Genomic DNA, 288,358 nt, shown 5'->3' with positions numbered 1-288,358 from the left:
TACCTACCTCAATGTCCTAAGTGCTGGGAAATGTGCACCTTCATGCATAATTTTGTTATCTATTTCTTGTATGTGTGGAGTTCAATGATCCTAATGATAGCTTAATTCTCTGAGATACTTAATAGGCTACTTTGTATGCCTACATGCTTGATGCATCTTGAGTGACTGACACCATGCTCCGACATGCTGTGGGATGTTCTGTATGGCAAATGTGTTGCTAATTAGTCAATAAATAAAACACTGATTGGCCGTTGGCTAGGCAGGAAGTGTAGGCGGGGCAAGGAGGAGAATAAAGCTGGGAAGTGGAAGGCTGAGTCAGAGAGACACTGCCAGCCGCCACGATGAGAAACAGCATGTGAAGATGCCGGTAAGCCACGAGCCATGTGGCAAGGTATAGATTTATAAAAATGGATTAATTTAAGCTGAAAGAACAGTTAGCAAGAAGCCTGCCATGGCCATACAGTTTGAAACCAATACAAGTCTCTGTGTTTACTTGGTCGGGTCTGACGGCTGTGGGACTGGCAGGTGAGAGAGATTTGCCCTGACTGTGGGCCAGGCAGGAAAACTTAAGCTACACGGACATCTCCTGGTTATGATGGTCCCATAAGCACTCTTGATTTTCTTAGTATTTGTTTAAGCTTGGTATGTTTATTCCATTTCAGAAAAAAAAAAAAAAAGGCCATGAAAAAGATTATGGAACTCTGTTGGATAAGTTTCAGGGTATCAATGTTCTTAAAACTACCTGTAAAGAAAAAGTCGCCGGGCGGTGGTGGCGCACACCTTTAATCCCAGCACTCCAGAGGCAGAAGCAGGCGGATCTCTGTGAGTTCGAGGCCAGCCTGATCTACAGAGTGAGTTCCAGGAAAGGCGCAAAGCTACACAGAGAAACCCTATCTCGAAAAACCAAAAAAAAAGGTCATCATTTATACATTCTTTGGATCCTTATTACCATTTAAAATCAAATCATGTACTCAAAGAATTCCTTAACAGACAACATACTGCCAAAGCACATAGCTTGGGAGTTGGCTGTCAGTGCACAAGGTGCAACCACTTGCATCTGGGTGATCCTTCTATTCATTAGAGAAAGGAATCTCATTGAGAGAAATTCAGAGTTTCATGATGCTGACCTACAGTTAGAGTGAAACAATCTGTAGCTGAAAAAGGGTCGTAGGTTTACATTTCCATAGCTCAGAGTGCTGAGTTTGGAAGGTCACTGGATTCCATTAAAGGTCATGATTCTCCTCCAAACTGGGTCTATTGTTCATGAATTCTACCTCAAGATCTAACAATAGTGTTTAAAAAATACATTGATGCACTCTGAACTTTCAATACTTTCTTCAATAGCATTAAAGTCTAACTCTGTCAATGTTTTTCCAGTATTGCTGACTCAACTGAAGCTTGCCTATCTCAGGAAGTAAACGCATCCTGAAAACCTCTAATGATACTTCAAGGAGACCATTAATAACTTAGATTAGGAACATTAATCCTGGATAGCTGGGAAGAATGCCTCCTTCCAGGACTAGTCAAAACCTGCATGAGAGATCTTGATTGCACTGCTCCATCCAATACCAAGGACTCACATGGCTTATGATAGTGTCTTGCCAACGATAACACTGGTGCTGTACCTTGGTTAGAGGATTCTCCTACTATCTAATTTCACAGATTAAGTAACTTGCCAGTTTCTCACAGAAGTATATGATAGAGCTAGGGTTGGAACTATGGTCATCTTACATTAAACCCTCTATTTCTAACTACTCTGCTCTCCTTGTAGGAGAACCACTGGAGAAAACAATGTTCTGGTAACATGTTCTTTAAAATCATGAGAAAATCTACATCCTGCAGGAAAAAGCAGAAGTTAGAAGTTAAAGATCTATCAAAACCGAAAATACAGGTAAGGGAACTAACTATTATTGGATCATATCTCCAAAATGTAAAACCATATATAATACAAAATGCTGTACATATGGAGCCAAGATTATGGTAATAAAAACTGCATCCCACCTGTGAAAGGATCTGCTGTCTGCACTGTGTTGGAAGGTCCTGAAGTGCCTGGAACATAGCGACCACCACCTATTCATGCAAAACAATGGAGAAGCTTAAGAACATGGAAACTGTGATTCATAAACAGCACGGTATTTATGTTAAAAGAAGCCAAGCTTGGAAAAAAGAAAAAGATCAAAGCTGTCACATGACAAAATGATAGACATTATAGTCAAATATCTTACTGCTGTACAGAAATTAAAATTTCAGTGGTTCTCCAGGTATAGTTCCTTTTCTTTTTAAATTTTATGTATATGCCACATGCAAAGGAAAAATTAATTTTCTCCAATGTAGTCTCACTGGGGATATTAACTATGCTTCAGGGCAGGCCCTATGCCTAGTAGTAAATGGTCAACACAAAACAAACTCAATTATACTTGTGTATTTTTGTAGACTTTTTTGTCTTATATTGCTTTGGACTTTTTTTTTTTGGTCTTAGGTTTGTATATTATGGTTCCCGATTTTGTGTTTTTATGGGTTTTGGTATGTGTGTGAATTCTTGTGGGTTTTGTTTGCCTATTTGTATTCTAAAGACAGAAAGAAAAGGCATGGAGTTGTGTTGAGTATATATTTCATGAAAATAATTTTGATCAGAATATATTTCATGAAAAAAAAAATTTGTGTATGGGTTTTTTTGTTTGTTTGTTTTGCCTGTATGTATGTCTGTGGACCATGTGTTTATGCCTAGGTCCTCTGGTGCATCAGAGGAAGGTATCAGAACCCCTGGAACTGGAGTTACGACAGTTGTGAGCTGTCATGTGGGTGCTGGTACCAGAACCTGTGTCTTCTACAAGAGCTGTCTCTCCAGCTCCTAAGTATGCCTTTTTGAAATTTTAGCCCCAGTCAGATGGTGGTGGCGCATGCCTTTAATCCCAGCACAAGGGAGGCAGAGGCAGGCAGATCTCTGTGAGTTTGAGGCCAGCCTGGTCTACAGAGCAAGATCCAGGACAGGCATCAAAACTACACAAAGAAACCCTGTCTCGAAAAACCAAAAAAAGAAGTTTTAGCCCCAGCACATTAATGTGGAGATAACTGATATAATAATAAATTGTAGGTGGTGTCTGACCCAACGATATACACATGGAAGTCCTATCCTTGTTCCTGTACAGATTTACTAGGATTCCTGTGGTTGCTATTGCATGAAAACCATAGGCATTAAATATTAATCTCTTGGAAAAGTCCTAGGTTGCTTAGCTCACATGTCACACAGTGCACTCAGTGCTGAGAATCTAGCAGGAAACAGAACTGTAACTTCTGACACTTCTAACTGAAAGAAAAAAAATGCTGCAGGGGATGAGAGCTACAAAGGAAACATTTTCACTGACATGTGCACAAGTGTGGTTATGTGAAATGTTTTTTTAGTACAAACACAAACACACACACACACACACACACACACACCCCTACAGGCACACATAAAAATACAACTGATAAAGTTAGAATCTTAGAAAAACAAAATAAGCCGAGTAGCTGTTAATATCCCAGACAGAGCCAAGTGCTTAGTTTTACAGGACTACAATGTGTTCGTTGTTGTGTCCTGCAGTCTAAAACAACGAAAACATCCAGGCACTAAGTATGCAGTCTCCCCCACCTTTCTCTTTGTGCTAAATGCTAGGATTTGGAGAGTTAAGCCATTTATACTAAAAATTATTATGAAAACTTCGATTATGTTAGTTCGACTATATAAACAGGCAACGGGATCTTACACTAGGATGGAGAAGAGAATGTAAAGAACATGTAGTGCTTGTGAGGAAGAAGGGCAGATCTACCGTAAGAATTTGAAAGAAGAAGGGGACGTGGGATTTTTACAAAACAACAGGCGCTGGCACATGAGAAACAAGGGTAAGAAATGGGAACAGGAGACCTCAGAAAAATGCCTAGCCAGAATGTGCAAGGCCTTCCCTGAGTTAATCCCCACTACAACACATGCAGGCACACACATACATGTATCCCCAAAGGAAGACATTAACTGTAAATATCTATTTTAAAATTTTACTTAGAAGAAGCCTTGTCCAAAGAGGAGACAAGACATTCTGCTTCCTCTATACCTCAATTTTCTGGATTAATATTTATAGTAATACTTCCTGGATTATAATTTATATGCCAGCAATAACTCCTAATCCCATTAATGTCATTTTTATTACAGACAACATATTAAATTACAGGTAATGGAATACAAATCACATGATCAAATTCTGCCCTAGAGTTCATGTACATCTATCTAATTTAGCCTCATATGAAAACAGAATTTCTGTTTACTTTACCATTGTGGTGGTTTGAAAGAGAATAGCCCCCAACGGCTCACGCATTTGAATACTTGGTCCCCAGTTGGTGGAACTGTTTGGGAAGGATTGGGGGGTATGGCCATGTTAAGGTGTGTCACTTGGGACAGGCTCTAAGGTTTCAAAAAGCCATGCAGTTTCCAGTTAATTCTCTGCCTTGTGGTTGTGTCTTATGATGTGAACTCTCAGATACCGCTACACCATCTGCCTGCTGCCATTACTCTCCACCATGATGATCATAGATTTTAATCGTGAAACTGTAAGTCCCAAATAAACACTTTCTTTTCTAAGCTGCCTTGGTCATGATGTCTTATCACAGCAATAGGAAAGTAACTAAGACAGCCATAATATACATTTAAAACAAAAAACAAAACAACAACAACAAAAAAAAAAACCAGAGCAGCCAGGCATGGTGGCGCATGCCTTTAATCCCAGCACTTTCAAGGCAGAGGTAGACAGATCTCTGAGTTCAATGTTAGCTTCGTCTACAGAGTGAGTTCCAGGAGAGCTAGGGCTACACAAAGAAACCCCATCTCAAAACAAAATAACACAATAACAAAAACCAACCAAAGTAACCAGCCCTGGTAAAGTGGTTCAGAGAGTAATGGCGCCTGCTGGCAAGCCTGATAACCTGAGTTTGATCCCTGGGAACCACCTGGGGGGAGAGAACCAACTTCTGTAAGTTGTCCTCTGACCTCCACACGTGTTATGGCACATGCATGTACACACACACACACACACACACACACACACACACAAAACTTTTTAATGTATTGTTAATTATGTGTAGACCTGTGTATAATGGGGCTATGTGCATGTGTACTGCGCCTGAAGAGTCTGGAAGAGGGTGTTAGTTTCTCTGGAGTTGGAGTTATAGGCAGTTGTGAGCCTTCTCTTGTAGGTGCTAGAAATCAAACTTGAGACTTCTGCAAGAGCAGTAAGCATTCCTAACCGCTGAGCCATCTTTCCAGCCCCACAAAGCTGTATTCTGAAAGACAGTAGTTTTATAAATGTTTCTGTAAAATATAAACCTGGTGTATACTTTGAGGCTTATCAATTAGAATGTGAAGTAAAAACCTATCTTAGTCTTTATTTAAAAAGAGCTAAATATAATCATTATAAGATAAGAAAAACTAACAAGGGCTGGGTTATACTCAGTGGTAAGACTATGTACTTGCACACGCATAAGACATTGGTTAATATCTCCACTAAAACAAAACAAATAACCCCGGGCACATACACAACCCAACCCTAATACTAATGTTAGTACACAAGACTTAATACAAGTCCAAACGCACCTGTAAACGGGTCTGAAAAACTGGTATTTCCAAGTCCCAACATTTGACCTTTTGTGTTATCAATAATAAATTTAGCCACCTGATCCAAAAACATGGGATTCAAATCATTCTTCTGCAAGAAGTTGTATGCAGCTAGCCACGGATCCTCGCTGACATTATATGGCAATTTATATGATGGTCCACCTTCATTGACATCGATTGAAAAAACATAATCAAATTCCTATAATGAAAACAGATAACAAAAGATAATTTACTTGTTCAATTATGTTAAAGACATATATAACATAATACAGATGTTATGTGTTTTTTATTCTAATCATTTAGACTTTAAAACTTTCTCAAAAATGTAATGGTAAAACTTTCTATTTGGCAGATAAGGAGCCAAAGTGTGCATGTGTTACAAAATTAGTATTTCATTAGGAGTGGGGCAGGTGATAGCTGAGATGGGAAACAAATTATAGCTACTTATTAGTTCTAGATCCAAAAAGGGGGTTCCCAAATGGTTGATCTCAAGGTCAAAATGTTTGGCTGTTAGGGTGCCCTATTCACCAAGACATACTGGCACATAAGCACAGCCCGATTGTCCCTCATGTTTAACAGAGACAGGCATTAAGCATTAGATGAAAGAAACTCCTAATACAAACTGACTGGAAACAGTTTTGTATGGGAAATTCTAAAAGATAATTTGTCATATGCAGTTTCCTCAACACGGAAAGACTTTAAATAGATATATATTTAAAATATTTTAATTATATATATCTTAATGTGTGTGTGTGTGTGTGTGTGTATATATATATATATATATATTTTGGTTTTTCGAGACAGGGTTTCTCTGTGTAGTTTTGTGCCTTTCCTGGAACTCACTTGGTAGCCCAGGCTGGCCTCAAACTCACAGAGATCCGCCTGGCTCTGCCTCCCGAGTACTGGGATTAAAGGCATGCGCCACCACCGCCCGGCAATGTGTATATTAAATCTACTTTAAGACAAGATAATTTTCTTACAATAATGTACTTTCAAATGTCAAAATAGTGAAAAATTTCTATTAGCAGAGAAAACTTCTACTATTCTGTGTAGTTTAAATAATTAGAAAGCAGAAGTAGACATACTTTCCCTTCATATAAAACTTTTCCAGATGTTTGCTGATTAGCACCAGATGAGCCAACAACATCACCAATTTTTATCCACCTCCCGTCACTAACACTCCACTGATAGGCTTCAACTCTCTCTCCATCTCTGATTAGACGAGTCTGTCCTTCTCTAGTACCTTAAAACAAATATTTTAAGAATCAAAGGTTGATTGGCAGAGTAAAATCCAAAAACAGTTAGACAAATTTTAACATGTTTTTTATGGATGCTTCCAAGTTCAAACAATAAAACAAGCAAGAAGAACATGGCTTCTCTTATCAGTTAGGTGTAATAGTAAATAAAAATCCTCAAGTATCAGTATCTGGCATTGAGAACAAATGAAACATTAGCAAAACATGTTCCCTTATTACTACTGGTATTCCAAAAGGCAAGTGGTATCTCCCCACCCCCCCACCCCCGCCCACCCACAGGGTTTCTATGTTTCACCTTGGCTGTCCTGGGCTCACTATGTAGGCCAGGCCGGGCTTGAACTCACAGAGATCCACCTGCCTCTGCCTCCCAATTGCTGGGATTAAAGGTATGCACCACCATTGCCTGAACTACAATTACTCTCTAATAGTTACCTGGTTCATTCAGATGTTCCCTTCCAGGAAGCTGCTCTGCATTAATGTCCCCTAAGTCCCCAGTTTTGGAATCGATAGTTGCCTGAGAGAGCTCTCTCTCAAAAGCCTTGATTTCCTCAGCACTTGCTGTTCGATCCTCTGACTCTGTAAACACTCTAATAATACCATCACTACAAGAAAAGCAAACTAATTTAAGTTACTGACAGTTTATGAACATTCTCTCATGTGAATAAGGCGAAAATTATCTGTATGCATGAATATGAAAAATATCACTGTGTATTGTCAAGAAGTATGCTGACTAAACATACATTACTATTTCATCTATTTAAAGAAGTTGCTGGCAAAGGAGAGAGAAATACACTTAAGTATAATTTTCAATTTTTTAAAAAATGCCAGTGACTGAACCCATCAGAACCTTGATTCCATTACGATGGTGCTCTACCACTGAGTTATATCCCAGCATTTGGTTGTTTTGAGACAGGTATTCATACATAGCCAAGGCCAGCCTTAACTGTATGATTTTCTCACTCAGCCTCTCAAATGCTGGGATTACAGGTAAGTGTCACTATGGCCAGCACAATATTGAATTCTATGCTAAATATTTACTGTAACAATTTAGAAATACAGTAATTGCTTTTAAAAATCACTATTACACAGGCAACATATACTATCAAAAAGGGTTGGCTGGGCATTGTGACATAGACTTATAATTATAGCCTAGGTTTCAGAGCAAGACCCTGTCTTAAAAACAAACAAAACAAAAACAAGCAATCAAAACAGCACCACACACATACACACACCAAACAAACAAACCAAAAACCAAACAAACAAATAAAAATTCCCCAAAACAAAAAGGGTTACTGGGTCAGTTTACTTTATAAAACAATCAAAGATCCAACCTAGGCTTATCATATAGCAGGTACTCAAAATGCTCAAATAACCTCAAAGAAAAATACAGCTTCATGATTGGCTAAAGAATAGTTCTCAACCTATAGTCTCAAGAACATATTTTAGTCTTATGACTACATTTTGTCAATTTTAATAAAGTGGGGGAGTCACACTATCTAGTTTAAAGTGTATTAATTCTACTGAATTCTATAGAATACTTTATTCCTTAACTTTCTACTAATGTCAGTTTCACTTTCTTGGCTGGTTCATTTTCCTGTCAGCAAGCTTCGTGAAATATTCTATGTCAACCAATGAATCCCTGGCCCAACCAAAAATAAAAGAGGTCTGCTAAATCTGCACTCAGAGCTGTCACCTTTTCCCTCTTGCTCTCAATGTCATTAGTCTTTTCTTGTGTCAAGTACTCCTTCATTTCCTTTATTTTTTGCCCTATAATTTTCTACTAAAATGTAACAGCAACAACAGTGTAGTGCCATGTTTTAGAACGAATCCAAATGCTCTTCTACCTTTCCATTCTTCAACCTCTCACACACTTAGGACACTGATACTAAGCTTCCTCCAAAACCTTTTCTATCTCCCTGAATTCTGACATCTGGACTCCTGTGTGCTTTTTAACCTACTGACCTTTCTACATCCAGATTATTTCATAGGATTCATTGCTCATCTTCTGTCCCTCTTCTCTATTTCCTCCCCTAAGGAAAGTTTTGTGTCCATCTTTAGGCTCAGTTCTTATACTAGGACTCCATCTGACTACTTAGGACCCACTGGCAGTATGGCAAGACACAACTCAGATTCAACAAGTCTTAAGCCAAAGTATTACCTTCTTTACGAACCAAATTAATTCTCCTACTTGTCTATTTTTATTAATGGAGATTACCATATACTATAGTTTGAAGCTTTATCCTTTTCCTCTGAATTTTCTCATTCATGTATTCATTAGTATTGTGAGGTCAGTTTATAACCACACACTCCTAGTATAATTCATTTCTAGTTTGCTTTCCTTTCCAATGTTACCTCTAGTTGAACCCAATCTGTATAATTCATAAATTTCACTTAAATCTGATCATGTCTTGCTCAAGAGCTACAATCTTTTACCCTAAGCACCAAAAGGACCTAGTTTGAATCTCAGCCACAGGTAAGCTGCACCATACCTACCAGTCGCTATACCCAGAACCTTAATCCTTGAGTATTTCCCTCATCTTCTAAACGTACAACATTCACTCCATAAATGGAAGTTGTGTTATCTCTCTTGTCAAAATTTCTAATTTCTTTTCTTATTCAACTTTCAAAATCCAATTAAACTTCTTGGGAAAGTTTTCCCATACAGATCTCTACTTTCTCCAGCTTCTTTGGCATTTGGTGTTTTCACTATACAATTTATAATGTAATACCAAACCACAAAGTAAGTACCAGTTCTTGAAAAGTTGTTATTATTGATGTTCACTTAGTAACAAAATGTGCAAACAATCCTTCCAGTTCACCTGAAATTTCTATGGTTTACCTCTGTACACTCAAGTACCTACCAACCACCTAGACACAAAAAATTTATTGACTGACTAGAATATAAATACCTCGCACCAACCACAATGTCACCATTATCCAGAACACAGCAGCACCATATAGACTGAGCTGGAAGTCGAATTGTTTGGGCACATTCACCATGTTTCCATATTCTCAGAGATCTGTCTTCTGCTGTTGTCACAAAATCTAAAATTAATGAAAACAGAAGAAAAAATTTGTTTGGATAAAATTGAGTATATTTATAAGCAATGTTTTTCTATGTATGCGTAATGACTAATTTAAAATTAATTTTAGATTTTGTAACTTGTTACAAACTCAAAATCATGTTTTTATTTGTTTCACATTTTACACTCTATTCTTTGGACCAATCAGTTATACAAAGTCTCCTCAGACACTCAAAGGCTTTTTATAATAGTCATCTACTCTGAATTAATATGAAGGTAGTCACAGAAATTTCTCAAAAATGGAATGTAATAGCAAAAATTTAAATACATAGCATAACATAATCTTACCTCTACAATTTGGAAAGACAGATATACTATAAATGTAATTTGTATGTCCATAAAACACTTCAAGACACTCGCCAGTAATCTGCCACCTTCTGATACTAGCATCGTTTGCACAGGAAAGAAATTCTGTTTCACTCAAAATTGCCAAACCTCTTACACAGTCTTCGTGCCCTGGATTTAAAAAAAAAAATACAAACCAATAAAATGCACTGCTTGGTTAGAAGCACTGCGCAGTTTATTAACCCCATAAAACTTGTAAGTGAATAGTAAAATCTAACTTTTCAAGTCACAGAAACTTTATTTTCTCCTGTAGAAAGTGGTCTGGTAATCAGGCCATTTAGCATTGTTTATCCCCAGTCTTAGGAAGTTATTTTATATTTTTTCTATCTTCTTCAAATGATTTCCGAAACCCTCAAGAAATTGTAGACCAGGCTTGACCAAAGAGATATACATGACTCTGACTCCCAAGTGCTGTGATTAAAGGCACGTACCACCACAACTTTAACCTTTAAGGAATAAAGAGGAAAAACAATAAAAACTCACACCCAAATATTAATGGCCTACGGTAAATAAATAAACAGTGTGACACTCTTGTTAGACAGCAGAGAGGCTGATGATGTTGTTCAGCAGGAGCATGTGTTAAAGTACAAGGGATTGGGTTCAAATCCCCAAAGCTGAAAGTCCATAAATAAGCAAGTAATCAGACAATGGATGCCTCACTGTATCAAAGAGCTAGAGTTTAACTCCATACCAAAGTTACATGCATTACAATATACACAAAATCACACTCACCCAAATGGTCCCAATTATATTGAGTTTTTTAAATTACCATTTTTCAGCTTCTAAACTTTAGAGGAAAAAACAATAAAACAATTGAGCAGGTAAGAAGTACATTATGTATTATAAAAGTTGTTAACACTGACATTACCTGAAAAAGTCCTCTCACACCTTCCAGCCTTCCACAGTTTAATAGTCTTGTCTGCTGATCCAGTTAACATCAATCCCTGTTCAGGTAAAATCTTTACTGCCCATACTGCAGCTGTATGACCCTAGGAGTAAAACAGGTATCAACTTAAGATGCCACAGAATCTTCAATATTCATTTATTATCTAAAATATTCACACAGAAACGATACCTGTAATGTCATCATGCATTTGTCATTCAGCCAGACTTTTGCAGTGGTGTCCCATGAGCCACTAAGCAATGTCCCAAATTTTCCAGATGAAAGACTACAAACTAAGGGGGAAAAGTGATTAGTTAGTGTATTCTCATGTGAACAAATGCTCAACCTGGCAAGCTTCGAAACTATTATAATTTTTAGTAAATTTGTGAAGTGACAGTTTCTTAGTCAATAAAATTCTATTCAGTGGAGCTGAGGGAACACAGTGATCAAGATTAAAAGCTTTGGTGCCAGAATGTCTAGGGACAAGGCCTCGCTGAGCCATTTATAAGCTCTGTGGCCACAAGGGCAATACAGAGAGTCCCACAAAATCACACTCACCCAAATGGTCCCAATTATATTGAGTTTTTTAAATTACCATTTGTTTTTTGTTTGTTTGTTTTAATTCTTATTTCCATTTATGCGTATGTGTATACGCCTGTATGAGTCTATGTCATGTGTGACCAGAAGAGGGTACTGGATACCTTGGGAACTGGAGCTACAGGCTGTTGTGAGCTACTCAACCTTCATGGGTATTAGGTAGGAACTGGCAAATGGACCTTGTCAGGGTCAGAATTCAAAGCAAGAAAAAGATATTGAGTCAATTTTTGTTTGTTTTAAGTGTAATAATGATAATACGGTTATTTCTTCCTTTTAGGGGAAAAAAGTTGGGGCTGGGGAGAAGGCTCAGTGGGTAAAGGGCTTGCCCTACAAGCACAAGGACCCATGTTCAAGCTGCAAAGCCCATTAAAAATGCCAAGGGCTACTGCCGGGCAGCGGTGATGCACACTTTTAATCCCAGCACTCAGGAGGTAGAGGCAGGTGGATCTCTGTGAGTTCCAGGCCAGCCTGGTCTAGAAGTGGATTCCAGGACAGCCAGAACTGTTACACAGAGAAACTCTGTCTCAAAAACAAAACAAAACAAAACAACAACAACAAAATGCCAAGGTAGGACAGGGGTATGATATGCTTAGAATTCTAGTGCTGGGGAGGTGAAAACCGGCAGATCCTTCGGGCTATCTGGCCAGGCAGCTTAGTGGACTTGGCAAGCCTCAGGCTACTGAGAGTCCTTTTCTCAAAACTAAAAAGGTGAGGGTAGATAGCTCTATGAGAGGAGATACTTATAGGCCTGATCATCTTAGTTCCATCATTGGATCCCACAAGATGGCAGAAGAAAACTAACTGCCAAGTGTTATCCTCTGAACTCCTTACATGTGTTGTAGCATGCATCTACAAAAATACTACTAAAATAACTTTATGCAGCCCTGGCTAGCCTCAAACTTGGAGATCCACCTGCTTCTACCTTCCAAGTGCTAGGATTAAAGGATGTACGACAGTAAATTAAAAAAAGGGGGGGGCGGGGGGGACAGCACTTAAGGAATGACATCCAAGGTTGTTCCTTGTCATTGTCTCCCCACCCCCACAGACACTCACATACACGCAATCACTGTTTGGGGTAGGGGAAATCCGCAAATTAATGCACATTAATACTTGTTTTTTACAACCCACAAAAGCCAAACAATTTTATCTTTTTAAGTGACAGGGGAATTAAAACTGCACATACATTTCAAGTGTCCATAAATAAAGATGTTTCATTGGACTTGGTTGCATAAGCCTATAATTCCAGCTATCCAGGAGGCTAACGCAGGAAGATGACAAGCTGATGGCCTTGCTACACGCACAATAAGTTCAAGAGGACCTTGGACAATTTATAAGATAGATCAGGGCTAAACAATTACTTATCATGTGAGAAGCCCTAAAGTTTTATTGAAAAACAGACAGTCTGATTCATGCTTTTGTGTGAGTTGAGTTATAATAGTCATAGAGCTTGAAAAGCCGAAAACATTTAATAACTAATCCTTTACAGAAAAATTCTGTGAAGTTACATACTGAAATACTTATAGAAAAAAAATCAAGACTTTAGCTGGGCGGTGGTGGCGCACGCCTTTAATCCCAGCACTTGGGAGGCAGAGCCAGGTGGATCTCTGTGAGTTCGAGGCTAGCCTGGGCTACAAGGTGAGTTCCAGGAAAAGGCGCAAAGCTACACAGAGAAACCCTGTCTCGAAAAACCAAAAAAAAAAAAAAAAAAAAAAAAAAAAAAAAATCAAGACTTTGATTTTAAAATAATACCATGGTAGAAGAAGAAAATTAAATAATATAAGCCAATGATAATCCTTAAAGCTATGGAAACTCATGGAGGGGATTTTTATACTATTTACTCCTGGGTACACGTATTTATTTAGTAACTCACGATAAAATACTAAGTCTATAATTTGTAAACATTTAAAACTTTCCATAACAAAAACAACTTTAAAATCTATATCATTCTACATTTAAAATATGCACAAAGATCTTCACATTCTTTACAGGAATTAAGTGTTTATACATCATGTCCCAACTTTCTACATATACTGTATAAAATAAGGGGCTGGAGAGACGGCTTGTCATTAGTGCACAGGCTCTTGCAGGGGTCCTGAGTTCAGCTCCCAACACCTATCTGGTGGCTCACAACCCCCTCTAGCCCAGTACCCAGGTGTCTGTGCACAAACACACATACTTCATTACAAATAATAAAAGAAATTTTTTGTTTTGGTTTGGTTTTTCAAAACAGGGTTTCTCTGTGTAGCTCTGGCTGTCCTGGAACTCACTCTGTAGACGAGGCTGGCCTCGAACTTAAGAGAGATCCGCCTGCCTCTGCCTCCTGAGTGCTGGAATTAAAGGTGTGTGCCACAATGTCCGGCTATAAAAATAAATCTTAAAAAATGAAATAAAATAAAAATAAGTACACATAACCACACTGGTTTTGCACATTGTTTTATAACAAAGAGCTGTGATATTTCAAAGTATTTTCCTTTTAAAAATTATACCAGATCCCTAAACACATTGTTCCCAGTCTTTGCTTTGCTGTATTAATAGACAGTCAACCAGACAGAAAAAAACAAAAACCCTTTGTTAAGTAAATAACTTCTTTATACAAAATAGTAGAAAACAAAAATTATAAGGTATATTAATATCACAGTTTCTTCCTTTTATAACTCAATACTTTACTTTTCATATTTATATAGGCTTGAGTAGTATAGCTCAGTGGTAGGTAGAGGCTTCCTAGTATGCATGAAAACTGTCTGATCCCTAGTACCAAAAGGAAAAATATTTGAATATACCAATCTTTAAATCTGCAAGTAAATTTATAACAGAATATTTACATAGCTAAGATGGTCCAAAAAGGTTTCCAGCAACAAACACAGACAAAAACATGAGGAAAGAAGGCAGGTGGGTTGTAATTCAGTCTTCAAATACACAAATACATCATGCTATGCTTACCAGTGTCTTTGTGACCCTTTAAAATATAAAGTGGCATCGGACTTTCCAGCGAGAAAATGCATATATTGTGGTCATTTCCTCCAGTGGCAATTAGTCCATGAGGATATATGTCACTTGAGGGTATGATGCACACACAAGACACAAAATTAGAATGGCCGCTCATACAATGCATTTCCGTAAAGCCCCTGTTAGGACTAGAAAGACAGGATCATTAATAGATATACATTTGCCCCCTCCTGGCTTACCTTAAGACATAACACATAAAAATATTCATTACCACTCAGTGTACAGGCTGAACTTTAAGAATACATACCATTCAAAGAACCTATTGTTTTTAATCAAACATTAAACAGCTTTGTTGCATAACTAGAGGATTATATCAGATTGGGAAAAATTGTGTTTTCTCAGTTAGAGTACACTAGTTAAGAGGAAAAGCAAGAAAAGAAAAGACAGGAGATGAATATTCTAAGTGGACTTTTCTCATTCTCCAACACCATTCTCATCAGTCATTGTTACTCTAAGAAATCTCTGGGGAACTGAAACACTTGAAATTAAGATAATAGAATCCACTGTCAGTAAACTAAATTTGCTCAATGAAGTATAAACTTATGACTCATTAATATAGTATAGTAGATACAGCTAAACAGCTAGAATATCAATCATTTTCAGTGTGCAATTTAAAAAAGGGGAACTAATGTACTGTTTGGGAGCACAGCACAGTAGTAAGTGCCTTCCTTAGATTACAAATGATTGCCCATTTGTTACATACACCAATGACTTAAGTAATTAAAGCAATGGTATGATATACTGGGTAGAAAACAATAAGCTGGTAATAAGACATATATACAATTATATCTCTAGCAATCAAAAAGTTCACAATCTAGGTGAAGCAGCTAAGGGAAATGCACATAATGAGATCAAACTCCCGGAGAAAAACTGAACACACTCCAACAAAAATGGAACACTCCAACACACTAGTCTATTTTTGTTTCTTTCCCAAAGTTCACTAACTAGTCATTTAACTACAAACAGCAGTTCATAGTTCAATAAACACATTACAGGGAGGATGAAGGGAAAAAAAACAACTATGAATATAACTTTCAATAGTGTAAAAATAGCTACTTAAAAAGTAGTAAAAGCTTAGGAGACCTGTGGAAAATGACTGACTTCTACACTGACAGCAGGTTAAGAGGAGAATCAATGGACCAATCGGTCCCCTTCCCAAAAGGCTAAGAACTGCAGGGAACTCTGTGAAGATGCTAGCTGAGGTTGAAAGAACCAGGAACCTTTCTCCCCACTTAGCAAATGCACTGGCAGAATGGTCTGGTAGTAATACTTGAGAACTATGGTGTCAATTGAAGGCTTCCAACTTCCAAGATGAGGCATAGATTGGAAACTGGATTTTAATTTTGCTGGGATCAAACGCAGAGCCCATGTACACTACACATTCGGCCCACTGAAGTTAACTGTAATCAATTTTGGCCATTGGAACAGTAGCAGCTACCAAGCTGTTACCCTCTAACTCCATGGTGGGTGATCCTCCACATGTTCCTGTAGCAGACTGCACACAAAAGCAGAAGCCAAAGAGTGTATAAGTATCCTGTCCTCCACAGAGCAGAGATCAGTTCTCTGACTGTGGTTTGCTATTCAAAATTAGGTGGCCATTGTTGAAACTTCCTGTCTTCCCTGCTGATTCAAACAATTGCCTCTCCAACTAAAGTGACTTATGAAGAATTTAAAGTACCAACACTCACTTTGCCCCTTCAGCATTCTCTTTTTTTACTTTTGAGAGCCAGACAATAAAATCCAGGATATTAGTAGTCAGGTATGATGGTACATGCTTGCAATCCCAGCACTCAGGAAGCTGAGGCCAGAGGATTTAGTTCAAAGCCAGCCTTGGCTACACAAGGTAGATCCTGTCTCAAACTACAAACAAAGGAACAACCTTAAAACAGGGTTATTCAAAAGCAACTGCATATCCAGGGAATTTAGAAGTGAGTGTGCATGCTCAGGGAAAACAGGTGAGAAAAGATCTAAGCCCTCAAGGATATACCTTGGGCTGGGATTCGGCAGACACTGAACAACCATCAGCAAAGCTCTGGTCACTCAAAGCAGCAAAACAGATCCCTACAAGTGGTTCCTGAAAAAGCTAGACGGCCAAATGGCATACCGACTAGTCAAAGAATCTAAAACGACCATCTTGAGAAAGGCTAACAAACAAACAAAAGACAGGGCCTCACCGGACCTGGAAATTGCAATCCCCCTGCTTCATCATACCAAGTGCTAGAATTGCAAAGGTATATGTGCCATACCTGGCTTAAAACAATTGTCTCACAGATGCTAGAAGACCTAAAGGAAGATGCAGAGAAACAAGGAAAATGATGGAGGAGTACAAGAGAAATGTCAACAAGGAATAAGTCCAAAAGAAATTCTAAAGCTGCAGATTACAGGAACAAATGAGAAGTACCAGACAATTTCAAAAGCCTAACACTGATAAGTTTGAAGACAGGAAATAGGAGTGATCAAGTCTGAGTAAGAAAGGAAGAATACTAAAGTAAACCAAACCTAAGAGTCCCATGGGAATCAATGAAATGAACTATATGCATACTGTAGCAGTCCTAGAACAGGGAGTGAGGAAAGAGGGTAGACAGTATTTAATTAAATAATGGCTAAAAACAAACTCAAATTTGATGAAGATATGAATGTATTCATCTACAAAAATTTCAAAATAAGGCAAAGTGCACTGAGACACAGTACAATGACAGAAGCAACTCATCACATATAATCTTTCCAGTAAGATGCTAGGCTAGGGCCTTAAGACAGTTTAGTAAGTAAAGGTGCTTGATGACCTGGGTTCAATCCCTCAGGCCCACGTGGTAGAGAAAAATGACTGCTGCAAGTTGTCCCCTGACCTCCACACAGTGCTATGCAAAGTGTACCTTTCCATATATACATAATAAATAAAATGTACAAGTTATAAGATACCAGGCTTGGGAACGGAGAGGCGGCTCAGTTGATAAAATGCCTGCTGTGCAATCAGTAAGAATTGAGTTTGGATCCTCAGCATTCATGAAAAGCCAGGCAGTGCCCACGTCTGTAACCTCAGCAAGAAAGAGAGAAGCAAAACCAGGGAGATTCCTAGAGCTCATTGGCCAGTCAAGCTAAACAGATGAGCTCCAGATTCACTGAGAGACAGTGCCTCCAAATATGTGGATAGTGACTGAAGAAGCCAACAATATCAACATCAACACACACACACACACACACACACACACACACACACACACACACACACACCTTACTCACAAAGCATGATACTAGGTAAATTCTCCATTTAAAACAAACAAACAAACAAAACAAAAACCTTTGGAGCCATAATTTAGTGACAGAGTAAGTATTTTACATGCATGAGGCTCTGGGTTCAATTTCCACCATGCACATGTACAAATACCTCCAGAGGCAGGTGGCTCTGAGCCAGTATACTCAAAGTGTTAAAACACACAGAGAAGATAGGAGGTTAATGAAGACATTTCCAGATGACAAAAGCAAGTAAATTTCAAACTACCAAACTTGTCCTCCTAGAAATATGTTTTCCAGATGAAATGAACTCAGAGTCACGTGTAGAAAAACAGTCCTCAACTGGGCTAGTGGTAAGTGCCTATAATTTTAGCACTTGGGAGACCGTGGCAAAAGAAACTGCAGCCTGAGACCAACCTTAGCTTCTTTTTTTTTTTTTTTTTTTAACTTTTTTCTTTTTGGTTGCCTTTTTTATTTATTTTATGTGTATGAGTGTTCTATCTGCATGTATACCTGCCAGAAGAGGGCATCAGATCCCATTATAGATGGTTATGAGCCACCGTGTGCTTGCTGGGAATTGAACTCTGGACCTCTGGAAGAACAGCCAGTGCTCTAAATGGCTGAGCCACCTCTCCTGCCACAGCTTTGGTCTTTTGTTGTTGTTTTTAAATAAATAAATAGTGACTGAAGAAGCCAACAATATCAATAAAGAAAAAAGGGCCAGTCATATGGTTCAGTGGGTGAAGGTACTTGTGCACAAGCCTGATTGACCTGAGTTCAATGCCCTAGACCCACATGCTAGAAGGAGGGAATCAACTCCTATAAGCTGTCTACACATACTCACACACACACACACACAATTAATTTTAGTGGTTTCAGTTACTTCCCCAAAACAACTAAACAGAAGACAGTGCTGTAGGATTGGGGAAAAAAAAAAAAAACCTCTATGGAATATAGAAAATAGCCGGGTGGTGGTGGCGCATGCCTTTAATCCCAGCACTTGGGAGGCAGAGGCAGGCGGATATCTGTGAGTTCAAGGCCAGCCTGGTCTCCAAAGCGAGTTCCAGGAAAGGCGCAAAGCTACACAGAGAAACCCTGTCTTGAAAAACCAAAAAAAAAAGGAATATAGAAAATAATAGTAAAATGTACTCACTTTAAATGTCAATGGACTAAATGCTCAATCAAAAGACAGATTGGCAGAATGCCCCAAAACATGATTAACATGATCTAAGTATGTGCTATCTACACACACAAGAGTCTCACTTTAGCTCCCCAAACACAAATACACTGGAGAAAGTTACTCCACGTAAACAGTTAAAAAAAAAAAAGCAAAAGGAAGCTGTATGAATATTAGATCAATTGTCTTAAGTTAAAAACAGGCACCAAGTCAAATATATTATTACATATTAATAAAACTTCATGCCAGGTATGATGACACATACCTGTGATTCCAGAAAATTGGAGGGTAGGCCTAGGTTACATGGCAAAACCTTGTCCCAAGAAATTAAAACCAAAGAGGAATACAGCAATAATATTTAATAATTATGAAGTTATATGCCTAATATAATCATCAAAATGCAGAAAGTGAAAACTGACAAGAATTGAAAGCACTGCTTTCAATAAGACAGACTTCAATATCCCCCAGTGGTCAGCATTCGGGAGGCAAAGGCAGGTAGATCTCTGAGTTTGAGGCCAGCCTGGTCTACAGAGCTAGTTCCAGTACAGCCAGGGCTACACAGAGAAACTCTGTCTTGAAAAACCAAAAAGACTTCAATATCCCACTCAATACTGACAACACAGAAAACAAGCCAGGGGCCTGGGGCCCAGGTCAGCAGCAGAGCCTTTGTCTGCTAGGGTAAGACCCCATTCAATCTCCAGCAAGGCCAAATTAAAAACAGAAAAACAAAACAAAACAGAACAGAGAACTTGAACAATACAGTAAGCCAAGTAGAAATAAGAGTATATTCCACCCAAGAACAAGACATTATGAAAAGCAGGGTAATTCTTCTATTCAGAAAATTAAAAGCAGAATTACCATATGATCCAACAGAATAAAAACAATCTCAAAGAGCTCCTTAAGAAATCATATTCAGGGGTTGGGGATTTAGCTCAGTGGTAGACAGCTTGCCTAGCAAGCGCAAGGCCCTGGGTTCAGTCCTCAGCTCCGACAAAAACAAAAAACAAAAACAAAAAATCATATTCAGCCAGGTGGTGGTGGTGGCGCACGCCTTTAATCCCAGCACTCGGGAGGCAGAGCCAGGTGGATCTCTGTGAGTTCGAGGCTAGCTTGGTCTACAGAGCGAGATCCAGGACAGGCACCAAAACTAAACAGAGAAACCCTGTCTCAAAAAAACAAAAAACAAAAAAACAAACAAAAAAAGCAAGCAAGAAGGAAACCATATTCATAAAGCATTTTATGATAGCTAAACCATGGGAGCAACCCAATGCCCACCGTGGATGAATTGGTAAGGAAAATACTACTCAAAACCAGAATTTTATTCAGCCTTAAAAGAGAATTTTATGTCACTTTAAATGTCAATGGACTAAGTAAGTGCTCCCCCCCACAAAAAAAAGGCAGATTGGCAGAATGCCTAAAAACATGATCTAAGTATGTACTTCTACATACAAGTAGACACTGACACATGTTACAATACGGACAACCTTTGAAGACGTTATGCTAAATGAAAATGGCCAGTTATAAAATGAACACTGTAGAGTCCATTTATACGAAGTAAAAGTTACCTAAAATTCAAAATTGTACAGATATAAAGTAGATGCTGGTTGCCAGTAGCTAAGAGGAAGAAGGGGAACTACTACTTTAATGGGTATATAGTTTCAGTTTTACAATACGAAACTATGAAGAGGGGATAGTGCAACATTAGGCACAACATTAGGTGGTACAACATTAGGCACGTAGTAAATACTTCCAAACTATACGCCTAAAACAGTTAGGAGGGTCAATTTTGTCGTATTTACTGTATTAACAACTGGGCCGGGAGACTGATGGCTTAACAGCACATGCCACACAAGCATAAGGGCTTGAGTTTGGATCGCCCGTACTCACGTAAACAGCCAGGCATGTCTGTGAGCACCTGTAACATCAGTGCTGCCCAGAAGGAAGGGGGCACAGACAAAGGGTCCCTGGAGCTTGACTGCCAGCCAGCCTAGTTGATTAAAAGAAAGGTATGCTCCAAGTTCAGATAGATAACTTATCTCAAAAATAAGGCAGAGAGCCATAGAATAGGACATTCCTGTCCTCCTTGAGTGTCTGTACAAGCATGTGAGCAAACATACAGTGATGTTTGAGTTAAGAATGGTTTCCTTAGACTCATATAGTTTAATGTTTGGTCCCCAGTTAGTAGAACTATTTGGGAAGGATTAAGAGGTGTGGCCTTGGGCTGGAGAGGTGGCTCAGAGGTTAAGAGCACTGGCTGCTCTTCCAGAGGTCCTGAGTTCAATTCCCAGCAACCACATGGTGGCTCACAACCATCTGTAATGAGATCTGGTGCCCTCTTCTGGCCTGCAGACATACATGCAGACAGAACACTGTATACGTAATAAATAAATAAATCTTTAAAAAAAAAAAAAAAAAAAAAAAAAGAGGTGTGGCCTTGTTGGAATAGGTGTGGTCTTGTTGGAGAAGCTATGTCATTGAGGGTGGGCTTGGAGGTTTCAAAAGCCCAACCTTGGCCTAGTCTTGCTCTCTCTGCCTACAACTTTCAGATCAGATGTGAGCTCTGAGCTACTGCTCCAGTGCCATACCTCCCTGCCTGCAGCTGTGCTCCCCACCATAATATTCAAGGACTATCCCTCTGAAACTGTAAGCAAGCCTCCTAACTAAATGCTTTATTTTATAAGTTGCTTTGATCACAGCAATAAAACAGTAACTAAAACACATACCCCTCCCCCACACACACCTTTTTAAAAATTAGAGCAGGGTGTGTAGGATGTGTGGAGGCTAAGGCAGTAGGATCAAGGGTTCAAAGCCTGCCTGGGCTATAGAGCAAGGGAGTTATCTGTTCAGTGTATCTCTCAAAATAGCAACAAAGAAGCCAGACCTTTGTAAGAAAGATTAGTTGTCAGTCTTTAGAATCAGTCAGAAACTGCACCATAGAAAAAAAAATTCTTCAAAGGCTATTTGGTAGTAGCTAATTTTAGTTTATCTACTTTAATGAGTTTTTGAAAGTGTGATTTTTAAATTATTTTATTAATAAGCTCGAAGAAAGTTAAAAAACATGTTTTTAAATGTCTCTGAGGTGGCAGAGATGGCTCAAAAAACAAAGAATCTATGTTTGTTTTTGAAGCAGTCTTGTAACAGTACAAGCTTAGCTCAAACTCATGATTCTCTGTGGTCATTCAACATTACACTCAGCATAAAATCTACATTATGTAAAACTATGTATATACCTTAGCAGTTCCCAACATAGATGTTTGTTTGGGACATTTATAGTGATCTAGGAGGATCTTAGTTCCAGAATTTGGTCTCATTTTCTTCTATTTCCCCTAATTCCTACCACAATATTTTACACGGTTAAACATCAAATCAAATCAGTGATTCTTAACCTGTGGGTTGTGGCCCCACAGGGATCCTGCATATTGTATATTTACATTACAATTCATAATAGTAGCAAAATTAAAGCTAAGAAGCAGCAATAAAATAACTTTATGGTTGGGGGGGTCACCACAACATGAGGAACTGTATTAAGTGGGTCGCAGCATTAGGAAGAGAACATTAAGTACTTCTTAAATCAATGCAACCAAAACTTAAAAGCATTAGTTGGGGAGAGAGAGAGGCAGAGCAGGGAGACAGTGGCCCTCTTGTGTCCTAGAAAATCTGAAACTTTTGCTTTAGAAAAAAGTCTTGGGGAGGGGAGGACACAGAGCAGCACAGATACACAAGAGCCATTGAGCCTTGGAGTGTAAGGAACACGTACAATCCTATCACAGCCCAAGATCACAAAAAAACAAAACACCAGAGGCCAGGCCAGTATCCTGTTGGCAGATGAGCAAAATAAAACAGCTCCCCAGACAGTGCTACTTTGGTAAAGGTTTCAGCCAGCAAGCCCCACCCAGGAGCATAGCCTCCCAGAAGCTTTTTAGATCTGAGCACATAAGGAATAACAGACATCCAGGGAAAACCTCCAGCATAAAACACAACGACCAAATCAAGCAGCGGAGTGGGAAAACAAAACAATCTAGAGGAAGAGGACCACCAAGGAGGCCATAACTTAAAAATTAAAAAGCAATCATCATTCCATCCGTAGAGCTATGGGAAGGTACTGCAATCAGGACAGAAGTTCCTCAGATCAACCCACAAGAAAGCAGCCTGAGAGAAAAGAGATGGAGAAAACAAGCTCAACATCTGAATAAGAAGTTCCTAAGAAAGAAGACAGAAAAGAAATGGAGAAAGAAACCAACAGATTAATTTGAGAAGTTTTGAGCAGAGGTTATCATAGTTAAAGAGCCAACTAATAGTCCAGGGAAATGGATGAGAACAGAAACTAATAGATAATACCTTAAGAAATACATAAATATTGCAACACTGCATTTTTTCCATTGACACAGAAATAGAATACAAAATGAGCAGTTAGATAAAAATGTTGCTTCTGAGGAAAGAAAATCTGGGTTGGCATAGAAATGGAACTGGCTTTCCTAACCCCACACAACTGTCTTGATTTAGGATCCAAGGTGCTCAGGGACCAGACGGAGAAGTTACATTTGTCCTAGCGCGGTCAAGAAAAATAAAATCCAAGGTCTTAAATTTTAAATTATATCTTTAAGTATGGGTAGATTTCAAAAGGCCAGTCACTATAAAGACAAGGATGCTGAAGCGTACCTCATCTCTCCCACTCTAGAAGTTTGTGACAGACTTGTGGAATCCAACTTAGCATGATGCTTAAAGAGATCTGCAGCAGTGTGGAACCACAGCATGCTGGCTGGCCCAGTTCAGTCCATAACCATAAGACAATGTTTCTTATGTTGAGCCTAGACCTTCTGGGTTTTCAGTGGACTTTGGCTAAAACCTAGGTGTTTAATCCACCCTACCTACAATCAATTATTTCTACCTCTTAAATTCTCCCATCATTCTCAGTTCATCGCTTCACTTACTACTATGATCCTGGATTACATCTACAATGGACATGGAAAAATAAATTTCATTACTACTTCACTCCCAATATGGTACAGCCAGCCGTTCATTAACTCAATTAATGTACCATGAAGTAAAAACTTTCAGTATGCCAACTACAGACTCCTTTTAGATCGTGAAAACTTGCTCAGATGCAGAGGCTAGTCACCGAGTGACTGAGACACTGACCTGAACAGCGAGGAATGAAAACAGTCTTAGCTGCAAAATGTAAGCTTTTGATCACTGTTAGTTGAATAATATGTAAACAAAATTTGAAGAACAAAAACAAATGAGAAGAATCAGTTTTCAAATAGAAGATCATTTCAGTCTAAAGATCCCAGATAAAAACAATTACTCCAGTTACTCCACTGCTGTCAATACAGCAGCCTTACAGAGGGTACAGTTTAATGATAGGATTCAACTACTAAAACAGGTATCCTTTAGAATAGATACTCCTTACTGCAATGTTTTTGTCCTTTTAGATATATGCTTCTCTGGATTTAATCTTACCTATTTGTTGGGCATTGAATTCAGGGTCTCAGATAGGCTAAGCAGGAAGCTACACCATATCCCAATATTTTTAAAGTTTATTAAATAAGCTTGTTTGAGAATACCATTTTAAAGGTACAAATTTCATCAGCAATTATACTCAAATACATCAGAGGTTGCCTATTAGTTTTACCGAGTGGTTTGGAGTGTCATACACTCAATAGTTGGAAGAGATGATCAGAGGTCATCTTATCCAATTCAACACAGCAGTCTGCCCTATAATATTCCTACTCTATTGTACCATCACCCATTGGCTCCGCTACAAAAGCCACCAAACAGAGCTACTTCCACACTTTGCCTTTAGATTATTTTCTATCTGTGGCAAGCAGAAACTTAACAATCACATCAAATCAAACCGCTCTGTTAGAAACTGAATGTTCTTACACATAAACCCCACAACAAGGTTCCCTGCTAGCCTTTAAGACCTGCCTTCACATCAGTTTATCTCCTGCCACCCTGGAACCTTCCTTTCTCAATATAGGACCTCAGTTTTTTGTTATGCTAGCTGCCTAGCCTATATAGTGCCCTTCCAACCTCAGCTTTACCACTTCAAAGTCGGCCCATTCCACCTTCCAAGGATTAACTCAATCGATCTCCTAAGAGATGTACACACACACACACAAAGGGCTTCCCTTTTTAATGTCTCTCCCACCTAACTCTGGATATGTGCATTCGCTTGCTTCTTGGCCCATAGTCTCCCAACAGATTATAAAAAAGTTCAGTAAACAGAGCCTGCCAGCCTGTCAGTGATGTCAATTCTCCCCAGGATAGAAAATAAACGATACTCATCACTTAAGCTCATTTTTTCTTTCTGAAAACTGAAATCTGTTTACTCAGTCTTAAATTTCTTGACTAATCAGTGCTTAAACGTAACCTTTGATATTGATTTGGCCTGGATTTTAACTTTTGGTTAACTTTGGTGGGGGGAGGGCTTGCAGGTAGAACTTAAGGAAATGATAATTGTTTTCCTCAAAAAGTAGCACATTCCTACACAACAATTAACATTTGAGGGGGTTCATCCTCTCCTCCCCTATAACCTTGACAACCAGGAGGGAAATCCACGCGTAACTCTCTGCAAGGCAATTATTGAGAACTACAGTCTGCAAATATTAAAAGTGAGAGAAGACTACAGAGCAATTCCTGAGAGCGGAGCGAGAGGCAAGCCAGATGCTTTCAAATTACCGAAACTGGGAGGGTGCACAGAAGCAAAAAATACCGAAGTCTACGAGAAACCTGAGAGACTATCGGCCAAAGCTGAAGCCCCTAAAGGTGTTTTAAGATGCTCGTCCAAGGTCAAGCCACCCGTTAGTGGTCAAGTTAGGACAGGCAGCCAGGTCCTCCAATCCCAAACCCATTCCCCGAAATCTGGACGGTTTCGCAGACCGGGCACCGGGAGTGCAAAGCTCGGGAATCCGCAGGGAGGCGGGAGCAGTGCAGACACCAGGAAGAAGGAGAGGTACGCTGCAGGGAAGGAGGATCATCCCTCCCACGTGTCTGGAAGCCTGCGATCCACCGCGGGCGGCAGGACTTGCAAGCGCTCACCTGTCTGGGGCCCAGAGGCGGGTGGTGCGATCCCGGGACACAGACACAAAGGCCCCCGGCGGGTAGAGGCAGCACACCAGGCCCCTCACGTCCAGTTCGTGGCCCGGGAGCGAGCAGCTCAGCCGGTATCTAGCTGCGCCGCTCGCCATGGCCAGCGTGGGTCCGGAGCCCGGCTCCCGGGCACAGCGCGAGACTAGTCCACAGGCCCGAGCCGGCGTGCGCCAGGCTGCGGCCCGAGACCCGCCTGCAGGTGAGGGGCGCGGGAGACCGGAAGAGCCCGTCAGCCGGTGCGGAAGGACTGCGGGGGAAGGGGCGCGCCGATCGGACTGAGTGACACAGCAACCCTAACATGCACACCGGAATTCATCATCCGCCGCAGCCCGCGGTGACGCAGAGTGTGTGCGTCGTGCGGCTGAGGCGTCGCGCGCGGAGGCTCTGTCTCCTTCTGGGCCCTAGATCGCAGGCCGAGGAAGAAACGGTGAGACTCGGACATTCTGCCTAGGCGCCGAAGGTCCAGGTCCTGTCAGAACCTGGTCCATTTCAGTGAACAACCGAGGATTTGTAGTAGTAGAAGGGGACAAACCGGAACTACAAATCCCACAATGCCGCGCGTCCTGGGCGCCTCGCCGGCGCGCTGAATTGGGATGTTTTAAATCTAGGTGTTTTAAATCTAGGACTCCTCTCAATGGTAGAGTGAAATCGCTTCTTTACCTTGCGTCACGATTTGATTACCCAGGTTCTGCATGCCTCTGGAGAGTCTCTCGGGATTTACATAAATTAATTGTTTTTCTTTTAAAATGACAGAATCTGAAGCCAAGTGGGAACTTTAATCACTTGCCTTCACTTCAAGCTACCTCTATGTTCTTACCCATACTATCAGATTTTGCAAGTAAATACGATGGTTCAAATCCATTATTCCCAAATGTGACCACTGTTTGTCTGAGCTTTGGCTCTGTAAATCTAGATAGGGCAGAGAATTCCTTTAATTAATAATTTATAAGGTGTAGCCCTGTCTGACCTCAAACTCTTGGTTCTCCTGCTCCAATCTCTGAGTGCTGAAATTACAGGTAAAAAAAAAAAAAAAAAAAAAAAAATTTAGCCAAACCTCCATGGTGCTGCTGGGTGTCTGTCTCTACGTTGCACTGAGAGAGAGTGTCAGTCTACATTGTAAAGTTTGCCTTCTGTATTATTATCTGGCATCAACCATACCGCAAACTTTTGTTAAGTGCATTTTTCTTTACTCGCTCTTCTTAAAACTCTCATTCTAGGCTTTTGTGCCATTATTCCTTTGTGTTTCTCAGATTTAAGCCTTGAAATGTGGACATTTTAAAACCTCTTCTGCTGCTATACTCACCTGATAATCTTTCCTCAAATTATAGTCTCAATCTTTGAATATTTCTAGCTCCCTATTAGAAATTTCTGCCTAGTGGCTTAAATTATTTTAACATTCTCTAGTTTTCTACCTCTTCTCCAGCCAGTTGTACACATCAAAGTAAGATTCTTTTTCTAAACTCTAGATCTAAGTATTATTCTCTTTGTTCTGTAACCCCAATAGCTTTCCATTCTTTTTTTTTTTTTTTTTTTTTTTTTTTTTTGGTTTTTCGAGACAGGGTTTCTCTGTGTAGCTTTGCGCCTTTCCTGGAACTCACTTGGTAGCCCAGGCTGGCCTCGAACTCACAGAGATCCGCCTGGCTCTGCCTCCCGAGTGCTGGGATTAAAGGCATGCGCCACCACCGCCCGGCAGCTTTCCATTCTTAAGAGTACAACGTTATACAAAGCCTTTTACATTTCTCTAACTTATTTACTGAAGTCATTTCCCTTAGGGATGTGTCTGCCTCATCCATGTTGGATTTCTCGGCTTTCCTGAACAAACCACAATGTTGAAGTTGATATTTCTATGTTCTTAAAACAAACAAGTAAACCCTAATGTCAGGGGAGGTTGAAGGAGGAGGATCATGTGTAGTTTTGGTGCCTGACGCTGGCCTTGAACTCACAGAGATCCATCTGGCTCTGCCTCCCGAGTGCTGGGATTAAAGGAATGGGCCACTGCCACCCAGTCGAGAAGTTCCAGTCTTAAGAACACATACAAGCCAGGTGGTGGTGGCACATACTTTTTGTTCAGGAGACAGAGTGAAAACCTGCTAGATCAGAGAAGCTGAGGAGCAACCAGCTGACCTTCCTTTTTTGCTGGAGACTCAGCAAAAGAATCATCTCTCCACTCATCCCAAACCAAAAAGACTGAAAATCTCTAAGTCCCTCCCTACTCATTCCTGTGCATCTCTCCTTCCGTATTTCTGAGTCCTCCAAACTCTGGCTAATTTTTGTCAACTAGTCGCTGGCTCTGCCCCCAATCAAAGGTTAATTTTATTAACACAGTCTTGGAGTTTCACAGTGTGAATAAATATCCCACAACAAATAGATTCTCAATGGAAATTTTCCCACTATAGTATATCACCTAAAAACAAAATATAGTTTCTCATTTAGTCCTCACAGTAATCCTACAAAGTAGGAAATATAATCTCCATCTCACAGATAAAGAATTTGTATTGGCTGAAAACAAAACAAAACAAAACAACCCAAAGAACAAAACCCAAAAGTGGCCATTAGGCTAAGATGGCTCTAGCTCTGGAGCCCAACTCAACAGTACCCAGAAATTTAACTAATCCAAGTCAGAAATGGGGGTCTGGAGAGATGGCTCAGTGGTTAAGAGCACTGGCTTCCAGAGGACCTGGGTTCAGGTCTGAGCACTCATTTTATGGCTCACAAGCATCTATAACTCTGGAGATCCAATACCCTCTTCTGCCCTCTCCATGATACATACAAATATGATATATGATACATATAAATACGTGTAGGCACTCATACACATAAAAATAAATGAATCTTTTAAGTTTTAAATTATTTTTATGTATTTATATGAATGTTTTGCCTGCATGTATGTGCACCACTTGCAAGATTGGTATCTGTGGAGGACAGAGAAAGATGTCAGATAAACTGGAACTGGAGTTGAGCCACCATACAGGTTCTGGGAGTCGAATCTGGGTCATCTGAAAAAGCAGCCACAGCAAGAGCAACCCCAATAAATAGAACTTTAAAGAACATAAAAAATGACCAAACTTTCCTCTGGGACTTTGCACTTTAAAGAGTCAAAAGCATGTTCTTAGTCTTGCTCCTAGATCATATGATGAAAGTTTTCCCCTCATGGTTCCTAGATAGAGCCCAAACTATTGGAACTCCCGGGCTCAAAATTGCACTATTAATTAGGTTTCAGTAGCATGGGAGTGTGAAGCAGTTTTCATTGATTTCGTTATTTAATTAACAACTGAAATATTTTAAAGTCACATATTGAGAATATAACAGTTGACTGAGCTTAAATCCTGTGAACAGTAAGAATGAATTATTGGGGCTTTTTTTCTAATTATAACATTTTATGCTAAGGACTCAAAGGTTTAAAAACTAGTGATTTCTTCTAACTGTCCGCTTTCATAAACTCTCTTTCTCTCATGGCAGAAGGCATGTAGGAGAAATATCCACAATACCAATAGTTCTTTCAAAGACAATAGACGAGAGAGTTGAACATCCACAATAGCCATTTAAGATTGTACAAATGGGCTAGTGGTATAGCTCAGTAGTAGAGTGTTTTCATCAGATTTATGGGCCCCCAAGTTTGATCTTCAGATATGGCAATAAAGGAAGCAAGGGAATGAACAGGACAAGGCAGGGCAGGGTATAGTGTCACAGACCTTTATCCCATCACTCAGAAGGCAGAGGGAGGTGAATCTCTTGAGTTTGAGACCCATCTGGTCTACATAGTGAGACCTAGTCTCAAAAAATAAAAATAGAGATCCAGGCTTAGTGACATACACTTTTTTCTTTTTCCCAAGTCATGGTTTCTCTGTGTACCCCTAACTGTCCTGGAATTCCTTTTGTAGAATAGGCTGGCCTCACACTCGCAGAGATTTGCCTGCCTCTGCCTCCTGAGTTCTGGGATTAAAGGCATGTGTCACTACACCTGGCTTGGTGGTATATATTTGTAGTCCCAGTACTGGGGAGGCAGAGACAGGTGGATCTCTGAGTTTGAGACCAGCATGGTCTACAGAGAAAGTTCCAGGACAGCCAGGACTGCACAGAGAAACCTTGTTTCAAAAAACAAACAAAACAAAACAAAACAAAACAAAATACCCTAAATAAATAAACATAAACATAAATTATATATTACAGTTTTTGTTCTCAGTATGATGCTTTCAGTGTGACTTGTTTTTTTTTTTTTTGTTTGTTTGTTTTAAAAGTCTAAATTCAGCTGGACATGATGGTGTACACCTTTAATCTTAGGACTCAGGAGGCAGAGCCAGGTGAATTTCTGAGTTTAAGGCCAGATTGGTCTACATAGGGAGTTCCAGGACAGCCAGAGCTACATAGAGCTACTTTGTCTCAAAATCCATTATAGAAAAACTAATGTAAAAGATAAGGAAATAAAGTTGGGGTCAGTATGGCCCAAGGTTGGTAACTTGGGACAAATTTTGCCAATCTGAAAACAAAGGAATCTTAACAATTACTAATAGCATTTAGTGTGTCTGTATATGTGTATAAAATTGTGGTAATAGAATGTAAGTATGTAGGGACTATGGCCTCTTCTCTATTTGCTGCCATAAACTGATAAAAACATTAAATATGAGAAGAAGTATTGGGTTGCACACGTAAAAGCAATCACATAGTGTGAATCTCATGACCCCTAAATGATTCAGGAGTGTCTGATGTTTTGACATTGCTGTATGACATTGTCATCTTCAAATGTATTGGAACACATTCATAGTTATCCTGTGGCCATTGGACACATGTTGGTCATGCATGATAGATGTTGATATACCTCATGTCTATAAATGTATTGAGTTTTTTGTTTATCATTCTAGGAATCCAGGGTTCACATGAGTACATTAAGCACATACTAAACTATATTCCCAACCCCTTTCATGTCTAAAGGGAAAGGAAATTAGGAGTTATGGAAAATATTAAGTGACTATAAGTAGTTTTTGTAAAAAGTCAATAAGTTTGGAAAACATACAATGTCTGGGACAAAGTCTGTCTGACTCAAAGAACAAACATTAGTTTGTGAATGATTCTCTAAGGGATAGTGGTATGTGACATAAGACTATCCAGCTGAGTTGACAGACTTCAGACTTTGTTTCTTCTGCATGCGTTTAGTCTTCTCTGGTTAATGATATTTCAGTCCAAAGACTCTGGCTTTGTGTTCCTCTTGGCTGCTCTGGTCAGGTGGAAAGGTAACCTTGCTGAAAGTTTCTCCCTGCATTGGGAGAGAGGGAAAGCAAAGGAAGCCGGAAGGACAAACTGCTGACTTATAAAATGGAGTCACTTAGCACAGGATCCAGCCTGAAAGCTACTGTTTTGTATGATGTGGAGTAACATAAGCCGGGTACATCCTGAACTCTATACAGCTTATAAATTGTGTTGTACTTACCAGCAATGTAGACTATTAAAGAACTTTCAAAGCAAATACAATTCAACGCATTCTTTTACATAGTGTTACATTAGACAATAGCTGTTTTCAAGCCTTTGGTGTTCAGAACAAAGATACTGTCCTGAAGCTGACAGCTTTTTTTTCCTTGCCAAACATTGAGGAACTCATATCTTTTCAGATGCTTTGCAAACATTGTTCAGATAATTACTTAATTCATTTAACAAATGTGAAAATTAATCATGGTCTTTATTTTCTTTGACATTAAAATGTAATAATAATACATTGTTTGAACTAAAATTAAAAAACTTTGAAAAGATAGTGTACAAATTTTCAAGTCTTAGCCACGCAGTTTTCTTCTCTGGAGGCAACAATTATCATTGCTTTCTTGTATACTTCCCAAAGATTGTTTATGTAAATGTTAGAATGTGTTAGCTGTGAATACTTATTCACCTTGATTTAACCATATATCCTGAATAATTTTTCATATTGTCAGGGAAGAACTTTTCATCTACCTCATCATGTTACAGAAATAAAATAACTAAGAAAATACAGATAAAAAGGATGAGAAAATAGATGTCAGTTTTTATACAAATTGAGCTAATAAAAGAAACAGCTGTTTCATCAAATGGTTAAAAGCTTGTAGGTCCAACTTAGTAAAGAAAAATAGGTGTGTGATGTTACAAAATTTCCCAATGAGTAACACACTTTGATTCTTTAGAAAATACAAGTGGGTATTGTGGAGAACAGATTAGGAAGTGTGCTAGTGTTCCCCTATAGAGGTGTGCCTTTGTAGTTTCTGCAAGGTAACAAACAGTTCAAGGACCTAAGAGGCCTCATTTCCTCTCTGTTTCCACTGTGATGTTTTCATATAGGGAAGCTCTAAAAAGTCCATTCCCTTTTCATTTGGTGAATCTCACATGTCGGCGGCCTAATTTCATCTCTGCTAACTCCAGGCTTCTAAGTTTATCCCCACAACATCAATACTCAAGGGTATATTCACAGCTCAGGGATAATCATTTTAATGGTCAAATTGTATATGCTTTATGATAATGCCTTGTTGGGGACACAGATCACTAGAGAAATCAAGAATGTTAATTAGGCAGGGTTGTCTCCTCAAAGGAGGAAATACCTGCTTTTCACCTAGAAGGCAAGGAGTGGATATTGTTAATGACCTGGTGACCTGTGCTATCTGTTGAGCCAGATCTTACCCAAAGCCCCCAGAATGTTTATCCCAGACCCTCCCTCCCTAGACCTTTATCTTTAGCTCTCAGTTAAAGAACCTATCCTAAGGGGAGATGTCACATGTACCTTATAGCCTGCTGTCTCTGTCAGAGACCACACCAGATTCTAGGCCTTTAAGCTATAGAACCTATCTTCTTGGCAACATGTATTATATAAAAGAGTTTCTAGGTAATCACACATTAAGCTTTATTGTGCACCTGGGATTGGAAATGATTGTTGCCTGGAAGGCTTTTTCCAAAGCGTACTATGTTTAAATATGCTTCCATTACAATATGCTTCCATTACAATATACCACCTGGCAGCAGACTCTCTAGAAGTTCAATCCAGCCTAACTAAGTCAAGCTGAACTGAGTTTTCCTCCTTACTTCATGCAGATTGTTTCCCTGCCAGCAGTAGAGCTCGCAGGGACCCCGGCATAACTTAATTAATTTTCCTATAACAAATGCTGCTCAAATGAATAACTGTAAGCTTTGCTTTCTTTTTAATTGTGTGTGTGTGTGTGTGTGTGTGTGTGTGTGTGTGTGTGTGTGTGTGTGTGTTTATGTGCACATGAGTGCAGTGCCAGTGGAATTCAGAAGAGGGAGTTGTATCTCCTTGGATTAGAGTTCTGGGTGGTTGTGAGCCACTGGATAAGGGTGCTGGGACCCAAACTTAGGATTTACAGTGTCTCCAATTTCTGTTTTTCAGAGTGGATCAGTATTTTGATTTTATAATCACCAATGCTGAGAATAACACTTTGCATAAACACATTATACAAAAATGATAGAACTATTTTCAGGGGTCTCCTAGAAATTCTGCCTTAATTCAAGCCAAAATTCATTTCTCAGGGCTGGAGAGATGGCTCAGAGGTTAAGAGCACTGACTGAGTTCAATTCCCAGCAACCACATAGTGGCTCACAACCACCTAATGAGATCTGGTGCCCTCTTCTGGTGCCCTCTTCTGGTGTGCAGGCACACATGCAGATAGAATACTGTATACATAATAAATAAATAAATCTTAAAAAAAAGCATGCCAAAATTCATTTCTCAATTTTTTTTGAAACTCAAGTAATCAACTACAACAGTTTTAAAAGTGAATCATTCTAATGCAATAAAATTTAATGATATATCAATTTGATATTTACATACTAAGGAATAAAGATACAAAAATACTGAGCTCTAATTTTCTGTAATTAAGACATTATGTTTTTTCTCTTTGACTTAATTTTTCAAAAACAATCATACCATAGGTATGACAATCCAGTTTACATATTAAATAGCCTTATATTGGAATGATCTGATAGAGTTTTAAATAGAAGAAAATGGAAAAAAATTGAGGTTCCAAAATCCTCTCCCTCCAAACAAGCAAACAAAAACTTTCTGAAATTAGTCAATGTGCAAATATATTTAGTGACTAGTCATTTCTAATTCCTGTTATACTAGTGATGAATGGAATTATATGAGAGCCCAACTTTCAAAAATCACTGCTCAAGGAAATAATATATATTGGATTCTCTAGGAATGCAAAGATGTTTCTTGCTACTTCAATACCCAAAAAGTTCAATTATGCTTTTATAAGAGTAGAAAACTATATAGTAGAAACACTGCAATTCATAGCATAGAATAGTCTTGAGTCTGAGCCAGGGTATGTCAGGTGCACTAGTTGGTGTCGTATGACAGTATTAGAAGTGCAGAGTGCGTGTGTGTTTCAGGATCAAGGCTTTAGTGAAGTCATGAGATGCAACACGGATGAGTGTTTTAGAAACAACTCAGACCCATTACCATTTGTTCTTTAACTTTTGTTCACTGCATGTTCAGAAATTTTTTTACTACTGTAAATTAAACCCCACGAGGGTTCATGATCTACGGTTTAAGAAGCTGAGGTCCTCAGACAGAAAACTTGACACACGAGCACACTTAAAGTATTCAGTTACTTGATGTAGCCTAAGTAAGTCCCTACAGAGAAACAAGGTCTTGGACTGAGGATATAACCCAGTGGTACAGAGCTTGCCTAGCATCCAGGAGGCTCCATATTCGACCCCCAGTACCACACCAAAGCAATCAAACAAAGACAGAATGAAAATGACTAAAGTCAAATAAAGTAGATTCCTAGGAAAGCTGAGAGGCCAGTAAGTGAGACGCACTCCTGTTCTGAATTGTTTTCATTACATAAACAATATGGAGACATGGAACAGTGCTGATTCCCCAAATGATTTAAAACATATAAATCTTTTTAAAACTGGGTCAGGAACACCTGCCCTGTCAATGTCAACTGTTAACATCAGTCAGAGTTCTTAAGTGGAAGGCACAAAAACTATGTTTAAACTAAAAACAGAAAATGAATTTATTAAAGTGTATTAAGAAGCTGGGTATGGTGGTGCAAGTCTTTAACACCAGCACTTGGGAGAGGCAGGAGGATCTATACATCCAGCCTGGTCTACATAATGAGTTCCCAAGACAGACAGGGTTACATAGAGAGACCCTATCTAAAATTAAAAACAAAACAAACAAAAAATAATCAGTCTTAAAATCAGGATATGCTGGTGCTGGCATCCCAATAGACCCCTGAAGTATTCCTTACGGTTTACATTCCTATTTGGGGTGTGCGCATCGGGTTAGATTGGAGCTAGCTATTAAGCAATAAATTCAGATCTTGCTATTAAGGAAGACTGGCCCAGCCAATGCAGTCACTCTCATTTCCTATAGGGGAGCGGCCTGGGTAAGGCAAGAAATCTGTCAAACGTTTAGTTACCCAAACAAACAAAAATCAAATTCCCGTTACAAAGAGTTCCGTTCTAAAGAGATACTTGTCCCCTGGGCTGCATCGTGATTTAGAAGTCAGCCGTCCTAAAAGTGAGACTCTTAAAGACACTCAATTACAAAGCCTTCTTCATAAACTTAGGTAAAAAAGGAGCTCTGGTCAAGGAAAGATTAAAAGATACTTCTTTTAGGGAAGTATGGAGCGAGAAGAAAGAGGGTGAAAAAGACAGAAAAAAAAGGCAGTCCTCAAATCTCGCGAGACCCCCGCCCCGGTCCAGTTTTAGGTCCCGGGATCAGAGCCGTAGCGCCGGCCAATCAGGAGGGGAATTTTCCGCGCGGAGGCCGTTGCTGGGATACGCGGCGTCGCGCTGGGCTTTGAGGCCTGGCGCCTAGGCTTTGCTTAGGTGAACGGAGGGGCTCGCTCCGGCTCCTCAGAGAGAGAATCGTGTTGCGGGGACCCCCCACCCCCACCCCCCCCCGATTCGCACTGGGCAAGGTGAGAAATCTCAGCTCCCGCGCCTTCTCCCTGCGCGGGTTTATCGTTCTGTGGCGACTCCGGACTCGCTCCAAACAAAACAAAGTCGAATCTGTGGGCTCTTGGCTGTTTATAATTTGGGGCAACAGGAAAGCTAGAGTAACAGTGACTAATTGTGCTGGAATTACTGGGTGTTTTTTACTTCTTTTGAGAAAGTGTTTTAACTATAGGACCTGTCTTTGAAAAAGTACTTCTTTTAACTTCTGATATCATTTGAAATAATGCTGTTGATGTCTCAGTACTGTTCAAAACCATAGGGAAGTAGGGGCAGGGTGCTGCTTGGAATAGAAAGATTATCTAAAGTTGATGTGCTTTTGTTTGTTTGTTGTTTTGGACACGAAGAGATAATTGTATAGATGCCCAAATGGGAATTTTCAGTAAACAAGTGAACATTCAGAATTGGTGCCTGGTTTGAATGATGGAGTTGTAGACAATTGATTTATGAATTCTTACTACAGTTGGAGTTGAAAAGTGTGTAAGATTGTAGAAGTTGACAGTATAATGAGGGATCATGGGGTGATGCAAAGAAAAGCAAGAGAAATGCCGAGCTTGGGATATAGGAATAAAGCACTTTAGTTCAACAGACGTTTTGTTTGCAGGCATAGTAATTCCTCCCTCTCCCTTCCTTCCTCCCTTCATCACAGGCATGCACCACCATATCTGGTTTATTTTTTAAAATTTAGTCAAGTTAGACATATCTTCCCAAGCGTTAATTAATTAATTAATTAATAATGAAATAAGTTAATAATAATGAAATAAGTTAATTTCATTTTCCTTAGTGGTGCATGAGGTTGGTTGATCTGATAGTATTTTTATTTTCTCTACCGCTGAACTACTTTCTGAGCCCAAACTTAGTAAATGTTTGTAACTGGGATGCCTTTGTATAGGAGGAGATTAAGAGATACAAAAACATCATTTCTGACTGCCACTGAGACAGACGCTGGGGATTTAAAGATAGGAGACAGCTCTTGTTCTCAAGGGAAAGGAGCTCTTAAACAAATTCTTTCAGTTACTGTGATAGGTACTGGGACAGTAATGTGCAGGATATATGGGTGTATGCAACAGCCCAATAAGCCCTAAGAAGGTGGAGGTGGTTTAGAGTAGTCGTGGAAGAATTCCTAGAAAAGCCAGCATGCAAGGTATGTGTTAGGCAAGGAGATTGGTTAAGAGGCTGATATGATAACCTACCTGAATAAGTGATTCCCTAAACTGGCTGCCAGTACTGTATATATAGAGAGGAAAGTATGTGTTCAGCATTTGAAGGAATTAAATTAATAGGCTATTGGAAGAGAGAGGAGAAATCAAGGACCAAATTTCTGACTTGTGTGAGTAGGAGATAATATCAAGAGGAAGAACAGATTTGGGGGGAATGAGAGATTTTCATTAACTTTATCCATGTTTGTCTTGAAAACAATATACCATGTCTGAGTGGAGAAGTTAAATTTTGTATATTAAAAACCTGATGTGTCAGGGAGATACGGAGCTGTGAATCCTTAGCTCTTTATTTGCTAAAACCCTGAATATGCATATAAGAAACTGAGACTGTGGATGGCATTGTGTGGAATGCTGCCATATACAGACAAGTAGAGGATGCAGGACCCTGAGAAGAGAGCTAGAGTAGGCTAGTGTCGTGCTGATTTCATATAGAGTACTCACCAGTCAAGGATGACACTCATTTCCCTGTAATGTTGACAGAGGGCATTTCAATGGAGTAGAAATCTAGGAGGTAGTGGAAATAGGCTACTTTGTAAAGCCTGATTACATAAGAAGACTTTCTGCACAGGTTAGAGGAGTTTGCAGGACAAATAAATTAGTTTCTGTGGTTAGGAAAAAAATGAACTTGACAACAGAGTGAAAGAAGTAAATTGTAAAGATTGCTGCAGCAGTGGGGATAATATCTCAAGGGAGATGTGGAGTATAACACACAATGGGTTGAAGAGGGCACATCAGAATAGAGTTTAATCTTGAGTGAGAGAGGGATGGCTGTTGATACTGGAGAGCAGGATGTGCTAGCTTGGTTTGTATGCTATAAACGTGATGGAATTTATTACCTTATTTTCTCAGATTACTAGGAAATCAAGTTACTTTCTGAGAGTGATAGGAACAGATAGAAATGTGATTAACGTCTATATAAACCAAGAAGAAAGAATTAGTGTGCCTTGCCTTTGCTGAGATGGGATATTGAGGAAGGAATATTGTAATAAATAATCTCATTTATTTTTCATTTACTTATATATTTTAGTTATTTACTATCATTGTATGTGTAAGTGCATGATGTGTGTGTGGTGGTGGATGTTCATACTACAGTGTACATGGGGGGAGGTCAGAGGACAAGTTTGTAGAGTCAATTCTCTTCTTCCACCTTTATGAGAGGGTTCCAGGGATTGAACTCATGTCTTCAGGCTTGCATGACAAGTGCTTTTACCCAATGAGCCGTTTCACTAGTCCCAATCCCATATTCTAAATAGAATATTAAAGTAAAATTAAAATTAAAGCCAATTTAGCTTTGTGGTAGTATCTTGGAATGGCAGCTTTCAAGAAAAAAAAATCGTCATGAATTAAGTATTTGAAAGAAGGATATAATGAACAATGAGTTTTTGGTGTATGAGAACTCAAAGGAAAATTGAATTATTTTTTGTTTCCAAACAGTGGTTAAAGTGAACAATGGCCAGTAACCACAAATCTTCAGCCCCTCGCCCTATTTCTCGGGGTGGAATAGGGTTAACAGGAAGGCCTCCTTCTGGAATAAGACCCCCATCTGGGAATGTGCGAGTAGCAACTGCAGTAAGTTGGGAATCTGTGCAATAACAGATTTCACTTTTTGTTCCTTTATTCTGTAAACAATATTAACTGTATGGAAAGTGTTTTAAAATATGTAAAAATACAATGTGGAATAATAAGACCATTATAAAGGACTTTGTTTAGTGATATCCATAAATATATTTTAAAGCTATAATAGTTTAATAGTTTACTTTTTGTAACAGAGCCTTGTACATATTAGGCAAAGGTAAAGCTATCATAATTAAAATTGTACAGTGATTTAGAGTCAGAAACAAGAGATAAAATGGACTAAACACAGAATCAAGCATTTGTAAGAATTTTATTAGTAATGTGGCTTTCAAATTAGTTGAAAAATAAATAGAATATTCTTGAGACCTTGCCCCGAACTTAATATATTACTTTTTAAAGTAATTTTTGTCCCTTCTTGTATTATTTATGAGGCTTATAAAAAATGTAGAAACTTGATATTTTAAAGAGTTTGTATAGCTGGTAAAGGAAAATATATATAATTACTTAATATAAACTTGATAAAGTCAGAGGACTTTCTAATAATGATAGAAAAACCAAGTACTTCAAAATATTTTTAATTTTTGTATTTGAATTTACAAAAATTGAAAACCATAAAAATGAAAAGAAATAACAAACTGGTAACTTTTTTCTATATATTGTTCATAGCTTTTAAGAAATTGAGACAGAGTCTTCCTAATACAGCTTGGGCTAGCCTTGAACTTAGAATCTTCTTGCCTCAGTCTCCTTAGGGCTGGCTAGGATTACAGACTGTACTACCACACACACATATCAGTATTCAGAATCTTTTGTTGTTGTTGTTGGGTTTTTGTTTTGTTTTTTGTCTTTTTGTTTTTTGAGACAGGGTTTCTCTGTGTAGTCCTGGCTGTCCTGGAGACCAGGCTAGCCTTGGTTGAACCCACAGAGATCTGCCTGCCTCTGCCTCCCGAGTGTGCCGGGATTAAAGGTGTGCACCACCACCACCACCACCACACAGCTCAGTATTCAGAATCTTAAAGTGAAAAAGCAAACTTTACTAATTTGTATGAGTTTGTTCTATGTTAAAGCTATAAACTCATGGGTTTTTGGTCCTTTTTGGGTATTGGGGAAGAATAGCATTATAAAATTGGGCTCAAAATCTTTCACAATGGTAAAAGAAAAAAGAAGAAAAGACGGGGCTGGAGAAATAGCTCAGAGGTTAAGAACACTGGCTGTTCTTCCAGAGGTCCTCTGAGTTCAATTCCCAGCAACCACATGGACCAGGCTCACAACCATCTGTAATGAGATCTGGCTCCCTCTTCTGGCCTGCAGGGATACATGCAAACAGAACACTGTATACATAATAAATAAATAACTCTTAAAAAAAAAAAAAGACATAATAGCCAAATATAAATATGTGAATGGTATGAGTAAGAATATTTTGATTGTCACAGAAAATGAAAAAAATACTTATTAGTAACTATTAGTGGCATAAGTCAATGTAGTCAGTAAGACAAACGCCATATTTGAAAAAGTACAAAATTTATAAAGTAATCATTCTAAGAAAAATATAACTACAGAGATTATTACATTTTCATTATTATAATAATAAAAATTTGGAATAAATTGAATGACATTAATAAACATTTTAAAGGGTTTTTTTTTTTTTTTTTTTTTTTGGCTTTTTTGAGACACGGTTTCTCTGTGTAGCTTTGGAGCCTGTCCTGGAACTTGCTTGCTCTGTAGACCAGGCTGGCCTTGAACTCAAAGAGATCTGCCTGCCTCTGCCTCCTGAGTGCTGGGATTAAAGGTGTGAGCCACCACCACCTAGCTAAAGGTTTAGTTTTAGTTATATGTATATGTGCATTTGTGCCTGGGGGAATGTGCATGTAAGTATAGGTACCAGTGGAAGCCAGAAGAAGGTGTCCAATTTCTTCCAGCTATAGTTACAGGCAGTTGTGAGCCTCTGGACATAGTGCTGGGTAATGAATTGGCAGTCTTCTGGAAGAGCAGTAATTACTCTTAACCACTGAGCCATCTTTCCAGCCCCATAAGCAAATCTTAAATAAATTATGTCTGTTATTAAAAATATGTCTGGCTATTATTAAAATTATTTTTAATTATACTTGGGAAAATTGTTATTATTGTAATACATAATTTAAAAAGCAATGTAATATCAATTTTACATAGTAATATACATTTAAATGTTGATAGAAATGAAATGGTAGGCTAGGAATGGTGGCATGCCTGTAATCCCAGCACTGTAGGGGCTGCAGCAGGAGAACCATGAATTCAAAGCCAGACTGGGCTACATAGTTCCAAGTTACCCTGAGATAATAGCAAGATCCTATCCAGGCCAGGTTGAGACAATAGGAATAGGTGTCTTAGAAAACAAACAACAACAAAACCCTTTTCTTTGATATAGTATTTTCTGTTATTCATACATAGGGTTTTGAGTAACTGAGAAAGTATGTAGTGCCGGTATTCAAGCTCCAACAATAGACTAATTGTAGAAGAGGTATAATACTGAGTCCTGTGTTTAAAGGACAGCACTTTTCTTTTTTTTTAGGGAATAATTGATAGTCAGGTTTTCTTAAATTTTTATGATTTTTTCTAGAGTTTCAGATAATAGTATTATATCATTATAACCTAAGATGGAAATATTTTTTTCTGAAGTCTTCATATATATGGTATTTTTCTCTTGTTCTAGTAATAATTGATTCTTTTGATGCTTGTAAATTAAATACTTGCAAAACTAATTCTGACAGTATTAGCCAACTCCTAATTGCCATGCACTTTACGTAACTGTGTGATGTCTGTGGTTTTGAAATGAGTGATGTTCTTGGTAAAACAGTGGCTGACTGGAGAGCTTCTTCCTATCCCAGGCATTGTCAGCTGTTTGGTATATATGCTATAAGACTAGTCTATGCATTTACAGACACAGAAGCACAAATGCACATGTAGCTTGTGGTCTTGATTCAAACTCAGGGTAATACTTTGTTGGGTTTTGAGGGAGACCTGCTCCCCCTTTTTCCCCTAGGGTACTCTTAAGGAGGGAGAAGTAAGGAATATGTAGATAGAAGTATATATAGAGAGACAGTTAGAAACACAGGATAGCTACGGAGGGCCTGGATCCTTATCCACTCTATCCTTCTGTCTCTACTAAAGGACTATTTTTTTTTGGCGGGGGTGGGGGTGAGGGGTGGGGTCTACTAAAGGAATGCCAAGGGGTGGAGCAAAAGACCTCCCTCCAGCACAGCCAAGTGCAGACCATCCCAAACACCTGGTGACCATGCATGTGGTCAAGCCATCCCCTAATGCAGCCCTGCTTTGTAAAGCAAGCTCAGGTATCACTAGGAAACCTTTGTGGGCTCCCATGGTTTTTTTTTTTTTTTTTTTGTCCCTTTCAGTAATATATTTTTGAATATTCTTCCAAGTGAATACATGCACTCACACTTTGTTCCATTTTCTTATCCTCTGTACCTCATCTGGTAGATGAGAGAGACAGGTGATTTAAGTAGTTCTCTTACGTCTGCTTGCAAAAAGCAAGAAAGAATTGTTTAGAGAGCTTCCAAAGCAAAGGCTTCTCAGTCTCCCCTCAAAACCACTGTGGGCCACCCTGAGCTCTTTGGTTTGAATTACAATTGTTTTTGTATTCAGCAGTCTCTGGAATATGTACTGGTGTTGGCAATGTAGCTAAATAGCTTCCAAGTAATTCTCTGAAGTCACTTAAGAACTGGGTAGTTGGATAGTGTTAAAGGCTACCAGGTAGCAGAAATAAAAACAACAAAATAAATGGCAAAAATTTAATAATCTAAAATTTCTACCCCATATTTAATCTTCTGTCCATTTGTCTTTGGCAGAGAGAGAAATAAAAGAAAATGGATAAAAAGGTAGACAGAGGGCCTTTGGAACAGTTTCACATTGCCTTTATAATTTCCCATGACTTATGTGCTGTATAGTTGACAAGAAGAGAGTTGTGGCTTTTCTGAGGATATGTAATAGTCCTTTTTTTTTTTAAATGAAAAATTTCTTTTTCCTAGTTTTAAAGAAAATATATACTCATTATAATAATGCTTTAAACACCAGATTCTTTAAAGGAGAAAATCAACTGTAATATCATTATGTAAAAATAATGATACTTTAATAGCCGGGCGGTGGTGGCGCACGCCTTTAATCCCAGCACTCGGGAAGCAGAGCCAGGCGGATCTCTGTGAGTTCGAGGCCAGCTTGGGCTACCAAGTGAGTTCCAGGAAAAGACGCAAAGCTACACAGAGAAACCCTGTCTCGAAAAACCAAAAAAAAAAAAAAAAATAATGATACTTTAAATTTTTTCTTACATTTATTTATCTGGGTGGAAAAGTGGGGAGCACATGCCGTGGTGCCCATGAGGAGGTCAGAAGAAAACCTGTGGGAGGCAGTTCTCTTCTACTGTGTGGGGTCCAGGAATCAAACTTAGATCATAGGGTTTGTTAGTAAGCACCCTTATATAAGGGCCCTACTTTTCGTTTTTTTAGGTAAGTGTTTTTTTTTTTTTTTTGTATGTAGTCCAAGCTGGCCTTGAACTTAAATTTTTAGAAAAATTCCCTTTATAATCTTATGTTAGTAGATATGTACTGTTTTTTTCCTGGTTTAACAAGAGTGAAATCTTGCTTGTCATTTAGATGCCACCCACAACAGCAAGACCAGGTTCTCGTGGTGGTCCCTTAGGGACTGGTGGAGTTTTGTCATCTCAAATCAAAGTTGCTGATCGTCCTGTAACCCAACAAGGTTTGAGTGGAATGAAAACTGGCATGAAAGGTATTTTATTTTTTTGAAGATGAATGTGTTTTGTTCGAAAACTATTACAGCACATCTTAATAAATGAGAAATGAAGAATGTAGTTCTTTTTCTTTGACTTATAAAATTGTTGTGAAATAATAGATTACATGTGAAATATATTATGAACTAGAAAGCTATATGCATGTATATGTGTGTGTGTGTGTGTATTATATATATATATGACCTACTTTGAGCTTTATTTTTCTGACCATAGAGTTTTGCTGCGACTGAAAGAAATTTAAAGAAAAGTTTATAATCAGGGATTAGATTTTCATTACTACATAAAAATATTTTGAAATTCTTAGAATGGCACTCACTGGGCCAGTGAGATGGCATCAGATAAAGGCTCCTGATACCAGGCTTGATTACCTGGGTTTGATCTCCAGGAGTGACGTGATGGAAGGAGAGCACCAACTCTCACAAGCTGTACCTTCACCTCCACATGTGCCATGGCACACACCCGTACACATACAATTTAAAAACTTTAATGTAATAAAAATTTAAACATTATTGAAAACATTTATTGAAAGTTAAAAAATTCCCTTTTTTTCTCCATTATAATGACTAAGAAAAGAAATGAGACTGACATACTTCTCTTTAAGGCATAATAATATATTTTATTTTTTATTTATTTTTGAAACAGTCTCAAAAATAGTGGTCTTACATTCACTATGCAACTGAGGATAGTCTTGAACTCCTTTCTTCTTACCTCACCTCTCTCAAATGTAGATATTACCACACTTGACTTAAATAAGTTCTTTTAGTATGACGCCAGAGATTGAACCTAGGACCTTGTGTATGCTAGGCAAATGCCCTATCATTAAGTCATATCCCTAGCACTATTATACTATACTTGTTTCAGAATTTTGATCAGTGTTATGTATGAATCCAAACCATGATTGAAATTTTTAGGGTGTGTGTGTGTGTGTGTGTGTGTGTGTGTGTGTGTGTCTAATGATTTCTGAGGGCTAAAGATACTCCTGAGGTGCAGTTAATTTTTTTTTTTTTTTGGTTTTTTGAGACAGGGTTTCTCTGTGTAGTTTTGGTGCCTGTCTTGGATCTCACTCTGTAGACCAGGCTGGCCTCGAACTCAGCAAAGTTAATTTTAAGATAAATTACAATATAAATATAATAATGATGATATAACTATATAACATTGATAAGACATTGTAAGTTGTAGGCAGTTTTTGTTGGGACCACCAGTCAGCTCTGTCCTGCCAGCCCGCTTCCAAATAAACATAGAGACTTAATATTAATTATAAATGCTCAGCCTATAGCTTGGCTTGTTACTACCTAGCTCTTACAACTTAAATTAACCCATATTTCTTTTCTAAGAAATACCACATGGCTCATGGCTTGTTACCTCATTTTCTACATGTCCTGCTTCCGCAGCATCTGGCTGGAGACTCCTCAGACTCGCCCTTCTTCCGGCGTCCTCCTAATCGGCTCTCCTGTCCAATCTCTTCCTGTCCAGCTGTAGGCCCATCAGCTCCCTGTTAACCAGTGAGAGCAATACACATCCACAATGTACACACAATTGTTCCACAGCCTAAGTCATCTGGATGGTTTTAAGTAGTGCATACATTATGTGCAACAGTTAATGTACATACATTATGTGAAAATACTGCAGAGCTACTGTATTTTTATTATTTAATTTTTTTATTATCATTATTAGTATTATTATTAGTGTGTGTGTGTGTGTGTGTGTACAGGGGTTGAAGAGACACGTGTGCCCGAGTGCATGTAGGAAAGTCAGATGATAACTTTCTGGAATTGGTTCTCTCCTACTGTAGGTTCCTGGGGTCAAACTCAGGTTGTCAGGCTTGTGTGGCAAGAACATTTACCCATTGGGCCATCTTGCCAATTCTAACCACTGTACTGTAGTAGTATGGGGTTCCTTTCAGGAGACTTAATTTTGTATACCATATTGCTTATTAAGTAGAAAAACCATTAATTATTTAGAAATTTTTGCTTAATTATTAAGAATACAAAAAATGAGTCAAAATCATTATGTCTCTGACCTTCATATGTGTGCTATGGCACATGCACCCCCCCATCGTACAAGCTAATGATAATGAAATAGCATTTTTGAAAAGTCCTTTTGTACTGCTATGTTCTAGGCTTTCATAGGTCTAGTATCTATCTAGTTAGTCTGTCCTGTGATGTCTAGTTTCTTTTTAAAAATACTGTATTACTTTTTAAACTATATATGTATGTGTATGTATCTATGTGTGGGTCTGTGCACATAACAAGAGGCGCTCAGATTCCTTAGAGTTGAAGTTACTGGCAGTTGTGAGCTGCCCAATGTGGGTGCTGGCAATTGAACTTGGGTCCTCTGGAAGAGCAGTATGTGCTCTTAACCACTGAGCCATTTCTCCAGACCAGAGTCTTGTTTCTTAACAGCCTCACTTTAAGTCCCATCCATGTGGTCTAAATTCAGCCTCCTTTATGTCATGATTCTAGGATACTTGTTTTCAGTGGTTCTTCGTGATGTGTTGAGACATTCATGAGGAATGTCTGAGAACTGTGGCATGTAATAGTGGTTGTGCTTTGGATTTTTTTTTTGGTCATTTTATAACAGAGCATTAATATTCACATTAAAAACATTTTTTTAGGTCCCCAGAGGCAAATTTTAGACAAATCTTACTATCTTGGACTTCTTAGGTATGTAAAATAAATTTTTTTATGCATGACCTTGGAGTTTTAGTTGTAGTTATTTGAGTAATTAGTTATTTTTTGAGTTTAAAGAATAATTTTATATTTGAACCTAATTTCTGCATAATAATACAGTTAGACTGAAATTTGGTACAGGGAGGTGCATTCTGGTGCCCACGTGTGGGTTAATATTCATACAGTTGTGTGGGTGCATGTGGCTGCTGGAGGATGACCTTGGGTGTCAGTTTTCAGACACAGTCCACCTATTTTTGAGACAGGATCTCTTTGCTGTCCTAGAATTTGTTAAGTAGGCTAGGCGGCTGACTGTTGAACCTCAGTGAGCCTCCTTGTTCGTGCTTCCCTGGGGCTGGGATTAAGCATGGACCACCAAACCCAGTTGTTTTATGTGGGTTCTCGGGATTGAACACAGGTTTTTGTGCTTGCAAGGCAAGTACTTTATCAACAACTAAACTATCTTCCCAACCCTAGGCTGAGAGTTTGTTTTATGTAGTTTTGTGTATGTAAGATGTATATTTTGTCTCAGTCTGTTTGTGCTGCTGGATTAAAATGCCAGAGACTGGTTAAGTTATAAATTACAAGACTTTATTTCTCATAATTACAGAAGTTGGGAAGTCTTGTGATCAAGGCATTAGGAGCTTTGGTGTCTGGTTAGGGCCTTTTACTTACAGATGGCACCTTTTTTTCTTTATGTCATGGAAGAGCAAATCAAGACCAACATAGCTCCCTCCAGCCCTTTTATAAGGCACCAACATCCTTGAAATAGCCTTCATGGCCTAATTACAAACCGAAAGGCTCAATTCCCTTTTTGGGGGAAGGTGAGTGGAGTAGGTGCGTTGAGACAAGGTCTCTCTACATAGCCCTGCTGTTGTGGAACTCATTATGTAGACCAGGCTGGCCTCTAACTCACAGAGATCTGTCTGTCTCTGCCTCCCGAGTGCTGGGGTTAAAGGCATGCACCACCACTTCCTGGCAAGTTTCAATGTGAGTTTTAGAGGGAACACAGACATTCAAATCATATCATGAAGTTCACTGTTTTCATGAAGTGATAATAATCTTTTATGCTTTTTAGTATTATTCTGAACATATTATTCATATATTGAAATACCACTGACTGTACTAATAAGAAAAGAAGGGTTTATTTATTAATACTTAATCATCCACAGAGCTTTATGTAAGTATATATTTGGTCATTTGATACATGCTTGCCCTAATTCATAAGCCCCTCCCCATTTTTGTAATTATTTTGAGTTGGGGAGTCACTGTATAGCCTTGGCTGTCCTTGAACTCATTATGTAGACCAGGCTAGTCTCAACTCACAGAGATCAACTTGCCTCTGCCTTTTAAAGGTGTGTACCACCATGTCTGGCTTCAGGACTTTTAATAAGGTCTTTAAATGAAGAATTTTAAAAGAAATACAATATTTTAATTTTCTGTGTATGAGTGTTACACATGTATAGTATGTATTGCAGCACATGTGTGCCCTTTGCCTGTGGAAGTCAGAAGAGGGCATTGGATCCCCTGGAACTGGAGTTAGGATGGTTATGAGTTGCCATGTGGATGCCAGAAACTGATCCCTGGTCTTACCTACTAAGCTGTATTAATTATTCTTCACCTAATAACTTTCTCTCCTCAGATGTCCTAGTGACGTATCTCCGGTTTGTTTGGTTTTTGGTTTTGCTTCTGTTTTTTGAGACAGTGCCCTACTCTACACTTGCTGATTTGGAGCTCATTGTACAGACTAGGCTGTGCTCAAACTTGTATTGATCTTCCTGCCTCCACCTCTGTGTATGTTGGGATCAAAAGTGTGTACTACAGTGTCTATCCTGTCATCTTCTTTGATGATTAGAGACTCTATATCAGTTAATTTTTCTCATTTGTTCAATGTAATAAGATGAGATAGTCATCATTCTTAATCACACAAACCCCGAAACTATTCTTTTTAAATGAATTTAATAAAACCATACAATATTATTATACATTTATTGGAGGATTTATTAAGGCAACTCCACGTAGTTAAAAAGGAGGTTTATTTTGGGGGGTAACTTTCAGCTAGTAAAGGGGTTGGTCACAGGATCCGGGAGAGGTGAGGTGCAGTCCTCCTGGGTTCTCTGGAGAACTCCACTCGGTCTACCATCCAGCATCCAGGATCACCAGGAACCAAGAGATCCAGCACATCCGAATCTCAGGTCTTAAGGGCTCCTGTCTCGGCCGCCTCAGGGGCAGGTCATAGGTAGGCGTGACAGTTACTGGAAGCCTCACTGGGGGTAGTACTTCTAGGTCAAAGCTGGAACAGCTACCCACTACACACATTTATGAAAACTATTTTGTTTAACTAGCAGTCTTTTCTGAGTTAGAAGCATTTCTAAATTTCTTCTTTCTTTTCACTTAGGAGCAAAATAAGTGAACTTACAACTGAAATTAGTAAACTTCAGAAAGAAATAGAAATGTACAACCAAGAAAATTCCGTGTATTTGTCATATGAGAAGAGGTGAGTGATTTTATAGTTAAAACATGCAAGATCTTTATTAGGAGGCCTACCACTGAATGTCAAGTCAGTATTCATTCAGTATTAGGAACATCATTTATTAAATATGACACCATCCCTAAGGTTCTGAATATTGATCTGCTTGTGTACTTATGAATGCATTTGCTTTTGTTTATAGGGCAGAGACATTAGCTGTTGAAATTAAAGACTGTCAAGGACAACTAGCAGACTACAACATGGTATTGCCTCTTTTCTCATAATTTCGCTTGGTGCCTTGTTTTCGTGTTCCTGCCACTTAAAAATATAATTTAAATACCAAATAATACACAACCGTATATATATTTCTTGTGAAAAAATTACAAGTATAAAAATACAGAAATTAAATGCCTTTTTCATTTGTCCTTCATTTCCTTCCCCAGAAATAACTTGGCTTAACAGATTAATAGGAACTCTTATAATTTTGTTTGCATCTTAAAAAACTATTTTAAAAAATATTTATTTTACTTACTGTTTATTTACTTATTATTATTGTGTGTGTGTGTGTGTGTGTGTGTGTGTGTGTGTGTGTGTATGTGTGTGTGTATGTGTGTGTGTATGTGTGTACAGGCACATTCATGGAGGTCAAATGACAACTTGTGTAAGTCACTTCTTTTCTGCCATATGGGTCCCAAGAATCAAATACAGGTCACCAGCCTTGGTAGAAAGTAGCTTTACCTGCTGAGCCATCTTGCTGGTCCCATCTTTTTTTAAGACACTCATAAATCATACAAAAGCTTTTTTTCCCTTACAAATGTTTGAATAATCATCTTTTTAAAGCACTACAATTTATTAGCTATAAATGATTCCATTGCTTTAAAAACACCTTTACCTTGGTATGGAGAGCTGTCATCATGAAATTTAAAAACTTACTTAGCATGCAGATTACTTGCATTTGTATGTTTAATTTTATGTGCATTCTGTCAAAGTAGAGTATGCTCATAAAAATAGTTCCATCAAGGATGTTACCCACTGTGGACTATCATTTTGGTAATGCTGTTAACCACTGTCCGGGAAGTTTCTAGCATCAGAATTTTCTTCTGTCTAATTCCTTAGGCACATTAAACACTTATGGTGTGTTGATTTGATGAGGTGACTAGCTTTTGTCTCCGCTGTTGATTAGGTAAATTGTAATATAACTAGTTAATATTGTTAATACTTACCAATGAAATTTTGCTAATTAGAGTATATTGTAGTTCTTAAATTTTCTGATCACCATAGTCTATAAAAAATACCTTGAGATCCAATATTAATTAGTATTTTTTTAGTAAGTGTTGTTTTATATTATTTATTGTTTTAAAGATTTTTGTTTTAATTATGTGTATATGTGTGTGCCCGCACATGAGTGAGTGCCATTACCCTCAGAGGCCAAAAGAGGGTGATAATGTTGAATCCCTGGAGATGGAGTTATAGACTATTAAAACTGCCTGATGTGGGTGGTAGGAACTGAACTCATCCTCTGTAAGAGCAGTACATGCTTTTACCTGCTGTGCCATCTTTCTAGCACCTGATATTCTATTTTAAATATGAGAAAATCAGAGATTGTATTTAAAAGATATTGTTCGAATCTTAGATGTCCTTTTAATAAAAACCCAGAGCAAGATATTAGGGTGAAAGCTGAAAGATCAGAGAAGCAGAGCAGCCAGTCACTAGTTCTTACCTCTATGAAATCCTCAGCAAAGAGAATGAGTTCCTGTTTCCTCACACCTTATATACCTTTCTCTGCCCTGCCATATTACTTCCAGACAAAGGCATGAGATCTCAAAGGCTGGGATTAAAGGTGTGTGCCACCACTGCCTGACCTCTATGTCTAATCTAGTGGCTGGCTCTGTCCTCTGATCCTCAGGCAAGTTTATTAGGGTACATAATATATCACCACAAAAAGAAAAGTTACTTTTGTAAAATATGTAAGTATTAAATATTTTTACTTATGCTGGAATGTATTAGGTAAATAAATATAAAATGTCAAAGAATAAACTAAAATAATTAAAAATATTAATACCATGTAAAACATGGTATTTATGGGTTTAATGACTTAATATTCATTGAATGGAAAGAAGTTAACTAGATCTGATATATAACTAGCATTCAGGTATTTTAGGTCTTACTACCACTAATTTATATTACAAATACAAAAAGTATTACATTTTAAAATATAAAATAGAGATTACAATGTTATAAATATAACAAAATAAAGCTTAGTCTTTTATCACCAACTACACCTAAATAGTTCTTGACTATTTTGATTAGTTTTTTTGACTAGTTTGACCTTTTATTTTAAAAAAAAAAAAAGAATCCTCTGACAGTCAAAAACATTCCTAAAAACAACAAAATTCTGCCAGAGTGCTTTTTAATCCCAGCACTCTGTAGGCAGAGGAACTCAAATCTCTGAGTTCACGGTCAGTCTGGTCTGCAGAGCAAGAGCCAGTGAGACACTGTCTCGAAACTAAGATCAAATTCTGGCTCTGCTACTTCCTACATTTCTTTAAAAAGTGGCGTATAATTTATACTTGCTGAGGGTGTTGTAAAAACTGAGTTACTGCAGACACCAGGCCCTAATCGCTGTCTGTGACAAGGGAAAGCTGTGTTATTAGCTGTGGATACCATTGCCTGATTTAAGGATTAGACTTATTAGTGTACTGTTCATGCTTTGCTCCACTGCTTTATAAAATTTTTTAGGAAGGAAAGTTGTTTTACATTTTCATTAGTATAAATTTCTAAAACAGTTAATGTTTCCAGGAGGGGAAAAATACAAGTGGCAGATAGTTTCCAATGCTGCTTTTTTGTGTTTCAGACCTTTCTTTATAAACTTGATCTTTTCCAAGCGGGATAGCTCTTCAGTGTTTTTAAAGGATCAGTATTTCATCACTTCTCACTTTTCCACACCAAAAATTTAGTTTACTTATTGGCTAAATGAAGAGTATGTTTAGTTTTTTAATACTGTTTTTCACTGTGAATCAATATTTTTTCTTAGAAAGTAAGACACTTGGTAGTATTAACACTGAAATGACTAGCTATTTATAAAAAATAAGTATGTGTATTAAGACTTACTTAAAACATTAACGCTAACAAAATGGTGTTTTGTTATATTTTTGCTTTTAGTTGGTAGATAAACTCAATACCAATACTGAAATGGAAGAAGTAATGAATGATTACAACATGGTAAGAAAATATATAAATATAAGTACTAATTGTGTATAAATCATATCCTCTAAAATAAAGCATTTATCCGGAAACAGTTTGATAAAACCTTGTGGACATTAGAGGTCGTTAATGACTCTGATCATAAATATCACAATTATGGTTAAGTATCTTTCATTGTTCTTTATATCCCTGTTGCTGTTGGAGTAAATGTTTTAATATCTGTCAATAAAGCTCTGCTTCACCTGATCTTATACTCAGGAAGAACCATCTTGGATATATATTAGCTCACAATATTTTGGTTTATAACTTTTTTAGGTTTTAATTTTTTTTCAAATGGAATTAAAACTCAATAGAAATAATATCTTTAAAAATCTTACTTTTTTTTAGTTAATTAATTAAAGTGCATGGATGTTTTGTCTGCATATCTGTCTATGCCCTGTGCCCTCAGAGGCCAGAAGAAGGCATCAGTTTGCCTAAGACTAGAGTAACAGACAGTTGTGAGCCTCCACATAGGTGCTGGGAAATGCACACAGGTCTTCTTGAAGAGCAGCAAGTGCTCTTAACTGCCGAGCAACTTTCCAGCGCCTCCGCATAGTTTTTCTAACAAGGAGAAAGAGGAATGGATATGATACCAGGCATAGCTAATAATACTGACTTTGGTAAAGGAGAATTTGTCTTCAGTATTCATGTTAATATCTAACTTATTTTCATTTTAAATGTTTGGATAAAATATAACAAAATTCTATAGCTTACAATTTATTTACATGATCTAAGAATTTTGTGAAAACAGCATTTTTTCCTTCTTTTTCTGAGACAGGGTTTCCCTGTGTAGCCCTTATCTATCCTGGAACTCCTCAGTACAGCAGGCTGACCTCAAACTCAGAGATCTGCCTACCTCTGCCTCTTAAGTGCTGGAATTAAAGGCATGCTTCACATCAGCCCGGCTAAGAAACCCAGAATTTTAAAAATGAGTTCTAAATTTGGGGTTCTAAAATAATTTAGTTAGTTATTTTTAGTTTCACAAACTTGGAAACGAATTTTATTGCTAGAAATAAATATCAAAATCTTTAAAAAGTATTTGGTCATTTATTTGGGGTAGGTCCAGATTTAGGTCTGTGTATATACAGTCAGCTAGGAGTACTTAGGAAATCATGAAAAGTTTAAGAACAAAATTGCGTTGATTCTAAATTCAGCAGTGGCTAATCAAGTATTTATTGAACATACAGTTTGTTTTTGAAATGGTTTTTACATAAATTAAGTTTAAAATTAATTATTAGACAGATCACTAAAGAAAAATGAATTATTTTGGTGTGAGCTTATAATGTCAATATAAAGGACTAATTTATCTGATAGTGTTCCTTGTTAGATGAAAGTTGTATTTTTTTCTAATTTTTACATTTGGCATTATTACAATAATCTCATTTAGTTCAAAGACAGAGTAACCTTTACAGAGTTTGGTTTGATTGGTTACCCTTTTTTAATGACTAACTTTTGTGTTAACTGTTTGCACAGCTTAAAGCTCAAAATGATCGAGAAACACAGAGTATGGATGTCATATTTACCGAAAGACAAGCGTAAGTTCAGATTCATAAATGAGTTTTGATACATGGTTTAACTTGTGAGTCATTTATTTCCTTATAAAATTTAAACTTTTTCTCTTATGTTGCTTTTTTAAATTAATTAACTAATTGTTAGATTCTTACGAGGCAATATCTTACTCTGTAGTGTAGGCTATTTTAAACTCACAAGGATCTTCCGGCCTCAGCCTCCTAAGTGCTGGGACTACAGATAAGAACCACACCTGGGCTGGTGTGTTAGTGCACGCCTTTAATCCTAGCACTTGGGAGGCAGAGGCAGGCAGATCTCTGTGAATTTGAGGCCAGCCTGGGCTACAAATTGAATTTCAGGATAGCCAGAGCTGTTTCACAGAGAAACCCTGTCTCGTTAAAACAAAACAAAATAAAACAAACAAATGAATAAAAAACAAAACAAAATAAAACAAAAAAACCACAACTGGCATCTTAGTGACCTCTTACAGTTAAAATATTTATTTGTAGTAGAAAATGTATCATTTTTTCTTAGTTTACCATAACATCTCAATACAAAATTTATCTTAATGTCAAATATATGCTATCTTAATTTACTCCCAAGGAGCTAAATTTTATACAAAAGAAAAGACTACTTAATTCTATAAATATGATTTCTGCTTCTAAGAACTTAAACTCTAAGATGAATTATGTCTTTATATCTACTCTTAGATCTTACCATAGGCTTTTAACAAGTTTGAATTATGGCATTTTAGTTCTACTTTAATGAAGAAGTTATTAGTCAGTAGGCTTTGTACATTAACTGGCATTGATTATAATTATACTAGTATTCTCTATGCTGTCTATAGATTATGTGTATTTATACATAGCTTATTTAGAAAGACTAAATATGAACTAGCTTTGATTTCAGTAGTAAAATGCAACAATAATCCCTACAAAGATAATAAATGTGAATTAAAATAATTTTTAAAATTAGTTTTGAACCACATTAGATACAGCAGCGTATGGTAAGGTAAATGTAAAAGTTGAGCTATGGTGTATAAACATATGTATAGTATTCTGTTCCAGAAGCTTACTACTGTTAATCTGTTTGAGAGCAAGAATAATTATTAACCAAAATTATTGAACTTTATTAACACCAAATATACTCCCATATTACTTCTATAGTAAATAACCTGATGAAGAATAGGTTGTTTAATATAATGAGGAAATATTTGGAAGAGAAATAGAATTCATCTGTTGATTAGAAACAAAGGAGTATCTTTCCCCACCAATCATTAATACTGCTATACATAGTTTTCTTAAGTATGGAAAAGCTGGCAGCCTCTTCCTTATACAAAGAACACCAAGCTCTTTTTTGAAAGGTTTTCTTGCTTCCTTTCCTCTCTTTTCCTTCCTGCTTTGAAACCATTGAGCAAACATATACCATTTACTTACTGTATGCAAGATACTCTTCTAAGTACTAGAAAAATTACATATGCAAACATATAAGCTGTAACTTTGAATGCTTCAAAGAATTTAAGATTTATGTGTCCCTATTCCATTATCTCAGAATTTATGCTAATACCCAAGTTGTATATATAAATTTTACAGTTACATGTTTTAAAAGTATATCTGCTAGAAATAAAAAGTAAAAATTTTGAAAAGTATTTGGTCACTAGGCTTAACCTTGACTATGTTTAGAGGAACTAAGAAAGATCATACATATAGACAGCATATGGCAAAAGCTTCCATTTTTGCCATCACTTAGTGTGGCTTGATTCTCTGGTTTATTATGGAAAACCTGTCCAGTATAAGCTAGTTGTAGGTATAGCCTCAGCATATGATTGCAACAATATTTGCATATTAAATATATGATTTTAATTGAGTTATCCGGCTAGTTTGGCATTGGTCAAGATCAGTTGTCCTTTAAAAGCATATTAGTTACAATTTTATATTAATTTATTTCTCCTCAGTCAGATATTTACTAAATACCCAATAATGAACTGTTGAGTATAAGAGATCAGGTGCAATCTTTCCTTATTTATAATTTTATTTTGTAGTATTTCTCAAAGATTAATTTTTAGATATTCTAGGCAGAAAATGATATTTTAGCAGAATGATAGATTATTTAGAAAAAGATACCTTAATTATGTTTTAAAATTGATACTTAGAACTATTTATAATTCATAAGATTTGATATATTTATATTCTTTATGTTACTATAAACATGAGAAAATATGTATTAACAAATATCAGTCTTTTGGTTTAAGGGATATTTTTTATTTTCCATCTGTGGACATTCCAAATGAATGTACTATTTACATAACTTTAAAAATTTTTATATCTATTTACTGTGTGTGTGTGCATGTATGTATGTGTGTTGGCATACTTGTACCATAGTGTACATGTGGAGATCAGAGGACAACTTGATTCTCTTCTCCCACCATGTGGGTCTGGGGATTGAACTCAGGTTGTCAGGCATGGTGCATGGCCTTTTAACTGCTGAACTATTTTTTTTTTTTTAAGATTTATTTATTTATTGTGTATACAGTGTTCTGCCTGCATATATGCCTATATGCCAGAAGAGGGCACCAGATCTCATTATAGATGGTTGTGAGCCAACATGTGGTTGCTGGGAATTGAACTCAGGACCTCTGGAAGAACAGTCAGTGCTCTTAACCTCTGAGTCATCTCTCCAGCCCAACTGCTGAACTATCTTGTCAGCACTGTTTATATAACTTTTCAAAAGGATTTTTTTGGGGATATGGCAAGATCTACATTATTAGTCTTTTTGTAAGATGTTATCATGTACATTCTTTTGAATATCTTTATTTATTTTTTTATATATTTTTTTGTTTGTTTTTTTGTTTTCATTTAACTTTATTTTATGTGCATTGGTGTTTTGCCATGGGTGTCGGGTCCCCTGGAACTGAGGTTGCAGACAGTTGTGAGCTGTCATGTGGGTGCTGGGAATTGAACCCAGGTCCTCTGGAAGAGCAGGCGGTGCTCTTAACCACTGAGCCTTCTCTCCAGCCCCGAATATCTTTATTAAATAGAAATTGGAACACCAGAATTGAGCATTGTATACCCATGTATCCATTTCCAAGTTCTGTCAGCACATTTCCAGTATGCTCCATCTTCAACTCTGGTCACTGTCCCTTTCCATGTATGTGGATGAAGAAAATCATAGAAAATATGCTTCATATTTAAGTAAAGTTCCTTGTTTTACAAATAGCCTTATCTCTAAAATATTCAGATAAATACACTTAGTTTTCCCACATATAGAATGGTAAAAACAGATTTTGCTAATTTCTAATTCCACTCTTGAAACTGGTAAGTGGTTCAAATTAAATTTGCAGCTAAGCCATTATAAGAGAACTGGTAAACATTTCGCTTTAGATAGACCCTTCCTATTTAGGGCTAGTGTTTCCAGAGCATGTCCTTTGGTCTGTTAAAAGTGCTGTGAGCTATTAGCTGTATTTCCAAGAAAAGGTTTGGTTATCAAGTAAATTTTAAATTTTCTTTTTGTGTGAGGCTGGGGGGTGGGGTTGATGAAAACCCAGGCAGGGTCTTATACATGCTATGTAAATGCTCTTCAAATTCAATATTTTACTCTTGAGTTATCAGAGAACACCTCAGCTTAGTAAAATCTCTATAAGTACTGAAGGAAGGAAACTTAGTTCGCCTTGTTTAAATTCAGATTCTTTGGTAATTTGACCAGGTACCTTTTTCTTTTTCTGTAAATACTTGTCAGTGTCATTGTGGAAAGTCAGTGTTTTGAAAACAGTTTGGGAAATATTGTTTTGTTTATTGAAACACCAACACAGATATGTGTGGATTACCTAAGTATTCCCAGCTCAGAATGAATTGAAAGATAATCTCCCAAAAGAGATACAGAAATGTGTGGTTTTTTTTTTTTTTTTTTTTTTTTGGTTTTTCGAGACAAGGTTTCTCTGTGTAGCTTTGCGCCTTTCCTGGAACTCACTTGGTAGCCCAGGCTGGCCTCGAACTCACAGAGATCCGCCTGGCTCTGCCTCCCGAGTGCTGGGATTAAAGGCGTGCGCCACCACCGCCCGGCTCAGAAATGTGTGTTTTAAAAGAAAATTCATCCCAGTACTCGGGAGGCAGAGCCAGGTGGATCTCTGTGAGTTCAAGGCTAGCCTGGTCTACAAAGCAAGTTCCAGGACAGGCTCCAAAGCTACACAGAGAAACCCTGTCTCGAAAAACCATTAAAAAAAAAAAAAAAAAAAAAAAAGGAAAGAAAATTCGCAAGTAGTTGTGGTGCCCAGTTTAGAAGCCATTGCAGTATTGGATATGGCAATTGTATGTGGAACCCTTCCTTAGCATTACTGTCAAAATCAGTAGTGATTATTAGGGATTATTCCTCAACATTCTACCTATGCTGTAAATTGCTACCAATTTTTAAGGAAATTTTGTTTTTTAGGTTCAGGCAGCGTTAAAAAATGTTACTCAGTTCTGTGAACTCTTTTTTTTTTTTTTTTTTTTTTTGGTTTTTTGAGACAGGGTTTCTCTGTGTAGCTTTGCACCTTTCCTGAAACTCTCTTTGGAGACCAGGCTGGCCTCGAACTCACAGAGATCCGCCTGGCTCTGCCTCCTGAGTGCTGGGATTAAAGGTATGCGCCACCACCGCCCGGCTCTGTGAATTCATTTGTGAGTGTAATACCAATTTATATAGTCCAGGCTCACTGTTCTTCATTTTGTTAATATAAATCTATATTTTATATTTCTTTATTGAGTAAAATTTAAGTATAATTTCAGACATTGCAGCACATGTATTTGTTAATACCAGAATCTGTTCATTTTAGTTAGTAAACAATCATCCATAGGCGTTCTTTTTTCCAGTTTGTGGTTTCCTGAATACTGTCGACACTACTAAATGCTGGTGGTGGAGATAAAGTATTCAACTTGTAGCCAACCAGAGTATGAGTTACTGCATTTGGACTTGCTTGTGCAAGTCAGTAAAAAAATAATTGTATGATATTTACATAAGGTACTGAATAATATGAAGGTCTACTGGTTATAGTTTTGTTTGTCAAATAAAAATCTTTTTTGTAAGTAGACTGATAATATTTTTCATAATTTCAACATGATAAAATTATTTTTCTTCATGTACCTCATTGACATCTATATATCTGTCTTCAATAAACCCATCATCATCTACCACAAATGAATGTAGCTGTTCAAATATTACTGTGGTGTCTTCAGAGTTTGTATCTGTTATTTGTGAAAGAGAACTTGGGTTTCTAGGAAGACCATTTTCATAGGGTTCTACTTCATGCTCTTCCAGGCGGTGATGATTGTAACTGAGCAGAATATTGTACCACACTGGACCCTTGACAGCAGTAAAGATGAGGAGCGAAGTTAGCAGGACAGTGAGGCCAACACCAGCAAGGAGAGCCCAGCTTTTTCCAAGAGGTTCATGTTCTTAAACAGAAGAGAGAGAGAGATGTCGTCAAGTTGACAAAAGTCAAGCAGTGTTGGGAAGGAACATACTGTACAGTTTTCTTTGAATTAAAGTTACTACTACACTAAAGAAAAATTTGATCAAAGAACATCGTTTTCCAAATGACTAAAGGTTGAGCAATCGTAATTAAAAAACCCAAGATGCTCCAAAATCTGTAACTAACTCTTTGAGCACTAACATAATTTCACAAGTGGAAGTCCATAGCAGTTCTCAAGGGACAGGTCATAGTAAAAACACAAATGTCCCAAAAAATAGTGTATAAAATTATCTTTAGACTACAAACATGTGGTATTTTTGACACCTAAGTGAATTTTGTATATAGACTTGGATCTCCTCTCATGTATATGCAGTAGTCCATAAAATAAAAAACCAGGTATTGTTACTAGCTTACATAAAACCATTAACTTATACTTGTGAAGTGTGTTGGTTTGGCTAGTAAAAATAGTTGGCTAACTAATACATAATTTCAAGTGCATAATATCTAATATAGCCTCAGTTGGAATCCTAGTATTTTGTAAATCTTCATTGAGATGGATTGTTCTTTTACATTGTTCATAGAAACTCAAAATAGTGAAAGACAAGAAGAACTGTGTGTTTAGTCTGACACCTTCAGCAATAGTAATATTCAAAACCAGTAAGTTACCTGAGTTCCGTGTTAAGTTGTTTAAAGAGCCATTGGAAGTTGAATTCCTCATGGACTGAAAATCAATGTAAAGATCTTCAGTTATAGTGGAAATAAATTTAGAGTGGCATTCAGTTGTAAAGGGTGCTGACTTGATGCTGTAGTGCTTTAGGTTATCTGGATAGTTACACATGGTGATGCTCTCATTTTCTAGAAAAGAAATAAATTAAGATGTATTATAGGCAAGTGGTTCATAACACAATGTTGATCTGGAATTTTTGGTAAGTCAGTCTCATTAGAGAGACAATAAGAAGGACTGGAAAGATGTCTCAGTGCTTAAAGCACTTGCTACTCTTGCAGACAGTCTGTTTAATTTCCAGCTTCTACATGGTGGCTTATGAGCATCCTTAACTCTAGTTCTGGGGGATCCAGTGCCCTCTTCTGATTTTTGCAGAGACCAGGTACACATATGGTACACGTACATACATGCAGGCAAAACACTTAAACATATACTATAAAATAAATGAACCCAAAATTTTTTATTGTAAGAAAAGAACTCTTGATGAATTTGCATGTCAACATGAGTGTTGATGCATATTCTTGTTATGCAGGTTAAGTGCAGTATGTTTTGTTTAGTTTGTATGTTAGAAAATTTTATGATTAAGATTATTGTTATAATCTGGATCCTAAGCAGAGCATGCTATGCAGTTAACAAAATAAGACAAGACCTTGAGTTCAAGGCCCAGTGCTGAAAAACAGATAACCAACCAGACAAAACTAAGGCACCTCTTTTTGTGTATTTTGTGGTACAATACACCAAAGAATATATAGGAAGTACTTGAAGGAAAATTAATCTTTCTTTTAAGCTAGGATCTCAGTGTGTAATCTATCTGCCTCTGCTTCCCAAATTCTGGAATTAAATGCACTACCACAGCTGACTTGTAAAATTAATATTATATAATGACTCTGCATGTCTAATACTATCATCTTGCAGATACCAGTGTTGAAATTACAACTCCCCCCACCAGGTGGGGTGAGAGTGTGTCCATTCTGCAGTTTCTCCCAGGTGGTTTGTTTGCTTTTTTTTTTTTGCTTGGTTTCGTTTGGTTTGGTTTGGTCTTGGTTTATTTTTAACTGTGATAGAGATGAAGTTCAAGGCCCGAGTCTACCATTGAGCAATACTTCCAGCCCAGCTGTTTTCTTTCATCTGTTCTAATTCTGACATAAGCCATCAAAGCTCAGTCACATTGTCTTCTCGCTTACCTAATGTCACATCAGACTTGTTCAGCCAGTTCTGCAACTCAAGTAGACTACAGCTGCAGTTCCATGGATTTCCATCCAAGGTTAGTAACTCCAGATGGAGTAGTGGTGGTCCTTCAAAATGCCTTATCAGGTTGCCGTGAAGATTCAGAACTTTCAGGTTGTTTAGGGGCACAAAAGTACTGGGATTCAGTTGTAATATTTTGTTTCGGCAGAGATATAACTGTTTTACTTCATTTAAGCCAACAAATGAGCCCTGTTCAATTACACTGATGTAATTTCCACAGAGATTTAAAATTTCTAGGTTGGAGAGATTACTGAAACTATTATTATATATGACAGTAATGTTATTCTCCATCAAGTAGAGCTCAGTGAGTAAAGAATATATCTGTAGCACCCTGATGTCTGAAGCATTCAGAGTGATCTGATTATAACTGAGATCAAGGATGGTAACATTGTTACTGATATCCTCTGGAATCAAGGAATAATTCCTTTTGGTGAAATTACATTTGACTTCCTAGAAAAGAAAAAAAAATGGAAATGCTTTAATCAGGAAAAATTCTAATGAGTAATTAAAATTACATATTCAAGATGAGATGTTGGATAAAAATAATTCTGGAAAAAAATTATACTTCACTGTGAAAAAGAAAAATCAAATGTGTTTCTTTATGGAGATGAAATACTAAAGATTAAGGAAATTTTGATTCAAAGTACTCAAGGAGAGTACTTCGTTCCACAGATAACTTCTACCTGTTACTATATAAGCATTACAGAAAGAATATTGCCCAACAATCTCTGTTGGTTTAACAGCTCAAAACTTTGGTATTTGAAAAGTAAATAATTGCTTTCTATCAAATATAGAACCATGCTGGATGTATGATGCACACTTTTAATCCCAGGTAGAGGCAAATGGATCTCTGTAAGTTCAAGGACAGCCTGATTTACATAATTGTCACAAAACAATATCAAATTAAATCATGATTGTTAATGAGCTAGAATACAAGAAATTATTCCCATATGTAACTATATACTGAATAAATAGTTCTTGGTGGATCTGCAGTTGAAATAATGCAGTCACATGGTAGTAAGTTACATCAGTGAGTTTTTCTTACATTTGATGATTTTTATTGATTGACATGGTGAGGTTCTTTTTGTGTGTGTGTGTGTGTGTGTGTGTGTGTGTGTTGGTGTTGGTTTTATTTGCAGTAGGGTCCCAAAGTATATTGTATGATCTGGCCAACTCCTGATGATCCTGCCTCGTGCTAATACATTCTGGATTACAGGTATATGTCAACACAACTGGCTTAGTTGCTTAAAATGTCTATTTTAGGCAGAACTGGGAATTGAACCCAGGCATTAGAAGAAAGCTCTCCTACTGAGTTCTATCCCCAGGCTATATCTCATTTGTTTACATTATTATTATTTTGTATATGTACAATATGTGCTTACCTGTGTATCAGGAGAAGGAGAGGTCAATGTTGGATGTAATTCAGATCCTCTTGCTTGCACTAAACAATTGCCTCAGCTCTCTTGCCCCCATCCTATGTTTTGAACTGATTTTTTTTGTCTTAAAACTAATCTCTGATTTTATAGTGAAAATTTACAGAGTTCTACTTTATTCAGCTTTTAAGTTTTTTTTTTTTAATTTTTATGTGTTTGTGTGAGTTCCTGCATGTAAGTATTGCATCATGTATCTGCTTGGTATTTGTGGAGGCCAGAAAAGTGCCTCAGATCTCCTGGATCTGGAGTTACACATACATATGAGCCAACATGTGGGTTCTGCGAACTGAACCTGGGTCCTCTGCAGGAGCAGAGAGTGCTCTTAACTGCTGAACCATCTTTTTATTCCCACTTGGTCAGCTTTTAAGAAGATTCATTTTATAGAACAAGGAATGCTTTTGCTCAGAGGTTACAGAATTGTAGTATATAGATAAGTAAATATTTAATTTTTATTTTATATTAAATTTTATTTATATTTGTATGTGTGTATGTGTGTGTGTGTGTGTGTGTGTGTGTGTCCATGCACATGCATGTCATAGCACGTGTGGAAGCAGAGGACAGTTTTCAGGAGTCAGTTCTCACTTTCCATAGTGGGTTTTAGAGTTGGAACTCAGGTTGCTACCCTTAGTGGCAAGCACTGTTTGTTAGCTGTGAAGACACCTCCTCACTGGTTCTCAAGAGTTAATTTTTAGTAGTTCATCAGTTGTCTTTATTTTTCTTTTATACATTTTACTCCTTTTTTTTTTTTTTTTTTACTATTGATAGTAAAAACTTACTGTTTCAAAGGCCTGGCTTTTGTCAAACAGTAGTATTATAGAGAATGGCCAAAACAAGGTCATGAAGCATGTGACTTTCATATTGAAGGCCTAAGAGAAAAGAGATAAACTTTAGAGGTTGAGGACATACTGATTTCCTTTTTCCCTTTTACATGTATTATTCTTTTTTTTTTTTTTTTTTTTTTTTTTGGTTTTTCGAGACAGGGTTTCTCTGTGTAGCTTTGCGCCTTTCCTGGATCTCACGCTGTAGACCAGGCTGGCCTCGAACTCACAGAGATCCGCCTGCCTCTGCCTCCCGAGTGCTGGGATTAAAGGCGTGCGCCACCACCGCCCGGCATATTATTCTTTTAAAATACATAAAACATGAAGCATTTACATTGCCTTTCATTATCCTGTATACTAACCTTAAACAGCCCCTGTGACTATTCAAAAATACTGGGACTCAGTATTTTTCTAGTGTGTCTTCTTAGCTTCAGAGCTAATGAAAAAACAAAACTTATAAACAATTTATTTATTTATTTATTTATTTTTTTTGGTTTTTCGAGACAGGGTTTCACTGTGTAGCTTTGCGCCTCTCCTGGAACTCACTTGGTAGCCCAGGCTGGCCTCGAACTCACAGAGATCCGCCTGGCTCTGCCTCCCGAGTGCTGGGATTAAAGGCGTGCGCCACCACCGCCTGGCGGCTTATAAACAATTTAAATACTTGTGTTAACAACTTTCAGCATATATGTAGATTTAAAAAAAAGCCCAGAGGAATGTGTATTTACAATTATGTGCATACTTAAGAATATATTTAAATGGATGCTTCTTGATATTTCAATTTTGGGTGTTGTATTGATATTATAATTGATTTGTAGTGGTGGAAGATAAAAATTGCTACTTTTTTCTACTGTAATCTCTAGTACATTGTCTGTTCACTTTCTAACAGATGCTAAATGAATTTTGTCAGATGAATATTCAGGGTTTATAATATCATGATCACATGTAAATTATTGGTTACTGAACCATGTTGGTGGTTTTTTACTCTTTTTGCTCTTTTTGGGGGGCCACCACCCAGCTTCCCAATAAATCACACATGGAGGCTTATTCTTAATTATGAATGCCCAGCCTTAGCTTGACTTATTTCTAGCCAGCTTTTTTTTTTCATTTTTCTTTATTAAGAAATTTTCTACTCACTCCACATACCACCCACAGATTACCACTCCTCCCTCCTCCCACCCCCAGCCCTCTTTCCCAAGCCACTCCGCATCCATACATCCCCCAAATCAAGGTCTCCCATGGGGAGTCAGCAGAGCACAGCACACTGAGCCTAGGCAGGTCCAAGCCCCTTCCCACTGAACCAAGGCTGTGCAAGGCGTCACACCACAGGCACCGGATTCCCAGAAGCCTGCCCATGCACCAGGGACAGATCCCGATCTCCCTGCCTGGGTGCCCCCCAAACACTTCGAGCCAAACAACCGTCTTCCGTATCCAGAGGGCCTAGTCCAGTCCCATGGGGGCTCCACAGCCACCAGTCCACAGTTCATGGGCTTCCACTAGTGTGGCCAGTCATCTCTGCACATCCTCCCATCATGATCTCGACATCCCTCGCCTGCAGAATCCCTCCTCTCTCTAATCAGTTGGATTCCCGGAGCTCAGCCTTAGCCAGCTTTTCTTAACTTAAATTTTCCCGTCTGTCTTTTGCCTTTGGGCTTTTCCCATTCTCTTACATACTCTTACTCCGTGACTTGCTGTGTAGCTGGGTGGCTAGGTGGCTAGCCCCTGGAGTCCTCCTCCTTCTCTGGCTCTAGCTCTCTTTTCCAAATTTCTCCTTCTATTTATTCTCTTTGCCTGCTAGCCATGCCTATCCTTTCTCCTGTCTTGCTATTGGCCAGTTCTTTATTAGACCGTCAGGTGTTTTAGACAGGCACAGTAACACAGCTTCACAGAGTTAAACAAATGCAACATAAACAAAAGTAACACACCTGAAAATATTCTACTTCAGAACCATGTAGCATGATCACCGTTTCCATTTTAGACTTTTTTTCTGCTAAACTGAGCTTTTTATTTGGTCATGAATTTATTCCCATGCTGTCCTATAGCAAACTTCTCAGTAAGTAGTGCATAGTAAGTATTTCCTCATTGTCAACTACACGAAAAGCCTCTCCCGGAGCCTGTTGCTGATGGCCATTGTCCTACTGTCTTTAAGTTTCAGTACTTACGTTTTTCTCACTCCTCTTCGTCTTGTCTAACTTGCCTCTCCCTAACTCTCAAAACACCAAAAGTCAATGTGTTCAACTTCATGATCTTGTGCCTTTAAAGTTTGCTTTATCAGTGAAATTGGGTACCTGGTTGTCCCTTCCAATCTGGAAGTTATATCACTCAGTTCTGAGAAAATTATTTTCTGAATTATTCCATTGATTGGTAATACTATTTGTAGAACTGCCTAAATTGAGTATTGTACCATCTGGAATAACTTTTTTTTTTCTTTCAAATCCTTACTTTCCTATATCTCTTATATTTTTGCTCTACTTTTTGGAGACAATCTCAACTTTATCTTTTTTCTCCCTACATCCTTTAAATTCTAGACCTCTTTTCATTCTCTTAATATTTTTTTTCTTTTGTAGGTCCTGCTGCATGGATATATTTTCTTCTTCCTCCTCTTCCTCCTCCCTCCCTTCCTTCCTTTTTTCCACCCTTTGTGCTTTTTTGTTGTCTTTTTTTTTTTTATGAATAGCTTTTGTGTTCCCAGGTTTTATTTTTTCCAGCTATGGAAGCTTTCTTCATGAATATTAATATTTTGCTTGGGGTAAAGTGGGAAACTAAGTGGCTGATAGAAAGCTATGTGTTTGTGTATGTATCACTGACATTCCTGTAGAATGAACGTGCTGGATTTGGGAGGAAATTCTCACTGTCGTTACCTTTCTTTCAGACTAGTTGTAGTCCATAGAACAACTTTTCTAAATTATTTCCTATACACGCAAGGCTCTGTAGCCATCATTCCAAGAACAGAGTGCTAAAAAGGTGGCTTAATACTGATTTTTGGTGTATCAGCTATAACTTCATCTCAATGGTGTTCCTCTGTTCATTTGGGCCTAGTATCCAGATTCCTCCACAGGAGAAGAAAGCTCTTCCCTTCTATAAAGGAGAAGCATCGTGTGTCAGAGCAGAGGTACGGAGGACTTCTTGCCTCCTCCTCTACTTCCAGAATACCTGATAATGGTAATTTCGGAACAATTTAAGTTCCTTTAATAGAAATGAAGTGGTTTTTCTGTTTTTTCCATTGTTAACATGGAAAAAAGTTTGCTTTTGCAGTTACCTTCTATTAATTTTCAGACTTCTAAATTTTATTACTGTTACTTTCTAGTCCATTCTCTCTTTTCTTGTGAGTTGATACTCCTCTTTACCTTGAACTTCTATTGTAGTCAAGTTTTGAATAGAAGCCAAAGTTAATAGGTGTATTTAATATGCTGCTCAAAGTAGAAATTGCCCCTTATTGAAAAGTAATATTCTTAGTTTTTATTTTCTATTTCATCTTTTTTTATGATGATGTTTTGTATTCTCTGTCTACCTATTTTCTCAAAGTCGTCACATGTTTGAAAAGATATAATTATTTCCTGTCATGTTTAGGGGTCTTTAAAATTTAATAACTTACACCTTTTAAAAGCACTTGTTATACTTAAGAATTTTAAGAAGATTATTGCATCTGACTGAGCAGAAGTAGAAAAACCGAGTAGAGTAAGAAGATTCTTTTCAAGTTACTGAAGCCTGTTTGCTCATAGGTGATAAGAATTTATTATTTTTCAATGTTGGACTGTTCTTGTCCACTTGTTCATTGCTTTCAATTTGTTGATCTGTTTAGCTTTATTTCCCTTCTTATTTCTTTTCAAGTTTACTAGAAAAATCTACTTTGTCTCCTAGATTTTATACAATGTAAGTTTTATATGGTGAACACTCTATCACTCTTTTAGAGCCAGAAGTGGGATCAAGCTACAACTTACTCCACACCATTGGTCATAAAATGAAGATGCCTAGGTCTTTTATGAAAGCTAGCTTACCTGTGCTTAATAATCTCTAGGAATAGTTGTACAGCTTCTTTGATGGCTTGCACAGTGGTATGGCAAGCTTAGTACTGATATCCCGGTGATGTGCAGACATGAGTGAGGAGAGGTAAGTAATGGAGAAGTGCTAGTTTTTCAGGCATGTAAGATAAGGATGGTTAAAGAAAACAAATAGGCTACGAAAAAATTAACTGATTTAAGTGAAGAGTTGGTGTGGAACAGAAGCAAGTGAGGGCCGTACGTGGTAGTTCATGCTTTTAATCTCAACTCTAGGGAGGCAGAAACAGAAGGATCTCTATGAGTTTGAGGCCCCCTTGATGCTCATATGTGTTCCAGAACAGCAAAGAGTACATAGAAAGACCTTGGCTCAATAAACAAAAAAACAAATGAAGATTGAAGTGGAGTCAAGGTAGGGCTGTAAGCCTGTGGCAAGAAGAAGCTAGAAGATCATGTTATATTTATCATCTAGTAATTGTTTTCTATAGATTACTGAAAGAAAATTATGAAGATTAGAAACGTTTTTCTTTAAATGAATTTTAGAGTTAAAAGTAGCATATAGTCAAGGTTCTACTGTCAACATACCTGCAATATCACTATGTTTAAAGTTTAAACCCACACTGTCTACAAACTTTTTCACGCATGCTTATATTTTTTGCTAAGGGAGAGATCAACAGAGAGTGAATGTTAACAGTTGTAATGCTGCATACATCCTCAGACAAAAATATTTCTTCAAAAGTTGATTTAAAAAGAAGTCAGTTAAAAAAAAAAAAAGACCGTTAAATACAGCCATTTCTTTTGAGGTTTTTCTCAATTTGTAAGTTATTTTGAAATGATTTTTGTGTTTTAAAAGAATTAATAAAATCAGGAAGAAATAGAGCATCAGTTTCTGTTAGCTAGTTTATGGATTTAAGAGCCTTACACCGGAGAACCAAATCTATACACAAGGGATAATGCTAGTACAGAAAGCATGTTCTTCTTAGGAAGTTTCAGTTCAAGTGTAGGAATTTGGGTTTATTTTTCTGTGACTTACTATATGTAGTGAGATAAAAAGACGCTGCACTTATTTTGATTTTGTTACATAAAGTCCAGAAGTAATTTTGTCCTTCAATATTTTAGGTATTTATACCATAATACAGTACATTTGGAGTGAGATGTTAATGATTAAGTTATCTTTTACTTCTTTTCTTTACTATTATGTGATTTTTGAATTTTAAAACTTAAATAATAACTAACTTATATTGGAGATGGTTTTTGAAAACTGTTTAATAATAGTAGTTATCACCCAACTTCAGTAGTTTCAACTAGTGATTCTTTTAATCTTGTAAACTTGTTTTAAAGTTAAAGTTACTTCAGACTTCTCTGATTAACATTTAAAAATTTAAAAAAAAAGTTCTTCCAAGTTTGATTAGCTAGATGAGAACTTTGTATTCCGCTGGAACTTTATTTGTAAAGAGCCGTTGGCCATTTTCTAGGTTTATATTATTTCTTCAGTAGACAGCATGAAAATACGATCGTGCTTTCTGCTCTTTGTCACTAAAGGCAAGGATTGTTCTACAGATTTAACAAACTTCATGTTTGAACTCAGTAACAACTACCAGCCCTTAAGTGTATAAGTTCTTACCTTTGCTTTGTCCTTTTTGTATCTGAGACGGACGGGTGTGCTCAAGACGTTTATTCTGGTTCTTCTACTGCATTGGAAAAGCCTGTGTCAGATGACTGCACTTCACTTTGTCTCAACCTTTGTACCCAGTGAACAAGTGATTAAGAAGAAGCTGGGCTTCTTAGCAAAAGATTGACTAGAAGCCTAATTTCTTAAAGACATTGTGACTTTTTAGTGTAACAAATAGCAGTTTGTTTAGTTTTTGTGTTTTGTTTCAAAATTTCATCAAAATATTAACAATTTCATTTCATGGCTTAAAGTGTATAATATTGAGAGTATTTTTTAAAGATGTTTCTAAAGATATATGGGTTAACTGTAAAGCTATTTTGTATTTTGTTAGATTCAAATTAAAAATATACCACCAAGTTTTATATTCCACTGCCTTTCAACATTGTTGTTTGCTTATTTTTATGGTACCTTGCTTTTATTAGTCACTTTACTGCCAGGTTATAACAGGGGCAAAGTGCTCAAGTCATCTAAAGACCTGACAGCTATTATATGCCTTCAGAAAATAAGATGCCTTCCTTGTGATGTAATCTTAATCCTCTGTAAATGTATTATACAATATTAGTTCCCATCTAACTACAATGGACATAGGAAGAAACAGTGTTTGTTGAGTAATGAAATGTAGAATGATTTTTTTTCTCCAAAAGATAGTTCCTTGGTGTCTTAGTAAACTTGATAAAACTAAGATAGAAATAAATGGCACCTTGTGCTTCATATTCCTGTTGTACTCACCTAAATTTTGACAGTAGAAAGTACATTGTTACATTGTAATTGTTGATGGTCAGAGGGAAAATATCACTCTCTGTTCAACAGTGAGGCAAAAAAAGTACATTGAAATTCCCAGTTGTCTGTCATATTACCTTCACATTTTATTTGGTTATTCTGAGATGTTTGTAGGAAATGTTCTAAGTTTAGGTTCGTTTTGCTAGTTGTAGGATATGAATGTATAGAAGGTATGTGGATCTAATGGACTTAGCTGCTAATTGATTGAGGACAGTAGAAATTGTTATCTATGAGTGAATAATGGTAGGTTAATCTGATTTTGAAAAGCAGTGAGAAATTCATGATCTGGATACTAAAAATCTATGTTAATAAAACCCACTCTTTCCACTTTTCTTTCTTCTTTTTTGTAACAGGCTCTCACTATGCAGTCCTGGCTGGCCCAGAACTCCCTGTGTAGACCAGGCTGGTCCTGAACTCATAGAGATCTGCTGCCTCTGCTGCTCAAGTACTGGGATAAAGGCGTGAGCCACCATACCTAGCAAATAAATTCTCTCAGCTTTTTTTAATGAAATGACCCCTGGTAGGTCAACCATACTCCAGGACAGGCTCCACTCCCAAGAGAATTGCCTAACACAAGCTGCACTGGACTGGAGCAGGAGAGAGAACTCAAAAGTTGAGGAGAGGGAGCTATGTGAGGGTAGATAGGGCCGATATGGAGGAATAGGGTAGGGATCAAAATTATATGATTCTCAAATAACTAATACAAATACTATTTTTAAAATGAAGGTTTCTGTACCCTATCAGTAATTGACTATGTAGAAAATAAATTACAGGGCACACTAATGATATTTTTTGTGATTATATTGTTATTCGAATGATTAGGATAATCATGACTATTATTAGGAAATTAATGTATTATGGTGCTAAAATATGTTTGGTAAATACCCGTTCATCTTAGTTAGGGTTTTTATTGCTGTGAAGAGACACCATGACCATGGCACTCTTATAAAGAAAACATTTAATGGATGGCTCACTTACAGTTCCAGAAGTTCAGTCCATTATCATCACGGTGGTGTGCAGGCAGACATGGCGCTGGAAGCTGAGAGTGCTACATCTTGCAGGCAACAGGAAGTCAACTGACTGTCACACTGAGGGAAACTTGAGCAAAAAAGACCTCAAAAGCCACCCCCACAGTGACACACTTCCTCCAACAAGGCCACACCTCCTAATTGGGCCACTCCCTTTAGGGGCCATTTTCTTTCAAACTCCTACACTATTGTATTTAAGGCAATAGGTAAAAGCACATTTAAGCAAAGCGTATTATTGATCTTAAGGTATACTTTCTTCTTAAGGTTCTAAAAGAACTTTATTGTTGTTGTTGTATGTACACATGTGCATATGAGCACATGAGCACACATGCTGAGTGTGTGGATTTGGTCTGTCCTGCTTTGTTCCATGGATTAAAAGATCCTCAGGCATGTGCAGCAAGCACTTTGACTCACTGAGCCATCTCACCCAACCTATGATTTCCTTTTTAAAAAAATCAAACTGGGGCTGGCACAGTGGCTCAGTGGTTAAGAGCACTTGTTCTTGTAGAGGACTGGGGTTTGGTTCCAGCACCCACATGGTGATTCACAACCCTCTGTAGCTCTAGTTCCAGGGATCTGAGAACCTCTTCTGACTTCCATGGCACACCAGGCACACACATGGAACGCATACATACATGCATCAAAACACCCATTCACACAGGATAAATAAATCCTAAGAAAGTATTCATACTGCAGTGTAGCTCTCCTTGTTGACCAGCTCTGTCGGAACTGCCTTGCCTTAAATGATTTACATTGTAACTTTCTATAAAGAGTTTAATTTCATCAAAGAATGCTGTTACTAAATGATGTTTGAAAATCACTATTTTAAAACTGAAACTTATTTTGGGAGTATGATCACCAAAAGATGAAATGAACCCTCATATGTACAAGGCCTGAGATAATCTTTCTCTTTTATTCATACATTTAAATGGAGAATAAAGAATCTGGGTTCGGGGATGCCGAAGAGAAAAGTCTGTGCTAATGGGATCAAGTTGTATATACCTTGTAAAATATAAATATAAGGGCCGGGCAGCGGTGAAGTACGCCTTTAATCCCAGCACTGGGGAGGCAGAGGCAGGCGGATCTCTGTGAGTTCGAGGCCAGCCTGGTCTACAGAGTGAGATCCAAGACAGGCACCAAAACTACACATGGAAACCCTGTCTCAAAAAACAAATAAATAAATAAATCGATAGGTAGATATAAGGACTTTCTTTCATTCACTGTGCTTGATTTTCTTTTTAAGTACCTCTAAATAAAATTATTTGATTTCTTCCCTCAATATACTCACAAGAGCATTGCATGCTTTTGATTTCAGGAAGGAGAAACAGATCAGAAGTGTGGAAGAAGAAGTTGAACAAGAAAAGCAAGCAGCAGATGGTATTATCAAAAACATGTCTCCTGAGAAACAAGTGAAGTACATAGAAATGAAAACCACAAATGAGAAGCTGTTGCAGGTGACAACAGTTTACCTTGGACTGTGTGCTAGGCATGCAACACAATGCTACATGTACTCACAGTCAGTTTGCAAGTCAGCATCGGTGTGCCTGAGAACTGAACTGGACCCACTCATCACAATCTCACTGTAACAGTGTCCTCAGCTAATTCCCATGATCTTAGAAGCATGAGAAGCACTGATACAGGATTCATTTTTTTTATGTTGCATGGTGTTCTAGCTTTTAGAAAATACATAATAGTTTAGTTCTCTGCACCTTTCAGCTTTATATGTCATAAAGGTATATGAAAACACTTAGATGAACTTATTTGAGACAAGTTCTCACTATTTAGCCATGGCTGCCTTGAAACTTGTTCTTTAGACCAGGCTGGTATTGAACTCACAGAGATCCTCCTGCCTCTGCCTCCCAAGTGCTGGGATTAAAGTAATGCACTACCACACATGGCCTAAAAACTTGGATTTTTATGGTCTTTTAATGGAAACCTTAAAGGGACTCATAGGCCAGAGGCACATGGACATTAGTTTTCTTTCATTTTTCTCCCTGTTGGGTAAGCAACAAACCTTTTTACCTCTTAGGCCCCTGATTTTTTTAAAGCAACAGTTTATGTGCCTGCTGATAATCCTGTAGGAGTTAACCATCACCATGCTTATTCAAGCCCAGATGACACTTCCCTGAAGGATTACCAAAACATTGGGCCAATAACCACCCAGTAATGAATATTGTTTATTTCCTAGATACTCCTTCATTTAATTTTAGTAGAACTTTTTATCTTAGACAAAATTTATTATATAAAATGAGTCATTGAAGAAAGAATATTGTAGAAATGCCGAACTACTACCAAAGTATATTAAATTTTATACAGGGATTATGAATGACTAATCAATGGTTCTTTCTCTTTCATCTATCCCTCTTCTCTCCTCCTTCCCCCTCCTCTTCCCTTTTCCCTCTGTCAGTTGTCTGTCCCTGCCTCCTTCCCTCCCTCCCTCCCTCTCTCCTTCCTTCCCTCCCTCCCTCCCTCCCTCCCTCCCTCCCTTCCTCCTCTTCCCCCTCCCTCTCTCCCTCCCTCCCTTCCTCCTCTTCCCCCTCCCTCTCTCCCTCCATCCATCTTCCTCCCTTTGTCCCCCTCCCATGTATATGTACATCTTGGCCCTAAAAACAATTAGGCAAAAGATGTGAAAATGTGGCTGAAGATTAGAATTTTAAATCTTGATTTTGAACAATGACATCATTAGTTTGAAGGTTTCTGATAATTACTGTGATCAGGACACTGGTAGGATAATTGTGACAAAATCTGAAGTTTTTGATGGTATGTGGGAAGGAGTTTAGAACTAATGAAAGGAACTATCCGAAATAGGATAAAACCTTGGTAAGTTGTAGTTGATATGAAAAGATAGAAATTGAATATATTTGTAAAATTTAGTACACTCAGAGGTGAGGTATTAATAAAATGAAGAAAATATTATTACTTTACATTTGCCTTTTTTCCCTTTAGGAATTAGATACACTTCAGCAACAACTAGATTCATTAAACATAAAAAAGGAGAGCCTAGAAACTGTGAGTACAAGCCATGGATTGCTTTCCTGTCACTAAGCTCTGAGAGATAATTGGGGGAACATTAACCCAACTCATGCGCTCAGGAGTTTACTTACAGGAGTTCATTGTATTTTCTTCCCATTCTGAACCACAAAGGTCTCAGATGGATAAGAAGTACATTGGGTTTTTTTATTGTTGTTGTTTTGGTTTTTTCTTTAGTAACTACTGCATACAAAGCAAATCATTGCCCCACAGTGCTGTGCAAAAATGTAACAGCAGTTTAGATACACTATAGGAGACTGAAAACAGAGGGTGGGGGGTGCAGGTGGATAAAGCATCTGAGGGTGTAACACTTGTGTTTTTCTTTCCTTTTTTTTTTTTAAACTTTTATTGATTCTTTGTGGATTTCATGTCATACATGCATTCTGATCCCACTTATCTTCCCGTTTCCACATTTTTTAAAAATAGTTTTAGTTCACAAAATAAAGGCATGTGTATGGTTTTAAAATTGAAAGAAAAATGGCATAAAATGTTTGGGTTTTTTACCCCTTTTGGATAGAACTACTTTGACATTTACTTCTTCCTTACCCAATTTCACGAGCTCTTTATACACGTCACTGGTATGTTCATTTAATCTCCATAGCAATCCTGTAATCCGTCCGGTGTTAAAATAGTAGAAAACTTCAAATGAGATTCATGTTTGGAATTGTGATGTGGCACCTGTAGCACACCCCTGGCTCCCTTCCCTCCTGCACATGTATTAATACCATCTTTTTGACTGTCTTTGAGCTACCCTTCAATATTTTAAATTAGTGCAGTGGGTAATGTTTATGATTAAAAACATCCTTGCAAACGAATAGGTTAGTTGTTTTCTGGAGTTATTAATAATCTCCGTTGAAAATGTACATTTTTAAGAAAAGATTTAGTTTTAGTTTATGTCTAGGAGTGTTTTGTCTGCCTGCATGTATGTGCACCATGTGTATGCTTGGTGCCTACAGAGGCCAGAAGAGGAGTATATAGTTCCACAGATCAATTGTGCAATCAACAGTAGGTTCAGATGTCAGTATATTCGTTGTTATCACTGCAGTCACTTCTAGCTCTTTTTATCTCAAAGAATTTGATCGCATCGGTTTCATTTTCGAGATTATGTTTGTGAAAGTGGAGCTGGGGTAAATACCCAGCAACTGGTCTCCTTGCCTTGGTTTCCCAGTGTTCCTGTAACGAGCGGTCATAACCTGGGTTAGGAAAGCAGTAAACATGTCTTTTCTTGGGCTTGTGGAGGTTCGCAGTCATGTGTGAGCAGGGTTTGCTCTCTCTGAGACTCTGCAAGGTCCTAGTTTCTTCCTTGTCACCGTTCACTGACAGTATTCCCTAAGGCAGCTTCTTCCGGGCAGCTGCTGCCTGTGCTCAGAGGTTTGCACTCCCAGGGTGGGCTCCCTGTCCGTCTGAGGACATCAGTCATGGTGGACTAGACAGCCTTGTGGCTTTCTCTTAATTTTCTGTCTCTACAAATGACCAACTACAGTTTCCTTTTTTGTCCTCAGGAAATAGCACACTCCCAGGTAAAACAAGAGGCTGTATTGCTCCATGAAAAGCTTTATGAATTAGAGTCCCATCGAGATCAAATGATTGCAGAAGACAAAAGCATGGGGTCGCCGATGGAGGAGAGGGAGAGGTTGCTTAAGCAGGTAGGGCAAGAAAGTTTCCTTCTTCTTTTTTTTTTTTTGTTTTTGTTTATTTTTTTGGGGGGTGACTCTTGGTTTTTTTGTTTGTTTGGTTGGGTTTTTTTTGTTTTTTTTTGAGACAGGGTTTCTTTGTATAGTCCTGGCTTCCCTGAAACTTGCTCGTAGACCATGCTGGCCTCAAACTCAGAGATCCACCTGTCTGTGCCTCCTGAGTGCTGGGCATGTACCCCACCTCCCAGCCATTCATTTGTTTTAAGAACTTTGAATTAAGAAGAAAACCAGTTCACACTATCCAAGAACAATAGTTAGCTTCACCTCAATATGAAATACTGAGCCAAGAAAATGTAGAAAAATCTTACTTTCTTAAATAACTTGGTTTTGGAGTAAATACTAATTTTTTATTTTTTGGTGCATATTTTAGTCATTATTTCATGGATATTTGTTTATTGATAATTTAAGTGGTTAGGTAATCTCATGGAAAATAAGTTCTATTATTTATGTTTATCTCTACAAAAAGAAGTATTCCAAATCTGATGACTTTGGTGGTTAGTATCAATGCCTTCATGAAGACAATGGAATTTAACCATCATATGAAATTACATATGACATAATCATGTGCCATGTATTCCATAGCTTTTCTGCTACTTCTTGGTTGCTTTAATTTAGCAGTAAGTTACAATGAGCGTGTTTATGCTGAGATGTGCTGAGTCCAAGACCCTTTGGAGAACCTTATCTTCATTTGGGGCAGAGGTCTCTCAAGGAATTCCTCTGTTTTTCGTTTGTTTGTTTTTGTTTTTGTTTTTGTTTTTGTACCTTGTGGGTTCTTGGAACATTATGGATCAATTCAGTGATTGTTAGAATCAATCTTTGTAGAATGGTCTTAAAGTCTAAATCTTGGTTTGTGAGATGTCTCGGCAGGTAAAGGCACTTGCTGCCAAGTCTGGCGGCCTGAGATGAATCCCAAGAACCCATGTGGTAGAAGGAGAACTAGTCTCTGCAAGTTGTCCTCCGACTTCCACAGCTGCACTATAGTGAAACCCCCACATACAATAAAGAGATTAAAATGGGATAAAATTAATCTAAAACTTCAGAAATTGCTTGCAAAGAAAAGGTTAGGGGCAGGAAAGGAGAGAGTGCTAGTTAAACCTGAGTAAGTGGGGCTTGGTGGCACATACTTTTAGTTCAAGACTCGGGGCGCAGGAGCAGGTAGATCTCTGTGAGTTTGAGGCCAGCCTGGTCTACATAGCAAATTCCAAGACAACCAGGGCTAACAGAGAAATCTTGTCTCAAAAAAATCTAGGATTAATAAATGCATATCTCTTCTATAAAATAAGGAATTATATATATTCCAAATACTACATGGCATGGTATAAATGTGCCCTAAAAGTTACTCATTGTTTTTCTGAAATTTGATTTTACTGGGGTTTCCCAAATCTGGTAGCTGTCTCCTAGGGTGTGGGAGAGTCTGAGGCATTCAGGATACTTACTGTTAACTGACTCATGTTGGAAAATATGGTAACCTGATAGTGCATGGTAGATAAGTGTCCTAGTTAGAGTTTATATAACTATGATGAAGCATTATTACTAAAAGCAATTTGGGGAGGAAAGGATTTATTTCACTTAGACTGTGTCATAGTTCATCAAAAGCAGCCAAGGCAAGAACTCAGAACAGGGCAGGAAATCCAGAGGCAGGAGCTGATGCAGAGGCCATGAACAGTTGCTGCTTACTGGCTTGTTCCCTATGGCTTGCTCAGTCTGCATTCTTATAGTACCCAGAACCATGAATGTGCCTACTCACAATGAGCCAAACCCTTCTATATCAATCACTAATTAAGAAAATGTCAAATAGACTTGCCTACAGCCTGATTTTTAAAAAAATATTCATTCATTTATTAATTTAGAGACTGGTCTCTCTGTAGCCTTTACTGTCCTGGAACTCACTATGTAGACCGGGTTGGTTTTGAACTCACAGATATCCACTTGCCTCTGCCTTCTGATAGCTGGCATTAAAGGTGTCACACCTGGCTTTACATCCTGATCTTGTGAAGACATTTTCCTTATTTAGGTTCCTTCCTCTCAGATGACTCTAGTTTGTATCAAGCTGCTATGAAACTAGCCAGGACGATAAGTAAAAGTTTATTTGAGGACGAAGGAAGGAAATCTGTGAATAGTTTCTTAATGATGTTCTCTTTCAGATAGTCTAATAGTGAGTCTTTCTTTACATACTGTTTTCTTTTTATGCCTATATAGGTTAAAGAAGATAATCAGGAAATAGCCAGCATGGAGAGACAGTAAGTACCTTTGAAACAGGAAATTTCATATTCATTCATCTTTCATATTACATCCTAAAATTTTAATATGCTTTATAGGCATTTTTCCTGTAGTTCACTGTAATGATTTATTGAACTTTCAGTCTCCAGCTTTTAATTCTGAGTCATTGCCTAGTATAATTGCTCTGAAAAATAGCTTTGTCAAGAGATGGCTTATGTACATTATATATTTAAAGCATACAATTCAGAGCTTTTTGTTATATTTACAGTTAGACAACCAGTACCCCCAATTGAGTCTTCCCAACAAAATCCCATAGCTTTTAGCCATTGCTTTCCTTACCCTCCCTACTCTGTGACACTGTGTTTTTGCCTGTTCTGGATGTTTCATATGTGTAATCACACAGCTTTTGGTCCTCTGTGGCTACATGCTTTCATTTAGCCTAACATTTTCAAGGATGGTCTGTGGTTTAATTCCAATTAATATTCTATTGTATGCATATGATATGTTTTATTTATTCATCAGTTGGTAGACTTTGACTTATTTCTATTTTGTGGCTATTAGGAATCATACTTACATGAACACCTATGAGCTGGTTCTGTGTGAGCATTTATTTTTTTTACTTCTCTTGTGTAAATGTTCAGAAATAGGATTGCTGGCTCATGTGGTTACTTTATGCTTTACTTTATAAATTTGGAGTCCAGTCTAGATCAAATGACTACATAAAAAGCATTGTAAATCCTATACAAATAGACATTTTACATTTCTGCCTGCAGTATATGAGAGTCCAGGTTTTTATACATATTTATCACTTAGTATTATCTGTCTTTTTTTATTATCTGTCATTTCATTATAGCCATGCCAGTGGATGTGAATCACTATCTTTCTATGACTTTTACTTGCAATTCCTTGATGGCTTATGGTGTTGAATTTTTTTTTCATGTGCTGTTGGCCATGAAAGTATATCTTCTTTGAAAAAGTGTTTATTAATGTCCTTTGCACGTTCTCATGTGAATTTATTTTTGATGGTATTGAGTACAATGAGTTCTTCATATATTCAAAATACAATTCACTCACCAGATACACAACTTAACAAAAATGCTCACATCCTATCAGATGTATTTAATCTTTGATGATGTTCTGGTAGTAGTAAGTTTTCAATTTGATGATGCTCATTTATGCATTTTCTTTTGTTGCTTCTAAAGTTCATTAACATTTTTTAACAGGTTAACAGATATAAAGGAAAAAATTAATCAGCTTAGTGAAGAAATTAGACAACTTGACATGGATTTAGAGGAACACCAAGGTAATATTTGTGGTGTATTTTTGAGTTTTTAAAAATGTAATTAACATATATCTGTATAGACATATTAATTATGATCTCAGTGGCTTCTTAGAATTTATTATTTCTCTGTGATAATCCTAACTTTAGTTACTGAAATATCTACCAATATTATAAGTAGTATTAAAACAACTGCTTGAATTGACTAAAATTTTAAGTAACCTAGTGATTGTGTAAGGTAAGTATTTAGTTTTCCAAAGGATTCTTTTTTTTTTTCCTAATGGAGGAGGTGACAGTCATGTCACCCACAAGCAGCCCAGAGAGACTTGATTTTCTGGCTGAGCTTAGTTATAAGGAAACAAGCTCTGATTGTCCAGATTTTCCCCAGCTGAGGCCTTAATAGTAGAAGTTCTGTGGTAGAGTATGTGTGTGTGGGAGAAGAGGTGTGGGTGCTGTAATTCCTAACCAGCTTACTCTTGCTTTAAACAGTTCCCTTAACTGCAAATGAGTAAATGTGTTAACTGCAAACTAGTGAATTTGCTCCTGGATTAACAAGGAATAACTATATATTCTTATCAGTTAGTGGGGGAAGTCAGGATAGTTTACCACTGAATGATAATAGACATTCACAGTAGGGAAAAGAGTTCCTTTTCTTAAACTTTGTTTTCACTTTGATTTTAAAGATGGTGTTTATGCCTTTTTATTGTCATATAAAGGATATTTGTTTCTGTTGATCCATTGTGTACCTGACAGAGCACTCTACAAGAAACCTTTGAGTCCTAGCTAATCCATTTTAAACCTGTGAAAGCTCTGAGAAATTGCTAAATTCTCCAAGTTAGTGAGTAGTAGACTAGACTTAAACCAGAGTTTTTTTTTTTTTTTTTTTTTTTTTTTTTTTTTTTTTTTTTTTTGATTTTTCGAGACAGGGTTTCTCTGTATAGCTTTGCGCCTTTCCTGGAACTCGCTTTGGAGACCAGGCTGGCCTCGAACTCACAGAGATCCGCCTGCCTCTGCCTCCCAAGTGCTGGGATTAAAGGCGTGCGCCACCACCACCCGGCTGACTCTAAATCTTAGTTCCATTGCCTCAGCCTGTTTGATTTTCTGGTTCAAAGTACTTCATTTGTGAAATTAAAATGTTCTTAGAAACACATAGTTCTATCTACTTCTGGTTACTAATGGTTTTAATAAGGCTTCTAAGGTCAGGAAGACATTAGTTTAGGTAAGTAAACTTGCCTGTGCTTTAGTTTTCTGATCTGGGAAATGAGTATAATGATAATGTCTCACTAAGGTTTATGTATTAAATGGCATTTGTAACAAAGATAGGCTTATAATAAAATAATACTAAGGTCATGTTAATTTAAAAATGTATTTACTCATTGTTTTCATTAACAAGATTATGTGTATTTATTGTTTCTAGCATGTTCTGAAGTATGTATACATTAGAATGGCTCAGTCCATCTAGCATATGCATTACTTCACACATTATTTATGTAATGAGAGCAATTCAAAACCCACTCTTCATGATCTTTAAGAATATACTACATTGTTGCCTGGCATGGCAGCACACACCTTAAATCCCAACACTCGGGAGGCAGAGGCATCTGTGTCTCTATGAGTTTGAGGTCAGCCTGGTCTACATAATGAGTTTCTAGGACAGCAAAGTCTACATAATAGAGAAATCTTGTCTCAAAAGAACCAAGGGGGAAGAAAGAATATTTATACTAATGTTGTACAGTGGATCTCTTCAATTGATTCTTATCTTACAATTTTTTATATCTTTTGTCTATGTTATTTCATTACTGTTGTTTTTTATATATGCAGAATATATGTATTCTGAGAAATCCGATGTTTTCAATTTTAGAAACTTTACAGATTGCATCCTAAGTATTTTTCTTCCAAAACTATAATTTATAGTTTTATTTCTACTAAAATGATAATTTGGGAAGTAAAACATATTATAATTGAACTTGTAAGATATATAGAATATGTAATGCTTTGCTTTTTTCCTTTTTTGTTTCAAACATTTGTCTTTTTTATTAATGTAGAATAAAACAATCCATAATTGTGTAATAGTGATAAAAGCACATATAAGTATATGTAAATGTATAATATATAAACAGATGCGCGTGTGTATATTCACAGGTAAGTGAATTGATGTATCAGGGATTTTTGTTGCTACTACTCTGCTGTGATCCTCCTTGGTTATTGCAGCCACTCAGGGGTTTGTAGAAGGTGACTTGTTAGAAGGTTACTTGTTAGTTCAGGACCTATTTACTTTCTGCCTGAACTATTGCAGTAGCCTCCTAACTGGTTACTCCACCTACATTCTCGCCCCTTCTCAGTTTTTCCAATTTAGTTCTGCTAGAATGATTTATGTAAAATGTGGCTCAGTGTCATTGTTTTGTTTAAATATGGTTCACCTTGATGCACAAGGTAACAAAATTTTTATATGTCAAATTAGTTCTTCTGTAGTCTGATCTATCAGCCTCCTGTTCATCCCATAGTCATCTCTGCTCTGTCCCCCCCTTTAAACCAGGTCTTGTTAAACCAGGTGTAGTTCAGGCTTGCCTAGAATTCACAGTATACTGCAGACTGGCCTCAGCTTCCCAAAGCAGGGATTACAGCTAGGAACCATCAGGCCCAGCTCTGTAGCAATCTATTAATAACAGTCTACTTCTGTTCCCTTATGTTTCTGCTTATTACCATTCATTCAACTATATTATGCTCTAACCTTTGGCTTTCATTGCTTTCTTTTTAGTTGTTTTTCTGTTCACCCGACTAAATTCTTATCCTATAAGATTTAACTCAGGCACCCTCTTACTGAACATAACTCTGAACTTCCTTCCCTAACTAGTTTCTAGGCGTAGCTGAGTAACTTTTCTCCTTGTTACTCGACCACACTCTGTATCACAGTTGCCTACTTATGTGTTTGTCCTCCTTCTTAGATTGTAAGCCCTCAAGGGCAGGGACTACTTCTTAACTCACTTCAGTAATCTAGTTCATCAGCACTATATCTGGGAAGTAAATGCTTGTGGAATAACCTAAACAATCCAGAATTTAAGAGAAAGGGAATTGTACAATGGACTAAAGGTGAAAATTGAGCTCTAATCTGTTCTTTGGGTCCTCTCATTTTAGATTATGGGTTTGCACTCTCCATAGAAAGCTTGACTACAAAGATTTTATTGCTTTTTCAGAGGATCCCTACTTTGGATTCATGTTTTCCAGTAAAGTGGTAGATTTTTGTCTATATCTGCATTTTCACCTGGGATGGTTAATTTGATTGTCAGCCTGATTTGATTACAAAGCATTTAAATTAGTTTATCTATGAGAGTGTTTTCTGTGATGACTACCTTAAGGAGTAAGATCAACTGAAATGTGGACAGTACCATTCCATAGGATGGGGACTCAAATGGCATAGACATTTTCTCTCTCTGCTTCTTGGCTTACATGATGTGTGTTGTTCTGCTCCACCATACACTCCTTGCCATAATGTATGGAAACCTCTGAAAATAAGCCAAAACAAGTTTTTTCTCTCTTAAATTAATGCTAAAAATGAAAAAAAAAACTACCACAGAAAATTGGTACCAAGCTGTTGGGGTCCACAGAGGTTTCCTAGTGAGATCTGAGCTTGCTTTACCCAGCAGGGCTGCATCAGGGGATAGATTGACCACATGTATAGTTACTAAGTGTTTGGAAGGGTCTGCACTTGGCTGTGCTAGGGGAAGTCTTTTGCTCCACCCCTTGGCATTTCTATAAATAGCCCTTTAGCAGAGACAGAAGGGGCTGGTGGGTTTTGACCCAGGCCCTCCATAGGCTATCCTGTGTTTCTATCTGTCTTTCTCCTCTATATTTCTCTCTAAATCTCTTATCCCTCATACCTCAAGAGTACCCTGAGGGGAGAAAAAGTGGGAGCAGGTCTCCCACACCAAGCTGGGTGTGTTGAGACAAGTTGATAATCCCAGTACCCAGAAGGCTGAGGAAGGAGGATTGCTTTAAGTTCAAGGATAACTTGGGCTACATACTGAGTTCAAGGATAGCCTGGGCTATACTATCTCAAGTTCCTTTTTAATCGCCTCTCACAAAAGAAAATTTCTAAAATAGGAGTGTATTGTGGCTATGACTAAATTTGGTATATGATCCTTAAGTCTTTGAAATTGATTTATAGGAAGGATTTAGAAAAGTTTGAAGAAATGATCTAAAGAATGCCAGGAATACTATAATTCTGGTAGGAATTAAGAAGAGCAGGATACCAATAGTAATGCAAACAGTAAAGAGTATACTCCTGATGTTTTAAATGGGAACAAGAACTAGCTCATGCATATTTTATTCTGGCAATGAACTTGTCTGTGCTTTGTCTGTGTCCTAAGATTATGGGTTATGCTGAAATTTAAAGGACCGACTAGGTAATTGGGGAGAGGAAATTTCAGGGGAACTCAGCATTCCAGCAATTGTATAGCTTATGCTAGCTCCTTTTTGCAAGATTGACAGTGAGAGTTGTGAGGAAAAAGCAGAATGGAAAGATTTGAAAACTTGCCCTGTCTTGAGAATAGCATGTAAAGTTAGGACCAAGGAGAGTGTGGCCCTTGAAGAGATTACAGCAGCCTGAGCCACCAAGTAAATATATCTTTAATTGCTCCTTTTTAATTTTTAGTAAGTGCTTGCTACACACTGGCCTCAAAACCTTGGTGATCTTGCTAACTCAGCCTCTCAGGTGTGAACTAAATTACTTTTTGTATGAGCAAAGGAAAGTATTGAAAAAACATTGTTGCCTTGAGTAAGACAATCAGTAAGACTATAATACAATAGACAAAACAGGGTATTACTAGCACCTTTTCTCTCAAGGCTTATATCTCATAGTCTTTCTTGCCTCCCCTGCTCTTGGTGCTAAGGAGGAAACCAGGGCCTCATGTATGATAGCCACTTGCTTTTGGGAAAACAATTGCTAGGAAATATTTATTTTCATTATAAATTAATACTTGAGAGTTTACATTTCATGCTTTTGTCCGCCACTGTAACATTTCTTGGATCATTTAACCTCAAGCCAGACCTTTGTTTTTCTCTTTACTCTTTTACATTAAATAAATTCTGATAATAACAGTATTTCTATTATTAATGTATGTCCAAATCTTTTGTGGGATAGGTGCTGAAGACAAGTAAGTACCCTTCTGTGCAGAATTGCTGGGGGTTTTTGAAATCATGTGGGTTTCAGCTTTACCCATTGCTAGCTTAGGCTGAAGGTTTTTCAGGTCTGCTAAATTAGTTATCAGTTGTCCATCTGCTTCTATTTCCCAAATTTTTATTTCTACTGCTTTCTTTCCTATTCCCCATTCTTGGGAGTTTATACTTTAAAAAGCAAACAAACCAACAAAAAAGCAGCTTTTTATTGTAGCTTTAAGAGGGCTTGGAGAAGAGTAATTGTTGGAAATGGGTGTTCAGCTGGCTGTAGCGGTGCACTTTTTTAACCCCAGCACTCAGGAGGCGGGCAGATCTGTGAGTGCGAGGCCAGCCTGGTCTACATAGTGAGTTCCAGGACAGAAGTGTGTGTGCAAGCTACTGTCTTTACTGGAAGTCCCTAATTAGAAAATTGACTTAGAATCTTTAAGAGTTCATCACCTTGAGTATGCTTCATTTTTCTGGCTTTTAGTGTTTTGTAGGTGTGTGTTTGTGTGTTTGATTGCAGATGACCATTCTCATACACTTTCATTGACTTTTCAGTTTGCCTCAGTCATCCTTTCCTGCTCTTAAAATTATTTTTTTTTATCATAATATGGTAGCAAACTTCTGTAATCGTAACAGTTGTGAGGGGGAATCAAGATTTCAGGTTCAAAGGACATGCTACAAAGTGAAACCCTGTCAGAAACAAAACAGTGCCCAAACTGGGTATGCTCCTGTGGTCTCAGCTTCTCAGAAGGCTAGGTCTGAAGAAGCTAGGCTAGAGGACAACTTGAGATCAGGAGTCAGAGGGGAACCTGAGCAATGTAGTGAGACCTTGATATATCTATCTGATATATATTTGATGTAATGAATTCAAACAATAAAAAAAGCATATGTAGTAAAAAGTTGTCTTTTCAAACTCATCTAAGTCTTCAGAGGTAATCATTGTTTATGTTTAGTCTTTAATTAAATTTATTCTATATTTATAAACATTTTTAAATGAAGTAAAACTATATAGTTCTTTTAAGCTTGAGTATTTTCTTTTAACTATTACATTAGTTTCCTTTCTGTTGCTGTGATAAAATATCCCGAGAAGAGCAACCTAAGGAAGAAAGGGTTGATTTTACAGTTTGAGAGGAGATACAGTCTGTCATGGTAGTAGGAGCATGGGGCTAGCCTAGCAGTCAGGAAGCAGAGAAATCACATTTCATCCTCACAGGGGAAGTTGAGAGCCATGATGAACTAGGACCAGGCTATAAAACCCCAAAGCCTACCCCAATGCTCTTACTTCCCTCTAGCACAGCTTTACGTCCCAAAGGTTCCACAACTCCCCAAACAGTGCTGCTACCTGGGGACCAAATGTTCAAACATATGAGCTTATGGGGATATTTCATAATCAAACCACAAAAACTATATAATATACATCATTCCATATGAAGATGCATATTTCATTTACCCTTAGGAGCTAAAGGCTCAAGAATGATGCTGGTACATATTAAGCACTGTGACAACCATTAGCTGCCATCACACTTGTGGTTGTATAGTATTCACTGTCTCAACATTGACATTAAAGCTATTTCTAATTTTTCATTATCAAAAATGCATAATGGCATATGCCTTTAATCTCAGTACTTGGGAAGCAGAGGCAGGTGAGTTCAAGTTCAAGGCCAGCCTGTTCTATGTAGTGAGTCTGTGGACAACAAGGGCTCTATAGTCAGACCCTAACTCAGAACAAATAGTGATGCCATAGATATTCTTGTACATCATGTTTATTAACATGTGTATTCTACAGAATAAATTTCAACAAGTGAAATTTTAACCAGAATAAATTAGAGTTATTACTTTTAATTTTGTTAATTTCTCAAAAGATTGAGCCATTTACTACAACTAGAAAGTTTTATGTGGACATTGTTATTCACTAATACAAGCTATATAAATGTCCTAGATTTTGTTAGTTAAAGTAATATACCCACTCCATGACTATTCCAAACTTCTCTGACTATTGCCAAGGGCCTGAATATGCAGTTTTATCAAGATCCATAAGGTGGGGCTAATTTTCTGAGAATCTGTTTATGTAGATTAGACTTAACATACACAGTTAACAAGGTACAGTCACATTCACACAGTTTTGCAAGAAGAATGTTTGATCATTGTTCCTATAATTTATGCCTTCATTTGTAGAATCCACTATTACCCCAGGTTTGGATTAGATAGCATGATAAATAATCGTGATTATTAATCTATCACAGACATAAATATCTGATATGGCAGTATGGTAGATATAATAGACATACACATGAAGTATGTAGGGCCTCCAAATCACTGTCCTAACATGAGATAATTACTTATAACTTATTCCATAATTTATATGCAGCTTTGAATAACCAAAATATACTTCTTTGCCGGTAGGCTACTACATTTTTTTTTAATATAAGGTATCTGTGTAGCCCTGTCTATCCTATAACTTGCATAAGATACTTCTTATACAGATAGTTAATAAGGCTTGTTTTAGGAGTCTTTTATTAGTAGTGGTATACAGGTAAAATAAAAAAATTAAGGCAGAATGTTTGTAAATCCTGCAACTAAACATGTCTTGACTTGAGTCCATACAGTGCTACTTTAACTGTTTGATCTTGGACATGTTCTTTAGGTGCACCCAATCCAACCTCACTTTTTTCATCTTTAAATTTTTTTCAATTTATTATTATTATTGGTGTGTGCATGATGGGGGGCAGGGAGAGAAGTGTTGTGAGTTCAGGTGTGTGTATGCCATGAGGTGTGTATGGAGATCAGAAGATAACTTTCAGGAGTTGATTTTCTCCTTCTGTCATGAATTTTAGGGATTTCACTCAGACTATCCAGCTTGCAAGACAAATGCTTTTATGAAACCTCAGTGCCATCTCACTAGCCCACTTTCTTCACCTTTAAAAGGGAAGTAAGAGTTGTTCATGGAACTACATGCCTATAATCTCAGCACTTAGAAGACTGAGGCAGAAGGATTGTGAGTTCGAGGCCAACCATGAATCTGCCAAGGGATGGGTATATCACTTTAACTAACAAAAACTAAGACATATATATAACTACATTGATGGGGGACAATTTCCACATAGTGCTTGAGGCCAGTTCCAGGTCAACCTGAGTTACAAAGGCAAAACCTTATTTAAAAGGCACGGGGTGGGGTGTGGGGGTAGATAACATGAGTGCTTACCACTTAAGATTTTTGTGGTAAAAAAATGAATGTGTATGTGACTAAGAGTAGCAATAAAGTTCTCACATATTAGTTGTTAGCATTGTTATCATGAATGCCATTACCTTGTACACTGAAACTTGAGTACTTTGTCTGCTTGTTTTCACAAGCATATCTAGAAAGCATTTTCCTATTTGTAATTTGTTCAAATGGCACCCACCATTACTAGCCTGTGGATTCTCAGTATATATCCAAGGAAGAGCAACTCATTGAATATGGACATTGGCTTAGCAATACTATCCGGTTTTCATCAGAGTTGTGTTATCTCAACACCATCTGAAACTGATTAGGAATACAGATTCTAAGGCCCTACCTGAGCAGTTTGAAACCATGAGGATAGGGCTCAATATTTTGTGTATTAGCCACCTTCCTAATAACTTGAATTCATACAAAAGTTTGATAACCACTGTTCTGGAAAATAATTGAGGCCCTCATGTTGTATTTAGTACATGTCACTACTAAGATGGAATCTAAAATACATACTCTGTGGAAACGAGCTTCTACATTGTTGTTTGCTTTCCTTAAAGATAGAGGCTTTTAGCCGTAACTTCGTACTTCCCTATTTCGAGAATTTGGACTTGCTTGTTTTGTTTGTATTTGAAGCAGCCTCACCAAACCCACGTGGTCTGACACTCAGTGTGATGGTTAATATTAACGGTTGACTATCCAGAACTACCCAGCAAGCTTTCTAGGCATGCCTGAGAGGGATTACGTTGAGGTGGGAAGACCCACATTAACTAAGGGTGGGGCCATCACATGGGGTGTTGCCTACACTAAATAAAAAGGAGAGATCAAGCCACACACTAGCATTCACCTGTGTTTGCTTATAAACTGTAAACCTGATGAGACCAGTTGCTATGACTTCCTTGCCTCATGGACTGTACCCTTCCTGCATACCATCAAGCAGTATGTAGACATTGTCCCTCACTAATGCAAGATATATATATATATGCCACTTCTGTGTAGCCCTGAGATAAGTAATTAGTATATGCAAAATCCCCCTGCCTTAACTTCTCAGAAGCTGCCAATTCTTACTGTGTATTTTAAAGTATACCTTGTAGCTTAGGAGTATTGTTGTTTCTCTAGCTGAAAACAAACATCTTTGGCAAAATCTGAACTATTTTGCAAGTTGGATGATGCCTAAAGTGAAAAGTTAGTTTAAATCATTAATTTTTATGTGCTCATTTTAACATAGCAATTTAAAAATACTTGAAATAGGAATTTATTGCTTACTGCTACATTGACAGGAAAGAAGTAGGTGGAGGGGAGACTAAATATAAAAATATGGAATTTAGTAGGATATCCAAGCTAACTGAAATTGAAATAGGAGAAATTGTCATGGCTCACTAAATGCGTGAAAATGTTAGAGGGGATCTGAAATAACAGCTCAGTATAAATTCATGTGTCACCTCAAAAGCAGCTAAAATCATAGTTTGCATTAACAAAAATTGGTTATATAGACTAGGAAGTAGTAGTCTTCTTGAAAGATAATGAACAAGAACTTATTCATAGTAGAGATCAGAATGGTAATAGAGAAGCTATTCCACAAGAGGAACAGTAGAAGTGAGATGAGCAGGAGATAGTTTGCCTCAGAGAACCCAGGTGCCGAAAGAAATTGATCTGGATGCTGATATTGTAAGTGAGAGAGCAGTGAAACCACTGAACCAGACTGCTCTATGGGTATAAAGAAGAAAAGTTTATTGCACATATGGAACTGCCTCATGGCTATTTCTCAGGTGGTAGAGAGTACCTAGAGGTGTTTGGGGGAGTCCAAAGCTGCCATGGCTACCTCTTGGGAGCAGAGAGAAGTGAGAGGGTAGGGGAAGCCTTGCATGTTATAAAGGGAAAGTAGATGCAGGGAGGCAGGTATGCAAGCCAGAGCAGCCTGGGAACTAAGGGACCAGAAGAGCCTGGGTTGCTTTGATATGAACCACAAGTACATGTTCATAGGGATCAAAGGAGCCTGAAGGATAGCATGGACTTTCATACATACCACAGATATTTCCAATAGGGAACCAGATGCCCTATTCACTAGAGCTAAGGGGAAATAAGGGAAATGGTTCTTCCTGGAAGACAGAAACACAGGTTTCTGGGAAATGTCCAGCCTGAACTAAGCCTAGACTGTGTTAGTTCTCAAACCCCAAATCCTCCCTAAATGGTAGTGCCACTAAATGACAGTCTGGACTGTGTCCTACCTGCATCTGTATCAGTACACCATTTGGGTGCAGTGCTTGTGGAGGCCAGAAGAGGTCACTGGATTCCCTGGAACTTGAGTCACAAGACAGTTGTGAGCTGCCATGTGGGTGCTGAAAATCAAACAGATCTTCTGGAAAAGCAGCCAGGGCTCTTTAATCACTGAGCCATCTCTCCAACCCCATTACTTTAATTTTTAAAAGATTTTGTGTGTACGTGAGTGTGTGTGTGTGTGTGTGTGTGTGTGTGTGTGTGTGTGTGTGTGTGTGTACACCTGTGCAAGTGCCTATGGAGTCCAGAAGAGAGTGCTGAAACTCCTGGAGCTGGAGTTAGCAGTAGTTGTGAGCCACCCAATAATGAATACTAGGAACTAAAATCTGTTCTTCCTGAAGAGCAGCATCTTAACCACCAAAACATCTGTCCAGCTCCAGATACTAATTTTCTATTGAGAAAACAGCATAGTGCTGTGGGATGTTCTGTATGTTAAATGTGTTGCTCTGATTAGTTAATAAATAAAACACTGATTGGCCAATAGCCAGGCAGAAAGTATAGGCGGGACAAGGAGAGAGGAGAATTCTGGGAAGTGGAAGGCTGAGTCAGAGAGACGCTGCCAGCCCCGCCATGAGAAGATGTTAAGATACTGGTAAGCCATGAGCCACGTGGCAACTTATAGATGAATAGAAATGGGTTAATTTAAGATAGAAGAACTAGATAGCAAGAAGCCTGCCATGGCCATACAGTTTATAAGTAATATAAGTCTCTGTGTGTTTACTTGGTTGGGTCTGAGCAGCTGTGGGACTGGCGGGTGAGAGAGATTTGTCCTGACCGTGGGCCAGGCAGGACCAGAAAAACTCTAGCTACTGCATAGACCAGTTCACTAATGTTCTGACTTGTCTCTTTCTCAAGAATGATCAGGAATTTTTGTTTTGAAGCTTGGGAATCTTCTGAGATTTGCAGAAGCTCTGTTTTATCTAATCCCACTGGCCAGGTGTGTAAATCAAGATGTTGGCCAGATGTGCCTTCCCATTGAGTATATTGGCAACAAGAAGGGTGGGTTTGTGTGGAGTGGAAGAGAGGACTCCTAGGTTCCTGACTTAAATGATGGTAGATGGTTAGGACAGTAAAAATAATAGAAAATAAAGGGGTACACATTTTGAGGGAAATTGCTGATAAGTTTAATGTATATACTGTGTTTTAGGTTCCCAGAGGACATCTAAATACTAATATAGTAAGGAATTAGATGAAAGAATCTGAAAATTGGGAAACAGTTAAAATCACAGGACTAAATTAAATTGTCATCGATATAGTACAGTTTTGGAAGTCAGTTCAAGGCTAGAGAGTTGGCTCAGAAGATAAAGGCACTTGCCCCATGCATGACAACCTAAGCTTGATCCCAGATCCCACATGGTAGGAGGAGAAAGCCAGTTCCCACAAGTCTTTTTCAAAATGACCTTCACATGTGTGTGTGGCACATATGAGTGCATATACACAAAATATACATGTAAAAAAATCAATTGAGAAGACTCAGGTTTAAATGAGGAGGAGGAGGAGCCCACGAGAAGACAAAGAATAATCTTTTCAAAGAAAAATGCTTTAATCAGATCTGTGAGATTTTCTGTACCAGAGAGGAAGATACAGAACATAGATTACTGGAGTTTCAGTGTCTGGACTGGCGTCCTCCCCTGCTTCCACCCCTTTAGCTCTGGTCTCTGAAGGTCCTTTCCAGTGCCGGCTTTTAACTGGGAATCCCCTTGGGGACAGCTTGCTATTCTTTCCATCCTTTTGGTGTCACTGGGCTTCTTTAGTTATTTCCAGGAAGCTAGGAACTGATTGACTGGCCTGAAGAAACTGTTTTGAAGCAAGCTCACATTTCTCCTTTCTCTATTTGATGCCCTAGGTACATGGAGTTGCAACAGTCTTACTCTGAAATTAGATCTGTACTTCCATAGCTCAGTCTTTGTTACAGTGAAACTCCATTATTAACATAATCCACCTCTACTAATGGTTCCTTTGTGAGACTGCTGTGTCAGAGATGTCCTTTCTAGCTTTGGATTTTTGTCCCTTTAGACATGACTTTCATATTCATTAGACTCAACGCTTCTGTATGCAGCTTCTCCATCAACCTGTTCCCCTTTGCAGTCAATGCAGCTATCTTTCTAAGTTGCCTAAGTAGAATCTGGAGAGTCATCCTTGGTTCCATTTTCTCTCTTATCATAATCCATTCACTCTGGCTCTTGATACCCGAGATAAAAGTCACTAACTTCTATCCTAATTACCACCATACTTCAAGCAGCTTTGATCTACCCAGATTTCCAAGACATGTAACTGCCCTTACAACTTCCAGTGTTTTGTTCTCTGGGCTAAAATATGTCTCAGTAGTTTTCATTTTGCTCTCTTGTTAAAATTCTTTAACAAGTGGCTGGAGAGATGACTCGGTGGTTAAGAGTGTATACTGCTTCCCAGAAGGCCTGACTTCCAGTCCCAGTGCCCAGGGTGGTTGGTTAACAGTCATCTGTAAATTCAGCTCCAGGCCTTTTGCTTTAGCGGGCATCTGCACTCATGGACACAATGGACACACACACACACACACACACACACACACACACACACACACACACACTTAAAATTGTTTTTCCACAATTGCTCTTTAGTTAAGCCCGAATTCTGAGGCATGGCTTTTAGAGGTGTTCACAGTCTGCCTCTCACCTTTGTTACTTTTGTAGTTCATAATCTCTGCTTTGGCCATGCCACTCTCAATTCCTTGTGCTGTTGTTACCAAACTTGAGGTCACCGTCTGTATCCCAAGAAGCCAAGTTTGGCCACTGATCCTCTGGTTACACTACCATAGTCATCATCACTTCCAAATTTATGTATTGGTCACATTTTTTGACATTGACTTTTGCATATCTGACCACGTAACTCCTATTCATTCTTTATGGTGTAACATGAATATTATTTAGGGATTTTCCGCAGTACCTGAATTAACTTAGTTGTTATACATTTCTATAGTATCTTTTTTCATATGACAGTATTTAACATGTTAAATTTCTAGACGCTAAGCTCTGTGAGGTAAGAAATACTGCTCTCATGCTTGCTGCAAACTATTCCAAGTTGGCATAGGAACTTCTCTTTCCTGTCACCAGTCGTGCTCATGTATAGGCTGAACAGCTTCAAATTTGGAATGGGAAGCCTGTAAGCTCGTTCCAGTCAGGAGATTGTTTTTTTCTGATTGTAAAAGCACAATTAACTGCTTTAAAAGGCTTTCTAACAAAATATAAGCAACATAACCAATTTTCTCCAAATTAAAATTCAATTAGACCTTGACTATCAAATATTCAGTGATTAATGGCATAAAGAAAACCCAAGAAATACTTCAAATTTAGAATATAATGATTAGAATTTTAAAAATTAATGTTGTTTTACATTTCTTATAGGTGAAATGAATCAAAAATACAAGGAGCTTAAAAAAAGAGAGGAAAATATGGATGGTAAGTGATGATCTTATATAATTCATAGATTACTATTTATTTATACTAGGCACCGAAGACATTTGCCACATTGACCCACTTAGAAAAAGTGATTTTTTAGAAAAAAAATTTGGTGCTAGAGAGAAGGCTCAGAGGTTAAGAACACTGGGTGTTCTTCCAGAGGTCCTGAGTTCAATTCCCAGCAACTACATGGTGGCTCACAACCATCTAGAATGAGATCTAGTGCCCTCTTCTGGCATGCAGGCATACATGCAGGCAGAAATACTGTATGCATAATAAATAAATAAAAATCTTTGGGAAAAAAAAGGAAATATTTATTAAGAAAAAAAAAAAAGGTTGTTTCTGAGTGGATGGTTTCTATAACCTGGAATTTTTCTTTTTTTTTTTTCCATTTAAAACCTTCATCAAATAATTATCTATTATAGTGTCATTTAGCATGCAAATTGGATTGCTATACATAAAATATGGTTTTTAAAATTTTTAAAATATATACTATAGCATTGAGCTCCCACAACGAATAAGTTAGAAAAATTATAATGGAAATACATTAGAGAATGCATTCAATGTTTATGTTATTATCTTACTAATAGTAATTTTTTTTTTTTTTTTGGCTTTTTAAGGCAAGGTTTCTCTGTGTGTAGCTCTGGCTGTCCTGGAACTCACTCTGTAGGTCAGGCTGGCATCAAACTCATAGAGATCTGCCTGCCTCTACCACCCAAGTTGTGGGATTAAAGGCGTGCGTCACCACCGCCCAGCTAGCTCTAATAGTAAAATTTTAACTACTTATTTTTAATTTTGGAAGCTCCATAGGAATAATTGAAGAAATGCAAATTAGAGCAAAGCAAAACTATGTATGAGTTCTAGATTTGACAAATGGATTTCTTCAAATATTTATTAGTAATCTGAATAAATGATAGAATTTGTGATTAAGCCAGTATTTGACTAATTTAATGAAAAGGTACTTTCAGATGAAATAGGTATTTAGTAATATTAATTTCAGAAATAAAGCCAGTGGCCAACTATAAATGTTAATAATTATAGCTGTATCAAGGAAGTCATATATAAAAATGAAGTTTTTCTGATTTTTGAGGTATCAGCTATTTCTTTTGAGCCTGTATAACTTTCTAGTTTACTTATATCAAAGTCACAACAGTCTTTAAATATTGGAAAGTATGTAGTTAATAGTTTAAAATTTCTATTTACTTGGAATTTCTGGAAAATAGTGTGAAGTTCTAAAACTCTGAGTTTATTTAGTGCTAAGTCTGTCAGCAGTAGTCGGTATTATCTACTATGTTTCCAACCGGCAGCTTTTATAGAGACGTTTGAGGAGACCAAGAATCAGGAACAGGAACGGAAGGCACAGATAGAAGCCAACATCGTCGCTCTCTTAGAGCACTGCAGTCGGGTAAGTGCTGGGTGCCTAGCTCAGGCTTCTAACTTTCTAGTAACAACACAGAAGGGGACGAGTCTCCATTACATCTGCCCACTGAACGCTTTCCTTTAAATTCGCTTGTGTCTTCAGGCTACTAGTGTTTATCTCTGTAGCCAAATCTTAGCTAATTAGGGCAATGTGTGAAGGGATGGCATGTACATGATAGGTGTTAAGCAGTACATGAACTGTGATTAGAATAAATTTTAAAATTTCCTTCCATTGCTAATTTATCTGAATTTACTAAGAGAATTCCAAAACCTAGACATTATTTTAGAAGATGTTAATATGTTTTACACTGTAATTTGTATTGTAATTTCTTATTTGTATTGTATTGTATTTTCTTATAGACATACCCAATGAATACCAAAGTTCAGAAATTGAGGATTTACTATGTATCATGCTAAAGGAGGAAAATATAAGACCCTTCTTCAATATTTTTAGTGTATTAAATCTGTGTTTAGTTCTTCAAACTAGCTAATTTTTTGTCTTTAATAAAGCAAGTGAAAAAATTATGAACTTATGTGAAAACATAACCAAATCCTACTTCATTCTATAAAACATCACAATTGAATATATTTAAAAATAATATTCAAAGCATCTCATCCCTGTGGTTTTGGTAGTTTTATAGGAAAGCTAAATCTTTTGTTTATTTCTCTGCATATGCAGAACATAAATCGTATGAAACAAATATCCTCCATCACTAACCAAGAGCTAAAGATGATGCAGGATGACCTCAGCTTTAAATCAACTGAAATGCAGAAGTCACAGACAACAGCTAGGAATTTGACCTCAGGTAAGAACAGAGGCTAAGAGTTCATATTCTCTATTTTTTGTATAGCAAATTGGAACTTCAAAACTCATCTTCATTCTTTTTGAGTTCTTTTGAAACTCCCATAAGGAAGGATCTAAATGCAATCTGAGAATTCTATGTGCCATTACTCAGGAACTTGCTAGTAGGACATTGGCATAGTCTCATTCATTTAAGAATATTTACTGAATATAGACTATTGCCAGCTTCTGAAGGCTTTGATGTACCATTTTGTGTATGTATGTGTGTGTGGTGCTAGATATCTGTCCTCCTGCTGACCTACAATATTTGAATTTAGATTAAACCTATTTTAAGTCATCAAAAAACTTTGTGTCAAGTGGCATAGGTTCGAGATCAGATACAAAGAATAAAGTTATAAAAAATTCATATAGAATCTTGAGTTTCTGTACTGGCGGATTCTGAGTGTTTATCATGGTGTGGTGACTGAATTAGCTGTTTTTGTCTGTTTGGATATACACTGGCACGTAATGAGTTTAGAGAAAATGAAGACTTAATGTTTGCTTATTTGTGTATTTTTTTTACTTCTGTATTTAAGGGTCCAAGCTGGGTAGATGGTTAAGTCAGTAAAGTGCTTACAAGCAAGGGGAACCTGAGTTTGGATCCCTACTGCTCACTCTGAAGCTGGGCATGGTGACATGTATGTAATCTCAATACTGAGGTGATGGAGACAAGCAGTTCTCTGGGGTTACCGAAAAGCCAGCTAGCCTTGTTACATTGTTGAGCTCCAGGTTCAGTGAGAAACGCTGTCTCAAAAATAAGGTGGAGAGTGACTGAGGAGGATAACCATGGTCAACATCTGGCCTCCACATGTATGTGCACACACAGGCATGCCCAGCACATATGCATATGCGCACACACAATGTTTAAGTATACTAGAAATGGAATAACTATACTTTATGGGGATTCCCAAAATCTAAAATGTTGTTGGCAATAAAACTTACTCTGACTTGAACTGACTATTCATGCTTTTTATTGTAGGAATAGTCATGTACTTGATCGCCCAGTACTGTCTCAGATCTTGCTGTGGGAGTTACACAGTTAGTGTATGTATTATGTTAGCGTCTAACATCCAAAGAAATCTGTGTTTGAAAGCATGGTTGCCCAGGAGTTAGATAGGGAATTATGGGCCTATAATGCATACTGCCTCAGTCACCCTTTCCTGCTCTTAAAATTATTAATGATGATAATAAGATGCTAGTTAATTAAAAGTTATACCAAAAATAGACAATTTCTGTTATTCTATGTTTAAAAAACATTTTGTACGTAGATTTGTGTAGTTTGTTTGCCATAGGATTACTAGTTCTGGTGAATTACATGCCAAAGAACTAGAAGAGGTACATTCCAGTGTTGGCTTACATCTGCAATTACGTTTTATTTTTTTAGTATGTTAAAAATACACCAAACTTAGTATCTAAGCTGCTGTTCACTTTATTTTTTAGGTTTGTATATAAAGTAAATGAGTGTCACAGTGGTATGTTCATACATGTGTGCATGTTTGTCATTGTGCTTGGTTTTTTACGAATCTCTCATGCCCTCTGTCCCACTTCATTGATACCCTTCCTCCCTCCAAATACCACTTCCATTTTCCCCTCTTCCCTCCCCATCCCCTCACCTCTTCCTCCCTGGCCACAGTTCCCTTTATGCTAATAAGACATATGTACACACACACAAATTTAAGTTTAGCATTCATGAGAGCAAACATGGTATTTGTCTCTCTGAATCTGGCTTATTTTGTGCAACATAATGATTTCTAGTAGCCAATTTTCCTGCAGATGTATGATCTCATTCTTGATGGCTAATTACAATTCCATTGTGTATATGCACTACATTTTCTATATTTCTTCACCTGTTGATGGACTCCAGGCTGGTCCTACTGCTTTGTTGTTAGAAATGGTACAGCAATAAACATGGATGTGTAAGTACCTCTGTGATTGTTGACTCGTATCATTTTAGTTTTTTGAGGAGCCTCCACACTGATTTCTGTCCTATCTTCAATGGTTTACATTCCCTCCAGCAGTGTTTGCTGTTTATTTTCTTGACAATCCATCTGAACCAGTTTTACATGTGTATAGTCTGGTAGTGTTTACTGTATACACAAGATTATACAGCAGAGCTCCAGAACTTTTTCATCTTGTGAAACTGAAATTTTATCATTGAACAACTCCCTGTTCCCTCTGTTCTAACTCATGGCATTCACATTTCTACTTCTGTTTCTGTGAATTTGCCTCTTAAGAGTGCCTCATGTGAGTGCAGTCATGTGTTGTGTTGTGACTGGCTTGCTTTGCTTAGCATAGTACACTCAAGTTTCCTCCATGTTGTATCATAGGACAGAATTTCCTTTTTGTATGGCTGCTGAGTAATATTTCATTGCACATATATATGCTGCACTTTATCCACTCATCAATATTTAGATTGCTTCTCTCTTATTTTTAGGTTCTTGGGCTAATTTGAGTATTTTAAAGCCTGTATTCTTCTCTATAAACTAAGAAATTACATTGTCTATATAGTTACTTATCTAAGGTTGATATTAATTCAACAAGCTTTTTCCTCCTTTAAGTTATCTCAGTGCAACAGACAGTGAAAAACGTTTCTTAAAGGCAAATGTAAAGCCCAGGAACAAAGTCAGTGATTAGGACTGCATTGTTTACCAACCTTCAGGCTTTGTGTTTACATTTCCTTTGAGAACTAGTCACTGTGCTTTCTTCAGATGTGCAGTTGAGAAAGAGTGAGAACTGACTTCAATAGAGATGAAAAAGACAGTCTGTCACTATGGCCAAGTTTTCCTTTTTCTGAAAATTTTCTTTAGTAAGATTTGAATTTTTTTTTTTTTTTTTTTTTTTGGTTTTTCGAGACAGGGTTTCTCTGTGTAGCTTTGCGCCTTTCCTGGGACTCACTTGGTAGCCCAGGCTGGCCTCGAACTCACAGAGATCCGCCTGGCTCTGCCTCCCGAGTGCTGGGATTAAAGGCGTGCGCCACCACCGCCCGGCAAGATTTGAATTTTGATGTTGTAATTTATTTCTTCTACTATTTCTTTCTTTTGTTTGTTTAAGCCTTCATTCTTTTCTTTATATCATTGCCCACACTTAAGAATTTTCTTTTATCTGAAAATCATCAGAGGTTTATGATAATCTTCTTAACTGTTCTGAGATAATGTATGTTAATAGTGCCCTTCTGTGAATTGCCTCCCTTTCTGTCTTTGAGATTGTTACTGGAACCCACATGGAACCCCCCTCCCCCCCACCCCCGTGTCTCTTAATGGAGTACTCTTACTCTCAAGGGGCAACATTACTTCCTAGAGAAAGGGTGAAAGAAACCCTGTCAGGAGAGTGAGATGACTGTGATTGAGTAAAAGGAAAAACAAGCCAACGAAAGGTTCCTATGGGGATTAATAATACAAACAACTTGAGAAGCACTTACACTGCAGGGTAGAGGCAAGGAATCTTGCTCGCAGTAGTTTTTATTTATACTTTTAGAAAGGAAACTCTGGGGAGTAAACAGATGTGCTGATGGCAGAATATTTCAGAAACATTTCCCCAGGTCAAAGTGGCTCCTCCTGAGATTTTGCTGCTCAGTACACGCTGGTTGGTAAACTCTGCAACTTCATAGCATATCAGAAGGAACTAGACTGCTTCCTCTTCCTGTCTCTTCCCTTGCAGAAGCTTTCAGCTTTTCATAGGGACCTGATGCAAAAGGGAGATAAACTTTACCCTATACCAACCATTTTTTCCTTTTCTCAGTTTGTATAGTTCTTAAATGTATTTCCTGAGTATGTATTCAAACTGTATTTCAGTTCAGTTTGTGCAACTGCTTACTTCAGTTAGCGCATTTCCTCTCTATATTATTAAAGTCCTACAATAAGCCTTGGTAACTTGTTCAGCACTTTATTCTCATTATAACTGTTTGTAACCTTAGCCAAGATATGACTCCAAATTAAGGCTTTTATGGTTTTGGATTTCTGAGATAGTCTTATTATGTTGCCTAGGCTGGCCTTGAACTCAGAGTCCTCCTGCCTCAGCCTCTGGATGCCAGGATAACAAGTATGTGCCTAGCTTGAAATTGAAACTATAATAACATTTAAATCTTGTTGTACATATATATATTTCAATATACTTAAGTTTAAAACTCTGAAGGGGATAAATGAAACATTCAAGGAATACTAGCTTAATTATACCAATTTCAAAATATTTGGTTGTGTAACAACCCTTTTTAAAAGTGACTGCTGTGTGTTTGTATGTGTGGGTGCATGTGTGTGCATAGAGAGGCCCAAAGCTGATGGTAGGGATCTCCCTCAATCACTTTCCACTTTATTGAGACAAAGTCTCTCAACAAACCCTGAACTTGCCAGTTGTGGCTCATCTAGGTAGCCAATTTGTTTTGGGGTTCCCTGTCTCTCTGCCTCCTGAGTGCTGGGGTTAGAGGCAGCTGCCATGCCTGCCCACCACTTTTGTGGGTCTGGGGAATCCAGACTCTGGTCCCCGTTCTTATGCTGTAAGCACTTTGCCCACTGAGCATCTCCATAACCCACAACCCCCTTTTAAAATCAGTGACTTTTTAAAGCACTCTTTTTCTTACTCATAATCATTTTAAATGAGTACTTAGTGAAATTTAATATCCATTATACTGAATTTCTGTTCTTGTTCTGGGCTGCCATAGCTTCTTATCTCTGAAGTTACACATAACTTCCTTTGGAGCACTGATCTTCTCAATTGTTCAGTTGTATTGCAAAAGATAAGTATTTTTCTAGGTATTTAGTACCATGCCCTCTCCCTATCCCTTCTGTTCCCTCCCTCTCCCCTCTCCCTAATCATGCTGCTTAAAATGTTCTGCGTTCAAAGTGCTAATGTGATGTCTAGTGTGTTCCTAAGGAGAAGAAGTTTATTACATACTCTAAGAAGAAAATGTAAATTAAATATGCATCGTTCATAAATAAGGTGTAGTGCTGTTTGCTGTGAGTTAATTATTAACACTCATGAATATATATTAAATAAAATGCCCTTAAAAAGAAACAGATGCCAGGCGGTGGTGGCGCAAGCCTTTAATCCCAGCACTTGGGAGGCAGAGGCAGGCGGATCTTTATGAGTTCAAGGCCAGCCTGGTCTAGATGAGCGAGATCCAGGAAAGGCACAAAGCTGCACAGAGAAACCCTGTCTCGAAAAACCTAAAAAAAAAAAAAGAAACAGATGCTGTAAAATTGTATATTGGTCAGGTGACTAAAATGTGCCCAGAGGCTCTAAAATCCTAAGGCTAGTCATGTAAAAGGAGTGGATTTTAATTATTACCTTAAATTCTTATGCTTCAGACAGCCAGCGCCTGCAGCTGGATCTACAGAAAATGGAACTTCTGGAAAGTAAGATGACAGAGGAGCAACAGTCTCTGAAAAGCAAAATTAAGCAACTGACTGCTGACCTGGAGACATACAGTGACCTAGCAGCATTAAAATCGTCAGCCGAAGAGAAGAAGAAGGTAGATGCTCTACACAATCTTTGAAGATTATCACCCAAATAATGTCTTTTCCTTCTTTTCTTTCTTTTTCCTCCCTCCCCTTTCTTTCTTTCTTAAGACAGGCTCTCAAGTATCTCAGGTGGGCCCCAAACGTGCTCTGTAGTAATGGTGGCCTTGAACTTTCTGATCTTTCTGCCTCCTCTCTAAATCTGAGGATTATAAGAGTGTGCTACTATGCATGGTTTACTTGGGACAAAAACCAGGGCCTCACATGCTAGGTTAGCACTCTCCCAAGTGAGCTTCAGATCCAGCCCCTAGCAGTTTTTCCTGGATTGACATTAATTCATATGTGCTTTATAGGATTTACTACTTTTAGTATATTATTTGACATACAAACTAAGAAGAAGTAATAAAATTTGTTATATGTATCGTAATCTAGAGAAACCTAGAGGTTTTAAAAGAAGGTAAAAATTAAAAAAGTATAAGTTGCTCCCTACTACAGAGCATTCCAACCTATGGCCTTTGCTGAGTGCAGATTTGGACTATATTTGTATTATAGGTCTCCACTTTAGACTCATCAGTGTCTCTCCATTGCCATTTGCCTTAATTTAAAGTAAATCTTTGGGGGTCAGGATAGATATGAAAGCATTTATTGAGTTATTATTGCAGTTACTATTCATATAGCTTATTATTCAAAAGGTATTTTTGTAAATAAGTCTTAAAGTAATTATAACTCTGGTGGAATTTTACAGAATAAACCATTACATTTCTAAGCCAAATGTGAAAATGTGTTTTGTTGTTGTTGTTTTTTTTTTTGTTGTTGTTGTTTTTTTTGAGACAGAGTTTCTCTGTGTAGCTTTGGAGCCTGTCCTGGAACTCACTTTGTAGACCAGGCTGGCTTCAAACTCACAGAAATCCACCTGCCTCTGCCTCCTGAGTGCTGGGATTAAAGGTGTGCGTCACCACTGCCCAGTTCCAAATGTGATTTCTATGTTGGCTTTCTAGACATTTGCTATAGCTTCTATATGTTACTATTTGGATCTCTCTAGAAACTGCATCAAGAAAGAACAGTATTATCAACCCACAGAAATGCCTTTAAGAAGATCATGGAGAAGCTGACAGCAGATTATGAGACACTGAAAACACAACTCCAGGAAAATGAGACGCACGCTCAGGTGAGAGCACTCCAAGCTGTTCTGTCTTGTTCCTAGTCTGTGTTTTCAGTCCACACTGCTTTGCTCCTGTTCTTGTTTCATTTTGGTTTTAGACCTGCCTTATAAGCGTTCTAGATTTTTTTTTTTATACTTTGAAACAGTGAGATTCTGTACTATTCTCTCTTTAGTATGAATTAATTTCTGCCTTATTCCTTCAGTAAGCCTATATGAAAGGCCAGTTTTACAACATGTGCTCTTCAGGGCATGGCCATTACATCACTCTGGGTGAGTGCTTTAAAATTTATCAAAAGTAAAGAGAAACTTCTGTTGAAATGCCACAAAAACTACAAATAACATAAAGACCAATGACAGATTTTTTTGTCTTTTTTTTTTTTTTTTCCGAGACAGGGTTTCTCTAGCCGTCCTGAATCTTGCTCTGTAGACCAGGCTGGCCTTGAAGTCACAGAGGTCCACCTGCCTCTGCCTCCCAAGTGCTGGGATTAAAGGCGTGCACCACCACACCCGACTTTATTGTCATTTTGAAATGAGTAAAACAGATATACAAGGCACCCACGTATACACTTTTATGTGTACACACACATATATATATACACACACTTCCTGTGTGTTTAGCTGGGACCGTTTGTTGTTGTTTCCATTTATTTTTGTTCTTTGATACTTTCCTACATGTCTGTCTTGAGCTTACACACACCCACTCTTGCTCCTGCCCTGCTGAAACCCTTCTCCCTAACAATCCCTGTCCTACTTTGGTAAGTTTTTATACACACTGACCTTAAGATTGCTTGTGTCAGGGTGTTGTGGGTGTTATTTACTACAGCATGGGCAACTTATTTTTTTTATTGAAGATAAATTTTTTTTCATACAATAAATTCTGATTATGATTTCCCCCGTCATCTCCTCCCAGATCCCTGCTACTTCCCCACTCACTCAATTCTACACTTTCTTTTTCTCTTTCTGTTTAGAAAACAAGCAGGCAAGTAAAACAAACAAACAAACAAACAAACCAGAATTTAAAAAAAACATGAGAAAAAATAAAGAAAAAGCATGGGAAACACATACTTGCATGCATTCATGTGCATGTACACACACACAACCCATAAATTACAAAATTGGAAACTGTTATATATAAGCAAAAGAACAGTAAGATAGAAAATATCCAAACAAAGCATTATGAGACAAAAACGCTCCAAAAATATTGAGTTTGTTTGGTTTGGACCATCTACTTTGGACCTGCCATTAAGTGTGGTTTGTATACCCAGCAAGACTGTTTTGGAAAAAAACTAATTTTTCCTTGGCAAGCTGTTGACATTTAGAAATAGCTTCTGGGTCAGGAATGGGGGCTCATGTCTACTTTCTCTCTCTGTGCTGAGACTTCGTCTGTTTTGAACCTGTGCAGACCCTGTACATGCTGCCACAGTCTCTGTGAGTTCATATTAGCATCGATCCTGTTATATCTGGAAGATACTGTTGCCTTGGTGTCTTTCATCCCCACTGGCTCTTAAAATCTTTACGCCTCCTCTTATAGCTCCCTGAGATGTGGGCATCTTCTTAGTGGCTCCATCACTGAGGAAAATGACAATCCTTCCTGCAGTACCTACTAACTGTGCCCATATTCCCTCAGCTGGGGTGGAGCCTGGTGAACCCATGTTGATGGAACCAGTCTTATGCACACAGCTGTAGTGAGTCCATGAGTCAATTGCCATGTCATTTCCAGAAAACATTGTTTTTCAGTACTCATCCACAACCTCTGCATTTACATTCTTTCCACTCTTTCCACAATATTCCCTGAGCCCTGAGGGGGATGGATTGAGGCTTGTGATATAGATGTACTCTTAGGGCTGAGCATGCTCCAGTCACTTATGCTCCTTACTTTGTCCATTTGTAAGTCTTTGCATTAACTGCAGTCAGTGCAAAAAGAAGCCTTTCTGATAAAGGCTGAGAACAGCACTAAACTCAGAGTGCAACTGGCACCTGTTTGTCTACCTGTCCAGCTACTTTGTAGGTGTATGTGTGTATGCATGTCACTGTGTGTGTTTGGAGATCGTATATAATATACTACTACATGATAAAGCATAGGTTACAGAACCAATCTCTTATTGGACATTTAGGTAATTTCTAGTCTTAAACTGTTCTAATAATACTATTGTGGGAGGCCAGCTCCTACCTTTTCAAGGGTTCCTAGAGGAGGAGAGAGGGATAAGAAAATATTAGATGGGAAGATAGTGAAGAGGAGAAAGACAGAAACACAGGATAGCTTCAGGAGGACCTGGGTCAATAACCAATGGCCTTTTCTGTTTATTCAAAAGGGCTTTTTTAAAAATGCCAAGGGGTGGGGCAAAAGACCTCCTCCTTGCTAGATCAAAGCACACTGCACAGCCAAGTGTAGACCATTCCAAACACCTGGTAACCGTGCCCATGGTCAAATCATTCCCATATGCAGCCCTGCTGGATAAAAGCAAGCTCAGATTCTCCGACTCTGAGTAGTTTGGGCCTCCACAAATTCCCCCTTCTTAATAATATAAATCTCAACTGGGAGTACAGAACTTAATTCTATTCAGCTCTAAATCAGCTTTTCCACTAAGAGCTTGCAAATAGCTGGAATGATTATAGCAATACTCCTGCTTCTTATAGCTGCTATGCCTTCTAGTAAAGGAGTAGAGGATGATAAAGATGGAATGGCCTTTTTGAATGGGGCTAAGATGTCTGTAGCAGTCTTAGCTGCACCAAGCCCTTTTTTTAAAGCAACCGCATCAGATAAATCAGTAAATTCCTGATGCAGCTGCATCCAACCTAAAGACTCCTTAGCTTCACCAAACCATGATTCATTAATATCAACAGGTTAACATCATTCTAGCATGAATATTACTATACACATTTACAGTTATTGCAAACTTACATCCAAAAGCTAACTCTCAATAGGACTATTTACACTTTACAAGCTTTAGCAAACATCTAAAAGCAATCTTTCAATAGAACTATTTATACTTTTTGCTAACAAAACATAGGGTATATTAACACAAATTATCATCAGTCCACTCAAAGGACGAGAAAATATTTTTTTTTTAATTAAAGAGACTGAGGACTATTAACTCCCCCTTTTCTTTATAATTTTTTAGGCTGTGAGCCTGGTTAGAAAAAAAAACCCAAACTTCTCCATTTAAATAGTTCCATTTTTAAAACAAAACAGTTCATGAGTCATCACAGTTAATAAAGCATATATGCATACACAAAACAATTCATAAGTCATTATAATTGATAGAGTATATAGGTGAAATCAAAATTGTCCCATTTCTGAGGTTTGCAAAAGTTCAAAAAGTCAGTTCTAATAACAGTCTTGAAGTTCAACTCACAGCCCAAGATCAAGGCCTGGCTTGTCAGCCATCCTGAAGTCTTTGTATAACAGTCCAAGTCGTAATAACTCTTACGCAAACAGTTCCATATATGAGGAGTCCCATTACCCAGATTTATTGCAGCTCCCCATGCAACAACTCAACTCAGTTCAAACAAGTGTCTCTGAAAGTCGTTCTCAGTTACAGCAGCATTTTATGGCAGTCTTCCCCTAGGAACCTTGTCCTAGAAAAAAGCTGTTAGCTCCACAATAGCTTAGTGGTGCAGAGTCCTTTCAAAAGAGACTTACAGCCAGCAAAAAGAAACTGCACCTTTGGCTCCTGGCTTTCACAGCTTTCACAGTCCTGGTCTGTCTGTGCCTCCTGCAACCGGCCCACCTTGCCCTAGGACTCTCAATTGCTTCGTAACGCTTGGGCTCAAGGAGCCACCCCTGCTGCTACTAGCTATGGCAGGAAAGTAGGATATACAGAATGAAAAAAGATAAAAAGTCCTGAGGCAAAAAAAAGATGAATAGAAACAGATTAAATTAAGTTAAAAGAGCTAATGGGAGAAGCCTAAGCTAAGGCTCAGCATTCATAATTAATAAGTCTCTGTGTGTTTATTTGGAAGCTGGTTGTCAGCCCCCAAAAAATTACAACAACAGTTCTGTCTAATCAGGCTGAGTTACAATTCTAAATGCATGAAATTTCCTGATTTATGTAGTAGTATGATCAAGATACAAAAACCAAAATCAGGTCATGTTATTCCCTTTTACCCAGAAATGACCATTTCTAACACATTGGTATATGTGGGCTTGGAGACATATTCCTTTTTGCATCAATTCATCACATCATATTCTTATAAAAGTGAAATAATTACATTAAAAACAGTATTTAAACATTTCCTTTAAAAATTTAACCTCTTTTAAAATGTTTCTCCTAGCTATCACAGTGTGTGGATGTACTATTTAAATAGATACTTTATTTATGTCTACTGAAAGAAATAGATAGAATTTTGTAAGAGTTTGCAGTAACTATTAAAGTTTAGAAATCACTCATTTATGTATCTGCTTTCCCTGTCAGTCTGTTTCTACTTCATAATGTAAAAACCTAAAGATGGATTTGTAATTGACAATGTAAAAATTTGCTGAGTGGGGATGAGTGCTAGAGAAAAATGTAAGAAAAGTTTTGTAAATACATTATGTTGTCTGAAATGGTTTGTTGGGAAAAAGACTGCCCCTTTTTTTTTTTTTTTAAACTGTTGGCATTCCTCTTCCATTACATAGATGATGTAAGGCACTGGGCAGACACCATTAGTTAGTTGCTTTTTTCCCAAATCATAACATGAGCCACAATATTAAATATATCTCTATAGTTTTGTATTTTGTCAATCTTTACTAATTAAATAAAATCCTTGTCTCTAAATCTTTTATAACTGTTTTCTTAAAAAGTTTTTGTATTTATAAGTAATTTCTTATTATATATTATTTGAATAAGTTATAGAGAGAAAACAAGATTGGCATTTACTTTAATGGTAAGTGTCAAGGCAAGTCAGTAATGTGGATGTAAAAGGAATTTGATATGGTGTGGTCCTTATATCACTTGTACAGCACTTAGAAGGTCTGTTGCCGTGTAAGAATAAAAAGGAACATGTCTGGTACTTGACTTTTTAAAAGGTTATTAAAGATTTATTGCCAGAATGTGCTGACTGCTTCCTTAAGGGCCATCCTAATTTTCAGGTCTTATTTATGACAGCTAGACCTGATTTAATAAGTCCTAGCTCAAGGACCACATATTTTACACAGTTACCCATGATTTCATCCTGATATCTAAATTTATCTCTCTGGAGGAAACAATAGGATAGATATGTGTGCCCTGAAAATAATTTTTACACGAGAATTAGAAGAAACATTTTTCTTGTTTCTTCAAATACCATATTCTTTGAAATGTCCATTACTTCTTTGAAATGTCCAAGGAGAATATTATTTCAGTGTTTCAGTTTTCAGGCAGTCCTTTGCTTAGGGAAAACGATGTGTGTCCTAAAAAAGAAAAGCTATAACCTAGAGTTACAAGGTTAATTAAATCAGAAAAACAATTTATTCTATAACAGTGAAATTGTCTTCTGAGGAAGCAACCATCAATATAATATCCACATTCGTTTCCTGTTGATGCAGAAATTACTGTAGCAGTGCCAGCTTTTCACAGACTTGCTTACAATCTTCTCACTGCAGCTCTGCTCTTATCGGAGCCTGTGAAACGAGACAGGAAACTTCGTTCTGGAAATACGGAAGTTTTTCCTATATGGCTGAACCTTTGACAGTATTAGAATATATATTACCTTCATGGCAATAGACTTCCAGAATTCAAGGAGATTACCATCATGTCACATTTTTCTAAGTTATTTTACAAAAAGTCATAAACTAACTTTCAGTGTTTATTGGCCTAATAAACATTTTTACTGTTTTTAATTGAAATAAATGTAGCAAAACCTTTTGTAGAATTTAGCATTGTCCTAAATATAACTATTGTATGATCTAATCTAATCTAAGTTTCTTCTCTGGCAACTCTCACTTTATTTAATAGAATGCAAGAAATTGGTATGATTTAAAATCAAGTATTATTTTTCATACCTTCTCAAAAGGATGTGTAATGATTTTGAATATGAGAATCAGTTAACATTCACTTTTTGTGTTTCTAGCTTACAAATTTGGAGAGGAAGTGGCAGCACCTTGAGCAAAATAATTTCGTGATGAAAGAGTGTATCCTTTAAACTGGTTTAATATGTCCTTACAAATACTTGAATGTACAAAACTCTGAACTAATTATTTGGGGGCGGTCATAAAGACTAGCATCACTTTCTGCTCTACAGTAGTTAGAAGGTGTTTACTCAGAGTATTTATGAGAAAACTTATTTTGGCGATTACCCAAAGAGAAGTATGAAGTCATCATATAGGATAGTGGTTAAGGGCATACATTATAGAGTCAGATGATCAAATTTTGATAGAGTCGGATGATCAAATTTTGAATGTTGATTCTGTCATTGGTAAGCTTCAGTCTTTAGACAGTTCTCTTGATCTGTTTTAAGCCTTAATTTTATCATCTTTAAAACAGTTTGGACTCATAGAGTTTAGATATAGTTATAGGTGTTAGTTGTTTATAATGCTAAAACTTGGCTATATGAACAGCAGAGAGTAACCAGTCAGGATCATAAGAAATTTGACCTCTGAGTATATTCGTGTTATACTTGATTCAACTGCATCTTTTTCTACCAAGATGATACTTATATCTTATCTTTCATGTCATTCTATCTAAGAGGCAACAGTTGCTGAGGGCATGCATTGTGAAATCACAACAAACATCTCTCCAGAATGTATTTCCTGTTACCTTTGACTTATTCAAGAGCATCTGCCTTCAAAACAAAATCCTGACTCAGTGGTACCATAGGTATTCTTTTAGGGTATTACTGCACTTCACTTCAGGGGCAGCAAGCACCTCAGCTTACTTCCAGTTAGGATGCCATAGAAACTGTTCATACTGTTTCAAACAACTCAGCTTAAAAGGCAGACTTTGGTATTCATGGGATATTTAAAAGCCTAGCATTCCAGTTTTATGCAACATAAATCCATATGACTCTGAAACAGTGAAGTCTAAGAGACTTGCCGGAAATTCTGTGTGATATTACAGAGAATAGTTTTTCCAAATGCTTCATTGTTCTAAGAGTAGAATTAGATTGAGCAACCTGACATTAAAAAATCAGAAGTGTTTATACCGCAAGTGAATTTTTTTGAAACAAGTTTTATTTGGCCTTTTTGTTTCAACTTATGCTTTGTTAAAATAAGATTATATCTTAAAATTATTCTAGTTGTACTTTTTCTGTACTGTTACATTCACTGTGACAAATACCCAGTCTGCTTCAGTTCCTTTCTGAGTCACAGACTACTGTTTTCACTGACATTGTTCCTCCTTAACTATGTAATTAGTCATAGCAACCAAGAGTCAAGAGAGTGATTACCAGCCAGTTATTAAAAATGTGATGAAGCAGATTGCAGAGTACAATAAAACCATCATGGATGCTCTACACAATGCCAGCAGAAGCTGAGACAGATTGCATCTAGAAGCATCCTCAAGCATGCTAAAAAAACTAGCTTCCCTTTGAAGAGTTAGACCCAGGTTTGTGAATGCCATGGTTTTGTAATCTCCTTGAAGGAGAGACATCTTGCATAGTAAATAGTTCAATAAAAGGTTTGCTGTTGTGAGTGTTTTTCTGTCCTCCCAGCCAGCTCCCAAACCATGACACAGACTTAATAATTATGAAAGTTTGACCGATAGCTTAGGCTTGTTTCTAATTAGCTCTTATAACTTAAATTAACCCATTTCTTCTAATCTGCATTCTTTTATGTGGCTCAGTTCCCTTTACTTGTAATGCCCATGCTGCCTTCTCTGTGTCCTGATGTCTCCACCCTTCTTCCCAGTGTCTTCTGTGCCTGGAAATCCTGCCTGGCTATTAGCCATTCAACTTTTTATTAAACCAGTCAAGGTGACACATCTTCACAGTGTACAAAAAGATTATTTTACAACATTCCCCCCTTTTTGTCTAAATAAAAAGGAATGGTTATAATTCTAACACAGTAGAACCCGTTTGGAATAATAGTAGATGATACTGTTTGGGATTAGGGAAGGCATGTCCTGAAAATGGATCCTGGAGACAGCATTAGGTGGAATTTAATTCACACTATACAAGGTGGGCTGCATCTAGAATTTGTAGAAATAGCTTTGGTGGGGAGTGCAGGAGAGGAGACATTCTAAAGAGATGCCTCCCTTTGATAGACTATTGATACAAAGGACTCCAATGGATTAAAAATTTCCCAGAAATCACATGCTGGTGGAGGAGAAAAGCTGGAACCTGGTACTTGCCAGAGAAGAAATTTGTCTCCCAGGGAAAGATTTTAAAGTGTTTAACAAACTGTTTAACAGACCACCTGGGAGAACAAACCAGAACCCAGCTCAGTGAAGGGTCAATGATGGGTAAGACTACTTATTGACCAGAACCAATTAATTATACACACCTCATGCCCTCTATTTAAAACAAAACATCATATCAGTATCCCAGAATGGCTTTGGGAGTTTCTGGGCCTCATTTTCCTGTTCCTTTTCCCAATGTGGCCATATCAAATAGACCTCCTTTTTCTACTTCTCACTATTAGTTATCTCATGTTTTTATTAGCATATATTAATTATACATAATAGGTTTCATTATGGCATTTTTGCACTTGTACATAAAATTTGAATCATATTCACCCTATCCCAGTTAACTTCTCTTATCCTACTCAACTGCTAAACCCCCTTTTCTTCCCAACTAGTCCCTCTTAATTTTTTTATTCTGACAGTGTCTTGCCCAGGCTAGCCATGACCTTATGGTCCTCCCACTACAGCCTCCCAAGTAGCTGAAATTACATGTGTGCCACCACACCAGGCACTATTAATGATATTCTTTTAGTTTGTGTAAGTTTAGGTAGAAGGATGACCCTGATTGAGCTTGGTTTACTATAAATCAGTGGTTTTCAACATCCCTAATGTTGTGACTTTTTAATATAGTTCTTCATATTGTGGTGACCTCAACCATAAAACTATTTTCATTGATACTTCATAACTAATTTTGCTAAGTAAATATCTGATATGCAGGATATCTGATACATGACCCATGTGAAATAGGTCACAGCTCACAGGCTGAGAACCACTGCTCTAGATTACTAATAATTTAGCTGAAGATCCAGGACAGCTATACTAAGGTGATAGTCATAAAATATGTTCTTCAGAGACTGAGTTTCTTGGGTTATCAGTAGACATTCTACCACTGAAGGATTTGTGGTCAGAGTTTGGGAACACTGAGTCAAAGGTAAATCGTTTTCTTGACTACTAAGAGCCATAAATCTGATATAATAAATGTGTATTTCTCAAAGCTGTTTGTCTCCAGAATTCTTGCTTTCATAGAGCCTCAGTCACATGAGATTTGTTATCCAAGAAATATACATCAGATTTTGTATACCAGTTTCTTCTCAAGTCCTTTGGAATGGTTTTTTTGCTCTCTATGGCTGGCTTCCTAAGTGTCTGTTCATTGTCAGTACAGTATAGCTACTACACATTTCTTTCACCATGGTAGTGTAGAGTTCTCCACAGGAAATTGGTAGCAGATTTAATTCCACAAGAAAACACTCCTTGGAGAGTTAAAGAAATGAACTCTGAGAAGAACCAAGTAGTGGGTTTTGATGGCATTTTGCCAAGCCACCTGCTCATTGGTAAAGTGTTGGTTTAGTTTGGTAATTGGAAGCTTTTCTGTGCATGCTGAATGCTAAGCAATGTCTTCTCTACATAGTAACAATCACAGGTATATGTAGTTGACCTTATTCGTCAGGACTCTCAGCTCCCCATTATGACATGGGGACTTATTATTAATTATGAAAGCTCGGCCAATAGCTTAGGCTTGTCACACTAGCTCTTATAACTTATATTAACCCATATTTTTAAATCTATGTTCTTTTAAGTGGCTTGGTTACCTTTACTCTGTACTGCCCATACTGCTTCCTATGTGTCTCCAACCTGATGATTCCCCCATTCTTCTTCCTAGAGCTCTCTTGTCCAGAAGTCCCTGATATACCTCTTGCCTAGCTATTGCCCACTTAACTTTTTATTAAACCAGTCACAGTGACACATCTTCACATAGTGTAAAGGAATATTCTACAACAAGTATAAGTGAACATAAGGCTTAGGCAAAACAATTTTTAAAGGTGCCTTTATTTTTATTTTATGTGTATGAGTGTTTTGACTGAATGTATTTTGTGTATGCAGTGACTGGATAGGCCAAAGAGGGAATTGGGTTACCTGAACTGTAATTATAGATGCTTAGGAGCCATTGTGTGGGTGTTGGGAACTGAATCCAGGCCCTCGGAGAGCAGCAAGTGCTCTCAACAGCTGAGCTGTCTTCTCCAGCTCCAACTTTATCTAATGTCTTAACCACCAGTTCTTTCCAGATAATTTCAAGCAGGACAGCCTTAAGAATTATATATATATTCCATTCAAAGCAAACATAGAAGTTTTACTTTTTCCATAGTGTCTTCTATTTCTACCCAAGTGTTTTTGACTTTTTGGTTTTTCAAGACAGGGTTTCTCTGTGTAACTTTGGAGCCTGTCCTGGAACTCGCTTTGTAGACCAGGCTGGCTTCGAACTCACAGAGATCCGCCTGCCTCTGCCTCCTGAGTGCTGGAATTAAAGGCGTGTGCCACCATCGCCTGGCTTGTTTTTTGACATTTTTAACCCAACTCTTTCAAACTATTACCATCTTACTAAAATTTACCTTTAATCATTAAGGTTTTATTTTTCCTGTTTGGTAAAACTGGCATTTTAATCTTGGACTTTTTGTTGTTTTCAAAATTGTCTGTGGTGTCTATGTAATACTTAGAAATGCAATAAAAATTGAAGTAAGCTCTAGACCTTGGGCAGGAATAATTTCACCTACAAACTGGGTGTCTCTAGGCCTAGTGGACTCAGCCTAGTACTGCTCCAGGTCTCTAGACCTGCTGCAGGAGGAATTTCACCCATAAGCCTACCCGGCAGTCAGGCACCATTACAGTGAGTGAGTTCAGGCTGGCAAAATGGGAGAGAGGGACAGACAACGATTCTTATGCTGGGGAGAGAGGCATATCTGAAGAGGCGAGAGTAGTGGGGAATGGACTGAGTTAGATGCCCTGCTTGCCATCCAGGGTCATGGTAATGTCTAGGCCTGGGCTGCTGCCAAGGGCCATGACTTGGTTTGTGACCCTGATGCAGCTGTGGGGCTCTGTGTTGATGTCCATGGCTCCTGTAACCACCGAGGGCCCTGTGGGTGCCTGGATTCTGGGCCACTACCTGTTGACCAAGTTGATGTCCAAGGGATGTGCCCCAATAGGGGCCATGCCGACCCAGGATTCCTGAGCTGCCACCCAGAACTGTGATGGCATGCACCTCAGACTGCTGCTGGGGGCCATGTCTGGTTATATGGCCCTGCTACGGCTGGGTTCTGAGTTGATGTCCATGGCTCCTGTTAACCACCAAGGGTCATGCAAGTCTGGGCCAACACCTGAGGCCGTGTTGGTCTTAGAGGGTCAAGCTGCCACAGGGGCCATAAAGACTTGGTTGGACCATGCTGCCACCAGGGCCATGATGTCACTGGGTCCTGAACTGCGGCCATAGGCCATGTGTGTGTCTGTGTCAATGTCCTTGGCTCTTGTTATCATTGAAGGATATCTGGGGTCTGAGCTGCCACCTGAGGATACATTGGCATTTGGTGGTCACACTGACACTTGGGTCATACCAATCTTGGCAATCTGCAATGCTGACCAGGGCCTCAATGACATCTGGGCCCAGGTTGTTGCCAAGGACCATGTCTGGGTCCAAGGTTTGAGGACCACACTGCTGTTGGGTCCATGCCGCTCTAAGTTATAGTGATATTTTATTTGTATTAAAATATTATTTGTATGTTAATAAATAAAGTTGCCCGGGGGTCAGAGCTATTAGCAAGCCATAGGAAAGCAGGGCAGTGGTAGCGTACGCTTGTAATTCCAGCACTTGGTAGGCAGAGCTGGGTAAGTCTCTGTGTGTTCAGGGATACAGCCATTATTGGATACACATGCCTTTAATCTTAATACCAATCATGGAAAACCTGGAGGCCTATACAGACAGGCTGTGAGGAGGCGGTCATGTGGTTGGGTTTACAACCAATGAGAAGGCAGGACAGGACCTCTATATAAAGACTTTAACACAGGGATAGCTCTGGTTCGGAGAGGTAGGACCACCGCAGGAGGAAGGGTAAGGTTTTAGCTCTTAGCTCTGACCTCTTGGCTTTCTTCTTTGCATTGGTTCTGTGTTTATTATTTAATAAGAAGGCTGGATACATCTACACTAAGTGACCTGCACTGCCAACTGGGACCACGGTGATATCCAAGCCTGGGTTGCTGCCAAGGACCATGTCTGTGTCCATGGTCCAACCATAGCTAGGGTCTGTATTGATTCCCCTGCCCTGTAGTGCCACTAAGGGCCACACAGACATCAGGGGCCTGGGCTACCACCTAGGGCCAGATTAGTGTCTGAGGGTTGAACCTCTGCTGCAGCCATGCAGATCTGAGTAGCCTGTGCTGCTACCCAGGCGCGCACGTGAGAGGAGGACTGACCCCACCCCCTCTTCTGCCATGTGGTGGCATGGGTGAGGAAAAATAATGCCCTCCCTTCCCTCGACCCTTGCTGTCTGTGGCAGGTGAAAGAACTGGCCCTGTGTAGCAGGAATACTAATTGGTCTTAATAAAAACGCTGAGCCAGAACCCGGGGTAAATGCTGAAAGATCAGTAAAGGAGCAAACCACTAGAGAGACTTCTTACCTCTACCAAATCCTCAGCCTGAAAAGGCCAAGCTTCTGTCTCCACCCTGCCTAATCACTTCCTCTCTCCACCCAGCCATATGACTTCCTGTTTCCTCCTCCCAAGTGCTGGGCTTAAAGGTGTGTGCCACTACTGCCTGGCCTCTAGTGGCCAGCTCTGATCTCCAGGCAAGCTTTATTTGTGAGAGCACTGTCCCCCACCATCTATGACAGTCAGAGTGCTGACCTCGGGGACATGAGAATGGAAGAGTTGGCCCTGCCCCTCTCCTAGTGCAGCAATCTCGCCTGGGCAAAACAGAGATGTTCCTGGTGGTGTGGATGCAGGTGAGCTGGACCCGAGGTTGTGAGAGCAGGAGAACTGGCCCAGCTCCTTGCTGTCTGCTCCATTGGGTGAGCTAGCTGGGGTAATGCTGGAGAGCTCACCTGGATGGTGATAGATGAAGGAAAGCTGGTGGGCTGACCAACTCAGCTACAGCCCAGGCCCAGAACCAGGACTATGAGGTGGCCCACCCCAACACTGACCTCATCTATGAACTGCTGGAGCATGTGAAGGGTCCAGACCTGCAGATCCAAAGCTACAGGATCTCCAGGACACAGAGCAACAACAATATCCAAGAGGAGTCCCAGTGCCCCCCAGTACTGAGGGTGTAGCAGAAGCCAGATACTTTGAACCAGACCGATGACTCATTGCAATGAACACATACAAGTAAAGATGTATGGACTGTACTGTGATTCACTGGGCCACACTACAACTTTCATGCCGAGATTTTTTTGTTTGTTTGGTTTGGTTTTTTTGGTTTTACTTTTAAATTTTGGGGTTTTTTTGGAGGGGGTCGTTGCAAGGGCAGAGGGTGAAAGCAAGGGGACAGGGAGATGCGTGGGGCTGGGATGCATGATATGAAATCCACAAAGAATAAAATTTTTAAGAAATTGAAGTAAAGTATAACTATTCTTCACCTTGTGTAAATTATATAGGAATTGCTATGGTTTAGATGTATGAATGTTCTCCAAGGCTTCAGGTATTAATATTTAGCCTCTGCTATGAAGAATTATAAAGGTGGAAACTTGATCCCGCTGTGATACCTAGAGGAGGGGTACTCTGGAAAATGATTAGGCTTAAAATTATTAGGGCGGAGCCCCTTTGCTTCAATCATGGTATCTTTTAAAGAAGAGAGTGACCAAACAGACACCTGTACTCCCTGTTTCCTGTCACGTGACACTCTGTGTGACTTGGGACTCTGCCAGCAAGGCTCACCAGATAAGGTCCCTAGACCTTGCACACACAGAACCATGAGCTAAAACAACCTTTTGTTTATAATGCACCTTGTCTCCGGTGTGTTTATCACAGCGATAAAAGCTGATTTGGGCTAGTAAAAACCCAGTTCTTGGTGCTCTCTAGAACTCAGCCAGTTTACCCAGGAAGAAAAAGGAAGATTGGTATATCCCATAAGGTAGGTGTGTGTGTATGTCTGTGTATGTGTTTACTCTTCACAAACATTATAGCAATAGGGATTTTGACAGGAGCAAATTCTTGGAAAAAAAGCAAAGTTTCCAGCCTCCATCCTAACTTACTCATGTGTGATATTTGGGGAAACATAATTGAGCAGGTTTTCTTTAAAACTAAAATGTGTGTTATCTGGGGGAAATTCTCACTAATGTCTCTTCCTTCCTCTCAAAGCCTTTCAACAAATGCACCAGGAGTCTTCTTTTTGCTGGGGTAGAGCTGGAGGTTCTATCTGCATGAGCCAGCTTCCTCATTGAGTTCCATCATTCTGAGTTCTATTCCTGTCGGAGGGAGACATCTGGTCCCTCTGCTTTCCCATTCCCCAGGGCTGGTTACGGGCCTGAATGACCATGCATAGACAGATTAAGCAGATCTTAGCGATTTGTCCTTGAGTTCAGGACTCTGCCCTCTGTCTCTACTACAGAGTCCATCAGACAAGCTTTTCAAAATTCAGTTACTGCGGGAGAAGAGGAAATGGGAGTCATAGCTTAGAGAATGTGTTTCCATGACACCAGAAGAACACATTCTAAGGAGATGGATGACATATTTTCTATTTATTTATTATTTCTTTCTCTCTCTCTCTCTCTCTCTCTCTCTCTCTCTCTCTCTCTCTCTCTCTCTCTCTCTCCTTTTTTGACATAAGTTCTATATCATCCAGCCTGGCTTCAAATTTGCAATATTCCTGCCTCTGATCCCCAAGTGCTGAATGCTGCTAAGATTGTAGATATATGCCATCAAACCAGGCATGTTATGCATTTTTCAACAAACCAAGCAGACTTTATTACTATGAACAGATGAATGGGTTAATTAATGGGCAGAGTGTTTTCATATCCCAAATCACATGAAGAAACTTTAATTTTAAATACTCTCTTTGAAAACTTTACCCATTATAGATTTGTACTATACAACAAAATCTCAACACTACTAATTTTTCAAAACTTTAGATGATGCTTTGCCGCCTCAAGTCTCTTCTCATGTAATGAACTGCTACTCTCCTGTGTCAAAATAACCCACTTGAAAACCAGCCCTGTCCTGCATAGTAGCTATTTTCTGAGTTTGATTCCTGGATTCTGCATGGTACAAGAAGAGAACAGATGCCTGCTAGTCATCCTTTGTCCTTCACACATGACTCTCACACATGTATTCATGCATATAAACACAAAATAAATATAAAGAGAGATTCAAACATACCAGAAAGACCTTCATAAGAGAAAGGGCTAAGATTTTTAACTAAGGATATATTTTAAAATTTTTTTATAAAACTATTCATACAGTGTGTCATAGTTACTTTATATCACTGTTATAAAGACTATGACCAAAACAACTTGAGGAGGAAAAGGTTTATTTCAAAGTACAGCTGCTATTCCCTCTTCCAAGGATGTTAGGACGGGAACCTAGGGGCAGAAACTGAAGCAGGGGCCATGGAGGAACACTGCCTCCCGGATTGCTCTCCATGGCTTTCTCAGCCTCTCTTTTTAAAATTAAATTAATTTACTTATTTTACATCCCCACCACAGTTTCCCCTTCCTCCTCTCCTCCCAGCCCCTCCCTCCACCTCCCCTCTGGCCCCCAACCCAATCTACTCCTCTATTTATGTTCAGAAATGGACAGGCCACCCATGGATATCAACAAAGCATTCAGCCTGCTTTCTTATACCATCCAGGATAACATCCCCAGTAAGCTGGACCCACTCAATTCAATATTAGTCAGGAAAGAGCACTTCAGACTTGCCTAAGGCAAATCTTACAGGGATATTTTCTCAGTAGAGCTTCTTTCTTCTCAAATGGGTCTACTTTGTATTAAGTTGACAAAAAACTAGCCATCACAATTGACTTCTTGTCAACTCGACACACAAACATCAATATTCATCTACAACCTTTCCTTTCTCATTTGTCCCCAAGATGTCATAGTAATATAACAATATAAAGCATCACAACTTTTAAAATGCCCAGTCTTTACAAATTCAAACACTTTAAAAGTTCAGTTTCTTAGTCAAGAGCAGTGGTGCACACATTTAATCCCAGCACTTGGGAGGCAGAGGCAGGCAGATCTCTGTGAGTTTGAGGCCAGCCTACTCTACAGAGCAAGTTCCAGGACAGGCTCTAAAACTACACAGAGAAACCCTGTCTCGAAAAACCAAAAAACCAAAAATCAAAAAATAAAAATCAAATATCTAAAAACCCCAACATGTCTCTAAAATTTAAGCTATCCAAAATCTTTGTAAAAATCTAAAATGTCTTAACTGAAGGCTCCTGTAAAATAAAAAATAGTAAGTTAAATACCTTTAATCCAAGAGGGCAGAACCATAGCAGAGTCACAAAGCAAAGCAAAACCAAAGTACACCCGTGTAAATCTTGGTGTCAGACTTCTGGGACCCACCCACTGTCCTCTGTACCCCAAAGGGCCTGGGATACTTCTCTAGCTCTACCCTCTCCATTCACAGCTTGTCTCCTAGGCTCAGGCTGGCTCTACTTTATGACTACGGCTGTCCTTGGCAGTAGTCCATGGTATGCCATCTCCAAAATGCTGGGGTCTTCACTGCCACTGGGTTGGACCTTCACAATAACCTCTTGTGGTCTTTCTTTGGGGACTCTAACCCTGCCGCATGGTGCCAAGCCTCAACTTCTATGATCTCTTCTTCAATCCCGGTGCTTCTACTACAATCGAGGCTGCACACTCACCAATGGCCTCTCCTGGCCTCTCACAGTGCCAAGCTTCAGCTGCTTTCCATGACCCCTCATGCCTTCAAAACCAGTACCCCCTGGAGAACTCTCACACATTACCAAGTTTGACTGCCAGCACGAGGTATAATCTTGGCTGCCTCCATAACAGCTTTGTGTGCTGATCCTGAGGACATATTCCCAGAAGATTTTGCCTCAGTGTTAGTCTCTTCTTAATCACAGTTGATTCTTCAGTCCCAACTAAACAATATCAATTGTCCCAGTAAATCAAAGTTTTCATTTTAATGGTTCTGGTCTCTTGATAATTGTAACTGATCCTTCAGCCCCAGCTGATGAGAACCACAGATTCTTCAAAATGCTGGAGAGCTCAGGTAGAGTCTTTAAGAACCCTCAAGCTTCCCTCGGGAATTTCATGAACCAGGTCTTCATGGTCTATATTGCTCTCAGCACTGCTCTTCAACGTCAATGGAACAGCCCATTGAGCTCGGAGAACTCGATGGCTTTTCCACTCAAAAGTTCAAATGCCTTCACACTCCTCCCAGAATGACATGGCCAGATCTGTCGCAGCAATATTCCACTCCTGATACCAAATTCTGTCTTAGTTAAATGTTGTTACCATGAAGCAACCTGGGGAGAAAGGGGTTGTCTCTTGCAACATGTAGTCCATCTTCCAGGGAAGTCAGGGCGGAAACCTGGAGGCAGAAACTGAAGCAGAGGCCATGGGTTTCGTGGACTTTGCCCATTGTGGCTTGCTCAGCTTGCTTTCTTATACCATCTAGGACCCCCTTCTCAGAGGGTGCTACCATCTCAGTGAGTTGAGCCCCTCATATCAGCCATTAATCAAGAAAATTCATACAGACTTGCCTACGGGCAGATCTTATGGTGGCATTTTCTCAGTTGAGATTCTTCCCAAATGATTGTAGCTTGTGTTAACTTGACAGAAAAAGATAGCCAGCACACGATAACAACATGACTATGCCAGGGAAGAAAGGCAGACTTCATCAATTAAGACTCTATTTGGCAGAAGTGAAGAAGTTACTACTCAGTTGGCCATTTGCTATTAGAAGACAATACCTGAGCTAGCTAACCCCACTGAAATACCTCATTTTCTGTTATCACACACAGCAGATAACCTCACCTTATTAGAGGAAGTCCAGCAACACGAAGGTGAAAACGCTCGATACCGTCCACAAACTTAATCCTAAATCTTTGTCAAAGGAAAATGTAATCCCTTTAAAAAAACTTTATCAATCTTTAGCTTTTTTGATAAAAAGCAACCTTCTCTTAGTTTACTAGAGGCTGATGGGTTGCCTTAGTGATTAACCATTCCCATCCCCATTCACCCCCTTCATCCCTACTCCCCGCTCCCCACCTAGAACAAAGCAGGACCTTGTGTCTCAGGATTAGGGGAAATGGTTAAGGCAAGGAAAAGAAGATTGCTTTTCCAGCTTCCCCAGTTTCCCATGTAGCCCACAGAGAAAAAGCAAGCATCCCTTGGGAGGAAATAACAAAAATGCCAACAGGAGATGAATGGCTAAAGTCTGTATCCCTGGAATGCACTGGAGTCACTGCCTTTAAGATGTCATAGGCTCCTGTCCTTCACTCATTGTGGTTATCAGAAAGTCATATAGTGGTCCCCTCCTGAGGCCCTTTACCCCTGAAGTCATTCATCAACTCAGTTCTTCTCTGTCAGAAATAGCTAAGTCAGAGAAGGAGATCTGGTGAAGCTGTGGGAGTCTTGTTGATTTTTTTCCTAAAGTGCATGTGCCTTCTTTTCGTGCTGGGATTCCAGGTGCATACCACCACACATGGCTGCTGCCTATTGCCTTAAGATGGGTACCAGGGAGTAGCAAGAACTTCACATTCATTTCTGTTAAACTTAGAAGTCTTTCACCACTGTGGGCTTTCTGCAGACAGGTTAGATGTCTTCTCTTCCTCTCTACTAGTAGATCACTTGACATGTAAGCTCACAGTGAATGCTTACTGTATTGAACTAGTTCTCAGGTAAGGTAACTCACAGGAATAAAACAAATTAAAAGAACGTGAAGGATGTACAAGAGAAAGTGCTGAGGGGGTGAATATGACCGAAGTATGTATTATGCATATGTTGAAGATGTCACAACGAAACTCATATTTTGTATAGTTAATATATGCTGATTTAAAGGAAAAGACGTTGGGGGCTGCTTTGGACAAGAGTTTTAAAGTTCTGTAAACATGTTTGTAATCCCAGTACTTGGAAAGATAAGGCAAGGTTAAGAGTTCAAAGCTATTCTGGGCTACATAGTGAGACCTTGTCTCAAAAAACCAGGGTTTTTTTTCCACAACCTTGTCAGCGTTTGTTGTCAGGTGTTTTGTTGATTGTAGCCATTCTTACTGGAGTGAGGTGAAATCTCAAAGTTGTTTTTATTTGCATTTCCTAATTGCTAATGATGATGAGTACTTTTTGAGGTATTTCTTAGCCATTTTTATATCTTCTATTGAGACCTCTCTGTTTAGATCCCTAGCCCATTTTTAAATTAGGTAATTTGCTTTCTTGACTCTTTTTTTTAGTTCTTTGTGTTTTCTGGATACTAATCATCTGTCAGATTTATAGCTGGTAAAGAGTCTCTCCTGTTCTTCTGTGAGTTTCTTCTTCACTTTATTGTTTCCTTAGCTCTATAAACCTTTTGGGGTTTTTGAGGTCCCAGTTGTCAGTTGTTGACTTTAATTCCTAGGCAAATGGAGTCCTGTTCAGAAAATCTTTTCCTACATCTACACATATTTTATAGGATACTGCCTATGTTTTCTTCTAGCAGTCTTAGTGTTCTGGGTTTTAAATTGAGGTCTTTGATCTGCTTGGATCTAATTTTTGTACAGAGTGATAGAAACAGGTCTAATGTTATTTTTTCTGCATGTGGGTATCCAGTTTTCCCAGCACCATTTGTTAAGATGTTGCCTTTTCTCTGATATATGTTTTTTCCCCTTTGTCAAAAAACAGAGACCCCTTTGTTCGGGGCCTCTGGTTTTTTTTTTTTTTTTTTTTACATTGGTCTACTTGTCTTTTTTTTGTTCTGGGACCATATTGATTTTATTACTGAAGTTCTATATTGTATCTTGATGTCTGGAATAATAATCCCTCTAGTATTCATTCTGATCAGAGTTTCTTCAGCTAACTGGTTTTTATCTGATTCCATATGAATTTTAGAAATGTTTTTCTATTTCTGTAAAGAATGTCATTGGTATTTTGATTGGGGTTGCATTGAATCTGTAAATTGCTTTTGACAGGATGATCATTTCCACAATATTAATTTTACTAATCTTTGAACATGAGACGTCTTTCCATTTCCTAATGTCTTTTGGATATTTGAATTTTTCATTGTAGAGGTCTTTCACCTCTTTGGTTAGGTTCATTCCAAGATATTTTATTGTCTCTGATGCTATTGTAAATGGGAATGTGTTCAGGATGTCTGTGTATTTGTTTAGGTAAGTTTATTTGATTTTGCTAAGTTGATTTGGTATCCTGCCCCTTTGCTGAAGTTGTTCATTGTTTCTAGAAGTTTTCTGATATAACTTTTGTGATTTGCTTATGTATAATATATTATCACCTGGAAATCAGTATAGAGAATCTTCAAAAAACTAAAATTAACTCCACTATCTGACCCAACAGCTTCTTGGCATAAGCCCCAAAGACTTTACATCCTACTCCACAGATGCTTGCTCAGCAATGTTCATTGATGTCCTATTCACAATAGCTAGAGAATGGAAACAACCTAAATGTCCTTCAGTGGATTGATGGATAATGAAAATATGGTACATATACACAATACACTTGTAAAGAAAAATAAAATTTGCAGGTAAGTTGATGGTTCTAGAAAAGATTCTATTGAGTAAGGTAACCCAGATCCAGAAAGACAAGCAGTGCATGTTCTCATCTGCAGTTCCTAACTCCAAACCTTAGATTTGAGTATACAGCATGGAGTAACCACAGAAGTCTGAAGAGTAGAAATGAACCATAGGGGTGTGTGTGTGTGTGTGTGTGTGTGTGTGTGTGTGTGTGTGTGTGTACTGGGGTGGGCTTGAGGAGAATAGCAGGATACTGGTGATGTGCAGTGGAAACCAGGGGAGACTGGAGAGAGGTCAATACAGACAGAAGGAGGGAAGGATGACAAATAACACCAAGGCTGTTTGATAAGGTCTCAAGAAATCATATTTTGAGCTGGGCGGTGGTGGCGCACGCCTTTAATCCCAGCACTCGGGAGGCAGAGGCAGGTGGATCTCTGTGAGTTCGAGACCAGCCTGGGCTACAGAGTGAGTTCCAGGAAAGGTGCAAGACAGAGAAACCTTGTCTTGAAAAACCAAAAAAAAAAATCTTATTTTGTATTTACCTAAAATTATACACAATACGTGTGTGCATGTGTATATGCACATATGTGTATGGCTTAAGGGAAGCCACTTGAGCTGACAGTGCTCCCCATAAGAACCACACACTAACAAAAATTCCAGTACTAGAAACAAGAAACCTCTTTTTGAATGGTTGATTAGGGTAGTCCAAGTAACTTCCAAAACAAAACAATTGATGTAGCCCTTGGTTGCCTCTCAGCAGTTGAGTGTGGGCCCCTATGGCTGAAGTCAGCATACACTTAGTACACAAGACTGGGTTGATTTGAGCTGGATCTGACCTGAAAGCCTCTTTCTTGTGCTCTGGCCTCGATGGCACTAGAATGTACTATGTAAGCTACCAAGGTAGGGAAACTATTAAATAGTCCTATCCAGCTGCAACACCTGTGAACCATGACAATGACCATCACGGTAAGACGTCTGTGGCAGTGCAGTCAGTGGTACTCAAATGTTGTTGGTAACTGGCAGCTTTCTAATTGAACTTAACTCCCCCTCAACAGGAGAGAATTCATGCCTGGTAATCGAAACCTAGCCAGTTTTTCAGGACTAATAATGTTATGGACATTAGAAAAGAATCTACCTCCACATTTTACAAATCCCTTACTACATTCTAAATCTTATCCTTATATTCACAGAAGAGTATAGCCACTACCTCTCATCAAAGAAGCCTCTCTTTCCAGTGAGTAGAGGCCATCACAGAAAACCCCAACTGGACCCAATATAGAGATCAGTGGATTGTAGAGAGCCCAACCTCTACAGATACATATGTAACACAGCTCCTGTATCTATGGCTCAGGGGACTTGACAGAAGACGGCATGGAAAAATTCTAAGAACCAGAATATCAGAAACTCTGCAGTGAAACATTCTCTCCTAGAAATGGCTGCATAAGCAAGTCCAGCACGATTGCAATACCAATGGACATAGTAACATGGAAGGGGGAAAACTGGCAGAGTCCTACCCCTAGACAAAGAATTATAGGTAACTAATGACTCCTGGCAAAGGAGAATCAGCCTCTTCCAGGGATGAGTCCACATACTGGTTGTTCAATGAATGTAGAGTGGTCAACTCTGAAACCATATACACACAAACAATAGAAACAGACTCAATGGGTTGTATTTATATGTTTGTGTATACACACATAATGATAATAAAAAGGCTATCAATGAGAGTAGGCGTGCACGTGAGGAATTGGAGGGAGGAAAAGGAGGGGGAAGTGGTGTAATTGTATTTCAATTAAAACTATGTTTAAAAAAAAATAAGGGTTGGGGATGTAGCTCAGTAGGATGTACTAGGTTCGCACAGAAGAGTAAAACAGAATTACCATATGCTAGCAAAATGACTCCCAAGTAGAACTAAAAATATTCAAGCAAAAATGTATCTAAAGGTTAATGGTAGTGTTACTCACACTGGCCTAAAAGTAGAGACCCAATAACAAATTGTATTTATTACAATGGAACACTATTTAACATAAGGAATGAAGTACTGATACTGTGTTCATTTTTTTCATGGTGGCAACAAAATATACAGAAACAATTTAAGGAAATAAGAGTTTGCTTTGACCCACAGTTGCATGGTGCATTGCATAGTGGTTGAGAAATCACGGCACTAGGAGTTGAAGCAGCTGATCACAATGAAACCACGGCCAGCCGAGAGCAATGAATGCTGCTGCTCAGTGGCCTTCTCCTTTCTGGACCATCCAGAGCCACCCCATGGAGTGGTGTTGCCCACATTAGGATCAGTCTTTCTGGCTCAGTTCATCCAGAGAAGCCTCCACAAATGTGTCTAGGGGCTTGTCTCCTGGGTGATTTGAGATCTCAAGTTGACAATATTGACCAACACAAGTACATACTACAGCATGGATGAACCATGGAAGTAGTCACTCCTAGTGGATATAAATATCCACAACAGATGACTCTAGAGTAGACTAGTGCGCTCTTAGTGGGAAAGGAGGGAGCTGCAGGGGTAGGAATGGCACAGTGTTTACGGGTGATGAACATGTGTGTGCTGGTACTGATTGTGCGGAAGCTTGCTGAACTCAGGACTTTTAAACTAATCAGCTCTTCAAATGTGTGACTTAGTTCTCTGTTTTGAAAAGGACAGTAAACTAAAGGGACAGACTTAGATTAATGGAGAAGAGACAGGTAATACAATAGCTTGTTACCCTTTTCAATAAGAACAGGCATGGGAGTTGTTAGATATAATTACTCAAGAGCACTTTAGGAGGCTAGTGCCTTTTCCATGTGGCCATTGGGGCTTCCTCAGATTCTGCTTGGAAACATAAATGTCTAAAGTGTTCCTTGTCACCACCGCTGCTGCTGCAACAGATGCTTGGATTCCAAAAAAGGGCACAGTTTGTCTCTCTGGAAGATATGGCTGGTTGACTGGCTGGCTGGCTGGGAGGGGTAGAGGAAACTAAATAAGTACCAAACTTACCTTTTGTGGTAGTCTGAGAATGGCCCCCATAGGCTCATATGTTTAAATGTGTAGACCCCCATTGTTAGAACAGTTTGGAAAGGATTAGGAGGTGTGGCCTTGGTGCAGTAGGTGTGACAGACACTGAGTGTGGACTTGGAGGTTTCAAAAGCCATTCCCAGTGCCTTGCGGTTGTGGATTCAGATGTGAGCCCTCGAATGTTCCTTCCCTCGGCAGTCATGGGCCCTCTGAAACTGTAAGGCAAACGAAATACTTTCTTTTACAGGCTGCTTGGCCATGGTGTTCTATCACAGCACTAGAAAAGTAAATACGACTATAATCGTGACAGGTCTTTCCGTGTGTGGTGCTTGAGTTGGTGGGATTTTTAGTAATGTTTTTCTGTTACTTTGACAGTTGTAGCAGTTGACTCTATCACTTTGGCTTTTTCTCCCCTTCCCTCCTGGTATTCATTTCTTCCTTCTTTCCTCCCTCCCTCCCTTCCTCTTATTCCCTCACCCCACTTGCTAATTTTTTTTTTTTTTTTTAGACAAGGTCCTGATATGTAGCCCAGGTTGGCCTGGAATTCACCATGCAGTCTAGCCTGGCCTCTAGCCCATTGCAGTTCTCCTGCAATCCTAGACTTCCAAGTGCTAGGATTATAGATATGGGCTAGACACACTTGACTCTTGGTTTTTTTTTTATAGTCAGTAAATTACATATCAAGATTATTTAAGCTCACATTTACCAGCCATTTTCCAAACTTTTAAATGACTGTTCCCCAGCACCCCCACCCCCGACACACACACACACACACACACACACACACACACACACAAAAAAAAAAAAAAAAAAAAAAAAAAAAAGAAATTGAAGTGCACACTTCCTAGCCCTGGAGAGGTAAAGACAAGAGAATCCCTGGACCAGCCAGAACTTCCTAATCAGAGAGCTCCAGTTCTGGTGAGAGGCTTTGTCTCAGAGAAGCAAGGTAAATGACTCTCAGAAACACCTGAGGTTGACATCTGACCTTCACATGCTCACACGTGCCCTTGCTCCTACATCACACACATGTATCTACATACATAAAACACACACACACACAAAAAAAAAAAAACCTGTAAAATGTAGGGTGTTCCTGCTAAGTCTGGGTGTAGATTTTGACCATCTTCACAGTTTGCAATAATTGTCATTAATATTTGCATGGGGGAAAATTGGAGACATAACTATTTCAGAGAGTAGTGATTGATGCTTTGAAATGCTTTAGTTAAATGTATTTTTGTGCATACATATATCACAGCTCATTCCAGCATATTTATTCAGAGGCTGAGCCATCTGGTTCTCCAGTACTTCCCTGATGACTTTACACAGTGGCACCATCACCTAGCAGAAAAATAACCTGAGCAAAGACAGGAGCCAAATGCATAGACTGCAGACCTCGTAAGACAGACACAGAGCGAAAGGGAGCAGGGAAATTAGTTTTCAAAACGTATTTAACTCATCCTATCTGAATATTTCAACATGTGGCTAACAGGAAATTATTGATGAAATAAGTTTGGGGTGTTTTATTCTAAGTTTTCGAGAGCTTATGCATTTAATACTTAAAGCATGTTTAGTGCAGACTAGGAATATTTAAATGATTAATGGCCACATGTGGGTGGCTACATATTGTAAGTCTGGCCTTAGAATTTAGTTTTTCATTAAGAAAGCAAGAGGATGAGCCACTGGAGGAAGCTGAGTGGCAGTTGTGTTTAGGAGAGGAAGTCTGTCCTATAAGGAGGAAAACATTTTTCCTATGTGAGATTACAATCTAAAGGGGACATTTTGTGTTTCCTTTCATTACGCTCCATATATGGACACATTTTATTGAAGAGCAACCTTAATTAGTCCAAGAAGAACACACACTGTGTGTAAGAAACACTTTACATTATTCTGAATGAGACCTCTAAAAGATTATGACAAATACTATGTAAATTCAATAATTAAAAGTGTAAGATGACTTATGATCATGTTTACATTTAACAACTCCAATATTCACAAACATAATCTGCCTGTATTGTACTCATATTTTATAGAATTCCATTATCAAGATTGTCTTCATTTATCTGTATATATAGCCAGTAAACTTTCTCAACATATTATTTTATGGCACACATTTTTTGAACAAATCAATGGGTTTCATTAAGACATTTTCAAACAGGTATATCATAGACTTTCTTCACATCACCCCTCTCCTGTTTGCCCACTTTCTTTTCCTAAGAATTTCCCCTTCTACTTTCATGGCATGTATAGATTAAACATAAATATGCAAATATAAATGTAGATTCCACATATGAGAGAAAACACGCTTGCCGTTTTTGTCGTCCTGAGTTTGGCTTATCTTGATTAACGTGATGGTCCCTAGTTTCATTCATTTCCCTGTAAGTGGCACTTTATTCCACCAAATAAATAGCAATGGTATCAGTTCTTGACATACAAAAATTGTAGAATGTCCTTTTGCAGTACATGAAATAAGCTGGCACACACAGATAAACTGACATTTAAGTTTGCTGCCTTGGGGGCTGTGTTCAGCTCTCCCTGCCCCCTTCTCAGCTGAGTGCTGGCTTTCCAGGTCTTCCTCTGAACCTCCCAGATCTCTGGCACTAATCTCAGCAGAGGAAGGAGTGGGGATGAAGCTAAGTGGATTCAAACAATAGAGAGGGGAAGAAGACGGAGCAGGCAGAGTGCCTCATGACCTTAAAATAATGAGCTGGCTTTTCCTGTGTGTCTGGTGAACTGTCTTTAAAGACAATTCCAAAAAAGAGACTTTAAAATGTTGAGATTAAAGGCAGCCTTCTTGGCTGTGGCTAAGAGCCTGCCTTACCAGGTAGGCTGCTTTGAAGTACCACACACATTTGGCTGTAACTGCAAAGAACAGTTTAGTATGCTTGGAAGTTGAAGCCTGGAGATGAAGCCCATTCTGAACAACTCAAAAGTCTTAAAGTTTAACTCTTTATAGCAGTTGATAAAAGACAAATGTCAAGAGATACTGGGCATTTCTAGGCTAAGACAGAAATTTCCAATTTTGATTTGTGGGGCAGCTCTACCTTTTGCCTGTACTTAAAACAAAACCAAAAAAACTTGTTACACTGAAGTAACAAGAGTGTAGCGCTCAGTGCAAGGAATAGTCTTCAAAGGCTATGAGCAGGAGAACAATGCTCCCAAAGCTGTCCACACCCCAGCCCTGAAGGCTGCACATGTGTTATCTTTAGAAAATAAGATTGTGCAAAATTAATAAAAGATCTTGAGATAGCCAGATTGTTTTGTATTTTCTGGATAGATTGAATGAGTCACAGATATCCCTGTAAAATAGAGGCAAGATACTTACAGACAAGAAAGCTAAGGCAGAGAATTTGGGGTGACAGGATTTCAAGGAGAAAGGGCTGAGCTTGGCCTTTCAAAGCTGGAAAAGCAAGGCAGTAATCCCCCACACACGTTTTTCAAACCTGTAAGTTCCAGAACCAGAGGCTAATAAATTTATGATGCTCTAAATATTATACCTGTGATATTTATGCCATTGTCAACGAAAAGCACAGCAGGAACCTACCAAGCATTACTTGGCATTAGAGGCTCTCTCTATAATATAAGGGATTATGCAGTCTTCTTTGTGTCTGGAGTGAGTGGCAAGTTGTTCTAAGCAATTGTTCTAAAGGGGTGTTTGATGGAACTATACAGGAAGCTTCATATTAGCCATGGTTTTAGCCAAATGAAGAGGTGTCAGTAAGCTCAAGCTTTAAGCAAGAAACAAGCCTCCTGCCGGGAGTGGTACCAATCTGAACTAAAATTCAGAGACATCCCCGTCTGTTTCTTACTCTTTACATCCAGTTTATGAGCAGTGTGAAAGCTTTATCTCCAAAACATCTTAGTAATCCATTTCCATTATGATGCTATGAAGGCAGCATGCTGCTATGTTTTGAATGGTCTTTTAATGGACCGCTTCCTACCTACCATTGTTTAAGAGCACTTACTTACAGTAATACTTTTACGTGTCTTGGAAAACATTCAAAGTTCGGTAAACATGAAGAAAGTTACAATAAACAACAGTGTTCTCATTACCCAGGGCTAGAGCAAGTTGTGGATATTTCGTCTTTACAGATATAAATGGCAATGTAAATATGACAAGAGCAAGGCCTTCTGGTGCACATCTGTAACCCAGCACTTGAGAGGCAAGGACAGGAGGATCACAAGTTTAAGGCTAGTCTGAGCTACATGGGGAGATTGCTTTCAAAAAAAAAAAAAAAAGCAGAGATTACAAATAAGATATGTTTCCCTCCCCTATCCCAAAGTCAGCAGTTAATAATTTCCTTAAATTTGGCATTTGATTTTCAAGGATTTTCTTTTTCGTTTTTGCAATCATATATGTGCATATTGACAAAATACAGAATTGTTTTATGTCCATGTTCCCCTACCCCACTGCAGACTATTTCATTGGAAGCCAGCGTGTTGTCTTATGTATCTGTTGGGATTGCTGTGCTGTATTTCACTGTACAAATGATGCACAGGTGACTTCTTTGAACTGCACTAAAAATTGGTGTTGAAGTTGCTTCATATTTTCCTGTTGCAGAGATCTGGTGCTTCTCATGCATTCGTACACACCATTTCAAACATGGCTGTAGATCAGTGAGCTCACAGAGAACATGGGTTTTCAATCCATTTTCCCCAAAGAGTCTGTGGTGAACTTGGTGCTTCCAAACTTTAACTTTTTTTTTTTTAATGTTGCTTTAACGTGGTTGTTGGATGACTATTGAGGTCTAGCACTGTTTTGAGTCAGGATTGGACATTGATTCTCCTTCTGGAATTATCTGTTCCTCTATGGGTTGCCTATTTTCTACTACATTTCTTTTTGTTTCAGAGGTTTTCTTGTCATAGTTTTACATCCTGATCATATATTTTATTAGTTGTAAATATCTTTTCTCAGGCTGTTCTGTTATCTTTGAATAAGGTGGTATTTGCCATTCAATTTTTGATCAAAAGGATTATTTTTTGTATTTATTGAGTTTTAAATTGTTTCTTTTTCATACAATATATTTTGATACTATCCTCTCCCTTCCCCTAACTTCTCCTAGGTTCTCACTAATCCTCTGTCCATTCAAGTCCATGTTCTTAAAGGGGTATCTTAAGAACAAAAACTGGGGACTGGGAAGATAGCCCAATGGGTAAAAGCACTTGCCGTAGGACCTGAGTTCGGATGCCAAGAACCTATGTAAAAACCAGAGGTAGTGCTGTAAACATCTGTGAGCCCAGCATGCAACTGCAGAAAGAGGGCAAGTGGAGGCAGGAGGATTAGCCCAAAGCTCATGGTCAGTAAGTCTGGAGTATGCAGGGGCCAGAAGCAATAAGAGAGACCTTGCTGCAACAAGATGGAAGGAAAGAACCAAGAGTTGTCCACTTACCTACACATGCTCACCATGGCACACACACACACACACACACACACACACACACACACACACACACACACAAACAGTAACAAATAATTTGAATTTGAAATTTAAATAGTAACTATACCAAAATTCAATGTAGCTTGTATATATCGGTATACAACACTGATATTGTATTGATATACAATTCTGCTCAGTTCCTATAATACTTTGCACATGGTAACAAACATGAATAAATATTTGTTGGATAAGTGAATGGCCTTTATTTCAATGTTGCAGATTGAACCCAGAACCCAGGGCATGTTAAGCATACACTCTAACCACTGAACTACACCACCATTTCGTAATGATTATTTGTCTTAATATCATAGGATTTTGAAATAATAAACTTAAGTCCCAGGTTGGTTAAGCAGGACTTGAATTTTAAGAGTGATCAAAACTAGATGAGCAACAGTTCCCATAGAATTCTTTGTGATGGAATGTCCCGCTTTCCTGTTATACCATACGTCATAGAAGTCCCACAACTAAGTTTATGTTAGTAAGGAAGACTGTGCTAACATCACAGTGCTCTTTGTGGGTTTCAGAGGAACGTGAACATGTAGCAGAAAAGTCAAGAGCCTTAAGCCGGGTGTGATGTTCATGCCTGGAATGCCAGCAGTTGGGAAGTCGTGGCAGGAGGATCACAGCTCAAGGACATGCCTGCTACATAGCAAGTTCAAGGCCAGCCTGGGCTAGCTATAGGAGACCTCATCTCAAAAGAAAAGAAAAGAAAAGAAAAGAAAAGAAAAGAAAAGAAAAGAAGAGAAAAGAAAAGCCTAGATTCTGGGGGTCAATAAAGTCTGTAGTTCAGTCCTGCACCTGCCACTTGTGAGCTGGGTAAACTGTTACCAACAGTCTTCACTAATTCTCAGTTTCAGCAACTATCGACTAGGAAAGTAGTATTTCCCTCTAGTCTGAGCTAATATAGTGACATAGTTTTCAATGACTGTCCCAGTTCATATTTTGAGATGAAGGTTATTATATAGTACCAGGTATCATACAATGGAAACATGTATATTTAATATTTTTGAGATTTAGAAAATTATTTATATTGTGTGTCTGTGTGCGAGGATGTGCACATGTGTTTGCCTGGTGACCTCAGAGGCTAGAAGAGGACATCAGATCCCTTGGAACTGGAGTTACATGAGCCACCTGCCATGGGTGCTGAGAACTGAACTTGGATCTTCTAGAAGAGCAACAAGCACTCTTAACCACTGAGCCATCTCTCCAGCCCCCAAGATTTAAAGTTTGATTGACATTTAGGTTCGTTACAGCAAGCAACACCTTTCCACACGAGAACAAATTTCCTCAGATGACTTGTTCCCTGCTGTTTTGGTGTGGTGCTGGTTATCCAGTCAGGGCTTTGCAGAGGCAAATCTGTTACTGAGCTACATCTCCACATTACTTCCATTGTTATTTCTGGTGAACTATTATATAGTTGGACAAGTTTCAAGTATTATTGCCTAAGCCTTTTATTTTAAAAAAATATGTTAAACCCCCATTAAGCCCCATTCCCATGGCAATGCATGGGAAAAGCCCACTATCTTTCCATCTGCTTTCCCCCTAAAGTCATTAAATTTTATGTAGGTGTAGTTTTATATGTACTTAGATATAAACAAGGCTTTTAAACATTATTAGTGAAAAATAGCCCATATTTTCTCCCTGAAATTATCAGAGAGAAACAACCAGTTCTTTGACTGAAGCTTGAGTTTATCTTTTTAATGGCCGCACAGTGTTCTGCGATTGGATAGAACATTATCCACTCATTGCTTTCCTGAGTGTTTGGCATCATTTCAATTTCATTTCGGCACTACAGATTATGCTATAAATATGCACCCTTGTATGTCCTTATCTACTGACGCATTGATTTCTCTGGGATGGACTCCTGGGAGTAGGTTGCCAGCTAGAAATACATTTGCATTTTAATTTCTTTTGCATTTTAAATTTAATAGCTAATTTTAATAGCAAGGTCAATAAATAAATAGTAGCAAGAAATACAGCGAATTCCCCTTGTGCAGAGAATGCCACTCGCACACAGCGATCACATGCGTGGCAATGGTGACAATAAACGGGGGTAAGGAAGTTTCAAACAAAGAAGCAGTCCATTGGGATACATCCTCCTTTTTTATTGCTGTAACTAGGAAGTGAAGTTAGGCAGGGGGATGGGGCAGGGGCAGGGGACTTGAGGAAGAAAGATTACAGAAATAGAAATGTTCTCCAGTTCACTTTCATCTGGAGCTGACTTTCCCCTCCGTGGCAACACTGTCCTGAAACAGGATGTCTGAGCATTTTGGTGAGACTCAGTCACATGGCCATGGCACACTTTTCCTTTCAAACTCCTTGGCTTCTTTTAGCTCAGTGTTTTGTAGCGTGCAGCACAGCAACACATCCCACCAAAGCATTTTCACCTTTCCTGCAAGGGTGAACCAAGGAGGGCAGAGCACCCAGGATGAAGGTTCAGATGATGCTGAAGCCTAACCCCAACCTTAGGTGTGCTTAGATGCTCCAGAGTACTCTGATCGCTCCACTTACATGTTCATAGTGCATCACTGTAAGGAGTAAAATAAAGTACTGTGGTTTGTGAGGCATAGTGGTACATCCTGTAACTCTAATAGGCTACGACACAAAATCACAATATCACAATTCAAGGCTAGCTGTGTCTACATAGAAGACCCTGTCTCCAAAAAAAAAAAAAAAGACAAAATAAAAGTAGTAAAATGAAATAGGTTGGAATAATTTAAAAAATCCTTCTAAAAATATTTATCAGACCATTTGTGTCAAAAGGAGCAACACTAACAGAGGCTAATTATATTTTAAAACGTCTCCATTAGTAATTTGTATTAGGAAATAGGAGTTTTCTGCATAGTATATAATATATAATAAAGATTAACATAATCTGCACATTGATTCTTATTTTTCCAATCTGGTAGACAGCCTAGTATGGTGGTGTGGTGCGGCTGAAGGTCCTTTCAAAGCCAGCCTGGCTTGCTCAGATGGACTATGTCTTTAAAGAGGTGATTGTTTGAGATTGCCTACAGGAAGTTGTTTAAAGTGCTATGAACCAAACTCAAACTCTCAGGTATCTCTCCTTCACCTCACTAGGAGAGCAGCCTGCTTAACCCATGGCAGTAAACTAAGATTAAAAATACCACAAAGGTAAGATCGGAAGCAAATGACATATAAACATAAATATCTTAAGAATAACTCAAGCTGTTCTACAATTATATTTGCTGAATATGAAGATAGGCTTTTATTAGGTTACAGTTTCAGTACTTGGGGAAATTTCGGCAGGGAGAAGGGTACTGTAGTTCTCTTTCGCCTTCATTTTGCATCACAATTACTGTCCTGAGACATCTTTGAAAACATTTATTCATATGTATTTTAGAAAGAAATTTGATAGCTTTTGAAAGGACTAAACAGACTCTGTTTAGTTATTTTAAAAAACATCAATTCAGTTTAAGTGGACAGAGTGCTCCAAAGAAGGTAAAGAAACTCTTCCTCAAATCCTGTCAAAACCAAAATATTCCTTTTCCTTAACACTAAGTGGGCTCTTGTCATCAGTTTTCAGTTTGTTCACACCCTGGGCCTGGTCTTTCTCAGGCTCCCAATGCACTGAAGAGGAGGAGGCAGGCGCCAGCATCCTTTCCATCATGGGACTAAGAAGCGCCTACCTCTTTTTTCAAGTCTAAATCTTCAAAGACAGCAATGGCTAGAATAATTTAATGTGTCAACCAAGGAACCACACAGGCTGACATGGGGGCAACTCACAACATTGCTCCATCAGTGGAAGAAGAAAGAAATCTTTAGAACGACAACAATAAAACATACATGTGAATCGCTCACAACATCTGTCAATATTCCAAGTGGGTTCTCCATTATTTGGAGAGTTTTCTGGCAGGGGGCCCAGGAAACCCCAAGATTTTTTAGCAGAGACACAAATTCAACATGCACCAAGCCTGCTTCTCTATGTGTGACCCTTGTTCTGGCAAAGCAGAGCCTGGTAGCTGTGTACTATTTACACTTTGTGCTTAACAGAAAACCCGCTAAAGTAACTCTTTAATAACATGCAATCAAACTTCTACCTAGGAGCTCATCATTTGTCAATTAATCAATCATGTAGTACAAAGAATACAGAACCCAGAAACCCTCAGTATCTCTTCACACCCCAATTCTGCCACATGCCATGTGGTATCTGGAAATATTAATGGTCTTCTTGTTTTTGGTAATGTGTCCATTTTTTGTTACCATGTTGAAGAACATTAAGTATTTACATTAAGAAAACTATAAGATTAGTAGGCTTAGATTGTAGAGCCTGTGTGTGTGAGGGAGAGAGAGAGGGGAAGAGGTGTAATGACTCACACCTGTAGTTCAGCACTTGGGAGGCGGAGTGAGGCAAAAGGATTGCCATGAGTGTAAGGCTAGTTTAAGCTACACAGTTCCAACATAACCTGGGCTATAGTATGAGACTTTATCTCAAACACACACACACACACACACACACACACACACACACACACACACACACACACACACACGCATGCTGGGAAAGTGTTTTAGATTTACTCCTGTTTTCTGTCTAACCATGTCTTGCCTGCTACAGCAGCCTCACCTCTCGCAGGCTTCGTCCATTTGTCCTGTTTTCTCTCCACACCTCAAAGCCCATAACAGCTCTCTGGGTTTTGGTGGACAGTGAGCAGTAGCTGAACTTTTTATATGAGTAGTGGTCAATCCGTGGTGTGTTCCCTGCTACTAAACTCATAAGAAGCCCTTTGTTTGGTATGCAGAACCTGCAGTACTTAAATTACTTATTTTCTTATTTATTAAGTAAGTTCTTTTACTTATTTAAATAAGTTCTTTTACTTATTTAATAAGTAAGTTCTCTTATTTAATAAGTACTTATACAATAAGTACTCATTGAGAATAAACCACACTTTCTGTGATCTTGGATGTTGTTTATGGAATGTTTCTTTGTAAAACAGGAATGGAACTTGCTATCTTTTGTGGTTGTGGGAGATTAAGATAACACGGCAGTGCCTGTCTGTCCTGGGTTCTGAGAGAAGTGATTGCTTACTTTCTCTTTTGTAAACAGGTTTCTGAAAACTAGAGGGTGAATGAAATGCTTGGCTTGTTCTAAAAAGCTAGAGTTATCCTAGCATGAAAGTTTCTTGGTGCCAATAAATGTCTCATAACTAACCATTAGCGTTGAGTATTCATATCTAGGAAATGTGAACATTTTCTATTTATTAACATTGAGAGACTTCCATGGTCAGATGTTTGAAATGCTACCATTTAGGAACGTGAGAGATTCCTCTGTTTCTCTCTACCCCAGTGAGGTTTTTAGACATTTGCACTATGTTAGATTCTTTGTCATATTTTGGTTCTATCCTTCAGCCCCAGGCATCAATTTCTAAAATTTTGCATGCTGTGAGATTTTATTATCTGTAAACTTCTTTGGCTCGACAATGTGTAATGCCATTCATGTGTGATTATGGTGCCAGATAAAACTGCATTGTTGCCTTAAAAACCTGCTGTGTTCTGTCTAATACTCCCAAGCCCTGGCAACCACTGGCCTTTTCACTGTCATTATAATAGTTTTTGTGTTACTATAGTTTTGTCTTTCCCAGAATGCTGTGTAGCTGGAATCATCAGGCTACTTTTTTTTTTTCCATATGGCCATGTGTTAAGAGTCATCTACATCTATGCACAACTTGATACTTCATCCTTTGTATCCTTTGTATGCCCGGCTCAGATTTCATTGAATGGATGTATCTGAATGCTTCTCGTGTTTGCTTTCTGTTGCTGTAATAGACACCATGACCAAAAAGAAGGGAGGAAAGGGTTTGTTTCAGCTTACAGGTTCAGAGTCCATCATGGAGGGAGACCAGGGAAGGAGCTCAAGGCAGGTGCTTCAAGCAGAAACCCAAGCAGCATGGATGTCAGGGGAGTGCTGCTCACTGGCTAGCTCACTGGCTAGCTTTCTTATACAGACTATGCCCACGCACCTAGGAGTGGTACCGCCCACAGTGGGCTGGACCTTCTACAGCAATTAGTAATTCAGAAAATGCCTAGCAGACATACCCATAGGCCAAACTCATGGAGGCCATCTCTCAATTGACGTTCACTCTTCCCAGGTATGTCAAGTTGATTAGCTATCACAGACATTCAAAACATGCTTTTATTTCATGCACAAGATATCTTACAAATTTCTGATATTAATATTTGTCTTTTTACATGTCTTTGTCCTCTATTTTTGTACCATTTCCTTCAGGTGATTTCTCTAGCTATTTTTGTAAGCGTCTGCTTTGGCCTTGGTGGATACATCTGTGTTGGCTGTCTGCTGAGGAGTGAGATACCCGAAGGCCCAGTTGCTCTGCTGACAGGGACATCCACTGCATCAGGACATTCCCTTGGGCTGCTCAGTCTCTTCAGGGCTGATCCCTGTCTGGAGGGGAATATTGCCAGCTGTCGTGTCCGTGAGCCAGAAAGGAAGGAGGTCCCAGTTTAAATTCAATTCCAAACTTTAGCCTAATCCTACTGCTTGGCCTATATGGACCAGAAAACCCCACTTTACTACCATACAGAGAAGGCCCTTCCTCTTGTGAAAGCCTCTCTGAAATGGTTCACACCCACAAACACATTGTTGGTGTGCAAGTCTTTGGACATCTGCAGTGTTACCTTGCTAGTTTTATCAACTGGGCATTTTCCCTCACCCAGCAATGACCCAGGTACTCTGAGCAGTCACTCTGACTCATTCCTCCAACCTTAGCCCTAGCTGACCTCTAACCCATTTTCTCTTTCTATGGATTTGCCTTGTCTGGACAGTTTATGTGACTAGAATGATACAACATGGCCTTATATGACTGGATTTTTATCCTTAGCCTGGTGTTTTCAGGGTCCATCTCTGTTGCTGCACATACCAGCATTTCATTTTTAACTGCCAAATAATATTCCACTGTGTAAAAATAACCTTGTGTTTATTTGTCAGTTTGTGTGGGAGACCAGATCCCACATCCATTCACCCCAGGGACTCTTAAGGAGTGAGGGATAAGAGATTTAGATAGAAATATAGAGGAGAGAGACAGAAACACAGGATAGCTCAGGAGGGCCTGATCCTTATCCACCGGTCCCTTCTGTCTCTACTAAAGAGCTTTTAAGGGAATGCCAAGGGGTGGAGCAAAAGACCTCCCCCCAGCAGAGACAAGTGCAGATCGTCCCAGACATCTGGTGACCACGCACGTGGTCAAGCCATCCCCTAATGCAGCCCTGCTGTGTAAAGCAAGCTCAGATCTCACTAGGAAACCCTTGTGGGCTCCCACAAGTTTACGGTTTGGGGAGTTTTGCACTTTGGGGTTTATTTTGACAGGGCTACTATATCCCATGAGCATGTTTTCATACCCCTTGAGTACGTACGTAGGAGTAGAATTTCTAGATTATACGGTAATTTTGTGCTTAATCATTGGAGGAACAATTAGTGTTTTTCATAGGGTTCACCATTTCTGTTCCCCAGAGCAATACCTGAGGGCTCCAATTCACCATGCCTGCATGACACTCTTCATCTTTTCATAGCAACAGTTCTATCATGTGTGGCATTTCATTTTATCTAGCTAGCCAACATACTTTCAACCATTCTCAATCCTCCCTTATCCCATCTTTCCCGTTCACACACATTAACTTACGATGCTCAATGTTTTACGACTGGTCTCCGAGTGCTAGCATTTCTAACTATAAATTAACTGGCCTGGATGTTTCTAGCTTCCAAAGTTTTGTAGTTTCTCTTCCATTTCCTATGTCTTGTGTGTTCATGCCCTTCAATTCTTTTTCGTTTAACGAATTTTAAGAGGGAAAAAGTAGATAATACATAAAATTAAACCGACGTCACTCCCTAATGGTTCTTTACTCTTGGGATCACTGACATTTTATATGAATGTAGCTGTTCATCATTTAAATTTGCTAGTCATGGAGACTGGTTCTTCTGTGCTCTCTGCAACTGGTGGTCATTGACTTCATTTTAAATGCTTTAACAAGGCAGTACTGTTCATTTTTTACACAACCCAGGCAGTGTGCTAAACACTGTGCTTGTACTACCTCGTTTGGTATTCTAACAGACCCATAAGTTACGTTCTATCAGAATAACATCACACAGGGAGGCTGAGCCCCTAGTATCTCATGAAACATGCTAGGGCCGGGTGGGAACAGGCATTTATGTCTACCTTTTCTGATCCTAGGTCTTTCTCTCTTCCTAGAGCTCTACGCTGCACCTCCTGGGAGACCTTGGTTTGTTCAGTTTGTGGACTGGCCAGTTTGGCTAAATCTGCCGGGGCAGTACGCTTACATATTGTTTACGGGTCTGTCACCAACATATTGAATTAAACACATATAAAGGATTCAATACATTTTTTTCCTGTATGTGAATTGTCTGGGTTGTTTTTGTTCTTTTGTTTTGTTGAGATGGTCTCACTATGGAGCCCAGGCTGGCTAGGAACTCTGATCCTTCTGCCTTGGCATCTGGGTGCTGGGGTCAGAGGTGTGCACCACACCCCCAGCTTTGGCCTTCTGTTCTTTGACACAGGTTAAAGGCTACAGAAGTATTATTACCTAACCCTGTCGACATGCAGCTAGAATGTAGATCATAGATGGCAGTGCAAACAGGACTTTGACAGCAGAAAATGACAGCGCAGGGCCTATAAAGAAGTATTTTGCAAAATGCAAGAGGAGAAAACCCCCCTTTACTTTAAGAAAAGTTAGTTTCTAATCTGGTTATCTTTGTTAGATTCTGCATTCCAACTGTCCTTTGTCTCAGCATTCAAGGGGAAGAGCTGATGGTCATCTTGGGAGCACTATGTGCTTGAGGAGACGCCACACAGCTTAAGTGTTCCAGGTTCAAGTTTTTTTTTTTCTTCTCCACATTTTGTCCCTGTCGCTGAAGTGATAAACACAGAGAGCTGTTAAGACAAAGGGAGAAGTTACCATAACTCCAGGAGGGCGGGATGTCTTGTGGGAAATTAGCCAGAATGTGCCAGGAAAAGAGAAGAGGCTATTGTACCTACAGTGCAGAGGGCAAAGGGTGGCGGCCCCCAGATAAAACTGGAGAGCTTGGCAGGATGGCCTCTGTAGGGTTCAGCAGGCTAGGCCAACAGTTTAGAACAGATCTAGTGAGGAGGCCTTGAGTCATGAAAGGCCTGGACTTCCATGTGGTCTTACACTGAGTCCCTACACTTGTATCCCTCAGAAATCAAAAGGCAGAGATTTGAGGCTGAATCTTTAGTAGTTTGGGGGTACTTCGTCATCAGACAGATGCTGTTGAGCTGTTCTTACAGAGATGAGCCTGTATTTCCAACCAGTATCATTTATGGACACACACACATGGATATTATAAATCCTGTGGCAAAGATAGATTAGCTTCAGAGAGCTTTCCTGGACATGTAAGCTATCAGGCTAGCAACATTGAACTGAACAAGCTCCTGCATATTCAGTGACTAGCTGAGACACCTTCATTCGCTTTTCCAAGTATCAGAATAAAGTCCAGTCCAAAACACCTTTGAGTCTTTGTATTTCATGCTGCAGCGCTATAAGTATTTATGGAGCTGAAGAAGATAGAGTAAAATGCAGCAGAATTGTTACCACTGGGGAGCCTATAGTTTAATAATGAAGGAAGGATTGGGAGGCAAGTATTCCGCCATAAGAGGCCAGGTGCCACAGCAGACCCTGACCCAACTTTGCCTATGGGAGCTACAGGAAAATGTGTGAGTTGTGTACAATGAGGAGGAGGCTGATAGCTATCATTCTTAGGCATTGCATTAGTGCTTTACAATGATTCACAAGATAGCAAACTCAGACTAGCTCTAGTCTCCTCCCTTTACCCCACCACCTAGCAGTCATTAAAATCTGTATTTAGCATTTCCAATTCTCTCCAACTTTAATTTTTTAAGATTTGTTTATTTTACATGTATGAGTGTTTTGCCTGCATGTGTTTTTACAACCACATGCATGGCTAGTCTCACTTAGGCCAGAAGAAGGTATCAGCCCTCTGGAACTGAGGTTATGGTTGTGAGCCATCATGTGGGTGCTAGAGATCAACCCTCTGTGAGAACAAGTGCTCTAGACCACTGGACCATCTCTCCAGCCCCAGTTCTCTCTAACATCGATGTTGATTTAGATTCTTAGTTCGTGTCTTTAGATGCAACGCTTCGATATTCATCCATCTATGAGTCTTCTTGGCTTTAGGTTTTAAAAATTTACCATGCCATTGTTCCCAAAGTGATCTGAAGATGAAATTCTGATCATGACACTTCTTGACTCAAAACCTTTTATTTCCCACTGTTAAAAACTTTAGTGGGGATACAAGTGGACCTAAGTTTTGTTCTTGTTGTTTGTTGCTTTTGTTGTTTGTTTTTAATGAAAATTATCTCTGGAGACACCTTTTCCACCATATTTCATTCTTATGTGATATATTATTTAATAGTTTGGTATTTTGGCTGATATTACTGACCCACTAGTTAGCAATGCTAGCCTATCCTCTCTCCACTACCATTGTTCCCTGGTGTGCAAAGACTCTGGTCTCATGCTCCAGATTCTCTCTGTGTACCTCTTTGCAAAGTGGAGGTCTGAATGAAGATGTAACCATGAAGAATGAGAAGTCTGACATGTTAAACAACAGTAACAAAATAGACCCCTCATGATTAATATTAAATGCTTCCAAACAAGGGATGCTGAAGACAACAATATTTGATAGGGATAAATGGATAACCTTAACAAAATCAGTGACAAATGCAAATTTTTAATGACTTGAATACATGAAAAATTGTTAGAATTAAAAAGATAACAGTCAGCCGGGCGGTGGTGGCGCACGCCTTTAATCCCAGCACTCGGGAGGCAGAGGCCGGAGGATCTCTGTGAGTTCGAGGCCAGCCTGGGCTACCAAGTGAGTTCCAGGAAAGGTGCAAAGCTACACAGAGAAACCCTGTCTCGAAAAACCAAAAAAAAAAAAAAAAAAAAAAAAAAAAAAGATAACAGTCAGTCTGTAGTTAGAGGAGGGACCTTTCATTTTCTCCTCTTGGAAACTGGAAACACGAAACCTGGAGATGAAGTCAGCAAGGTCTAGGAGATGATGCTGTGAAGCAGTCAAGCCAAACTGAGGATTCCAGAGCATTCCAGCAACCACAGAACACTTGGGGTCTAAAATACAGGGGAGCATTTACCAAGAGTGACCACATTCTGGGCCATGAACAAACCTTCACAAATTTAAAATAGCTAATTCTTATAATTCATGTTCTGTAATCACATCTTCACAGAACTAGAAATTATAGAAAGAGGCCTGGAAAATCCCTAACACTTTGGAAACAAAACTATTTTCTAAATTCATGGGATAAAGGGAAATTTTGAATTAAATGCAAAATAAAATCCAACACTTAAAATTTTGTGGGTAAAACGAAATGAATTCTCCCTTTCTCTATTAATAATTAAAAAATTAAAACATAATTACATTATTTCCCCATTCTCCCTTTCATTTCACACACACACACACACACACACACACACACACACACAAATACAACCTGCTCAGTCTGTATAATGTTATTTGTAAGTATATGATTTCAGGACTGATGACTTGGTATTGGATAACTAATTGGGGGGCTTTTCCCAGGGAAAGACAATTTCTTTCATTCTCAGCATCCCTTAGTTACCAATGGTTCTTTGTCTATGGGTAGGGTCCTCATGAAAGTCCTCTTCCATGTTAGGCTGTCAATTGGTGTCATCCTTGTTTAGATCTTATTTAGGCTGCCATATTAATGTATAGCATTGTGTGATTATGTTAAAGAAATCCTGCCAATTACTATCATGTTTCTCTCTAAATAGATAGGAAAACAACAGATTAAGTTCAAAATAAACAGAAGGACACAAACAACTAAAACAATGTTGAGCAAGTAACAAATACTGGCAAGGATATGGAGGAAAAAAGACTCAATGTACTATTTGTGGGAAGGTGGTTTAGTAGAGCCACTGGGGGAGCTAATATGGAGGTTCCTCAAAAATCTACAACTAGAACCTCCATATGATTCAGGTAGCCCATCTTGGGTACATACCTGTCTTAGTTTGCTCTTTATCATTGTGATAAACACCATTACCAAAAACAACTTGGGGAGGAAAGGGTTTATTTCATCTTACAGCTTGTAGTCCATCACCCAGGGAAGTCAGAACAGAAACTCAAGGCAGGAACCTGGAGGCAAGAACTGATACCCAGGAGGAACGCTGCTACTGGCTTGCCCCTCATGGCTTGCCTAGTCTGCTTTCTTATACAACTCAGGATCCACTGACCAGGGGTGGCACCATCTACAATAGGCTGGGCCCTCCCATATAAATCACTAATCAAAAAAAAAAATACCCCCATGGGCTTTCCCACAGGCCAATTCTTTAGGACCATTTTCTTAATTAATGCTCTCTCTTCCGAAGTGACTCTAGATTGTCAAAACTAGCCAGCACAATACCCAAATAGATGAAATCAGAATAGAAAAGAGATTCCTTAATACTCATGTTTACTACAGCAGTAATCACAGTGACTAATATATTAAATCATCGCTGGTATCCATCAAAAGGATAAGTGAATGAAGAATTTGTAATATATAGATACATATATATGATGGAGTATTCACCCACAAATAGTAAAACCTTGTCATGTGTAGCAAAATGAATGGGGTTAATGACCATCATGGCAAGGGGAACAAGCCAATCACAGACAAACATGCTGAAAAATTTCTAAACTCGGTGGCACAACAATTTAAGTATGACTAACATCATACTTAGTAGTTATGATAGTCAATTGTATTGCATGTGCTTTTTACTATAATTTTCAAAAGCAGTGATTTTATGATACATAAATTAAATTTGAACAAATGTGATTTTAAGAAATAATCAGTGTTCTTACTTTGACCTGATTGGCTTTCATTGGATTGTGATTTTATAAGTCTTCATATCAAATAGTTAAGGGTCTGGAGACATAGCTCAGTAGCAAAGCACTTGCCTCGATTTGTCAAGGCCCTGAATTTGGTCTTCAGTGGTGAGGGCTGGTGGTGGGTGGTGGGGTAAGTCTATTTAGGTTTAGCTGTGTTGTTTGGTAAAACAATGTTTCAGAAGCAATGGTGTGCCGATGTTTAACCTCTGCTTTAAGAAAATGTCCTTATTTCCATTCATTCTTAGATTTCTGATCCTGCCACCCAAAAAGGCAGGCTGACTTGCTAGCAGATGAGAGGTTTGTGGCTTCATCCACCTTGACCTTCATGTCTGAAGCTGGGTTACCTGAACAACTGGCATTTTACTGTGAACACAGGAGGCCCGCTGAGATTGGAATGATCCAGGGAAACGAGTTCACAACAGAAAAATGAGATTCATAAGTAAAGACATACACTCAAAAGAAGCAAATGTTAGCTTGCTACAAGGTGGATAACTGTGAAGATGTAATTCAGTATTGGAGTGGTTTGTTATACGATCAGTTACTATTACAGGAATGTCTCATGGATGAAGGGACATCTGAATTCTATTTTCAAAGATGAATAGGAGTTCACCTTTTCTTTTTCTTTGTATTTATTTTAAAGCTTTTTTTTTTTTAAGAAAATACTGGGACTTGCTACATCCCCATTCTGAGTATTTTTTATTACCTTTTTTTCTTATGCTAAAGATTGATCCCCCTATGGATAGAACATGTTAGGCGAGAGCTCTACCACCAAAGTACATCCTCTGCTTCAAGTTTTCTATCTTTCCTTCCTTCCTTTTTTCCTTCTTCCTTCCTTCCTTCCTTCCTTCCTTCCTTCCTTCCTTCCTTCCTTCCTTCCTTTTTCATTTTTCACTACTGGGAGTTGAACCAAAGGCCACTGTGAACAAAGGCCACTGAGCTATATCCCCTGCCACTGCTACCACTTTAAACACTGTTGCCTCCTCATCTTCCCCCTTTCTCCTCCTCCTCAGAAGTTTATATTTTCAAATAGGATCTCACTAAGCTTCCAAGGCTGGCTTTGAACTCACTTCTCAGTCCAGGCTTACCTTGAAGTTGTGATCCTCCGAGTAGCTGGGACCACAGGCCTGCTCGATGAAGGTTTCTGTCTCCTAATAACTGAGGCTGTTTTGGTCCCTCTTTGCTTTAACAACACAGGTTCATCTGAAAGAAAGCACAAAGCTTCTGCCTAAGGGACTTAAGTGTATCTGAGAAGATGCCACCTGCACCTAGCAAACACCAGGAGTAAAAAAAAATGGCATGCTAATGGGTGATTTATGGCACAAAGGGTACCAAAGCAAAGAACTGCGGAACCTCTTGTTGCCTGTACCACCCACTGGCATTTAATCACACAATGCTTGGTTTTGTTCTTTACCCTTTCCTGTTATGATGCATTGTCACTGGCTTGTGTAATTATGGGCTTCAAAAGCAGAGAATGCATCATCTACTTTTGTGTGTCATCTTACAAGGACTTAGTGTCTACTCGCCAGTTAGATGTTTATGGGAAAGAAAGGAATTAGTGAAACAGAAAGAGAAAGGAAAGGAAAAGGGTACAGTCACTGACAGGGTTTCAGGAAAGCAGTCTGGAGAGGGTCAGGTATTTTCCATAGCCATCCCTCAGCGTGGGTGTTGCCACTTCAGCTGTGCTGTCCTGGCTGAAGGCCAGGACTTGATTATTGATGGCCCTTCCTTTGCTGCTATTCACTGTTAAGAACAGCAGGTTCACAGAAAGCTTCGTGAAAGTTTGTAAGAAGCCAGATGTGATGACGCCAAGGCCCGGGGCCACTGACCAGCAGAAAGCAGAATGGCCAGCCTAGGCTACAAGTCACAGACACCTAATCTGACCACTCAAGTCCTGCAGGCGAGGGTCACTTGGATTCAGTCCACTTTGCCACCAAGTGTATTAAATACATCTACGCCAAGGCTTAATGGTTGCAAGGACTCCCCTTTAGCTTCTTTCATATATTTGCTCTTTACTTTAGAGCAGTGGCTCTCAACCTTCCTCATGCTGTGACCCTTGAACACAGTTCCTCATGTTGTGGTGACCCCCAACCTTAAAATTATTTTGTTGCTACTTCATAACTGTAATTTTGCTACTGTTATGAATCATAATGGAAATATGTGATATGCGACCCCCGTGAAAGGGTTGTTTAACCTCCAAAGGAGTCATGACCTGCAGGTTGAGAACTATTGCTTTCGGAGGTACCGGGATTGTTGAAGAGCATGAAGAGTAGAGTAACAATGGCCAGTATTGTTTTGTTACATCACAGAAACAGTCACTTTAAGGTTTTGGTGTGTTTGTTATGTACAGGTGAATGTATAAACACTTCACCCTGTTCTCACCAGTTCTTTCTCCAGTCAACATACCCTAACACATTCACCACTCCCTATCCATCAACTCCACCTTCTAACAGTTGGGCACTTTATCCTGTACTAGGATACGTATATATTCTGTTGATACTCAAACTGCTTCCTGGTTTTGATTATCATCAACAATGCTCCTACAACATAAATTTTAGAGTACATTTTTTATTTTTGCTTGGTAAATATCATAAAACAATCCAGTTGTGGTAGTGGTTGTGGGTATAGCAGGAAGCCATGAAGTGCTTTTATTCAGTATGTATTTAATACAAATTACTATTTTTTTCCCATTTCAAAGATATGGAGTCTGAAGATTTAGACACCTGAATGCAACTGGTCACATTACACACGGAGTATATTACAGATATGACAAATAAAGTCTGGGTTTGCCTGACTTCAAAGCCCTTTACTTGACGTGAGCATACGAGGAACAATGGTAGTATCTTAATTTTTATCAGCTCACTAAATATTTATCTAAGACCTACTATGAAGGGAGACAGAAGGGTACAAGGTGGGGCCATGGGAATAGGAAAAAGGTGGGGAGAAGGAGAATTAACAAAACTAATTCTGTCTGAATATGTCATAATAAAACCTAATTTACAAAAGACCGCTATATGCCCTGCACTGTGCTCAGTCTTGGAACTTTAGTGGCAAAGAAGTTAGGTATGTTCCCAGTTTTGTGGAGGATGCAGTCAATTAGGGGGCAGAGAAAGACATAAAAAAGATAGACACAAGTGTATAATTAGTACCATGAAAGAAATGAAGAGAAGTGGAGCAAACCATTGTAGAGACCTGATGTTCAAAGCCCCATTAGACACTAAAGTTCAAAGCACTGGTTCTCAACCTGTGGGTTGTGACCCCTTTGACAAACCTTTATCTCTAAAAATATTTATATTACAGTTCATAACAGTAACAACATTACAGTTGTGAAGTAGCAATGAAAATGATTTTATGGTTAAGGATCACCACACCATGAGGAACTGTATGAAAGGGTCGCAGCCTTAGGGAAGTTGAGAACCACTGGTTTAGAGGCTGAGAGCTAGAAGATAAATGGCAAGGTGAGGAGAACCATTCCAGTGCATGGAGCAGCTGAGGGTACAGCTGACTCCCATTTCCTCAACAAGGCTCCTCAGAGAATGCAGATGCACTAATGATGACCACATCCACTTTCTAAAGATGGTTTCTGAGCATGTCCAAGCACTCCTCATTATGAGTTGGGAAAAGGCTTGTCCAGTGATGGAAGTGGCCTCTCTCTCTCATGGGCAATCTCAGCAAGCCAACCCATTAAAAAAAAAAACAAAAAAAACTTCCCTTTTTATATGGCTTGAAAGATTTTGCTGGGTTATATAAGCTGTAAGGGAAAAAATAAAGACACGAGAGAAGGAAGATGAAAGGGTTTCCGTGCCCCGATATTGGGTTTCTCTAAAGATGCGATAAGTCAGATCAGGCCGAATTAAAAGTCCAGGTTTAATGAGCAAAGTACCCCCGGGTGATTCTTGGGGGAAGAAAGCAAGAGAGGAATCACATGGCAGGTGTAGTGACCGTGCCTTAAATACCCTGTAGGCGTGTCTTGAGCGTCTCCAGGGGAGGAGCCGACCCTTGGTGGGCTTTCTGAGGGGCGGGGTCTGGAATGGGGGGAGTGGGGCCAGAGCAGACGTTCCCAACAGAAAACACCAGGAAAGATGGAGAAGGAAAGTTAGAAGGAAGACATCAAGAGAGATACAGAAGTGATACATCTGGATAGAGGTAAGAAAAGAAATAGAGATGAGAGAAGATGGTAGAGAGACCCTGAGTTTCTGTGCATGTTTTTTCCCTTTTCTCCCTGACCCCCAAAGAGTTAAGTTTTGCACCCCTCGCCATACCTATAGAATTAAGTTTTACTCTCTCAGATAGAAAAGTCAAGTTGAGTGATTAGTTCACAGACTCCGTGGATCCCCCTCAATCCATGAGCTGCTGAAGGCTGGTCCTCACAGCCGCAATCTGAGCCTGTGTCTCCCCGGAGGACTGAACTAGGCTAATCACCCCTTAGGTTGGAAGCATTCCTGATTCTCAGTAACTGCTCTCAAACTGTTAAGGCTGAGTCAGTGTTTGTCCTCCGGTGTGCATGAGGACAGAGCTGAGCTATCTACCCCCTCAGGTTCAAAGCATTGTGGGCACTCAAGATCATTCCTGAAATGATAACACCTAGAGCAGAAATCAGTCAAGACCAGTAGCACTGTGTCTCTTCCTGCTGCTCGTGGGAAAGGGAGGGGTGAGTCTTTCTTCAGGCAAAGTCAGGTGAAGTGGAGTGCTTGCCTTATCCTTCAGGGAGAAACCACACTGAGACAAATACTCACTTGGATCAGCTTAGGGAGCCCAAGCTTGCTGGAGAATCCATTCCTACAGCAATTCTTTTTCTTTTGATCCACGGACTCCGCTCCTATAGACACAATCACTTTTGTTTGCTCTTTGTAGAGCTAACTTAATTTTTTGTTTATATTTTCAACGTATGTGCATGTTCATTAAGGTCACATATGAGGTACACATTTTCAGGTGACTGTCTTTGCGTCACATGGGCTTTGGATTGAGCTCAGGCTTTGTTTTAACTGCTGAGCTATTTTTACCTGCCTGGTATTTTTAAAAAATCTGGAACAATCCAGGAGTGGGGTTTACGGTTGTAATCTCAACACTCAGGAGGCTGAGGAAGAAGCATCATTATGCGCTCAAGGATAGTTTGAGCTACAGAGTGAGGTCCAGGCATGCCAAAGCTGTAGAATAAGTGCCTCTCCCAAAAAGCACTCCCCCCCCCATGTTTTTGTATACAATCTGTTCTGAAATACTGTTTGCCAATAACTATGAAATTATTCATGTTACTAAATCTTCCCATGCCAACTTCTCCAATAAATTAGATCACCCTCAGATGAAACGCTAATAAAAATTAAAGCTGTAGCCAGTAGCATGTGTATATTTGGGCTCAGGGCCAACAAACAGGCCATCTGGGTGTAAGAAAATAGGCTAATGGTTGTGGAATCTAGTCTCTCGTGGCTACGCTGTGAGCTGACCTCAGCCGTGCTCACTCAAATTGATTGCTTTCCAGGTTATGATTTCTCATGACAGGAAACTTCTTTGCCCAATTCAAACCCTGTGAGTTAAACACAGAGCAAATGCTGCTCCCAAAGCCCCTTCTGTCAGGGATCCCAGTGCACCCCAGAGAACTGATTAGTCTGAGAAGGGCTGGTCCTCATCGCATACCATACATAGGTGGAGGGCTTGTTATTCAATTCCTGGCCTATGAGAGGATACCCCTATTGTTCCTGAAAACGCTGACCAGGACCTCACTTCTAACAAAGATCCCTCTGCCCCACAACCCAGTCAAGGCAGGAGCCGAAGCAGGAAAGATAAGTGCGTGGTTGAAGGGCGAGATGGAGAGGGCTCGCAGTGCCCCCAGCTCTGCTGATACCAAGTGCCTTTAAGATACAGCCTTTCCCATCCTAATCTACAAAGGAAACAGGAAAAAGGAACTTAAAACTCCCTGCGCTCCGACAGAAATGAGACTGTTACTGCCTGCTTCTGTGCGAGTCCTTCTTGCCTCCAACTTGTAAACAAGAGCTGGTAGACCATGCGAGTGGGAAGTCGCAAACTTGTGGGTTTTTGAAAGGTTCCCAAGGACCTCATGCTCATCTGTGGACGCTGGATGGGGAGATCTGGGGAAGTATGGACTCTTTAGCTGGCTTAGTTCTCTGTGGAGTCAGCTTGCTCCTTTCTGGTAAGTTTTGGCTTGACGCTTATTTATTTATTTTTATGTCATAGTTTAACACAGTGACGGCTCAGCTTTCTCTCTCACCAAACCTTCATTTTGGTGATACTCACATTGCTTTTCTGTGACTCTCCAGTTTCTACATGTAAAGGTTGAAGTTCAGATCCTCCCGTGGCATGCGCTGAGTTTTCTAGCCATCTCTTGTGGATGTTGCCTCCTGGGTTGATATGGTCTCTCCCAGGACGGAGTAAGTCACCTTATTTGAAGGGATCTGCCTGTTTAGGAGTATTCTTTCTTGCCTCTCATTCTGGTGTGTTTCCTTATCGATAATAACAAAATCGGGTTGTAATTACGTCAAAGAAAGTCTTCTATGATTTTTTTTTTGTAGAAACAAAATTCCTACCTAGCAGTGTACAGATTGTCAATGTTAAGTAAAAACAAAAACGCTTTTCTTTTAAAATCTCATATCTTCATTCTTTTTAATCCCAGTATTCCAATTTGAGGCTTTTCTTTCTTTTAGGTAGGAGTCAGGGAAATTGGGGCTATGTCACTGACTTGAGTTTTTTTGTTTTGTTTTTTTTATGTTTCACATATAGTAAATCATAACGAATAGCCCAATCTAATAAAACTTAAGCAGTTGCCAAGGTCGCTGGATTCAGGATTTTACCAAATCCTATAGTGGCCTCAGGGAAGGGCTGGTGAGAATGAGCTTGGGTTTTGTGTGAGTATCACAGACTCTACACAGTGGGGTGCCTTGTAACTCACCTAGCATTTAAAACATGCTGGGAGAAACATAGGACCCAAACTGCAGCTCACAGTTCCGTTATCATTGCCACATGTTTCTTCCTATTGGTTTGAAAATAGTCTAGTTATTATAATGAAAATGGAATTGACCCAGGAAATGAGTTTGGGAAATTTTACCAAACTTACTGGTGAAATAGAATTGGATATCGATACTTGTGATGTTATTTTTGTATTTTTCTATATGTTTAAATATTTTGTTAAGTATTTAAAAAATTAACCCAGTAAAGTAACATAATTGTGCATAATTTGCCATACAGCTCCTCAATTTGACTTCAATAGCCAATGTATCAGAAATTTAATGATAATATTTTAAGAATAATACAAATTGCTGATAGGAAAGAGTATTAAAGATGGTGTCATCTACTTATGCAGTAGTTTATGACTAATATAAATTACTACATATTTATATTACTATTTATATTAATGTAGAGATATGTTGATTTTTTTCATTATTATGTACTTCTAAATAATTATCAAGATCCCCTACTTTTGTCTAGCTTTCCAAGTGTCACATTTATCAGTGACACACAATCTGGGACTGATTTTACACCAGAGATTATAATGATACAAAGCCCAGGTACCGATGTTTGCTCAGATGTAGGTTTAAGTTAAATAAAATAATAGTGTGCTCATATATACACACACACACATATGTGTACACACACACAGCTGTTTCAATTGACTCTTTCCCCTTAAGTGACTTTGCTATGGTATTTTGCAACATAAGTTTAGAAAAATTGTCATAAAATCAAACAAAAAAGTCCCGTGGCCAAAATAGTTGTGTCATTGCTGCTTGACCTTAGTTCCTTGATTTCTGGGGAGAAGATGGCAAGAAGGAGGAGGTCATGTTCTTGTTAGAAAGTAGAACACAGAACGCTTTCTGGGGAAGGTCTCTGTTGATTCCTAACTTTTGTTCTGGGTCTAAGCCTCCATGAACATGAATGCTTGAGCTGGGTGACCACAGCAACAGCCACAGGAGTCCATTATTCAAGCCAGTCTCTAATAGTAGACCTCATTAATGCGGCAAGGGAGGTAGGGCTTATCTATTTATAGTCTACTTGATGGCCTCATATTCATTTTTTGGTGAACAAAAATAATTGAAAAATAAAGTCTATATTTGTCTGCATCAAGGTTGTTCTGAGTGGTAGAGCAGTCTGCCAACACATACGCTGGAAGAGGTCTGTAACTTCCACAACAACTCAAGATTCTGGTGCTTGATCCTTCCACTTGAGAGTCATTGCCAATTTCAGCTTACAAATAAGTTCTCCTAACTTAGTAAGATTACCTCCGCCTTAATTCCCTATCTCATCAAACCTGGCTGCTTACTCTAAAGAGCTATCTACACATAAAACAGTCCCCTTTCTCTTTCATCATGGATGTCCTATATGATTCACACTGGTGGGAAGTCTGAAGTCTTCAGGTCACACATCTTAAGCTATCTCTCCTGACTTGTCTGACATTTCAAACAACTGCACTCAGAGATAGCAGAGATGTTGCCTGGGCGGCGGAGGAAATGCAATAGCGAGGGGAGCAAAGTGGTCCCAGGCGGAGCCACCTCCTTTGGGGTTGGGATCAGGGCACCTCTTGAAATTATTTTCCAAGGGAAAAGCTGGCCTTCTTCAGAGCTGTTCCTTTTCAACCATTGCTGTTGTTAGCACTTCCCTCTCAGCCCTGCCCTGAGAGAACTTCCAGGAAGAGTCTAATTCTTATAAGACATCTCTCCAGGAGGGCAGGAGTCCTTCAAGTCCCTCTCAAAAGACCAAGCTGTGTCCTCTTGGCCAGTGGTCCTCAACCTTCCTGATGCTGTGACCCTTTAATACAGTTCCTCATGTTGTGTGACCCCCAACTGTAAAGTTATTTCTGTTGCCACTTCATAACTGTAATTTTGCTACTGTTATGAATCATAAATATTTTTGAAGATATAGGTTTGCCAATGGTTTGTGACCCACAGGTTGAGAACCACTGCTGTAGGGGCTTTAGATAGGATGGCTCTGAATTCTTCTGAAAATATCAATTTGTTACTTGCAGTTCCACCCTTCAAAAGATAGGTGTTATCATGTCACTTCTGATTCCTAGTGATTGGTTTTCTAGTTAGCGCACAGAATGAGGATTCAAGAAATTTCTTTAATCTAGAAGCGTTGGCCCAAAGCAAAAGATACCATTGCAAATATAGTTAAATGTCAAATTTGTTATTTGAGTTAAAAATAGATTATGAATGTTTATTGTAGGAGACAAGTGGTTAGTTTAAAATTATTGTGAATCATTAAGTAGGTTTTGATTAGACACAAAATTATTAGGAGCTCTGTTTATGTGAAATATAATGCATAAATTAGGTACAAATGAGAAATGATATTACTTCAATATGCTGCTTAGAGTTTACCCATCAAACACCAAAGACCCAGAGAAACTTGACAACAAACTGGCAGGTGAGATGTAACAGTTTAAAACATGGACGAAGGATCACAAATTTGAGTTTATAATATCAAAGCTCAAAACGGATAATCAGAGCACACTAATCATTCATCTTCTTCGGACGAGACTATCCATTTCTCAGGGTTGGATCAACTATGATGCTGCATGTTACTTAATAAGAACTCCCTCAATGAAGTCAATATAATCCAAGGAGAAGTCTTCCACCAGCATCACTGCCCAAAGCAACACTGATGTCACCTCTTCCAGCATCCACTTATCACTTACAGTCTTTTTCCACCAGAACTTAACATGGTTAAACCCCTCAAGGTTTCATCCATTCATCTCTGCTCATGGTATATATCAAGACCACTTTCAAAATCTACACATCCTGGGGTTGTAGAGGTAGCTCAGTGGTTAAGAGCACTGGCTGCTCTTCCAGAGGACCCAGGTTTGATTTCCAGCACCCACACGGCAGCTCACAACTGTTTGTGACTCCAGGGGATCTCACGCCCACATATAAAATAAAGTTAAATTATTAAAAAAAAAAAAAACACATAAACTACCCATCTTTTTGTCTCAACCCTTGTTTGTAGACTCTTACCATTTGGAAACAGCAATTTAAAATTAATTATTTTTATTTGTATGAGTGGTTTGGCTGCATGTATGTCTGTGTACTATGTGTGTGCCTGGTGCTAGTGGAGACAGAAGAGGGCACTGGATCCCCTGGAACTTATGGATTGTTGTGAGCCACTATGTGGATGCTGGGAGTCTAACGTGGGTCCTTAGGACTAGAAGTCTTAACTTCTGAGCCACCTCTCCAGCCCCATGGAATTTTTATTTTATTTTCCCAAGGAAACTTTAAACCCCATCCCCTGCAAACAGGGCCTCTTTCCCTAGGTTAGCTCTTCCTTTTCATATTTTTCTCCCAATTCTGTACAGGCCATCAAAGTCTCTTTGAGTTTGGGGCAAGCAGATTTAATTCAATTTCATTCTTAAAGTCTTTTACAACTGGTGCTATTCATTTTCTATCTTATTAATGCATGCGTTTGGCTTTTCGTGTTTTCTTTTAACTAAATAGAGTTTAACAGTTGTGGTAAGGAACACTTGGTACTCTATAGTGGACCTGAAAGAAAAAAGGCATGTTGTAGGCAGGGCTGAAGCCACACTGAAATGATATTTATAGTAGATCAAGGTCATATACAATGAAAGTAATAGTTATTGTTATTGTAAAAGGTTAATTTTTAAGTAAAAAATTTCTTTGGGCATCAAAAATAAAGGATAAACTCAAAATGATGTTTAGCTAGATTTTTTTTACTTAGTATGAAGTATTTTATAATTGTTGAATACTTCCTATAACATATACATAGGTTTTATTCAATAGACATTTAACAAATTTTTGCATGCCTTTTGATATCCATTATTTGTATGTCTTTGGTTTCAATAAGTGGTGACTTATTGAAGATTTACTTTGAGCCACGAACAGTACTAGAAACTAGGAATATAAACAAGGTCAACCCATTCCTCCTCTTTACCTTATGAAGCTCATATTTTTGTGGGAAAATAGATGGTGAATTGTATGATTTTTGTGATAAAATGATATAATTGTAATTTATACAAAATAAAAGTATTTAAAAGGTGACAGAAATATTTGTTAAATTCAGTGATACAAAATGAGACCACAACATCTAAATTCTATATAAATATTTCTGTTTGGTTTTTGCTTTGCTGGGGATCAAATTCAAGGTCTCATGTATGTTAGGTAATCACTCTATTAGTGAGCTAAATCCACAACTCTTAAACAGAAATATTTAGCAACATGTGGATGCATGCCTCTTTCATACCAGCATTTAGATCATGGAGACAGGAGGATTATGAGTTCAAAACCAGACTGAATTGCATAAGGCCTTTAAGTCTAGCCTGAGCTACACAGAGAGACCCTGTTTCAAAACTGAAGGGCTGGGTATGTAGCTCAGCAGCAGAGTACTTTCTTAGAGTTTACATGGTTCTGGGGTTGATCCGCAGCATTATAAATAGTTAAAATTATAATAAAAACTACAGTAAACATTTAATTAAAAGTCTACTATAATGACTTCACTGACTGCGTATTAAAAAAATAAGAGAATGACACTGGGAAATTTGCAGGTTGAGGTTTTTTTTTTTTCTTTTTAAGAACTCCTAAACGGTTACAAATATTTCCAAAAATATTTAGGAGTATGTCTAGCCAAAGATTTTTGGAGATCGGTCTCATTGTGAAGCTTGGGCTGGCTTGCAACTCCGTGTAGCCAGGCTAGCTGTGAGTTTGAGATTCTCCTGTCTCTGCCTCCAAGGTGCTGAGATGTGGGATTAAGCTGCCATGTCTAGTCTAAACTATTTTAAAACAGAGAAGAAAGATGAAAAGAAAAACAAAGACTTCCTGTTAGAGGAAGCAACCCACAAGAAGGTTGGCAGTATGAAACTGCAGGTCAAGCTGCAGGAAGTGGAGGAGAGCGGGAACATTAAGGATTAAGTTAAGGTTCGAGTCAGGCTAGGGAGGGCCTTGGGGACCATTTTAAAATGCTGTTTTGTTCTCTATAGGTTGAAATTTAGCAGGGTGTTAGTCCCATTATAATATATCTGATTTAAGCTCTGGAGAATTCACTGTAGTAATTTTGTGGAGGTTGGATTAAAATGGTGGAGACGGTAGGTTGGGTCCAATATGGCTTCTCAACCTTGTAGACAAGAAGGCTGCAGGGATGAACAGGAAGTTTGAAAGAGGCTTAGGAGAAGAAAATGCCTCGTTAGTGACTGGTTGCGTAGGGGAGAGGGGAGCAGCATTCTGGTTTGTGTAGAGGTGGCACCGTGCAGTGTGCCAGGCAGCGTTCTGGTTTGTGTAGAGGTGGCACCGTGCAGTGTGCCAGGCAGCGTTCTGGTTTGTGTAGAGGTGGCACCATGCAGTGTGCCAGGCAGCGTTCTGGTTTGTGTAGAGGTGGCACCATGCAGTGTGCCGAGCAGCGTTCTGGTTTGTGTAGAGGTGGCACCATGCAGTGTGCCGGGAAACATGCTAGGGTAGGGTAAATGATGATTTTCTACATGTACATGTTGAGGTTGCATTTAAAGGGAAATGTTGAGCAAAATTTGTTTTTTGGAGATCTGAAACTCCAAAGAAGGGAATTAGGTAATGGCACACAGAAATCTTGATAACCAAGTGTTTTATGAAGAGTTAGCTGTCAGGGGATGGTAGAAACAGCAAAAACCAATCAGATTTCTTTCCTGAAACTTCTGGACAATTGGTGTTGCTAGCCACAGAAAGAGTTTTAGGCGCGAGAACAGTAAGATGCAGGTACCAGGGTGACAGCCTCCAGGCCTGACACATTAGCTTACAGATGAATTACTTTACAGAGAGCCAGGCAGCTGCATTGGCCGAACCAGATCTGGGAGGGGGTCAGGAGATCAGCTGGCGTCACTCCCTGCATCCCTTATTTCTGATATTTTAAATTGATAACCCATTTCCCCCAAATCTGACCAGGCTCTTCCTTAGCTTATATCACAAATACAGAACAATTTTTAGATAGAGCCATGCTTGCTTCCTTCCATAGCTACCTCCAAGATCTATTTTACTTGTATGTGCGTGTGCGTGTGCGTGCGTGCGTGCGTGTGTGTGTGTGTGTGTGTGTGTGTGTGTGTGTGTGTATGTAGTGTGTGTGCACGCACCATGGCACACATATGGAGGTCAGAGTTTGGTTTTCACCTTCCACATTGTGGATCTTAGAGATTGAACTCAGGTCATCAGGCTTGTGAGCAAGCACCTAGCTGCACCCTGTGTTTCTTCATGAGTCTGACCGTGTTCCTTCCCCGAGGCTGGTGGAGCAGGAATGAAGATCAGGGTCTGCCAGATGTTCAGAGTCTTTACTCTTTGGCACATCTGCTGATGAGGGGTGTGTGTGTGTGTGTGTGTGTGTGTGTGTGTGTGTGTGTGTGTGTGTGGCGGGGAGTGAATACCCATGATTACATGACTGACGTGGTATGTAAGTGACAGACAGGGAGACATTTAAGGATCAGTCACAGGAGTCGGTAGGGCTGAGGGATGTTGTGGGTGGCTACTGTTTGCTCCCTGCTTGTTATAGCCTCTAGTTCAGGGCTTGACCAGGGAGGTGTGTGTGTGGTGGTCACACCCATCTAAGCAGATCTGTCAGCTTTCCCGCTTTTGTTAGAGGGTGATATCATGCTTCCTGGGGGGAGCTCTGGAAGACAATGAGCCGCCACTTTCCTCTAGATACAGTAGGCGGAGTCAGGAAGGTAGTATTGACATGGCTGGGGCCCAGGAGCTACTCACTGCTCTGAGGCAGTCAGATGGTGAACCAGCGTAACCTTGGCACACAGGCCTGGCTTGTACAAGGCGTCTGGCTGCAGAGCCAAAGAGGACTCCACCCTAGGGATAGGAGTGCTTTAGACATCTGGGAATCTGGAATGGGCTTTAAATTCAGATCCCTATGTCAAAAGCAACCCAAAACAAAACAACCCAGTCCAACCACAACAAAACAATATTTATACCAGTAATAACAAAAGTGATTACTATAGATGGAACACCTCTGTGCCAAGTACCTTAATGCAACTTTTAAGATCTTGTCTAGTAGGTATTGTTGCTCATTTCTTAGTACAGTGGTAACCAAGGCTCGCAAGGTTAAATTATTTGTCCAAAGCTAAAATGTGTGGCAGGTATCAAATATTCGGAACTTCCTAACATCTGCATTCAAAAGATGTAATCCCTTCCCACTATGACTTTGATGGGGGCTGTCAGTCCCTGAACACAGAATGTCCTTTCCATCTAAGGACAGCAATTGGTTCTCTCGGAGGATGCAAAATCCAACAGGAGTTTATACTGTGCCTGGGACCTTATGAGGACTTTTAATGTCAGAAGTTCATTCTCTTTCTTCACCAAGGTCAGAGACCCTGGCCACTTAGGGAAGCTGGTATTTTGGATGAGAAGAACTAGCCTGAGAGCAGAACAGAACCATGACAGGCACTGATGGTATTTAACGCCTGGGTTGCGTGCTGTGGGACCAGAGACCCATCCCATCTCTTGTGATAATGTGGGTTTCATTATTTGCGTGAACTGCTTTGTCCTGGTTTCTGTCTTCTGAAAGTGAAGCATCCTGAATGACCACATGCCTCCACAGAAATGATGGCCAATGAGAGCTAAGCAAAGCGATCTTTAAAATATGCCTCCAGGCTGCTTTCCAACTAGTCACTTCAGGCTGTGTTCTAGAAAACAAGGCTTGGGAAAAGTTTTTAAAGGAAAACTACTTAACAGTCCTTACTGCGGTGTTAGTATGTGATAAGCATCCAAATAATCAGATGTTCTTAACTACATTGTGTACAAAGCAGGACCTTCTTAGGATGTCTGATGTTGCTCAGCTCAGAGCAGGCCTCCATTCCTGAGCTAATCTGTTGATGTATGTGTGGGGATGACTCTCTGGCTTCTTTGAAGGCCTTAAGACCATCCTTGTATCAGAAAAAAAAAAGGGGGAGAAGGGCTTAAAGCTCTGAGTTCTTGGGCATCTGCTAAAGATCTGATTTGTCAGGTGGGGAAATTCCTTGTTTGTGACTCAGCCAGCCAGGAAGATGGAGGCCTACCTTTCCCCAGCCAGTTTCCAACTTCTGCCCTTTGGGTCTTGACTTAGCAGAGACTCTAGGAGGACTTACCACCTGTAAGTACCCTCCTCATTTCATTTGTCCTCAGCCCCTGGCTATCTAGTTGACAACTGGTGGACTCAAGCTGAATCTGTCACTTTTTTTTTCCTGCTTGTGGGGTTTTGAACCTAGGACCTTATGTATGCAGGTTATGCGTGTAACCACTGAGCTCTATACCCTGACAGTCTGCTTCACTTGTGATTAAGCTTGTTACTACCTCGTAATGCCCTGAGCTCAATGCTTTGCACACATATCATCTCTTCTTTCTCCCAATTCCCCCCTTTCTCAGTCTTCGTTCTTGGGTCCCTACCTTCTGCATCTGAAAACACTTAGTACTCTTCTGGGGTCGATTTCATCCTTCTCCTATTTTCATATTGGGCCTCTAACTTCAGACTCAAGGAGGGAGAAGGTGGTTGTAGCAGGTTGTGTTTGAAACTCTTCTGATGGCAGTCTTTGCCCACTGCCTCAGCCTGTTGTGACTCAGTCCCTCACATGTTGGAGCTGTGCTCCACTCCTGCTGGGCTCCTTTCAGTTTCTAAATATTCACCTTCAAGCCTTTGTGCATTTGCATTTTGTTGGTGGTTGTTTTTGTTGTTGTTGTTGTTGTTGTCGTCAGCTTGACACAAGTTAAAGCTCTCTGAGAAGAAGAACCTCAATTGGGAAAATGCCTGTTTCACATTGGCCTGCAGGCAAGTCTGTGGGACATTTTCTTGACTAATGATTGATGTGAGAGGGCCCAGTCCACTGTGGGAGGTCCTACCCCTTGGCAGGTGGTCCCGGGTGCTATAAGAAAACAGTCTGAACAGGCCAGCAAACAGTGTTTCTCCATGGCCTCTGCTTCAGTTCCAGCCTTGAGTTCCTGTCCTGACTTCCCTCAGTGATGGACTGTAAGTGTAAGATGAAATAAACCCTTTCCTCCCCACGTTGCTTTTGATCATGGTGGTCTTATCACAGCAATAGAAACCTAACTAGACATGTATATACTATTTCCTCTGCTTGGACTAACCTCTTTACCTGTCAGACATATCTATAATAAGTGGTTCAGCTCACCTCTTATTCCTAGAAATCAGTCTCGACTTTCCGGCATAAGTTAGGGGCCTGCCTTAGAAAGGGGCCCAAAGGGCAGAGGCAGCCACTCAGGATATAATCCCATGGTCTGAGAGCGAAGGGCCAGAATCATACAGGAATGAATGGTCTGGTCAGCCGTACAAGACTGGTGCTGTCACCTGTCCTAGGAGCCTTAAGAAATAACACTCACTATGACTCACCTGGGAATGAAAAGGAGGGGCAGGGAACCATTGTGGTCTTCATCATCATTTAAGAGTTTCATGGGAAAACTATAGTGGGTGAGGCAGTGGGGCCAGTGTGCTTGGGCTCTGGATGAGCTATTTTGTGCCTGAACCTGCTCAAAGTTCAGAAGTGGCCTCTGACAGGTACCTAGAAAGTTTCAGAGATAAGATGCTTGCCTCTGTTATTGTATTTAGAACATTAAGCTTTATTTTCTACTGAGATTTATTTGTTATTTAAAGATTCTTAGCACTAGGCATTTGTTTCACACAGGTACTGGCAGAGCCATGCTTAATAAGCAGGTTTGCTTTAGATTAAATGTTCTGAGTGTTTGTTTCTCTGAATGTTTTATACAGAAGAACAGCTCATGTTAAAGTTGAGTTTATGTGGTACTTTGAAGAATGTTTTCATTAGAGTGTCAATATGTCTATTTATAGGTGAGTGTTCATTGGATTATGCCATATCAATCAGGTACTTATATACATATTGCTCAGCATGAAGCTAGGAAAATTAACTTAAAAATAGACCTAATAGAGTAAGTTGTATACATAGCATTTAGAATTAGTAAGAATCATAGAAATGATGTATGAATGAATATAGGTGGGAAGACATTTTTCAGCCAAATAGGTAAGCTATTTTTTAATATTGACTTGTTTTTAGAATGATTCACATGTGTCCAAATAAATAACATAAAAGTAATTTAGTATGTAATTCATACTATGCCAGTGATGAGAAAGCCAGAGTCTCAATGTTTTCAGCTTGTCTCAGAGGATGGTATGACCTTTTATCTTGCTTTTCCCAGGAACTCTGGGAAGTGGACACCTGCTAAAACTACAGACAAGATCTAGTTTACCCCTTGGAAACAGGGAGCATCCCTTAGAAAAGGCTTGGAAGTCAGACAGCAAGGCAGTGGGCAAAGCCTGGCAACAGAGGAATGGGTAGTAGGTGCATTCATTCATTCAAGTTGACATTTATTGGAATCTGCCAGGCATTGATTCAAAGTTAGTTAAGAAGGGGACCTGACTACCAACACTAAAGTCTGTTGGAAGAGAATCCTTACTCTTTCTGATAGGAGCAGATAGACACATGTTTGCTGCAATGAACAGGGTCTCACCAACAGGGTGGCATTTGAGAAGGACAAATAGCCTTATGGAAAATCAGTAGATGTAAAGAGTGGAGGAGGATATTAAAAATGGAGGGGAAAGCATTAAAAATGAGGGGTAGGATGTTTAAGAAACTTCTGTTCCTCAGTGTGACTTCACTGCCAGTACAATGAAGAAAATGTTAAAGCTTGGAAAATAGATTGAGAAGAAGGTAATTGGGCTTGAGATTGGATGGGATGGAGGCACTTATATGGGGCTCTTTAGGATGTATCATGAGGCCATGGGAAGGAGGGAGGTGTTCCAGGCCTGTCAAGAAAGGAAGAAAAAAAAAATCTGTGTAGGTCCAGGAATCCCTGCATCAAGGGGCCATATGGGAAGAAGAGGAAACACAGGGTTCCACCTGAGAGGATGAGCCCAGAAGGGGGAGCTTCTATGAAAAATGGTTGTTGGCATTAGCAGGGGAGGAGAAGAGCTAGAGAATTCGGCTATTAGGTGCCATTGTCGTAAAACGTTTTCAGTGACTGGGCAGGGATTGGTTGGCAGACTAAGGAAATAGACCAGGTAAGCATAGATTGCTTTCTGAGTGATGTCTCCTGCCTGGCAGCTCCTCAATTCCATGAGCTTTTCTCTGAGTTTGATTAGGGGGTGAGCTGATAGGGAGAAGAATCGAGGTCTTTCTCTCTACCATTATCGACTCAGGATGATGCGAAGCTGTGCAGGAGTTTGAAGGAGGTAGGGAGTGGCTGCCGCCTAACAGATACTGTCCACTTCTTCTGAAGTAAGGAATTCTTTTAGGTTTGTGAATGCATCAAAATAGGGATGCATGGGTTTTTTGGGGTGTGTGTGTGTGTGACACTTTGTCATTTAGTACAACAGTCAAATTGGTATTTTCATTCATGTATATGTGGCTCATGTTTACTCTACTCTCATTCTCTCTTTCCCCGGTGACTTTTTTTTTTTCAATTAGTCCTCTTACTTTCATGTACTTTGGCAGAGGGTTGTGACTGTATGAGTTTAATTTGGTTGCTTATAGGATCCTGGGTGAGGATCTATTTATAGGAGCGTAGGCAACTTACCAGTAGCTATGTGATTGGAGAAGATGTCTCTCCCTCCCCCAGCAACCATGAACTGCCTACAGTTCTTCAAGGTAGGTAGGGCCTTGTGAGTCCTTCCCTCAGGCAACTATTAACTGCTGAAAATCTAGAAGCTGGAAAATTTTTTGTTTATTGGTTACTGCCTTTTCAAAAGAGAGAGACAGAAAGGGGAGGGAGGGAGGAGAGAGAGAGAGAGAGAGAGAGAGAGAGAGAGAGAGAGAGAGAGAGAGAGACTCCTAATGTGGTCATGCTAGCCCCAGACTTCTATGCTTGTCTTCTTCCTGCCTAAGCCTCCTGAGTAGCCTAGTCTACAGGTATGTGCTGCTGCACCTGGCCAGTCTTTTTTTTTTAAACGAGCTATCACGTGCGTTAAAGTTCTCCATTGTAAGAGAGGCTGTTTCAGTTCAGCCTGTTCATTTGGTAGAGGCAGAGAGAGGCAGAGAGCTCAGAGATGTCGGAACCCCTCAGCTCTGGAGAGCGTAAGTGTCTTCATTTGAGAGAGTGTGGAAGGCAAAAGTACATAAGCGTTTAACGCAAGTCCTGTGTGGTCACCCGGCTTGAAATTGTGGCCCTACTTGATGCTTGCATTGGCTCCTGCCATGTAAGAGGCTACTTCTCCAACTCAGCGGCTAAACTGATGTAGGATGGGTTGCTCACTTGTGTTCTGGGTTGCCTGGGCCTGTACATCAGGGTGGCTCTCAGCGGCTGGGGCAGCTGGGCTTCTTGCTGCCAGTGTGGAGATCGGGTTGTTCAGAAGGCTCAGCTCACACACTCTCCTCTCTGGGCCAGCAGATTATATTGGGTATTTGTTTTCCGGATGGTGTTAGAAACCCGTGAGGGGTAAGTGGAAACAGACAGATGAGTGAGATTTCCTTAAGAACCCAGTTTAGGATACTGCCACTCCTAATACATATGCCAAGCCCAAACTCAAAGACTAGGAAGTATATTGGACCCTGAAGAGGCTAAAACAAGTACATGGTAATGTAAAGAGGGTTGAAGAGTTGGGGCCAGAAGTTCAACCTAAAGCACCTGCTGTTAGCTTTGAGTACAAGAAAGCACTTCATCAGTAAAGCTTCCACTGTGACAGGACCTACCTTATGGGACTCTGTGGGGAAGAATATGGGTTAATTCTAACAGACATCACGCAGAGCATAGCTTGAGCTTAGAAGATGTTAAGGAAATGTTAATATTGTCACTAATTTTATCCACCTAACATAACTATGCATGCACAGAGTGTCATAAAGGTTTGACTTCACAAATTGGCTGGTTACCAGCCCTTATCCAGCAGCAGAAGGACTCCAAGGAGAAGCCTTCTACAGAACCCTCAGATAATTCATTTGCAGTTCCATTTTCTCTGTCTTAGAAATGCCTCTGAGCTACAGACTCAAACTCCTACCCGCTGCTCGCGTGCTTGCTCTGTTCTGCCTGGCTTCCCAGCCCCCTCCATCCTGCGTATCTCACGCCCAGTGTCAGCGCTGCAGTGCTCCCAAACCACCTGCCAAGAGGTGTGGAACAGGAGCCAGAAACAGAGGCCAGCTGCAGATGCTCTGCCCCATCCAGAGGCCTGGAGTAATCTAACAGGCCTGACACGGCCTGGCCACGGAGTGACTATAGACTAATTCCGCCATGAGTAACATGTGAGCCCTTCCAGCTGCTTCTGGAATCAGACAAAAGGCCTTGTTGTTGCCAGCCTGGGAAGGATCCCCTCTGACTGTATCACCACCGTTTTCCCAGGGATGACTCTCTAGGGAGGGCTAGTGCCTTGTGTTAGCTTCTTTGAGGCATCCCCAAAGTCTCCAATAGATCAAAACTCCAAAGCTTATAAGCTTATAAGCTCACTCAGCCCACTTTTCCACATTATGGAAGGTGATTAAGAACACAGATAACTGGGCAAACGAATCTGGGCCAGAGCCATGTTCCTTTGCATGTGACCTGGGACAAATCATGTCACCTTGTGTGGAATAAGGATATCGATGTTACCCAGCCTAACAAATTGTGATATGAAGCATGGCCAATGCCTAGCAAAATGCAGATTACTAACAAATATTCAGAACTATTAGCTGTCATTATTTCTCATCTCTCTGTGCAATGAGGCTAGATTTTCTTCAGAAGCCCAGTCTTTAAGATCTGTATCCAGTACTCTCCCTTTATCTATGGTTTTGTTTTCCACATTTTTTTTTGTTGTTATCTGTTAACCTCAAGTCAAAAATATTGCATAGGAGACTCCAGAAATAATCACAAGTTTTCAGTTGCTCACCATTGTGATTCAAAAGCTCTTCCTGTTCAGCTGCTCTTCCTCACAGAGACCTTTGTCCAGTGTATCCATGCTGTACACACTATCTGCCCCTTAGTCACTGAGTCACTGTCTTGGATGCCAGATGAACCATCGCAGTATCACCATGCTTATATTCAAATAACCAGTATTCTAAAATAATGGTTGAAAAGTGATAAAATAGTAATGGTGTCAATGTGGATACACCAAAGAGAATCCACAGACTAAACAGCATAAGATGCCAACTTATTAGGGAAAGAAAAAATATGTATTCTGAGGTTGCCAAGGTTTACAGTGGGAGTCTGTGGAATGGTGAAGAAACAAGAGGTCATGTTAACTTCACTGTTGTATGTTACAATGTTGTATGGCAGATGTTATGTGACAAGGGCTTAGTTCATAAAGGCATTAAATGAGTGTGTTCATGAAATGAATGTGTTCATGTACAGGAAAAACAGCATGCATGGAGTTCGGTACATTCTGTGATTTCAGACTTCCACTGAATAACATGGACTGTTCCACTGTGGATGAAGGAGATTGTTGTATGCATTATTCTATTCCATATCATTCCCTCGCAGCACATTTTATGGGTCCCCCACCCTTTCTATTCTTGAACTATTTTTTTCCCTAAGACTGCTGTTTATTTATTTCCTTCTTAGTATGTGTGTATGAGTGTAGGATAGAAGATAACTTACATTCTCTTCTTTCCATCATGTGGGTCAGATTCTTTGCAGATATAATCATGAATAAAACATACACCTTACTACAGAAAAGGTTGCTATTGCAGTGTGAGTTGTAGCTAGACATTCAGTGGGTGGTTGTTCACAGTAGCTATACTCTGTAAACCCTGGTCACAGGACTAGCATCCTGCAAAACTGGTCACAACATTTTCATTAGTAGATCAATACATAACTCCAACTGTTTACAGTAAGTCTTATTTTTAAGTTTAGAAAAACTTATCTAACATATCACAGCTTTCTTGTGTTAGGAAGGTAGATAGCACTTGAGCACTGTGCTTGGAGATTCTTTCAAAGGTGAAATTGCAAGCAAAAACCACAGAAATGTAAAAAAAGTCCCCAAGTAAATTTAAAAGAGATAGTTTGTACTATACGAGCTGAGCAGGAGGATGCCAGCTCCTTCCAAGCTGAGAACTTAATGAATCTGTGGTCTCTGCATGCATTCAAATGCCTGGAAAATACTGCAGCATGGGTTTTGAGAACACAAGTTAAGCTTAGCTACTAGGCAAATTCATAGAAATGGCACTTGTAAGTAATCAGGACCCCTCCCTCTTGCACATACTACTCTGCAGAACAGAAGCCAAGTAGACACCCCACTTTACCCAACTTCTTCTGGAAGTCTTATCAGGACCCTGTATTCTACAGAAGCATGACTTCCTGTCATCACACTATTCTCCATTCTCTGCCCTGAGTGGCTTATCCGAATATCTATCCGGTGAAGTATTTTCTCTGTATTTTGGTATTAGTGCTAAAGAAGTGTGAGGTCCCAGGTGAGCTGCCACTCCTTATTACTGCCTCAGCCTGATGCTGTTCACAGAATGTTCTCTCATCTTGGAAGCATGGCTCCAAATTTCTGCAGCCCATTCAGTTCCAAGTCACAGGAGAAATTGTGGGAGCCCACAGAGGCTTCCTAGTGAGAAATTATTCAGGGTCAGAGAATCTGAGCTTGCTTTACCCAGCAGGGCTGCATAAGGAGATGTTTTGGCCACGGGCATGTTTACCAGGTGTTTGGAAGGGTCTACACTTTGCTGTATGGTGTGCTTTGATCTTGCAAGGGAGAGGTCTTTTGCCTCTTCCCTTGGCATATTATAAAAAACCCTTTTCAATAAAGGGTGAGGCTGTTGGATATTGACCCAGGTCCTCCCGAAGCTATCTTGTGTTTTTGTCTTTCTCCTCATCTTCCAGGTCTCTCTTACTATCTGATATTTCCTCATTCCTCTCTCCTCCACCTAAGAACCCTTCAAAAGGTGGGAGCTGGACCCCCACAAGATATGCAAAAGTAACTAGATTCCTACTAAACCAATGGCCTTGGAGAAAGAACTGTCTTTGTAATGTTGCCTCTTACAAAACTTCTCTGTAATTTTAATCACTTTTTTTAAAAATATGATACAACAGTGTTTTATAATTTTTGTTCCAGGTGTTCTAAAAAATGCTTCCTAATAATTCTTATTAAAATTCCCAAAGAGCTGGGCCATGGTGGCACAAGACTTTAATCCTAGCACTTGGGAGGCAGAAGCAGGAGGATCTCTGTGAGTTTGAGGCCAGCCTGGTCTGTATAGAGAGTTCCAGGAGAGCCAGGGCTATACAAAGAAACTCTGTCTCAAAGTACCAAAAAACAAAACAAAACAAAACAAAAACCAAAATCAATACAAAACAAAACAAAAACCCCAAAGATACTAGTTTTGAAACTTAACAAACTAATTATGTATTTTTATATTAAAGAATAAAGATATGGTTTTCAGCGGGATAAATATCTGAGATAATTCTGAGAAAGAACAGTGTTTTGGGAATAGCTCTGCTAGGTCTTAATGTGGGCTACAATGCCCTTTAATTTTAAAATTATTATTGTTTTTATGTGCATGGATGTTTTGACTGCATGTATAGGTACTATCTTTGAAGGCCAGAAAAAGACTTCAGATTCTCTGGAATTATAGACAGTTGTGAGCTGACATGTGGGCACTGAGAATTGAGCCCAGGTCCTCTGGAATAACAGCTAATGCTCTTTCAGTTGAGCTCTCTCCCCAGCCTCCATAGGAGCCTCATGACCATGGAAAGCAGTGTCAAAAGTCTGGACACAGAGATCATTGGAAAGAGCAAACCAGATTTGAATTTCTATAACATTTTAATATAGTATGAAGGACACAAAATCATGAAGAAATGAGTGGTAATTCCAGAAAACTGGTGTTGTTTGGAAAAAGTTATTTAATAAACACATCTCTTACAAAGCAGAGCATAGTGATGCATGCCTATAATCATAATTCTAGAAGCTGAGGCAGGAGAACTTCCACAAGTTCAAGACCAGGCTTGGTTACATAGTGAGTTCCAGGCCAGTCCAGGCTTCTAAATGAGATCCTTTCTCAAAAAACCAAAAACAAAAGTAACTCCACAAAACAATAGCAATAAATCAAGCCATCACAAGAAGATGGAAGTAAATATATAATTGTGTTTTCATGTGGAGAAAGATCTTTTAAACTTAAAAAAGATGGAGAAAATCAGAAAAAATAAAAGTCTTACCTGGCAGGGGAGACACTATGATCTTCAAAAGTAAAAATCAATTTACCTTGCCATGTAAATACTAATTCAAAAGTAAGCAAAAATTAGAGATAAAAAACAAAATAAGAAAAATACTTGCAGCAAATAAGGGAGATAGAAATTAAAATATCATCTATGTTTTAAAAAAGTCATTGAAATCATTAGAATAAAACAAAAATAGGAAAAAGGAACAAGAAATGCACAAAAGGGGCAGTACAACTGTCAAATAAAGGTACAAAGAGGATTGCTCTAAAATTGATTCAAAACAAGAGATTTTTTTCAGTCATAAGAGAAAAGATTAGAATCAGTGAGAGTGCTCAATAATGCACGCCAGGCTGGTGAACGGTGTCTTCTCATGGACCACAGCCCTTTAGAGCAACCTGGCATCACAGAGCAAGAATCTTCTAAATGTTGTGATAAGTGAAACAGACATTCAGGAGACGAAATCGTATTTCATTTCAGCCAAGGTGGGGCTCACGTGGTTTCTGCAGTTTGTTCCTGTCTACTTAAATGAAGGTTATATATTAACATGCTAGCAAGCACTAAAATATTCCCCTCTAACCTCTTCCTCTCATAAGCCAGAGCTAATGTTTAAAAAGGCTTTTCATGAGAAGGGTTATGTATTTTATGTAACTTTTAGAATGTTGTGAAATATGTTATTCTTATGACTTTAAAAATACTGTGATTGTTTTTCATCTTAAAATTAATATCACCTAACTAAGCTAAGAAACAGTGACCAAAGTACCTGTGCTTATCATGATTGCTTTCTATTTTGAGTGTGTAAAATATTGATGCCTGTTGTAATATTTATCAGTTTATCAGTATGATAGATACATGGTGTGTCCAGAGACAAGATTTCTACTCCGGACATTTTTATTAAATTATTCTAATGGACAATTAAATAAGACAAAAGACACTGTGTCAGAGTCCATCGGAGTCCAGCTCTGACTTGTCAAAGGGTTGTTCGGGGGAGGAGAGAGAAATGAAAAAGTATTAGATAGAAATATAGGCAGAGATAACAAGAAAGACAGAGACATAGGATAACTTCAGGAGGGCCTTGGGTCAATACCCAGTTGCCTTGAGGTTTATTCTAATGGGCTTTTTATACACTGCCAAGGGGAGAGGCAAAAGATCTCCCCCTTTCAATATCAAAGTACAACATACAGCCAAGTGTAGACCCTTCAAAACACTTAGTAACCATGCCCCTGGCCAAATCATCCTGTTATGCAGCCCTGCTGGGTAAAGTAAGCTCAGATTCTCTGACCTTGAGCAAAGTCTTACCAGTGAGCCTCTGTGGGCCTCCACAACAGTAAGAAATGTTTCTCTCATAACATTTAGTTGATTTTAGAAGTTTGGGAATAAAAACTTTGACAGTGGGAATCTAGATAGTGATTTTTATTTTATTTTATTTTTTTAAATTACTTATTTGTATGTATGGACACCTACTTGTCTTTATGTGCATCACAAGTGTGTAGTACCCACAGAGGTCAGAAGAGGGTAGTTGATCCTGCAGAACTGGAGTTACAGGTGGTCATGAGCCACCTCATGTGAGTGCTGGGAACTAAATGTGGGCCTCTGTAATAGCAGCAAGTGCTCTTAACTCCTGAGCCTTCCCTCCAGCTCCTAGATACCCATTTTAAAGTATAGCATTTGTGTCAGGGTCATTACAGTAGCTATTTTTCTTTTTAATTTTTTAAACATAATTTTCTTTATTGAGTCTTTGGGAACTTCACATCATGCACCCAGTCACACTCATTTCTCAGTCCCCCCACATCCACCCTTTACCCTTGCAGCATTTCCAAGCTCCCCCCAAAAAAAAAATTAAAAAGAAATTAATTAAACAAAACAAACAAACCACTTCACTCCTCCATCTTTCCTGCCTCTCCATCACCTCTTCATTTGTCTTAGTGGCACTGGGGCTGTGCTGTGTCCAAACAGCTTTACTTACAAATGTTCATTGTAATGAGTTGTTGGTCAGGTTCAAGGCCTCTGGCTTCTGATACACCATCAGTACTGGACCCTCACAGAGACTCTTCTTGGATATCCTGCTGTTGCCATGTCATGGTGATCCTATGACTGTGGTTCTACAGGACCAGTTCCTTCACTTGCTCCAGCACGTCATAGATGGGGTAGATGCTGGGGTGGGCTGACTCAAAGCACTGGGTGTGGGCCTGAGCGGTAGTTGAGTTGGTCAGTCCGGGGCTCAGTTTAGACCGCCACCCACAGCTCTCCTGTGCCCATGTCATTGGGTTTAGTTCTCCTGTGCCTGTGGTGAGGGATGGGACCTGCTCTTCCAGGGCTGGCGAGGGGCAGGGCCAGTCTCTCCCTGCAATGGCCAGTGAGGGGTGAGGCCCGCTCAGCACAGCCTTCGAATTTCAGCACACGTGGTTTGCATTCTCACTTCCCCCATGGTGACACAGACCCCAGCTGCAGTAGGACTAGGGACCCAGACATGGCCTTCAGCAGCAACCTGGACCTGGATGTTACCATGGCCCCTGTTGGTAGCACAGGCCACTCAGATCCACATGGCCCCTGGTGGCAGTAGCAGCAGCAGCAGCAGGGTCTTTGGGCACCAACATGGCCCCAGGTGGTTGTCCATTCCGAGCATCCACACAGTCTTTGGGCCTTTGATGGTAACAGGAGTTACAGACATCAACACAGACTCTGGCTGCGGTAGAACCATGGATCCCAGACATGGTACTTGGCAGTAGCCCAGGCTCAGATGTCACCATGGCACCGGGTGGCAGCGCAGGCCACCTATGTCAGTCTTTTCCTCACACCTCTGCCTTTTCAGTTCCACTTCTTTCCACAGCACATGAACTGCTCTGCTTTCCTTCTATCCCACTTCTCACCATGTATTTGCTCATTGCGATGGTGCTGGGTAGGCCTGTGGGTCTCCTCCACCTTCCCAGGGCCAAGAGGTGCCTGGTGGGCTGGTGATACTTTCCTAATTACCAAATAAGTTTCATTCACACAAAGAGTTGGATAACACAGAAAATTATCTTGACTAATCCAGGCAGTAGCTTTAATCAATGTTTCCTTAGGAATGTCTACCTGCACACAGATAACAAAAGAGAAGCAAAGACAGGACCGGATGTTTGAATGGGAACCTTTGTTAAACATTGTCTTTAAACACAAGCACAGTTGTTCTATGCTGGGTTCTAAAACCTAACTGGGAGAGAGAAACATCAGGGTCTTCACCACAGGATTATTGACCATAAGCTATGAAGGACTCCATATAAAGCGAAGTCACAGAGTAAATTCTGGTTCTTGGTGCTGCCGTGTTACTATACTGTAATGTCTGAAACATACATTCCTCCTAACTCTAGACTGCTCATCATTTTATCTTTACCTTAAGGAAGGAGTGTGGGATGAGGAAAGTGTTGAAGGTAAAACCCAGAAATGGGATTAGAATATCAAATACACAATACTCTTGGCTTTTTTTTTTTTTTTAAGTTAGAGGTTGGACAGATCATGGCTTATTTTAGGGTCATGAAATAACTGGATAACTGGAAATGTCCAAGAATTCCTGGCTTAATGAGTAATATTATGTACTCCTGCCTCTGTGCCTATTCATCTTTGTTTCCTTCTTCCGTATAAAGAAGTTACATCAACTGAGTGTAGGTCAGATGACAACATCCCGTAGCTGATCTCCAGTCTTCTCCCATGCCTATTTTGTCATTAGAGTGACCTAGTGACTCATCCAGCTCTGGAAGCCAGTGTCCTCATTTTATGCATGCTGCCTGTTCATACTGGTATCCAAGTCAACTGCTAGAACATGCTCCCCCTTGAGAGCTGTGTTTGACTGAGTGGCTTTTGTACTGGCTTTATAGAGACCAAAAGGTTACTCCAGGAGCTGCCATGCTGGTCAGGGTCAAGGGCATGTCTGGGAGTCTCTGGGTGCTCACCTCTTTAGTGACACCCTGCCTGCACAGCCACACTTACTGATTCCTCTGCTGATACATGTTATAGGAGATGCTCTGGCAAACAGAGTCCAGAACCTGAAGTGGTAGATGGGTGTTCTTCTTGAAGAATTGTTGGCCAAGGCAATGGCAGAAATAGGTACTAGCTACAGGAAGATGAAGCATGGAAAGTTGATTTGCATCTTTCATTTTCTGTAGGCTCAAATCAGATAACATTCGAAGCAATAATTTGATGGGTTGACTAATCTAATAGAGAGAACTTGTTTTAATGAATGAGCTAATGACATTGATTTTTCTTTATTGGAAAAATTTACACAATATATTTTGATCATGCTTTTCCTTCCCCTAATTCCTCCTAGATCTTCTTCACCTCCCTACCCACTCAGCTTTGTTTTTTTTTCTCTCTTTGAAACAATCAAACAAACAAAATAAAACAATTTCCCCCCTCAAAGCAAAGAAATGAAAATAAATAAGCAAAAGACTACTAAGACAAAAACTGTATAAACAAAGAAATAAAAACTACCATTGAAGAACCATTGAATTAGTTTTGTATTGGCCAACTGCTCCTGGTCATGGAGTCTGCCCTGAAGTGTGGTTAATATACCCAGTAAAACTCCATTGGAGAAAACTAGTTTTTCCTTTGCAGTGGATAACTGTAGATAGCTTCTTGATTAGGGGTGGGACCCCATGTCTACTTCCCCCTCAGTGGGACCCCATATGGTTTGAACCCATGCAGGTTTTGCACATGATGTCACAATCTCTGTGAGTTCCTTTGTGTATCAGCCCTGCTGTGTATGTAGACGTATTCAGAAGGTTTCTCCAGTCCCACCCGGCCCCCTGGTCCCGCAGCTGCTTATAAAATAATCACTCAGAGACTGTATGGTCTATGGCAGGCCTCTTGCTAGCTAGCTCTTGTATCTTTTTTTTTTGTTTGTTTTTTTTGTTTTTCGAGACAGGGTTTCTCTGTAGCTTTGCGCCTTTCCTGGAACTCGCTTTGGAGACCAGGCTGGCCTCGAACTCACAGAGATCCGCCTGGCTCTGCCTCCCGAGTGCTGGGATTAAAGGCGTGCGCCACCACCGCCCGGCAGCTCTTGTATCTTAAATGAACCCATTTCTATTAATCTATGTATTGCCACGAATTCTGTGGCTTTACCGGTCTGCTGGTATCTTGCTGCTCCTTCCACAGCGCGGCTGTCGTCTCTCCAGACTCTGCCTTTCTCTTTCCTGTCTCTCTCCTTGGATTTCCTGCCTGCCTCTAAGCTTCCTTGCCATAGGCCAAAGCAGCTTATTTATTAACCAATGGGAACAACATATATTCACAGCATACAGAAAGATATTCCCCAGCATGTAGACACTATTTCCTTGGATTCATCTATCACCTCTGGCTTTTACACTCTTTCTGCCTCTTCTGCATACATCCCTGAGCCTTGAGGAGAGGGTTTGATGAAGATATCCCATCTAGTGCTCCAAAGTCACCCTTTGCACGTTATGTCATTGACTTTTGACAGTGGTATGTTAAGGTATGCTTGCTCTTAGTAATATCATTGCACTGATAATTGACATGCAACAAATTTGGAGTAGACAGATCTCTCAGCCACTGTGTGAGACTTACTTAAGAGCCTCAGAAGTATGAAGAATGTAAAGCTGCTTCCTTCCTTGCTGACATTTTAGTGTTGCTCGTTCTCAAATGTTACAGTTTTGAAATTGGTCACACACACCTCAGAAGCTAAGTTTGAATTTCAATCATACAAAATAAAGCAAAAATTTGGCTTTCTTAGAACACTTTCAACATTGCACAATTTAAACACCAAAATCAATTTAACCTCATTTTACTCTCCCAGCACTCTGGGTAGTGAGTCACATTACAATTCGGAATCAAATGATTCTAGATTTCAGTTCTTAGAGCACAGGGGTTGTAACCTGATTTATAAATATATGTCATCTTTAGGGTACAATTAGATTTCGTCAGTAAATATCCTATAAAGTGAAACTTATTTTCAAGATCTGCTGCTGGAAGGAAGATGCATTTAAGAAATGAATAAAGATGGAAAACTTAGTGACACAGTTCCATACGCCAGGACTTGGAACAGTTCTGGAGTCTTCAGAAGAACATAGAAACTGTCTCATTTCTTATCCAGGTTGATAATCTTCATGAAATAAGGGATGAACTGGGTATAAAGTGAAAAAAGGTTTCTTGTTGTAGTCTACTGTTATTAGGCTAGGAGCTATTCATTAGCTCCTTTTCTAGAACTCTTCTCTGGATATAAGATAAAAAAAATTGCATCTACAAACATTTGCTTTTCCTTGTGATGGGCTCTGCAGGCAGGATGTCACTTAGGAGGGTCTGGTTGTGACAATTTTGCAGGGAAACAAAACCAACTTTCTTTACAAATTTAGGGAATCATAAATCAATATACCCAGAATCATAAATCACTGTCACCTTTTTCACAATAATCATTATTATAATCACTCTATGTTCTACTAGGTGTCATATATTGTTCTTGTCATTTTTGGCGATAGGGTCTTGGAATATTTTTCTATGTAGCACAGGTTAGCCTTATACTTGCCTCAGCCTCTTGGGTGCTAGAATTACAGGTGTATGTTACTATGCCTGGCATATGTTCTTTTTTTGACACATATGTGTTGTATATGTTTATGGGGTACCATGTGATATTTTAACTCATGAATACATTGTATACTATTCAATTCAGGGTAAATGTATCTCTTAAACATTTATCATTTTTGTGATGAAGAATTCTTACCCCCTTCCTTTCCTTGCCCTCACTTCCACGTTCCCTTCTTTCTTTCTTTGTCTCATTTTTATTTCTTTGTTTCTTTTTTGTTTCTTTCTTTTGTTGTTTCTTTCATTTTTTTCCTTCTTTCTTTCTTTTTTTTGGTTTTTCGAGACAGTGTTTCTCTGTGTCACTTTGTGCCTTTCCTGGAACTCACTCTGTAGCCCAGTCTGGCCTCGAACTCACAGAGATCTGCCTGTCTCTGCCTCCCAAGTGCTGGGATTAAAGGCGTGTGCCACCACCACCCGGCTCTTTCTATCTTTCTTTCTTTCCTTCTTTCTCTCTACAGTGTAACATGTAGCCCAGGCTGACATGCAACTCCCTATATAGCAGAGGATAACCTTGAATTACTGCTCCTCCTGCTTCCAGTTCTCAAGTGCTAGGGTTTCAGGTATGCACTAGCATGTCAGGCTGTGTTAAAAGTTCAAAATTCCCCTTTTCTGGCTTTTAAAAGTGTACAAGGCATTATCACCACACACAGTCATCCTACTGTACGGTAGAATATCAGACTTCTGTCTCCTATCTAACATCATGCCTGTTTACCAACATTTCCCATTCCTTCATGCCCTGCTATCCCAACTGAACCTTGCACACACTTAATATATTGCAGCAATTAAATCTATAAATTTGTATATATGTATATATGTATATGTACATACATATATATGTATATATGAGTTCATCTATCCATTCTCAGGGTAATGCTTAGAGATAAGTATCTTGGCCTCCACTTATAGATGACCAGTCTGAAGCGCCGTGGCTAAATAACTTGTGTGTGGTGCAGAATCACTTAAGTAATATGTGGCAGTTAGAACTGAAATTGAGGGTGCTCCAATTCCCTGGCCTCTGCCACACGTTGCTTCATGATTCACAGTGCTAAGTTTCCATGATCTGTTTTGAGATACACAGCTCTACCCAGGCATCTGGGGCCAGGGAGGATGGTGTAGGCATATCTTCAGGATGAAAGTGCTATATAAATCCATGGCTTAGTATGCAGAGCTCTACTCACATCCTTTCTTCCCAATAATTCAATTGTTAATATATTTATCATTTTATCCTTTGTGTACAATACTGCCATCCAGAGATAGCTACTGTTAGAATTTTCTAGATAAGGTTGAATTTATAGCCCTCTCTTTGGAAGTCAGTTGCCCTCTGTAAGCATTCCTTAGTGAGTTCCTGGAGTACTTACATTCCCATTGTTCCTCTGACATTGAGCTTGGGCTTTGGGTCTGGTCTTGTTTACTTTAAACCCCCCTGGTTCATGCTTGCCTGTGCCTCCTCACTGGTCAATTTGCTGTCAATCCAGATATGCAACTCAGCTTTAACGTCAGCTAGAAATAAGAGTACCAAGAGTGTGTGAACACATGGGCACACAAAGGTACAGAGGGACACAGGCAGAGCCCATTTCTCCTGAACTAATGCAGACAAGTTCACACACTTGTGCTTCTCTCTTGTGTTTGTGCTTTTCTCTCTCTTTTTTTCTTTCTTTTTGTGCTGCCTGTTGGAAGGCTGATTGGGAGGATGTCAAGTTTATGCCTTGATTTAGTTGAAGTTTCCATCTTACTATCATTCTGTCTTTTTAAAATTACTTATTCATTTTGTTTCATGTGTGAGTATTTTGCTTATATGTATGTCTGTGTACCACATTCATGCTTGGCACCTGTGGAAGTCAAAGAGGGTATTATGGCCCCTGGAATTGGAGTTACAGATGGTTACAAGTCATCACATGGGTACTGGGAATTGAACCCACGTCTTCTACAAAAATAACAAGTTTTTGTAATTACTCAACAATGTCACTACCCTCCCTATTCTACCTTGTTAAAAATGGTGGAATCATACAACATGTCTTGAAATTATCTTATTTTTGTTTTTATTTCTTAAACTTTTTTTTCATTTTAAACAATCACTGGTTTTGGGTTTTGTTTAACATTTAAAGTTACAATTGTTTGTGAGCTACCATGTGAGTATTGGGAATTGAACCCAGGTCCTCTGGAAGAGCGGTTAGTGCTTTTAACCATTGAGCCATCTCTATAGCCCCGTTTCACCTTGTTAAAAATCACACAGCATCTTTCCATGTCTTTAAACTTACAAAAAAATGATAAAACTTTGCAGATAGTTCATAGACCCTATGGATTTTTTGTTTGGTTAATAAGTCATTTATTCATATAATGTTGGTATACTATGAATCATTGACTTCTGAGGATAAACCCATGTTATGTACAGATGACAAAGCATTTAATGAATGGCTGAACTTGCTTGCTTCTAACTGGGATTTTCACAATGAGATAGTTTCCTTTTTTATTATTGAAATACCATAATTATCATATTCTCTGTCTCTGTCTCTCTGTCTTTGTCTCTGTTGGTCTCTGCCTTTCTTAAGTTTTATTTCCTGAGAATACTTCTTGGTTTATTTATAACAATAAAAAGTATTCAAAACCATAAAAATTTTGCTTCGAAATCAGTGTGAGCTCATTATAGCAGTAATGAGAATAGAGTTCTTGTTTTTATTTTCTAGAAATTCTTTTAAAAGTATCTTCTAGTGATTAATAATTCCTTAGAAGATAGTTTTATAATTCATTATTATTATTATTATTATTACTCTCTCACTTATTTCATTCTGACTGCAGTTTCCCCTCCCTCTCCTCCCCCATCCTCCTTCACAGTAAAGATTGTCAATTTAAGGGGATTACAGTGTTTTTTGATACTGGAAGTAGTGTAATGAGCCAGGAAGGCTGACACACACCTTTAATTCCAGTACTCCAGAGGCAGAGGCAGGTGGATCGCTGTGCATCCAAGGCTAGCCTGGTCTATCTGGAAAGTTACAATCTAGCTAGTGCTGCACAGTGAGACCCTGTTTTAAAAAATTTAACAATGGCCGGGCGGTGGTGGCACACGCCTTTAATCCCAGCACTCGGGAGGCAGAGCCAGGCGGATCTCTGTGAGTTCGAGGCCAGCCTGGGCTACCAAGTGAGTCCCAGGAAAGGCGCAAAGCTACACAGAGAAACCCTGTCTCGAAAAACCAAAAAAACAAAAAAACAAAAAAAAAAAAAAATTTAACAATGAAAACACAATTTAACAATAACTCCATTGGTCTTTGTGTTTCTAGATGTAATAACTGGTAGATTAGACATTTCAGTTAGCCCTATAGTTGTTATTCTTCCATTTCCCCTGTCTTTAATAAGCCGGAAGTGGCTGTAGGATGCTAGTCAATGACGTTTTAAACCTGAGATCAGACTTCAGTGTTAATTGGTTATGTTTTTATCACATGATAATGTTACAGAAAGATGACCTCATGTTTGGCATACTTTAAACTACTTTAGATTTTCTATAGTTGAAAAAAAAAACAGGTGTGGCGAGTTTGAACTTCCAGTTATGATAGTTATGCTGGTTAGTGTTTATTGTTAACTGACATAAACTAGAGTCACCAGGAAAAAGGATTGCTTCCTATGGCATGACTGTGGGGCATTTCCTTGTTTGTTAATTGCTGTAGGCAGGCCCAGGCCACTATAGGTGAAGCCACCCCTGGACAAATAGTCCTGGGTTGTATAAAAAAAAAACAGCCTGAGGCAGAGAAGTTAAGCCAGTAAGCAGCATCTTCCATGGCTTCTGCTGAGTTAATTAAGTCAACTGCCTTGACTTTCCTTAATAAGGACTGAAGCTGGAGTGTAAGACAAACAAACCCCTTCCTCCACATTTGCTTTGGGTCATGGCGTTTATCACAGTAACAGAAAACAAACTAGGACACTATTCTACTTTTGATCTCTAGATTTTGAGTTGTGCAATGGGACATAAATCCTTTTTAGCCCTGGAATTTGCACTGTTACTTGGAAGAAACTGAACTTTGATTGACAAATATATGTAGGGAAGAACATTTCTGGAAGAAGGGAGAGCAATAGCCCGAAAGCAAAGTGACAGGAAGTGTGATCAACATCACTGAAACTTTCCAGTAGTCCACGTGAATGAGAACGGAGGATGAGAAGAAGTTGCCTGTGGCAGTAAAGAGCTAGGACACCTAGGCTCTGGGCTCTGAAACAAAGGTGGAAGTTGTTGACAATGACACATCATTTTCAACCCCTGAAATTAGAAAAATGGGCTTTAAGAAATGAGAGGAGAGGACCAGAGAGAACACTCAGTGGTTAAGAGTGTTTGTTCCTCCTGCAGAGAACCCAAGTTTGCTTCCCAACATCCACATGGTGGCCTACAACTAACTGCCTCTAACTCCAGTTCTAGGGGATCTGATGCCCTCTTCTGGCCTCCATGGGCACCTGCATGCCCACGGTACACATATATACACCCAGGCACGTACCCACACACATAAATAAATGAATAAATAAAGAAGGAGGGAAGGTTAAGAGAAGAAAAGAGGCCGAGTTCATCCTGGACATTCTATATTTCTGACACATAAAGGTATTTTGCAGGCACTTTTCTCTGGGGTAAGGGCAATGCCACTTGCCGAGAAAGTGCCCATTTTAGAAAATGAACTGGAAGTGGGATCTAAGAGAAACCTGCTCTTTAAGATTCATGCTCTTATGCATGGAGCATAGAGTGTACATATGTTTCTAATAGAATGAGTAAAGAACTCAGTCAAATAAATAGTGTCAGGCAATATGTATAGAGTAACTGTCAGAAGAGGAAGAGCTAGGAATTCTAGAATGTTTTACATTTGAGGTCTCGAGTCATCTCTATTCCTTCCTTTGTCTAAGCCAGTTTCCTTGTCTGTAGTATGGAGATACAATATCCAACACACATGGTGCTAGCAAGAATTAACAATGCACTTAATTTATCTGAGATAGGTACTTAATTTATAGCTATTGTGTTATTGAAATAATTTTAATAATCATGTGTAATTGAACAATAGAACTAACAAATACTCGATAGGAATGATTTGCAAACTGTTTTCCTGAAAGAAATAGATGTTCTAGAGAGGTGCCCAGGCTTGGGAGAATAAATGCAAAGCCAGCATCCTCCATTCCCCTATCGATCCACAGAAAGTATAATTTTGTTCGTTTGTAGGTGTTACTTATTGTCAGGATAGAACCAGAGGCACAAGGTAGCAGTTAGAGAAAGCAGTGTCAGGAGAGGCTTGTGCATTGTAGATGGCTTGGGGAGAAGGGAGTTGTGAGAAGTGGCAAACTTCTTCCATCTTTCTCTCTTGCTGGTACTTTCATCCAGTAGTAAGACTTGGAAAGACACAGGTAGCCTCCACGGATCTAGAGCTGGGTCGGAAAAGAATGGGACGTAGCTGGAGAAAGGCAAGTGCATGGTATAATGGCTAGGTGTGGTTGTACACGCCTGCACATGTCCCAGCCTCCTGGGATACTGAGGTGGGAGGAAGGCTTCGGCACAGGAATCCAGGTCCAGCCAGGCAACATGGTGAGAGCCTGTCTAACCTATTGATAGTGAATCAATTGGTATACTATATTTGGCTTAAAGTGGAAATAGCCCATGCTAGAGTATCCGATTGGAACATATAATGAAGTAAGCTCTCTGATTTTCATTTTTTTCTAGATGGCTTTCCCTCAAGAGACTTGCCAGTCCATTTCTTTCCCCATCTTTAAAAGTCTATGAATAGTTAATAGAGGATGCCTGCCAACAGTTTTGTAGGATTTAAAAATCAAGCTGACATTCATCCTCCACCCCCTTGTTTTAGCATTAAAATGCTAGTCAAGCATATCTTTGTAATAAGAACATTGTGAAGAGCCAGGAGATCTTTTACATGAAAGTGCCTGGTAGCCTATAAGTTTTCTTAGGGAAATGCTAAATACTTTTGTTCCTGGACTTTGAAGCAACAAAATCTGTAATTCTTGCCCCAGTGGTTCAGTAGGTAAAGACACTTGCCATTAAGTCTGACAATCTGAGTTTGATCACCAGGATATACATGTGGAAGGAGAGAACCAACTCCAAAAAGTTTATCTACCATGGCATACATGTGTGTGAGCGTGTGCACGCACACGCGCGCACACGCACACACACCACAAATAAGGAATGTAATTTTTTAAAAATTCAAAAGAAATGTCAGGGAGGGCTCCGAGGCCCAGAGACACATTAAACTTTGGGTTAGTTCAGTGCAGATGTCTATGGCAACGTCTCAGGTGCATTCCTCAGTAACGTCTCATCCTGTCCTGCCAAGGTGTATGTCAAGCTGCTTTTGGTGTGCAGAGAATCGGCTTCCTATTAAGGTCAACCCTACAAGAAGAGGGCAAGAATCAAAGGGCTTCAGAAAGAAACGCACACTCCTCTTTAGCTCTCCATTGGCCTGGCCTGCTTCCTGCCCAGGAATGTTTGAAGTATACGCGAGCACAGGCACACAGCAGGATACAAAGCATTATTAGTTCTCTTTCCTGAGGTACCCTAGCTCCTAGACCTCTTAACAAAACAATTATCTTTATCTGGGGGCGGGCGGGCGGGCGGGCAACAGAGACCGTGACTTCATACAGCCACACATGTAACTTTTTTGCCATGCTAATAAAAATATCCCTTAATACAAAAATCAATTATTTTAGAAGCTATTTCCCAGTTTTAAAATGAGGATGATATGACAGAACTTCGGTATTGGTTACTTCACTGTCCCATGAGTGGTTGCTTGTGTGGGACAACTAGCAAATCACAGAGCAATTCCCTGGCCTGGGTTTAAGGTGAATTACGTCCGGTTGCTGCTGAAGTTCTTCCATCTCTACTGAATCATATTAAACTTATCTCTAGTCTTCAGACACAGGGCTTGGGCACTGTGGAGAAGAAGGTGAGCAAAGCAGAGTCCTTTTTCTCCATTTCTTCACTCTCTAAGGAAGGGGATAGCCAAGTCCGTGTCAAACTAGACCCCTTCATTAGTTTGGCCAGTTGTGTGGTCTTTCCTATTTAAAGACTTTTTAAAACTTAAATTATAAAGGAGTATTAAGTGTGGAGTATTAAGTACGCAAGCAGTAAGTGAGTACCCACACTGTTTCTGCCCACTCCTGATCCCTGGAGGTTTGATTAGCCAGAGGTCGCCATTGCTTTGTTGATTTATAGAATTTTTTAGTATTGTTGTAGACATTATTGTCAGAATGTTATGTGTAATGATGTTTTTCACCAAGTGGAAAACTTTATATAACACTCTTTAGCTGAGGAGAGGTTTTTGACCTTTTCATAGTCAAATCTGTCAGTGTTTTCCTGTGGTGATATTGTGTTCCCCCAAAATATTGTGTACCTTAATAAACTTATCTGGGGTCAGAGAACAGACAGCCACTAGATACAGAGGCTAGAAAATGGTGGCACTCACGCCTTTAATCCTAGCATTCCAGAGACAGAAATCCCTCTGGATCTTTGTGAGTTCAAGGCCACATTGGAAACAGCCAGGCATGGTGACTCACACCTTTAATCCCAGAAAGCAGCCTTTAATCCCAGGGAGTGGTGGTAGAAAGCAGAAGGTTTATAAGGTGTGGGGACCAGAAACTAGAAGCATTTGGCTGGTTAGGAGGCATTTAGCTGGTTAAGCATTTGGCTGGTTAAGCTTTCAGGCTTCTAGCAGCTGTTCAGCTGAGAGCCATTGGGATGAGGACACAGAAGCTTCCAGTCTGAGGAAACAGGACCAGCTGAGGAATTGGCAAGGTGAGATAGCTGTGGCTTATTCTCTCTCTGATCTACCAGCATTGACCCCAATAACTGGCCTCAGGTTTGATTTTATTAATAAGACTCTTTAAGATTCATGCTACATTTTCCTTCATGATTTTGATTGTATTCATGCCTTTGAATGAACAGACTATAAGTCTGTTGAAGGCAGAGACCATATTTTATTCTTCTCTTCACCACAGAATGGAGCACCAAATCCAGTTCTTACGTGTTTACTGAATATATTTATTACAGTCTCATTTTTTGTGTCTATATGTGCATGCTTGTGTACATATGTGTGAGTGCGTACATATGCATGTTTGTGGATGTACATGTGGAGGCCAAAAAACAATCTTGAGTGCCATTTCTCAGACATCATGCATCTTGTTTTTTTGGAAACAGGATCTCCTATTCGTCTAGGGATCACCAATTAGACTTGGCTGGCTGGCCATTGACACCCGAGGAACCCCCTGTCTCTACAGTTCTGGGATTACAAGTGAATCTCAATGTGCCAGGCTTGGGCATCAAGCACATTACTGACTATGCTATCTCTCCAGCATCTAGTCTTGTTCATTTTTAAACTGTTCATGTATTAATGTGTGATCTATATCAATTACGTCTCAAGCATTGCATTAATTGTTAGAGGTAGAATGATTGGGAAAGTAGATTTCTGCATGGTATTTGCAAGAGCATGGTAAATCATAAGGGATATAATGTCAGTGAGATATGAGTTCAAATTTCATATTATACTGTATGATCTTGGGTGTATGGAGCATATGTGAGTTTTCTTTTCTTTCTTTCTGAGACAAAATCCTTTCTGTGTAGCCTAGGCTGGCTGCAAACTCATGATCCTTCACATCTTGTCTTCCTTAGTTCTAAGATTATAGGCTGTGCACTACCATGTCTGGCTTGGGATTTTAAATTTTAACCTACAAAATGGACTGTAGATGCCTTTTCTTCAACATTGTGAGACTTCAAATAGACAGTGCTTGTAAAGGCCATAACAGTGTTTTCTCTGCAGTGTGTAATACAAATGTTAACTTTCTTTCCTGAACAGCATAATAGTAAACTTCTGGGTGATCTAGATTTCTTCTTTTGTCAATCTCAGAAGCTGTCATGATTCTGAATTGCTTTCCTGGTAAACGTATTTCCTTGGTTTGCTCCTGTAATAGTTTTCAGTGGGTGATTCTTCGTTACTCTTTTTGTGTGTGTTCAAACCAATTCATCAGATTGCCCTCTTTATTAGGAGCAAAAGAATAGGGCACTGAAGAGATAAGGTCTTGTTTATTGCTGTCATGAAGAACTGAGGTGTCCTTTTGTGGGTGATGACATACACCTTTGGGGGCAGCATAGAAGAGTAGGGAATTTGGAAGTCTACTTAAGTAGCAGAAAAGGCCAGAAAGAAAAAGTGGCTTGAATTCAAAGACAGAATCATGCCATTCCAGACACATTTCCTGTTAATGAATAAACAAGGTTCATTTAAATAACTTACCTCTGTGTTAGTCAGTCTTATCATAATTGTGACCAAATCAGTGAGAAAACTACCTAAAGGAAGGGTTTTAACTGACTCATGACTTTAGAGGGCTTAGTCTGTGATTCACGTCTTTGTTGATTCTGTGCTTGTGGTGAAGTGGTACATCATGTGGTGGGAGTCAGTGGCAGAGGGCACTCACACTTTAACCCCAGGAAGCAGGAGAGAGGAAGGAGCTGGGGACAGGTAACCTTCAGAAGCATGCTCCCAGTGACCGACTTCCTCCAGCAAAGCTCTGCCTTCTCTGATACCTCCCAAAATAGCATGGTGAGTGGCAATCCAAACAGTCAGCACAAAGGGCTGTGGAGGGCAGTTCATACTCAAGCCATGAAAGCCTCTCGGAGTGAAGTTGGGTAGGAAATGTCCCGATTGTCAGGCTCAGGTATCTCATCCCTGGGTGTCTCTATTCTCTTTGCCTTCTATCTTTTCCTAATTTTTGATTGCCTCTCTTCAATGTTTCTCCTTTGTTCTATTTCCTTTGGTGCTACCCAGACAGATTGATAAATGATCTAAGTTCCCCCTCTTCCAGTATATATTAGGTCACTTATATTATTACCTAGGAGTGAGAGAAAGGGTACCAGAGAAAAGTGAGAACTTGAGGACTGCCATTACCGTCTGTGTGACTGCAGACCATGCTCTTTTTTGTTTTAAAATGTGAGGCTCTATCAGACAACTACAAGCTTCCAGTTTTAAACAGTCCCTGGCTTGACAGTACCACACTCCTTCATCTCTGGCACCGCCCAGGATAGAATTTGCATGTCAATGTACACTTGTGCTAAATGCCTAACCAAATCTAACTGTATATGGGTGCTCAGCTTCATCCTTGGAAATAAAAAGATTGCCAGCAGTTGTCTGGTCCTAATTATAACTAACCTGTTTTATTTATTCTCTATGGAAATTTCTGGCATTTGAAGATGGGGAGAAAATGTATTTCCCTCCATCAGACAAACAAGGACCTCATTTGGCTGGAAAGCAGGGAAGAGAAGTGGAAATGCCCCTGGAAGAAACTGGTTTGGCACAATTCCTGCATGAAAATAGTTTGTTGGAGGGACATAGCCCACTCACATCCAGGATGCACTTGCCCGATTCTCAACTCCTAGTTATACAATAGGAGTTGAGAATTTTTGTTATTTCCAGTCCCACGCATCTTGGTATCGTCTTGTTAGCTATCTAATATCCTAGAAGGAACCTTAAGCCATTGCTTAAACACTTGCTGTACACATAAAAGGATCATGGAGAACAAAAAGGAAAACAGGACCGGGGAACTGGATTCCTTCCATGGAGACAAGAAGGCAGAAACATCCTAAAAGTGATTTAACATAGGCTTTAGGATGCAGCAAATGGAATTTAATGTCAACTTTAGGATGAATTTAAGAAGATATCAGAAGGTAGTCCTACTAAGTATTTAGTCATTTGTTAGAAATCCTGACCAGTAGTTAGTTACCCTTCTGGGAAAATTCTTCTGTCTTTTCATGACTTATATAGCCTCAGTAACTCTAATTCTCTTTTGTTTTATTTTAGAAGTGTATTTATTTATATTGTTAGTGTGTGTGTCCCTGTGCATGCATGAGTGCATGCATGTGTGCATGCATGTGTGTGCATGTTCCACAGCACATGTATCGAAGTCAGAGGACAAGTTGACGGGGTTATTTCTTTCCACCTTTACATGAATCCCAGGGATCAAACACAGGTCACCAGGCTCATAAGGTGACTAGCTTTTCCACTAAGCCATCACCGACCCCAGTGCTCTTTTATGCTAAATATTTATAAACTTTCCATGCCAGTCAAGTCTTATTACGTTCACTATTAAACAACTCCATAGAGCTGTGCAATTCCCTATGATGGTACTAATATTATATTCATCAGTGTGATTAGTTTTCCATATCTGTCTTTCATCTTGATTGTAAGCCATGGGAAAGTTGAGATCTTTAGGGCCTACCATATAATAAATACCCAATGTTTAGTTAATGGACATAGAAATGACAGTTGTTTATAAGGATAATTTTCCTCTTATAACTAGACTACAACTCCAACAATTGCCCAGCTATTTGGCATAGCTTTGGCATTATCTTTACTTCCTTGGCTCATTACATGGGTCTAAATTCTTGAATGGCTTTTGGCTAAGGCCTTTCAGGGTCCTTGCCCTTCACCTGGTTTTTGAAGTGCTTTGGGCCAATATAAGAACTGATAGTCATTACAAATGTACATAACTTTAAGATATCCCTTTCTGTTGCAAAAGTGAGGGGTTAATTTAACCTTGCTTTCCTCTGAACTTGACAGTCCTTTAAGATCAAGGACCCAGGTTAATCAGTAGTTGATTGATGGAGCTGTGTGCCACTTGGACCTGGAGTATGCTATTAGGAGTACACTATTGCTGTCTTACAGTGGAATGAATTCTCATTGACATTCATGATTGAAGTTCTCATTCATTTGTCTAAAAATGAGTTAAAATTGATGACCTTTGAATATATTTAATAAAGAAAAATCATTATTCTTGTCAAGTAAAATCAAATGTAGAGTCTAAATGTAAAAACACAGTCAAAACTTGAGTGGCTCAAGAAGACCGTGAATGGGTGTGTGGGGAGGAGGCAGGTGTTGAATTCTTTCTGTTGATTTTATTTCTTTTATTCTCAGAAACTTCAAGAATACATTTTAAGAAAATGAAAAATAACGATTCCTTGAAATCAAGTTAAAAAAGCCTGATTCTTTCTCTGTTTTTGAATTCAATTTAATTTGGTTAAGCAGGTGTTGATTCAGGCCCAAAGTCATCCTGTGACTACTTCTAAAGAAAAATATTTTCATTTCCATATTGTTTTTAATATATTACTCTCCAAAGCAACATCGAATGGAAGGAAATCTAAACGTGAAAACAAATGTTAAGGGCTAGAGAGATACTTGGGTGGTAGAGTGCTTGTCTAGCATGAACAAGGTCCTGAGTTCAACCCCCAGCATGATTCAAAACGAAAAAGGAGTTGGGAAGACAGTTGAGTTGGCAAAGTGCATGCAAGCATGGCGATCTGCGTTCAAGCCCCAGAAGCCATGTAAAAGTCAGGTGTGCTGCTCCATTCTTGTGACCTCAGAGCTGGAGAGGTAGAGACAGACAGATCCCTGGGTCTTGCTGGCCAGTGAACCTAACCTAATCAATAACCCAAGTACCAGTCAGAGACCCTGTTTCAAACAGCAAGGGGGATGGCTCCTGGAGAACAACCCTTGAGGTTGACCTGTGTTCCCAACATTCACGTGCATTTAATGCGCCTGCACCTGTACACACATCTCTACCCTCTAATGCTGGTGTTACTGGGACACACAGTCTTGCCTTGCCTTGTTGGGATTCTAACTCAAGGCCTCAGGTCCTCATGCTTGCACAGCAAGTGCTCCTACCCACTGTGCCATCTCCTCAGCCCCGAGGGATCTGTCTTGTGGCAGCTACTCTCAAGAAAGGATTCTTTGCAACAGGCTCTGTGTGTTTCACCAGATGTGTTGTCGCTACCACATCTTCCGTAGTGTCAGTCAAAGACCACTTTAAAGGGCCTGCAAGATCTACCAGTGAGGAGATGTTCTTTCTGTCAAGCCTGATAACCTGAGTTTTATTCTGGGACCAACGTAGTAGGAGAAAATCAACTTCTCCAAGATGTCCCCTGGCCTACACACATATGCAACACACACATTCTAAAAATGTAATAAAAAAGATCTCTTTAAAGAGGCCATAGACTTCAGTTATGCAAGGGGCCTATACTCTGAAAGTCTAACTACCTTCCTCTTTCTCCTTATTAAATTTTATGGTAGCCCTTCCCTGCCCTGAAAAAGAAAATGCATTATCTGAATGCAAGTCAAGGTAGTATAGAGTGGGTATAGGGATAAATGACAAGAGACACATATTTCTATGGTCTTTTTTTTCCCTCTGGCATATAAACTATTAACAACAACAAAAAAGCATTACAGAGTCATTTCTTCTTGGACCCACCTATGTTATGGCTTCTACAGCCAGTGGTCTTTGTGTGTTGGCCTTGGATGTGAAGACCCAGAAGTTATGCATTGTTCTGTCAGCTGTCATCCTCTTCAGTTGCTCCAGATCTTCCCTGAGCTCATTTCCAGAACACTGGCCCGAACCTGGCTGCGTTTTTCATTCTTTCCATTCTCTCTGGGCTCCTGTACTGAGGAGGATACCACACTAGGATTCACATAGTTCACTTCATGCTCAGTGTGGTGGTTTGGAAGAAAATGGCCACCAAAGGGAGTGGCACTATTAGGAGGTGTGGCCTTGTTGGAGGAAGTGTGTCACTGTGGAGGTGGGCTTGGAGGTCTTATATATGCTGGAGCCACACCCCGTATCTTATCACTTCCTGTTTCCTGTGGGATCAAGGTGTAAGAACCCTCAGCTCCTTCTCCAGCACCATGTCTGCCTGCATGCTGCCTTGCTTCCCAGCATGAAGATAATGGACTAAACCTCTGAACTGTAAGCAAGGCACCACAATTTAGTGTTTTCTTTTGTAAGAGTTGCTGTGATGGTCATGGTGTCTCTTCACAGCGATAGAAACCCTAACTAAGAACTCACTGAGTTCTCTGGCTCTCTTGGTGAGCTCAGTGCCTGCTTTCCTCAGTACTTCTTGGGAATGTCTTCATTCTACATTCATAATGGCAGTGTTGGCCAAGGCTATTTTCTGTCGCTTGCCAATGTGGATGTTAAATGCCAGCAAACTTCGCTGCAGATTCTCAAGGATGGCTAAAGACATGGCAGCGGCGGCAGCAGTATTGGCCTCCTGCTGCAGAGCTCACTATGGCTCTTGACCCACAATGGGAAGGGCAATCACATGTACTTTTTTTTGCACTTATATTTACAATTACATTTACATTTTAATTTTGTACACCTAAGTAGATGGTGAAAGATTTCCTGTCAGCATTTCCCCCTGACTACCCAGGGTTCCCCTGCTAGGTCACCACTGAGCTCAGTTTTGTGTATCACCTTCTAAAAGTTATTTAGACACATGCAGATGTAGATTCTATTTTAAGAAAACTGAAGAGAGATATATTCTAGGAACCTAGTAGGTATTTTATTGCCTAAAACTCATACATACAATCCCATTTCTGTCATAAATGGTCCATCTCTGTTGTAAACGGTTCCTGTTAGTACTGACAGCAGAGCTCACTGATGGAGAAGGGTTGATATAATTGATATATTGAAAAAGGTGGGGAAATGTGACCAAATTCAGACTCTTAAGTACACAATTTCATTTTTCATCATTGAAAGTAAGGAGAAGTAGCTGAAAGGGATTAGATCATAAAGAAACCTGATTCATGACTAGTTGGTCTTTTCAAACCAACTGCATTGTTTCTTATTTCCTAAAGTTGTAAAATGAGCCATGCTCAGGGCTAAGGTTGAGTTGAGACCAGATCTCATGGTTTTGGCAAGTCAGTTGACTGGGCCTAGACAAGGGGCTGGATGGAACTTCAGTTGGAGGAATGAGTGTGTTTCCTTCCTGAGGAGGATCTTCTGTGGAACACGCCTGGAACGAGGATATCAGGAGGTGAGGAGGTGCTCAGTCAGGAGCTTGGCTGGATTTGTGTATGGAAGGGGAGTTATTTTTGGAAGCTGTAATTTCACTTTGAGATTTTTTTCTGGCTCATCCTATCTGTAACAATTTTATGATCTATCTGGGTTGGCATTGATTATCAGCTTGATACAGACTAGAGTCATCTGAGAAGAGAAATTTCAGTTGAGGAATTGCCTAGATCAGTTTGAACTGTGGCTGTCTGTGGAGGACTGTCTTGTTTATTAATTGGTGTCAGAGGGCCCAGCATGCTGCAGGCAGCACCCCTCCTGATGCAAGGGGTCCCGGCTATCTGTGAAAGCTAACTAAGCACAAGGGGTGGAAGTGTGAGCCAGAGAGAGCAAGCTAACAAGCAGCATTCCTCCCCAGGTTCTGCTTAGAGTTCTTGCTGAAGTTTCTGCCCTGACTTCCCTTAATGATCAACTTTGACCTGGAAGTGTAAACTAGATAAACTCAAAGTGTTGTAGCATGGCAACAAAATGAAGCTAAGGCATTATCCCCAACTTCACATTTTCCTGAGATCTTACAGTTGAGATTAGAAGTAAGAGGGATACTTCAAGATCAAGCTCGGAAAACTATGCTATGCCCACCCCCTCTCATTCTCATAAATAAAAAGCAACTAACAATAAGTCCTACTTATATTGACTTGACCTTGACATTCTTCTTCCCAGTTAATCAGATAAAGATGTAACTCTCAGTGAGACCATCCTTACAACACCACGACATACAGCAAACACTGGCAACTGGCGTGGAAAACAAACTGTATGAGCAATACTGTGCTAAGTGCTCAAGCAAGATCTGGGAAATAAACTCCAGTCAGCCTCAGATCCTTAGCCACCTGTCTGTGACGTTCTGTAAAAGTGATGACATTTGTTTTTGTCCCCTTGTAATCCAAGTATCAAAAGAAGAGAGAAACTGGACGAGGGACTGGGAGAGAGGAAGGTGGATGTAGGGCGTATGGATGGGTAAAGAAAAACAGTGAAAGCCAAACAAAACAACAAGATTTTGTTTTGTTTTATACCTGTCAGTCTATCTGTCTACCTATCTACACCCCCCTAGCCATGCTTGGGATTGAACCCAGGGCCTCCGATATGTCAGGTGAGCACTCCACTACTGAGTTATTCCCCCAGCTCAGTTTTTTATTTTTTAAATGTAAATGTAGTTTTCATGTTTCTTGAATAAATGTCAAAGACAAGGTAGTGTTTTGCTTTTATATTTGGAGAAGGGGTGAGGTTGGTATTAGGCATTCAGGAAGTAGAGAAAAGGGAAACAGAATATGGTCATCGGGTGCTGGACTGATAATGCTTGTAAGTACTTTATAGTATTTAGTCTTTATGAGGCATAGGTATGACCAGCACCATTGTAAAGATGAGGCAAGTGAGGCCCAGAGGGAAATGAAGAGTCACCTAGTCATCTTCTATGTTCCTTAGGAATTTAATGTGGACCCATAGTAATATCTTTTTCTGAAAATATCTTCAGCCTTTGAAGAGACTAAACTTTTGCCAGACTTTGCAACCAAGCTCATAATCTATCTTGAGATGTTTAAAGACCAATCTGCTGGCCTTCTGTGTACTCTGTCTTCTAAACTGTTTGTTGCCTTTAAGAAAATAAGGCAACTGAACCTTGCACTGCATTGGACTTCCCATGCAATCAGCTTTTACAGCCTAAGTTAATGCATAGCTTTAATCTTAAACCATGTACTCTCCCATGTTCCTTACCTTGAATAATGTGTGTATGTTGTGCTCATCATCTGCTGAAAGCAACCACCAGGTTGAAATTAACTTAAACAACAAATAATCCTATAGCAGTTGGAAGCAACATGTGGCTATGGGTTGATTCTATCTGTGTATAGTTTTAGGTGCTGTTCAGGGCTACCAAAGTAACTTGTCCTCTTATTTTTCTGTCAAAAAGTATCCCTCATTCCTCCTTCATACCATGTTTTCTTGTGCTGTTCAATAAATACTGAGCATAGCTCTTTGTTACAACAGGGAAACTAGTTAGGCAGCCAGGACAGACACAAATCAGAAATGGACATCAGACAGGTAACACAGACAGGCCACAGACCACAAGTTACACACAGATTGAAGACATAGGGAGAGAAGTAGGTTTGGGTTTGCTCTTGGTCTCAACTACTCCAAGAGGAAGTCTTTTTTTCCATCCCTTATTGTGACAGTGACACATTTTGGTTCCCCCTCTGAGTTTTCTTTAGCAAGTAATTGGCACATAATTACTCATTAAAGTAATGAGTAAATAATTGTATAATATTTTGAAAATGAAGTCTATAAAGTTAGCATAATTATATGTAGTTTGTTTTTACCTTTAGTATGCTTAGCGGGCAGTATGATAGCATCAATTCATTAATTAAAAGCTAATTATGATAATTATTAATATTATACAATTTTCATTACTTATCTCAATTGAGCAAGTATTTAATGAATGCCTAACTATGTCTCAGGCAATATATTAGGGAGGTATGTGGGTGTATCCATCCATCCATATACACATGTAAACACACACACACACACACACACACACACACACACACACACACACAAATATTGTTTGGGGGGAATAATAGTCCAAGTATATTGCACTTAGGATATGCAGTGGGGAATTGGAGGTAATAAGATCTACTGGATGAAGAAGAAACTTGATTCCTTGGTAAAGAGTTTTGATTTTGTCCAGTGGAATATGGGCACATTTTAATATCAGAGCATTTTAAAAATGACTGTTCGTATGACTATATTTAAATGAAGCTTCAGGCAAGAGGAGCTTGACCTGTGGGGCCACGTTAATGTCTGTCATCATGCATTATGCTCTCTCTTTTTAGGAATAACAGAAGGAGCCATGGACCTGATCTTGATCAATTCCCTACCTCTTGTGTCTGATGCTGAAACATCCCTCACCTGCATTGCCTCTGGATGGCACCCCCATGAGCCCATCACCATAGGAAGGGACTTTGAAGCCTTAATGAACCAGCACCAAGATCCGCTGGAAGTTACTCAAGATGTGACCAGAGAATGGGCGAAAAAAGTTGTTTGGAAGAGAGAAAAGGCTAGTAAGATTAATGGTGCTTATTTCTGTGAAGGTCGAGTTCGAGGACAGGCAATAAGGATACGAACCATGAAGATGCGTCAACAAGGTAACATGCCTCTAAATGATGGACAGGTTGGATCCACTGGGGGACACACATATTTCAACAGCTGTTCTCTTTGAGACTGCACTAATTGCCTGAGTGTAGAGACTGAAGTCACTGTGTTCCTCAGCATTGCTTATCTCTGCTACCCAGTACATTAGAGATGAAAGATGTAAACCAGTCTAATGCCCTCCCTAGACGGGGGCCAGCCAGGCCAATACTATACCTCATGTCTATTTCATAATTTAAAATGAAATATGTTATACATTCTAATTGTTTCGTGATATTATGAACATATAATTATGTCACTTGTATATAATATGAAAATATCCTTGCCAAAATTATTGCCTATTTTAACATTGCACATGTATTTTCTTTATTTGATATTTTGTTTGGTCTGTTGATAATTGCTCCTAAAAGTAGTTAATGTTTTAAAGAATGAGCATGCTCTGAGAAAATTACAAAATGGTAGCTGGAGATGGCTCAGGAGTCTATCACACTCACTTTTCTTGTAGAGGAGCTGGACATGGCTCCCAAGACCCATATCAGGAGGCTCACAGTGCCTGAAACTCCAGCTCTAGAGAACTCACACACTCTTCTGGCCTTTGAGGACACCTGCTCAAATGTGCAATACCCACATTCAGACACCCACACCCACACACTCACACACACACACACACACACACACACACACACACACACACACACTCAAAATAAAATAGATCTCATGGTTGGAGAGAGCTCAGAGGTTAAGAGCATTTGTTGCCCTCTGAGAGGACCTGGGTTCAATTCCTAACATCCACATACCGACTCACAACCATTTAGAACTCCAGTTCCAGGGGATCTGATGCACTTTTATGACCTCTGAGGACACCAGGCACCAGACACTCAGAGAAACATGCAAACACTCATACACATAAATAATCTAAAAAAAAAAATACCCTTAGAAATAAACAAATTAATTGAAAATAGACAAATGCAATGAGAAATATTTATCTGTAACCCAATTAATTTGGTTTCTTCTATCAATGATGTTTTTATTTTTTAAACAGTGATATTATGTAACATAACCACAAGTAGGTACACAGCTGTAAACATTTATAGCTTGAAAAACAAGGCTTGAAAGATATGTAGTGTGTTGGCTATAGGAACTTGGCTCAGTTCAATATGTGTATTGTCTGTCCCAGGCTACCCTAGGTGTGTTCTCATGGAGATGGAAGAGGAAGGAGAGAACAAATGCAAACTTGAGACTTCTTGAACTCTAAGCCAGGACCTGTGTGTTATTACTTACGCCTTGTTTATTGCCCCAGAGAAGTCAACTAGCTGAACTGAGAGTCAGAGTGATGGGGGCTACAAACTTACATGGGAAAGAGAATGATTTTAAAGAATGGAGAACTCTGACCCTCTTTGTAAGCAATCATTCTGGGAAGGAGAACACACTTTACTTTTAATGGTTGAGTACCCAGGTTCTATTAAGAAAATATTAGAATACAGAAGGAGAATTTTGAGAGTGTCCTCTAAAAAAAAAAACTCTGCCTCTGTATCTTGCTCCATGGGGTGGGTATGGTGGAACCATTCTGCCAAAATTGAAGTCTCAGTGCAATGGCATTAGGAATAGATGGCATGCAAACATTATTCAGTGATGTGCTCTGAGGCCCTGGGACCTGGACAGACAGGTAGACAGATATCTGATGGATTTAATTTGTCTGATGGATTTGATGCTGTGTTCTGTGAAGAAGGCACAGATTTCATGCTGTGATGACCTTGCCTTGATCTCAAAGGAGTGAACTGGCCCCTCATCCATCCGCCACATTCTTTGAATGGCTGACACCACAAATAAAGACATTCTTTTTAAGTTTTTGTTGCCTAAGCATAGGGCTCAAGAGATGCCATTTCGTGAAATGATGGTATCATGAGCACTTTCAAGGGTTTTATTTTTTATTCTTAAAAAGTTTTAATTTTTATGTGCATGAGTGTTTTGCCTACATGTATGTCTGTACACCACATGTGTTCCTGCTGCCTGCAGAAGCCAGAAGAGGGTGTCTGGAACTAGAGTTAGAGACAGTTATGAGTCACCATGTGGGTGCAGGGAACTGAATTCAGGTCCTCTGCTAGAACAAGTGTTCTTAACCACTGATCCGTATTTCCATACCTCTCAGCAAATGATACAGCTAATCTAGGTAAGTTGAGTGCCTCTGTACATTTTGATGTAAGAATCTGCAGGCCTTCGATTTTTTTTAATTTTTACTATTTTTCTTTTAGTTTTAACTATTTTTTTTATTTGTGTGTGTGTGTGTGTGTGTGTGTGTGTGTGTGTGTGTGTGTGTGTGTGTGTGTGTATGACCACAGCATGGGTGTAAAGGTCGGAGGACAACTTTGTGAAGTTGCTGCTCTCTCTCCACATTTATCTTGCGTTCAGGGATCAAACTCAGGTGACCAGATTGACAGGAAGTGCCTTTACCTGGTGTACCACTTTGCTGGCCTGGCAGGGCTTTTTAGATCCTTAAAGGTATTTACAAACCACATGTGACTCTTTGTAAATGGAGATTTTGGCTCAGAATTTTGCTGAGCAAGCCCTGAGATTCTGTGTTTGTATCACTGGGCCCAGAGACTAGTGCCTACTCTACCCCTGACTGTACCTTGAGTTGTGCGAGTTTAGAATCGGCCCATCTCTGCCATCCACCTGAAATCATTTCTTTGAATTTGCAGCAAGTAAAATATTTGGAGGCAGCAAGCTCAATTTAAGGTCAAAAGTGATAAAATCTTCATTCCTCACAAACAAAGGACTTTCTTAGCAAAACGATACTGTTCACCTTAAAATGACATTGGGCCAAGTGGGAAAAGCATACAGCAGACATTCCCAGGAACGCAGCTCTCCACGGAGGGGACAGAGGTTGAACAAAGGGATATGAGGTGTGCCAAAGCTATCATGGCTGATGGTCAGCTCTGTTATTTTTCACATGTCATTTGAGTTTGATTTGTGTAAAGCGTTGTTTTGCTGAGTTTCCACATTCCTAAAGAAGATGAGCTGAGGTTTGTGCCCCATTCATTGTATGAAGTGTCAACATTCCCTATTGGGGCTGTCTTGAGGTCACCCTTGATGAAATATAAATGATAATATGTAGAGCACATTGAACAGAGTGTTTGAAGTTGAAAACTATCACTAATGAGCTGCCCGAACTAAGCTTGGGTCACAGAGGTAAAGGATCTTTTAAATTTAGTTAAATGGGGCAAGGCAAGTTTCATGGTGAGCAACAGTGAGATGGGGTAGCTTTTACACCTATATCCTCCAAATTTGAATTCTTTCTCTACCATTTACCAGCTGTACAGCTTGAAATAAGCTAGTTGACTTCTGTTGGTCTTATTTATCACTCTCTGTGAAATGGGTATAACAACACCTACCCTACACAGTTGTGTTAAACTTTGAGTAAGATTATGTATGCATATATATAAGCTCCATCCCAGAAGCACACTGATTTGCACGGCTATGTTTTCAAACACTTGTATAAAGTAACACAATTCTACATAGGGTGCTTATAAACAGAAGAAATGGGATTTCATTATTTCTGGTGCAGAGACCAGCCCTCTGTATAGCAGCCTTAATATTAACAGTTCTTTCTTCAGTTCTGAGCAAGGGCTTTAAAACTACAAGGTCTCGCCGGGCGGTGGTGGCGCACGCCTTTAATCCCAGCACTCGGGAGGCAGAGCCAGGCGGATCTCTGTGAGTTCGAGGCCAGCCTGGGCTACCAAGTGAGTCCCAGGAAAGGCGCAAAACTACACAGAGAAACCCTGTCTCGAAAAACCAAAAAAAAAAAAAAACAAAACAAAACAAAAAAAAACTACAAGGTCTCTACTTGAATCCCCTGCAGGAACCAGAGCAAAGAATGGAGGTGTGAGAGTGGAAGAGTGGAAGATGGAGGGTGGCCTGAGGGCAGGCGGGCTGGCTCAGGACAAGTTACTCTTAATTGAAATCATAGGTTTTCCTTATTTGAAAATTAAGGAGGATAAAGATTATTTTCAGATTTTTTCTGAAAATCAAACGAGGCACTTACAGGTTAGTAACACAATCTGGTTCATAGTAAATGTTCAATCACTATTATAGTACACTAGTGTAGTAATTTAGTGGAGTTTTTTTTTTTTTTTTTTTTGTGTGTGTGTGTGTGTGTGTGTGTGTGTGTGTGTTTTGTTTATTTTGAGACAATGTCCTGCTCTGTAGCCCTGGCTGACTATAGACTCTGAGATTAGAAGCAAGAACCACCACACCCAGCTCTAGGGGGATTAGTTTTCCTACTCAGAATTTTAGGGTGTATACTCATTGTGGAAGCACAAACAAAGTAGACAAAGAGGTGACAGGTTTTCTCCAGTATCGGGACAGTAAGAAGGTCTTAGACCGGTGACTGGGTCTGCCTTTCCTGTTGGTCATTCAGTGGAGGAAATACGTTACAGAGAGAGTGATATTGATTATGGTACCAGGAAGACTATGTCTTTTTTTTTTTTTTTTTAAAGAACCAATTAGTTTATTGGGGTTTCTTACAAGAGTATGAGTAAGAGGTCACTCACAGGAGCAGAAATGACTCCGAGACAGCTGTACCACCAAAGCCCACTCCTGCAGGAGCCACACCTCAGGAATGCAGGGACCCTGAAGTGCACTGCACAACTTGAAGGCAGCTACAGGTCAGAGTGCCTCTTCCAGGCAGCTGGGCTCATCTGAGCCTCTTCTAGGCAGTCAAAGCTACATCTTTATGCTACCGCTACTATTAGTGACGTAGTCAAACATCTTGGGACGGCTAGGGTGATGACCCAATTAGAAAAAACTGCTGCTTTCCTGTAACTACAAGGACCTGAATTTGCTCCCCAGAACACTTGTAGGAAAAAAAAAGTACATGCTTGAAATCCCAGAGCTGGGGAGGCAGAGCCAGTAGGAACCCTGAAGAGGGCTAACCAGCCAGCCAAGCCTAATGGTTAAGCTCCAGGTAAACAACGGAAGACCATGTCTCAATAAAAAGAGCAGATGGCATTCCTGAGGAACAGTTCCAGAAGTTGTCCTCTGGCCTCCACATTAATCCACACATGTGTATGCATACTAGAACACACATGTGCACCTGCACACACACACACACACACACACACACACACACACACACACACACACACGCCCCATCATGGGAACTCACATCCCTGTCTAGGAACACAGCTTGATCGGGACAAGCAGCAATATATTCCTCTCTGCTGCTGACTCATACAACTGGGGAGGAAGTAGAAAATCCATTTAAGATGTGCCAAACACAGCTTAAATTGGCTTGCACACCCCAACAACCCAAGTTCTTTTTAAAAAAAAAAAATCAATGAAATCTAAAACAATCAACAGCAGTTTGCTCCAACCTCAATGGAGGATTCATTTTGGAGTAGTGAGTTACAGATAAAGTTTGTAACAGTTTTAGATCCAAAGATCTGTTTCAGAGTGAACCAGGAGAAGAAAAGGAAGTTTCACTTGAGAACTAACTTGACAGTACAATATCAAACTGCCTAATCATGATGATAAAGCTGATAGAAAGGACCCATCTCTATCTAAACAACACGAACACGTTAAGAGTGTTAAAAAACAAAAACAGGAGAAGAGTTGAAATCAAACGCATCAAATTCATTCTACTTTTTGAGACAGGGTCTTATGTCACCAGGCTGGCCTCCAGCTTAGTCTGTGTACAGCGAAGTATGTGCCTTTGACCTTCTGCTCCATTCCCCAAGTATTGGGATTACAAGTGAACATTACCTTGTCTGGTCTATGCAGTACTGGGGGTTGAACCGAGAGCTGTGTGCATGTTAGGCAAGCGCTCTACTGAGGGGTCCCAGCCTCAAGCCACATTCATGTCTTTTTCCTATAATTATTTCTGAGTATGTCATATATTGGAGACTGTTTCCAGAAGACTTCCCTGCCTGCCATTCCTCTGGCAACTTTACAAATGTTTCCATCTAAATTAGTCTTTTCCAAATGCATAATGATGGCTACTAAGACCCCATTAATACATGGAGCACATCATTCCTGTATTCAGATGCCTTCACTAGCTAGTGAGTGTTGGACCTAGGAGAATTAACACCTTGCTGATTGCAAGGCCTAGCAGCAGCTACCACAAGACAGATGTGGTCCCGCCCTTCTGGAGCCTCAAGGAAACAGCAGAGGACATATACTATGAGCAAGGCTGTGACAAGAAGAGTCACCATGTGACCACCTAATCTGAGTTCTAGGGGTGTGTAAGGCCCCTGTAGGCATCTAATGCAGAACTGATGGATGATGGGTAGGAGCAGATGAGGCATAAGGGGAAGGAGTTGAGAGAAGAGATAACATCTATGTCTTAGACAAGAGTGATCAGAGTAGGGATACATATGAGTGGAAAGTAAGCTGCAGTGAATGAGTGTGGTCCTGAGTCTGTATCTCAACTCTCACGCTTGTTTTTGGTTTTAAATAAGCGGCGCTGGTTACTGTGCGAGAAACGGCACGACAACACCCAGTATCAGAGCTTTATTAGGAGGAGGGTGGGGGGACAGAAGAGAGTGACCAGGCCTGTGGAAGACACGAGCAGAGGTGGGAGGAGGAGAGAGCAGAAGAGAGGGGAGGAGTCTGTGACCGGCTTTTTAAGGATTTCCCTGCACATGTACATGTGGGCTTACAGAGCTACGCACTGCGTGCATTTATGCAACCACGCAGTGCACTGATGTAAGATGTAAGACCCCTTACTTAGCTACTGAACTGCGCATGTGCGGTCTTATAGCTGGAGTGACAGAATCCTAACAACATTAACATCGACAACTCAAACCAAGCTCAGCATTTTTCATTCAGGAGAAACACCTTTGCTTACAACTTTCACTCTCATCCTCCTTTTCCTCTTGCCCTAAAGTGAACAAATGAAGTGTGTCCATAGTTTTCTCATCCAAGAAATGCATCTCGGATGTCATCTTCTATGCATGTCATCTGCTAGTATAGGGCTCAGCAATCTCATTTTATAAGACGAAGTGGTTGGCCTGCGAAGTCTTAGGAACACTAATCTGTAACCTATGAGCTCCCTAATTTAAAAAAATCTGGCTTTCCTGGAATTGCTGTGTGATCTTGAGCCAGGTTACTTAAACTCTCTGTACCTCAGTCTCCTCATTTGTAAAATGGGGACAATGGCAGTGATTATGTCAAAGGGATATTATGAAAAATAAATTCCTGTGTTTAGAACAGTGTTTTGTCCATGGCATTATTAAACAGTGCTTGTTGTTATGATCCAGGCAAGTCACACGGCTTTGATAAAACGCACACTGATTATTATAACAGGCTCTGATACCAGAGGAAGCCTGAAGTTGAGCATGCAACTTAAGTCCTTTGCTAGCATTTGGCAAATAATGACCAGCTTAGAGACATTCCTGCAGATGGACAGACACAGACCTTTGATGTGAAGGTGCCCCTAAGAAAACAGGGAGCAAAGAGACCAAGTCTGAAATAATAAAAAGTCACAGAGTAGGGGGAAAAAGCTACATTGGAGTCGAGCCTACGGAGGAATCTGAGTTCCTTTCTGAATACAATGCCCAGGGAGAAGTCCCACGCTCAACTAAACAATCTCCACACAAAGGGGAGAAAATATAAACAAACTGCAGAGAAAGCCCCAAAGATGAAATGATCAGAAACGTTCTCACAGGAGTCTCTCACAGTCAGGAAGAACTTTGTGTGTTAGGGTGGGCAAACTGTCAACATGAGAAGGAGCGCTCTGATGCCTCCCCTCTATACCTATGTCCCCTGTCCCTGCCTGCCTTCTCTGCATGGTGATCCATTTGAGTTCCTGCCACTCACATTCATACTACAAATTCATCATAGCAGTGATGTCATTTATTGATACCATGAGGGCCTTGAGGCTTAACTTCTACTGCTTCGTATTCATAACAGCCTTCATGGTAGATTCTATTTCTGAATTATAGATGAGCAACCTGCCAAGGTGAAATTACTTGGTAGGTGCCAGAGGATACATTTAGGCCCAAGGCCATCTGTTTCCAGTGCTCATACTAATCTTTACCTTGCTCCCTCCACGTTTGTCCTGGGTATCAAGTGCATTGAAGGCATTCACTTTCCTGACCATACAGGGGAGACCTGGCAGGGAACTCTTTTTCAGTTAGCAGCCAATGCACATAACCCCAAATAAGCAGACCACCAAAGCCTTCTCAGTGTGGTTCAGAGGCATCTCCTGCCATTATAGGGTATTTAGAGATACACAGAGCACTTGATAGGGTCTCTCAAGCCTGCCCCCATGAAAAAGACACAGGCAAAACAAGAGTTAAGATACTAACCAGCTGACTCACCGTAAGATCCTTAGAGGAGCCTCTCTGATTTTGAGACTTGGTCCTGGGCTGGAATTCTATAGGAATTTTGTGATTTTGCTATCAAGTCAAGGATATTCTGCTGTTGATTTCTGATTCAGGTGTATTCTGACCAGAAAACTCTCTTATTTATGGGGGTGTGCTTTGTAACATTCATATAACTGGGGATAGGGTTCCACGAGTTTCTGAAGACTTTAATAGTATTCTTCAAGCCATGTGTATTTTTACGTGGTAGTTTTCTGGTACTTGGAGACTTGTCAGTTTCTTCCTTTTACTGTTGGTGTTGTATTTCATGGCTTTTGAAGGACTGATGTTATTACATGGGCAAGCCTTGTGAATGAGATTGCCTAATAAGATTTTACTAGACGGCTCCTTATCTCCACAAAAGACTATCATGATCCCCTAAACATTTTTTGGCATTAAAAGTACTTTTCCAATGTAAACACTATAAAATTAGTTTCTTTTAGTTAGTTTAGTGTATATGTTTCTATTGCTTTACTCTCAAAATGATGTGTCCATTTAGTTTCTATATGTAGTCTATGAAAAGAGTGCTAGGTATATGTATGTATTTTTATGCATTCTGGGATCCCTTGTCTTTTTACATGTATTTGGTATGTCTTCTATCACTTTATTCTCTCTCTCTCCCTCTCTCTCTCTCCCTCTCTCTCTCTCTCTCTCTCTCTCTCTCTGTGTGTGTGCCATGATTTTCTTTGTCTTCACCTGTTCTCTGTGTAGTCTTCTGTTGACTTCCATCATCTCTTGCCCTTTAAGAAGGTGATATGTGTCACTTGTCTCTTCTCAGTGTTAGTCCTTGTATTTACACATTGATTTAACACTACCTAAAGATAATCCCCCATCGTATTCCATGGAGTGTTGGTCTCTGAAGACGATGGCGTACATTAAAGGAATTCAGACACTTGCTTCTGGAAAAATGTTAGACACTTTCACATCTTCTCAGTAAGCTAAGCAACTGAGGCAATGTTGGGGTCCAAGACTGATGCAGAGGCAGGAGTTTGCAGTAAGTGATGGCACTGTAAGTCATATGCAGAATCCTTCCTGTTCCCCCTTAGTGCTGGCCAGTTGCACAACTGAGTCAGCTCATCCACGTTAATGGAAGGGTAGAGGGTGAGACGTTAGTGTCTATCCTTGTCTTTCCTCTTCAATATTTCACACTTTATATCATAAACAAGTGCAGCATTATACTCATTCTACTTTGGAGTGCTCTAAAGCAGTTACACTTATTTTTTCTTTTTAAAGCAGCAATCACCATCATGTAAAAAGAGCAAAGGAAAAGTGAGTAGGCAAATGTTACTGTCTTTTCTATGTTGAGGAAATTCATATCCCATTAGAATCCTCTTGTACTTTGAGTAAACATGGTAAAGATTGGGGAAAGGTAGCAGATTAATAGTTGATATAGTTAATATTTATAGTTAATATAAGGATATAGTGTAGTAGCAGATGTCAATCATCATGAAGTCTCCACTTCTCCAGTCATGTGCATTATAAAATTGTCATATGTATATTGTGTGTATATATTTGTATTTTATAAAGGAAATGACCATTCCTTTCATTAGATTCTTTAAAAGGCTCATATGGTCTATTATCCACTATTGTTCTTCATATTAGAAAAGCCAGGTAATGCTTGGCATGTGCTGGGTCTCATCCTCTGGACTTTGGTGTTTATTCATTCCAGAGGAAAATGTGTGAACTCATAAATGTATGCGTTTATTTATTCATTGTCTTTCTCTTTTAAAAGCTTCCTTCCTACCTGCTACTTTAACTATGACTGTGGACAGGGGAGATAATGTGAGCATATCTTTCAGAAAGGTGTTAATTAAAGAAGAAGATGCAGTGATTTATAAAAATGGTGAGTCTGTTTCATTCCCTTCGGTCACTGTGGTATGAGGCACTAGATAATATCTAACACATTAGATATTGGCATATTGCAACTTCAATGGTAGTTGTCTAAAAAGATGCTATGATTCACCTATCAAATTTTATCTATAACAGAAGCCCTCTGAGACAATGTGCTTGATTATTTAATTGATCAAATGGAGGCAGGGATTCAAATATCCATGTACATACATGCATACACATATAAGTTATAGGTGCATACAATAAAAACTGTCTGTGACATAATAAGTAAAGTCTCAAGTCCTCCCAGGTAAGAAGTGAGGTTGCCTGACTGTGAGGTTATTTGATGGTAAGGAGAAACAAATAGCAGTGTTTGAGCACAAACTGTTTTCTTCCACTTCTCTCCCTTGCCAGGTTCCTTCATCCATTCAGTGCCCCGGCATGAAGTACCTGATATTTTAGAAGTGCACCTGCCTCGTGCTCAGCCCCAGGATGCTGGCGTGTACTCGGCCAGGTACATAGGAGGAAACCTGTTCACCTCGGCCTTCACCAGGCTGATAGTCCGGAGTAAGTGATGTAGAGGCCTCCATTCTGTACGGGTGTAGTTGTCAGGATTTGTAGTTGCAAGTTATGGAAACTGACAGTACTACATAAGCAAAATGGAGAGATGGGGTGGCAGGAGACCAAGGACTCTTGGGAATTTGACACAGAGGCTAACAAGCAAGTTGCAGAAAAGATAGACTCTAGGGAAAATGTGGGGTTCAGAGATAGTGGGGTTGGGCTAAGCTTTTCATCTAGGAGTTTTCTATTCCTACAGTTAAGGTCCACAATGCTTTACCTCTGGGTTTTATATTCCCGGTAGAAAGAATTAGCTTGGCCTAAATACTTAGATGTCTACCAGCCTTAACAGGGAGCTGTATGTGAGAGTAGAGCCAGGAAACAGAAGTCATAGTAGTATCACAGGACCGTCCCCATTAGAAGGGGAGTTGCGCCTTTAATCCCAGCACTCGGGAGGCAGAGCCAGGCGGATCTCTGTGAGTTCGAGGCCAGCCTGGGCTACCAAGTGAGTTCCAGGAAAGGCGCAAAGCTACACAGAGAAACCCTGTCTCGAAAAAAAAAAAAAAAAGAAGGGGAGTTGCAGTGAGGAGGGTGGTCTCACTGAGTAGGATTAGGTCATCTGGGCTCCTAGGTAAACATTAGTTCCTCCAAGTCCCATGTTAGATCATTTAACTCTCTAATGTGATCTTTGTTTTTAGATTTGAAAGTTGCAGGAGTTAGAACTAGGGAAAACTTTCCTCTTCCCTATAATTTAATTATCAAGTATAATCATCAAGGTAGAAGGAGCCAGCACCAGTAATTTTTATGTAGAAATTGATTTATAGAAAGCAAGAGACTTGCCTTGAATTTCCCTCAGCCATTCCAAGTGATCTGTGCTATTAATCACTCAGGCCTTTGGGTCTAAGTCTCTGTCATTCCTCTGATGATGGAGCTCTTTAATTCATGAGGGTAATTTATTTTGCTTTGCATTATGTTCATTCATTCATTCATTCATTCATTCATTCATTCAATAAAGAGTATTGATAAGTGTATTGAAAAGCATTGTGTTGGTGTTAAAGACAGAGTATAACACAATAAACCCCTATCCCTTGGGTAATTCCCAGTCAGAGCAGGTATGTATATAATTAGATAAATCAACATTACAATATAGTGGAAGAAGTATGAAAAGTGTGGTTCACCTAGTTTATGTCCCATGCCAAGACACCTCAAGAGATAAAAAGTAAAGTAAGGTATTTTATAGTCAGGATAATTGGAACTTGACTCAAGAGAAATCTGCCCATGTTCCCAAAACTGGTTTCTTGTGCAGTGTTCATGATAAACCAGTCTTTAAAGGCACAAGACAGGATGTTAGCAGATCTATAGGATTCAGCTTTTGATGTCTAGCTTTTCAGTTACTTCTTGAACCAGTTCCCCTTTACTCCACTACACAGGACAGCCCAGATGGTAAAGGAACAATTGCATTCATTGTTTAAGATAGTTCTTGTTTAATATAATGCGGTATACTCAAGGCCTCAGAATCTGGGACAAATGGGTGTATTGTCTTGGACCAGATATTAGACTGGTATATATCTGTTTGAGTATGGGAAAAACAGAAGGGCTTTCCTACTCTTAACTCTCACTTGAACACACAATTTCTGGCACTAATGAGTGGGTACCACCACACCAAAAAAGTCTCCAGAAGATATCACCTGGGAATCTCACAGTTTAACTCTGTTGTGATTCTTCCTGGAGATAGTATCAGATCCCACAGGTAAGGGCTCAGTTACCTATCATTGCCCTTATTTTGCTTGCAAGTTGAAAAACCACAGATTGTGCCCCGTGCTTCTGACTGAATAGCTGTAATCACGGTTTCTCAAGCTTCTCTTCTTTGTTTTGGTGAATTGCTAGATCATCTCCCAGAACTCGGAAATAACTCAGGTTTATTATAGAGAATACTAAAGAGGATTCAGATTAATGGCCACAGGGCAGAGATACACAGGGCAAGGTGCAGGAACAGGATAGGTAGCACTTCCATGCACTCTCCAGGAAACTTCTAATCCAGAAGCTCTCTCGATTTTGTTCAAATCATTAGCCAACCTTCAACCCTTAGCCCTTCCTAGAGGTTACAGGTGGGACTTGGTGTTTCTGGTGAGCCTTATCATAATGTTATTTAAAGGCCCCTTCACCACTATAATTAGTCATCTCATTAGCATCTCATTAGCATACAAAGGCATCTCATTAGCATCAAAAGGTGTTCATTGTTTTGAAGGTTTTAGAAACAGGGTACCAGGAACCAAGTATAAGAACCAAATTTTATTTCTTAATTTATTACATTGTCATCTGGAAAAATGTTTTAAATCTTTGCTTTTTTTCTTTTTTGGTGAGACAGGGTCTCATGAGAGTCTTCTGGTTCAGACTCCCAAGGCTAGGCTTATAGACCTGAGCCACCATGTCTAGTTCACAGCTGTTTGTAAGTGTCAAAACATGAATAGAGATTAGAATCTGGAGCTTATCTGGCCTTTTCTCATAAAGCAAAAGATCACATTTTAATCTCCATACTGTTTTCTGGTTGGAGTAGATGATGATGCCTCTGTGTTAGCATATTTAATGAAGCTATTTGAGAGGTACTGCTGTCTAGAACCATTCAAAGGAAGTTCGAGTGGGGCTATAATCTCCCTATTTAACAGTAATTCCCCAATATGACTCATTTCACGTTTAGCGAGGGAAGCTGGAGGCATTTTTTCATTTCCCATATCCACGAGGCACCTCTTCTGTGTGGACTAAAGCAGATGATGCTTTAACATTTTGTGTAGAAACTTCACTGATAATATTTACAGATGTCAATATAAACTTTCTCCTCGACAAAAGATTTCTCATAACATAGGTTTCTTTTTTTCCTTTGTGTGCCATGGATATATGGTTTCTTAAATACAGAATCACAAAGCTTAAAAGAAAAGCTAAGTCACATAAGCGAATATTAGTTGATTACCAACAAACTCAACTTCTCCATTCTAAGAGATCACCCTTGCTATCCTCTAGAGTTGTAGTATTTCTTCCTTCCTGGAATTGGGGATGAGGCTGGGCTACATCCACAGGCAGATACTAAGCTGGGGAGCACAGTTTCCTGCAAGAGGAGCCTGTTCCACTTACATCATCTGACCTTATGTTTAGCATGTGCAAGTGCCTGGTAGCCTGGCTCTCACTATTTCTGCAGAATTCTTTCTCCTATTGTACGCCAAGGAACATAACTGTTAGCTCTCAGACACCGTGTAATTTTATCTATGAAGTGGAAGGCTGTAAGCAATGGTGTGTGTTGATAGTCTTCCTGATTATGTTAGCGAAAGTACTGATAGCCAGGAGTTCTTGCCAAGGAGGTTTGGAGGTTACATCAGCTGCAGGCATGGATCCAAGCACTGTGAGACTAGTGCTTGGGGACAATGATACTAGTTCCCTACAGGAGAAAAGTGAAACTAAATTTTCAACCACAAAGGGCCATACCAGTGCTCCTGAGTTTTCTGTTTATTTGAAGTTATTCTTGAGTCTAATTAACAACCTAAAAATCACCAAGTATTGGAAGTAACAGGGAAAGATCTAGGAAGTGTTTGCTACCTTGAGCTGAGTTTTGCCTGTCTTGGTATTTTGCTTCACTTGTTTTTTATATACTTTCCAGCTGAAATAGTGTATGCAACTGGCTATTTCTTCTCTTTGGACTTAGCCCTCCTTCGCCTACTCCATGTAGAGTCAATGTACAGGCTTGCCGGCTGCAACTTCCTGGCACAAGAGTGTTTCATTCCAATGTTGTGGGTCTGAGGTTTGGGTTTTAAGCAGGTTCCTCGGTGGTTGAGATGCCATGGATCTGTCTTGGACTGTGCCATGAATACGCCAAATCTTCTCCCTCACAGTGCCTCTGCCCGGGACACATTCTTTAGCCTCATCCTCCTTACCGCTTTCGTGGTCCTGCACATCCGATTTGCATCCCGTTCCCATGGAAAGCCTTCCTTTATGCCCTTTCTATTGGCAAGGCAGGATTTGGTACTCCTTGTCTCTGCTTCTATCATTATTTACTGTTTAACTCTCTTCCCTCCTATTACACTAGTGTCTTTCAGAGACCAGAGACTATATTTTCTCTTTATTCCCCATTGTCCACTAAAATGACTGTCATGTATTAGTTGTTTAATAACAGTTTGTTGAGTATTCCATGCTTTACATTCCATCTCCATGTTTTTCTTAACAAAAGGATGTGAAACTCAGAAGTGGGGGCCCGACTGTAGCCGTCCCTGTACTACATGCATGAACAATGGTGTCTGCCACGAAGATACCGGAGAGTGCATTTGCCCTCCTGGGTTTATGGGGAGGACGTGTGAGAAAGGTAAGTGAATATACTTGATGACTGAACCATAGCTTGAAAGAGCCATCATTATTGAATGGAGTTTTACATCTGGACATAGATGAGAAGGGGGCTAAAGGGCTTTTCTTATGTCTATGGTACCGTCTTTGTGTGGACTAGATTCTTTTTCTAAAGGTTATTTATTGCAAACCACTGGAAAGTTATAACAAAACACCAATCTGTGGTGCTGCAGTCAAAGTGAAGGTTCATAACCTGTGAAACTGAGTGGTGGCCCCGAGCCCCTCTTTGTGAGGTGGTTTTGTTTTCTGGAAAGTGGATCATGATGGCAGGCTTGTCCCTGCCGCTACCAGCACCCAGATTAGAATTTCTCTCTCTAGGGGAAACTTTAAAAGGAGAGTTTAGCATTTTAAGGGGTTGCAATTTGCTTTCTGAATCAGTCTTTGTGTCTTTTCCTCCCACAGCTTGTGAGCCACACACATTTGGCAGGACGTGTAAAGAAAGGTGTAGTGGACCAGAGGGATGCAAGTCTTACGTGTTCTGTCTCCCAGACCCCTATGGGTGTTCCTGTGCCACAGGCTGGAGGGGGCTGCAGTGCAATGAAGGTATGCACCACTTAGACTGGGAACAGAGGAAACTCAGCTGGTGTATGGAGGCCACGCAGTTAGCTGATATCACTGAGTAGGGTGCATCAGATTTCTTTGTTACTTACTTATGGCTGGATATAGAGATTTAAATCATAGTCATTTTCAAGAAAAATACATTAGATTGGACAGTGAAACTCTGGACCTGGGGTGTTTCTGGACATGAGTAGGTGTTTCTCACGCATGTCACCTAGGGATCTTGTTAAAACACAGATTGTAACTTGCATGGTTCTGGACTGGGGCCCGAGGATTGGCATTTATATTGCATCTCTAGGCAATTATGTTACGGTTAGGTTTTCAACCATGCTTTGAATAAAAAGATTAAGGAAGATTTTATTTTATTTGTCTTGTGCCATAAAAATCAGGCTTTAGGACAGGTCCAGATAACATTTAAGGTTCAAAAATGAAGTTAACTCCTGTCACTTCATGGACCTTACTCAAGAACTAATGATTGCCACTGCCAAATTCATTAACAAATCCATTATCTCAGACTTCTCTTTGTGTGTATGAGAAACCTTGAGATCTATGCTCACCAAATTTAAAGTACACAATGCTGTATACCTGCCTGTACTTAAAACACTACACCTCTAAGAAGGTACTTAAACAGCACAACTGTAACTTTGTACCCTTGACTAACATCTCACAATTTTCCCACTAATCCCTATAAACAACTGTCCCATGCTTCTGTTTCTTTGAATTCCATCTATAAGAGAGAGTGTAAAATATCTGTCCTTCTCTGTCTGGTTTATTCCACTTAAATAATGTGCATTTGCTTGTGTTTTTAGGGCACTTCTACATTATTTTTTTATAGTTACATGCCCGTGAACAGTGTGTAAGTGTTCTGTTCTTTATACTCACCCATATTTGCTATCTTATGTCATATCAATAATAGCCATTTTAACAGATGCAAGATGATATCTCATTGAATTTTTAATTTGTGTTTCCTTAAAGTTGTCTGACTATGGGTTGCCAGTGATGACACCAGGGCTATGTGCATGTCAGGCTGCATCTCTCCCCTTTGCCTGACCACCAGTGTTATCAAACATGTTTTCATGTACATATTGGCTAACTATACATCACCTAAGAAGTGTCAACCCAGGTTCTTTTGTTCCAGTGAAAATATTCCATTGGAACTTTAATAGAAATTATACTGATTGAGCTGAAAATCCAAGTTGCCTCTTGGTTCCTTGAACATGTTGTCAAGTTAAAACTATCCACCAGAAAAAAAAAAAACCCAAGGGACAATATTGTTTTTAAATTAGTTTTCAAGTAAAAGTAATTCTATAGTTGACCAAAATAAGAACAGTTCATCAATGGAAGTCACTCATCGTCTAACATTGTTAGGGTGTTGTAGACGAATTTCCAGTCTTGTTAAATAGAAACACAGAGCCAAGTACAGAGGGAATAGCCAAAGAGATCAGAGCAATAGCCACGACTAGCCTTAGCTTACCAACAGCAGTAGCTTCCACAGAGAGAGCTTCTTCCTGTCTAACTCGTGTTTTTATTGCCTTCCTGTTCTGCCTTATCATTGGTTCTAAGCCCAGCCACATGACTTCCTCATCACTGCCTGTCTATACAGACCTCCAGGTCTCTATGGTTGGTACTGGGATTAAAGGCTCGTGTCACCGTGCTTGGCTACGTCCTTGACCACACAGAGACTCTGCCTGCCATGTGATCAGATTAAGGGCGTGGGCTACCACCGCCTGACTTCTGTTTATGGCTATTTGACCTCTGATCTCCAGGCAACTTTATTTATTAACATACAAATAAAGTATCACATTTCAGCACAAATAAAGTATCACCACAGAGTGTTGTCCAAGGAAGTTCAGAAGTTCAGTAGTCCTTACAGGAAAGGTACAGTTCCTGCTCCCCTTGAAGGAGCTTTGCAAAGTTCAGAAGTGCATTGAATGGCAGAAATGCTCTGTCTTCAGGAGAAAATAAGGGACAAGGAAAGAAAGCTAATATCATCATAAATTCCGTTATTTGTAGTTTTTAGTAGTTTAACAGATATTTTTCTTTATATTTGCCCTGCTTGGTGTTTCCTGAACTATCAGATGTGCAAATGTCAACAGAGTGGCAGAAATCTAAAGCGCTATTTCTGTTTTAAAACGTTATTGATTTTGTGTATGTGTGTGTGAATGTGGGCATGCCTACATGTGGTCATCAGAGGATGACTCCCGAGAGTCACTTCTCTCTTTCCACCGTGTGGGCCCCAGGGGTTGGGTTCAGGTTGTCAGTCTCAGCAACAAGTGCCTTTGCCCGCTGAGACAGCTCACTCAGCGATTCTCAATCTGTGGGTCATGACCCCTTTGGAGGTCACATATCAGATATCCTGTATATCACATGTTTACATTACGATTCATAACAGTAGCAAAGTTACAGTTATGAAGTAGCAATGAAATACTTTTATGGTTGGGAGACACCACAGCATGAGGGTATTAAAGGGTAGCAGCATTAGGAAGGCTGAGAACCACTGAAACCAGGCCTAAAGCAGTCTCTACAATATCTTTTCTACGGTATTCTTTCCACACTAAGGTGTTTCACCTTACAATATTGTTCCGAGGGTGTAGTTGGAAGTTTTTCTGTGTCCTGCCTGGCCCGTAGTCGGGACAAATCTCTCACCCACAGTCCCACAGCCTTTTATAAAATAATCACACAAAGGCTTAATTTTAATTATAACTGCTCAGTCATTAGCTCAGACTTATTACTGACTAGCTCTTACACTTAAATTAACCCATAATTTTTATTTATGTTTAGCCACGTGGCTTGGTACCTTTTCTCAGTTTTGCCTTGTCATCTTGCTTCCTCTATGTCTGGCTGGCAACTCTTGACTCAACCTTCCTCTTCCCAGAATTCTCCTTGTTTGCTTATCCCACCTATACTTCTTGCCTGGCTACTGGCCAATCAGCATTTTATTTATCAGCCAACCAGAGCAACACATTCACAGCATACAGAGTGACATCACCCATCACGAGGGCCCTGATCATTGCTTCCATCCCTTTTCTCCTTTTCTTCAGGCTGAATGTCTGTGGGTATAGCTTCAGACTTGATGTTTTCTTTTTCTGTCTCCACTCTGTTTCTGAGTTCACACAGAATTTCTTCTATTTTAGATACAGGAATTGTCTTAGTTGCTTTTCTATTGCTGTTTAGAAAAAAAAATACCCTAAGAAAAGCAGCTGAAGAAGTAAAGGGTTTGTTCTGGGTTATAATTCAAGAGTACATTCCATATGGTGGGGCCATCAAGTTAGCAGGAGCTGGAAGCAGCAGGTCACATGGCATCCACAGTCAGAAAGCAGACAGTTATGATGCCTTTGCTCAGCTCACTGGCTCCTTTTTATGTATCCCTGGATCCTAGCTCCTAGGATGGGGCCAGTCACAACTGGCAGGTCTTTGTCCTTCAGTTAACCTTATCAACACATTCCCTCACAGGCATGCCCAGAGTGGCTCATTTCTCAGGTGTTCTAGATCTCATCAAGTTGACAGTTGAGATTATTAATCACTGTGGTTTTACATTGTAGATTTTTTGGGGGGTGGGGTATTTTTATATTTATTTGCTGAAATTTCTCATTGCTGTGGATGTACTATCTTTGACCTCACTGAACATAATTATTTATACTTGATTTGAAAATCGTGTCTTCTCTTTCTAATATTAGTTCCTTACAGTTAGTTGCTATTGAGTTTTTCTTTCTTTTTCTTTTTTTTTTTTAAATTGAACACAGTTCTCTATTGCTTCTTATGTTGAGTAATTTGAAATGTTACCATGAGCACCTAATATTACATTGAGGGGATTCTGGAGCATGATATGTCCCTTAGTGGGTATGCTCACTTTGTTATTTTACTAGGCAACTAACTTGGTAGGACTCAAGCTATAGGCTGTGACTCTTAGTCATCAGGTCAAACTCTATTCAGTTCTTTCATCTTTACCTGGGCTTCTCCCAGTATGCTGAGCATGCGTGGTTCAAGGGTTAGCCAAAGATCTGAGTTTTCTTTCCAACTCACTATTTCCAATTTCCCTTCTCTCTTCAGCTACTGATTTCTCTAACTCTCTCCTCCAATTTGTCAAGCCAATGAAACAACAGATTTTGTGTGTGTGTGTGTGTGTGTGTGTGTGTGTGTGTGTGTGTGTGTGTTTTATCCTCTTACATGGTGTCAATTGTTCCCAACACTTAAGCAAAAAGCTGAAAAATGAGAAATACACCATACCTATCTTCTAAATTTCAATTCCCCTTTAGAAGTCCCCTGGTTTCCTCTGCCCCACATACCTTCTCTGGTGATCTCATGTAGTCATTTTCTGAATATTGTATTTAGAAGTGTGTCCTGGTAGAAAATTACTGAATTCTCCAGAAACAAAATTGCTTAGCCTTTAAATCTCAGTAAAGCTCACGAAAGATACACTACTGTATATAAATCAGCAAAGTTGATAGTGTGGAAGGACATCAAAACTAGCCGTTGAGAGGCTTAGTTGCCTTTCTTCCTCTCTACTAACATTGCTCTATGATGTCTTTGTTCCCAGCATGCCCACCTGGTTACTATGGACCAGACTGTAAGCTTGGGTGCCGGTGCAGCAATGCTGAGAGGTGTGATCGGTTCCAAGGCTGCCTCTGCTCTCAAGGACGGCAAGGGCTGCAGTGTGAGAAAGAAGGTAAAGCAAGGTAACACTGTGGTTAGGGTCACGTTCAGCAGGTCTGAGGAGAGCCCTACCGGTGCAATTCTTGCCCTGGCATCCTAACATCCTCTAACTATTTCTTACACACACACACACACACACACACACACACACACACACACACGACAACAACAAGAGACAACATTCTAATTCTTTCTAAGGATTTGTATTAGTTTCTTTTCTATTGCCATGGTAAGACACCATGACCCCACAACTTAAAAAAAGGAGTTTAACTTAGCTTATGGTTCCTGAGGGTTAGAGTCTCTGATGTCAGAGTGAAGGTATGGCTGGAGATAGTTGGAGTAGTGTTGGAGAGCTCACATCTTGATCCATAAGCAGGAGACACACACACACACACACACACACACACACACACACACACACAGGGGGAGAGAGACAGACAGAGAGAAAGAGAGAGAACAAGTAGGAAGCAGAATACACACTGAAGATGGCCCAGAGGCTTTTAAAATTTCAAAATTTAAAATTTTTAAAAATCCCCAGTGACCCATCTCCTCCAACAATGCCATATTGCCGAATCCTTCTCAAATAGTTCCACCAACTGGGGACTAAATATTTAAATTCCTAAACCCATGGGCTTCATTCTCATTCAAACCAACACAGGATCCTCAGACTACCTTTGTTTCTTTCTACTCTGAATAAACCAAATGCTTGCTGAGATCTTCAACTGACTGTTCTGATCCCCTTCTGGAGGACCAGACTAGTCATGGATCTGAATAACAGGGGAGCAATTACTTTGGGGGGAATCGGACAAAGAATACTTGGAAAGGAGGATGAAGGAAATGCTTCACTCACTTACCAAGGCTTTTTTGAGGTGTACCCATGCTGTGTGCATGAGCATTTCCTTTCCTTTCCCTGCCTACCATATGTAAATTTCACCTAAGTGCAGCTATAGCCATTCATTTATAAGGTGCAGATTGTGGCTGCTTCTGTGCTCTTTGGCAAGTTTTGAGTTACCATAGAGAACATAGCTTATACAACTGAAAATGTTTGTTCTCTTTATAGAAAAAGTTTGCTAATTCATGCCCAAATGTAATTGTGTAATATTTGAAGAAACATGCTTTTATGGCTTGTAAAAAAAATAGAGATGAGGGGCTGGAGAAATGGTTCAGCAGATAAGAACACTGGCTGCTCTTCTAGAAGACCCAAGTTCAGTCCCCAGCATCCACATGGTAGCTCACAACAATCTGTCACTTGAGCTCCAAGGGACCCAATTGCTGTGGGATGTTCTGTATGGCGAATGTGTTGCTGATTGGTCAATAAATAAAACACTGATTGGCCACTGGCTAGGCAGGAAGTATAGGCAGGACAAGGAAGAGAATAAAGCTGAAAAGTAGAAGGCTGAGTCAGAGAAACACTGCCAGCCGCCACGATGACAAACAGCATGTGAAGATGCCGGTAAGCCACGAGCCAGGTGGCAAGGTATAGATTAATGGAAATGGATTAATTTAAGCTGTAAGAACAGTTAGCCAGAAGCCTGCCATGGCCATACAGTTTGTAACCAATATAAGTCTCTGTGTTTGCTTGGTTGGGTCTGAGTGGCTGTGGGACTGGCAGGCGAGAGAGATTTGTCCTGACTGTGGGCCAGGCAGGAAAACTCAAGCTACACCCAATGTCCTCTTTTGGCCTCCACAGACACAGACATATGTGCAGTCAAAACACCTACACACATAAAAACATTAGAAATAAAAAGCATGTAACACATTTTACTAGTGTAAGTGTGATTTAGAAAGAGATACATTTTTAAATTCAATCTTTGCTCAGAATAAGGCAGATACCTGGCTTGGCTTTTTCTCCTTGTGGCAAGATACCCAAGAAAGTCAGTAAGATTACCCACAAGTGAGGTCACATGATGTAACAGAAAGCCAGAGGGATTCAAGGACCCAGGTTACTCCTGTTATGCTAATCTACTTTTGAGTGAACTAGCTGTGCTCCTGCCTGAGAGAATGACCCCAGTGACCTGGTTGCTTTGCATAGAGGTCTCACCTAAGAAAGCTTTTACTACCTTTTAAATAACATCAACTCACTAAAGGTCAAATTACCATGACACATAACTTTGGGGGACACACTTAAACCAGAATCCAATAATATTATCTGCTTCTGTATTTAATTAAGATAATTAGAGGGTTTTTTTCTGTCAAAGACCCTATACTTTAATTAAAAGTTAATTAATTTTCCACGGTGCAGGTAGTAGACACATGGGGTCCTGGTACCATTGCTTTTGTTAATACCGGGGAATTGTTTTCCTCATTCAACATTGGCAGCACCGTTTTTTATTTGACTGGCCAGAGATTACTTTGGGGGAGTTTATCTCATGTCGCTTTTGTGATCGTGTATAATTTAAATTACTCTTTTCTTATTATTTACATGTCACTTACAGACTTCCCAAACAGTGAAAGAGCCCTCATACTTCCACACTGAGGATTATGTTGTTGACCAGCACCATTATGAGGCCCTCTCCTGAGCCGAGAAACTGTTTGTTTATTTATTTATTTATGTATTTATTTATTTATTTACTTTGTAATGGTACACTTTAAAAAGCAAGGTGGGGACTGAAAGCTAGGTCTGGGGGAGTATGTGGCTACAATGACCATTTTAATATTGAGAATCTTCCTCTCTTTCCAAGTCCATTGAGGGAGCATAGCACCATGGAAAAAGATTGTATTTTGGCTTCAGGAAGACCTGAGCTTGAGCCTAGGTTTTGAGGTCGAGTTCCTTCTTCTATAAAGTGGAGATGACAAATGTGCCCTCAAGTTCACTATGCAATGATAAAACAAAATAGTTGTAAAGTAGGTCTTCGTTTTTCTTCCCCCATTGTTATGATAAAATATTCGGACGAAAGCAATTTAAGAGAAAAAAGGTTTTATGTTGTCTCAAAGTTCAAGGTCCATCCCCAACATGGTGGCCAAGGCAGCAGGAGCTGAAGGGGTGGGGGGTGACATCGAACCCAGAGTCAAAACACAGGGAGCAATGAATGATAGTGATCGGCTTGTTTCCCCCAGTTCAGGATCCTCAGCAGGGAATGTACCACTCAGCGTTAGTGTATCTTCCCGCCTCAGCCTATTCAAGATGATCTCCTGCAGACAGGCTCAGAGAGCCATCTCCCAAGTGACTGTAAATCTTGTCGAGATGAACTCATCTACAGTGAGTGTCCTTAGAGCAGCTATTGCTGTTATGTTGAAGATTGGACTGCATGGTTCTAATATATATATATTTTTTAATTTAGGCAGGCCGAGGATGACTCCACAGATAGAGGATTTGCCAGATCACATAGAAGTAAACAGTGGAAAATTTAACCCCATCTGCAAAGCCTCTGGCTGGCCACTACCTACCAGTGAAGAAATGACCCTGGTGAAGCCGGATGGGACAGTGCTCCAAGTAAGAGCCATGCTTCAGTATGCCTGCTTAGCACCAGAAGATGGTTTCAACATGGTGATCTGTCTTTGAAAGCTGGATTTCACTCCGGACCTTAACCCCTCCCTGGCTGGTGTGTTGGCAGCTTGATAAAGTGCCATGCTCCTGGGGGTGTAGAACTGACTCACTCGCTCTAACTTCCTCTGTATGGGCGGGACTACAGTACCAGACTGGGAGTTTGCCATCATACTGGGGTTGTTAGATCTAAGTGCCAAGGATAGTCCCCATCCTGCAAAACTATCCAACTGTGTGTGGTGAACTGTGCTCAGGTCAGGCTGCTCAAGGCCCTGCCCTCACATTATCTCCATGTTTCTAAATCCTGTATCAGGAAGAGCAAGGTGGCCACACAGGGATAGTGAAACCCATGAAATCAGTAACATTCCTGTGCTACCATGACACAGATTTTGTTATAGTATTAAGGCATGAGCCTAGGGAAGGTCTCTACCAATACTCTATGCCCATCCCAGACATGAGCAATTTTTTAAATGAAAATAATTTTTTCATACAGAATATTCCGATCATGTTTTCCCCTCCCTTATATCCTTCCGGATCCTCTCCATCTCACCACACATCCAACTCCATGCCTTCTTTCTCTCTCTCTTTAGAAAACAAAAAGGCCAATAAACAGATAAACTATAATAAAACAAAACAAATAGAGGGAGAAAACAAAGAAAAATCATGAGAAACACATGCCCACTCATAGACACACACATGCAACCACACAAAAACCCATAAAAACACAAAATCAGAAACCATAAAAGACAAGCAAAAGACAAGTTAGGTTAAAAAAAAAAAAAAAAAAAAATTCATTATGAGCAAAATTTTTCCAAAAAGCACCGCTGAGTTCAATTTGTCTTGGCCTTCTATTGTTGGTCATGGAGCCTCCCTTAAGTGTGGTTTGTATATCCAGTAAGACTCCATTAGAGAAAACAAATTTTTCCTTTGAAAGTGGTTGTCAAATGGTGATAGCTTCTGGTTTAGGAATGGAAGACTGTGTCCACTTCCCATCTCAGCACTGAGACCCCATCTGTCTTGGACATGTACATGCTGCTACAGTGTCTGTGAGTTTATATGTGCATTGGTCCTGTTGTGTCTGGAAGACATTGTTTCTTTGGTGTCTTCCGTCTCCACTGGGTTTTACACAATCTTTTTGCCTCCTCTTCCACATAGCTTCCTGGGCCCTGAGTGGAGGGTTTTGATGAAGACATTGCATTTAGAACTTAGTGTTCCTTTATCTCTCACTCTCTGCATATTGTCCAGTTGTGAGTCTCTGTATTTGTTCCCATCTGCTATGGGAGGATCTGATGTTGGCTGAGTGAGACACTGATTTATGAGTGTAGCAGAATGTTGTTAGGAGTCATTTTATTGCTGGCAGAACAGTGGTATTTGGTTTTCCCCTAGGTTTATCTAGTCCCCCTCACCCTACCCACACCCCCATCTCTTCTCTCTCTCACTGTCTCCTCTCTCTCACTGTCTCCTCTCTATCATTATCTCTCTGTGGATGGACATCCATCTCAAGCCTATCTAGTCTTAGGTTCATGGCCATCTGAGCAGTGTTCACTGTGGGTTTCATCTCATGGAGTGAGCCTTAAATCCATGAACACTCATCAATAGGGGTGAAGACTCTAGGTAGGCACCAGCTGGACTTTTCAGTGTTTGGTGAGTAATGTAGGTGTTGTCTTCATCAATAGGACCTTACCATTAGTTCATGAAGAGCAACAAATAGTCATGGCAATAGCCTGGGTTATTTGGGAAGTTTCCATGAGACCTCTCTGAACAACAACTTGATTAGATATAGCCTAATCCTGGCACTGGAGGTTTCATTTGGTGATAAGAGATTTCTAGTTGGTCCTTTGTCTCTCCCATTATTTGGTGATTCCATTCAAAGTTTTTTCATATGTATATATGTATATGTATATATTTTAGCAATCTTCTACTGCAGTAGGTTTCCATATGATCCCTAAGATGGCTCTTACCTCTCCCTTTCCATTTGATCTTCCAATCCAATCTCCTACCCATTTCTCCATAACTAGATATGCTATTTCTTCTACTTTAGGAGTTTCTTCCCTTCCCTCTAGTCCTTTACTCTATACCCAACATCTGTGGTTATATGGATTATAGCCTCCTTATAGAAGATTTAATATCTAACATTCACATGTAAGAGAATACATACCCCATTTGCCTTTTTGGGTCTGGGTGATTCAGGATGATTTTTTTCTAACTCCATCCATTTATCTGTGAATTTCATTTTTCTTTTACCAGCTAAGTAATATTCATTGTGTAAATATCCCACATTTTCTTTATATATTCTGTTGAAGGACATTTATGATATTTCCAAATTTCTGTCTATTGTGAATAGAGCAGCAATAAACATGGATGAGCAAGTATCTCTGTGGTAAAATGGAGCATCCTTTGGTTATATGCCCAAGATCTTGAAGTAGCTCTATTCCCAGCTTCTTGAGGAACCACCACACTGATTTCCATAGTGACTTGTAGCTGTAACTCCACCAGCAATGGATGAGTGTTCCCCTTATTCCATATCCTCACCATCACGAGCTGTCATTTGTTTGATGTGAGAAGACACACCTTAATTGTGGATGGTCCTAATCTAAAAATTCCTTGTCCATGCTAATGTCCTGAGTGTTTCCCCATAGTTCCCATTTGGGATGTGGTGAGGTTGTGGTCCAGTCCTATAGACTGTGAACATGCCATTTCCCTAGTGTCACTTACTGAAAAGACTCTCCTTGTTCCAATGTATATTTTTAGCACTTTGTGCAGATTAGTTTGCTGTATACCTGGGGTCTGCTTCTCAACGTTCTATTCTATTTGATTGGTCTACGCTTCTTATTTCATGTCAATGATGTGCTGTTTTAACCACTATAGTTTTGCAGTATAGATAGAAATTGTAAGGACTCCTGTGTTTTGTTTTTGCTCAGTTTTTCTTTGCTGTCAATTAGTTGATTAATAAATGCGTGAGCCTGTGTGAGTATATGTGCACTACATGGGTACAAGAGTATTGTTTTTTTCATTGTCATAGAGGCTGCATTTTTAATCTACTGCTGTTTCAGCCAATAATTATGTCTCCAAAGTTACTGGCCTGCTTCTCTGGCAGGGGCCCAGCTGCTCAGGTTGTGACCTGGTGGGAATTCTGTTCCCACAGGCACCAGCTCTGTCACTCACGGCAAATGTAGCTTTTAATAAATCTCTATCATTCTATTTACCAAGAAGACTTGGAAATCAGAGACAAGGGTGAAAACCTGATAGCTCAGAGAGGTTGAACAGCAACTAGCTGACCTCTCTTTGCCATCTATGAAAGAGACTATCTTTCCGCTCTGCCAGACCAAAAACAAACAAAACAAATCAAAACAAAAAACCCCACACCACTCAAAGTCCTTCCTACTACTTCCTGTGCATCTATCATCTTCCAGACACCCTCTGGCTCTCTATGATTACTTTCTGTCAACTAGTTGCTAACTTGGCCTCTTAATCCAAGGTTGATTTTATTTAATTAACACAAACACAAATTTGGGTTTCACAGTATGATTGAATATCCTGCAACACAGGAGCTCAGTGAGGCCAAACAGGGCATCAGATCCCTTGGGACTGGAGTTATAAATGATTGTGAGCTGCTATGTGAGTGCTGTGTACTGAACCCTTGCCATTTGAAGAAGCAATAAATGCTCTTAACCTCTGAACCATCTCTACATCCCCTTTGCTGTCTTGTTATTTTGTTGATTTTTCAAATATAAATTTTGGGGTTTTGCTGTTTGTGTTTTTTTCTCTGTTAAGAATTTCACTGGTATTTCTATAAAGCCTGCACTGTTTGCTTTGCATAGTATGAACCTTTTAACAGTATTTGTTCTTCTTAATCATGAACACAAGCTGTCCTTCCACATCTTTCACCAATATTTGACTGCTTTCATTATAACAGCCTTTCACCCATAGCTAAGGCTTCTAGTTCTATATTGAATAACAAGGGAAGTAATGAGATACTCTAGTCTTGCCCCTAATTCTAACAGAAATGATTTCCCTACTTAATATAATACCAACTATAGATTTGTTATGTATAACTTTTTTATTTTGGTATATATTTCTTCTATTCTGAATTTCTTCAGGACTTTTAAAATAAGGGATGTTGAATTTTGTCAAAGGTTTTTTCTGCATCTAGAGAGATGACTTCATGGTTACAGTTCTTGAATGCTCACGATGTATAATTTTCTTACTTTGTTGTGTCGTTGTATGGTTTAGGTATCCAAGTAATTCTAGATTGGCCAAAGAGTAATATTCCTCCCTTGTATTTTTTATGGGACTGTTTGAAAAACACTGATGTTTGTTATTCTTTGAAGGTTGGCTAATCCATCTAGGTTTGGACTTTCTTAGGTGGGAGAGTTTTGATTACTACTATAGTAGAACTGCTTGTTATAGATCTGTTTAAACTATCTCATTGTGGTTTAATTTTAATAGATCACATGCATCTAAACATTTATATATGTCTTTTAGATTTTCTAAGTTAGTGGATGTCTTAGTCAGTGTTCTATGCTATGCAGAGACAGCATGACCATAGCAACTCTTATAAAGGGAAGCATTTAATTGGGGCTTGCTTACAGTTTCAGAGGTTTAGTCCATTGTTGTCATGATAGGAACCATGGAGGCACACAGGCAGACATGGCGCTGAGAGTTCTGCACCCCATCTGGGTTCATAGGCAGCAAGAAGAGAGAGGCTCTGCACTTGGCTTGCCCTTAAAACCTCAAAGCCCACCCCCAGCGATACATTTCTCCCAACAAAGCCACACTACCTACCCAACAAGGCCACACATCTTAATTCCTTTCAAGTAGCGCCACTCCCTGACGACTAAGCATTTAAATATATGAGCCTATGGGGTCCATTCTTATTCAAACCACCAGAGCAGAATATGTATTTTAAAGTAAGATCTAATGGTTTCTTCATTTATTTAGTATCTATTGTAATGTTTTGCTTTTTGTCTCTGATTTTATTAATTTGGATCCTCTTAGTTAATTTGATCATCTATTTTGTTTATATTTTTAAAGAACCACTTCTTGGTGTTTTTTTCCTTTTATTCTCTATATTTTTTTTGTTGTTATTGTTCATTGTTTCTATTCATTAACTTCTGCCCTGATCTTAATGATTTCTTAACATCTACTCACTGAGGGTCTGGTTTGCTCTTGTTTTCTCAGAACTTCAAGGTGTGTCATTAAGGTAGTGTTTAGTGTTTGTCTTTTGTGACGATGTGCATTTTTTAAGTATTTTCTGTAAAATTGGCTTAGTGGTCATAAATTTCTTTAGTCTATTTCTTATTGTTGAAAGTTTTAAATTTTCTTTGATGACAGATAGCTTTGCTGAGTATAGTTTTCTTTCTTGGTAGTTTTTGTCTTTTAGGACTTGAAATATTTCAAGCTCTCTGGGCTTTTAAAGTTTCAGTAGAGTGTCTGTTGTTATTCTAATGGGCCTGTTTTTGTATGAGACATCGTATTTCTCTCTCACTGCTTCAATGATCTTCCTTTGTCCTAAGTATTTAGTGTTCTTAATTATAATAAAACAAGAAGGTTCTTTTATGGTCTGTTTGTGTGGTGCCTAAATGACTCCTATATCTGAATTGCCATCTCTTTTTCTAGTTTTGGGAATTATTCTGCTATAATTCTTTTAAAAATGTTTTCTATGCCTTTAGAATGAGATTCTTGTTCTGTGCCTATAACCCACAGAGTTGGCCTTTTCAGAGTGCATTGGAATTACTGGTTTTACCTTCTCACTAATTTGTCTTTGTCTTGTTTGATTATTCCAGTTCCTCTTCCTTCAATTTTAGATATTCTGTCCACTCCTGGTTCCAGGACTTTTCTGAGACCTTCCACAGAGTTTTGTTTTTTTTTTACTATAATTTTATTTTTAGCATTTCACACCATTTTCCCATCTCCTTGTTTGAATTTCTCTTTCATACCAGTCATTAACAATTCTTTCAATGAACTGTTTCAAGAACTGTTGGTTTGTGTCTTTGAACATACTTATAATCATTATTTTGAGTTCTCTATTTGGGATTACATAGCTCACCCTCACTTGATGGTCATTATTGGAAAGTTAGTGATGTTTTTGTAGAAGTTACATTGTCTTAATTTTCTTATTTCTTATATTACTATGTTATGATTTACATATCTGTCTTATTTTGTTGCTTGGGTTATTTGTAGAGCAGCTGTGTTTTTTCAGTTTAAATATTTGCAATGTTCAAGTGGTACTTGGATTTCATAGAATTGAGATGTAGGAAATAGCTCTTTGGAGTGTCTGGTTTAAATTCTAGACTGTTCCCTGAGTAGGTTATTAGCTGTGAAAACAGCCACAGCTCCTGGATATTTCCACTATGCAAATGTTGCTTTAGTCAATTCACAATAGTTGCCCCTTTTTACTTCAATAACTATTGGAGGATAAACAGCCAAGGATAACATAAGTATATTTGAATTTCAGTTAATAATATTAGAAGTAGGATGGTTGTTAAAGATAAGGAGAAGTCAACTAGATTGACTTTGAAAAGAAAAAAATTGAGTTGATAAAGCAGCTAGGAGGGGAAAGTTAGATATTGTCAGGACCTACATTCTTCAGAGCTTGTTAAAGCTATGGAAAGTTGTAATTAAGACGTAAAAAGAATAGAGGAGGGACTGGAGAGATGGCTCAGTGGTTAAGAGCACTGGATGCTCTTCCAGAGGACCCAGGTTCAATTCTTAGCACCCACATGGCAGCTCACAACTGTCTGTAACTCTAGTTTCAGTGGATCTGACACTTTCACACCAATGCACATAAAATAAATTTTTAAAAAAGAATAGAGGATAGGATAAGAGAAAGAGGTAAAAAATCATAGGAAGAAGGGGGCGTGGCTCATGAGGTGTTGCTGAAGAGAATAATGAAGAATGCCATGGAGTCTACTGTGTGGAGAAACGAAAACAGTCCTGAAACCTAAAGGAGCAATATACAAACAGAAGCAGAACCGTTATGTGACACATGTATGGAAGTGGAAACTAAATAATGGGAAATACGAAATAAAAAGAATATATCTAGAGTGAATTGTTGGCATAGCTGCCCGGCAGGTTCCAGGCAGTACTGTGAGTAGGAGGAGCAAGGGGAATGGGAAGGAGGTTGTAGGTCCCTTCCCGCTAGTTCTTCCAGCCCCCTGCAGGTCTCTTCTGGTCCTGCAGGTCAGTGTGTGAGAAGCAGCTTCTGCAGGTCTCTTCTGGGCAGTAGACAGGGTTTCTAGCTGGACTCTGATGCTTTGCTTTCCTGCAGGGATGCCCCCTGGCTTTAGGAAGTTCACCAGCAAACCTCACCTCTTGCAGACTGAAGGCTAACTGCGTACTTTTTACATTGTTTTCTTTCCCTAAGTTTCAATGATGATGCTCCCACTTGGCCATCTTCTCCAGATGTGCTAACCACAGAGCAGCCCAATGACTGTTTTGTTACTTGTTTTCTAGCTTTGCTATAGATCTCCCTCTTTTCTTTTTGTAGCTACGTGGTTTTGTTAGTGGCATGTTATGGTTCCTTATTATTTTTGGCTTGTCTATTATAGTGTTTTGCTTTGTGGTCACAATGAGGCTTCACAATATTTTTGTATAAGCATCTGTTTTCAAATGTTATCAACTTAACCTTCTTTATAAATATAAGAAAGAAATAGGCAGGAAAAACACTATCACAGAGAAGCCACATCTGTACAGGTGTGCATGTCTTGGCTGATAAGTTGGACATGTTTCATCGGGTTCACCTCTGGGCAAGACCAATGATGCCTTACCCCATTCCCCCAGCAGCCTACTCAGCAGCCTCCAGTGGTATGAATGCTAGCCAGCATGGTGGAAGTTTCCTGCTCAGTGTCAGCCTGTTCACTCCGTATCTTAGGACCAAGCTGTGTGGTGTCTTCTGTACTGTGACCTGATCCCTCTAGTTCTGATAGGCAGCCAAGAGGATTGACAGGAGCTGTGTTGTTTGGAAGTTTCTGGTGCCCTCCCAGGCCCACTCCTGTGGAGGTGTCTCATACTTGGGACTGGGGTCTCTGTGAATACTCCACTGTTTCCAGGAGCAGCAATGTCCAGTCATGCAGGGCAACTTCTTTCAATTGTGTTTTGAATTTTTTTCGTGTGTGTTACAATCAAACAACATCTTCTATACGGCTTTTTCATGCTCCCTTTATTCCCTGTTAACCTTTTCTCACCCTGAAGCCTCGTTTCTCTAATCTTCCCACCTCCCTTCCTGCTCAAATCTTACCATTTGTTACTTCCTCTCTTTTCTTTCTTTTTACTGGGTTCCGCTACCTCCCTCCTCTTCTTAGTTTCCTGGCTTCCGTCAGTTCTCCATGTAAAGCAAAAAGAATTCAAGAGTTGAAGGTAAGACTCACATATGAGAGAGAACATATGGAGTTTGTCTTTCTGGGCCTGGATTACCAAAGGATTCTCCATGGTTCTGGGCCTCACTGTGGAAGCCCCATTATTTTGTATAATCACTTGGCACCTACTTCTCTCTTTTTTTTCTTCTCAGCACATAGTCTATGTTGTGATACCTTGGCTGGGAGAGAAGTAGGTTAGGCTGTTCTATATGGAGCCCACAGCCATCTAAGACTGGCGCATCATAGGGTTGGGGCCAAGCTACACTTTGCTGTGGGATGTCTGCTGCTGAGGTGCACTCACAGACCATTGCAACCAGTCAGAGTTGATACTGGCCCCAAAAGAGAACTCCAATTAACTGGAGCCATGGATCCTCACTGGGCAACCAGTGTAAGCCTGAAGGCTTTGTTCGCAGCCAGTAGGCTGAGGATAGGCCCCATGTTTGGTTTTCAAGCCACCATTCAAAGGAGGGATGATGGAGGGAGTCACTTGGCTACTCGGCAGATGCTCAGTTGGACCAGCATCTGATTGGCACAATTTCAAAGGGTCTGCACAGTCTTGAGGATTTGTTTGAGGCTCATACTATGGCTGTAAATGATACAAATGAAACATAAGCCTGTTTCACCACGGGATATACAATCCTACTTGGTGCCAAGTCTGGAGTCTCTGTTCTTGAGCATTGGTCTCAGGATATGGATATTTGGGATCTCACTGTTTAGCACTGAGTTCCAAGGCAAGGTCCTATGCTCAGTTTCTTTTCCTGCTCATCAGTAGATGGAATCTTGCTCCTTGCTGTGTCCCAAAGGTTGGGTGATGGAGGAAGTTCTTGGTGAACAAAGGTCCAACCATTTAGTTTATAGAGTCCATACTAGCCTAGAGGGTCAGAGGCTGTGAGGATCTGCCTAACACCTGGGTTTCCCACTATGATGTACCCGGCACTAGCTCAAGTCTAAGGCTTGGACTTAATCCCCCCACCCAAGTGGGAGGTATCTCTTTCCACACTATCTGCTTGGAGTCGGGAGATCTCCAAGTAAGCTTACTTTCCACCTTCAACAGTATATACCTTTTTGTATTTTCACGTTAAAACCAGTCACTGGTTTCTCTTACCCAACTCCCTCAGCTCCCATGAAGGCAATTTGGTGAGTGAACAATTCTTTGGGTTTATTGCTCTGTGAAAAGGCCATTGCTGGGGCATCTAAGTCAGCTGTTTTCTTCCCATAATGTTTTAGCCTTGCCTGCCTCATGTTCAACCAATAGGGAGCTGGATGGGTAACCGAGGACGTGGACAAAAGGAATAGAGATCCCTGTGTCTTTAGATGCATGTGTCTTCTCCCATTGCACCACACCCAACAGCCCCTCAAGTACGCAGGAAGCTACTTTGTCCTTCCATCCTGCTATCTCTGTATTAGGCCAGAAAAGAAAAAAAAATGCTACTCAGAGCAGTTTTAAAAGAATTAAACTCCTTGCTGGTAAGTGTTTATTCCACACTTCCAAACACAAATACAACAGCAGGATCTAGGAGGGCACCAGTCCAGTATAAACTTTTCAGGGCTGCTACAATAGCTTTGGAAATAAGCCAGTGATTATATTAGCATTGTACTTGGCTCCTCAGTCTCTCCTAGAAAACTTCCTACGAAACAATGAGCTGGAGTATGTGTTATGGACCTTTGTGTTTAAGTATCCCAAGAAGTTTCAATATGTTTTTCTGTGTTTGACTGTTCTAGCCAAATGACTTCAACCATACAGATCATTTCTCAGTGGCCATATTCACCATCCACCAGATCTTCCCTCCTGAGTCAGGAGTTTGGGTCTGCAGTGTGAACACAGTGGCCGGGATGGTGGAAAAGCCTTTCAACATTTCTGTCAAAGGTAAGTTTCACTCAATATACCAAGAGTATGTTCTTGAAGCCATGATAGGGCCTTATGGGTCGTGGCACAAATTTTAGATTTTAAGCCTTCACGTAATCAGAACCCACTGGAAGGTTGTGGCCATGGGTATTTAAAGGAAACATCTTTGAGTGTAGATAGCAGTAAGGAAAGCAGAACCAAATCAGAGATCTCAGAGTGTTAGTCATGAGATTAAATCCCAGGAGGGAACTCCAAGGAGCAAGTTCTCTTTCGCCACTTAAGAATACTAGCAAACCCCTGGAACTCAAGAATGAATCTGATTGCTAAAACTTTATTCAGTTCTTCCAAAGCCCCTGCATGCCCCAAATGTGATTGACACTGGACACAACTTTGCCATCATCAACATCAGCTCTGAACCATACTTTGGGGATGGACCAATCAAATCCAAGAAACTTCTCTACAAACCTGTTAATCATTATGAGGCCTGGAGACATATTCAAGGTAAGGTTTGGACACAAGAGGCATCAGCAGGAGGTCTAGTACCTGGAAAAAGATTTCCCTGTGTTTCAAAATCTCCTTCCACCCACATTAACCCACACTGCATTAAGAATGTTTTAGTACATGTAGAGGCCATTCAAGTTCCAGAAATGACTTTCTAATGCTACTGAGCACTTTGGGACACAGACATAGCCATACCATGGGCTACTATCTGTATCAGCTTTCCTTTCCAGGACTCTGAAGCCCCAATTGTAATTTTAGAACTCTACCATGCCTGGCCCTGGTGGAAAGTGTGTGTTTCTACCATGTGAACAGGAAGGTTCATGGCCATGATAGAAAAGTAGAGGCACTTAATCTGCCTAAATCTTGAGAGCAATGATTTCTGCTGTGCTAGATTTTCTCCCCTCTCATTTCCTACCTTGTTTCATCCTGAAGACCCTGAACACAGAGGGTTTTATAAATATTTGAACCTGGAAAATCCTGTCTGTGGCAGACAGGATTGCACTTGGGGTAGGGAAAAGGAGGGGGTGTGGCCAAAAGAGATGCTCATCCCTCTCTGTTTCTGGAAAAAAAAAAAAGAATGCAGCAAACGGAGATAACAGATTATGAATGTCATGAAAAAGGTAAGTGTATCTTAAGACACATATTAGTTTTATTTGCTGTGTGATAATGTAAAACCATAATTTAAAAAAAATGTAAGTTAAAAATAAATAGAGACAACCGGGCGGTGGTGGCGCATGCCTTTAATCCCAGCACTCGGGAGGCAGAGGCAGGCAGATCTCTGTGAGTTCGAGGCCAGCCTGGGCTACAGAGTGAGTTCCAGGAAAGGCGCCAAAGCTGCACAGAGAAACCCTGTCTCAAAAAAAAAGAATAGAGACTTGCCAGTTGCTCATACTGTTATAACTGGGCCATCTTGCAGGCAGAGAGTCGTCACTGCCCTGCTAGTGGGCAATGTGGATCCTGCTACTCCTAATTTTATCAAATTGTGCCTAACATTTCCCCTAAACTTCCTTTGTTTTACTGTATGTAGACACTTGAGAATGTTATAAAAAAATTTAAAAAAAAGAAGGCCAGATAGTTGGTTTAGTGGTTACGAATACTTTTGTTGATGCAGAGAGAGGACCTGGGTTCAATCTCCAGCACCCACATAGTGGTTCACATTTGTGTGTAACTCCAGTCTCAGGGGGTTAGATGCACTCTTCTGAACTCCGTGGGCACCAGGCCCCCACATGGTACCCTTATATATACAGGCAAAACACCCCTAGACACACACAAAATAACCAAACAAATCTAAAAATACTATAAGAAAGACAGGGGTTTGACTCAATAATTCAGCTGAGCTTGATACACCGAATAAAATGACAGCATTATTTATTACTGAACTCTTCAGATTTCAGTGTAGATCCAGCCCAACTTTGGAATCTTAAGGATTTATGGTGGTTTTGTGGCTTTTCTGTTTCCAACATCAACAGCTGGGCCGTGTGTGTGTGTGTGTGTGTGTGTGTGTGTGTGTGTGTGTGTGTGTGTGTGTGTGTAATATGGTTTTAATAATAAAAATGATCTTCTAAGAAATGCTAAACATAGTTCTTTTTTTCTTACCAATTAGCAATTTATCATAAGGTAAGTCAGAAGTTGAACTTTGCTATATCCATAGAGATAAAGACAGAGATAAAGGAACGGACAAAACAAATAGCTAAGAGAAACGCGCAGGCCAGCTATTTGTGGAAACTGTTTTTAAGAGGCTCTAGAACCCCTCATTGTGAGGATATGGCTGTTAGAGATCCATTGTCTGGTAATATTAAACAAAAACCTGCTGGGCCTTTTTTCTCTCGACAGCTTGATTGCAATCAGTGTGTGTCCTTGAAAACAGTGAAAATAACATTTTATAGTATGCTAATTGAGCCTCCCAAGTCTGGCATCCTGTGTGGTAGATCTGTGAGGTTTACTTTTGCAATTGAAAATGTAAAAAACACTAGAGCAGAAATGTATACATAGCCTAGAAATGTACATGCTAATATGTACACTGAAACCTGGACATACCCTATCAAAGGCCTAATTTCCCTTATGTTGGAAACTGTACATCCTTGAAGATGGAATTACCTCTTTTCTTCACCAAGACACCGATGTTTAAAAACCTTATTTAGTTCCCATTGCAATAGCAACCACTCTGGTTTTAAGGAACATAACAGGATGCAAATTGAAGCTTTCTGGACTTTTCTCTCTTCCCAGTGATGAATGAGATTGTCACACTCAACTACTTGGAGCCTCAGACTGACTACGAGCTGTGTGTGCAGCTGGCCCGTCCTGGAGAGGGTGGAGAAGGCCATCCTGGACCTGTGAGACGATTCACAACAGCGTCTGTCGGTCAGTGGAAGCCAGCAGACATTTATTCCTGAGCTGGGTGGGAGCGGGAGGAAGGGGAAAGAGGAAGGAAGAGCAGGAAGGGTGGTGTGGGCTGAGTGGGTGGGTGGGGATGGAGGTGGAAGGAGTTTGCTGTGGACGGGGTAGGAAAGTGACAGGAAGACTCGGAACTTCAAGCCAAACCAGTCCTTTATTTGGGCTAGACTGCTGCTCTGTCTCCTGGGGGGAGGGGGACTGTAGCCATCCAGGGGGACAGAGGAGGAAGCAGATGAGCCTTCAGGAAGGCGAGGCCATCCCTGAGGGCTTGAGATTTACTTAGCAGCCACTGTGTTGAGCCTTGACTTCTGTATATCACCCCCAGCTTCCTGTTTCCATCCCAAGGGACCGTACCAGGCTTTTGCCACAAACATGCTTCAGAAAATCCAAGTTTATTTATTTTTTAAAAAATAATTTCTATTTTTCAAAGTAATCCATGCCCATAGTTCAAACATCAAATAGAAGGAAAGGCTTTTGTCTGAGGAACGGTCCTCCTCTGCTCCACCTCCCACCTCCCCCGGCCCTGCTTCCTTTCAGCCTCGGTTTCTATGCTAAGCTATTTATTTCAGTGTTTACCTTGATGTTGCTAAGTCAGTGGTCCTAACGTTAGTATCCACCAGAACCACCCAAAGAGTTTGTTAAAACAAATTGCTGGACCCTACTCCCAGAATCTTTTAAAATTTTACTTTATTATTTTGTGCATATGAGTGTTTTGCCTGCATGAATGTCTGTACAATACATTCATGCAGTGTCTGTGGAAGCCAGAGGGCATCAGATTCCCTGGGATTAGAGTTACAGCTGGTTGTGAACCACCATGTGGGTTCTAGAAATCAAACCTGGGTCCTCTGGAAGAAAAGCCAGTGCTCTTAACCCCTGAACTATCTCTCCAACACCATCTACCCTGAATTTTTGATCCAATAGGTTTGAAGGAAGGCTATGGTTCAACAGTTAGGTGCTCTCTCTCTCTCTCTCTCTCTCTCTCTCTCTCTCTCTCTCTCTCTCTCTCTCTCTCTCTCTCTCCCTTTCAAGATAGGGCTTCACTCTACAGTCCAGGACTGGAATTCACAATATAGCCCATGCAGACCTTTAACTGTGCTAATTCTCATGCTTCAACCTCTCCAGTGCTGAGTACATGTGTGAGTCACACCTATAGAACATTTCTTCATTTACTGGTGTTATTCAGTATCTACTGGCCTTGCATCGTGTGAATGGAGGAGCTCTCGATGTGTGCAGACTCCTTGATGCTAACTTGAATTCCAGTTTCCTGCTCCTTGATGCCCTCCTCTGAAACACTAGAGTGACCTTTATAATAGTCTCTTCCTGTCCTTTGATTCATTCTGTGTCCTTTAATCACTCTTATTATCGCCTGATGAGTGGTTCATAGTTGCAAGTTCTTGTGTGTTCTTTACAGTGCCCTGTGTTCTACAGCAGGTCAGAACTGTTCAGCTCTGCATCAGCTTCCTTGTCACTCAGAACAAGTTCCCCAGACAACAACTTAGGAAGGAAAGGTGTGTTTCAGCTCCTGGTTTCAGAGGATTCGCTCCAAGGTCACTCACTGTATCTGTGTCGGCAGAGCGCACTGGTGGAGGAAGCCTGTAGCAAAGGGATCTTCTTCCTCTTATGGTGACCATGAAGAGCAGGGTAGGGGAAAGGGCCAGGCATCCAAACTACTCAGTACCCGCATCCAGTAAGGTAATCGTCTACCTAGGTTTGATTTCTCAGTGTTCTAGAATGTCCAAAAGCAGCACTGTCCTCTGAGAGCCAAGCCTCTGGTACATGAGCTTTCCTGGGGACAGTTTGCATCCAAACTACAATAGCTTCCAAACACAGAAGCTTTTAGCTTGAAGCCCCAAAGCTCCAGAGTCAGGAAGAGGCTCACATCCCAGGGCTTAGTGTACCAACACCTAGCAGCTAAGTTACAGCTCTTGAGCTTTGGCTGTTTGGTTCCTAGACACTTTATCTTAATAGCTCTCATGGGCTTCTGACATCTGAGGCTTGTCATCCTTGCAAGTACAGCCCCCACTCCCAGCTCCTTACACCTTGTTTCTCCTGTCCCAGGATCCCCACCACCTCTCACCTTCTTAATACTTCCACTGTCCTCCTACACTGTAGACTCTGACCTCCATTCTCTAGTCACTTCTAAAGTAGCAGTAAGAAATGGCATCCCATCATAATAAAAAATGTCAAACGAACTCTGTAGGGAGAATAAAGGTATCTCTCTGACTCGTGAGTAAAGGGCTTCTGCTGTGTCATCACACTGCATTTAGAGGCAAGTGGCAGTTAATTCTCCCTTAGTTCAGTGTTGCATCAAAAGAGGAAGGTCACAGTCTGACTCAAGAGGAAAGTATTCATGGGACAGAACATAAAACACTCCCAGACCTGCAGCACGGCCTCCAGTCCTCAGAATACATTCCAGCCAGGATGCATTTAGGGACCTCTTGGAATATTTCAAAGTACTTCTGGGGGCAGTGGAAAGGGAACTCTTGAAGGTCCCCTTTTCCCACCAAGTGAATTCTGCTGATGCTGGCTTTTCGATTCTTCTGGCAGTGGCCCTGTTTGTTTTCATTAGGTGGGGAAGGCTGGGAGGCCAGGAGACGGGGAGGAGAGCATGTTCCGAGCTCATTGCAGAGAAAAGAACAGCCAAAGCTGGGTGAAGGGTGACTGTGTCCCCAAAGGGAAGCTAAAGTAGAGATGGCTGCATTTGAAGTTCCTCCCACTACCCAAAGCAAAGGCTGAGGAGTTTTACAAGTGTTCTCCGACACTTGCCTGTGCTGTGTCTTTATAAACTGTCTGTACATCCGCTGAGGATGGCTTCTGTTGGGATTAAAACTCTAAAGGCTAGCAAAAGGAGTAGATAGCACCTTTCTTCATCTTCCTAGATGCTAGTGATGAGCCAAGAAGGCTTTTAGCAAAATGCCAGGCAAATGTGTACACAACTGCTAGTTCTCATCAGTCTACGGACAACTAGAGCTGGGTAGGCTCTCAGGACCCTTCCTTCTTCCTTTGGCTAAGAGTTTGAAGTGTTTTTTAAATTCCCTTTTTTAAGTCACACCATAAAGAGTTGGGTTTTTTCCTTTAAATGTGGGTCCTATTAGACTATATTGCATGTAAGAGTTTAACATCACAGGCACACTGTCTGTCTATTCGTGTGCTGTAACCACCATTTGGAAAGCTTTGTCATGATCTAAAATGTTCTCACACTCTGCAAATCAGTCCCACCTGACCCCCCGCCATGCCCGGGGGTGATGATGCCACTGTCCTGAGATGAGGAAGGAAGGCTCTTTTCATGCTTTGAAGGGACTTTTTATTTGGAACCTATAAATCAATTACTGTTATTAATTAAAAGTAGACATATTCTTCCTTTATTTATGGACATGAGACGGGAAAGGAAAGGAAGGAGGGAACAAATATCGACGGAGTTCCTAAGACTTCCCAAACTCTTTCATAACCATTACCCCACTTATTCTCCTGGGACTAGAAGATGAGTCTGGCTGTGCCATTTTACAGGTGAACTTAGGTTATGAATTTGCCCAGATTCTGAAGTAGAAGCAGGATGCTCCTGTCTCTCTAATTTTAAAAATTCATACTGTTTTTTTTGGCAACTTCTCTGGTACCCCATCCTGGGTAAGTGTAGCCAGCAAGAGGTGTTTATAGCTAGTACTGTAATGTGGTCAGGACAGGGTTAGGGCTAGCCCCTCACCATAGTGGGTGTGATACCTGAAATTCTCCTTGCTGGGAGGAAGTGACCTGACATTTGTGGCTTGTAAATGTCTCTCTCAAAATGGTAATGAAACAAAACCCACTGTGTTCATTTCTATCAGTCGCTCTGCTTCCTTTCCAGTTGCGGACTTGACCTGTGGGAAGATTCCATTACCTGTAACACTATAACTATTTTAATTGAGCGCCTGCTCTTATTCATTTATAGTAACCCTTGGGATGACTGTAATTTCATTAAAGAATTTTGAAGATTTGCTCCCCCCCTGTCATCTACTATTTATAAGAGTGCTGTAATGAACATCCCCATGCACAGATATTTTCATCTTCCTTTGGAATATTTATTTCCTCAGGATAAATCCCTGGTAGTCAGGTGTTAAGGCCAGAGAATATAAACATTTTTAAGGCTCTTGAAATATTTACTCATGTTGCAAGTTGTTCTCAAGAAGGTTGTGTTTCTATATTAAAACTACCCAAGGTGTATGTAAAAATTACTTCAAAGATTTACTGTTGTGTTAGGAGGGGAAGTATCATGGCTGCTTGCTTATGTGTTTTGGTAGCTTGTGGGTGTTTTATGTTATTCTAGAAACCAAGATTACTCGTTGCAGATGCCCTCTGGAGCTGTCATTACTTCTATCCAATATGAAAATAACCATCTTTTGGTGACTTCTAGGACTCCCTCCTCCAAGAGGTCTCAGTCTCCTGCCCAAAAGCCAGACGACTCTAAATTTGACCTGGCAACCAATATTTCCAATCTCAAAAGATGAGGTGTATGTCGAAGTTGAGAGGAGGTCCATGCAAAAAAAAAGTGATCAGCAGAACATCAAAGTGCCAGGGAACCTGACCTCGGTGCTACTGAACAACTTAAGCCCCAGGGAACAGTACGTTGTCCGAGCTCGAGTCAACACCAAGGCCCAGGGGGAGTGGAGTGAAGACCTCACCGCCTGGACCCTTAGTGACAGTAAGTAACTGGTGCTGCCCCTGCCTCCCTCAGCAATACTTGCCTACTGTCCTTTGAACCTAACTTCTAGCACAAGGCCTTAGAGGTCCCAAGGGCATTCATTATGTGAATGAAGGCTAATAAGTGTCCATGGAATCATCTTAATGTCCTTCAATAGTATACTGAAGGGGCCCACGGGGAATTGGGCAACACCATGCTGCAATTTGTCTGTCTGGCTCTGGACTTGTTTATTAGCAACAAGAATATCAGTAGCAAAAGTAAAGTTCTCTGGGGCTTCAACAGCTATAGGACAATATTTAAGGGTTATCATTATTATATATCTTTATATACATGGTTGCTGATTCATGATGAATGAGTCTTCCTCAATTTTATAAACAAAATAATTTGTTTTGGAAATTCTTCATAACATACTGTTATCAGAGTTTAAAAATATTTATGAGAACAGTTAAAAACCTCTTTTCTCTAAAAATGTCTTGTAGTCCAGGCTTTTCTATATTTAGATTGGTTATTTGAAACCCCGAGGTTCTTTGTAATATTGAAACTTCTCTGTCTTTGGACAATGAGTCTAACGTGCTTCATGGAATGAGGACTGTGTCTTTGTAATCTGAAGCCTTGGATAGATGGGCTAGAGATACCTATTGGCCATACCACCTACCACATGGTCCTCACCAACCCCAGAGTCAAGGCTGTCTGCTGCTGCTACTTCTCTTGGCTCAGTAACATGTAGGAGAAACAGCTCCATATTTCCTCAGTAATACTTTCTCATACCAGTGACTCATGGAAATCTGTAGTTTGCCAGTGTCTAGGGATTATTCATCATTGTCATAGTTGGAGTTTCTATTGTAGTGATAAAATACCACAACCAAAAGCAACTTGGGAGGAAAGGGTTTATTTGGCTTACATACCCTACGTTGCAGTCTATTAAGGGAAACCAAGGTAGGAATTTGAGCCAGGAACTAAAGCAGAGGCCATGGAGAACAGTACTTACTTTTAGGCTTGCTCAGCCTGCTTTCTTATGCACTTCAGGGGCTCAGCAATGCTCCCCTCTTCAGATATGTGGCCCCACCCACAATAGGCTGGGCCTTCACAAACAACACTAATTAAGAAAATGTCTCACAGGCTTGCCTGTAGGCCAACCTTTTGGAAGCATTTTCTCAATTGTGGTTTCCTCTTCTCAGGTAAATCTAGCTTGTGTCAAGTTGACAAAAAAAAAAAACAAACCCAAAAACCAAAAACCAGAACAGTCATTCATATTACATATACACACGTTTGTATCTATCTATATAGATAAATTATATCTATCTATCTATATATATTTAATTGTGTGAAAGTTAGAAGTTACAGAATAGTGTAAGAACTAACATGACACAGAGAATGGAAAACTCTCACACTTTGTCATATGTACTTTTAATAATAACAAAATATGGCGCACGCCTTTAATCCCAGCACTCGGGAGGCAGAGCCAGGCGGATCTCTGTGAGTTCGAGGCCAGCCTGGTCTCCAAAGCGAGTTCCAGGGGCGCAAAGCTACACAGAGAAACCCTGTCTCGAAAAACCAAAAAAAAAAAAAAAAAAAAAAAAAAAAAAAAAAAAAAACAAAATACACACACACACACACACACACACACACACACACACACAAATTTCCCGTGACTGTTATCCCCACTCTGTTTCTTTTCCTCTGTCTCCAGACAGAATTGTGTTTATTATGGGCCTTTCCATTCATTTTAGTATAGATACAGTTGTAAAGTCATAAGTGTATTTATATGTATGTATATATATATACATCTTCATCTTTTTCTGAATAAACATGATTTATATCTTCTAATTTATTTTACTCTAACATATGACCTTTTAAACATCTGTATAATATTCTTTCTTATAAATATGACATTATTATTTTGGATTTTTTATAATTTTTTGAGATTTTATTTTTCTTTTATATTTATGGGCATTTTGTCTGCATTTATGTCTGTCCAGCACATGTAGTCAGTGCCTGTGGAGACCAAAGAGAGCATTCGATTTGGAGTTTTCACAGTCGTTAGATGTCATACGGGTACTGAAAACTGAATGCAGATCTTGTGGAAGATTAGCCAATGCTCTTGACTACTAAGCCATCTCTCCATCCCCATATGAATTATTTTCGATAGCATATAAAATAATGAGTTTATTATGACATTTGCATACATATATATCATTGTACTTTGCCCAGTTTGACCTAAAACCTATGGTGATCCTCCTGTCCCAGCTTCCTCAGTGCTAGGATTATGGGCATGAGTCACCATACCCAGCTTAGATGATAGTTTTGAGATTCTGTTTTGGAACCACCATCCTGGTTTCCATAGTAACTGCACCATTCTGCTAACTGGGGTGAGGTAGGATCCCAACAGAGCTTTAATCTGTATTTCCCTGATGGCTAAGGATGCTGTACATGTTTTCAAATATTCATTGGCGATTTGAATTTATTCTTTTGATCTGCTCATCTCATTAGCCTCCTTACCAATTGGGTATTTGAGGTTTCCTGCTCATTTTATTAGCCAACTTGCCAATTTGGTACTTGAGGTTTTCTTAACATTTAATGTTTTTAACTCTTTACAGATTGTGGATGTTGGCCAACTGTCAGATGTGTAATTGGCAAATGTTTTCTTCTATTTCTTAACCCATCTCTTTGTCTTATTGATGGCTTCCTCTGCTTTACAGAAGCCTTTAAATTTCATGCACTCCTCTTTTTACCAGCTTTGATACTGGTTTTCTATGCTATTAGGATCCTTTTAAGTTAATCTTGAAGTTTTTCCCTGTTTTTCTTTGGCAGTTTGAGAGCATCAGGCATCACATGGTCTTTAATCCATTTTGAATTGATTTTTGCACAGGGTGAGACATAGGAATTTAACTTCATATTTCTGTATCTGGATATCTAGTTTTCTTAGCATCATTTGCTGAAGAGGGTGTCTTTTCTCTAGTGTATGTTTTATAACCTTGTCAAAAATTAGGTGGTTGTAGTTATGTGGGTTTATTTCTGAGTTCTTTGTTCTAGTTCATTTATCCACATGTCTGGTTTTTGGTGCCAGTACCATGCTATTTTTGTAACTGTGGCTCTGTGACTATTTGGGGTCTTTTTGTGCTTCCATATAAATCTGTGAATTTTTCTCTAGTTCTATGATAAATGTTATTAGACTTTTTCTAAGGATTGTGTGGCGTCCGTAAACTGCTTTGGGTAATATAGGCATTTTCACACTGCTAATCTGTGAGCATGGGAGGTCTTTTCATTTTGTAGTATCATCAACTTCTTTCTTTGGTGTTTTAAAGTTTTTATTGTAGATGTTTTTCACCTCTTGAGTAGGTTTATTCCTAGGTTATTTATTTGAAGCTACCATGAGTGGAATTTTTTTTCTTGGCAAATTCACTATTGGTATATGGGACCATAATGAGTTATGTTGTTGTTTTGAGACAGTTTCATGTATTATAGGTTGGCCTTGCTCTTGCTATAAAGCTGAAGATGACCTTGTACTTCTGATCCTTCTGCCTCTACCTCCTGAGCTGAGTTCTGGAATTCAGGCATGCACCATCACACCCAGTTTGTGCAGTGCTGGAAATGGAATACAGGGCTTATTGCATGCTAGGTGAGCTCTCTACCAACTGAGATACATGCCCAGTTCCTGGCTTGCTCAGTTTTGTGTGTTCATTTTGTATCTTGCTACTTGTTTGAAAGTGGTGATCATATCTATTTCCATTTGGGATCTTTAGGATACTATAAGTAGAAGATAATGCTATCTACAAATGGGGATAATTTGATTTTTATATTCCTATTTACATCTCTTTTCTTATTAAGCATGGAGTGAGTGCGCAGTCTTGCCTCACTACTAATTTTAGAGGAAAAAATTCAGTATTTGTGCTGTGGATATCACTCTGTATAAATAAAATGCTGATTGGCCAGTAGCCAAGCAGGAAGTATAGGCAAGACAAAGAGAGAGGAGAATTCTGGGAAGTGGAAGGCTGAGTCAGGAGATGCCAGCCTGCCATCCAGGGAGCAGCATGTAACAGGCACACAGGTAAAGCCATGAAATACATGGCAACATATAGATGAACAGAAATGGGCTGAGTTTAAGTGTAAGAGCTGGTCAGTGGTAGGCCTGAGCAAATGGCTGAGCAGTTTTAAAAAATATTAGCCTGTGTGTGTTTATTTGGATCTGAGAGGCTGAGGCCCAGGCAGGACTGGAGATAACTCCAGCTACAGTATTTGTCCATTTAATGTAATGTTGGTTAGGGGTTTGTTGTATATAGCCTTTATTATATTAAGATGTGTTCCTTCTATTCCTACTTTCTTTAGGGCTTTTATCATGAAAAGGTTTTGGACTTACCAAATGTCTTTTCTGAGATCTTTATGTAATTTCTATTATGAAGTCTATTTGTGCACTGTTTCACACCTACTAGTATATTTTGAGCAATACTTGCATCCCTGGAATAAAACCACTTTGCCATAGCACATCTTCTGGTATGTTCTTGAACTCAGCTGGAGGGTATTTTATTGAGTTTTTTTGCATCTAAGTTCATCAGGGAAATTTGTCTATAGTTTTCTTTTGTGTGTGTTTTATCTATTTTGGATATTATGACAATACCAGCTTTGTAGAAAGAGTTTAATAGTGTTCTTTCCATTTATATTTTATTAAACAATTTGAGTAGCATTAATGTCAGCTCCTTGGAAAAGTGTTGGTAGAATTCAGTATTGAGTCTGTCTAGTCCTGGGTTTTTCTTTGTTGGAAGACTATTACTGATATAATCTCATTGCTTGTTAGAGATCTCTTCATAGTATTTATAGCTTCTTGATTTAATTTGGCAAGTCATAGGAATATATCAATTTATTCTATGTTTTCCAGATGGTGGTGCATGTCTTTAATCCTAACACTTGGAAGGCAGAGACAGGAGGATCTCTGTGAGTTCCAGGCCAGCCTGGTCTATAGAGTGAGTCTTAGGACAGCCAGAGCTGTTACACAGAGAAACCCTGTCTCAACAAAACAAACAAACAAACAAACAAACAAAAGAATACAAGTTATCAAAGTGTACTGTAATGATCCTCTAGAGTTCTTTGGAATCTATTTTTAAGCATTTATTTGTATTTGTGTGTGTGTGTGTGTGTGTGTGTGTGTGTGTGTGTGTGTGTGTGTGTGTGTATGCATGTGTTCAAGTCAAAGAACAAATTGCAGTAGTTGGTTGTTTCCTTCTACCATATGGGCCCCAGAAATTGAACTCAGGTTTTCAGGCTTGGCAGCATTTACCTCTTGAGATATCTAATTAGTCCCCAGAATCGAGTCTAATATTCCCCCGACCCCTTATCTCCAATTTTATAAATTGGAGTATCCTCTTCTTTTGGCTAATTTGGCTAAGGATTTGTTAACCTTATGTTTTTCAAAGAATGCTCTTGTTTTAGTCTCTGTTCTGTGCTTTCAGTGTTCATGTCACTGATGTCTGCCCTCATCCTTATGATTTCTTTTAATCTAGTCCTTTTGGGGTTGTCATACTCTTATTTTTCTGTGACCTTGAGGTTCATCCTTATTTAGTTGAGAGCTCATGATTTTTTAATGTAAGCATTCATAGCTATACACTTTTTTCTTAGGAATATGTTTGCTATATCCCAAAGGTTTTAATAAATTGTCCATTAATTTTCATTGGAGTCTATTAATTTTTCAACTACTTCTTGATTTCTTAAGTTAAACATTGGTCATTCAAGAGTGTGTTGTTCAATCTACCAGTATTTGTATTGTTTCTGTGTTTTCTTTTGCTATTGATTTCTGCTTTTATCCACTATAATCTGACAGGATATAACAAATTGCTTCAATATTTTTATGTAGATTTTTGAGACAAAATCTCATGAATCTCAGGCTGGCCTCAAAGTTGCTATGTAGCTAAGAATGATCTTTAATTCCTGATCTTCCAGCCTCCACCTGTTGAATGCTAGAATTTCAGGTATGGATGACCATACCTAGTTTATGTGCCATTAGTGGTCAAACCCGGGGCTTTATGTGTGTGTGCTAGGCAAGTACTCTACCAGCTGAGCTCCATCCCTAGCACCAATACTTTTACATTTTAAACATTTGCTTCATGGTCTAAAATATGATCTATTTTACAAAACATTCTAAAACTATTGGATGAAGTATTCTATAAATATCTGCTAAGTGCACATTGTCTGAAGTTTCTTTGTTGACTTCTAGTCTGAATGGTATTGATGAGAGTGTGGTGCTAAAGTCAAGGCCCACCTGTCCTTTTATATCCATTGATGTTTATTTTACAGAACGAGAAGCCCCTATATTTGGGGCAAATGTACTTACAAACATTATATCTTTTGAATGGTTTCTTTATCAGTTCAGATTAACTTTTGTTTGAAGTCTACTAAAGCAGTTATCAGAACAGCTGCACTGGCCTGTCTTTAATTTTTGTTTTCTTGATAAACCTCCATTCTTTCACTCTATTATTGTCTCACCATTGATGTGTGTTTCTTGGAGACAACAGAAGTTGGATCTTGTCTTTTAATCCATTAAGGAAGTCTGAATCTTTTAAATTAGAGAGTTAAGACCATCTTTATTAATGGTTATCACTGAGAGAGGTTTGCTAAAACTTGTAACTTAGTTAACTTTTCTGGTTAGTTGGGTGATTGTTTATGTTTTTCTTTCTTCTCTATTCATATTAGTGGTTTACTGGCATACAGTGTTGAACATGACGAATTCCTTCTTATTTCTCTTGGTTTCAACTTTTCCTCTCATGAAATTTATTATTTCCTATGCTCTCAATTGAGAATGTCTTTTTTCCTCCTCTGTACACAGTATTCATTTAAGCATCTCTTTTAGTGTTGTCTTGGTAGTTACCAGCTGCCCTAGTGGTGCTTGTCTTGAAATGTCCTTATTTCATTGTTATTTTTATAGATACCTTTGCTGGATAGAATGGTCCTGGTTGGCAGTTCCTTACTTTCAGGAACTCCTAGGGCTTCTGTTGAGAGGTCTCATGTTATCCTGATGAGTTTGCCTTTGTAGATGGGTTAGGGATTTTTTTTCTCTAACAGCTTTTAATACTCTTTTTTGTCCTTTTGGTGTGTTGAGTGTAACATTTTGTGGAAAGGTTATTTGGCCATGTCTATTAGAAGTTATAAATGCCTCTTGCGCTTAGATATCTATTTCTTTCCTAGATTTGAGGTAATTTCTCCTGAAATTTTATGAATTAGATGCCTCCATGCCTTTGGTTTTTAATTTCAGCTTTTTTATTCTATGAATGCTTACTTAGGTCTGAACTTCTGATTATATTCCAGGGTTCTTAGGTGTAGCAGTCATGTTCACACATTTATGGGTGAGTGTACCTGTGCATGTGCTCAGAACCCAGAGAAGAAAATTGGGTGTTCTTCTCTATCACTCTCTGCCTTATTCCTTGAAGAAAGGGTCTTGCATTGAACTGGAGCCAGGCTGATGGCCAGCATGCCCCAGAAATCTTCACGTCTCTCCACTCCACAGCACTGCATTGCATTCGTGTGCATGGTCACACCTGGCTTTTTTTTTTTTTTTTTTTTTTGGTTTTTCGAGACAGGGTTTCTCTGTGTAGCTTTGCGCCTTTCCTGGAACTCACTTGGTAGTCCAGGCTGGCCTCGAACTCACAGAGATCCGCCTGGCTCTGCCTCCCGAGTGCTGGGATTAAAGGCGTGCGCCACCACCGCCCGGCTGACACCTGGCTTTTGACATGGGTGCTAGGATCTACATTTAGTTCTTCCTGCTCAGGTAGCGAATGCTCTTACTCATCATGTCATCTCTCTAGTCTGAGTTTTTTCTAAAGCTGATATTTGAATGTAAATATTTTCTTTACTTTGTCTTCCACCCCTGATAGTCTTCCATCTAATCTATTGTCCTTTCCACTGGGTTTTTTTTAATTAGCTGAGTTTTTCTTTCATACATTCCCACCCATCTTACTTTTCACATTGAATTTCTCTTCAACATTGCAGATTTTCCCTCCTGTATTGCTGATTTTCTCATCCACTTTGAGACTTTTTAGGTCTGAGTTGGTCTCCTTACTTCATTCATCTCTTTACTTGTATCCTCTTTGAGGTCACTGATTATTTTTACAAGGAAATTTGGAATTCTTTATCCAATACTTTACCCATTCCAGGATCTTTGAATTCAGCAGTAGCAACATTTTAGGCTTCTCGTGCTTCCCTGTTACCATTTATTTGTCTATTGCTTGGGATGCCTCTTCTGATTTTATTTGGGATTCTTTCAAGCCTCAGAACAGAGAAAGCCAATTGCTTAGAATAGCAGCAGTGCGAACGTGAACAGGAAATGGAAGTGCACCTTAGATTAACGAGAGGTCACTCACATACCACCCAACAGACTGCCAGTTACCATAGGACGGAGAGTGGCAAAAATCCCCAAGAATGTGCTATGTAGTCAAAATTATGTAAAATTAGTATAAATGTAGAAATAGTTAATGAATGATATAAAGGGAGGGCCAGTGAAAGGGACAGTGGAGAAGCGGAGTTGAATAAAGGACAAAGAAGAATAGAAAAGGAAGCATGAAATTATGAAGGAAGCATGGAAAGCGAAGAAATAAACATTTTTTAGGGGTGAAAGAGATGGAACATTTGATCAGGTGCTTGTCTGAAAAATGTGAGTTTAGAGCCAGTAAAACCTGGGTGTGGTGGGCTGCATCTGTAACCCCAACCCTGGGGCGGCAGAGAGAGGAGGATCCTTTGACCTCACTGGTAACTCCATCTCAAAACTTAAGGTATGGGGTGATTTAGGAAGACACCAGATGTCACCCTCCACCCTCCACACACATAGGCACACACGGTCATGTGTAGCCCCACCCCCCACAAACACGTACACACACACTTTTAATTGAAAGATTGCCCAATAATGAAAACTGGATAAACAAAATTAGATCAATGTAAGAGAGGAAACAACAGCAAAAGCATAAGTGCTCTTAAGAATCAGATGAAGTCAAACATTACTAAAAGTGTAGTAAACTACAGAGGCACAAAGGCAAAAAAGGAAGAGTTTGCTTAATAATGAAAACTATATGAAGAAAATCAGAAGACTATCCAAAGAGGTTAATTTAAAAAGAAGAAAGGAAGTTGAAATCACCTCTTCTCTTTTATCCTGATTCTTCTCATCATACAGAGGCAGCTTCCAACCCGCCATTTCACTTTATCATGCCATTTCTCAATTTCTTTTAACATTTATGCTGTTATCCTTAGTTGATTTGTATTTTTTCTACCACACAAAAACTGTAATGTCTATTCTTATCCATGTTTCCATGTGCACAGGGTTGAAAGCTGTTCCAGGGAACATGTCCAGAAGTGGTTCTCATTTGCAGAGATCCTCTGAAAGAACCCAGTGAGCGGGTACTGTGTTCAGGAGTGCATAAAAACAGTGCACTCCCTCTGTCCATCTCCATGTACTCCCCCTGTGTGGACATCACCTGAGGATGTTGTCAGCCAGTTAGAGTTTACCAGTCTTAAAAGCCCACCATAGTTCATGATTGTTATGAAGGGGGTCTCAGGGAGACTTCAAGGGTGATTCTATCCTGGGAACCTCAGAACATGATCTTCTGACCCTGCCGTGTCCCTGAATGGAATACAATCTTGCTTTCCTCAAATCTCTGGAGTCTTGTCTATACGGACTTAACACATTTTCTTACATATATGCTAGCATATGTCTACTATCTATGACTGTCTTTGGGGTAAAGATAACTATGTAGCACCATCGCTAAGACAGAGGAATCCGGAGCCAGACAACCAGAGTTAAATCCTGTGTCTTCTGCCCAACAGTGTGTGACCTTGACTGAGTCCCAAATCTCTCTGTGTCTCAATACTCACAGCAAGGGGGAGAAAATAAGTTAAAACATGGAATAATTAGAGTAATAAATGGCATATTTTAAGCACCATGTAAATGTTAGCCCTTCTAGTCTCTTCATTCCAACCAGCATCAGAATTCCCCAAGCCTTCATTTCCTGTAAGGAGACAAGCATGTGATATATGCATTGTATTCTCTTCTCTGGGCCAGTCTCTCACATCTACAGGAGTCACACTCTGGACTGGAGTCAGCATGGGAGGGAGTGCTGTTTCTGTTCATGTTAGTGAATGATAGCGAATGAACTGACATGAGCCCTCTCTCAAAAGCATGTTAATCTAAGAGGTGGCAGTAGGTCTTAAGTGAATTCTCTTTTAAATTTCCAGTTCTTCCTCCTCAACCAGAAAACATCAAGATCTCCAACATCACTGACTCCACAGCTATGGTTTCTTGGACAATAGTGGACGGCTATTCGATTTCCTCCATTATCATCCGCTATAAGGTTCAGGGCAAAAATGAAGACCAGCACATTGACGTGAAGATCAAGAATGTCACCATCACTCAGTACCAGCTCAAGGGCCTAGAGCCAGAGACTACATACCAGGTGGATATTTTTGCTGAGAATAACATAGGCTCAAGCAACCCAGCCTTTTCTCATGAACTGATGACGCTTCCACAGTCCCAAGGTTGGTAGTAGACTGATATCTCATGGGGTACTTTTAGACAGAATCAGAGAATCCTGTCTTGAGATGTTTACTCCATATGTCTGTCATCATTCATTTATCCTAATAAGCTTTATCATCACTATATAATCCTTAAAATAAAATGTCTTGAGAAGGATCTCTACTGATCCATTTTCTGTTATTAAACTTAGAATTAATTAACCTCAAAGCATATCCCATCCAACAGTCTAAGAAAAATGTGAATAATATAAATTTCAATTTTGTGGAGAAAGAGGAATGCAGAATTTGCTTATGGGAAGCAGCTGCGTGGATACTTCAGTAGTAAGGGTTCCCTGCTATTCATTTTTTCTTGAGATGGATTCTTCTTTGATTTTCAATGACATTATGCTATTCTGAGTTTTCTTCTCCTTTTTTTTTTTGGTCTAATCTAAATCTAAAATAGTTGTAGGTACTAAATGTAAGCTAACTAAACTATTTGGACTATAGCTCTCTGAGATGGCTTGAGGCCCTCCCATAATGCCAAGTGCACTATGGCCACTGTTTGCAACTGGTAAAACCTATTGAATATAATTGCATGTTCTGGGGCTCAGCATCAATGTAGCCACGGCATGAAAACAGACTTCTCATCTGTGCAAACGGTGCCATATGACATTCTTCACTGACCTATACATGCAGAGGAATGTAGTCAGAGGTATCACAGGGAAAGGCAATGGTATACATTTGTAATTTGGGCTACATTTTACTTTTACGGAAGATATTATAGTTCTTAACTCTGTGGTCAGGGTCATATGTGGTTTTAAAATACAATAAAAGAAGCTACATAGTCACTGATTGTTGGGGGATGTCTTTCTGTATGCTGATGATTCTGGAATATCTTTTGAAATATCCAAGAAATGATGCATCCACCAAATTATGGATGGAAAATGTAGTTCTTCAATTTCGCTCTTTATCAGTGCTCATTTTTTATAAGTATTGTAGTTTGGTAAAGATATACAAAGGTTCTAGATGCAAGCTACGTATAAGAACGCAATGTGAACAATTTTAAACCAAGACGCAAGACCAAGCCCCTCACCACTCAGTGTTTCTATGATCAATACTGTGGGAGGCCGTTTTCAGGTTCCTTGTGGCTTTACCCAGCAGGTCTGCATAGAGAGGCTGATTGGACCACGGGCCAGAGTGCAGGTGTCTGTGATGGTTTGCACTTGGCTGTGCTGGGGGAGGAGGTCTTTTGCTCTATCCCTTGGCGTTTCTATAAATACCCTGGGGCAGAGATAGTCGGGGCTCATTGGAATAGGTTCCAGGTCCTCTTGAGGCTATCCTTTATTTTCTATTTGTTTATCTCTACACTCTAAATCCTTCTATCTAATATTTTCTGCTGCTCGCACTCAAGAAAACTGGGGAACTGTGGGGTTAGTGGGTAAATGCCCCACACAATACATAGAAGGAAAGATATAGAGTACTTTTAAGAAGTGGAATCATGGATAGTGGTGGTGCACCCCTTTAATCCCAGCACTTGGGAGGCAGAAGCAAGCAGATCTCCAGGAGTTGGAGGCCAGCCTGGTCTACAAAGCAGGTTCCAGGACAGCCAGAGCTACACAAAGAAACCATGTCTCAAAAACAAAACAAAACAAAACAACAAAAAAGAAGTGGGTTCATAATCCGTGTAGTGATTAATTGAAACATACCAAGTTTAATCTCATTGGGACATAAAGGAAAGATGTAGAAAGATTTAAAACAATCTTAAATGGATTATTTTGACATAAGGCCTGAATGTAAAGCTTTAAATTTTACTTTCTTGTTCTTTCCTAACTTCTGCCTTCAATAATCACCAGGTTTTCTCCACCCACTCTTTAAAAAAAGGGAAAATACAGAACAAGACAATATGTCCTATGGGCACTATGTCCCTATGTTGGCATCAGGACAGAGTTAAAGAGTTTCTAGAGAAACTGAGCTATGATTCACTAAAATTTAAACAACTAAATAGTGTTCATCTACATGGGCCCCTACTTGGAAGTAAAGTTTAACAAATGACATCAACAAATAGCCACTTTGAAAGCACATTTGTCAATCCTAGAGGTCTCGTAACAACCCTGTGAGTTAGACTCACTTCTACTGAGTTTAGAAATAACTGAGTATACCACAGGAAGCAGGTGGCAGGGCTGGGTGGTTATGTTCCCATGACACTGAGTCTTTCCCAAATGATAGTTTTGGCCCATCATCCACCTAAACTAACTCAGCTGCCTCACCTCTGCTTCCCTGCAGTCTCTGCAGACTTTGGAGGGGGAAAGATGCTGCTCATAGCCATCCTTGGGTCAGCTGGAATGACCTGCCTCACGGTGCTGTTGGCCTTCCTGATTATGTTGCAACTGAAGAGAGCAAATGTCCAAAGAAGAATGGCTCAGGCCTTCCAGAACGTGGTAGTATCTCACCTTTTTACTAGCTAATAAGCACAGGGCTACAGAGAGGGAGATCTTTGCTTTGAAGGTGTAGAGCAGCCAATAGCCCTATAGGCACGTTTCATTCTTTTCTTCCATCATACAATGGGAGGCAAATAGCAAGACTATGAAATTTCTTGTCCAAACCAGATGGGATTTGCAAGTGAAAAAGATACGCTTAATAAATACACAGAGGACTAAGACTAAAACAGGACTCCTCCCCAAAACGTGATAAGTCGATTGCCGGACAGCGTATTTCAGTAGGATGAATTACACATTTTCTGATAAAGGGCATGAGGAAAACCAGACCACAACATAATAGTTCATTTCCTAATTATGTGTGGCATTAAATGATTTTCCACATTTTCCCATTCTTAGTTTCCATTTCCTATTTCTCATCGCTCCCTCAATCCCATCACCCACTCCTATGTGTGAGAGTTATGTATGCATGTACTTTTTTTTCCCCTACAAACAATCTGTGGTCAGCATTTGTGCCACATGACATTGCACTTGACCAGCAGTCCTTTTGGAACACTAAAGCCCTGGGCATTTCCGAAGCTTATAGCTTCAAGGTCTGTAGAATAAATTTGTGCCCAATGCTGTTGATTTTGTATATGAAACACTGAACACAATGCCGTGCTTCTGATGAAATCTAACTCTTGTGTCTGAGTCCTCAAGATTCTCTTCCATGGAGGACAGAGGGAGTTCATTGTCTGATTCCATGCCAGAGCTGGTTCAACTCACAGTTACTGGAAAGGAAGGATGGGGGAGTGTGGTGATCTATTGGGGCAGGGCACTTTGAAGCTTTTCATGGTATCAGTGATCTGTCAAGAGACTGCTAGTTGCCACTTGAATTCAGGAGAACAAGGGCTGTGCTGGGTTTTGCTATAAGCACCAGTCATTCTGGGCTATGGTAGGCTCTACAATTTAAACTTGAGGATGAGAGAGCATGGGATAGTAGCAAGGAGAGACCAGGTCCAAGATGACATTGGGAAGAGCCTTACTAAGGCATGCCCTGTGACTGCCATGAGTTCCTTCTCCACTAGAACTACAAACTGATCTCTGCACAGCAGAGTGGGACGCAGACATGTCACCTATGGTGTCACCTCTCCTTCCTCGGCTTTGCAGGCACTGCTAATGGGCATGCTGCCACACACACAGCACTATAAGCAGCCGTTTCATCCGCATGGGCTTGTAAGACGGAACTCATTGCATCCCCATTCTAGGGTTAGATCTATGATTTATTTGCCACCTGGGTAGACACAAGCCAGAAGACATGATGCACCTTAGGATAACAAATGTCCTGAAAACAAACATGATAAGAAAAATATATATTTTTCCAGAGAGAAGAACCAGCTGTGCAGTTCAACTCAGGAACTCTGGCCCTAAACAGGAAGGCCAAAAACAACCCGGATCCCACAATTTATCCTGTGCTTGACTGGAATGACATCAAGTTCCAAGATGTGATTGGAGAGGGCAACTTTGGCCAGGTTCTGAAGGCACGCATCAAGAAGGATGGGTTACGGATGGATGCTGCCATCAAGAGGATGAAAGGTCAGTGGCTGGAAGACAGCCTTTCTCTGGGGATAGGAAACAGTCCTTTCCTGTTGAAATCTTCCCTTTGTGGCCACATATACATCAAACCAGAAGTTGCCCTCATATCAGATGTGGCCGTGTGTGTGCGCAGATGACAGTGTTGTTTCCTTTAAGGTGAAGCCTGAGGTAGATAGCATCAGGATTTGGATGTGAAGGACAGAAGTGGGAGCCACTCAAACACCAATGTGTTGGTTCCTGGGGATTTGGGAATGTTGGTGTTTTGCCATTTACTCCTCATTTGGGGGGAGGTGTCATTGTTTCTCATAAGGCTCATTCTTAAAATTGAGGGTGTATCAGAATCACCAAGAAGACTTGCTCAAAAACAGACCCATGTCCTGCCCCCACCCCCATCACCCTTATGTGTTCTCAGTTTTTGGTTTAGTAAGTCTGGACCAGGTCAGAGAATTTGCATCTATGTTTCCATTTGAGGCTGATTTTGTGGGTATTCATGCTTTTTGACCATGCAACTGAACAGTGAGAATTGACTTTCAATCTTCCACATGCCATGGTAGGATTATGACACCAGGAACTAAATCAAAATATTATCTCTCATCCATAAGTCTCTTTCTTTTCATTCCCCCACCCCTTTCTCTCTCTCTCTCTCTCTCTCTCTCTCTCTCTCTCTCTCTCTCTCTCTCTCTCTCTCTCTCTCCTTTGAGACAGGGTCTCACTGTGTATTCCAGACTGACCTGGAATTCAGTTTGTAACTAACCTAAAATTCAGGGCAATCCTCCTATCTCCAGAGTATAGGCATGAGCAGTGATATTTTAAGAATAAACACAAACAAACAAACAAACACTTGCTTAATGGCCAGAAATCCTCTTTCTGTTCTGCTTTTATCACAGAACGTTTAGGGAACACTGAAAACAGTAAGGAGGAAAGGGGATTTGGAGTAGAGACTTATGAAATCGGCTTTTATTGGCATCCTGCCTGAACCTGGTTCTCAATTTCATGTACTATGAAAATGTAAAGCCATTTAACTGTGTGCCGTGGCAGAAAATTTCCACAGGTAGAATAATACATTCTAGGGCAGTCACTGAACAATACACTAAATTTTAAGAAATCCCAAGGCATTGACTCTCAGGATCAAAGCTACAGTGAAGGTCCTGTGATAGGAATTGGGCATTGGGCCTGGGTATCCAGTGCATCCATATTACACATGGCCCTGACTCTGATCAGTTGGAACACTCTCTAAGCCTGTTCTAGTATACACTCATCCACCAGCACCCCTATCCCGATCATGCTTCTTTTCAAAAACCAACAACAGCACACTACCCTTTACTCAAAACTGACCAGTCAATTTGAGCATCAACCAGCAGTTTTCTCTCCTGTCCAAACCCGATAGTTCTCCTTCTCACTAAAATGCCACCAAAGAGACAGGACAGAAGAATAGAAAAGCTGCAGCTCAGTTTCCTGATTCTGCAGCAACTCCCAGACTACGTCCTTGGACGTTCTCATCCGGGCCTGATTTTGCTTGGGAGGGGGCATGGGTTAGTTGGTGGATACATTTTTGGTTGGAGTGCTGGTATCTAGCAAGTGAAGGTCGGGGATGTCACTGCACATCCTCCAAGGCTCAAAGCAGCTTCCAGTAACACTTAGCAGACCAGTCCTCTGTGGTGAGGTTGAGTAACACTGCTTTAGGCAGTAGACTTTTCCAAATGACTAATTGCTTCAGCAGTCTTAGGGCCCAAGACAAGACAGGTCCCTTTGGAAAGGTGTAATGAAGCAACATCACAACCCTTGGCTTTCTTTCCAGAATATGCCTCCAAAGATGATCACAGGGACTTCGCTGGAGAACTGGAGGTTCTTTGTAAACTCGGACACCACCCAAACATCATCAATCTCTTGGGAGCATGTGAACACCGAGGTAAGATGCTCCCACCCCTGGCAAATTTTAAAAGATAAAACAGGAACGTTCTGTAACAAAAGGAGGAAAGATAATAATCTTGAGAACATTACTTATTTCAAAGCTACAGTTCCAAGCTGCATATCTATCTGATGCCATTTATTGGACGGGCTGAAGTTAATTATCTTTGTGGAGGGTGGTGCTAAGGCTAGATCATTAGGTATCTGAGATGGTTTAGCTCTTAATGGTCAAGATACCCAGGACTTCTTCTCGCCCTTATCTTACTAACAAAGGGATTAAAAAAGTCCTACCATTACTATAGAAGTGCAGGAAGCCTTTACCATTAGAAAAAGTGGGGTTTTTGGTTCCTCTGAGTTGAATTTTTTGGCTTTGAGTCAATGTCTCACCATAGCCCAGTTTGGCATGGAACTCACTCTGTAACCCAGGCTAACTCTTCCTACACCAAGGAACTGGTGTTCTGAATTTTGAAGGCACTGACACCAGTAACGCACTGTGATGTGAAAGCATGGATACTGCTTAGGTTAAATCATGACATTAAGTTCATATATAACAGTGCTAGTTTTAGCCAGGGCATTTGTATTTCAGTTACGTTGTAGCTTTACAACTGTTTGGTGTTCCCATAGTTTTATACCTAGGAACTAAAATGATTCAAATGTTTGCTACTGTGCTGTATGTAATGAGGTGTGAAGGAAGTCACAGTAAAAAGTCTTTTATGAGTTTACCTCTGCATTAATGCTTTATGGGTTTCTAGTTCCCAGTCTATGCCTCCACAAAATGCCTCATGGAAAAGTTTGCTTCTATAAAACAGAAGGGCTCCATGCTGTACTTATTTATAAACTGGACAACCTTTTGTTGACTTTCTCAGCAAAAAACATCAACAATCAAAAGAGATGACTTCTATTTCCTCGATTTATTAAGCTAAAAATATGGGTGTTTTAAGTAATACATCATCCTATGATCCAATTAGGGTATAATTCTGAAAGCCAGATCACATCCCTTAGATTAAATAATGAGGTAATGACATTTGCCTTTGAGTTATTTCCTGGAAACAATAGTTGGTGTGGGACGGCAGTACATTCAAGGAAAAAAAAAAAGTCCAGGGCTGGAGAGATGGCTCAGGGGTTAAGAGCACTTGCTGCTCTTGCAGAAGGCTTGGCTTTGGTTCCCATGCCCACATGGCAGCTCACAACCTCCTGTAACTCCAGTTCCAGAGAGACTCTGACACCCTCTGCTGGTCTCCATGAATACCTACTCACATATGGTGTACATACATGCACTCAAGCATACACACATACATACATATAAGATTTTTTAAAAAGCCAGACAGCAACTGAAAATGTGTCTTAAAATTTTGTTTTTTATCACATTATCACATAATTGCTTGTATTTTGAGAAAGTGAGAAAGCACATTCATGGCAGATCTTAGATTTCCCTTTCCTTATGATATAATTGGGTTCAGTGTGGGAAGATTTTTCTTTTTTCTTTCTTTCAATTTCTGGCAGGTGGGGTGATAAGAATTTTAATTTCTTAAAATATCTAAGTTCAAATGCATTTGACATTTTAAAATGATGGTTTGGACATGCATGCATGTGTGTACACAAACATCCTTCAAAATTACTATTTTTTTTTTTACTGCTTTTTAACAACAAGTAAAAAAAACTAGGATAAAGCCAACACAACAAGACAGACTTTCTCTAGGAACTCTATTGTTTTATTTTATTCCCCTAAAGTTCAAGTTTTCTGATGTCTTTAAGCAAAATATAACTTGAAAAACTAGATCCCTGCCAGGCAGTTGCCTAAGGAATACTCAGTTACTTAGTGCGGTTTTAGGGCAAAGAGAGGCAAAGGAGAAAGTCATGTGGGGTGGCTCCTTCCTCTCTGGGCATTTCGCCATCGGTCCAATGTGGCTGGAGACACAGACCAGAATAACATCGCTGGCCTATGTTAGCTTCTTGATGAATACTGAATGAAGTTAACTGCACTCTGACAAAGGTGTCCTGTGGAGGAGGATGCTTTGAGTTCCTTGTCCTAGCATTAAGGAGTTGATGTAAGTTCACATTTGTAGCTACAGAGGAGAGGGAAAGAAAGACTGTGAATTCGGGGCTGGTCCCTTAGACAGCTGTGGGTCAGTCTCCCTCATCTCCCTCCTGTTCCTAACATCATTACTAGACATATCTCTTTCAATCAGAATGGAGTTTGTAAGCCCATTCCCAATACCATAGCACGTCTTGAAGATTCTACAGCTGTTCAGCCTGCATCAGATGACTCTCATCCCTTCCCTGCAGGCTACTTGTACCTTGCTATTGAGTATGCCCCACACGGAAACCTGCTGGACTTTCTGCGTAAGAGCCGAGTGCTAGAGACAGACCCTGCTTTTGCCATCGCCAACAGCACAGCTTCCACACTCTCTTCCCAGCAGCTCCTTCATTTCGCTGCAGATGTGGCCAGAGGGATGGACTACTTGAGCCAAAAACAGGTTTGTTCTGAGAACCTTGCTTTGGACCCCTTTCTGTGGGGTTTTCTCTGGAGGACCCTCATGCTTTTAGATAGTTTTCCATTATCCTTTCTCCTTAGGTTCCTTCTCGGTCTCTCTGAGTTAAGAAACCGATACTTTCCATCTGTATAGAAAGAATTCAATTCCCAATACCGACAGGATATTTCCCTAGAAAGTTTAAAACCATGTATTTAGTGAGATGCCCTGATCCTATCATACTGAGGCTTGCCTCTAAATTATGCCCAACAGCAGAGGCTATTGTCTGCATTGCCGTGGAAAGGCCCTGTACTTCCTCCCACCCTGAAATGATTCTCACAAGATGTGAGGAGTCCCTTGACAAATCTGCTGTCTGCGAGCTGTGAAAAGGTGCTTTAAGGGACCTGGAATCTGAAGATCTTTTAAAGGCCTTTTTTTTGTAGTGTCATTTCTTCTAAGTTCTTGCCCCAGAACTTTCTGCTAACAAAATGATGACAAGACCAAGTATTATACTGAAGATACATGACTCTTTGAAATTTTAGTTTATCCACAGGGACCTGGCTGCCAGAAACATTTTAGTTGGTGAGAACTATATAGCCAAAATAGCAGATTTTGGATTGTCACGAGGTCAAGAAGTATATGTGAAAAAGACTATGGTAAGTTCCAAGCACAGAGGGTCTCCCTGTCCCCCTAGAATGCCATTGCTCAGGGTGACTGATGCATCTGCCAGTGTCCTCATGGATATTGTGTGGCCTGGTCAGCATTCTTTTAGATTTGGGTTCCTAACATGATAGTGTTGTCACTGGGGACATATACAGTCAGCCCCCTTAGGAGGTTCTTGGTCTTGTTGATAAAATAACTTTAAAGTGGACCCAGAAGGGAACTCAAGGACAGCTCATTAAAGAGATGGGTGATGTCTGGAGTGTTAGGGTGAAGGTGTTGGAGAAAGGAAATGGAAGAGAAGGAGAGAAAAGGTTGCATCTTTAATTGTGTGCAAGTAGAAGATACACCCCAGAGGACAGTGTGGGCACTCTGAAAAAGAGAGTCAGGTGCCTAGGGCTTTGTTTCTTGTACGTTTTATTGGGAAGGGCAGAAAATTGTCCTCCAGAAGGTGACCCCTACTGTTTATTTGGTTGAGCCTTGCAGTCAGCTCAGAGTGGCTCCGCATGGCTAGACCTGAGGATACAGCTCAGCTGGGGGGTAACAACTGGCTGTATTCACTGTCAACACTTTACCTGAAGCTTTGTGGCCTGTGTAAAGTCCTGGCGTTGGTTAGTCTTTATCTGGCAATGTGTTGCAAGCAGTGGCTGGGCGTTCATTACTCACTGAAAGGCCACTCTGGGGAAGTAAGTTACAAAGAGCCTAGAGATTTCCTACTATGGTGCTTGACATCTGCCTTTCAATTTTTTAAAATCTCTCATCCATAATGATAATTTATTGATCACCAGTCATGTCATGTGTCTCAAAGGAAGCTGATAGAGGCTACCCATGTATCTCCAGGGTACTTTGAAGTAAGTGACGGAAGAAGCCTTTACCCTCTCCTTCCTGCCAATCCCCCCATCACGGTCTCTTCACAAATAAAGAGGCTTCATCATGTGGAGCCAGGCAATTGAATGTTCAAGCCTAGTGGTCAGGATGTTCTGTCTGTATCCAGTCTAAGCCTGATGAGCTTCCAGTCCCCGAGTCTGAACAGCAAACAGGGCTGGGAAACAAAAAACCTAGGAACCCATGAGGGAAGTTTACTGCCACAAGAAGGCCCCCTACAGAAGTATGTAACTTGCAAAGGCCTTGCTATGATTGCCCTCTCAGTAAAAGATATATCCACTCAACCTAAATCAAAGCTAATTAAACCACTCTTTCCTAGTGATGCTCACTCTACCAAACAAAATTTTATATTCAAATACAAGATAAGAATAGAATGGAACCATGCAGTATTCGATGCAGAGAGAAATCAGATTGATTCACCTTTGTTGCCCGCTCAAGAATAACAAGGCCCTGAATGCCATGTCCCTGAACACCCATCACACTGATGACACATTCCCTAGGTGGGCAGAACACCCATAGGTAGGGCAGGGGCAAGCCCTGCCGCGGCCACCATACCTGCCAGTCTTCTCTGGTGGCTTGGGTATGCCTCTCCCAGCTCTGCTGACCATCTCTAGGACTCACTTTCCTGGGACGTCTCCACTTGTCCTGAGAGGGTCTTTTTGAGTCTGTGCCTCTGGCCTCTTAACAAGGCTCAGGGCTCTGCATTAGCCTCAAACACGCTTCCCTTCCTCTTCATAATACATGTTTCAGTTACTAACAGAGGAGAAAATACTCTTTTCTAAAAAGGAAAGCAGCTCCACATAGTCACTTCGACACACTTTTCTTATCAGTGGCTCCATTGCTCATTATTCCTATATCTACATAGTTACAAGTCCAGGTGTCATTTTAAATCTTCTACTCCTGTTTTTGAGGAGCTTGTAAAGTGGAGCCTTACTTGTCCCCACATGGCCCTTTTGTCTTGCTTCAGCTCCCTGAGGACGGGCTTCTGGATCAGCATTTCCCTGGTTCCATCAGATGTTGCCCCATCTAGTGCAATGTTTCTCCTTAAAGACAGGTGTAGCTGGAGAGTTTCTCTCCAGCTCCCGCCAAGCCCTAGCAGTCCTGCAGCCCACTTATAAAATAAACACACAGATGCTTATATTATTTAAACTGTTTGGCCTAATGGCTCAGGCTTCTTGCTATCTAGTTCCTATATCTCAAATTAACCCATATCTATTAGTCTATAAGTTGCCACGTGGCTCATGGCTTACCAGTACGTTACATCTCACTTGTCATGGCGATGGCTTGCAGCGTCTTTCTGACTCCACCTTCCTGTTCCCCCAATTCTCCTCTATGCTAGTCCTGCCTATACTTCCTGCCTGGCTACTGGCCAATCAGCGTTTTATTTATCAATCAATCATAGCAACATATATTTACAGCATACAGGGCATCCCACAGCAGATGGGGAGAGCTGACACTTGCCCACATCGTCCTGCTCCCCAGTTCCTCACACTAGTTCCCAGAATCCTCCTCCTTGCCTCACTCTGGCATTTGGTGGTTTGCAGTCTCAGGTGAGGGCTTGAGAGGGTATGCATTGGGTGATGTTTAGCTTCATGGCCCGAAATTCCATTTGGATGCCTTTCTCAGATCCTCAGCGATAGTACTTCTTGGCTTGACATCTCATAAAGGGCAAAGATGTCTCTCAGAGCTCAGGAGGCAGGGATGCTGCTGGGGTAGAGCAGGCAGGACTAGATTCTGTCTCTCAAAAGTGGAGTAAAGTATGTCGCAGTAACACAGACTGGGAACAAAAGGTAAGGTAATAGCAGGGGAAGGGAGGGTTGGAGAGGAGAAAACCAGGTGCTGGGAAGAGAGATGCCACCAATCGGCAGAATGGCTGCTTTCTCCGGTCCAGTCTAAATCGGTGGTTTGTACCTTACACTCATCAGTGAAACTTTAGAAAAATAAATGCAGAATCCTACCTTCTAGACATCGGCAGCTTTACAGTATCAGGCATGAATTCCCTCCTTTGTCGTAAGACTCAAATCCAATTAAAAGGTAGTTAGTCACCCCCAGAGTCCTGTCACTATCACATCAATTGGACGGCCAGTATTATAGCACATGCAAGTTCCAGACCTGGGTAAGTCCACTGATGTCTTTTCTCCCCTAGCAGCCTTTGAATTACCTTTTAGCACTATGTAAACTAGTCAGCGAAGTTCTAGCTTTATTTCTCCGAGTCCTACAGCTGAGTGTGCTGAGTCTTCAGCAGAAGGGTCTTTTAGTCCAGCTATGGGGACAACCGAGAACAATGGCAGTAGCCAACGTTGTTTTCAGAGTGGCTGGGACTTCCCTGACCAATAACTCATAAGGAGGCATCCCATAGTTGGCACTAAGATTTTCATTTAAGTCTTCTGGGGGGAGCATTGTCCACCCACGCAGGGCTGCTCTGTTCAAACTCCTTTCGAATTATATTTTTTATTTAGTGTTACAACATAGTGTATTCTCATAACAATTTTTATTTTGGTCAATCTGATCCCTTCCCCCCCATCCCCCATCCTTTCTTTTACACCTTACACTCTCAGTTTTTCCTCCCTTCTATTTTCATAATCACATGGGTTCTACTCTCCCCTCCCCATTTGAAGGCCTTTTCCTGTCCCCACTTGCATGTGCCAGTTTTAGCTTCCTGTCCTGTACAGACACTCCAAATTAAACACACAAATCTAAAATTCAAAGCTAGGATCCAGGTGTTTATCTTTCTGGGTCTATTGTTTTTTTCTCAACCCTCATAGTAATTATACTGTTGAAAGCATTACTATGAACCACACAAAGCAATTTGATGTTGCGCTATCATTAATAGACAACAGCCATCATCTCACTGATTTATTATGAGGCCATTTATAATAATAGTTGGTTCAGGGATAACAGTAAGACTTAGCCGGTACTTTCAGGATAAAGTCCCCAGATAAGCACGAATTAGCAACTACAACAGTTCAATTGCACAAGGTACAGGAACTCATGTGTGTGGAAGCACAGAGAAGGCTGAACCAACTCTGAGGGTGGTCATGGAGGGTTTCCTGGAGGAGGCAAGCTCCTGAGTATCATAGAGAATGTTGAGCAGATATTGGATATGAAGATGAACTCCATGAGCTGGAGGACAGGGCTGATACAGAAGTCTAGAGTCAAAGGAGAGCAATAAGACCTTGGGGATTAAATAATACAGCAAGGAAGGGGATTCAAGTTCAAGGTTGGAGGAGGTAGCAGGGATAATGTCTTGAGGCTCCTTGAACTCCAGTCAAAGGTTTTAAAAGTCAGGTAAGGACTTGTGATCTTAGGACATAGATGCTAAAGAACGCAGTTTAAGATAAAGATCCACATACTTAAAGTAGCCATTTAGAACAATCATTCTGTGTAGAGAACAGGCCGATAAAGGGCAAGGTCTATTAGGTAGAGAGCTCACTGAAGAGGATACTATTGCCAGGCAAGGGCTGAATCAAGATGACAGAGACAGCGAAAGTGGACAGAGCCCAAAGAAACCAAACAGAAAACCTGGAAGCACGTACGGAACCTGGGTAGCATGCCAAAGCCTGTGGGGTGGAGAGGAAAGAGAGCACTTGATGTGACTGTGCTTTCCATTCCTGGCTGCGATGCAAGAGTGAGCTGGAGGAGCAGGTGGGAGACGAACCCAGGTTGACATAGAAAGAAGGGGAGTGTGAGCGTGAGGGAGAATGTGGGGTACCTGGGGAGATGGAGAACATTTTGGAACCTGAGCCTAAAATACAGAATCCTCACTTGTGACGAAGGACTGAGAGAGGACTGCACAGTTAGAATCACTCTTGGATGGGAGGAGGTGATCTCTAGAAGAGCAGCCTGGGAGAATGCCTGCAGAGGCAGGTTAAGGAAAATCCTCAAAGCCTTCTGATTTTATAGGTTGATGGGGCACTATTGAAACTTTGGGCATATCACTGGGGGGGAGTAGATCTCTTAACAGTGAGCCATACAATCACTGGGTTGCCTAGGAAGCTCCCAAATCACAGAGAATTTGAGGGAAGTAGGAACAAACCTCCAAAGGTTCACAGTATCCAGGTTATATCTTGTTTTACCCAGCCTGGACACAGTAAGACAACAAATGATCTATTACTTGTGGCCTAAGATATTTCCCTTCCCCATCCAGCAGATGCTTAAGGAAGCCCAGACATTCCACCTCTGGAAACTATCCATTGCCTCTCCTAAAGTGGTTTTCCAATTCAGCCCTTGTCACTTGTCCCCATTTTCCCCTTTCATATTACAGTTACATATTCTCAATTTCTGTGCTTATCCCCTGTTTAAACACCTGTGTGTGTCCCTAAAAGTCACAAGGTGACCAGGTGAATAGCTGAATGACTACCAAATGTGCACATTCACATAGACTGACTCACATCAGACTCCCTAGGATAAGGCTTACCCTATTTGCATGTCTTTGAATCTGAACACATGTCTGTGGGTGGAAATTCACACACAAAGGCTTCATGGGTCTGTTGTGCCTTATGTCTGGAATTCTAAACACAAAGCCCTTCCTGTCTAAGTGATATCTCACTTGGTTCTCTCTAGGGAAGGCTCCCAGTGCGCTGGATGGCAATTGAGTCGCTGAACTATAGTGTCTATACAACCAACAGTGATGTGTAAGTATGTGCCTTACCACTAAGGAGTTTTTCTTAGAAAAGTATATATATTTGGGAGAAGTTCTAAAGAGAAATGGGGACACCCTGTACCCCTGAGAAGGAAATAAACTCAAAGGAAATGAAGCCATAGAGTGGAAGTTTCTAGTGTAAAATCACAGGTGTCAGGTTTGAGGGTATCTTCGCCCATCAAATACAGACTTCAGGCGATGAATTCATGACCTCTAAAGAGAGAAAGGGCATAGGGGATTCCCCATGATTCCATTCCCTGGACCTAAAGCTGCCATAGTAGTAGGGGCCATGTCTTCCTGCAGCCTTCATGACAAGTCATCTTGCCTTGTACACTCTTTGCAGGAGGAGAAAGTGCGGCCATCAGGGTGGGGATGCTTGTCCCAGAGGCCTTACTGAGGTCTGAGGGAGGAGGAGAGTGGCATTCACTGTGTTCTCACTGCGGCCAAGCCCATCACCGGGGTCTCCCCACTTTTGGGAGAATATTCTTAGGGGTTCCATATGTCCAGTAGTTTATAGTGACCATTATAAAACTGTCCAAGTATTAGACAGCAGAGGAAGGACTCAACTTCCATCTACCTGGCATGGAATTCATTGTCTTCCACAGCAGCATCTTGCATTCTCTACTGGGTTAAGAGATTTGGAGAAGTGAGTCACTTTCCCACTGTAGCCCTCTATAGACCTAAGAGTATGCTGTGTGTCAGGCCTCACCCTGGAAAGCATCCTATTAGCATTTCCTCTTTTGATAAAAGGTTTCTTGATAGGTTTTATGGGGCAGAAACCTGAGTGGTCACCCTAGTAGCTGATCATTTGTTTTATTTTGTTCCTCCTGCAGATGGTCCTATGGTGTATTGCTCTGGGAGATTGTTAGCTTAGGTGAGTATTTAATTTACCCATTAGGCAAAACACTGTGCAAAGGGCATGGACCCTCCAGAACTTCCTTCTAGCCTAATTCCACAGGCACCACTTAATTTCTCTAATGCCACCAGGTGAAACCCGCAAATAGAAGTATTTCTGAAGATGAGTACAATTGTCCACACTTCTCTTTCTAAAAGCTATATGTTAGCATCATACTTAATACTAAGGGTCCCATGGTTGTGAGCTTAACTATAAACTGTTTCTGTCTCTGCAGAGATGTCAAAGAGCTGTAACAAGTTACTCTTATAACTTTAGATGGGTTGTTATGCAGCCAGTAAAAATCCCACCCTAAAGGCTATTTAATAGCCTGGAGAAACACATGCCCCAAATCAAACACTTCATGCCATTGGTTTTAGAAATTAATATTTTTAAACTATAAGGTGCTATACTGAAAAGTAATGAGAGGCATTGTAGGATTTCCCTTCACTTGGTTTTATATTCCAAGTTTTTCTACAACAAGTTTATAGCTTTTCTAATTTAAGCTGTACAGTAACTGCTGCTGATAAACTAGGAATTGCACAAATACAAACTTTCAATATGAAAAAGTAAATGTCATTGGTACCTGAGATGTGCTCTGCATAGCAGACTCGGGGAAAAGAAGTGGCCTGTCAGGAATGAAGCCTTGGCGGGTCCCTCCACTGAAGGAGTGGTAGAGCTGTGGTGTGTTCACTGATGTACGTCTAAGCCTGGTGCACAGTGGGGTTATAGAGGGAGGCACATGGAGGGATCACCCTATCTATCTCTTCTTCCTCCTCACTGCTTAGCATTGGGCAGGAAGCACAGCTTTCTGTGCCAGTGGGACTCACATGCCCTCCTTCCTGTGTTCCAGGAGGCACCCCCTACTGTGGCATGACATGTGCAGAACTTTACGAGAAGTTGCCCCAGGGCTACAGGCTGGAGAAGCCCCTGAACTGTGATGATGAAGTGTAAGTCAGGCCTCACTGAGGTTATTTTATCTTTCCCTTTCTCCATGTGACTCTAATGGGGAAGTCATTTGGTACATTAATACACCCACATTGAGATCTTGGATGAAAAGAAAGATTTCTGCTAGTAAGACTACTATGTGATGGGCAATAAGTAACAGTTTTCCCTGCTACTTACCTCTAGGAGAGTTGTTAAGGTACAGGTCTCGACAAGGTTGAAATGAGGAAGGGCAAGGACAGAAGAGTATGAAATACACAAAGTTGTTCAAGAACAAAGGCATGCAGACTTTTTATTCAGGTTGGAGGAGAGATTTCAGAGTCACTCCATTAAGCAGCAACTTGTTCACACTCTTGCTTCTTTTGAGATTATTTTTTACAAAGAAGAACAATTAACATTAGTAAGGCTTCCATTCCAGAACTAGCCAGCAGAAGTCCCTGAGTGACATAATTTCAAGAGTGTTAGGTCATCGGTTGAACAAACAGGTCATTGTTCAGGCTTCTAAGAGAGAAGGAGATGCTAATACTTCCCCTGGTACAAGAGGCATAAATGTAGGTCACTCTGGGCAGACATGGATGGTCAAGGGACTCCAAGAAGATGTGAATAAATTCTGTAAAAACACAGTTAAATGAAAACCCAGGCTATGAAAATGTAATTTTATAAAAAGAGAATCTTTGAAGAAAAGCCAAAATGAAATAAATCCTGAAATGAAAATCTCAGGAATTCAAATAAAAGTTCAGAGGAAAGCCTTGTCAATAGATTGGATCAAGTGGAAAACAGAATAGCAGGTCTTGAAGACAGGGTAGAGAATTGAATCACTTAATCAAAAAACATGTTAAATCTTAAACAAAAACAACTACTGAGGAATAGAGCTCACATAGGACACTGTAAAAAGACCAAATCTACTAAATCATTGGAAGAAGAAACCCAAGTCAAAGGCACAGAAAATATTTTCAACAAAATCAAAGAAGAAAATTCCCCAAATCTAAGAAAAAGATGCCTATCAAGGTGCCAAAGGCATATAGAGCCTCAAATAGGCAGAACTAAAAAGAAAACTCCCCATGTCATATAATAGTCAAAACACTAAGTGCACAGAAAAAAAAGAATATTGAAAGCTGCAAAGGAGAAAGATCCATCCATGTATACAGAAAGGCCCATCAGAATAACAGCTGATATTTCCATGGAGACTATGAAAGCCAGAAAGGCTTGGAATGGTATGTTCTGCAAGTTATGAAAGAGCGCAGTTACCAGCAGAGACTATATCCAAGCAAAACTGTCAGTGAAAATTGAAGGATAAAGGAAAACTTCCATGATAAAAATATCTAAAAATTTTTTGACTAAGCTGTCTCTACAGAGGCTACTAGCAGGGAAGATCAAACACATCCAAGAAGGCACATGGAATAAAAAAATTCCAGAATGTTAAATCAAAAGAGGTATAATAAAACACCACAAAAGCAACAAAATGACAGGAATTAATAAACATTGTTTAATAATAATGATTAATATTTTTAGTATCAATTCCCGTAATAAAAAAACACAGACTACCAGATTCTATTTAAAAACAGGTTCTAGCGCTACTGTGATGGCTCAGATAGTAAAGAAAAGACTCAAACCCAAAGGACAAGAAAACAGACCCATCATTTTGCTGCATTCAAAAAAATCCCTCACTGTCATCAACAATCAGTACCACCTCAGGGTAAAAGGATGACAAAAGCATTTCAAGCAAATGTTAACTAAGAACCAGGAAGGCATAACTATTCTAATATCCAGCAAACTATTCTTAAAGCCAAAATAGTTCTAAGAGAGGGACACTTCATTCTCATTAAAGCAGTGGTTCTCAAGCTTCCTAATGCTATGACCCTCTAATACAGTTCCTCATGTTGTGGTGACCCCTAACCACACAGTTATTTTGTTGCTACTTCATAAGTGTAATTTTGCTACTGTTATGAATCTTGATGTAAATATCTGTGTTTTCTGATGGTCTTAGGCAAGCCCTGTGAAAGGGTTGTTTGACCCCCCCCAAAGGGGTTACAACCTGCAGGTTGAGAATTGACACATTAAAACAATCTACCAAAAGAATGTTACAGTCCTAAACAGATATAAAACAAACAAAAGAAGAGCACCTGAACTCGTAAAAGAAATATGATTAGATCTTAAGACCACTGATGGACCACAACACAGTGACAGTGCGTGATTTCAATACCTGTCATTGATAGACAGGTCATTCAGAAATTCTGAAGACAAAAGACATTGTAAGTTAAAATGGACCCAGTAGATATCTACAGAACACTCCACTCAAACACTAAAGAATACACATTCTTCTCAACAGCCAATAGAACTTTCTGGAAAACCTACCACATATTAGGACATAAAGCAAGTTTCACCAAATACAAGAAAATTGAAATCACATCCTACATTCTATCTGACCACAATGGAATGAAGCTGGATATTAACAGCAATAGAAACAACAGAGAATACACAAATTAAACAACACAATTCTGAATGGTAATTGGGTCAAGGAAGAAATCAAAAAGGAAATTTAAAAAACTTTATAATTGAATGAAAATGAAAACACAACATATCAAAAATCTGTGGGATACAATGAAGGTGGTCAAAAGAGGAAGCTTTATAGCAGTAAGTGCCAACACCAAAAAAGTTTTAGAGATGTCAGATTAATAACTTAACAATGTACCTGAAGGCCTTTTAAAAATAAGAATGAACAACATCTGGAAAGATATAATTAAAATCAGGGCTGAAATCAATAAAATATAAAAGAAAAATGCACCAAGAATCAATGCAAATAAAAAAAACACAAAGAAGCAATGTAATAAAGAGATGGTTCTTTGTAAAGATTATTAAGTTTGACAAACTTTTAGCCAAACTGAGGGGGTGGGAGAGAGGGAGGGAGAGAGAGAGGATCCAAATTAATAAAATTTAGAGATGGAAAGGGAAACATTACAACAGACACTGAGAGAGCCATAAGGACATAGTTTATAAAGTTTACACACACATATTTAAAGTTTACAACTTTCCACCAAACCATAAAATTGAAAAGAAATGAGTGAATTTCTAGACATACACAGACCTTCCAAAGTTAAAACAAGATGAAGTCAATAATTTAGACAGACCTATAACATCCAATGAGACAGAAGGTAGAAAAAGATAGATGGTAGAACAAGAAAAGGATGCTCATTCCCCTTAAGTGGTTCAACTCTTAGCTAGAGCAATTAGACAATTGAAGAAGATAAGGGAGGTATAAATAGAAAAGGAAGAAACCAAAGTATCTTTAGTTCAGATAATGTGGCTTTATACATGTGCTGGATAGTTTAGCTTGTGTTGAGTTGACATAAGTCACTGAGAGGAGGTAAACTAAATTTTAAAAATGCCTCTATAAGATCAGGCTATAGGCAACCCTGTAGGGCATTTTTTTCAAATAGTGATTGATAGGGAGGCCACAGCCCATTGTGAGTAGTCCCATATCTAGTTAGTCCTAGGTTCTATAAGAAAATAGGCTGAACAAGCCATGGGGAACAAGCCAGTAAGCAGCACCCCTCCATGGCCTCTGTACCAGCTCCTGCCTCCAGGATCCTGTCCTCACTACTTTTAATGATGAACTGTTATTTGGAACTGTGAAAGGAATAGACCCTTTCTTCCTCAAGTTGCTTTTGGCCATACTGATCCATTGCAGCAATAGAAGCTATAAGACAATACATAAAAGACCCTAGAGAATACACCAAAAAAACCTCCTACAGTGGAAAATACATTTGAATTTATAGGCACAGGAAAGGACTTTCTAAGCAAGACCCCAGTAATGCAGGCATTAAGATTAACAACAGATAATTGAAACGTCATAGAGCTAAAAATCTTCTGTACAGAAAAGGACACTATCATTTTAGTGAGGAGCCAGCCTAAAGAATGAAAAAAAAAATCTTTATCAGCTACACATCTGACAGAGGAGCTTCTAAAAGATCTAAAGAAATAAGCACCAAGAATACAAACAACTCAATTAAAAACTGGAGCATGGATCCAAACAGAACATTCTCAAAAGATGAAACACAAATGACTGAGAAATATTTTTTTAACAACATCGTTGAACATCAACATTTTTTTATCAATATCATTGGACATCAGGAAAATGAAAATAAAAGTTACTATGAGATTTCATCTTATTATAGTCATAGTGTTTTTGATCTTAGCCAAATGATGACAAATGCTGGTGTGGATATGGGCAAAGCAGGGCACTTATTCACTGCTGGTAGGAGTGAAAACTGGGACAGCCACTACAGAAATCAGTTTGAAGGTTACTAAGAGAGCTAAACATTGATATACCTCATGATCCAGCTATACCACATTTGGTATATAACCTAAAGACTTTATATCCTGCTATAGAGATACTTGCTCATTCATGTTCATTGCTGCTCTATTCACATACATTGGAAACAGCATATAGATTTCCATAAACTGATCAATTTATAATAAAAATGTACATTTATACAATGGAATATTAACCAGCTGTAAAGAAAAATGAAGTCATGAAAATTCCCATTAAATGGATATAACTGAAAACAATCATTCTGAGTGAGGTAACCCAAACCCAGAAAGGCAAATGTCCCATGTTTTCTCTCATTTGTGGCTATTAGCTTTGAGTATTTAGATATGTGTTTTTCATTTGGAGTACCCACAGAGGTCAGAAAATTAGCTAGGAGGTGTGGGGGGATGAAGGCTTCAAGAGAGGGAAGATAAAACTTTCAAGAGAAAGAAGATAGGACACAGATATAAAGGGGGACTCGGAATAATGGAATTGGAAAAGTTAAATGGGGTGGAGGATAGGAGGGCAGGAATACAGGCAGGAAAACTAATACTAAAGACCCTCTAAAAAGTCATATGAAAAACTACTAGTATAGAAGTTTCCTAAAGTATAAACATAGACATATATACAAAGTGTTTAAATGGAGTCACCCTAAAATGCCAGTGAGGTCCCATAAACACCCCAAACAATACAGGCTATAGCCATTGTGCTTGGTTACCCTTCAGGACTTGATGAATACCATATTCCTGAAGATATTAGATAATTTAGTCATGGAACACAGGGAAATCAAGCTGGTATTGACCTACAAGCTTTATCCCTAACAGCTAGCTTTCATAGTGATGAAATATGCTATGTACACTGCAAGAAAAGCAGTCACCAATCTTATCCATCTGTGGGCCCTGCAAGCTACAACAATAACTAGTCCACAAGACATGCCCACTGGTGCAAGAGTGGCATGAATGTCATAGTCGTAACCAACCACCTTATGCTTAGATTCAAGGCCCACTCCATAAGATGGAGCCCGCATGTAAAACCATTACTGGGGGAAAGACCTGTGGCTAGACAGCTCATAGGCCCTAGGAGAGAACTTACTACTATTACTCTGCTAAAGGAACATGGTATTAAACCAGCTCCTAATAACTCATTGTTAAACCCATTGATTAGTGCATCTCTCAAACATCATTAGAGAAGTTTCTTTTTTTCTCCCAGTAGGTGGTGATTAACACAGAGACCCACAACTGGTCAAGGTTCAAAGAATAAGACTATGGAGTGCTCAGTCCTAAATGAGATATTTATATCATGCCCTCTCCTCCTAAGTCTTGGGGACCATTACGGAAAAGTGGGCAAAAGATTCTAAGAACCAGAGGTAGTGGATGACTACAAAAAAGCAGTTATTTTGGACACAACAAGGCCATTGCATATGAACTCACAGCAGTTGTGACAGTATGTATAAGACTAGTAAAGGCTCAAGCTTGACAAAATGCCAGCATTGAGGGCAGAGGTGGTCATGAAGGTCCACGTCGAGCTGAAGAGCTGTTGATAATAGATAGCTTCCAGGAGAGGTAGAGTTTTCTTTCAGGGTATGACTCCTGGTAAGTTGAACACACTCCAGTGAATGGACATACACCCAAGAGAAAATAGGCAGCAATCATTGCCTTGGTGGATTTAAAAGAAAATAAGGACACTAAGTTGGGTAGGTATGGAATGGGGAATAGATCTTGGAGGAGCTGAAGGGGTGAGTATGATAAAAATACAATATATGAAATTCTGAAAAGAATTAATTCAAGTATACATATTTAAACATGCATATATAATTATATTTAACTATATTACACATAACTATATAATATATTCATTGTATAATCATATAATTATATTATATATTCATATTTAATTATACATGTATGTATTATTTCTCATTGTTCTGAAGGCTGAGACATTCAAGATCAAAATGCCAGCAGAGTTGGTGTCTGGTGTCTGTGAACTCTTTCCTGGTTCCTAGAATGGCTGTCAATAATTTGTCCATTGTACCTAGTAAAGATGCCACTTGCTTTTGGCAGGACTTCTAAAAGTCCTGCCTCTGGGAGGTACATATTGGCATTTCATAATAGAAAGGTAGTATTCCAAAAGCAGTGCTGCTTCAGACAGGTAATTCAGTTCCTTCTGCATGGCTACAATAGCTGAGGTCAAGGGCCTGAAAGACTGGCAGCTGGCCTCTACTATATCCACAGATGAAGAAAGGGGAAACGGGTTTGGAGGAAGAGAGGAAGACACCGTGGAAATGTCCTAGGTAGAGTACATGTATCTTATGCCTCACAGCGTCATCACCATGCAGCCCCCAGTGACTAATTTTCTTTTTTTCCCTGCCCCATGCTAAGGCATAGCCAGGCCTGAAGCACAGTCAGAGTTAATCTTATCTTTTCACTCTTTGTGTTCAAAGGTATGATCTCATGAGACAGTGCTGGAGGGAGAAGCCTTATGAGAGACCATCATTTGCCCAGATACTGGTGTCCTTAAACAGGATGTTAGAAGAACGAAAGGTGAGCACAGTTTGATGCAGAGGCTCTTTCCCTGGAATTTGTGATATGCCCGAGGTGATCATTAAAAAGTCATTGAAACAACTCAACAAGCTATTCTAAGAATAGCCTTAGGTATTACACCATAACAGACATGCTCCCTAATTTTGAGGAGATAGAATTTAGGGGGAAATAAGATTTCTCTGTAAGATATAGTCACTCACACATACACTAAAATACAACCTGCAAATAGTCTATTAGAGCTGGAAGGAATCTCATTCATGTAGTCTGGCCCTTTAATTTTTTCGATGCAGAAATGAAGAGGTTAAGTGACTTGGCCAAGAATAAAAAGACAACGAAGTCTGGCCTATAGTTTACTGTTTGGAGGGTAAGAAAGTCTATTGAAGCATTTAAAAAGGTAATTGCCTGTACCATTTTAGGGGTCCACAGGCAAATCTAAGTCAGCAGGTGAGGTGAAGAATAAATATAGTCAGTGGAAAAGGAGCCTACACCAGCTGACCTTTCCAGGAGAGGTCAATAAGATACTAACGATGCTCAGAAACTAAGGCTAGAGGGAGCAGGGAATCTTATTTAGAAGCCACAGGATGCATTTTAGAAAAAAAAATCATCAAATACACAGAGGGATTGAGAACAGAAGGTGTCCCCCCACCGGCTATGAAAGATAAACCAAAGTCAGGGCACTGGTCTACCTGCCCCGGCAGAGGCAGAAGCGGTGCAGCATGGACCTGATCCTCTCCTGTTCTTTCAGACGTATGTGAATACCACACTTTATGAGAAGTTTACCTATGCGGGGATCGACTGCTCTGCTGAAGAAGCAGCCTAGAGCGGAGCTCTTCATCTTCAAGTGCCGTTTGCCCTTCCCTGGCACGAGAGCGCCTTGATACTGTCATGACCCTCTGCCAGGAGATGTGATATAGAAGTGTACATATCGTGCTGTGTGTTTGGGACCCTCAGTGGAAAGCCTGTGTGGATCTGTAGTGTGTTCTGACTCTAACATGACTGTATATACTGCTCGGAGGAAGAATGTGCTGAGATCAGGATGCCTGTTTGTGCTTTCATATAATATATTTTTCTAAAAACACGGATTGCACAAGAAGGTATGAGTGCAAATACTGTAATGCAGGGTTTGTTATTGTCCTAGGTGTTTTTGATATTTACCTTTATAATTGAATGCTATAAAAATGTTTTGCTGTGTACACATAAAATACTGTTAAAAAGTCTAACAATTCCCTTGACAGCCCAGAAAGAAAAGCGAGGGGAATTTATGAATTATATCAGAATGTGGGTTACTACCCAAGAGGCTGAAAAGTGGGTCTCTCAATTTTACCCCTCACCTACAGAAGCCAGCTCACTTGGTCATGTGACAGTTTGTCCTGTGTTTTTACACACACGTCGTTCCAAAATGTTAACATCTAAAAGCTTTCTTAGGAGACTAAGAACCTTTAGAGAGATATAAGTAAGGTCAATAAACAAATCGGTGGGACGTTACTTTTAATCTCTTTAGTAATCTGTTGTATATTCTAAGAAGTAAAACTAGGAATTTAGGAGTGATGTGTGGCATTTGTGACATGGAGTTACTATCCCCACATGTATCGCACACTGTCGTATCCCTACATGTATTGCACATTGTAAAGGTCTGTAGTTTTGATCATTTGTGAATTTACTGTTGGTGCAGTAGCCACCAACTGCATTGGTTCCTCTTGTAGGTGAATAAATGTCTCATCCACCCACATCCTGTCCAGTAGTGTATCTCATAGGAATTGGAAGTATGTTTTTAGAAGATGTCTTAAGAGTCATGGAGTTAGTGAGTGTATGACCCAGGGCAGCAGTGCAAAGCCCACAAGGCCAGTAAGCTCTACACCTCTACCTCTTAGGTCATTGTCTTGCCTTAGGGGAGTAGACATCCAATTGTTTCACATTGCTATATTTTTATTTCCACCTTCCTACCCTTTTTTTTTTGTTTTGTTTTTTGTCTTTTTTTTTTTTTTTTTTTTTTTTTTTGAGACAGGGTTTCTCTGTGTAATAGCCTTGGCTGTCCTGGAACTCACTCTGTAGACCAGGCTGGCCACGAACTCACAGAGATCTGCCTGCCTCTGCCTTCCAAGTGCTGGGATTAAAGGCATGCACCACCACTGCCTGGCCTTCCTACCTTCTGGATCTCAGAAATGAACAGGCTACTCACTGTATCCCAAATACATCTGTTTTCAAACAGCATATTCAAAGCATGGGAGCAAGGCTGCCATCAGCATATTGTTTACTTAGCTAAATGGAAACTTGAATTTAAAAAAATGTGAGAACACCAAGATGGTGAAGTAGGTGCTCAGCCTTCATCCCTCTACAGAAACACAAACACAGACAGCTGCTGATGAACCAAAAGGAGGCCAGAGAAGAATCAAGGACACATTAAAGAACCTGCAGCAGCATAATGGAGAAAAGCCCAGCATATCCCCATGAAGAGCATTTCAGATCACTGGCATGGACAGAAGATACAATTCATAGCAGCCATGTGGCAGGAACCACTCTAGACCCCAGCAACCAATTCTGTGTAAAATACCAGCATGTCTTGCCACCAAGAGAAAGGAAGAAAGAAAGGAGAGCAGGCAACTGATTGATTTTTTTTTAGCACTGTAGAGAAAGGTACTCTTAACTCTCTCAACCCTAGACCTTCACCTGCTTTCCGGGCAAACCAGATACATAAAGTCTGCAAAAGGTGTCTCTTCCACTAAATGATGACATCATAAGCAATAAGAAACATGAAAAAAACAAGGAAACAAAACATTAATAAAGGAACACAATTTCCTTGTAGCTCATTACAAAGAAATATATGTATTCCCTAGCAGAGAATTCAAAATGATACTTTAAGGAATATCTTCAAATTTTGAGAAAACATGGAAAAACAATGCAAAATTGGAAAGCAGAAATGTAGGATTTAAACATATACATATATGTGTCTCACTCTGGAATCAAAATATACAATGAATGAACTGTGAATTCAAAGAGAGGACACCACCAGCAGAATAGTTTCATCGGAAGGAGTCTGATTTTAAAATACATTATTTAAAAATATACAATCAGAAGTCAAGAGAATGAAAAGAAACTAAGGAAACGTCAGGGTCTTCCCTCTCATCCTGCACCCCCTGGGGACACCACAGATCCTCCTGGGCCTTCCTCTATCACCTCTTCCAGCTGGAGCAGCTGCCAACAGTGAGAGGAACTAAATTTGGGACCAGCCCGTCACTGAAGCCTGGGAATCGGAAGGCAATCTTCATTTTCCTTCCCTCTCCTTCCTGTCCTCCAATTCCAACTTCCCAGCCTGATCCCCAGCTCTGTAGCAGACCACCTGCAGGGGCTTGCCCCCCCCCCCCCCCCATCTCTGCCTCCACTCCCTGGGGACTCCACCAACCTTCCTGGCAGACTTAGCTTTCCTGCTTCCTGTGGATCCATTCATCCCCTCCCCCTTCTACCTCATCCTCATCCCTTCATGTCAGCCCCCAATAACTACAAGTACATTCTACCCAGGACGCCCAGTGGCCAAACCTAGGAGAGACTGAGAAGTACTCCTGACCAGGCAACCCACAGCCACCAAACATTCCTAAGATCCAGAGATGGCAACAGAAACCAAGGAATGGAGCACCCACTCAACAAAGACAAGACCTAGAATTGCAATCACCCCAGATCAGGATGCCTAGACACCAGAATAAAAACACAATTAAAAACAATCAGACCCGTTGGCGGAGGTGTGCGTTAGCCAGCTCTGAAGTTGTGAGTGTGGGAGAGCTGTCCCCACTATTCTCTGTCATATGATGATATGATATGACTCGGGGAGAGATGCTTCGAAGCCCTTACCCCTCGCCCCTCACCACTTGTGACAGACAAAGAAGATGACCCTCCTCCTCACCAGCTGCAGCATTCAGGAAAGTGGACCCTGTTGGCAGAGGCCCAGGTGAGTTGGCCCCCGAGGCTGTGAGAGTGAGCTAGCTGGCCACGCCTCCCTCATCTGCCATTGTTGGTAAGGACAAGGGAAACAAGCCCTCCTCTGTAGTCCTTGCCACCTGTGGAGGGCAAGGGAGCTGACCCTCCTCCTTACCAGCTACAGCACTCGGGAAAGTAGACCCTGCCCCTCGCCTGGGCAGCACAATAGAGCTGACCCTATTGATGGGGGTGCAGGTGAACCCGCCTGAGAACATGAGCATGAGAGATCTGGCCCCGCCCCTCATCTGCCATATGGTGGTGTGGGCAGGGAAGAAATGCTTTCCCAGGCCCTGCCCCTGGCCACCTGTGGCGGGTGGGAGAGCTGGCCCTGAAGTCACAAGAGTGGGAGAGCTGTTCCTGCCCCTCATCACTCAGGAGAGTGGCCCCTACACTTTGCCTGGGCAATACATTAGAGCTGGCCCTGAAGGTGTAGGTGTGGGAGAGCTGAACCTGAGGGTCTGAAAGCAGGAAAAAAAAGAACAAGTAACACATAAAAGCAGACCCGTTAGAATTACACCTGACTTCTCAATGGAGGCTCTAAAAGCTGGAAGGGCCTGGACACACATTCTAGAAACTCTAAGAGCACAGATGCCAGCCCAGACTACTATATGCAACAATACTTTGAATCATAATTGATGGAAAAAGAAAAACATTTCATAATATAAAGCCAAATTTAAGCAGCGTCTATCTACCAGTCAAGCTCTGAAGAAGGCATTGGAAGGAAAACTTGAATCTGAAGAGGTTAACCACACCTAAGACAACACAAGGAATGAATAATCCCGGGACTAGCACATCAAAAGGTCCAGGAGGTGGGAAGACCCACACTACAACAAAATAACAGGAATCAACAGACATTGCTCATCAATGATTCTCAACATCAATGGTCTCAATTTCCAAGTAAAAGGAGACTAACAAAATAAATTCTAAAACAGGATCCATCCTTCTGCTACATCCAGGAAATACACCTTAACATCAAGGATAGACATCATCTCAGGGTTAAAAGATGGAAAAAGAGAGTCTAAGCAAATGGACCAAGGACACAAACCAATGTAGCCATTTTCATATCTGAAAAAAATGACTTCAAACCAAAACTAATCAAAAGAGATAGGGAAGGATACTACATGCTCAAAGGGAAAAAAAATCCACAAAAAAGATACTGCAATTCTAAACTCTTATGCACCAACACAAGGGTACCCAAATTCATAAAAGAAACGTTACCACAGCTGAAATAACATTTACCCTCATACAATGGTAGTGGTGACTTCAATACCCCACTCTTGCCAAGAGACAGTTGTCATCCTGACAAAAAACTAAACAGAGAAATGATGGAGATAAATGACATTAAAAAACAAACGAACTAACAAATAGACCTAGCCTATAATTACAGAACATTTCACCCAACCACAAAAGAATACAACTTCTTCCCAGCAGCTCATAGAACTTTCTCCACAATTTACCACATACTCAGATACAAAACAAGTCTCAACAGATACAAGAGAATTAAAATAACACCCTATGTTCTATCTGACCACCATGGACTAAAGCTCGATATAAAATAAAACAGAAAGTTTACAAACTCATGGAAACTGAACAACTCACTACTGAGTGAAAAACGGGTCAAAACAGAAATTAAGAAATAAAACCTTTTTAGAATTGAATGAAAATGGAAGTACAACATATCCAAACTGTGGGACACAAGGAAGGTGGTTTTAGGAGGCAATTTGATACTACTAAGTGCCTAAATACAATTCAAGAGCTCTTGTATTGGTAACATAACAGCACACACCTGAAAGGTCTAGAACAAAGAGAAAAAATAACACCTCAAATGAGTAGACAATATGAAACAGTCAAATGCAGGGCTTAAATAAATAAAACAGAAACAACAACAATAACAAAACAATACAAAAAAATCAATGAAACAAAGAGTTGATTCTTTGTCAAAATCAATAAGATTGACAAGCCCTTAGAGAAATAAACTAAACAGTGGAGAGAGAAGATCAAAATTAGAGAAGAAAAGCAGGGGGCGGGGATGTGGAGTAACAGACACTGAGGAAATTCAAAGAATCCTAAGGACATACTTTAAAAATCTGTACTTCACTAAACTATAATACCTAAAATAAATGGATAAGTTTCTTGGTATATACTACCTGCAAAAGTTAAATTAAGACCAGATAGGCAATTTAAACAGACATATAACTAGATGGCTTGGCATAATATAAAGAGGAAATGAAGTCAGCATATTGAAAAAGACAACTGCAATCCCATGTCCACTGTAGCATTGTTCACAATGGCCATGATATGGAACAAACTTAAGTGTTGACCAATGGATAAATGGCTAAAAAATATGTGGTATATCTGCATCTTGAGATACTATTCAGCTTCTTACAAGAAGGTGCTGTGGGATGGTCTGTATGTCAAATGTGTTGCTGATTGGTCAATGAATAAATCACTGATTGGCAGTGGCCAGGCAGGAAGTATAGGCGGGACTAACAGAGAGGAGACTAGAGAGAGAACAGGAAGCTGAAAAAGGGAGACACTGCCAGCCGCCATCAGGATAAGGAAGATGTAAAGTACCGGTAAGCCACAAGCCACGTGGCAAGGTATAGATTAATAGAAATGGATTAATTTAAGCTGTAAGAACAGTTAGCAAGAAGCCTGCCACGGCCATACAGTTTGAAACCAATATAAGTCTCTGTGTTTATTTGATCGGGTTTAAGCGGCTTGGGACTGGCGGGTGAGAGAGATTTGTCCTGACTGTGGGCCAGGCAGGAAAACTCTAACAACAAATGGCGTCCAACGTGGTGGCAAGAGTTTCCACCTAAAACCTGAGAAAAAAGATTCTAAAACGGAGCTAAAAACAGCTTCCTAATTGTCTCTCTCAAATGAGCGGCAGCTGCCGGTTTGAGCTACTGGCGGGTTGCTGGCGTGCGCGCTCGACCTGCAGTATGGCGGGAATGAGGCCTCTGCAAATGGCACATTAAGCTACATTGTGGATTTAGCCTTTGCTAGTACAAAACAAAAAAAGAGGTTTCTGGGCTACACGCTGCTTGGATAAAAACATAGACCCACGATAGCGCCCAGAGCTGGTGGTAAAGTACCACGCCATGTTCGGAAGCTGCGGTGGGCGGAGCCAGCAGCCACAGCTGCTGCAGCTTAAAGCAATAGATTCACAATAAGACAGATTCAGATGTAATAGTTTAAAATGTGTGTAAAATATACGTAGGCTTGAAAGAGACTAAAAAAGGTGATATATACAGTATAGAAACAAATACATGGTTTTAAAAAATAAAGTCTTTAAAGAGACAGTAAAATTAATATAAAAAATAAGCCACGTAGAGATGACTATTACACAGAGAGTCTGGATTGTGTTGTCTTTGGGATTCTTAACTACAGAGAGATGTTTGATTGTAAAGGAAGCTGAGTTAAACCAGTACGTATATTTTAAAGATACTCTGACTTCAAAATTTGGATGTAAGGATATGTTGCTTTGGAAAAGAGTCTCTTTTGTTTTCACAGAAAGCAAGAGGCTATGGATTTGTTCCAGAGTAAGATACATCAGGTTTGACCAGCCAAGACCCCCTGAAAGGTCTCCGATGACACCATGGCCCAGATGATCCAACATCCAGAACCGTTTCAAGACAACTGGCTCAGATGATACAGCCTCACGGACTACTCCATGATCCTAAAATTTTCTTTGTTTCCCCAGAAGATACAGCGCCCCCCTCCAGCAGGAAGTAGTAAGAGAAGCTACGCCCAAATTCCCAAATATACCAAGCTGACTTTGGAGATGTGTAAAGGTTAAAACCTTCCTTTTTAAGAAAAGAAAACGGGAAGTGCTGTGGGATGGTCTGTATGTCAAATGTGTTGCTGATTGGTCAATGAATAAATCACTGATTGGCAGTGGCCAGGCAGGAAGTATAGGCGGGACTAACAGAGAGGAGACTAGAGAGAGAACAGGAAGCTGAAAAAGGGAGACACTGCCAGCCGCCATCAGGATAAGGAAGATGTAAAGTACCGGTAAGCCACAAGCCACGTGGCAAGGTATAGATTAATAGAAATGGATTAATTTAAGCTGTAAGAACAGTTAGCAAGAAGCCTGCCACGGCCATACAGTTTGAAACCAATATAAGTCTCTGTGTTTATTTGATCGGGTTTAAGCGGCTTGGGACTGGCGGGTGAGAGAGATTTGTCCTGACTGTGGGCCAGGCAGGAAAACTCTAACAACAAGAAGGAAATTGCAACATTTGTGACAATGTGGATAAACATGGAAAACAAAGATTATGGTAAGTTAAATACAATAGATACACACAATCACATCATCTAATTTATGTGTGGAACATTAAAAAGTCAAACTCAAAAACACAGAAAGTGCTGAAGGGTAGGGGAGATTGGGGAAACTTTGTTGAAAACAAAAATCACAAAATATCAGGTAGATGGGAGAAACTCCTGCAGGGAAGCTATTTGACACCATTGTGATTACAGAGAAAAACATATAGCACACTAAGGCAGTATATTTTAACTGTTACAATAAAAAGGATAAAGGTTAAAAGTAACTTAAATGTTAAATAAGCTTTGCCTAGCCATCCTGCAATGTACATATGTAATAAAACATCATAGTATATACTTAAATTATATAGAACTTATACTTTTCAGTATTTTTAAAATGGGTCTAAATCTATGTGATTCCTTTTGCTTTTGACCTGCTGTAGTGACTCTTTTGCTGACTCTTGAATTGCTCGTCTATTGAGGCTGAACTAGAAAACAGATGACTTGAGAAATGAAGATATGGCCTTCAAACTTTGTGTATGGCTTTGAAATGCATGATTACAGGGTTTCTATTACATGTCCTATAATAGTTGGATCTTCTTGATTATGTATTATTTAAAATAATATAAACATATCCTCTTATGATCTTTCCTACCAAGGACATGATGAGAGAGTGGGTAAGAAGTTCTGCAGTGACATTTAAAAGGTACTCAGTTATTTGACAAAGCTACCAAAAATAGACATTGGAGAATAGACAGCCTCTTCATCAAATGGTGCTAGGAAAACTGGATGTCCACATGTAGAATAATGAAGTTTGGCACATGTCTATCACTCTATACAGAAATCAACTCTAAGTGCATCAAAATTCTTAAAGTGAAACCCCAAACACTGAAGCTGCTAGAAGAAAACACAGACAGTACCCTACAAGATGTAGATGGAGGAAAGGCCTTTCTGAATAGGACTCTATTTACTCAGGAATTAATGCTAACAACTGACAAATGGGAACTCATAAAACTACGGACCTTCTGTGCAGTAAATGAACAATCAAGGGAAGAAGCCCTCATAGTGTGAGAGAATCTTTGATGCTAGAGGATTAATATCTGGACTATACAAGGAACTAAAAATACAAACAAAAACCCCCAAAGTATCAAGAAAACACACAACCTAGTTAAAAAAATATGGGTCAGAGATCTGAACAGGGTATTTTCAAAATAAGAAATAAAAAGAGCTTAAAAATACCTTTAAGATGTTCAACATCCTACCTAAGAGAGGAAGAATCATTCTTGCCTAGTGACAAGATCCTTGCTAAGTTGTCCAATCTCAAGTGATCAGTCCTAAACAAATACACAGTAAAAAAAAAAAAAAAAATGGACTCAGCAGGTTGCATTTGTATGTGTGTGTGTGTGTGTGTGTGTGTGTGTGTGTGTGTGTGTGTGCATCTATATGTAACCTAATTAAAGAAGAGGTCATGAATTTGAGAGAGAGTGGGGCAGCATGAGAAGAGTTGATGGAGATGGGGGTAGAAAGAATGTAAATATAGCACTCATATATGAAATTTTCTAAATAAATTAAAAAAGTGAAAGGTACTCAACAGCAAGAATGAATTCATAGTTCACAATCCCATAGCGGCACATGATGTGTGTACATATGAGGTACAGCACTGAGGGCACACCATCACAGTCAATTGTCAGGAGCAAAGTCTTTGACTTCCACCACAGTGGCCACACTACTGGTTGTTGCTAGAGTTTTCCTGCCTGGCCCACAGTCAGGACAAATCTCTCTCACCCGCCAGTCCCAAGCCGCTCAAACCCGACCAAGTAAACACAGAGACTTATATTGGTTACAAACTGTATGGCCGTGGCAGGCTTCTTGCTAACTGTTCTTCCAGCTTAAATTAATCCATTTCTATTAATCTATACCTTGCCACGTGGCTTGTGGCTTACCAGTACTTTACATCTTCCTTATCCTGATGGCGGCTGGCAGTGTCTCCCCGACTCAGCTTCTTGTTCTCTCAATTTTCCTCTCTGTTAGTCCCGCCTATACTTCCTGCCTGGCCACTGCCAATCAGTGATTTATTCATTGACCAATCAGCAACACATTTGACATACAGACCATCCCACAGCAACTGGTCACCTGTGACTCGGCTCCACCACTGACAAGGAACCCCTGGGAGTTTTGTAGCCTGTTTGCAGCTTTCCCACTGAAGGTTCCATGGGCCTATTTTCAAAGGACATACAAGTCTGAAAAAGATTAACACACTTCTGGCCTAGGAAACATGGACCAGACCCGAGCATGTTCAGTGAATGTATGATACAGCCTCTAAAACAAGAAAGTCTAATCTGTTGATGGCAATGAAAATCAGGTGCTGTACCACCTGTGAGAGTGGAAACACATTGCCCAAGAGCCAAATTACCAAGTTCAGACCAACAGCATGCAATAGAAAGCTTACATTAACTTCAATGCGTTTTATGAGGAAAAAATGTGCTTATAGGAGAGCTAAAGAAAATGGACATAATTTGTTAGGGAAATAATTTGTGACTTTGTTTATTCAGACAGGGTCCCACTGTGTAGGACACAGCTGGCCTGGGATAGACTGTGTAAACCGAGCTGAATTTAAATTCACAGTGAGTCTATTGTGTCTGATTTGGGGTGCTGGGATTATAAGCATACACCACCATACCATATCTGGCTGGTCAAGTTTTGAACATCAAGAAGAATGATGATGTTATGTCCAGTATGTAGAGAGAAAAAGAAATGTGGCTATGAGAAATGGCCTCTGTGGCCCCGGGGTTTCATTGTTTCAACTCTGCACATCCACAAAATGAAGCTCAGCACATAGGAAGGTGTGTTCAAACTTGAAACTGTCTTCTCTTCCTATGCTCACTCAACTCTAGAAACCACTGTGAAAATGGTGCTTTGAAATGCACTGGCTAAAACTTCATGCTATATTTCCTCCTCTTCTTTGAGGAAGTTTGAGGAAGCCACACACGATCACAAACAAACTCCATAACAATGCACAGATTGAGGATGTTCCTGGGCAATGTGATTATTTTTCCCTTTCATGCCATCTTTCCCTTTCTAAAGAACCAGTTCCCAGCAAGCCTTGGCATTTTCACTAGAATTATGATTTCAAATAGTATGGAACAATTTAATAAGAGTCGAACATAAGATGATCACCGCTAATGTCTGTCCTTAAAATGAAGCCTTCAGTCTCTAAAACAAAGTTCACACTACCTGTCTACCAGGTGTTCAAGACCTGAAAATGGAAATAGAAGCAATAAAGAAAACACAAACTGAGGGATTCTGGAAATGAAAAATTTAGGAATTCAAACAGGAAGTACAGAGGCAAGCTTCATCAACAGAATATAAGAGATGGAAGAGAGAATCTCAGGCATTGAAGATACAATAGAAGAAATGGGTATATCAGTTAAAGAAAACGTTAAATCTAAAAAGCTTCTGATATAAAACATCAAGAAAATCTGGACACTGAAAAGACCAAACTTAAGAATAATAATAACATAATAGTAGAAGGAGAAAAATCCCAGCTCAAAGGCACAGAAATATTTTCAACAAAATGATAGAAGAAAATTTCCTAACCTAAAGAAAGATGTGCTTATAAAGGTAAGAAGCATACAAAACATCAAATAGACTGGACCAGAAAAGAAAGTCCCTTTGCCACATGATAATCAAAACACCAAAGAAGAAAGAATATTAAAAGCTGCAAGGGAAAAAAATCAAGTAACATATAAAGGAAGATCTAGTAGAACTATACCTGACTTCTCAATGGAGACTAAAGAGCAGATGTCCTGCAGATTCTAAGAGACCATGGATACCAGCCCAGCCTACTATACCCAGCAAAACTTTCAATCACCATAGATGGAAAAAATAAGACATTCCATGATAAAGTCAAATTTAAACAATATCTATCTACAAATCCATCCCTATAGAAGGTGTTAGAAGAAAAACTCCAACCTAAGGAGGTTAGCTACACCCATAAAAATACAGGAAATAAACCAGGCTGTGGTGGTGCATGCCTTTAATCCTAGCACTCAGAAGGCAGAGGCAAGTGGATCTCTGTGAGTTTGAGGCTGGTCTTGTCTACAAAGCAAGTTCCAGGACAGGTAGGACCACATGAAGAAATCCTGTCTCAAAAAGAAAAAAAAAATCAATCAAACAACAAACAAAACAACAAACTCACATGCTGTGGGATGTTCTGTATGTCAAATGTGTTGCTGATTAGTCAATAATTAAAACACTGATTGGCCATTGGCTAGGCAGGAAGTGTAGGCGGGACAAGGAGGAGAATAAAGCTGGGAAGTGGAAGGCTGAGTCAGAGAGACACTGCCAGCCGCCACGATGAGAAACAGCATGTGAAGATGCCGGTAAGCCACGAGCCATGTGGCAAGGTATAGATTTATAAAAATGGATTAATTTAAGCTGAAAGAACAGTTAGCAAGAAGCCTGCCATGGCCATACAGTTTGAAACCAATACAAGTCTCTGTGTTTACTTGGTCGGGTCTGACGGCTGTGGGACTGGCAGGTGAGAGAGATTTGCCCTGACTGTGGGCCAGGCAGGAAAACTCTAGCTACAAATGGCGCCCAACGTGGTGGCAAGAGTTTCCACCTAAAAACCTGAGAAAAGATTCTAAAACGGAGCTAAAAACAGTTCCTAATTGTCTCTCTCAAATGAGCGGCAGCTGCTGGTTTGAGCTACTGGTGGGTTCCTAGCGTGCGTGCTCGACCTGCCTATGGCGGGAATGAGGCCTTTGCAAGTGGCACTTTGAGCTGCATAGTGGATTTAGCCTTTGCTGGTGCAGAGCAAAAGGGGAGGTTTCTGGGCTACACGCTGCTTGGCTAAAAGCATAGACCCCCGATAGCTCCCAGAGCTGGCGGTAAACCATGGCCATGTTGGGAAGCTGAGGTGGGTGGATCCAGCAGCCACAGCTGCTGCAGTTTAAGGCAATAGATTCACAATAAGACAGATTCAGATGTAATAGTTTACAATGTGTGTAAAAGATACATAGGCTTGAAAGAGACAAAAAAGATGATATATAGTTATAGAAATAAATACATAGTTTTAAAAAATAAAGTCTTTAAAGAGACAGTAAAGGTAGTATAAAAAATAAGCCACGTAAAAATGGATATTACACAGAGAATCTGCATTGTGTTGTCTTTGGGACTTTTAACTGCAGAAAAATATTTGATTGTAAAAGCTGTTGAGTTATGCCAAAATGTATATTTTAAAGGTGCCTTGACTTCAAAATTTGGATATAAGGATATGTTACTTTGGAAAGGAGACTCTGCTTTTGTTCCCACAGAAAGCCAAAGGCTATGGATTTGTTCAAGATTAAGATACATCAGGTTTGACCAGCCAAGACCCCCTGAAAGGTCTCCGATGACACCATGGCCCAGATGATCCAACATCCAGAATGGTTTGAAGGCAACTGGCTCAGATGATACACCCTCATGGACTTTTCCATGATCCTAAAATTTTCTTTGTATCCCCATAAGATACAGCGCCCCCCTCCAGCAGGAAGTAGTAAGAGAAGCTACGCCCAAATTCCCAAATTATATGTAATTTTATTTTGTTAAGGTTAAAACCTTCCTTTTTGAAAAAAAAAAAAATGGGGGAAGTGCTGTGGGATGTTCTGTATGTCAAATGTGTTGCTGATTAGTCAATAATTAAAACACTGATTGGCCATTGGCTAGGCAGGAAGTGTAGGCGGGACAAGGAGGAGAATAAAGCTGGGAAGTGGAAGGCTGAGTCAGAGAGACACTGCCAGCCGCCACGATGAGAAACAGCATGTGAAGATGCCGGTAAGCCACGAGCCATGTGGCAAGGTATAGATTTATAAAAATGGATTAATTTAAGCTGAAAGAACAGTTAGCAAGAAGCCTGCCATGGCCATACAGTTTGAAACCAATACAAGTCTCTGTGTTTACTTGGTCGGGTCTGACGGCTGTGGGACTGGCAGGTGAGAGAGATTTGCCCTGACTGTGGGCCAGGCAGGAAAACTCTAGCTACACTCACAGGAAATAGATAATCTCAAACTAGCAAAACCAAAAGAAGTGAAAGACACACCCACACCCACCACCACCACCAACAGCAACATCAAAATAACAAGAGTCAACATTCATTGGTCATTGATATCTCTCAATTTCAATGGTCTCAATTCCCCAATAAAAAGACACAGAATAACAATGGATACAAAAACAGGATCCATCCTTCTGCTGCACCCAAGAAACACACCTCAAGGTCAAGGATAGACATTACCTCAGAGTAAAAGTTTGGACAAAAATATTCCCACCAGATGAACCTAATAAGAAAGCTGGTGCAGCCATTTTAACATCTAACAAAATAGACTTCAAACTTAAACTAGTCAAAAGAGACAGGGAAGGATACTTCATACTCAAAGGAAAAATCCACAAAGATGACATTTGAATTCTTAACATCTATGCCCCAAACACAAGGGCACCCACTCTTGTAAAAGAAACACTACCACAGCTTAAATCACATATTGACACTCACACACTGATAGTGGGAGACTTAAATACCCTACTCTTACCAATGGACAGGTCATCCAGACAAAAATTGAATATAGAAAATACTGGGGCTAACAGATGTTATAAACCAAATGGACCCAACAGATATTTACAGAAAAAAAACACAAAAGGATACATCTTCTTCTCAGCACCTCATGAAACTTTCTCCAAAATTGATCACAGATACAAAACAAGTCTCAACAAGTTGAAGAAAATTGAAATAACTCCCTGCATTATCAGAGCACCACAGATTAAAGCTGGATATTAACAACAGAAAGTTTACAAACTCATGGAAACTGAACAACTCTCTACTGAATGGAAACTGGGAAAGACAGAAATAAAGAAATTAGAGACTTTCTAGAATACAATGAAAAAGTGAATACATAGCATATCCAAACTTATGGAACACAATGAAAGTCATGCTAAGAGGAAAGTTCACAACACTAAGAGCCTACACACACACACACACACACACACACACACACACACATACACACACACACACACACACACACACACACACACACAAAATTGGAGCAATCTCATAATAGCAACTTAAGGCACACCTGAAACAAAGAGAACACATATAAAAAAATCAATGAAACAAAGAGTTAGTTCTCTGAGAAAATCGACATGATAGACAAACCCTTATCCAAACTAACTAAAAGACTGAAAGAGAATATCCAAATTAACAAAATCAGAAACAAAAGGGGATGTAACAACAGACACTGAGGAAATCCAGAGAATCATAAGGACATACTTAAAAAACCTGTACTTCACCAAATTGGAAAATCTAAAAGAAATGGATAATTTTCTTGATAGGTTCCTTGGTGATATTTTATTTGTGCTTTAATAAATAAAGCTTTCCTGGAGATCAGAGGAAAAAGGCCAACCATTATAAGTAAACAAAGAAGTCAGGCAGTGGTAGTACACGCCCTTAATCCTATCACTTAGCAGGCAGCATTTCTGTGTGTTCAAGGCCACACTGGAAACAGAGCCAGGTGTGGTGGCACATGCCTTAACTCCAATACTAGTTAACCATGGAGGTCTGGAGGTTGGTACAGACAAGACAGAAAGTGACAGACCTGTGTAGGAAGAGGAAGTGATGTAGCTGGACAGAGAGCAAATCAGATGGCAGAACAGCAAGGCATATGTGTGTGGGTAGACAGGAAGTAACATATTGGAAGCTGCAGAGTTGGCGAGGTAAGGTTGGTTGGTGGCTTTCTCTATTTCCCTGCTCTCTCTAAGGCTTTCACCCTCATATGCGGCTTCATGGTTTTTTTTTTTTTTATTTAATAAGACCATTTAGAAATTCATCTACAGGTTCCCCTTACCAAAGTTAAATCAAAATCAGATAAACAATTTAAATAGACCTATAATCCCTAGTGAAGTAGTAGCAGTCATTGAAAGTCTCCCAACCAAAAAATTCCAGGTCCAGATGGTTTTAGCACAAAATACTACCAGACTTTCAAAGAAGAGTTAATGACAATTCTCTTTTAATTATTCCACAAAATAGAAACAGAAGAAACATTTTCAATTCATTTTAAGAGGCCACAGTTACCCTGATAGCCAAAACACATAAAGACTCAACATAGAAAGAGAATTAAAGATCAATTTCCCTCATGAACATGGGTGCAAAAATACTCAATAAAATACTTGCAAACCAAACCCAAGAACACACCAAAAAAGACATTCACTATGATCATGTAGGCTTCAGCCCAGAGATGCAAAAAACCAATAAATATAACCCACCATATAGAGAAACTGAAAGGAAAAAAACCACATCTCATTAGATGCAGAAAAGGCCTTTAACAAAATCTAACACTCTTTCATGATAAAAGTCCTGAAGAGATTAGGGATAAAAGGAACATACCTAAACATAATAAAGGCAATTTACAGCAAACTTACAGTCAAATTCAAATTAAATGGAGCGAAACTCAAAGCAATTCCACCAAAATCAAGAACAAGACAAGGTTGTTCATTCTCTTCATATCTATTCAATATAGTACTTGAAGTTTTAGCTACAGCCATAAGACAATTGAAGGAGATCAAGGGGAAATTGGAAAAGAAGAAGTCAAAGTATCATTATTTGTAGATAATATGATAGTATATGTAAGTGACCCTAAAAATTCCACCAGGGAACTCCTACAGCTGATAAACACTTTCAGTAAAGGGGCTGAATACAAGTTTAACTAAAAAAAATTTGTAGCCCTCTTATATACAAATGACAAATGGAATGAGAAAGAAATCAGAGAAACACCATCTTTCACAACAGCCTCAAATAATAGAAAATATCTTGGTGTAACTCTAACCAAACAAGTTAAAGACTTGTATGACAAAATCTTTAAGTCTTGGAAGAAATAAATTAAAGAAGATATCAGAAGATGGAAAGATCTCTCATGCTCATGAATCGGTAGGATTAACATAGTAAGAATGGCCATCCTACCAAAAGCAATCTACAGATTAAATGCAATCCTTATCAAAATCCCAATACAATTCTTTACAGACCTTGAAAGGACAATTCTTTTTTTTATATACTATTTTTATTTTATAATTAACTTAATTTCACATATCAGCCACGGATTCCCTCGCCCTCCCTCCTCCCACCCCCCCCAGCCCACCCCCCTAATCCACTCCCCAGTCCCACCTCCTCAAAGGCAAGGTCTCCCCTGGGGAGTCAGCCCAGCCTGGCAGACTCAGCCAAGGCAGGTCCAGTTCCTCCTTCCTACACCAAGTCTGAGCAAAGTGTCCCAGCAAAGGCCCCAGGCTCCAAAAAACCAGCTCATGCACCAAGGACAGGTCCCAGCTCCACTGCCTGGGGGCTTCCTACACAGTTCAAGCTAATCAACTGTCTCACTTATCCAGAGGGCCTGGTCCAGTTCCATGGGGGCTCCTCAGCCATTGGATCACAGTTCATGCGCTTCCACTAGTTTGGCTATTTGTCCCTGTGCTTCCTCCAACCATGGTCTCAACATCTCTTGCTCATACAATCCCTCCTCTCTCTTGCTGATTGGACTCCTGGAGTTCCACCTGGGGCTCGGCTGTGGATCTCTGCATCCGCTTCCATCAGACACTGGATGAGAGTTCTATCATGACAGCCAGGGTGTTCAGCCACCCGATCACCAGAGAAGGTCAGCTCAGGCACTCTCTTGACCATTGCCAGTAGTCTACAGTGGAGGTATCTTTGTGGATTTCTGGGGACCTCTCTAGCACTCTGCTTCTCCCTATTCCCCTGGGGTCTTCATTCATCATGGTATCTCCCTCTCCGTTCTCCCACTCTGCTCCTGATCCAGCTGGGACCTCCCTCTCCCCTAAGCTCTCTTTCCCCTGACCCTTGCCCTCCATTACGCCCCCCCCCCCATTTGCTCATGTAGATCTCATCCATTTCTCTGTCATTGGGCAATCCCTGTGTCTTTCTTAGGGTCCTCTTTACTAGGTAGCCTCCCTGGAGTTGTGAGTTGCAGTCTGGTTATCGAGTGAAAGGACAATTCTTAACTTCATATGGAAAAACAAAAAACCCAGGATATCTCAAACAACCCTGAACAATAAAACAACTGTTTGAGGTATCAATGTCCCTGATTTCAAGTTGTACTACAGAGCTATAGTAATAAAAACCACATGGTTTTGGCATAAAAACAGACTTGTTTATCAATAGAATTGAAGACCCAGAACATAAATGGACACCTAATTTTTTTTATTAAAAAGCCAAAAATACACACTGGAAAAAAGATAGCATCTTCAACAAATGGTGCTAGTAGATGTCAGCATGTAGAAGAGTAAAATAGACCCATATATGTCACCCTGCCCCAAACTCAAGACCAAGTGGACCAAAGACCTCAACATAAGCATAGTTACACTGAACCTGATAGAAAATTGGGGAATAGCCTTGAATGCATTGACATGGGAGACAACTTTCTGAACAAAAAACATCAATAGCACAGGTACTGAGATCAACAACTAATAAATGGGACCTCATGAAACTGAAAAGCTTCTGTAAGGCAAAGGACATCATCAGTTGGACAAAGCAGCAGCCGACAGAATGGGAGAAGATTTTCACCTAGCCCATAACTGACAGAGGGCTAATATCCAAGATATAAAAAGAACTCAGGAAATTAGATATAAAAAAATCCAAATAAAAATGGGGTATAGATCTAAACAGAGAATTTTCAATAGAGGAATCTTAAATGGTTGAGAAACAAAGAATGTTCAACATTCTTAGCCATCAGGGAAATGCAAATCAGAACTACTTTGAGATTCCATCTTACACCTGTCAGAATGGCTAAGATAAGAAAATAAAAGCGACAGCTCATACTGGCAAGGAACTCAGACCCAGAAAGATAAATACTGTATGCATTCACTTATAAGTGGATATTAGCCATTAAGTAAATGATAGCCAAGTTACAATCCATAGACCAAGAGAGGTTAGGTAAAGAGGAGGGATCTGGGTGGGGGGACAGGGATCTCTCAGGGAAGGGAAATAGAATAGATTTTGTGGGTGGACTGGGGTGGGGTGGGGACAGGAGCAGGAGGGATCAGGTGGGGAGAGAGATGTGATGGAGGGAGAGAGTGTGGGGAGAGACAGCTGGAATAGGGGGGCATTTAGGGGACAGAGTGGAAACCTAGTGCAGTGGAAATTTCCTGGAATCTATGAGGGTGATTCTAGTGAGGACTCCCAGTAATGGAGGATACAGAGTCTGTACTGGACATCTCTTGAAGTCAGGCAAGGCTCCCAGTGGTCGGACTGGGTTGTATTTGGTTGAATTGTTGGCTGAGGGGGTCCCCAAACAACCCAGGCTAGTGATAGGACAGAGGCTCACTCTCTGCAAACTGGCAGCCAGGCCCCATTGCCAAGGACAACAGCCACACAGCTAATTGAATGGGGAGGGGTCGAGTTGGTGCCTTCATGGAGCCTTCACCCCTAAGATCCAGTCTCTTTCATGTGGAAAGGTATTCTGCAGGCTACAGGAAGAGAAACCTGGACACCAACACAGCCACAAAACCTTTGACCTACAATCTGTCCTGCCTACAAGGTGCTGGGGCAGTGGTGGCACAGAACTTGTGGGAGTGGCCAACCAATGTTTGATTTAACTTGAGGCAAGTCCATGAGAGGGAGCCCATGCCCAACATTGCTTGGATGGCCAGAATAAGAGACTGGATAGCCCAGAGACCTAGGGTAAAACCAAACACATCATCTTTGATAATGACTGGTCTTTAAAAAAATTAATGAAATGATTCCTAACGGTATTCTGCTATACTTATAGGTCATTGCTTTATCCATTCACCATCAGAGATGCTTCCCCCAGCAGCAGATGCTAGTGGATGCAGAGACCCATATCCAGGAATTATTCAGAAAGAAGGTCTAAGTCTCTATCAGGTCCCTCCCCTCAGAGCCTGAGGAATCCCACAGCAGAGAGGGTGGAACGATCTTAGGAGTCAGAGGGGATGGAGAACAACAGGAGAGCATGGCCCATTGAATCAACTAAGCAGGGAGCATATGGGCTCC

General features: G+C 39.8%; 4 protein-coding genes across 8 annotated transcripts in view; 2 read left to right on the top strand and 2 right to left on the bottom strand.

The window, feature by feature from the left end:
• Positions 1-26,551, bottom strand: part of Plaa (phospholipase A2 activating protein) — a 37,158-nt gene extending 10,607 nt beyond the window's left edge. Inside the window, exons 1-10 of the mRNA XM_052715600.1 lie at positions 26,261-26,551; positions 14,746-14,939; positions 11,401-11,501; positions 11,194-11,314; positions 10,269-10,436; positions 9,807-9,942; positions 7,330-7,499; positions 6,727-6,884; positions 5,621-5,840; positions 2,002-2,070 (exon numbers count right to left, since the gene is read on the bottom strand). Of these exons, the coding sequence (XP_052571560.1) occupies positions 2,002-2,070; positions 5,621-5,840; positions 6,727-6,884; positions 7,330-7,499; positions 9,807-9,942; positions 10,269-10,436; positions 11,194-11,314; positions 11,401-11,501; positions 14,746-14,939; positions 26,261-26,409 (1,486 nt within the window). The 5' untranslated portion in view covers positions 26,410-26,551. The remainder of the gene's footprint in view (positions 1-2,001; positions 2,071-5,620; positions 5,841-6,726; positions 6,885-7,329; positions 7,500-9,806; positions 9,943-10,268; positions 10,437-11,193; positions 11,315-11,400; positions 11,502-14,745; positions 14,940-26,260) is intronic.
• A 73-nt stretch (positions 26,552-26,624) lies between these two features.
• Positions 26,625-109,919, top strand: Ift74 (intraflagellar transport 74). Of its 3 annotated transcripts, none has more exons than XM_052715603.1 (20): positions 26,625-26,738; positions 38,902-39,036; positions 43,683-43,818; positions 46,455-46,503; positions 48,905-49,003; positions 49,179-49,239; positions 52,139-52,198; positions 53,693-53,754; positions 72,185-72,323; positions 73,816-73,878; positions 75,402-75,545; positions 77,793-77,833; positions 79,037-79,116; positions 93,121-93,174; positions 94,482-94,579; positions 95,273-95,399; positions 100,735-100,898; positions 101,927-102,052; positions 108,077-108,137; positions 109,359-109,919. In XM_052715603.1, the coding sequence occupies exons 2-20, from the start codon at positions 38,917-38,919 to the stop codon at positions 109,475-109,477; spliced, it is 1,803 nt and encodes a 600-aa protein (XP_052571563.1). In that variant the 5' UTR covers positions 26,625-26,738; positions 38,902-38,916; the 3' UTR covers positions 109,478-109,919. The 3 variants fall into 3 exon arrangements, with proteins under 3 accessions (XP_052571563.1, XP_052571562.1, XP_052571564.1); XM_052715602.1 differs by lacking the exon at positions 26,625-26,738 and adding an exon at positions 36,079-36,213; XM_052715604.1 differs by lacking the exons at positions 26,625-26,738; positions 38,902-39,036; positions 46,455-46,503 and having other exon boundaries at positions 43,706-43,818.
• On the bottom strand, positions 58,401-63,542 carry Lrrc19 (leucine rich repeat containing 19). Its single transcript, XM_052715615.1, has 4 exons — positions 63,353-63,542; positions 61,080-61,593; positions 59,838-60,026; positions 58,401-59,154 (listed from the first exon to the last, which is right to left on the bottom strand). Exons 1-4 carry the CDS (start codon positions 63,431-63,433, stop codon positions 58,826-58,828), a joined length of 1,113 nt encoding a protein of 370 aa, XP_052571575.1. The 5' UTR covers positions 63,434-63,542; the 3' UTR covers positions 58,401-58,825.
• Positions 109,920-149,735: 39,816 nt separating the features above from the next.
• Positions 149,736-269,806, top strand: Tek (TEK receptor tyrosine kinase). 3 transcript variants are annotated; one of them, XM_052717682.1, is made up of 23 exons: positions 149,736-150,304; positions 192,416-192,727; positions 202,824-202,934; positions 203,336-203,488; positions 207,696-207,827; positions 208,268-208,408; positions 212,961-213,089; positions 216,358-216,509; positions 226,640-226,784; positions 227,103-227,264; positions 229,491-229,625; positions 234,046-234,333; positions 244,540-244,839; positions 247,099-247,250; positions 248,615-248,825; positions 250,624-250,734; positions 253,020-253,210; positions 253,747-253,860; positions 259,313-259,383; positions 260,225-260,265; positions 261,137-261,233; positions 267,978-268,077; positions 268,823-269,806. In XM_052717682.1, the coding sequence occupies exons 1-23, from the start codon at positions 150,253-150,255 to the stop codon at positions 268,895-268,897; spliced, it is 3,375 nt and encodes a 1,124-aa protein (XP_052573642.1). In that variant the 5' UTR covers positions 149,736-150,252; the 3' UTR covers positions 268,898-269,806. The 3 variants fall into 3 exon arrangements, with proteins under 3 accessions (XP_052573642.1, XP_052573641.1, XP_052573644.1); XM_052717681.1 differs by having other exon boundaries at positions 247,099-247,253; XM_052717684.1 differs by lacking the exon at positions 149,736-150,304 and adding an exon at positions 159,175-159,198 and having other exon boundaries at positions 247,099-247,253.
• Positions 269,807-288,358: the final 18,552 nt, after the last annotated feature.

This window comes from Peromyscus californicus, unplaced genomic scaffold (genome assembly GCF_007827085.1).
Source record: "Peromyscus californicus insignis strain IS unplaced genomic scaffold, ASM782708v3 Scaffold_5__1_contigs__length_169319896, whole genome shotgun sequence".
Classification (NCBI taxonomy): Eukaryota; Metazoa; Chordata; class Mammalia; order Rodentia; family Cricetidae; genus Peromyscus; species Peromyscus californicus.
The sequence above is the reverse complement of the archived record's forward strand: the minus strand, read 5'-3'. Positions and strand labels throughout refer to the sequence as shown.

Bases quoted from the DNA above. Each gene is read 5' to 3' on its own strand.
- Ift74 (XM_052715603.1), top strand. From the start codon at position 38,917: ATGGCCAGTAACCACAAATCTTCAGCCCCTCGCCCTATTTCTCGGGGT. The intron at 95,400-100,734 runs GTAAGAACAGAG...CTTATGCTTCAG, and splicing joins AGCTAGGAATTTGACCTCAG to ACAGCCAGCGCCTGCAGCTG. The intron at 108,138-109,358 runs GTATCCTTTAAA...CTATGTAATTAG, and splicing joins TAATTTCGTGATGAAAGAGT to TCATAGCAACCAAGAGTCAA.
- Tek (XM_052717681.1), top strand. From the start codon at position 150,253: ATGGACTCTTTAGCTGGCTTAGTTCTCTGTGGAGTCAGCTTGCTCCTT. The intron at 150,305-192,415 runs GTAAGTTTTGGC...CTCTCTTTTTAG, and splicing joins AGTCAGCTTGCTCCTTTCTG to GAATAACAGAAGGAGCCATG. The intron at 268,078-268,822 runs GTGAGCACAGTT...CTGTTCTTTCAG, and splicing joins GGATGTTAGAAGAACGAAAG to ACGTATGTGAATACCACACT.
- Lrrc19 (XM_052715615.1), bottom strand. From the start codon at position 63,433: ATGAAAGTCACATGCTTCATGACCTTGTTTTGGCCATTCTCTATAATA. The intron at 60,027-61,079 runs GTAAGCGAGAAG...TTTCTTTTCTAG, and splicing joins CAAGTCTGATGTGACATTAG to AAAATGAGAGCATCACCATG. The intron at 59,155-59,837 runs GTAACTTACTGG...CTTCTGTTTAAG, and splicing joins CAACTTAACACGGAACTCAG to AACATGAACCTCTTGGAAAA.